Genomic DNA, 242,093 nt, shown 5'->3' with positions numbered 1-242,093 from the left:
TGAACTGGAGGGCATTTTAAAAAAACAAAAAAATTTTAAACAGCCAAACCCTAACTGGAGGTGAGAGCACGCAAGAGCAGAATTACAGACGCCATGACTTTAACGAGATATCGTCGATCCAAAAACTCCCTGTAGCTTGTATCACTGAGTGTCAAGACAGAGCTGTGATTGGCCTTTTGGGATTTTATGGGTGAAACATAGTAATATAACAAGGGTCTTGAAGCAGAAATCGCAGACATCAAGGTGTGGTTGAGATTTTCTTTTTCATATATTTACCCTTTTAAACGTCTTTTTTTTTCTTCAATTTTTCTTTGTTTGGATCGATTATTTATCAACTAACATATCGGAGAAAATGTGTCAGTAACAAAAAATTACAATTAAGCGATAGGTATGAGGTAGATATGCGTGACTTTTTTACAGACACCTATTTTTTCATTGTGCCATAATTTGTTTAAAAGTTTAAAATACACGAGTGAATTATTTTTTAAAGTCTTTTTTTTTTTTTTTTTTTAAACAAAATATTAGACATCAATTAATGATTCTAAGATAAAAAATTAAAGACATTTTGAATAATAAATATAATTAGTTACCTTCGTTTTATGGCAGGGTTGGAACAGAAGTGGTTGCGCGACATCTGTAAAAAGGGGGTTTCCAGGGTAAAACGGACAAATTAAAAATAGTTCAGGGATTAATGCGCCATGAATCTGCTACGGCAGCATAAAGACATATTGTTCTATCAAACACAACAGTTGTTTTGGCTTAAAATACGGCAGTTTCTTTCAAAGAGGAGTGCAAGAGCAGAAACTGCTTCTTCAGTCTTGTCTGTGTTTTCCGCTATATATATTATGCATATAAATATATTATATAACCATGCAGAATGGAAAAAAATGTAAGAAAATTGACTGCACTGTAAACAGAAGCTTAACAAGCTCAAAAGTATCTTAATGGCGGATTGCAAGCAACTATCAGGTGCATACCCCTACAGACTCTACAAGAGTGTGCAGCATCTATTTGAAGGTGCGCTGCTCTCACTATTGTTTTTTATTGGTTAATATCTTGTTCACCCGCCTAATCTTGCGTGTAGTCGTTTTGCTCCCTCTAGTGCTCAATAACGGTATAGTTGCACGGGGCTTTTTGATTGCGCTGTGAGCATGACAACAAAACTATCAATTCACAATGAGGAAAAAACAAATAACAAAAAGTAACCTTTAAGGCTGGCGACAATTTACTGCAAAATGTAGTGAAGTAAAAAGTACCGCGTCATATTTGTACTCAAGTCTAGTACATTACACCCCTGAGTAGAGGTCCCTCTGAGCCTATTGGATACCAGGTATGCTAGGCAATAGTCAATGTCAGAGCAGCTATACGTATTTTACATTCAGTAAGCTCTGGGAGCTGCGAGCACCAGCCATACGATATTTTTGCTTTTCGTATCCTAAAATTTGTTTTGTAACAAGAGGAAATATTTTCCCATTGAGGCATGTCTTAACCTTAAAATTCTGTATGTAGAAACGTTCGTAAGTAGAAGTACCACTGTATTTGTTATCAAAAACATGTATTGAGTGACAGTATATTAAATTTTAGGAAGGGGATATCTCGATATCAAAGTGGGTAATAGTGTTCGATCAGTAGTCCAATTTGTAGTCATCCAGTTCAACTTAAAAATCTGTTAATGATAGTTTCTGAGTATACAGTTGTGTACAGACGGCACACTTTATTTTGGGTAAACGCAACAGTTTTTATTTATACCTTGTAAAGGTACAAGTTTATTCATTTTGATCTGCTGGAGATGATTACAAATTTGTATCGGGCATACTCAGGGGCACTGGAAGTCACTCGCACAGAGGTTGATGAGGATATTTTTTTAGTTTTTCCCATACAATAACAGCCGTTTCGGCCCAAATTTGTCCAAATGTAAATGTTGTGACATATTGTGGTATTGTGTTTTGTGCATGGGCAGGATCAATCAGGGTGATGGACGGCTAATACATTTTATGTAAAGGTTTAAACCATTTAAATAAAGTGTCGTAGTTTTATTTTTATGCATGTATTTTTATGTTATATGGATCAGATGTGCCTCACATGCCCTACCAGTTTAGGTTAACATTTGTGGTGCACGATAATACATTTTTCAACCGATACCGATATCCGATAATTTCCTCTACGTTCCAGCCGATAACCGATAATATCAAGCAGATAATTCTATTAAAAGATTTATGTAAGAATTTAAAGTATACACAAGAGAAAACATTACTGTGCAAAAATAGAATTTATAGCTCTTTTTTTCAACATCAAATGTGAACAAGTAGTAAATTCCAACATTTAAATAATGACAGATTGTCTGGCATTCTGTAATGGTAAACTTTTGGCAACAATTAAGAGTAAATAGCTAAGTTGCACAAAAATGCCTTTAAAATTAAGCCGTTCCTAACAAATGACATTACTACACTGCAAAAACACACCTCCTTAAAACAGGTTAAATTCCCTTGTTTTAATTATAAATCTATTGGAAATAAGTGAAATCATCTGCCAGTGCTTCAAGTATATTTCACTCAGATTTCTTGAAAAAAAAATAGCTATCTGAAGATAAGCTTATTGACCTTATTTTAAGCAATAAATTATTATACTTAATCCTAAAAAAACTTTTCAGAAATGTTCTTTATTCAAGAATAGGTATGGTTCAAAATATTATTTGAAAGCAATTGTTTCTTGATTTAGGTGAAAAATGACCATTTTTTTTAGATGTATGCATAAGAACAAATGCTAATATTTACTTCAAATAAGTGGAATAATCCAGCGCCTTCATCTGTTAACTAGTCTTTAACACTCAAAACAAGATGGAGAAAATTATTTGACTTAAGAAGAATGATCTGATTAAGATGTCATAAATTTACAGCGTACTAAATGCATTACTGACTGGCTGACTTCTTGTGAGTGTGGTTTGGTGCATGTTTAAATTATCATCTCACCACTGTGCCGTCATGATAAGCTTGCTTGCTTGACATCACTTGTCCAAATGTCTGTGGTGAAACTGATGTGATCGGCATGTTTTTCCACAAAGAATGGTGGTGTTATAAACTGCTTTTTTTTTTTTTTACCCGGGCCTTTGGCTCTCGGGTCACTTCGGTAAAAAACGACTCTCGTCCGGCATCTCCTCCCGCCTGTGCCGTTCAGTCCGTCTGGCCGCCAAATTAGCACCCGCGCCAGCCCTCTGTCTGGCCATGGTGCTTGATGAGTTGAACTGGAGATGGGTGGCGGCGGCGGTGTCTCTCCATCATCACTAGCTCTGTTCCTTGGCTTAGTTCATGTTTGTTGACATTAGCTTTAGTCTTTGCGCTAGCAGCAGCCTCGTATTTGTTCCAAAAATCTTTGTGATTTAGCTTTAAATGGCTGATCAGGTTAGTGGTGTTACAATGAGGACGCTTTCTTTCAGCCTCGTGGAACTTCTGCAGTGCATATTTGCAGAGAGCGTCGTTGGTTTCACACACGGAAAAATCAACCCTTGCTAGTGACATCCAACTGCTTCAAACCTGTTGTGTAACACCACCACCTCTATGACGCCATACTCCTCAACCCCTCCTTCCTCAGGGGCTTCAGAGAGAGGAGGGTTGAGGAGACGTCAGTGCAGAAGTGGGCAAAACTGCTTCAGTTGCGCAGGCTAAATGAAGTGTATAATTATCGGATTGCATTGTCGGTTGAATTTTTTTTATCTGGATTATCTGTGTGACATCATAATCGCCATTATCGGCCGATAATTATCAGTAACCGATATTATTGTGCATCTTTAGTTAACGTGCTTGGTATTTCCATGCGCAGTCATAATTGAGTAGCCTGTCGCAATCAGGTAGTGACAACACTCCTTAATATGGTGGTATGAGAACAATTTCTGGGTCGCCTTCCGTCTTTTGAGGAAAAAGGAGCGAAAAATGTTGCATTTCAAGAGACTTAAGATGAACCCCGAGTGATGAATTGCTCTCTGTCTGTTTTTTTGGTATCATAATTTTAACCTCACCAAAAATCACAAATAGACAGGTAAACAATATAATAATATTTAATAATATTTAAATAGCATGCGTGTGCGTCGTCCAAGGTCTTTAATCACTGGTTGCTACCTAGAATACCAAAAGCCAAATGATAGTAGTCGACTTGGGGATTACTCACTGGCTTTCCGGAATGGGCCACATTTGCAATTTATTTTCTAAATGATCACTGAGCATCAGCGGCTTTTCATCACTGTGTGCACTAATGAGCAGTTGACGCCCTCTCATCTAACTGCTTTGCATTCTGCCCACTCAATGGCAATGTGCTGTAAGAGCCACCCATATATTTTCATTGGCATGTCATACGTCATGGGGTGAAAAAGAATCCATTGCTCACTTAACACAACAGGGCTGTACAGTGTGAGTGTTTTGCTCACAAATGCGCCTAAAAATAATTTGCTTGCGCATAGAGAAAAAAAATGTGAGCATAAGCGTGAGATTTTTACCCTTTTAATTCACATTTTTCTCCTGTAAAATATAAGAGATCTGAAGAAGTCTTGTTCCCCATCTTTTTAGCTCACAAAAAATCATTAGTTATTTTAGAGCTGACAATTCTTACAGGCGCTGTATGCCTCCATTAGGGCTGATGATTGGCGGCGTGGCCAACAGAACGCGGACTAAAACATAAACAATCTTGCACTAAGTCTTCACGGAGGTAAAATTCAACTGCACCCCGTCTTTGGAGCATATGAAACAGCGGGATTTCAATTGCGGTACAGTGACAATGAAGAAAATTGTTTGCTATTTGCAGAAGACAAGAAAGGACAGGAAATTGGCGAAAGAAATGCGGCAGGAGCTGCTTTCTTGGTCTGACAGTATCGAGTCTGAAGACAGCCAGTGTGAGCAGCGACACTGCAAGATTTACAAATTCTGAGGTTGGTAAATCTTAGTGGCTCCCTCTGACTGCTGCCATACTCAAGACCATGCATTTTTACTGTACTAATATTTGGAAAAATTAATTAAAAGTCCTGCATGTGAACTTTAATCGGGTTACAGTTCTCATTTTTGTGGTACTGTAAATCCACACTTTTCAATAAGTTCTGGTCAAGGTTGGTGGGGCAGCACCATCAGGTATACTACTATTTCAGCTGGGATTAAGAGCTCCAAAAGAAGAAGCCTGGCCGTATCTACGACAGAGGACATAATGAGGAAAATTCTGGAGGGGTCAAGTCTAGAGGAGTTTGCCGTAGATCACTGGATGACAAGCAGCATCCAGTGATGCAGCCAAGCATGTCCATCGACTTGACTATAAGCTATGTGACAATGTTGTTTTTTGTCTTTAAATACTAATATAGACACGTTTCCTGAGCAAAAATTGGGCGGCGCCATCTTTGACATTTCCTGCTCCGCAATTTCGGTTTAGACAGAACACCATGAAATGCGGTTGAAGCTGAAGTTTTAAACTGCCAAATCAAACCAGAGGAACCCACGGAATCTCCAAAAATGGATCGAGCACGACGTACTGTAGATGAGACTCGGGGACCTTCTGTGCTGTGCTTGGTTGTGTGAACTCCTGGAAGCACCTACACTGCTGGCCAAAAGTATTGGTACCCCTGCAATTCTGTCAGATAATACTCAATATCTCCCAGAAAATGATTGCAATTACAAATGCTTTGGTAGTAAAATCTTCATTTATTTTGCTTGCAATTAAAAAAGCACAAAAGAGAATGAAAAAAAATTAAATCATTGTCACTTTACACAAAACTCCAAAAATGGGCTGGACAAAAGTATTGGCACCCTCGGTCCAATACCTGGTAGCACAACCTTTAGACAAAATAAGTGCGAACAACCGCTTCCGGGATCCATCTATGAGTTTCTTACAATGCTCTGCTGGAATTTTAGACCCTTCTTCTTTGGCCAACTGCTCCAGGTCTCTGAGATTTGAAAGGTGCCTTTTCCAAACTGCCATTTTCAGATCTCTCCACAGGTGGTCTATGGAATTAGGGTCTGGACTCATTGCTGGCCACTTTAGAAGTCTCCAGTGCTTTCTCTCAAACCATTTTCTAGTGCTTTTTGAAGGGTGTTTTGGGTCATTGTCCTGCTGGAAGACCCATGACCCTGAGGGACACCCAGCTTTCTCACACTGGGCCCTACATTATGCTGCAAAGTTTGTTGGCAGTTTTTTTACCTTCTTTCTTTTCTCTATGCTCAATGTGGTACACACAAGGACACAGGACAGAGGTTGAGTCAACTTTATTCCATTTTAACTGGCTGCAAGTGTGATTTAGTTATTGCCACCACTTGTTATGTGCCATAGGTAAGTAACAGGTGCTGTTAATTAAACAAATTAGAGAAGCATCACATGATTTTACGAAGGGTGCCAATACTCTTGTCAGGCCCATTTTTGGCGTTTTGTGTAAAATGATGTTTATGTTTATGTCTTTATGTTTTTTTCATTGCAAGCAAAATAAATGAACATATTACTGACACAGCATTTTTATAATTGCAATCATTTTCTGGGAGAAATTGAGCATTATCTGACAGAATTGCAGGGGTTTCAATACTTTTGGCCAGCACTTTATGCTTGGAAGTGGAATGTTTTGAACAGCGTTCTGTTTTAAAGCGCCAGTATGGATCTACCTCGCCATACACCTTAAATCGAGCAGACCATAAGTTAGGATCAGGGGTCGCGTTAACCGAATATTTTCCGTCGTTGACCAGTTTTTTAAAACGGTGACGGAAAAAACTGAAGTCCGTCCGTCATTTTGACAGGTTGCAATTCACACCCCAGACCACAGGGTGGCGAGTGAGCATATTAATTAGCTATTGTCTCTCTTAATGCATGACGTCGTTGGCTATTCTGTCAGAATATTGTAGCGTCACCGGGGTCTGGCGGCGGCACCGTGATTGACACATCAACGCGAGGGTCTTATTGGTGCACCCGGTGTGCCAGCGCGTCATCCAATTGGTGGACTAGATTGCCGCCTGTGTATAGACCCCAATCAGATGACGTCACAACTCGGCCCCCCGACTGGAGCCTCCATATTGTGTGTCGGCTGTGTTTACACATTACCGCTACGTACATGCCTCCTATTACGGCGTGTTTTTCTGCTCGTTAACATTAATAATCAAAATGGTGAAGGTGTGTGTGGCGGTTGGTTGCAGTAACAGAGAAGATAGACGGAGAGACTTGAAGTTCTACCGTATTCTGAGAGACCCGAAGAGGGGAGCGAGATGGACTGCTGTAATTCGACAAGAAATCTGGGCACCAAACGATCACCACAGACTATGTAGTAGTCATTTTATATCTGGTAAGATGCATTTAATATATATCTAGAAGATTTTGGGCTGACAACCACAATTAAGATCATTGTGTGACGTTGGTGATTGGGGTCTATATAGTTGCCTCTTTTTCTTTGGGGGCGGTGTTGTTGTTTTGTTGGTGTTGGCGGTAAGCAGAGTAAAAAGAGGGAGAAAAATACCACGACTTCCGTGTCTAATTTTTCGCCGCCAAGCAAGCGTTACAATATTAATTAAAAATGAATGAAAACTAAATACTATTGAATATGTCATCATTATCATTTTAAAAATTTAAGTGACTGGTAAAAATAGATTATGACCGGATTTTTATGACCCTGTCAGTCAAAATGACAGACAACGAAAATGTCTAGCGCAACCTCTGGTTAGGATATGCTTTAATGCTAAAGGATCTACCTAAAAGATTGGATGTTTGTTCTTATCACTTTGTTGTTTCAATAAAATACAAAACTATTTTGGTTGTGGCGACTCTCAGCCATTTTTTTACGTTGTCCTCCCATGTCGCAATGATGGCAGATGGATGCGGCATTATCAAATGTTCTTTTTTTGAGGGATTTTGATGAGTAATGCTACGCCAGCTCCACTGCTGTTTTGGTTAGAGAAAGTGTAAAACGGAAGTCGCGAGCAGAAATGCGGAAGTAAAGCGGAAGTACCTCGGAAACTTGTCTATAGTGTGTGTATATGTACATTATTTGATGCTTATAACAAAAGTGCATTATTAGCTTTAAAAAAAAAAAAAAGTGCTCTTAATTTTTCTATGTGCTTACAATTTTTCTTAATTTGCGAGCACCTATGCTCCTGATGAAAAAGCTTAGTGTACAAGCCTGCACAAAAACATTATACAGTACATGTACTAGAGGTGTGCATCGACACCGCCCTCACGATTCGATTCGATTACGATTCGGAAGGCCACGATTCGACTCGATTCGATTCAGAGGGTTACGATTCGATTCGGTTCGATTCGGCAATGCATTGCGATGCATTAAAGCCTGGGATGCATTAAAATTCTGAAGCAAAGCATATTTTTTGTGAATCATGAGTCAACACAAGCGGACAGACATTAAACAACTTTTTATTGGCTCTTGTGTCACTCCTGGTCGAAGTCAAATGAAAATAGTATACTTTCATATATATCTTTAAAAAAAAAAAAATCAGATCACAGCATTTAATTAGTGCTTATAATGAGACCAGGGCTTTCTCTTTTTTTTTTTTTTTTTTTACACACAGTAGCAGCCTTTCACACAGTGCAACATCTGAACTCCTGTGCAAAATCAGTAATAACAGTCACTGTATTTTAGTCACAACGACCCATCAATAAAAATATTCAAGTAAATATTAAAGAAAACGACAAAGAAAATATTGTAGTGCAGCAGCATCTTTATCGCAATATCAATCCAGGGATCAGTTCAATTGCAAACAAAACATCAACTAAATTGCAATGTAGAACAAAAGTAAAATGTAGGCCTAGCCAATCTTATATCTATAATATTTCTCGCTCCCTCTTTCTCCGTTTCAGCCATTGTTATGTTATGTCCTATCTCTCTACTTTCTCGATTACAACTGCGCTTGTCTGTGACGTTACTCCGGTAAGGAAGCGGATTTGGGTTCCTCGTCCCCCCTGCATAGAGGTCAGATCTTGTGCCCGAACCCGACCCGACCCGAAATGTTAAGCATTCACGTTTCGGTGGGTCGGGTCGGGCCGCAGCGCCGGACTAATAAAGTATTTAAAAAAAAAAAAAAAAAATGCGTAGAGGGCTGTGGCACAGCCCTCTTTTTCTTCTTCTCCTCCCGTTATTTCGTTGTGTGAATGCTTTTATAATTCTCATAAATATATGTAGACTATTTAAATATTGAGTAAACTTGCGTTTTTTTCCTGCCAACTGAGCATTCGTTACGAAAGACACTTTTATTTACGCACACAAAGGCAAATGTGATCCTTTTGAATCTTCTCCTCAGTGTGTCTGTAAAACCGTGTTTTTTGTTGTTTTTTTTTTTAATCAAACTTTCCCAGCGTTATTTCGTTGTGTAAATGCTTCTATAAATTTCATAAAAATATGTAGACTATTTAAATATTGAGTAAACTTGTGTTTTTTTGTCTGCCAACTGAGAATTTGTTAGGAAAGACACTTTTATTTATGCACACAAAGGCAAATGTGATCCTTTCGAATCTTCTCCTCTGTGTGTCTGCAAAACCCTGTTTTTTTTATATTAAACTTTCCCAGCGTTATTTCGTTGTGTAAAGGCTTTTATAACTCTTATAAAAAATACGTAGACTATTTAAACAGTAAGAAAACTTGAAGAAATGAAAATAAATTGCTGCTGCTGCTGCTGCGTTTTTTTTTCCGCATCACTCGGCTCGGGCATGCAAATCTATAGATAATTGATCTGGCCGGTCGGGCTTCCAATACCAACGGGCCATGTCAGGTTGGGCTGGAATTTTTTAGGCCCGATCCAACCTCTACCGGCTTGCTTTGAATGTAAAGTAGCTCTCTCTACAGGTAAACATGAGAATAACAACACAAATGGGGAAACCAAACCAATTGCATCACCGGAATTGCGCAGGGAAGATTTTTGAACGTACTTATATATTTTAAAATGCGCTGAATCGATTCAGCGTGTTGCCCGCATCGAATCGAATCGTCCCTGCCCCGCATCGGGATGCATCGCCGCATCGATTATTGTTGACACCCTTAACATGTACCATTGTCACACAAAGTACAAACACAGCTCAACACTGCCTTGAAGAAATGCAACTCAAATGATAAGTATATTTGCCAGCAAGTTACAGTCCAACTAAAAGAAACTAGGAATTTAGAAGTGAAAGAGCTATCATTTATCATTTATGGCAACATCTCTCAAGCTGCCCAAGGAAATTGTGGATTCGATAAAATTTACGAGGGTACACCGTCTTGGGAAGCCAAGAGGAATCGGTCCGCGTCCAATAATCGCCAAGTTCGAGCTCTACCAGCAGAAAGTACTGGTGAAATCCAAAGGAAGAGAATTACAAGGAACAAGATTCGGTATGAATGATCATTTCCCGCGCGAGATCAACGACAGACGGAAAATCCTCTATCCAATTCTGAAGCGGTCCAGAGCAGAGGGCAAACGTGCAGTTATCGCAGTCGACAAACTTTACGTGGATGGTCAACTATACCGAGACCAAGTGCTCACCCCATGGCTATTCTGACCGATAAGTAATGCCTAAATATTTCTATTATGCATACAATGCTGAATGTAGCTGTCTTGATTTAAGCAAGACAAATGTATAGATTAGGGATGCTTAATACTTAGTTTGCTATTCCTAAACACTTCCAGTATGCATATAATGCTGAATTAAATTGTTTTGTTTGAGTAAGGCACATACAGTATGTAGATTAGGGCTGCATGATAACTATTTTGTCTGTACCTTCGAAACACTTCCAGTTCATATATAATGCTGAATTAAGTTGTTTTTTGTTTGAGCAAGGCACATGTGTAGATTAGGATTGCATGATAATCACTTTGTCTGTATTTCCTAAACACTTCCAATATGTACACAATGCCGTATTAAGTAGATTTGATTTCAACAATGCACACGTATAGATCAGGGTTGCATGATAATCACTTAGTCTAGAAGAGTCACGCATGTCTCACACTACACATTTCTATACTGGCGCTCATATCTTTTCTTCTTTTTCTGGGTTATTTGTCTCACCTTTTCCACACCGCTGTTTTCAAACACACACTAAGTACACGCTTTAAAATTGTAATGTTTTGTGTTGATGCTACCCATGTATTTAATCCTTCTAACAACGTCTTAATGTTGTGTGAATTATGCCAAGAGGTTTACAAAAAATTGCATTCAGTTTTATTAGAACTTGATTTATTACATACTCGTATGGCTTCTAATGAATGTGAATGGTCGTTGACATTCAGGACCGAATATTATAACTCACATCCTGAGATCATTACTTTCCTTAAGATAGTTATAAATATCCGCATATGACGTATATAAATTTTGTTTCATTTAATGTGAATGGCTTCCGATCGCAGGCAAAGAGAACTAAAATTATGGAATACATCACCAAATTAAAGGCAGACCTCTTCTTTATGCAAGAGTCACATCTAGCCAAATCCGAAGAGAAATATTTTAAACACTCAAATTTTAACTTGATGTATTCAGCCAGCTATAACAGCAGACAAAGAGGAGTATCAATATTAATAAATAAAAGAATCTCGTTCACATTAAATAGTGCAATTGCAGACCCGGAAGGTAGATTCATAATAGTACAAGCCACCATAAGTAATAAACTGTTCACATTAGTGAACATATATGCCCCAAACAACGAGGACACACAGTTCTTCCACAATATATTTGGTAAACTGAGTGACATGTCAGTGAACTCAACAATTATTATAGGAGGGGACTTTAACACAACACTTGATCCAAGTATAGATAGCTCCAATTTTAAACTCACTAAACAGTCACAAACTGCAAGAACCATTAGGAAATATATGGACGATTTCGGCTGAAGTGACGTCTGGAGAGCAAAACATTTAACAAAAAGGGAATATACCTTTCAATCCCTAGCCCATGGTTCGTGTTCAAGAATCGATTTTTTTCTAGCGAATAATTCCGCTATTAATAATATTTCGCCAAGAATACATCCAATAATCATCAGTGATCATGCACCAATTTCTTTAGCCCTTAAAATTGACTCCCGCACGATACCCCCTGCAACCTGGCGCTGTAATGATTCCTTATTAGATGACCCAGCATTTGATACATTCGTTAAGAAAGAATGGAAAGACTTCATGGAACGTAACGATTCCCCAAACATCTCACCATCGCTGCTTTGGGAAACAGGAAAATGCGTAATTCGAGGCAAGATTATCTCATATTCATCATATTAAAAAAAAACAAGAACAGAAGTTGGAAAACGAGTTAGAAATAAAAATCAAACAACTGACAGAGGAATTCGCCAATAATCCCACGGACAATACCACAAAAGAACTTTTCAGCGCCAAAGAACAACTCAATAGTATTCTGTCTAAAAAAACTCAGTTTCTGTTACAACAACTACAATATACCAACTTTGAGCATAAAAACAAATCCGGAAAATATTTAGCAAACCAACTCGAACGTAACAAAGAAAAAACATTAATTACAACAATACAAGATTCAGCCGGCATAATAACACAATCACCAGACAAAATTAACGAAACTTTCTACAGCTACTACAAAAACTTATACTCGGTGACAAACGATCATAATGAAGACATTGACCTATTCATTAATAATCTTGACATCCCCCAAATAACTTTAGAAAGCCAACAATTGCTAGATACCCCACTTACCCTCGCTGAATTATGGAATGCCATAAAGGACATGCCAACAGGTCGCGCACCGGGGCCCGACGGGTTCTCGACATCATATTTTAAACACTTTTGGAATATGCTGGCACCACTTTTCTATAGAATGGTTCAAGAAATCAGTGCCAAGGGTCAAATTAGAGACAATATGAACACTGCAGTAATCAAACTACTGCCAAAAGAAGGGAAAGACCTAACCCAACCAGCAAACTATAGACCAATATCCTTAATGAATACAGATATTAAAATTATTGCAAAGGCTTTAGCTACTAGATTAGAACAAACTCTTCCCACTATAATTCATAAAGACCAGACCGGCTTTATTAAAGGACGTAACTCTACAAACAATGTAAGACGCTTGTTAAATCTTATTAATATTGCACAGAATTATAAACAGAAAGCAATTATCCTCTCTTTGGACGCAGAAAAAGCATTTGACAAAGTCAACTGGATTTTTCTCTTCAAAGTTTTGGAAAAATTTGGCTTCGGTGAGCCATTTATCCGCTGGATAAAAATATTCTACAACGCCCCAAAAGCCACTGTCAACACAAACGGGGTCATTTCACAAAGTTTCTGTCTTCAAAGGGGAACTGGACAAGGCTGTCCACTCTCACCCCTATTATTCGCTCTATTTATTGAACCATTAGCAATTGCAATAAGACAAAACGCTAATATCAAAGGGATTTGCTCGCACACATCAGAACACAAAATTAACTTATACGCAGACGATATACTATTATATCTAGAAAAACCAGAATCCTCCCTACATGAGACTTTTGAACTAATAAAGACATTTTCACAAATATCAGATTATGCTATAAATTGGTCAAAATCAATTATAATGCCCTTATCAACAAACTCATGGAATCCTGCAAATCAAAATCACAAAATTCCAATAGGGAATATAAAGTATCTTGGAATCAACATTTCACCAAAACTTACAGAATTAACTAAACTAAACCATACACCTCTCTTAGCAAAAATATGTGAAGATTTGACACACTGGAATAATCTACCCATCTCACTTTTGGGCCGGATAGCAACAGTCAAAATGAAAGTATTACCACAAATAAACTATTTGTTCTCAATGATCCCCTTTAAACCCACTCAAAAATGGTTTCAAGACCTAGACTCAGCCGTCACAAAATTCTACTTTAAAAACAAGAAAAACAGAATTAGCCTTGCCAAATTGCAAAGAAATAAACCAGAGGGGGGTCTAGAGGCCCCTAATTTCCAACACTATTATATAGCAAATCAAATACAATATCTTATTAGGTGGTTATATCTTAACACTGAACAACAGTCATGGCTAGAATTAGAGCAAACAGACTGCAACCAAATACAATTGGCAAACCTCCCCTTTATTAGCTCTAGTATTAAGCACCATTGCCGCTTCAAAAACCCAATGATAGCATGTACCTTGAAAGCCTGGTGGAGAGGTATGGAAATTACGCAATCACAACAAGCCCCGTGTAAATTCTCACCAATCTGGCACAACCCAGACTTTGGAGTTAATAAAATTCCTATTTATTTCAGCGCATGGGATGATACGGGAATAAACCAGTTACAGCATTTGTTTAAAGATAATACATTCATGTCATATGAAAAAATAATGCAAGATTTCCAGATCAAAGGGGTAAATTTCCTGCAATACAATAAAATCAGGGCAGCCATCAGAAGCAAATTTCCATCACTAACGGGTACGTTAGACCCACCACCTTTCGTAAATAAAATAATAAATATACATCCTCAACAAAAAAAAATACTTTCAAAAGTATATAAAGCCCTCTCATGTAACAACTCTACTTGCCTACCAATCGAAAAATGGAATAACGAACTTTCGGTAACATTAGATAATAACTATTGGTCCAACATCTGTAAAAATACATTTATAATGACAAAGAATAAGAACCTTCAGCTTATACAGTTCAAAATACTGCACAGATGGCATATTACTCAATCTAAAATGCACAAAATGGGGTTCTCCCAATCCGATAAATGTACAAACTGCAACGAAGATACTTCAGATACATACTTTCATGCTCTTTGGCAATGTAAACCAATACAAGATTTCTGGGCACAGGTAACGAAGAAACTCTCTTTCCTATTGAACTGCAGGATTCCATTGTCTCCAACTCTTTGTCTGCTTGGCGATCTGAATACAGTGAATATCTCTATCCATCAAACCCGTCCACTACTAGCAAGTCTAACGATAGCAAAAAACAATATTGTTGAATTGGAAAAACAAACAAAACATTAGCATTAACCAATGGCTAAATCTAATCATTGAATATATAACATTAGAGAAAATATCTGCCAAACAGACAAATAAAATGGACAAATACGAACAACAGTGGGAAACGGTCGCAAGAATGATGAACATAGAATAAGGATTCTCTCTCACCTGCGAAGGAATGCCACAAAAATAATAAAAATGTACACATAAATTGATGTATGCGGGGTGTCCAGGGAAGTTGTATGCATCCTTCTGCAGCTGGAAACAGGACATGTTTAAATCCAAACTGTTTTGTACACTCCCAACAGCATGTAATAAATACACTTTCTTCCTTCACAGTTTAGTCGGTCAATGGGCTTATTTTACAAGGATACTCATAGACAATTTGGTTTCCAGCTGCTGGGGAACATATGCAACTTTTTTTTTGGAACACCCTATATATTATCAGACTTGGAACAATTAAGGAACTATGCGTAAATAATACACTTCACCGGTCCTTGGCATACATCTAATGGTGTTTGATAAACCTCTTCTTCTGTCAGCTTTACAGGTGGAGTTTGTTGGCGTCCTGCCCTGGGCCGTCCCGTCGCCGGTCTTGGCCCCCGGGATTTTCGGCCGGGGCTTGTCTGGTTGCGTCTGGCTGTGCGGGGGTCCCGTCGGGCGCGCGCTGGTGTCGTGGGCGGGTGGGGGGGCCGCGCGGGTGCCGGTCCGGGGCCGCGGCCCTTCCCCGGCCGGCCGGGGTGGGGTGGGGTGGAGTTGGGGTGGGGGCCGGGGGGTGCATGCGGCAGCCATGGTTCCCTCCCAGGTCCGCCCGGCCGGAGCCGCGTCTCCCTGTACCGGGTGCCGGGGAGGTGCCCTCTGGTGTCATGCCACGCGCCCCTCCTGGCCCGGGGGTGGGTTGTGGGGGGCGCGCTTCCGTCCCCTTGGTCTGCTTCCGGCCCTGTCCGCCTCCCTGGGCCGCGGCGGCCGCTGCTGCCCCCCGGCCGGCGGGGTTGTTGGCGGGGCCTCTTGGGGCACGCGGGGCCTTGGGTGAGGCTTGCTGTCCCTTGCCGGTGGGGTGGACGTCCCCTGGTCGCCGGCGCTTGGTGTGGCGCCTGCTCGGAGTGCGGGGTGGGTGCTCGGTGGGTGGGGGGTGGGGGGGGGGCGGTCGTGGAGGCGCCATGGGTGGTCTGGGGCGGAGATTGATCGGGGCCCTGACGCCTCTTCTGCCCTGCGGCCGGTGGTTCTGGTGGACGGGGCCACGCCCGCGGGAGCCTGCCTCTTAACTCACGCACTTCTCACTTCAGCACTGTAAATATTTTTCACCTTGGCACTTACATGCTCATACATTTCTCCGGGGAGAGTTGGGACGGGGCTTTACAGTCCCGGCCCGGCTCCCCCCTGTTTTTAATGCACCACACACCAAGGTTGTGGGATGGTTGGGACCTGTTGGGGGTGGGGGTACCTCACGACTGCCTCCTCACCACAGGCCCCGCCATCTCTGCACCTTTTTTAAATGCACCACACATCATACTCCACAGGAGAGCTCTGGCAAAGGGCGGTGGGACGGGCGGCTGGGCAGAAGCTCCATGCTGCGGTCCCACTGCCCCAAGCCAAGCTCTCCTATTTTAATGCATACATTGCACTACCCTCCCCTCACACCCCCATCACGGTGCTGGGTGATGGCTGCCAGTCGGGAACCTGGCAGCCACAGTAATAGGGTGGTAGGTGGGTCCCACACTTTTTTATATGGCGTGGCTCCTGGGGTGTGGCCTCCCCTCTGCCTCGGCTGCCGGCCGCGGGAGTAGGTTGGGGGGTCGGGTCTCCGATCTTGCATCGCCCCGTGGCAGTTCCTGGGCGTTCTCCTGCCTCCGCCTTCCCCTCTCTTCTCTGGCTGGGCATCCGCCCTACGCTCCGTCGCGGGTCGCTGACTGGGCGCCGGTGTATCAGCGGGGTGTCGCCTGCACCGGCGGGGGACCCTGCCTTGCCTGGGGCTTGGTGGGCCGCTGGGGGTCCCGTGGCGTGCCGTGCCGGTTGGGGGGCTGCGGCTGTGGCTCGTGGCCCGGGTGGGCGGGCGGGGGTGGGTGTAGGCGTGGGGTTGGTGATGCGTCCCCTCCTGCCATCCCTGAAGGCCGGTTGATGGGTGCGCGGGTGGCCCGGGGGACCACCCTGGGTCCCGGGGGGGGGACGATGGCTCCTTTGCTGGGCTGCGGGAGGAGGGATGGGCTGCGCATTTCCCCCCGCCCCCGCGCCCGCCCTCCCTCCTCGGGCTGGCTGGGTGGGGGCCGTGGCCCTGGGTTGGCGCCCGAGCGGCTTCTCCGCCCGTCTGCGTGGCTGTCGCGCGCCCGGTGGGGCCTGCGTGCTGCTGGATGTGGTAGGGCATTCTCGGGTCGGGGGTCCCGGTGCCGGGATTGGCGATGCGGCGGCGTAGGGTTGGTCGCCAACGGGCTTACTCATAAGAGATTCACACGATTACTGGGTTCTAGATCACAGAACTGATTTGTGTACACTCTACCCCTTTCAATCACTTAGCTTATAGGCTTATAGACACCCCCATTCTCCTCTTTCACTGGCCAACAGGCCCCCACATGGTGTAAACCGGAAATACATCTCGCTGACGATAGCACCAGCATATTAGTAACTAGTTTAGATGTTCAATGTATTTCTAGTTGTTGTTTGTGTATGTGTTTCTTTTCCTTCTTCTCTTGTATTTCTTTTCTTCTGTCCCCCCATAATCCCTTCCTGTTCGCTGCTTTGTCATAATAAAAAGGTATTTTGAATGATCACAATGGGAGTATGTCAGACTCTCAATGTGAAACATTAAAACTGTTCAGAATCTGGGCACTTAGACTTCCATTCTCTGTGTCAAACAGCTGAACAGGACAGGTTTAAAAAAAAAAAAAAAAAAAAAAAAAAAAAGAAGTGAAAGAGCTAGACCGTCATTATGACAATATTTTTTTTTCCGTAGTGACGCGGATGAATTATTACATGTTATATTCATACCATAGGTTTCTCATGAACTTTTCTCTAACTTACTTGTCTGCATGTGTGGGCATTGATCTGCACACTTCACAGCAAACCTCGTCCACGTCACACCGGCAAAGCGTTCTGTAACTGTGGAATGAGTCTCGACTGTTTTTAGGCTCTTTCGTCCATTCAATGATAAAAGATGTCCACTGTTTTGGCATGTTTGCTCGCACTGTTGTAAAATTTTGGCGAGGAAATGACATAGTCAGATAGCCACATGTGAAGCTTCGGTTACATTTTATTGAACCAATGATATAGGATATAGTTTTTAACTCAAGCCGTTCTTGGCCAATCACAGACCAGTTGTGACAACCTATAGGCTGATTTGCGTCACATAAACAAACACAGCCCAATTTCTTTTAAAAGTCGGACCAATAGCATCCGTCTAATGGGTTCTGCCGGACGCCAGACACATCACTGAAAAGGATGAGTATCCATCCTAAAACCGCACAGGTGGTCACCCTACTTAAGCCCCAGCCCCCCTTGTATTGTACACAGTTGCTGCTAATTGTGTGCCCTCCTCACCTGCATCTCGTCAAATAGCGAACCTATTGTACCATTCTTCCTCGTAACTTTGTAACTTTTTTTTTTTTTTCAAACACCCCTCTGAATTGAAACGATGCAATAGCTGTGCCAATAAGAAGGCTTGGTAAGGATGTCAGCCAGCCAACGAATTACAGGGCTATTGCCTTGACTTCAAACGTATATAAACTGATGAAGAGGACGCTCATGAGGGACTAGTACAATTGCCTGAGAATTGAGGTATGATTGCCTCTTATGCATCAATGGGATTTTAAGAAAGGTAGGGGCACAATGGATGTGATGATTTTTCTAGAAAATGGTGTAAAGAAGGCGCAGCTAAATAGGGAGATATTGGGAACAGTAGTTTTTTGATGTGGAACATGTGTGTAAAGTGAGGGATCCGCATTGGCATCGTTAAAGGAAGTCACAATTAAGGAGCAAAATGTTGAAGATTGGATTTTTTTTTTTTTATACGTAGAAGTAGAAGTATGTAATTTTAAAAAAGGATTTTTTTTTCTAGAGTTATTAAGAAAACAAAGAATGGGACACCCTAAAGAAGTGGAAGTTGTGTGTACAAAGAACATTAGAAGTTACATTTTATCTCTGAAAATCACTAAATTTGTAAGTTGCTGTATGTTATTTCTTTTTTACTATAGTGGTACCTCTACTTACGAAATTAATTGGTCCTGTAATGAAGGGAAAAGGTACCGTCATCGCACACACCATAAAATTGTTTGCATTAGTCTAACACATTCATCTAACTATTGTTAAAGCAGACTCCACTACATGCCCTTTGACACAGTAAAGTGAATCACCTTATCCGGGCTAATGAGGGGGAGATGAGAAAAATGGTACAGTTTCTCAGTTTCTGTTCGCATCACTCTAACACACGTAATATAATTAATCAGGAAATAGTATCATTTTCATATTTACGGTAGAACTGCACTACTAGCACACCATAGTTTAATGAGAAGAAATAGAAGAGATACACAATGCCGTCTTATCACAGAAGCCCAATGCGTGCGTCACGAACAAGATTGACGCACCAACTCTTGCAATCAGCTCTCCCAGCAAACTCCAAGGACAAAGCGCTTTGTCCTAAAACAAGTAGAGACAGCCCGGACAACAAAGTTGATAGCGGGCGTCCCATCCGCGCACAAACCTAAGCCGCCCAAAACTGGCCACAGAGGGGAAGACCCAAAAGCAACGCCCAGACACACCTTCGGACACACCTTCGGCACGGCCCGCTTCACCACGGACTTTAAAAAGACTGGACACTGAGATAACACAGATTTTTGCTGCTCCGAAACATGTAGCCTTGTTTTGGATCCAGAATTGTCCCTCCATCGTCTGTTTTTGCCTTGTTTTTGACCATTGTCGACGAATAAATTGTCAACCTGCTTTCGGTGAGTCTTTTTCAAACTTTTGGAACATGGAGTCAGTACAAAGGGTTAATATCAGAGGTGGACGCGCGAAGGTCCGCCTTCCCGGTTGGCGCACGCGAGGCAGCATCGGCCGAGCGGCACTTGTTTTGGCTGTCGCTGTTTCCGTGCGTCTTGGCCGGGGGGAATTTCAACAGTAAGTACGGACCATGTAATGCCCCAATGCGTTCAAAGCCCTCCAAAATGCAGAAATAAATATTTTTTAATACGTTAAAATGCATCAAAACATGTAACAAATAAATGTTACAAAGATTATTGCATAATAAAAATAAAAATGCAACTCCAGTTAAGGCGTGTCTTAACCTGAAAATTCTTTATGTTGAGACGTTTGTAAGTAGAGGTACCACTGTATTTTTTGTGTGTGTTATTTTAACTCTTTGTATGTGTCACCGTCTTTGTTTCATGGGCAGTTTGTAACTGAAAAGATGAATTCCACGTGTTTCTGACATACTTCGCCAATAAAGATGAGTCTGATTCTCTCAACTGCTACCTCAACACCCTGTCCTGACAAGAGGGAGATTTTTCTACAATTTACAGTATAAGATGGGTGGATCAATGGATAGATATTTACATATAATATACAGTACACTAGCTTGTCAATGGCTGAAGTTTCTTAAAACCCCTAGCAAAATGTATGGAATCAGCAGTCTCGGACGAGCACTTGTCGAATGCAGATTCTTGACTCTTGACACCCTGTCCAATGCAGATTATTGACTCTTGACAAGGTGATGATTCTGGAACTTTTGTTTGGTGCTGTTCCAGAGAGATTTATAAAGATGACTCCTTGAAGAAAACATAAAAATTCCCTCAGTCCTTAATTATATGGGGCTGCATGTCAGGAAAAGGCACTAGGGAGATGGGGAGATACCTGTTAAATCTTCAATAAATGCACAAGTTAACATTGAAATTTTAGACAGCTTTCTTATCCCTTCAATTGAAAGTATGTTTGTCATTTTCCAAGATGACAATGCATCATGCCACAGTGCTAAAACTGTTAAAGCATTCCTTGGAGAAAGACTCATCCAGTCAATGTCATGACCTGCAAATAGCCCGGATCTCAACCCTATGGAAAACCTGTGGTGGAAATTTTTTTAAAATGGTCCACAGCAAGGCGCCGACCTGCAAGGAATATCTAGCAACCGCAATCAAAGAGAGTTGGCACCAAATTGATGAAAAATACTCATCAAGTCAATGCCACAGAGACTGCAAGCTGTCATAAAAGCCAGAGGTGGTGCTACTACATACCAGAGATGTGTTTTGATTGTTATTTCTTTGTTTGTTTCTCATGATTCCATATTTTTTTCCTCAGAATGGAGTGATTCCATATATATTTACCTACACTTGCTCTATAAAAGTAACATTTACCGACCACCACAATAGTTTTTATTCATTTCTTTTAGTGTTTCGGAATGCTAAAGAGTTGCACTTTTGAACTAATTCTTTTTTTTTTTTTCAAGCTTTTTATCTGAATTTGTTCTACATGATAAAATGTCTGAGTGAGTGCTCGTCCGAGACTGGTGATTCCATACTTTTTACGAGGGGTGGTAGTAGCTCTCACCAATTCAACACCCATCCAAAATTGTAAAGTATGAAGATGAGTGTCACAACCAATGTTCCTTCTTTTTTTTAAGTGTCTGAGCAGACACACAAACTTATATTATCTCCCCACACACACACACGCACTATAATGGACTGTTCCACGACGACGGACTGAGTATTTGTCGCTTAGCTTCATTTAGCGCTGTTTAGCTCCGCTTAGTAGTTCGTTAGCTTCACTTAGCTCTCCCGCGGTTTTCACGCCACTAAGCTCGCTATTTTTACACTTTTTTTCACTTGCTGCTTTGCACGTCGGCTATCGTTTATTTCGAACACATGAGCGAACGTGTTCTCCATGAGAGCCAAAGTGCAGTGAGGGAGAAGTTGAGAACAGGCCTCTAATGCCTCTTTTAACTTTCTTCTTCACACCGAACATAAAATACACGACAGCACACCCTGTGGCGAAACAATGTAGTACAGTTCCAATCAGTCATACAATAACACTCAACAGCTGGTTAACAGCAAAAGCACGTCATGTTCGTCATATAAATAATTATTTCTGGAGTTAATCCCACATACTTCAGAATTAATATTACAATATGTTGAGTAAATACTACATAATACAGATTCTACACTAAGAATAGGTTTAAAATGACACTCTTCATGACAAATATGATTGCCAATAAATAATTATTATAATTACTATATTACTATTATATATAGTAGTATACTATAATAATATTGCTAGATTTTTTTTTTAGAATTGTTTTGAATAATGTTGGAAAAGCAAAGTCAGTGTTCTGAATCTGTTTACTTTCCATTCTTTTGCACTAGAAAATGCTATCAGCATTTAACCTCATTGTTTATCTGTGATTAACTATTGTTATTTACATGATTATTTGTACTTTAATAAAGAATTTAAGTGTTCCAAAATAGTTTTGTGAAAAAGCGTCAACAAAAATTTCATTGCTAAATTAATAAAATAAAAAAGAAAATTATTCGATTAGTCCATTAATCGTAAAACTAGTCGGCTGACTAATCAGGAGAAAATTTGTCGTTTAGGACAGCCCTAGTGTACCAGAACATATTTCCTCCACACCCTTCATACCGTTTTAACCCCTGACCCATGAAGAGGGCCCCTGGATATGTTCGCCTTAGGGCCCAAAATTGCCAAGTCCGCCACTGGGCCTGGGTAAGGTCCAGTTGTGGCATGGGTGGGTGAATATATAAATAAAACAAAATCAATAACCACAATTGGGGGTACAAGTAGTCCCCGAGTTACGACGTACCCGACTTACGTGATTTCGAATTTACGACATCGGAGTCTCTTCCGCCATTCTGTCTCCTGTCGTTTTTTTTGTTGTTGTTGTTGTTTTATCTAAGTCGCGTAAACTATACAGTACCTAGTTTTTGCCATGTCAGGGTCCTCTCCTCCCCCAGCAATGTCGCCGCCGTGCTGCAGTTCCTGACAGCGTCAGGTCCCACCTTGTTCTCATGCTGCTGCTTCTCCCCCAGCACCGACTCCTTTTGTGAGTTCTAATCTTGTTTTTGAGTTCATACAGCGGCCTCGCGTTAAGAGAGGTGTCGCTGGCGACCTTAACAGCCATCATATCTCCGCTCTCTCGCCTCCCTTTTTTTTCCACAGCGCCCTTTTCTCTCAGCAAGACGACTCATTGCATGAATAGTCATTGACTATAACGGCATTTGACACAATGTACCTCACAGTATCTTATTTTTTTACTTTATACTCCGGTTTGTTTATTTATTTGCAAAACCATTTAGTTTTAGTCGAGTCAATAAATGTTAATCCTGTTTGGCCTCCAACCCGACATGTGTTTTGAGTTTTGCCCCCCTGTGGGATTGAGTTTGATACCGTTACGGAAGGTAGCCTCAGCATGGGGTGCTGATCAGAATGTAATGTCACCCTCCCCGGTGAGAAGGCCTTTGAAGTCATACATGCAGCCAGCAAACTGGTGTTAGACATCAGAGGTAACCATTTTACCAGAGGCATTATCACTATAATATTTGGTGTTGGAATCGCCCCTAATGGTACACTAATCTCTTGGGGGTTTATCGAGACAACCGGGGGTCGTATTGGCTGAGAATGATTTGTTTGGCAATTTTCAGAGTTGATGATTGCAAAGTTCCCTCTTGTGTGGGTTCTCCAGCTGCCACCAATACCCTAAGACTGTTCAATAGGGTACAACTATAAATTGTTTGTTGATGTAATTATTATTAATTGTTTCTGTAAGGATACTGTTATTGCAGTAGCAGGGGGAGACAAGAAGGGAAATTAGAAGTTTTGAAGTTCACTGGCCCCGCAATCAAAACCACTGGCCCGAGCCAACGCCTCAGTTATTGATCCCAATAGTCACAAAAAACAACAATCTACTTAAAAAACATGAATTTTTTTCTGGTAGATTTAATGAAAAGGTGAAAAATCCCGAATCTAGTGCAAATAATCGTATTCCAATTTCATAATCACATCCATAATCATTCCAGTATAGCCAACATTTTTTCTTGGGAGCTCCAGGTGGAGGTGGACCCTCGGGTAAGTACCGTGCCTGGGCGAAGCTTTCCTGTCTACCCCTTACCGCCATCTGTTGTCATGGCAACCACTTAGAAGTCAAAGAGATGATTAGGGCAGTAATGGCAAACGATTTTCAAGCTAGACCGTCGTTAAGACGATATTATTTTTTCCGTAATTACGCGGCTGAATTATCATGTTATGTTCATACCATAAGTCTCGCACTCGTTAAATTTTAACTTACTTGTCTGCATATGTGGGCTTTGATCTGCACACCTCACAGTAAACCTTGTTTCTTATCTTATTGTAGCCGAGTCAATTCCAGCGGTCTCAGTGCTCGGGCTGAAACTTTTTCTCCCTTTTCGTTTCATCTTTCATATTTCATATATTACCTCAACTGCTCCGGTGACTTTCTCTTTCCTGAGTAGTCTTTTTTTCCCACGGTGCTTGGCCGGGTGCTGGTGGTTTTGGAAACATGTCGTCTTGTAGTATAACGTTAGGTGGGTACTGAGTTACTGACAATCAATCAGCAGCAGTGATCAGGTTGCGCGCGTTCATGTGGGAGCGAGTGAGCGAGGTGTGTTGACGCCACACGGAGAGAAACGGCTGGCTGCATAGACTGTAAGGTTGTCATTGATCAGGATAGCGCAACGTTGTCAAAACATGAAACCACTGGGAATTATGATGAATTTTTTTTTTTTTTTTTTTTAATCAATATTTTTACAGGCCCCAGTGGGCCTGTGTTTGGAGCATTCTGGTGGCCCTGATGGTACGGTGACGGTGATAAAAGCTCATTTGGCCCCAAATGTCTGAAAGGCTTTATGGTTGAGTTCCATAGGGTGGCACTGGTCAGTCCATTGGGAAATTATTAATTTGATTCTACAAGTGACAGCAAAAGACAGTGAACTTGTGAAGAAACTATTAGATCTGACGTGTTGATACTTCTGTCATCTGTAATCTGGCACCGCTCTTTGAATATATTGAAGTCGCTGAACAGTCTTGCTCAGGATCCCAATGAGATGAGACTTCGAATAATCAGGCACACAGGAGACAAAAGCATGAATAAGTTTCAGGGAGCGAGTGATCAGGGTTGAGTGTTGCAGTATGCTTGAGGTGCTGACGGGAAGTCTTATAGGTGTCTTTGATGCTAGTAAGAGTCAAAATGACTCATGATTTATGAGAAAAGGAAGAGGTGGTGGGTGACTGGAGAAATGTATTCTTGTTATGGAGGAGGACTAGATTTGGGGTTGGTTACTTACTTGAATTTTCTGTTAAAAGAGTTTAAAAACAAGTCATATTTGCATAGTGTTATACTGCACAAACTCAAGATCAGAACCGAACTTTAGTGATACAATTACAGTGATCCCTCATTTTTCGCAGTTAATGGGGACCAGAACCCACCGAGATAGGTGAAAAACCGCGAAGTAGCGCCACCAACCCCCACACAATTATTTTTAAACATGAAAAAAAGTAGACGCTCATCCATTTTGAGAAGTAAAAAAAAAAAAGTGTCTTAATTAAATTCTTCATTGAGTGTCCATTCAAGTCCGCTCCAGTTGCTTACTTACACACATTGAGTTGCCACAGCAGCTGTTTAACAAGTTGAACGATTGACGCATGCGACCCTTTGAAGGTCGAGTCTCTGGCAAGATCAAATCTTAACCGTCTCTCAGTCATTGTTTACTTTAATAAGCAACTCCAGTTCACTCTCTGATCAACAAAGAGCAGGGAGAGGTAGAGAGGGAGGGAGGAACTGCGATCGGCTCGTGACAGCTCATCTGTATTATTTTTTTATTTCTTTAATTGAAAAAAAAAAAATCAATGGACTGAAGGCGCGAAGTTTGAAGCACGAAGTGGCGAGGGATCACTGTATTCTGAAACAGATTTTTTTTTTTCAAAACAATTACCATGGACCTCAACACACCCCCTCCCACAGTGCCATATCTATACCTGTTGCAGTGGTATCCTTTTTCTTCAGGTTCTCTTTCGCCAGTGTACCGCTGTGCCAGCACCAAAGCAGTATCAGGTAAAAAAACTAAATTTATAATATTAATATTTTCTGCCAACTATGAGGTAGCTAAAAGGTTTTATTAGACCTATAACTGTGGGTCAAATTAAATGCAAATACCCAGCTAAAATTATCATGTCTTTTTTTTTTTTTTAATATAAATAGACAATGACCTGAAATTGAAGCCAAGCAATTACCAAGACTCCTCAATGTGCTACTTTATTCATCATGGCTTGTGTAATGATGTCCTTGCAGCAAACTGAACCATAGCTTTGAAAGGTTATGGCACATATTGTGAAAAGGTTACATGTCTCTTCAGATGTAAAAGCACCGTTTTAAGTTGGGAAGGCAATATTGACAATGATAGTGCTAGTCTTTAATTGGGAGTTTACATTAATATTCAAGTTAATATTAGCACAGTGAAAAATTCATTCGAGAAGGAAAGAGTTGATCTACAGTAATTAAAATTCTGAAATCATGTAACCTTCTTTACTTTTAGGTCATGTCTGCAATTAGCAGGGTATTTGGCAAAAATAACTTTTTCTAGGGTTTGCCTATCATCCACACGCACATTTAAACAAGGAAAGATTTGTAGCACCATCACATAAACACTAATAACCGAAGATTTAACTGTGGAAACGTCACTGACTGCGACAAACTTTGTCCCTACATCACACATTAGATTACCGTTTACATTTGGAGTACATTAGATTGGTGCTTTTTGCTTACATTATTTACAAACTCTTGCAGTGCTTCATATTGAAGAACACATGCTAAGGGTAGGGGTATTATGGACCATTATTTCTCACGCATTATTATGAATTAACTTAAAAATGAATGAATGCAGTTGGCTGTGGAAGCTTTTTTTTTCTAGAATCATGCTGGTGTTGACAAAATTATTCTTTCTGGACGTATTAGGGCATGATCCTCGGTTTAACACTAGAAGTACCATGAGTGTCCCATTTTGGGACACCCTGGGATCCGCCCCCAAGCCGAGCCTAGCCTTTGTTTTGTAAATGGGGCCATTACTTATGCACCGCCGGCCTCATCCCATTTCTGTTTTTCTTCCCCCACCCCTTGGCCCTTCAAACGAAGGGGTGGTACTTTCAGACAAAGTATCAGCTAAGGAGGGGGCTGTGCGAAACAGGCTCAGTCAGGCTACTTTCAGACATTGTTATTTCTTACTTGACACTAAACTGCTAAACTTCTGAGAATATTTTAATAACAGTGTTTTAATAATTCTAATTCATTCGGATGTATTTGTTTGAATACCCTCTACATGCTAGAATGGCTAAAACATTTTTAAAAAGATAATTAACAATTTGCTGTGTATATACATTGATATACATAGATATTAAGAAATACTACAACTAAGCACACCAAGCAACAGTGGTGAAACGAAGAGCACGACACCCATTTTGGGACACCCTTGGTAATATTAGGGAGCACCAAAACCCCTGGTGCTTCTAGTGTTTTTGAAAAAAAAAAAAAAAAAAAACTGCTAGGTGTAGACATGGCCCCAAAATTATTGGAATTTTTTGGAACCACAAGTGATACAAAAAAAAAAAAAAAAAAAAAAAAACATCATTTGAACGCTGCCAGCTCCCCAGTTTATTTGGATTGGTCATCTAGCGCCGTCAATGGCAGTGAAACATGATTGATTACTCAATGCTAGCCATCCCAGTTCAAATGCTTTTGATCTGTCAATGTCAGTGAAATCTCAGTTTTTTCTCTAATTAGCTGAATTCTTGCACATCAGTGAGACTCAACTTTGTTTGCAGAACAACGACACTAATAATTACAGCAAGAGCGCAGAAAACTTGTATGCTTATACTAAACAATCACATGAACAATATTTATTTGATCAGTCTTTAGTTTGTGTTTCTCTAAAGTTGAGCCAATCCTCATTGTGGAATCGCCAACTAATCCACCATTGAAGATGAAAACCTCTGCTGGGTGTTTTTCATCACTTCAACTATGGCTGCTCCATTAACCGATTTTGAACCGAAACCGATTTTTCTGGTTAAAACAATGTTAAAAACTAAAGATACACGATAATATCGGTTACTGATAATTATCGGCAGATAATGGCAATTATGACGTCACACAGATAATACAGATTTTTTTAAAAATCAACCGATAATGCAATCTGATAATTATATACTTGATTTAGCCTCCAGATGTGCGCAACCAAGCAGTTTTCTCCACTTCTCCACTGCCGCCTGCTCAATCCCTCCCCTCTCTGAAGGCCCTGCGGGAGGAGGGGTTGAGGAGTACGGCGTCATAGAGGAGGCGGTGTTATCAGTGTTGAGGCGCTCTCACTAGCGTGCGTTGATTTTCCCGTGTGTGAAATGAAATAAACGACGCTCTCGCCATCTACAAAACATGCACAGCAGAAGTTCCACGAGGCGTAAAGAAAGCGTCCTCATTGAACACCACTAACCCAGCAGCCATTTAAAACTGCATCACAAAGATTTTTGGAACGAATACGAGGCTGCTGCTAGCGCGAATGCTAAAGCTATTGTAAACACAAATAAACTATAAAGGAAGCTACGGGGCTTGTGACGATACAGAGACGCTGCGGTCCTCCCGGAGTCGGGTTGTTTGGGAATGCAGCTCCCGGAGTCGGGTTGTTTGGGAATGCAGCCCAAAGCGGGTGGTAAACTCCCATCCATGGCTAAACACCTCAAGAGACCGATAGTCGACAAGTAGCTGTCTTCCAACGGAGCCCGCCGGTCGGGCAGGCCGCCGCCTCGCCCTAGGCGGGCAGAGCAGAGCCATGCACCGAATACGTCACAGCGAGCCGGCCGGGGCGGGCGGATATCCGGTACGAACTTAGCTGCCGCCGCCACTCCGGTTCAAGACAGAGGCCTGTCGCGGGTGCTAATTTGGCAGCCGGACGGACTGAAGGGCACAGGCGGGAGGAAATTCCCGAAATGACCCGATAGCAAAACCCCTGGATGAAAAAATAATGCAGTTTATACGACCACGATTCTTCGTGAAAGACATGCCGATCACATCAGTTTTACCACGGACATTTAGACAAGTGATGTCAAGCAAGCATGTTTATCATGACGGCACAGTGGTTAGTTGATAATTGTAACATGCACCAAACCACACAAAGAAGTCATCCAGTCAGTAATGCATTCAGTACGCTTTAAATTTATGACGTCTTAATCAGATCATTCTTCTTAAATCTAGTCAAATAATTTTCCCCATCTTGTTTGAACAGATGAATGAGCCAGATTATTCCACTTACTTGAACAAAATATTGCCATTTGTTCTCATTAAGCCCAAACATCTAAAAAAAATATAAGGTCATTTTTCACCTAAATCAAGAAAAAATTGCTTTCAAATAATGTTTTGAACCATACATATTCTTGAATAAAGAACATTTCTGACAAGTTTTTTTTTAGGATTATGTATAATGATGTATTGCTTAAAATAAGGCTGTTAAGCTTATTTTCAGATGGCTATTTTTCTTTTAAAAATCTGAGTGAAATATACTCGAAGTGTTGGCAGTTAATTTCACTTATTTCCAATAGATTTACACTAAAAACAAGGGAATTTAACTAGTTTTAAGGAGTTGTGTTTTTGCTGTGTAGTAATGTTATACGTTAGGAATGGCTTACTTTTAAAGCCATTTTTGTGCAACTTAGGTATTTACTCTGTAAGTAATTGTTGCCAAAAGTTTACCATTACACAATGTCAGACAATCTGTATTTAGATGTTGGAATTTACTACTCGTTCACATTTGATGTTGAAAAAAAGAGCAATAATATTTTTGCACAGTAATATTTTCTCTTGTGCATACTTTAAAATTTTACAAAAATCTTTTAATAGAATTATCGGCTTGACATCATCGGTTATCTGTTGGAACGAGGAGGAAATTATCGGTTATCGGTATCGGCTGAAAAATGCATTATCGTGCATCACTATTAAAAACGATCAAAACGGTACGTTCGATTTTCAAAACAGCACAATTTGGCTTATCTAAGCCATTGTAGTTTCCTCTCCATTTCCACTTACTTCATTGAGAGTGCGCCGTCTTAAACAAAACGAACAACAGCAACCATGGCCACCGGCTATTCAGCAACTTTTGCCCAGCCAAGTTTGGACACAAATTGCATAACGCCGGGAGTAATAGTATTATCTCATGATGTTCTTAAAGCATTGTAGTATATATACAGTAGAAGGCCTGTGGTGGATTGTCAAATAAAACATGCAGCCTTGAAACGTTCAACACATCCTCATTTACTTCGACTGAACACTTTCATGTACAACACAACGACAGACAGTAATATAGCACCACATCTGGCTGAGTGTTTATTGCACTATACCACAGGTATGACAGTATATTCGTGTCTGTCCCTCTTTCTCGTTTTCCTGTCAAGATTGCTTCTAGATTACAGTAAATAAAAGCATGCCATGTTATTGTTTGTTTTAATACAATAACATATTTTGGCAAAATACATGGGTCAATATCTGAAAATTGAATCTACTAGTATATGCACATTGTTCATTGGCCCATTAATGTGTTTGACCTGACGTCTTTTGTAAAGATGAGGTGCTCACAGTGGCGCGGGCATTGGGGTGCTGAGGGTGCTGCAGCTCCTCCTGGTGTTGGGGAGTAAAAAAAAAAAGTGCTGTAGTAGATTTTTTTTAAAATAAATAAATAAATAAAACATATTGAATAAAAACATATTGAAACAATATAAATTAATGAAACATGTTGAAACAATAGCGTATTTAACTTTGGGGATGAACTAAATATGTCGAAAAAGTTGGCACCAGAATTGAATTTTTTTCTTTACAAAAGCAGCGACATTTACTGAAATTCAATTCGAGGTCGAAAATGAAGATGATTGCCCTATGGGTGTCTTCAAATAGGTAAGACATGCTTGCATATTATTGTTTGTTGTTGCTGTTGAGCTGCCACCGTGCAAAGCGCTTTATGATATTGACGTGCAATTTTTTTTGTTGTTGTGAAAAGGGGGTGTTAAACCTAGGCTTATTGGCCCATTTAGTTTTTAAATGTGTTTGTATGTCATTGCGCTCTGTAGCTGTGGGGATTTTCATTATAATACAGGGGAGCTTTTATCTCCATTACAAAAACTTTAACACACACTCTAGTTAAAATAAAACGCTGTCTTTGTAGTAGCCTAGTAGTAGTACGTAAACTATCCAGCATGCATGTGTACTGCCATTGTGCACGCCTTGTATGGAGAAAATGCGTAAGCATGACAAATTTGGACCGAAACAGCTGTTTTTGGAATGTAAAAACTAAAAGATATCCTCAGCAACCCTTGCTGTGAGTGACTTCCAGCACCACTGAGTGATCATAAACCTAAGGGATCATTCTGTTACCTTCACTAGGGGTGCATATTTGTGTTTGTTTAGACAAGGTGATTGCCACTTTGCATATTGCTGTTATTGACTGACAGTTTTACACTAATATTTAATTTTGAATGTTTTAATAGAAGACAGATTTTATTTGTCATTATTTTGATTTTGCCAAGAAATCGTAATCTTTATCCGAAAATTGAGTTTGAGAGAAAATAATCGGGATTTTCTTGTTCGGCAAAATCAAACAGTCCTAACTTCATTATATATTTTTTTTCCCTCAAATGAACCAGTGCCAAGGGCTGTTAGTATGAGCATAAATCGCAACTAGAAAGTCGAGACATTTTATGTATTTTTCAGACTATAAGTCGCACCTAAGTATAAGTCGCACCAGCCCAAAAATTCGCAATAAAGAGGAAAAAAAACATATAAGTCGCACCGCAGTATAAATCGCATTTTGGGGGGGAAATTTACTTGATAAAATCCAACACATAGAACAGACATGTCTTCTTGAAATGCAATTTAAAATAAAAATACAATAGAGAACAACATGCTGAATAAGTGTACAGTATCATAATGTTACATGATGTATGAACATCGAAATGCGAACGTGGCCGGTATATTAACGCAACATAGCTATTAAAATAAATTTGACGGGCAGCTCTTGTATATGAAAGCAATTTCCCGGGTCGACTGACACAGAGATTACGCGGACATTTAACGGGTCGCGTCTTCGTTTAATTTCTAGGACTTGCCTGGGACGATGGGTATGTGAAAGCAAGCGTTAAATTCCGGGTCACAGCACGATGGCTGAAGATGTAAATATCATGGCGGGCTGATCGTAACTTCCTCTTTCTTCACAGTAAGACAAAATGCGGTAAACAAACATCGCAATTACCAACATAGCAAGCTGGAAATAGCTGAATTAAACTGAAAAAAATAATCAAATTAAATTGCTACTGGATCGTAGAGCCGAGGAAGAGAGTCCATTGTCCATCTTTGGAAATGTGTTTTTTGTGTATTTTGTTGCTGATGTTAGGGTCTGCAGCTAAAATTTGAGAGTACAAGATGTCGAATGACGCCCAGCAAGTTAATATCTCGGCACCCTTATCTTGGATCGCCTGGGCTTAAATACAGTCTTTATGAGCTTGAATTGGCTGCAGTTACGACGTCGGGAATGCTACCACAATCGACTCAGTAACAAAACCCGATTTGACCAACATTGTGAGAGCCGATGGCGACCAAAAATCACGTGATGTCCGGGTTATAAATCGCTCCAGCAGCCCTCCCCGCAAAGAGAGCGCCATTGGGCAACATGGGACAAGTCTGTGAAAGTGTCCAAGCCGTGTCATTCCCGGGACATGTGCCCCATGCGTGAGAGCAATAACGCGAGTAATACCCGTGTCACCTTACATGGGAATTTACCGGGATATGCTTGTGAAAGGGGCTTTAGATTGCTTCTGGCGTAGAGAGTATATTAACTGATAATTCCTGCATGTGATGAGGACTGGGTTATCATGCTTTCTGAATATCTCAAACACTTCGACTGTTAAGCACGCTGTTGTTAAAGCGTAAGTTCAGAATTTTTTACATCAGGCTTAATCTTCGAGTTAGGGGGGCTTGATTCATCAGTGCAGTTGATTGAAAAAAATTCTGTATCGTTTGTTAGTCTTTTATTATTTTCAGGGCTCCACAGTGATTATGCTAATGCAAGTCAATATGGCCAATTAGCATGCTAATAAAAAACAATATTCACAGATCTAACATAGTCAAATTAGTGTTGCACCGATACCATTTTTTGGCCCTGATACCGATACCGATACCTGGCTGTGCAGTATCAGCCGATACCGATACCATACCAATACCACCCCTTTTATATATATATATATATGTATATTTTTTTTCCCCCCAAAGAGCTACATAATTGGATGTGAAATAATTGCTATCAAGGCTTTGTCAGGCTGTTGCTTACCTTTGCAAAAAAGGAAAAATATGAGTACAAAGTATAATACTAGCCCAACAGTAAGAAAGTAAAAATAAGTTCATAATAATAAACTCTGAATGAACTGAGTAAACTTTTTTAAACCTCTCAAAGGCCAAACAGTGCAACTTTCATGAAATTATTGTCACATTCTGCTGCTGGTTAGATTGTGTTTTGTTGCTGGGCTGTTAGTGGGGGCGTTCCTGACGTCGCACCTGAATCCAATGCAGGCTCATCAACGCAGCATTTAAGCACGAGTGAGCTCAGAGAAGGCTGCCGAGATATTTGCTTTGCTGATCGCCATTTGACATCTCGCACTATAGTCTCGCTACATTTGCTTGTTACGCCCCTGCATTGGGTTTTTCTCTGTTGGTGTGCTGCACTCGTTTGTAACCTCTACCCTGTGCAGGTATTTGAGTGTTTTTATTTTGGCTTTTTGGCTCGCTGCCTATCGTCTTAGTTAGCCTTCGAGTTTGTAGTATTGAGCTCCGTCAACCTGCTGTCAGGGACTCCTTTTGTTATTTCTACTATCCCGCGATCGCGTGTTATTTTTTGTTTGCAATCATTAAACCCTTGTACGTATCTCCCGCTTGTTGTCCGCTTCGAGGTGCAACCTTGTTTCCGCATTTGCGGACGCTAACAATTATAAGTAATAATAATTGACCACAGCATCCCGTCTCTCTATTAGCCTCCTTTTTTCGGGAGGGGGAGGAGTCTCTTATTTCTATTTCTGAAAGGTGGCAACCCTACTTTGGAAACAGTTCCCAAATTACTGCTGCATTTCTTTAAGTAAAAGACAAAGTAAAGTTGACGTAGTGAACTGACCAGAGATTGTTGCACCGGTCCAACACCCTTCCTCTGGATAGCAGTCCTGCTCTCGCAGGCTCAAACTCGTTGTGTTCGTTCACGTTTCATCTTCAAATGTTTTATCAGGTTCGAAGTATTGAAACTGGGCGATTTAACTCCACATCTCGAAACTTTCAGGCCGCAAATCTTGCATGCAGCCATTGATTTTAGTTGACGGGATTTCTATTTTGAAATATTTCCCGACCGCCGCCATGTCAGCGCCACCAAGCGGCCTTGTCATTGGTCAGGAGTGGCTATTGGCCCGTTCTCATTGGTCTGGAGCAGACCAATAGCGATAGCTGCTTGGTGTTCACGAGTGTAGTGAGCGCCAGGAGAAAAAAAAAGGCTGCGGTCAAATGTTATAATAATGGACCGGTAAATGGTATCGGCGCCGTCTTTGTTGGTACTCGCCGATACCGATACCACCATTTCGTTCCAGATCGGCGCCCCCTGGCGATGCTAGTATCGGTATCGGTGCATCTTTAAGTCAAATAAATTCAAAACGCAGCTCAATGTTCAAAAAAACCCTGCAGCCAAAACAATGTCTCACCAAACTGCATAATTCATTTAATTCTGCTGGACTATTTTTTTATATGCGTAATGGCACCAGAATAGAGGGGAGTGCTATGGCCACTCGTCTTCACCTTGGTCTGCAATGCAGAGTGTTCACGGAAGGACGTCAAAATGGTGAAATGTGCTTTTAGAAGTTGTGGAAACATACAGAAGAAATGGAGAAAGGAAAGTTTCCACCGCCTGCCTGTGAAGAACGAGGAACTATATAAAATGTGGTTACTCTGCTTGATATGACATGACATACACACACCGGAAAAGTACTGCTTTGGAGTATTTGCAGCGCGCATTTTCATCGGTATCCTCTCCTGAAACCAAATGCTGTGCCTTCGACTGTCCAAACGTCTTCAAGAGCTTATGATAAACAGGTAAAAAAAAAAAAAAAATCAGAAAAGCGGCATGGAAAATGAATGAATGAATGAATGTATGAAAATATATCGCATATATGTGCATGCACACCTCGATATCGCAGCTCGCATTAGTGGGGCTTGTACCAAACGCCATATTTATGGTTCGCGTTTTTAAAATGAAAACAATGGTCAATGTTCTGTCCAATATCTCACGAAGTGCATTTTTCCTTCGTGCTATTATTTTAACAGCCGTTTGACAGGAAGGAAGTACTGCGGCAGCCATTTCTGTAGTATTTTCGTTCGTCCGTCTTTTGGTGAGAGCTGGTTGTGTTGTTTGCACCTTCGAAGGCATCGTCTTTGCACTCCGATTCATTTTTGGATGCGACAGTGTAGCACAATAAAGCACCTGGAGCTCAGACGCTACCTCCCGACTCCCGTATTCATTTTAAATGGAGTTTGGCTGACTGTACACTTGTGTTCACTCACACACACACACAAGGGGGACAGTTCTGTGAACTTCCAGATCACCCTCCCGAATGCAGTAAATCCTTCCACTTCGGGTTGGGATTTGGTTTACGAATGGTTTGTAGGTTATGTGTGTGAGAAACCGATGTTTTTTGCACACCCCCACACACAGACACGTACTCGGACTCTTCCTTATTGGGACTAGTAGTCGGTAGTATGTATATAAGTAATATGTCAATCATACAATATTTTTTTATCCTTTACGATTCGCCCCAGACACCTCACACAATCAGTTATTGAAGAGTTATTCATAATATGGATTGTGAGTGAACTGGGGGATATTGGAATACTTTATCACATTCATGAAAAATTGAGAAGCCACCATTTGAGCGTACACTGAGTGCTAACTTAGTTTTCTATGTCCTTAGATTAGTGACACCTACCTAGCTTGTAATAAATAAAGGAATAAACCAAGAAGTAATCTCCGAGTTGGTCTTTGGGAAAGCGTTGAACAGTGCTCCTAAATACGATTTGAAAAATAAATAGATTCTAAAACTTTTTTGCTGAACATGACAATCTTGGATAAGTCTTTTTTTTAATATTAGGGTTTACCTTATCCCGTGGTGCGGTTGTGTCTATAACACAGGCATATTATCATGACACATCTAACAAGCTACTTTTTACTGTGATCTCTAGGTGACCTGGAGATGCTGAAGGTACACCCAGAAGAGACTCCACTTTGTTTTGAACTCCATGAAGGCAAGGGCGCCAGCAAGCGAGGAATGCTTATGGTAAGCTCTATCAACATTTGTCCCATTAATAATTGCACTGTACCTTTCATATGTGTACATATCTCAATCAAATTTACTCTATTAGGGACTTTGAGATACAGCTTGGAGTTTCCAAATCAAACCAAAAGATGGGTTGCCTGGAGGAGTTACGAGCCAACAACGCAGACATTCTGACAGAATTTGGTGGCGCATGTCCTGGAAAGACTGCAGGATTCATCAGTAAAGTTTGCTGATCCAGACTTTTATTTCAAGCCTCCAACTACAATTCCCCAAACCATTGCAGGCATTGAAAGGCCTGATAAAGAAAAAGTCATTTTACAACATGTCAGTAGATTAAAAAAAAATAGTAAGCTGACATTTTCCTTTTTTTTAATAGATATTTTTGAATGTACTACAATAAAAATACACATAGTCTTATTTGTGAAATGTGAACGTTTAAAAGATCAAAGGTTTCTGGGTATGTAGGAGTTGTACTTAGAACAATTGCAGAGCATCTTCAGCTTCCCTAAAACCATTGTAGTTCCCACTGACAGAAGTGTACTTGTCACGGATGAAGGAGACGACACACGATTGAAGAATACGTCGCTGGCCTCTTCCCAGATGTTTGCCTTTCAACGCCCACTCAAGAACAACCCTATATGTCACCAATCAGAGTTGCATAAAACAAGAAAACAATAATACAGGGTTTTTAAAAAAGAAAGTGCCAAAATCATCACATGATAGATCAAAAGTATATATATAATTTAAAAAAGTTACAGAACTCTAGCTTGGACACATGTTCAATATTCCCAACAAATAAGCAGCACTTGACTATAAGCAACAGGATTCAAAATGAAAGTGAAAAAGTAGCGGCTTATAGTCCGCAAATTGCGTAACTTCAAGTTTTTAAATCAAGTGCTCTAAGGTGACCATCACCGGTAATTGAAATACATGAAATAATACTTGAAGTTATGTTCAACACATTTGCCTATGTCAGTTTTATAATGTTTTTAGTTTTTGACATATGGCGTGATGATTTAGGCACATTCTTGTAAATAATTGCCATACCGCTCCTGCTTTTTATATTGACATGCTTTTACGCTCACAATGCATTACTGTTGAGATGATATAGCTGCTTTCCTGAAGTAGAACTAAGCTTAGAGTATACGAATATTCGCCCAGCGGCAAAATAAAGCATGCAGGAATCCTTTTACCTCATTGATAGCTGCATGTTTTTTTTTCCCCAGTTGGTCTTGTCTATGAAGAAAAAAGTTTCAAGAACACCTTTGTTGAGAAGTGGTAAAAAGTCTTGATGTTCACTTGCAATGATTTATTGAGTTCCTCAAAACTCGTGTTCAGCTCCAATTCTTCCCTACATTTTGGGGGCGGGAAGTTGCTTCGTTGCCACAGAAAAAAAAAAAAAGTGGTGAAAAGACCAAAGTGATATCCCTCCGCCACGCTTGCCCAGCCAGCCTGTTCTCTTCTCTGCAACACAACTGAATTACTAATGTTGATGTTCTTACTGCAGTTATTGACATGCAATGGTAAGTTTTAATACCTTTATCCTGAAAACATAGCCAACACTATTGATTGCATGCGTCATCGATGATTCTCATGTTTGTTTGTTTTTAATCAGTATGCTAATTGGCCATATTGACTTGCATTAGCATAGCCACTATGGAGCCCTGAAAAATAATAGAAGACTAACAAAAGATACGGAATATTTTGAAATCAACTCCACTGATTATTTAGGGGGGGGTTACCCCTAACAAGCCTGATGTCAAAAATTCGGAACTCCCCCTTTAATATCTTTGATATGTTAGGCATAATGAGCTATAATTACAGTTTTCCTTGAGCAATTCAATGCATGAAAAATCCATCCAATTACATACAACCCCTAGCAAAAAGTATGGAATCACTATTCTTGGACGAGCACTCAGTCCTGCTCCACCCAACCTCACCAAGGTTCCTTCTGTGTACCACGACATGGGAGAGGCCTTCAGTAAGGAGCGCGCTTGCACCCTTCCCCCGCACCGACCCTACGACTGTGCCAGCGAGCTCCGTCCTGGTGCTGAACTTCCTGCCAGTCGCCTCTACAACCTCTCCCTCCCTGAGAAGGTAGCTATGGACAATTACATTAATGGGTGTCTGGCTGAAGGTCTCATACGCCCATCGACATCTCCGGTAGATGCCGGTTTCTTTTTCGTCAAGAAAAAGGGTGGGGATCTGAGGCCATGCATCAATTACAGACAGCTCAATAGCGTCACTGTCAAAAACAAGTATCCACTTTCCCTCATGAGCTCAAATTTTGAACCCCTCGTTGGTGCTACCATCTTTACCAAGTTGGACTTTCGGAATGCATACCATCTTGTCCGCATCCGGAAAGGGGATGAATGGAAGACGGCCTTCAAGACCCCCTGTGGGCACTATTAATACCTCGTTATGCCCTTTGGCCTCTCCAATGCCCCCGCTGTCTTCCAAGCACTTATGAACGACATTCTCAGGGACATGTTGGACGTATTTGTGGTCCTTTACCTGGACGACATCCTGGTATTCTCCCGGAGTCTTGAAGAGCATGTCCAACACGTCCACTTGGCCATCCAGCGCCTTTTAGAGAACAGGCTTTTTATAAAGGCTGAAAAATGCATTTTTCACTCTCCCTCCGAGGAATTCCTTGGACACATTGTGGAGAATGGCTGCATTCGTCCTGACCACCCGCAAGATACAAGCAATCCTTGACTGGCGCAAATCAACAACCTGCATGAATTATGATATCGAAACTAGGGAGCTGCGAGCTGTGGTAGCTGCTTTCGGGGAGTGGCGCCACTGGCTAGAGGGTACCGAGGAGCCCACTGTTGTCTGGTCGGATCATAAGAACATGACTTTCTTTCAGGCCGCCAAACGCCTTAGCTCTCGCCAGGCACGGTGGGCACAGTTCCTGGATCGATTCAATTACACCCTTACTTACCCACCTGGTTCCAGCAACACCAAGGCTGATGCACTGTCACGTCTCCATGCTCCCGAGGAGTCCTCTCCCAAAACTGTACCCATCGTTCCTACTTCTCAGACTGTAGGAGTAGTGACCCTGAACACTGAAGCTGAGGTCGGACGGGCCCAAAAGGCTGAGCCCGGGCCTGGCAACAGTCCCCCCAACCGGCTCTTCGTACCTGACTCGTTGTGATCCCGGGTGCTTCTGTGGGGGCATTCTAGTCAGTTTGCTTGCCATCCCGGATACCAACGTACCCTCTTCTTCCTGAGTCAGAGGTTTAGGTGGCCGACCATGAGGACAGATGTCCGGGAATTCGTCGCTGCCTGTGACACCTGCTCCAGGGCCAAGACATTTCATCGGCCACGGGCTGGCCTTCTGTGTCTTCTTCCGGTACCCAATCGCTATTGGTTTTCCTTCCTCCCAGGTTCTCACTGTGGTGGACTGGTTTTCCAAGGCAGTACATCTGGTGGCGTTGCCTAAACTTCCTACATCTGCTGAGACGGCCGAACTCCTTACCCAGCATGTTTTCCGGCTCCACGGGTTTCCCTGTCACATTGTTTTGGACCAGGGGCCCCAATTCACGTCTCAGGTCTGGCGTGCCTTCTGTAGAGGTATTGGTGCCACCGTTAGCCTTTCCTCTGGGTATCACCCTCAAACCAACGGACAGGCTGAACAGACTAACCAGAGTGTAGAGTCCGCCCTCCGCTGTGTGTCTGCTCTCCACCCGACCTCCTAGAGCAGGGATCTGCCATGGGTGGAATATTCGCTTAATGCCCTGTCCTGCTCCGCCACTGGCAGGTCCTCGTTCGAGGCCTCCTTGTGATACCAACCTCCTTTGTTTTCTGTCCAGGAGACCGAGGCCTCAGTCCCCTCTGTCCAGGCCCACCTTCAGCGTTGCCGACGGGTATGGAAGGAGGTTTTCGCTACCTTACTGCGTACTAACGTGCGCACCTGCCGTGGGGCCAACCGTCGCCGTACTCCTGCCCCAGTTTATCAGGTTGGGCAACGGGTCTACCTCTCCTCTGCTGACCTGCCGCTCCACGTCTCATCCAAGAAACTGGCTCAGCGATATTTTGATCCCGTCTTGATTGACAGCGTTCTGAGTCCCGCAGCTGTTCGTCTCAAACTTCCTGCCGCCATGAAGCATGTGCAACCAGTGTTTCATTTCTCAAAAATCAAGCCTGTCTTTTCGAGCCCTCTGATACCCTCTGCCCCAGCTCCTTCACCGCCTCAGTTAGTTGACGGACACCCCCAATGGAAGGTCCGGCGTCGGCTGAAGGTCCGCCGCCGTGGTCGGAATTTTCAATACCTGGCGGACTGGGAGGGTTACGGCCCAGAGGAACGATCCTGGATCTCCAAGCAGTTCATCATGTGTCCCTCTCTCCTTCGGGATTTCTACCAGGCCAATCCTGATGCCCCTGGACGGCCGCCAGGAGGCGCCCGTCAAGGAGGGGGTACTATTACGGCTCACTCAACTTCACCTTCACATCCTCCTCCACCTCCTCACTGACTCTGCTGTGCACACCTGTCACCAATCTCCACACCTGCCTCCACTTCCCAGTCAACTGCCTGCCACTATAAGAGACCAGTCTGCACGTCATTCAACGAGAGAGCTTCACCTCACCACTTACGGTAAAAGTACAGGCCACTCTAATTACTAACTTTGCAGACTCATTTTTACTTGCTTTCTTTACAGCAATACCGAGCCAACTCAGCCTTTAAGCACAATCAAGAAATCTGCAGAGCCACCACTTCCCACCAACTTTGCTTTTTTTCTATTTCTGTAATAAACACACCCTTGGATTTCGAATTCCAGACTTCTCATTGCTGTGCTTTTGGGTCACACCGTCCAGCCACCTTAACAATTTCCCTGCACTTGCTCTATAAAAGTAACATTTACTGACTACCACAATGTTTTTTATTCATTTCTTTTAGTCTTTCTGAATGTAAGCAGTCGCACTTTTGAACTAATTCAGTATTTTTATAAGCTTTCTATCTGAGTTTGTTCTACATAATAAAATGTCTGAGTGAGTACTCGTCCAAGACTGGTGATTCCATACTTTTTGCTAGGGGTTGTATGTATATTGCTCATACTTTGGCCAAAAGCTGTCTAGATAGGGTTTCCTAATCAACAGGTTTTGCCTTGTTTTCCGCTTTTTTTCAGTACTGTAAAGAAAGTAATGGCCCTTGATGCTACATTTAAATGTGAAATACTACATTAAATACTGTATCTCACTTTGGAGATACTTGACAGTTTGCTACAATCGTTTTTATTTCAGCTGAACTACTATGTTAGATGGTACAGTATATCATGTGAAAAGGAAACATCTGCTTTTTACTTTACTTGAGTGCATTTCTCAAGTACTTATACAAAAGTCATTTTTACACAATAACTTCTACTGAATAGAAAGTGTGTGCTATTCCAAGGGCAACAAAATCCTTTCCGAGGTAAATCAATAACCATCCACATAGAAATGTAATGTTGTAGAACATTACACAGAGCTCCATATAAAAAGCAGATATAGCCGACTGAGTAAATTAGAGTTTAATGAAAAACTGCCACACACTCTTGTGCTTCCCCGAAAGAGCTGGTTATCTTCATCTATCACTCCTGTTGAATACTGGCCAAATTTACAGGGCCCATGTTCTTTCTATTCACACTGTCCTTGAACACTAAAGAGCTGTAGATTTGATGCATGCAAGTTTAATGATTGAATTTATTGCTCAAAGAAGAGACTATGTAGGAGCATATCTAAGATTGTACACTATTTTATGTATGGCCATGACTGAATGAATGAAGTGGTTGGCTCATACTGAGGGTCCATACAGTCATGAAAGACCTGGAAATATTGAAATTACGACTGCAATTCCCGGTTCCTTTAAAAGTTGAAAATTACATTTTGGAAAACTTACTTTGAATTAAATAAGAATCTGAACACCCTGCTATTTTGCAAGTTCTCCCACTTAGAAATCATGGAGGAGTCTGAAATTTTCATCTTAGGTGCATGTCCACTGTGAGAGAGAGAATCTAAAAAGAATATCCAGAAATCATAATGCATGATTTTTAACTATGTATTTGTGCGATACAACTGTAAACAAGTATTTAAACACCTGTTTATCAGCTAGAATTCTGACCCTGAAAGACCTGTTAGTCCGCCTATTAAAGGGTATGAAAACGCAAAGGGGGTGTGAGACACCAATAGAACCATTATGTGCCAAGATAACAAATATTGATAAAGTTAACAAAAAAATCAATCACATTAATGAGCAATTATCGAAAATAGATCGAAAATGACGAACATTTCCGAAAGTGCTCCGGAAACAGCCAAATGGGGTGGACACGTCATAACAAGGAAACAAAAGTTCGAGGCAGGTGTCATCGTTGTTTATCGACGAGAGAGTTGCGTTCGTGTTTTATCAAAAAATCGCTAAAATGGTTCAAACCTGTCATGCTATGTGGTTTACAAATAGCCATTTGTCGCAATGTAGTACCCATGAGTTCCCGAACGCGAGAAAAAGAGCTGGACTACGCAATGAGTAAAGTTCGTCAGTGCTAAGAGGGCTAATTTTGCAGACCCAGCCTCCGGCACGGTTTTGTGTGGTGCGCATTTTACACCTGAAAGCTATACGAATTATGGGCAAATGAAAACAGGTTTTGCTAAGAAATTGCTGCTGAAAGCAGATGCGGTGCCCGGTGAAAGAGGACGATGACTGGCTCTGATGAGACCACCTCGCCACCCCGGGCAAAGCAAAGGAGGGAAATGGCCAGAGTGAGTACTCTTTTATAATAAAAAACATATCACGCATTGGATATAGGACTGGACACATGTATAAATTATCGCTCGTAAAATATATAGAACAATTCCTCTAATCCCATTCATATTTGTGTCGGTTGGCAGAGCGAAACCGATGATAGCATATTAAATGATAATTATTCTATACATTACTTTATTTTGCGGTCACGGTGTATCAGCTTCACAAAAAGAAATGCAAAACAAACCATTCGGTGATTCTGTTGCCGCCGGTGTTTCATCAGTGTGAGTGCTCCCCTCAATGATCCTTTCATTAGGCTGCATTGGCTTTCGTTTGGGCTCAAACTGATAACCCAAAACACCAAAGAAAGGTTCATAACTCTCCTCGTCACCATTAGAAGAATGTTCGTTACGTCGGATTCGTCGCTGCAAATAGAAACAAAATTGTCCGCCATCATCGCCGCCATTCAGTACTAAGCACTGAGCTGGTTGTTTCCCTATAGTGACGTCACACACAATATGCTAGATTTCCGGCATCTCGGGGGCGGGTCATTTTAGCTTGACAATCGACCTAATTTCTATCATTTTCTTGGTGTTGCGATGTGTGTAATTACACGAAGTGGCATGATATGAATTCAAAAGGCATGCGTTGATGGATAAATGATGGAATATTAGCATTTCCCCAGGTGTTGTTATACCCTTTAAAATTCCACCTCCACTCGATGTAGTATCCTGAATCATATGCACTTGTTTGAAGTCAATAGCAGTAAAAAGACACCTGTCCACCCCATACAATCAGTAAGACTCAAACTTGTAACATGGCCAAGACCAAAGAGCTTTCCAAAGACACCAGAGACAAAATTGTACACCTCCACAAGGCTGGAAAGGACTACTGAGCAATTGCCAAGCAGCTTGTTGACAAAAGCCCCACTGTTGGAGCAATCATTAGAAAATGGAAGAAGCTAAACATGATGGTCATTCTCATTCGGAGTGGAGCCCCCCATGTAAGATATCACCTCGTGGGGTCCCAATAATCCTAAAAAAGGTGAGGAATCATCCCATAACTACACGACAGGAGTTTGTCAATGACCTGGAAAGAGCTGGGACCACTGTTTCCAAGGTTACTGTTGGTAATACACTAAGATGTTATGGTTTTAAATCACATGTCAAGGCCCGTCTTATGTTTGCCTGTGACGATTTGGATGATGCAGAGGAGTCATAGGAGCAAGTCTTGCGGTCAGTTGACAGCAAATTAGAACTTGTTGGTCATAATTCCACTAAACGTGTTTGGAGGAAGAAGAAGGATGAGTACTATCCCAAAAACAGCATCCCTACTGTGAAGCATGGGGGTGGTAGCCTAATGCTTTGGGGGTGTTTTTATGTGCATGCGACAGGACGAGTGCACTGTATCAAAGAAAGGATGACTGTGGCCCTGTATTGTGAGATTTTGGGGAACAACCTTCCTTCCTTCAGTCAAAGCATTGAAGATAGGTCGTGGCTGGATCTTCCAACATGACAATGACCCAAAGCACACAGCCAGGAAAACCAAGGAGTTGCTCCGTAAGAAGCATATCAAGGTTCTAGCATGGCCTAGTCAGTCTCCAGACCTAAACCCAATAGAAAACCTTTGGAGGGGGCTCAAACTCCGTTTTTCTCAGCGACAGCCAACATACCTGACTGATCTAGAGAAGATCTGTGTGGAGGAGTTGGCCAAGATCCCTCCTGCAATGTGTGCACACCTGGTGAAAAAAACTACAGGTGTTCAAATACTTATTTGCAGCGTTATTGCACAAATAAATCATTTTTAAAAATCATACATTGTGAATTCTGGATTTTTCTTTTGAGATTATCTCTCTCACAGTGGACATGCACCTACGATGAAAATTTCAGACCCCTCCATGATATCTAAGTGGGAGAACTTGCAAAATAGCAGGGGGTTCAAATACTTATTACTTTACCCATTTTATTTTATACATACTTATATTAAAATTTAAAGCGCATGACAACACTTCGCAGTGCCGTGTTCAGACAACTTGGGGGCAGGTGCTCAGAGGGAAAAGAAAAAAAACTTTTTCAGCGTACTGAACCGCCAGCCCGGCTGCCCTGTGAGAACAATGTGTATTAATAAAAGAAAGACAAAACATTGCATTTGTATTACGTAATTAGATATTTGTATATTTAAATAAATGGAAACCTACTTCAAACTCGCAAGGGTCAACAAAACATTGTAACAGTCGAAATAAAATACAAACAGTGCAAAGGCCAATTATTGCGGCTTTAAAAGAGCAGTCTCCCCGGTGCCATGTTTTGAAGATATGGATCATCTCACTATGGTTTATCTCGACCAACAATATGAATAAGCCTGCTTGGTGACATTACAACACTGCACACACACTACACAACTAATTTTATCTTTGGCATTTAGCAAATAAATGATATTTATATCCTGCTTTAAACGAAAACAGTGTATCTGTGTGCCCATAGTTAAACGAGGGAACCTACAGTTTTCTTGAAGTATATTATTCACCAGTGGCGGACTTGGCAATTTTGGGGCCTAAGGCGAACATATCCAGGGGCCCTCTTCTTGGGTCAGGGGTTAAAAAGGTGAGAAGGGTGTGGAGGAAATATGTTCAGGTACACTAGGGCTGTCCTAAACGACAAATTTTCTCCTGATTAGTTAGCCGACTAGTTTTACAATTAGTCGACTATCTAATAATTTTCTTTTTTTTTTACTAATTTAGCAATGAAATGTTTGTTGACGCTTATTGATTCACAAAACCATTTTGGAACACTTAAATTGTTTAAAAAAGTACAAATAATCATGTAAATAACAATAATTACTCACAAATAAACAATGCGGTTAAATGCTGATAGAATTTACTAGTGCAAAAGAATGGAAGGTAAACAGATTCAGAACACTTTGCCTTTGCCTTTCCAACATTATTCAAAACAATTCTTTAAAAAAAAAAATTCTAGCAATATTATTTTAATAAACTACTATTTCTAATAGTAGTACAATAATTATAATAATTATTCATTGCCAATCATATTTGTCATAAAGAGTGTCATTTGAAAGCTATTCTTAGTGTAGAATCTGTATTCTGTAGTATTTACTCAACATATCATAATATTAATTCTGAAGTATGTGGGATCAACTCCAGAAATCGTTATTTTTTTATGACGAACATGATGTGCTTTTATTTTGAAATGTTCACCGGAAGTACGTTCGCTAAACCGCTAACCGAAAGCTTTACATTCCATAGAGATATATTCGTCGTCATTGCTTTGGTGTCACTAATAGATTTATTTTTTTTTCATTAGCAAATGCTGTTAACAAGCTGTTGAGTATGACTGATTGGAACTGTACTGCATTGTTTCGTCACAGGGTATGCTGTCGTGTATTCAGCTTCTCCCTCACTGCACTTTGCTCTCATGGAGAGCACGTTCGCTCATTTGTCGAAATAAACGATAGTCGACGTGCAAAGTAGCAAGTGAGCTGTAAAAATAGCGAGCTTAGTGGCGTGAAAAACGCAGGAGAGCTAAGTGAAGATAATGAAATAGCGAGCTTAGTGGCGTGAAAAACGCGGGAGAGCTGAGTGAAGCTAATGAACAGCTAAGCGGAGCTAAGCGATGCTAAATGGAGCTAAGCTAAGCTAAACGGTGCTAAATGAAGCTAAGTGACTGATATTCAGTCCGTCGTCGTGGAACAGCCCATTGTAGTGCATGTGTGTGGGGGAGAGATAATATAAATGCAGCATTCAAATGGCTTTCTTTTTTGTTTTGTTATTTGTTTGGTATGCTGACATAATTATACATGACGAATAGTTGGGGGTGCTGCTGGCTCCGGCTGCCCAAGCCCTTGCTCGTTGAGGCAAGGGCTGCAGGTTGGGTGCCCCCTACTGGTTGGGGGCCTAAGACGATCGCCTACTTTGCCTGAATAGTAGAGCCGCCTATGTTATTCACTTTCTACCACACACATTCAGTCTCACTTCTTCCAGGTGAGTTTCAAATTGTATACTGTGATGTCCGTAACTATGTACGGCCCCTTTAAGAGACGTATTCCTGACTCCTCTCCTTTCTCACCCTCAGCGGGGCTGTTATAGTATATTTTTTGTGTGTGTTTTTATTTTTATCCTTATTAGTTTTTGTTAAGCAGCAATGTTTTTCTGAAGTAGCAGTACTAGTAATAAACATGCAAACACATGACTAAATACTGAGCTATAATATATATTCATTTGATTTTTTTCTACCGCCAGTGGTCGTGTGCTGGTCACCATATCTTTTAATTGATTTATGCGAGCGGCTAGCCTAGCTTGGTTAACGGGTGGGAATTAGCACTCGGCTAATTTAGAGAGTTGCACTGAGACAAAAGCTACTTCATTTTGATATCTTTTCAGTTTGCCATGTTGATTATTGCCATGTTTGTTTACTGCTTTTTTTCCTAATGCGAAGAAAGAGGAAATAACGATTGGCCCGCAATATTATTTGTGTCATCAGCCTTCTCGCTGTGACCCAGGAATTATACTCCCAGATATTATACAAGGATGCGACCCGGTTGATGTCCGTAACGTCTCCGTGTCAGTCGACCAGGGAAATTGCTTTCAGACATAATGTTGAGGTTCTGATTGAGCAGGGGACCCAAGCGCAGAGATGACAGGCAAAACTGGCAGTGACAACACTTTATTGGCAGGTTTGGCAGAAGGTGTTGAAATAGTCAGGTGAGTCTTTGCGATAGATGAGCAGACGGGCAAGCAGGTGTTCAGGCAGGCAAGTATCGCAGGATCTAGGGAATAAAAGAAAAATTAGCTTAATAGTATTTTTCAGGTCTTTTGACTGAGGCTGGAGTCACCAACTCTTTGAGCTGAGTTGTTGATCTGGCGATGAGGTGAGGCCAGGCACTGGTTTAAGTAGGCTGTTAACGACGATCACCTGAACCTGGTCCCAGGCTCACCCATCTGTCCAAACCTGCAATCAAGACACGCACCCACACCCACACACACACACACACACACACAAGGAGGAGCAGGGCTCAGGAGGCAGGATTCCTTCTTTCCTGCGATGGAAACAAGGGGGGTTGGTATCCCACGGAGCATTGGAAGGGGGACATACCTGAGGAAGCGCTCGGTAATGTGTTATGCGCATACTCGACCCAGGCGAGATGTGAACACCAGGAAGATGGGTGTGAGCTGGACATACAGCGCAGGGCAGACTCCAGTTGTTGGTTGGCTCTCTCTGCTTGCCCGTTAGTCTGTGGATGGTATCCGGAGGACAGACTAACTTTGATGCCCAGGGCCGTACAGAAAGCCTTCCAAACCTGGGAGATGAACTGGGAGCCACGGTCAGAAACGATGTCGACAGGGATTCCATGTAGACGGATGACATGGTGTACCAACAGATCTGCTGTTTCTTTAGCTGATGGAAGCTTGGGTAGTGCTATGAAATGAGCAGTCTTTGAGAACCGGTCTATGACAGTGAGCACGACTGTGTTGCCCTTGGAAGGCGGGAGACCAGTGACAAAGTCCAGGGCTATGTGCGACCATGGGCGTCCAGGAACAGGGAGTGGCTGGAGAAGGCCGGAACTTGGCTTGGAGGAGGTTTTATTTCGTGCGCAAACTGTGCAGGCCGCCACGAAGGCTCTTGTGTCTCCTTCCATGGAGGGCCACCAAAACCGCCGCTTAATAAAGGCTAGGGTTCTGCGCATGCCAGGGTGACATGTCAGGGGTGTGGAGTGCCCCCACTCTACCACCTGGGCTCGGACCAAGTCGGGCACAAACAAACGGTTCCTGGGGCCACCTCCGGGGTCTGCCTGTTTTGCTTGGGCCCGCTTCACCACGGACTATTTCCCAATTGAGCGAAGCGACAAAACAGGTAGAGGGCAGAATGGGTTTCGGGTCAGGTATGTTGCAGTCGGGCGAAAACTGGCGGGACAGGGCATCGGGCTTGACGTTCTGCGACCCTGGACGATAGGACAAGGTGAAGGAGAATCTGTCAAAGAAAAGAGCCCACCTGGCTTGCCTGGAGTTCAACCTCTTTGCTGACCGGATGTATTCAAGGTTTCGATGGTCAGTCCATACGATAAAAGGGTGCTCAGCCCCTTCCAGGTGGTGGCGCCATTCGTCCAGGGCCAGTTTCACTGCCAGGAGCTCCTTGTCGCCGATACTGTAGTTGCGCTCTGCTGCAGTAAGCTTTCGGGAGAAGAAAGCACAGGGGTGTACCTTGTCGTCCCGTGAGCGCTGTGAAAGCACTGCGCCCACTCCCCGGTCTGAGGCGTCCACCTCAACAATGAACTGGCGAGATGGGTCGGGGTGACACAGGATTGGCGCGGAACTGAATCGCTTCTTGAGGTAACTGAATGCCGCCTCAGCTGCACCAGACCACTTGAATGGGGTAGATGGCAAGGTCAGGCCTGTGAGGGGGGCGGCCACCCGGCTGTAGTCTCTGATGAATCGCCTGTAGTATTTTGCGAAGCCCAAGAAGCGCTGCAGCCCTTTCCGCGTGGCAGGCCTGGGCCAATCAACTACAGCTGTCACCTTGGCAGGGTCCATCTTCAACTTCCCCTCGGCGACGACGAAACCGAGGAAAGTGGTCTGGGAGACGTGGAATTCACACTTCTTTGGTTTGACATACAGCTGATTCTCAAGAAGTCGCTGGAGCACCTCTCGCACGTGGCCTACGTGAGCTGCTGGGGATTCTGAAAACACAAGTATATCGTCTAAGTAAATGAACACAAATTTGCCTATCATGTCCCGCAGGACGTCATTGACCAGGCACTGGAAGACAGCAGGCGCTTTAGTTAAGCCAAAGGGCATCACCAAGTACTCATAGTGGCCACGATGAGTATTAAAGGCTGTCTTCCATTCGTCCCCCTCACGAATGCGGACGAGATGGTAGGCTCGGCGGAGGTCGAGCTTGGTGAATATTGTGGCACCATGAAGGGGAGTAAAAGCAGACTCAATTAGGGGTAGCGGGTACCTGTTCTTGACAGTTATGGTGTTGAGGCCTCTGTAGTCCACACAGGGTCGCAGGGTCTTGTCCTTTTTGCCCACAAAGAAAAACCCAGCCCCCACTGGTGAAGAGGAGGGGCGGATGATGCCGGCAGTCAAAGATTCAGTGATATATTCCTCCATAGCTTGCCGTTCATGGCGTGATATGTTGAACAAACGACCTACTGGCAGAGGCGCACCTGGCTTCAAGTCAATGGCACAGTCGTAGGGTCTATGGGGAGGCAACGTCTTGGCACGTTTCTCACTGAAAACAGGAGCAAGATCATGATAACAAACTGGGACAAGAGACAGATCTACTTTCTCGGGAGCTGGAGGTGAGGCTGCGACACCGGTAGCCGAACCCAGGCAGTTGTTGAGACAAAAGTCACTCCAGGCTGTTATGCTGCCCTCTCTCCAGTCAATATTGGGGTTGTGGGTCTTTAACCAAGGAAGGCCAAGAACTAAGGGCACTTGCAAATTCTCAAAAACATAAAATTTTGTTACCTCCCTGTGGTTGCCAGAGAGTACTAGGGATAACGGGACAGTCACTTGGCAAACACTATACAACAGATGACCATTGAGGGCCCGAGCTTTGATGGGGGTGTCCAGAGGTCGCAGTGCAATTCCCATCGGTCAATTAGATTGTCATCTGCACCAGAATCAACAAGAGCAAATAACGGCATGGACTGGTCCCTCCAATTAAGCGTAGCAGATAGTTTTAAGCGAACGGTGGTTGTGGTGTGGTCACTACTCACCAGGCTGTCCCTATTGGGAGGGGAAGTGGCCCTCCTTCCCGACCGCAGTGGACAGGTGGCGAGAAAGTGATTTTCTCCCCCGCAGTAAAGGCACAGATTGGCATTCTGGCGGCGCTCCCTCTCTTCACTGGAGAGCCGGGCACGTCCCAGCTGCATCGGCTCAGGTCCCACACCAGGAGGCAACGCAGATGGGGAGTCGTTAGTCCTATGGAGCGAGGGGGATAGAAGGCCGTGTGGCAGGGTGGCCGACGAAGCCAGTGGCCCCTGGCGTCTCGAGCGCTCCCTGCGACGCTCACGGAGGCGACAATCAAGCCGGATGGACAGGTTGACAAGCTGGTCAAGATTGGCGGGCTCGTCGCGGGCGGCCAACTCATCTTTGATTGAGTCATTGAGAGCACCCCGGAAGACCTCTTGGAGGGCCTCATCGTTGAAGTGGCTCTCTGCGGCAAGCGTCCTGAAGCGAACGGCAAACTCCGCCATGCTGTCAGAGCCTTGCCGGAGCGACATGAGGCGCTTTGCTGCTTCCCTGCCACGCACTGGGTGATCGAATATCTTTTTCATTTCCCCTGTGAAGGCATCATAAGAGGAGCAGGTAGGAGAGCACCCCTCCCATGTTGCCGTGGCCCATTCAAGTGCTGAACCCCGAAGGCAGCCTATAAGGTAAGCTATTTTGGCCTCGTCAGAAGCATACATGTGGGGCTGCTGTTTGAAAACGAGCGCGCATTGCACCAGAAAGGCCCGGCATGTTCCTAGGTCACCATGATAAGGAGCCGGTGCGGGAACAAACGGCTCTCTGACTGCATAAGGAACTGTGTTATATGGCACGGCAGCAGGCGGTGTGCGCTCGGAGTCCAGGAGGGAGGAAAGCCCAGCCTGGAGGCGAGTAAGGGTTTCGGCAAATACACGCACCTGACTCATTAGGGCTGTGATTGCTTCACCGTGCTGCTCCAGAAGGCCGTCCTGTGCAGCTACTCGACGGCGGAGGGGGCTGGTCTCTGCTGGGTCCATAATGTGTCCAGATCAAGCTGTTGAGGTTCTGATTGAGCAGGGGACCCAAGCGCAGAGATGACAGGCAGAACTGGCAGTGACAACACTTTATTGGCAGGTTTGGCAGAAGGTGTTGAAATAGTCAGGTGAGTCTTTGCGATAGATGAGCAGACGGGCAAGCAGGTGTTCAGGCAGGCAAGTATCGCAGGATCTAGGGAATAAAAGAAAAATTAGCTTAATAGTATTTTTCAGGTCTTTTGACTGAGGCTGGAGTCACCAACTCTTTGAGCTGAGTTGTTGATCTGGCGATGAGGTGAAGCCAGGCACTGGTTTAAGTAGGCTGTTAACGACGATCACCTGAACCTGGTCCCAGGCTCACCCATCTGTCCAAACCTGCAATCAAGACACGCACCCACCCACACACACACACACACACACACACAAGGAGGAGCAGGGCTCAGGAGGCAGGATTCCTAACACATAATGGCTACCCATTTAAATCCCGGGATTTAACCGGAGTTCAAAACATTTAACAAAAAGGGAATATACCTTTCAATCCCTAGCCCATGGTTCGTGTTAAAGAATCGATTTTTTTCTAGCGAATAATTCCGCTATTAATAATATTTCGCCAAGAATACATCCAATAATCATCAGTGATAATGCACCAATTTCTTTAGCCCTTAAAATTGACTCCCGCACGATACCCCACGCAACCTGGCGCTGTAATGATTCCATATTAGATGACCCAGCATTTGATACATTCGTTAAGAAAGAATGGAAAGACTTTATGGAACTTAACGATTCCCCAAACATCTCACCATCATTGCTTTGGGAAACAGGAAAATGCGTTATTCGAGGCAAGATTATCTCATATTCATCATATTAAAAAAAAAATAAGAACAGAAGTTGGAAAACGAATTAGAAATAAACATCAAACAACTGACGGAGGAATTCGCCAAGAATCCCACAGACAATACCACAAAAGAACTTTTCAGCGCCAAAGAACGGCTCAATAGTGTTCTGTCTAAAACTTAACGATTCCCCAAACATCTCACCATCATTGCTTTGGGAAACAGGAAAATGCGTTATTCGAGGCAAGATTATCTCATATTCATCATATTAAAAAAAAATAAGAACAGAAGTTGGAAAACGAATTACAAATAAACATCAAACAACTGACGGAGGAATTCGCCAAGAATCCCACAGACAATACCACAAAAGAACTTTTCAGCGCCAAAGAACGGCTCAATAGTGTTCTGTCTAAAAAAACTCAGTTTCTGTTACAACAACTACGATATACCAACTTTGAGCATAATAACAATTCCGGGAAATATTTAGCAAACCAACTCGAACGTAACAAAGAAAAAAAATTAATTACAACAATACAAGATTCAGCCGGCATAATAACACAATCACCAGAAAAAATTAACGAAACTTTCTGTAGCTACTACAAAAACTTATACTCGGTGACAAACGATCATAACGAAGAAGACATTGACTTATCCGTTAGTAATCTTGACATCCCCCAAATAACTTTAGAAAGCCAACAATTGGTAGATACCCCACTTACCCTCGCTGAATTATGGAATGTCGTAAAGGACATGCCAACAGGTCGCACACCGGAGCCCGACGGGTTCTTGACATCATATCTTAAACACTTTTGGAATATGCTGGCACCACTTTTCTATAGAAGACCTCACCCAACCAGCAAACTATAGACCAATATCCTTAATGAATACAGATATTAAAATTATTGCAAAGGCTTTAGTTACTAGATTAGAACAAACTCTTCCCACTATAATTCATAAAGACCAGACCGGCTTTATTAAAAGACGAAACTCTATAAACAATATAAGACGCTTGTTAAATCTTATTAATATTGCACAGGATTATAAATAGAAAGCAATTATCCTCTCTTTGGACGCAGAAAAAGCATTTGACAAAGTCAACTGGATTTTTCTCTTCAAAATTTTGAAAAAAATTTGGCTTCGGTGAGCCATTTATCCGTTGGATAAAAATATGCTACAATGCCCCAAAAGCCACTGTCAACACAAACGGGGTCATTTCACAAAGTTTCTGTCTTCAAAGGGGAACTCGACAAGGCTGTCCACTCTCACCCCTATTATTTGCTCTATTTATTGAACCATTAGCAATTGCAATAAGACAAAACGTTAATATCAAAGGGATCTGCTCGCAAACATCAGAACACAATATTAACTTATGCGCAGACGATATACTATTATATCTAGAAAAACCAGAATCCTCCCTACATGAGATTTTTGAACTAATAAAGACATTTTCACAAATATCAGATTATGCTATAAATTGGTCAAAATCAATTATAATGCCCTTATCAACAAACTCATGGAATCCTGCAGATCAAAATCTAAATCACAATATTCCAATAGGGAATATAAAGTATCTTGGAATCAACATTTCACCAAAATTTACAGAATTAACTAAACTAAATCATACACCCCTCTTAGCAAAAATATGTGAAGATTTGACACACTGGAATAATCTACCCATCTCACTTTTGGGCTGGATAGCAACAGTCAAAATGAAAGTATTACCACGATTAAACGAGTTGTTCTCAATGATCCCCTTTAAACCCACTCAAAAATGGTTTCAAGACCTAGACTCAGCTGTCACAAAATTCTACTTTAAGAACAAGAAAAACAGAATTAGCCCTGCCAAATTGCAAAGAAATAAACCAGAGGGGGGTCTAGAGGCCCCTAATTTCCAACACTATTATATAGCAAATCAAATACAATATCTTATTAGGTGGTTATATCTTAACATTGAACAACAGTCATGGCTAGAATTAGAGCAAACAGACTGCAACCAAATACAATTGGCAAACCTCCCCTTTATTAGTTCTAGTATTAAGCACCATAGCTGCTTCAAAAACCCAATGATAGCATGTATGGAAATTACGCAATCACAACAAGCCCCGTGTAAATTTTCACCAATCTGGCACAACCCAGACTTTGGAGTTAATAAAATTCCTATTTATTTCAGCACATGGGATGATACGGGAATAAACCAGTTACAGCATTTGTTTAAAGATAATACATTCATGTCATATGGAAAAAATACTACAATATTTCCAGATCAAAGGGGTCAATTTCCTTCAATACAATAAAATCAGGGCAGCCATCAGAAGCAAATTCCCATCACTAACGGCTACGTTAGACCCACTACCTTTCGTAAATAAAATAATAAATATCCATCCTCAACAAAAAAATACTTTCAAAAGTATAAAAAGCCCTCTCATGTAACAACTCTACTTGCCTACCAATCGAAAAATGGAATAACGAACTTTCGGTAACATTAGATAATAACTATTGGTCCAACATCTATAAAAATACATTTATAATGACAAAGAATAAGAACATTCAGCTTATACAGTTCAAAATACTGCACAGATGGCATATTACTCAATCTAAAATGTACAAAATGGGGTGCTCCCAATCAGATAAATGCACAAGCTGCAACGAAGATTCTTCAGACACATATTTCATGCTCTTTGGCAATGTAAATCAGTGCGAGAGTTTCGGTCACAGGTAACGAAGAAACTCCCTTTCCTATTGAACTGCCGGATTCCATTGTCTCCAACTCTTTGTCTGCTTGGCGATCTGAATACAGTGAATATCTCTAACCATCAAACCCGTCCACTACTAGCAAGTTTAACGATAGCCAAAAAAACAATATTGTTGAATTGGAAAAACAAACAAAACATTAGCATTAACCAATGGCTAAATCTAATCATTGAATATATAACATTAGAGAAAATATCTGCCAAACAGACAAATAAAATGAACAAATACGAACAACAGTGCGAAACAGTCGCAAGAATGATGAACATAGAATAAGGATTCTCTCTCGCCTGCGAAGGAATGCCACAAAAAGAATAAAAATGTATACATAAATTGATGTATGCGGTGTGTCCAGGGAAGTTGTATGCATCCTTTTGCAGCTGGAAACTGGATATGTTTGAATCCGAACTGTTTTATACACTCCCAGCAGCATGTAGTAAATAATTTTTCCTCCTTCACAGTTTAGTCGGTCAATGGGTTTAATTTACAAAGAAACCCATAGACAATTTGGTTTCCAGCTGCTGGGGAACGTATGCAACTTTCTTGGAACACCCTATATATTACTTATCAGACTTGGAACAATTAAGGAACTGTGCTTAAATAATACACTTCACTGGTCCTTGGCATACATCTAATGGTGTTTCATAAACCTCTCCTTCTGTCAGCTTTACATGTGGAGTTTGTTGGCGTCCTGCCCTGGGCCGTCCCGTCGCCGGTCTTGGCCCCCGGGATTTCCGGCCGGGGCTTGTCTGGTTGCGTCTGGCTGTGCGGGGGTCCCGTCGGGCGAGCGCTGGTGTCGTGGACGGGTGGGGGTGCCGCGCGGGTGCCGGTCTGGGGCTGCGGCCCTTCCCCGGCCGGCCGGGGTGGGGTGGGGGCCGGGGGGTGTATGTAGTGGCCATGGTTCTCTCCCGGGTCCGCCCGGCCGGAGCTGCGTCCCCCTGTACCGGGTGCCGGGGAGGTGCCCTCTGGTGTCATACCGCACGCCCCTCCTGGCCCGGGGGTGGATTGTGGGTGGTGCGATTCCATCCCCTTGGCTTGTCTCTGGCCCTGTTTGCCTTCCTGGGCCGCGGCAGCCGCCGCCGGCGGGGTCATCAACGGGGCCTCTTGGGGCCCGCGGGGCCTTGAGTAGGGCTTGCTGTCCCTTGCCGGTGGGGTGGACGTCACGTGGTCGCCGGCACTTGGCGTGGCGCCTGCTCGGAGTGCGGGGTGGGTGCTCGGTGGGTGGGGGAAGGGTGGGCGGTCGCGGAGGCGCCGTGGGTGGTCTGGGGCGGGGATTGATCGGGGCCCTGACGCTTCTCCCGCCCTGCGGCCGGTGGTTCTGGTGGACGGGGCCACGCCCGTGGGAGCCTGCCTCTTAACTCACGCACTTCTCACCGATCCTGATTATTTGATTCAGGTTTGTTAAAGGAGGGAAACATGGAAAACAAGATGGATAGCAGCTCTCCAGGACCGAGCTCGCAGACCCCTGTCCTATGGTTACAAACTGTAACTATAAAATGAACGTAAAGGCTGGTTACAAACTGTAGAAGTGCTCTTGTTACCTGTAGGCTGTGCTTCGTGTTGTATCGCGCTGTGCTGTAATTCCAAGTGGTTCCTTGAATTGGATGTGGAGTTTTTAGCGGTTGACAGTCTTTTTGAGGCAGCCAAAGTTCGCAACGCACATTTACTGAATAAAAAACTGACTGTGTTTCCAGTGAGCAAATGCAGCTGTTTGTGGTATTCCTCCTTCTTCTCTCACTGTGTGCGTTCTGACGAGGTAGTTAGGCTGTGTTGGCTGCAGACTCCACTCACAGACTCACACAACATGGTAATACACGTAACTCTTTTTTTTTTTGTCCTCCGATTAGAAAACATGACAAGTGATCACACTCCCAAGCTCAAGAGCAACATTTCTATGCAAAATGCTTTTCGTACATGACTACAGTATTCTTCATTCTTCGCACATTAGGGGGCAATAACAAAATAGTAACATACAGGCACTAGGGAAATTAACTTTAATCGGATTACTGGTTTGGAAAAATGAACGCATTTGATTGCTCGTTACTGAAAGAAAGTCATCAGATCACAGTAACGCGCAACACCGCTGGTGTATAGTGTTAGTGTATTGTTGAAAATTAGTGTAGGAGTTTTGGAGCATGAAGTTATTTTTTTTGTCAGTTGTAGGTAAATGGTGTTATACTTGTATAGCGCTTTTCCACCTTTGAAGACCCTCAAAGCGCTTTACACGATCTCGCTATCCACCTATTGGTGACGCAGCACCAGCAGGAGCAATGTGAGGTTCAATATCTTGCTCAAGGACACTTAGGGACACGTGTTTTGGAAATACTGAAAAGTATCGCTCATTGAGTTGTGACAATTGTGAAAAAACTAATAAGGCACTTTGATGTTTTTCACTTGTACTGTATATCATTGGAACAAATTGCTGGTGAGACCCTTGGTCTGAACACATCGGATATATTCTAGGCAGACAAAATCGTCAAAGTGCTCCTCTAAGGATGATATGTTTTAAAGAATTTCAGTTGTGACCTTTTGGTTTAAAGGCACATGTTTCAATGGACCTTTTTCTACTGCTTGTAGAAAAAGGTCCATTCAAGTGCCTTTATTACATTGGAAAAGAAGCAACAATGTGCTCTTTATTGTGGAACAGATTATATTTATTGTTGCTTAAAGTATTATATTGTTGTGACTCAAGAGAGGGGCAACACTTACGACATTTAACAGTAATTCAAAGTGCATACATGAAAGTTTCTTCACAACACAGATAGCTTTTAATGTGTGCAAGCTTGATCTGACAAACTCCACAATACAGGGTGTATTTCGAACGGATAGCTTCTCTAGGGAGCTGGTGCTCTGCCATCAAAGGTCTAAGAAATATTAAAATAAAAATCGATGCGGCACCTTTTAACTCTAAACTGTGCAGCAATCTGCAGCAGATGCAGCAACTCTGAGAAAGCAAACTTAAATATTACAGGTTTTTTTTTTCTGAAAATGATAAACCACATCACAAAATATTGCAACATCCAAAATGACTGTTGTTGCAAAGCTCAAATTGGTACATATTGTTTTACATATTTTTTTTAAAAATAGATCGCATGACAAGTCAACATGATACAATTTAAGCACTAGAGATAAGCACTGTAATATCGAAATGTGTGTTCTTGCTCTGTGGTCTGTTTTATTCAATAGTGAATGACATTACCAAAAGTTGTCACAACAGCTTACACTATCTCAAAGAGCAAAAACCTTTAAATTACAATACCAGAGCATATCTAACTGGCTGTAGAAATGAAAAAACATGCAAACAGCAGAATACCATCTTTAATATGTGTTTATATGTCCTCACTTGTCAAAGCAGAGGAAGTTGATACTTGGAAAGTACTTGAAGTATTTCCGCACTTGAATGTTTAATGGTGCCGAGTGTGGCATAGGTCACGTCGTCTCCATAGATCACGTCCCTCCAAACGTCGGCTCCCCCGTCCCATGTGTCAGCTCAACGGGTGCACGCAACAAGTCCTTCTGCTATTTCTTGTGGCATGTCGTGCGTGCTCCAAAGACTAAATACACAATACTTCAATCATTTCCTTAAGCAAACCACCCTCCATGGGAGACTATTAATGTGTACACATAAATAGTAATATACAGGGAAGTGAATGCTTTAGTGCCACACTATTGATTAGAGTAACAATACATATAATACATGATAACAATTTACAAAATACAAAATAACAATTATTGAATGTGTTTGTTGTTTTTACAGGCACTTTAGGCTTTCATTATAGATATGTCTTGCAAGTATGAGAAAACCTATAAATCATATGTGTATTATATCGTTCTATTGGAAAATAAAGCCATCGATATTTTTGAAGAATGTCGGTGTAATTATACACACCATAGTACAGGAATTACTATATACTGTACCGGTAGTTCATAGGCCAAGTTTGACTTTCATGGAACCGGGGCAAAATAATGTTGATGACCCCGAAACGCAGTGGCATCAATGAAATTAACTTACAATATACAGTGGTATTTCGACATACGATCGCTTCAACCCACAATCTTTTTGACATCCGACGTAAAATTTGACTCGCCAATTGTTTTTAGATCTGACGAAATGCTCGAAATATGACATTTATGACAGCGCCGCAATTTCATTGTTTTCCTGCAAGACGAACACACGGCAGATTTTCTTGTGAAAAATCGACATGGGTTCCGAGAATGTTAAAGGAGGTGGTGAAAAAAGAAAAAGTTGACACTTACCATTGAAATGAAAATGAAAATGATAAAAAAAAAATATGAGCGTAGTATGCACGTCAGTGAACTGCTTGACAATGCAGCTGTAGAGCTTGACGATCCTCCTCCTACCACCGTTCGCTAGTCTTTACAGTATAATTTAAGGTGACAATTATTATGATTGTACCATCGCAAAAAATCGCCAGCTTCGTCAGGATTCCAAAAAACGGAAGTAAATCAACTTCAGAATAGTTTCAGAAGAACAAAATACACATTCTGGAATGGCCAAGTCAAAGTCCAGACTTGAACCCCATTGAGATGCTGTGGCATGACCTAAAGACAGCAATTCATGCCAGACATCCCAGGAATCTGACTGAACTACAGCAGTTTTGTTGAGAAGAATGGGCCAAAATTAGTCCTGATCAATGTGCCAGACTGATTTGCACATGTACATGTATATGTTTGGGCGGTTTTAGTTAAAGCAGACACTGTTTTTTTCATCTGTGTGATTTTGACAAAGATCAGATCACATTTGATGGTGATTTTATGCAGAAATGTGACACATCCCAAAAGGTTCAGATACTTTTTCATACCACTGTAAATCTTACGAAGCGAATCAGGTTTTGCGGCACAATTGCTGTCAATGAAACATTTTCATCAGCCATTCTAGTTTAAATAAATTCGACGTAAATGTTCAAACATTCCACTTTAATGCAATAGTCGTGATTAAAAAAATATAAAATGAAAAGATTTTTCTTGATAAAATAATAGTGTTTAAGTGGACAAACAGAAGAGGAGAATGAAGAATGGAGATACAAAAACATACAGTAATCGAATAGGCTTATACAGTTTACCGATATGGGGTTTTCAAATGCCAATGCCGATTTTGTAAGCCGATATTTGAGGCCGATATATTTTGTTTTCAAAGCACATAGATTATGAAAGGCATTTTTTTAATTGCCTCAACAGCTTCAAATTTACAATGATGACCTGAGATTTAAATGATTAATTCGGTCTTTTGCTACCAAACAAATGAACGCAGCACTTAGTTCATGATTATACACACTCCGCAAGGACAGTACATTATTTTCAAATAATTTAACCCACGAGGGCGTCAGGAGATTTAAACAAGTGAGAGTTTAAGAGGATGCTCACCATGCTAAAGCTAATGCTGCACTAACGCTACGAGTTCGGCCCGATATATCGGCTGGCCAATATATCGGTCGACCTCTACTACAAAGCTATACGTACTGTAAATAGCGTCACAAGCTCATTATAACTTCACTTATTGATGGGACATCATTACTGTTCTAACTGAACAACACCAACACACAGTAGCAATACACTGGTTTAACTCTACATTCATCATGGCAGTCTGCATGAATATTCAATCCAGCATCATGGGGCAGGTAATGGGGCAGGTAATTGTGTGATAAAGAATAAAAAAATATGTTTAAGGTTAGATGGCAATGAATTGGATGACTAAATATGAAAACAAGTAATTGGTTGGGGGGGGGGGCATTAAGCATTTTCCAACGTCCACTCATCTGGAGACTCCTTTAAATAGTAAATCATACATTCTCCATCCAAAGCCTCCTACCTTGGTCAGACTCTTATTGGAGCTCCTCATCTCTACTTCAGATATCTCACTGAGCCAGAGGTTCTGCTTGTTGTGTGCCTCACATTACATGAAAGCTGCACCGCTGCATGTTTGATGAAAGCAGCATGACAATTTCTCGGCCCAGCCACTTGGGAGTCTCATGTGGGTTGTAACGCCATGCCAGCTTCCTTTTATAGGCAGTTAATGGACGCGAATCGCAGGCAGACAGCATGCAAGGATGCAGGGAACCGCCAACAAAGTTCATGCTGAAAGCTGCAAACCATACACTGCTTTTTTTCGGGCTATAAACCGCTACTTTTTTTCCCTCATTTTAAATCCTGTAGTCACCTATAGTCCGGTGCGGCTTATTTGTTGATTTATTTGGGTTAATAGGTAACACTTTATTTGATGGCGGTGTCATAAGACTGCCATAAGACCATCATAATCATGACATGACACTATCATAGGAATTAATGAATGCTTATGACACGTTATTTAGTATCATCCGGCAAATTATGTCACTAACACCATTTATGTCCAACTCTGATCTTTTACATCCATTCAAAAGTGAGATAATTTGCCAGATGACACAAAATGACATTCATTCATGCTCATGGCAGTGTCATGTCATAATTATGATGGTCTTATGACAGTCTACTCTATGACAGACAGACAGAACTACTAAATACCATAACTAGCAATTAATGAAACAACTGGAACAGTAACTGAAGAAATAGTAATTATCACAGAACATGAATTTTGATTGTTATTTACATCTGTAGCACTGCAATGCATGCTAGAAGGCATGTTGGACGACAACAGTGTTGACAGCAGGTGGCAGCAGAGGTTGACTGTCTCCCTCAAGAGAACAGTGATGGCCAAATGAAGCTTCTTGAAGCAATGAAGCTTTGCAGACAATTGATTCAAAGCTTCATATTGGTTCATTTGGTCTTATGACAGTCCTATGATGCCGCTATCAAAGTGTTACCGGCTAATATCTTTTGGTGTAAATATCCCATAATACAGTGAGGACAGCTGCGGCCTATACTCCATTGTGGCTTATCTATGAACAAATGCTGTTTTGTGTCAAATTTGGTGGGTGGCGGCTTATAGTCTGGTGCGCTTTATAGTGCAAACATGATGGTCACGAAATATGATAAGTCAACCAAACTCAATTTCTATCAAACTGTTGTGGACACTATTTTTAAATAAATAAGTAGTAATTTGGGTCTGGAAAACGCCTAGCATGACGTGTCCCAGTTAAGTCAGATTACCAAAAAATATTTTTTTGTCCCAGTATTGTTTGGGCGTTCTTTCAAACATGCAGATCTGCCTCGTTTATTTTGCGCTTTTCCGACACCAAAACATTGGACCCACACATGTCCACGGTGAACCGTGCTGTAAACCAGAGCTCTCTTCAGCACCTTCAATTAATTTTCTAAGTAAATATTTTACTCTTTTATAAACTTTCACATTGCCGTCAGCCAACACGACAGTTTATAAAAGAGTAAAATATTGTAGTTACTGTTATTTATGATGATGGGTGGTAGTTGGAACCACGACTGAGACCAGTGATGGCTGTTCTTATGTCATGTGTGTTCTGTCCAATAAAGTGTGTTGTTTCTTAGGGTCGTGCGGTGTATGGGACACAAGAACAACAAGTGTTTAAAAACAAAAGCCAGTCTCTATCATTGATCGATGTGAAGTAAGTGAAGGTGTTGAAGAGAGCTCTCGTTATACAACTGATTGTTCATTTCCCACCAACAAAACATTCAACAGCGTGTCAAGAGCCAATGTCTCTTGTGTCTTAAATGCATTGTTGAGCATTTTAAAATAGTTTAATTCCCCCAAGTTAATCCATTGAGTGTTCTCCATTCATTTAATAAGGGTCAATTCTGTTTGAAAATGAGTTATGAATTGAAATTAGCTGTGCTGTTTATACTGTAGCATTATTGCAGGTAAAAAATAAATAAATAAGATGAATGCATAACACTAAAGCTAACTACGGTATCACTTCAGTAACTTCAGTACTGGAAGCTCACAATAAATACACTGTAAAATATTATAAGTTGACTTTACTAAAAAAAAATATGCAAACTTGCTGCCTTAAAAAATTTAATTTATGTTGACTTAGATGAATTAGATTTGATTAACTTAATTATTTTGAGTTGGCAGTACTCAAATTAACTTAAAAATTTTGGATTATAGTCACTTGTTTATTGTGAGTTGGCAGTACTCAAATTAACTTAAAAAAATTGGATTATAGTCACTTGTTTATTTTGAGTTGGCAGTACTCAAACTAACTTAAATAACTGGATTACAGTAACTTGCTTATTTTGAGTGTACAATACTCAAATTAACTCAAATAATTGGATTGTAGTAACTTTTTTTTTTTTTTGAGTGCAGTATTCAAGTGATAATTGTGTATTAATTATCTTTAGTTTTCCATTTCATCCATCATATTCAGGTCAACTTAATTTTCTTGACCTAAAAGAATTCCACAATAGAAATTACAACTGCACATACTAATTTTATTAAAAACACATTATCTAATAGTAATGACCCCCAAAACACAATAAATGGAGAACACTCATTGGATTAACTCAGTGGAATTAAAGTTTACTTTAAAATGCTCAAAAGTGCATTTAATGGGAGACACTGGCTCCTGGCAGGCTGAACAGTGTTTGGTTAATTCTCAGTATCAATGAACAATCAGTGGATTAATTATAAACCCACTTTTGCCAACATTTTGCACTTCATACAAAGTACAGTATAAGTACCTAAGATAACCTTTTGCGACAGAAATTACTGAATAATACCTGAAGTGCATCAATGTTCACTCCTATCCTGTGATTTCCAAAGACTAACAGGAGAGATCCTATTTTCATAATTTCAGGACATTAACTTAGCATTGAAGACATGGCAACAAACTAGTTGCCCATTATTTTTATTTATTTATTTAATAGGGACAGTGCACATTGATGAACATCTAAAAAGATGTAAATATGCCAGATTGTAGCAAGTATATGCTAATTTACATCTGTAGTCCCTAAACAGGTGACACAAAGATACAAAAAGGAAAGAAATAACAAAAGATTACAATAAAACAACAATACAATACGTTACTAAGAACTTAAAAGTCAGTGATTGCAAGACTGATTTGCTTTCAACCACTGCTTGAGCTGAGTTTGAAAGTTCGTATTGTGGGACATTGCCTGATGGCCCATTACAACATGAGCTTGACCTCTGGTAAAGCTAACAGTTCTGATTTCTTCAACAATATTAGTGATCACAACGAACTACAATCAACATTGCCCCATGGTTTAAACTGTGCAGCAGTGATAAAATAAATATAAAAATACAGAACTCTTTTTAAAACACACAACTCAGTTCAAATTCAAATTTCACTTTAACACCTGAAACAGTGAACAAGATACCTTGTTTTTTTCACATCACCAGAAGAGTACATGCAAAACGTGTACTGGAGTTATACACCTCAGAAACCTAAAATCTTACCAAGAATATGTGTCTTATTTTTATTCAAATTCTAATTTCATATTAAGCTGTATCGTCTAAAAAAAAAGTCTAATTTCTAGTCAAAAGTATGTCATTAGTAGATATATATTTTTTTCAATCGAAGAAAAAGTAACTTTAAAAAAATCAATTGTAGAAAAAAAGGTTTGAATGTGAAAAAATATTTGAGACTCAGAAATTCACATTTCAACACTTTATTTTTCATTGAAACTGTTTTCTTTGATCGAAGCAATCCTTTTTGTGTTTGAGCCATATTATGGGTAGAGGACATTTGTGTCCAAATCATTCAATCCCAATAAAAGTTGCTTCAATCAAAAAAACTATTTTTAATCAAAGAGAAAAAAATCTTTTGCAAAATTTTTTTAAATTTAAATATATATTTTTTAATTGACGTGTCACTTTTTTTGAAAAGCAAAACGTTTTAAACGCCTTTTTTTTTTTTTCTGAAGTGGAAAAAGTTTTGAAGGCACTTTTTTTCGGTTGAATCATTTTGACACGAAGATACAACTTCAACGCTACTTCCGACATGTTTGAGTGGCAGGTGATTACGCCAATGGCATAAAAGCAGGCAGCAAGAATAATGGCCACCAGGGCTCCATCCAGCCATCGGACTCTGCTCGAGTCCAAGCCAAAAATAGGGCACCGGTAGGGGGGTGTGACATCGGCATCTCACCGGAGTGTCCGCGATGGTACGGTGCCCTGTCTTGGCACACTGGCGGACCCCGATATCACCCCCCCTCCCCGGCGCGGAGGCCGGCTGTTGAGTGGACGGCCCACGAGTGACACAACACTCATTCAAAGCTGAAGTGACAGGGCTCCCGAAGGGGGCTCCCGGTGCGGATGCCGGCGACTCGCCGGTAGTCCACTCGCTTACTGGGCAGGCTAGTGTCGGGCCACTCGTCAGCCACTCACGTACCGGCGCGTCGCGACACTGCGGTTGGACCACGATTGCCAACTATCACGTCAGGGCAGCGGGTGAAGTTCCCTTTGTTGAATGACATTAAGCAGCAGCGCACCATACCATCGCAGGCACTCCGGTGAGATGCCGATTTCACACCCACGTACCGGTGCCCTATTTTCGGCTTGGACTCAAGCAGAGTCCGATGGCTCGATGGAGCTCTGGTGGCCATTATTCTTGCTGCATGCTTTTATGCCATTGGCGTAGTCACCTGCCACTCAAACATGTCGGAAGTAGCGTTGAAATCGTATCTTTGTGTCAAAATGATTCAATCGAAAAAAAGTGCCTTCAAAAACTTTTTCCACTTTAAAAAAAAAAAAAGTTTAAAACTTCATGCTTTGCAAAAAAAGTGACACGTCAATAAAAAAATATATATATTTCAAAAAATATATATTTTCAAAAAAACATTTTAGCAAGAGATTCTTTTTCTTTCATTAAAAATATTTTTTTTGATTGAAGCAACTTTTATTGGGATTGAATGATTTAGACACAAATGTCCTACCCATACTATGGTTCAAACTCATTTCACATTTCTGCTTTTGTGTGCAGTGAAGGTAGAATAAACAGTGCTCTGAAAGTTACAGTCTTGATATATGCAAGTAACCATTTGCCTCAGCTTAAGATGTCTTCGCAAATGGGTAAAGAAGTCTGCTTCTTAACAAGGCTCCACAAAGTTGCACAACTGACAGTCAAATGCAGTTTCTCCACTTTTGTCTGCATCTTTTTGAGAGTGGCATGTCGATAGGTGTACTTTGAGTGCATTAAAAGATTTAAATGTGCAGAGGCAGTCCTTATGAAGACATGGGGAGTAGGGATGTCCGAGTGTGGTATCCATGTTTTAAGCGGTAATGCTTAAGCAAGTAGCCTCTCTTTCCAGCAGAAAATGTGCAGTACTTACAAGTCCACTGCATTAGAGAATACTGCTCTGGTTGACCTGAAAAGACATAATAATTTCAGCATTGAGAACTTGTTAGAAATAAAAGTTACATTTTTTCTTAACAGTTACAAATTAAAATGTCCAATTATTTTTAATCACAAATTAAAATCTGCAATGAATTAGTTTAATATTCACAAACTGTGTAATAATGAGTTATTTTTAAATTAATGTAATTGATTATTTTTTTAACATTCAAATTGAGATGTACAATTAATTTCTTAATCCATCTGTAAAAACATTAATGCATGTTTGTTATCCCAACCCAACAAATACAAATATTAAATAATTCATTGATCAGTGTATGAGACATACCTGTAATTGCAGAGACTGAGGTATGTGTGGACTTCTGACCATTTGCTTCAGCCTGATTGGGGGACGGTGAAAAAGAACACAAAATTAAGGCAACAATTTCAAAATATAGGCACATAAATGACCAACCTTCAACACACCAGGTTGTTATAGCATCGACTGTGATCTCTGCACTCTGAAATGTGATCTAGTCCTCCGTTTTTGCGATTAATGCATTTTAAAACAATTTCAAATTATCAGTGCAGTTTGATCAAACATGGAGGGGGAGCACTGCACATGAAGAAAAGCAAATGGAAGTGCAGATGACAAACACTCTAAAGCAGGGGTCCCCAAACTTTTTCCTGTGAGGGCCACATGACTTTCCCTTCTCTGATGAGGGGCCGGGTCAGTTTGTAACAGAAACAGTGTGACGATTGCAGCAGTGCCTAAATGTAAAAATGTATTGTTTTTCAGAAAGCCACAATTAAATTACCCTTTCTGGATTCTTCACGCAACAAAATAAAATAAAAATAATAACATAATATGATATAATATCATATAATAATGAATAATAATAACAACACTATTAATTAAAGAGATAATAACCAAATAACCCTGTTTGGGTTCTTCACAGAAAAAAAGCCAGGAAATAGATAACACTATTTGGGGGGGGGGGGTTCAGGAGGCCGGACCAAATGTGGAGGCGGGCCGGATACGGCCCGCGGGCCGTAGTTTGGGGACCACTGCTCTAACGCAAGAACCGATTACGTTGGCGTACATAAAGTCTGAGTGTGCATTTAGCTCTTACCTGAGCCGAAATAGACAGGCTGAAGCTGACTTAATTCTAGCACTAACTCTGTAAATAAATCACTTTATCGACATTTCTAACAGTTTTACGTGAGAAAGTAGCCGTGGAAATTCGGCGCTACTCAAGCTGGCCGTAGTGACTAAGGCACTTCCTGTTATTTTCACAAAATAAAACACCCACTAACGATAGAATTACTGTTTTTATTTTGAAAACAGGAAGCGAACCTCCTCTCGGTCCAGCTAACTTAAAACCGCTCGGTAACTGTTTTAAATCGGTTTTAAAAACCTCTCCCATCGCCTAAAAAACGTTACGAGCCCCGTCTGTCAACTTAATCACCAAGAATTCAAAACGCCGGCATAAATGGTAGTCTACCATAAACTGTAGTCTACATTTGTTTCTGAAAATTATGAGGTTACTGTCACGGTCATATAGCATGCTTGCTAGCGGTGATATTTGATGTAATTGACACTTTTCCTCCCTGGCAGCACACAGGCTACTACACTACAACAAGACAAATAGACGGTTTACAAAAGAGTAAAATATTTACTTACCAAATCAGTGTGCTGAGGACAAATAAACCCACAATGGCGAAAATAAATAAGAAAGGTGTTGGAAAGAGCGCGAAAGTAGGCAGGGCAGATCTGCGCATGTCTGATAGAACGCGCAAAGGACACTGGGTACGATAAATTATTTTTTCTAATTTGACTAACTGGGATATATCAAATTAAGCAAGTTCTCCAACCCCAAATTACTACTTACTTATTTAAAAGTAGTGTTCACAACAGGTTGATGAAAACTGAGTTTAGTTCACTTATCAAATTTAATTAATTTGAATGTTAGCATTTACAGTGTACATTACTGTAATCTAATTCAAGTAAATTTGAGTACTACAAACTCAAAATGATCAATTTGCTATAATCCAATTATTAAGGTTGATTTGAGTCCTTAAAATTGAAATACCGTATTGGCTCGAATATAAGAAGTCCCTGATTATAAGACGACCCCCTCTTTTTCAAGACTCAAATTTGAAAAAAGACTTTTGAACACCAAATAAATTTTTAAACAGAAAATAATTACAGTACATCCGAAACAAATGATTATAACAATATTTTTGAGAGAAAAAGCATGTTATTTTGCCTCATTCAGATCTTAATATCTGATCATTCAAATATGTAAACTAAAGTGCAATCACATTCGTAAATGAATGGCTTCTGGTTTTTGAAATCTATATAAACCAATCTATTGTGATAAAACAACAAAATTGCAATAACTGCATTAACCATTAAAATGAAGTCTAACTGTAACTGTAGTCTTGAAACAAATATGAATAAGGAAAAACATTGCAATAAAATAATTCAAACTGGTTAAACTAAAAATAGTAGCTGAGATCTGTCATGACAGAACATCGCTTGCTTCAATGATATCTGGCGCCACCTAGCGTCGTGAATGGGTATAATGTCTAGACTGCGAATATAAGATGACCCCCTCTTATTCAGTGTTATTTCAATGCAAAAAACATTTATATTCGGGCCAATACGGTAATTAAGTAAATTACATCTAATTAATCTAAGTATTAAATTTTCTCAAGCAGCAAATTTTAATTTTTATTTTAGTTAAAGTCATCTAATCATATTTTACAGTGTACAGTGAGTTTAAAAGAATGATTTTGACAGTTCCTTTAATTAAAATTGTATATCCACAAATTGATTCCCTATCCTTTTTTCTTTTTCTTTTTTTTTAATGATACAATACTAGTGTTAAAAATGAGGAAATGTATGATGATGATTGTAAAACCAACAAGTGTCTGGCTAATCATCATTATATAAGCAGTTAATTAAATTACTTAGATGTGCAGAAAGCCAACAATGTCAAAAAAGCCGTAAGGCTCCTCATTGACCATTCCTACGAGAAATACTTACCCGTACATATAAAATAAGTAGGATTGATTGATTTCCTTTTTTTCTTTTTTTTTTTCAATTATATTCTACAGTGGTTGCAATGAATTATCTTTATACTTATTTTGCAGATTAGAATGTTAATTAAACCTTGCCTGTACTGTTTCACAATGGCAATAGAATGAGTTTGGAACTACTTCATTCGTTCATTTGACATTATTTCCCATTGCCACAAAAAAAAATTTTTTTTTTAATGATATCAACAACTTGGAAGTCAACAAAAACAGATGTCGTTGAACTTTGGAGGTTCCATGGCAGTGTTAACCATATTTTTTAATGTTGTGGACAGTGACAAATTGCACATTATGGTCACTCCATTGCCTATTTTATTTCTTTCTTTTTGTATTGTCTTTAAAGGAGCTTTTGTTGATAGTTCAGCCTGATGCACTGACAGGTAGAAGAAAGCCGAATAAAAGAGCCTGTGTAACATGTCAGACAGCTCAAAGAAAAACGACATTTAAGTGCCCAACCTCAACATGACATGAATGTATTTTTGAAAAACCATCCTTTCATCGAGTGCACTTTTTTTTCTGTGTGTGCGTGTATGAGCTTTTGTTAGCACAGCATTCACTGTTTTCAGTCTTACTGAGTGTCAAATCCTAGCTTTTAAGTCCGTGTGCAACTAATTCATTTGTTAGCTAGTTTACAATTTGTTCCATGGAGGCTCACATGTGTGTGAAACTAGATCTCTGAAGTGGATGCTTAACCTCTAAGTACACTGCATTCTTCATTCCTGTCACAGCTGCCCTTGTCTATTTTCACCCTGCTGCAGTTTCCCCTCCCATGTGCCTACTACTATCACAAAACACAATCACACAATGCAGCTCACACCCCTCTTCTGGGTTACAGGATCATCATATGTTATTGGAATAGGTCACAGCTATGGTGGCCACTTCCATAAGGTCAAAATAGAGGGCATATTTGGAAAAAAAAAAAAAAAAACGCTTTATATATCATATTTGTGTATCTAAATATAAAAATAAATAAATAACAGTTAAAGACCAAACGCTTTTTGACAATTTATCTTGTTTACAGCAATGTTTTTCAACCAGTTCTGAGTCACGGCATGTTTTTACATTGGAAAAATTCGTTTTATATTACCTTGCGGCACACCACAAACTAAAAATGTTCCAAAGTGACTTTCTGTACAGGATATTTAATTATAATATAATTCCTCAATAGTTATACTTGGTGTGATGTTTGATGGAACGTGAAACATGATGGAGCAGGTTTCATTTCATCCCCGGTGAAAGTAGATCCGAACGAAACATAGCTTTCACTGTATTACCTTGCCTTTGAGCTCTCTTCACTTTATTTTTTTTTTTTTTTCAACCACAACTCATACTAGGGCCTTCATATGGGTCAGAATCTTGTCCAGGGCTCAGTTTGGATTTCGAAGTTGTCCTTTAAAAAAACTTGTCCATGACTGCCACTATGACTTCCGTGTGCGTCACAAGGAAGGTTCTCAGTGGCATGCAGGTGAGATACTGGCTTGTCTTGCGTTCAAGAACTGCTTGGAATTATAGCCGTCAGCCACCTTGCTGTCTGCGACAATGTGGATCCCAGCAAGTTTACTGTACATCATTTGATTAGACTCGTCAAGTGCCGATATACACTAAGGTATCCTTTCCATTTTATTCATACGACCGTCAAGCCTACCCCCGCGTTTTATTCCAACACATTGTCTTGGACAGCAAGGTGTCTGATGGCTAGAAATCCGAGCAATTCTTGAACGTGACACAAACAATAACTCGCTCGGCTGCACCTACTCCTTCCTTCCCGACGAAGTCTGCGTGCTGTTAAAAAGGCTGGGTGTCCTTCAAAATACCGCCAGGGGCCACCCTAATAACATTATTTTTATCTTATTTTTTTTTAAAAGCGATATTGGATCATTTCTCACGGCACACCTGACGATCTCTCACGGCATACTAGTGTGCCGCGGCACATCGGTTGAAAAACAAATTGCAACGTGATCAAGAACAAATCCTATTTTGAAACGATGTTCTGCTAAAATATCGTACAAGGTGAAATGTCCTACTAATGCCCAGTGCGTTTGGGCACAAAGAGTCGCCCTCGTATTTAACCTAATTATTTTTTGCCTAATAATAATTAACTTAGAATTTCATGGCTGCAACATGTCCAGTAGAAGTTGGGAAAGGTGGCAAAAAATACTGAGAAAGCTGAGAAAAGCTCATCAAACACCTATTTGGAACATCCCACATGTGATCAGGCTAATTGGGAACAGGTGGGTACCATAAAAGAAGCCTCCCCAAACATGCTCAGTCATTCACAAGCAAGGATGGGGCGAGGTTCACCACTTTGTGCACAACTGCGTGAGAAAATTGTTGAACAGTTTAAGAACAACATTTCTCAAAGCAAAATTGCAAGGAATTTAGGGATTTCAACATCTACAGTCCATAATATCATTAAAAGGTTTAGAGAATCTGGTGAAATCAATGCACGTAAGCGCCAGGGCCAGAAACCAAAACTGAATGACCGTGACCTTCGATCCCTCAGATGGCACTGCTTTAAAAACCGACATGAGTGTGGAAAGGATATTACCAATTGAGCTCAGGAAAACTTCAGAAAACCACTGTCAGTAAATACAGTTTGTCACTACATCAGTAAGTGCGGGTTAAAACTCTACCATGCATAGCAAAAGCCGTTTATGAACAACATCCAGAAACACTGCCGGGTTCTCTGGGCCCGAGCTCATGTAAAATGGACTGATGCACAATGGAAAAGGGTTTTGTGGTCTGATGAGTCCACTTTTCAAATTGTTTTTGGGGAAACTGGACGTCGTGTCCTCCGGGCCAAAGAGGAAGCGGACTATTGTTATCAACGCAAAGTTCAAAAGCCAGCATCTGTGATGGTATGGGGGTGCATTAGTTCCCATGGCATGGGTGACTTACATTTCTGTGAAGGCAACCTAAATGCTGAAAAGTACATACAGATTTTGGAGCAAAATATGCTGCCATCCAAGCGACGTCTTTTTCATGGACGCCGCTGCCTATTTCAGCAAAATAATGCCAAGCCACATTCTGCACGTGTTACAACAGCGCGGCTTTGAGGTAAAAGAGTCCAGGTTCTCCCCTGGCCCACTTGCAGTCCAGACCTGTCTCCCATTAAAAATTTGTTGCACATTATGAAGTGTAAAATACGACCGAGAAGACCCCAGACTATTGAACAACTGAAGCGGTTCATCAAGAGAGAATGGGGAAGAATTTCACATGAGAAGCTAAAAGAATAAGTCTCCTCCCTTTCAAAACATTCATTGAGTGTTATTAAAAGGAAAGGTGATCTAACGAAGTGGTAAACATGCCCTATCCCAACTTCTACTGCACGTGTTGCAACCATGAAATATTAAGTTAATTATTATTCGAAAAATAAAATAAAGTTTATGAGTTTGAGCATTAAATATGTTGTCCTTGTAGTGTATTCAATTAAATATAGGTTGAAAAGGATTTTCAAATCATTGTATTTTGTTTTTAATTTACATTTTACACAATTTCCCAAATTCAACTGAATCCGGTTTGTATAAGTATGAATGTTTCATAGATGAACATGAATGTTTAAATACGAGTACGAATCTTTTTGAAATCTTTCTTACTCCATATTTTTTATCTTTCCATTGCCTCAAAATTATTTTGGCGTGTTTTCCTGATAGCTTTTAACCATGGTGTTTTCTTGTGGTAGCTTTAAAGCAGGGTGTTCATCTGTTGACTACATTACTTGTGTAATTAAACTACCCTTATTTGATATTATTGAGGTCTAAGTATTTTCTTAAGGCATTTTTTAGTGCTTCCTGTATACATCTAAACAAAACAAACTGTCGCACGGTAGTACTTAGGGTGTCAAAGTCGCCATTGGTAGACGTTTCTCCCGTGTAGGATATTTTGGCAGAACAACGGTATTAACAAGGAACATTTGTAACAAACAAAATTCTTAAGAGCAAGAATTTTTTGTGTAAAAACAATGTGAGCATTGAACTGCTCAAAACAAGTGAACCCTTTATAAAAGGAACCACTTTATGAAGTTCAGCTGCTGTTGTTTTGTTATTCAGAGTTGATGAGGGTTCTCGAAAAAAGTTTTCAATATTGACTCACGTGCTGCTCGCCTCATTTTTTTTTTGTTTCCCGCTCTCCGCGTGACGTTATCCGGATGATTTGCCTCTACTCACATCCACGTCACGCCGGCAAAGCATTCAGAAACCGTGGAACGAGTCTCGACTGATTTTGCCGAGGAAATTGTGCTCTTTCTTTCATTCAATCTTAAAGATGTCTGCCGTTTTGGCATGTTTGCTAGCACTGTTGTAAAACCTCGGCAAGGAAATGATGTAATCAGATGGCCACATGTAAAGCTTTGTTTACATTTTGAACCAATGAAATAGGATGTTTTTAAATGAAGCTACATTTGGCCAGTCACGACCAGTTGTGACAACCGTGGGGCTGCCTTTCGTCAACTTAACTGCGGCCCATTTTTTTTAAAAGCCGGACAAATAGCGTCCGGCTAACGGGTTGTGCCTGACACATCACTGAAATGGCTGAGTGACCATCCTAAAACCGGACATGTGGTCACCCTAATCGCAACAAGAACTGCTAGCTCACATATTACGTATCAGGCCTCTGAATTTCTGTGAGGAGTATTTACTACAGTGTATCACAAAAGTGAGTACATCCCTTGCATTCCTGCAGATATTTAAGTATATCTTTACATGGGACAACACTGACAAAATGACACGTTGACACAATGAAAAGTAGTCTGTGTGCAGCTTATATAATAGAGTTAATTTATTTTCCCCCCAAAATAACTCAAAATATAGCCATTAATATCTAAACCCCTGGCAACTAAAGTGAATACACCCCTTAGAAACTACGTACATCCCTAAATGTCCAAATTGAGTACTGCTTGTCATTTTCCCCTTCAAAATGTCATGTGACTCGTTACAGGAGTGCTGTTAGCATTGCTGCAGAAATTGAAGAGGTGGGGGGTCAGCCTGTTAGTGCTAAGACCATACGCCGCACTCAACATCAAATTGGTGTGCATGGCTGTCACCCCAGGAGGAAGCCTCTTTTGGAGACGGTACACAAGAAAGCCCACCCGTCTCATCAGACCATAGGACATGTCTTCAGCAAACTGTTTGCGGGCTTTCTTGTGTACCGTCTTCAGAAGAGGCTTCCTCCTGGGGTGATAGCCATGCACACGAATTTGATGTACAGTGCGGCATATGGTCTGAGCACTAACAGGCTGACTCGCCCCCCCCCCACCTCTTCAGTCTCTGCAGCAATGCTGACAGCACTCCTGTAACGAGTCACATGACATTTTGGAGGGAAAATGACCAGCAGTACTCAATTCAGACATTTAGGTATGTACGTAGTTTCTAAGGGCTGTACTCACATTTATTGCCAGGGGTTTGGATATTAATGGCTATATTTTGAGTTATTTTGAGGGGAAAATAAATTACCCTCTATTTTATTAGGTGCACACAGACTACTTTTCATTGTGTCAAAGTGTCATTTTGTCAGTGTTATCCCATGAAAAGATATACTTAAATATCTGCAGAAATGCGAGGGGTGTACTCACTTTTGTGATTCATTGTATGTCCTCTTTGTGCCTGCATACGTTTTCTCTAAGTACTCCACATTGAAAGAAAGCATTTATTAGTGCCAGGGGCGTCACTAGAACTAATACAATACTGGGGCACAGCGAGCACTCATGAGCGAGCAAAGTTTTTTTTTAGCACTTATCATAAGAAGTCAGAAATTATATATAATCAAACTAAAATACAAGATCTGTTTAAAAAAAGTGACTTTTTTTGTATTTCGGCCATCAGTATTCAAAATCAAAATTGGAACATCCCTTTTTGATTGTCAATTCACTTCTGCTCATGCTCATCAACTTCCATCTCTCCTTCACCTCTTCCTGAACTCTGCTGGTCTAGTTTGTCTAGGTGGGTTACCTATCTTACCGTTCATATTCCTTCTTGCTCATTTATCCCTGCTGCGAGCAAATAACTTTCTAATGTCCATTTCCAAGAGTAATGCTGTTTCAGTCTTTAGAAATACAAAATAAGACATCTTGTTACAGATCTCAGTGACTGCAGTAACAAAATGCTTGTAAAACATCTGGAAATTACGATGAGCACACCTACAAAATTGCTAGAAAGAAGAAAAGGGAATTAATTCATACAAATTGATTCCATTCATTTTGGTCATATAAACACATAGCAATAAATAGCATCAGTATTGATAGAATTCAAATACCACATATTATAATAACACAATATTTGACAAAGCTTTTGAGTGAGAGCCTCTCACTCAAATTACATTTAATTGTCAATGTTTTCATAGCCATAGCCAAAAGACATCAGCTAATCTGCTACTTCAATTTGCCACAGGAGTAGTTTACTGCATTTAGCTGCCTGATACGTAAAGAGTAAAGTTGAACCATTTAAATTCATAGGAATAGCCGACCAGACAACACAGAGGTTAAGACATACAACAAGGATGGGCAATTTATCTGGCATTAACCTATAAAACAGGTGCGAATGTATAATTTGTACCGTCAAGAGTATGATTGGCAGTTTGGCACATGCACCGTAAAATTGATGTGCTGTTGGAGCAAAAAAATGATTCTGTATTACATGGTTTCTATAAAATGTGCCAAACAGTCACTCAACTTGTGACGTATCGTTGGAGCATTGAAATAGGCTACTCTTATTTGTAGCAACCATGTTTTTATCCCACATTATAAGTTTAAACACATCAGAACGATTTTCCAACTTGGGATCCATGATTTCCCAACACACATGAATGCAGTATATCTCCCGAACCGAAAGTGATTTGCGGAAGTGTCAACTCATATGCCTATCACAGCCAAAGTTTAATGCATAAATTACCATCTTAAGGAGCCATGTGTAGATTGTGTAAATGGAGTGAATAAAAAATATGATTATATTGATATTAAAGTGCGTACGACACCAAAAAGCATATTTATTTTATATTTCAGGGGTGTTTTATGCTCCTGAATAAAATGGACCGTTTGGATGTGTGGGAAAGCGATCGTTTTATATATTCAATTTTTGAATGAAAATGGGTAACTTCCGGCTCCAGTCTTGAGTTTAGGACGAATGCGAATGTGACGTCACCCGAGTCAGCATCTCACAATACAGCATTGCTTTATAGCATGCAGATGGACTGCGAATTCAGCAGATTTTGCGGATTAGTTGGTTTATTTTTCGCATCACGCCAGCCAAATGTGCTGCAGAAAATTATGCTGCACCAGGGAGAGGCGTGTGAGCCTTTGAGGGTTTCAAAAGTTTCCCATTCACCGTGGATATTGGTCAAAACAAGCCCTACTACTGTGGGACCATTGGACTTACGAGGAAGTGAGTAAACATTGTATTTTGTATTATGTCAAATATTGGAATCATGGCACACGTTTTAATACGGAGGCGGCTTGCATTTTGTGGCTTTTTTTTTTTTTTTTGTCTCCATCCCTGTACCCGTTTATAATGCGCACCATGATTTTTCAATTTGATTTTGGGGAAAAAAGTGTGCATTATATTTGGGAAATTACGGTAATATTAGTAATAATAATTCCTGTACTAATGTAATGAATTGGGTTCGAATGTGGAGGATGTGTTTGTGCTGTACATGAACGCATCACGTGGCTGACGTGACAGTGAGATAGGCGCTGTAGAGATTTTATTTTCTTTTTTAATGTCCTGTTGTTGTTAGCGTCAACTGCAGCAGACAGTAGGCGTGTTGTGTTGCACAAGTTCTGAAATAAATGATAATAAGCTGATGAAGCTAGCGATTTCTTTGGCGATGTTACCACAAAAATAATTGTCACTTTAACTTATATTAGACTGGCGAACGGGGTTCGAAGGAGGAGCATCGAGATTGTAGACATTCTTCGGCCGTATTGTCGAGCCAATTCACGGATGTGCACACCACGCTCATATTTTTCTATCATTTCCATCTTCATTTCAATGTCAGTGTCACTTTTTTTTTCTCCACCTGCACTAACCTTCTTGGAACCTGTGTTGATTTCTCTCATAAGAGACGTCTGTCTGCGGCGCTGTAATAAATCTTATTTCAAGCATGTCGTCGGATGTAGAAACAAATGACGAGTCAAATTTTACGGCAGATGTCCAAAAGATCGTGTGTCGAAGCGATCGTATGTCGAGGTACCACTATTTGAGGAATTTAAAGATTTTTTTTTTTTTCGTGCAGGATACTGTATGTCCTCAGACATGCTTCCGTTGGAAATCTCAGCTCCCCTATTGTTTTATTTACTCAAAGTTACACGCTTGACTGTATATAAATAATGAGTGTCAGTGGGGAGTACAATGTTATTTTATTCAAAGTTCTTTTTTTTTATGTCTTACTTATTTTATTAGATTCATATTTATTGTGAACTGCTTGCTTGGTGGTGATGCATTGAAAGATTTAACTTTTCCTACTTCGGAAAAAATAGTATTCATCTGTACATCAGCTTAAACCTCGCTCGCTCTCTCACACACACACGCACACAAGCTGCACATATTTATTTAGCATTTTGTATGTTGTTTTTAAATCCCAAATGTTCTGCACTGCACTGCCCATATTGCTTTTTTGTATCAGTAAAGTATTTTCTTCATTTCAAACACCAGTTTGTTCTATTTTAACACATTGTGAAATTGTGTCATAACAACGTGTTGGTACAAACAATGGCCGACACCTAATCCCCCCTGTGCAGTACTGTGTGGTAGACATCTCTGGCCATCATATGACAGAACACACTATGTAATACTATTAAGAAAAAAGATCAAGTGGGGATTTCTTAAAGAGAATCTAATTAGAGAAGGCTCCTACATAATGTGCAACAACTGGAAGTCCTGCTGAAATTCAATTAGAGATTTATGCTCCTATATGTAGAATCCTGTGGGGGGTGCTCCGGGAGTACGGTGTACTTTGGTAAGGGCTGTTAGGTCCTTCTACGACCGGTGTCAGAGTTTGGTCCGCATTGCAGTGAGTCATATTCTTTCCTGGTGAGAGTTGGACTCCGCCAAGGCTGCCCTTTGTCACCAATTCTGTTCATAATTTTTATGGACAGAATTTCTAGGCGCAGCCGAAGCGTTGAGGGGATTTGGTTTTGTGGCCCCACCATTGCATCTCTGGTTTTTGCAGATGATGTGGTGCTGTTGGCTTCATCAAGCCATGACCTCCAACTCTCACTGGGGTGGTTCTCAGCAGAGTGTAAAGCGGTTGGGATGAAGATCAGCACCTCCCGGGTCGGGGATGAGATCCTGCCCCAAGTGGAGGAGTTCAAGTATCTTGGGGTCTTGTTCACGAGGAAGTGTAAGAGGGAGCGAGAGATCGACAGGCGGATCGGTGCAGCGTCTGCAGTCATGCGGACTCAGCACCGGTCCGTAGTGGTGGAGAAGGAGCTGAGCCGAAAGGCGAAGTGCTCAATTTACCAGTCGATCTACGTTCCTACCCTCTCCTATGGTCACGAGCTGTGTGTCGTGACTGAAATAACAAGATCCCGATACAAGCGGCCGAAATGAGTTTCCTCTGCTGGGTGTCCGGGCTCTCCCTCAGAGATAGGGTGAGAAGCTCGGTCATCCAGGAGGGGCTCGGTGTCAGGCCGCTACTCCTCCTTCTTGAGAGGAGCCAGTTGAGGTGGTTCAGGCGTCTGGTTCGGATGCCTCCTGGACGCCTCCCCGGAGAGGTGTTCCGGGCATGTCCCGCCAACAGGAGGCCCCGAGGACGACCCAGGATGCACTGGAGAGACTATGTCTCTCGCCTGGCTTGGGAACGCCTTGGGATCACGCCAGAGGAGCTGGTTGAGGTGGCTGGGGAGAGGGAAGTCTGGGCTTCCCTACTAAAGCTGCTGCTCCCTCCGCAACCCGACCCCGGACTAAGCGGTACATGATAAAGGGATATATGTGGACCCCTCCCTGTGTTGCAATGGTGGAATGTCATGAAGTAAAAGTACGTTGTTACTGTACTTAAGTACGGTTTTGTGTCAAGTTTCGCGGGTAGTGTGGACCCAAATGCAGGGAATGGGAGGTGATGCAGATGAACGGTGAACAAAAATTATTTAATTAAAACCAACAAAAAGCAAAGTACAAAACAAATGTTGTGGTGATCCAAAGAAAGCACAGAGGGAAACAAAACTCTGTTCCTAACAAAAGACTGGTTTTCAAAAAAAACACAAGGGCTTGGATGGACGAGAATTAATGCTGACCAGAACATGGACATGGACAAAGACACAACAAGGAGTGAAAAGAAACTGGGAGCTTATATACACACACAGACAAGGGGTACTGAGACAGGTGGGTGACACAGGAGGATGCAGTTGGAGGATACTCTAGGAACAGGAACAACAGGTGAAATCAATGGGCAATCACAGGGACACACTAGGAGGGAACCAACACAAAACCTAACATTTTTGTGTGTCTGTACTTTACTTAAGGCCAAATATGAACTGGGACTTTTTACTTTTGCTTCACTACAATTTACAGCAGATGTCTCCACTTTTTACTCCACTACTTTTCAAAATGTCTCCTGAGTTACACGTTGCTTTTGTTTGTTTTCGTATTTCTCATTGTGAATTGATCGTTTCGTTTTCATGCCCCGAGCAAACGGTACCATAACTGAGTACTATAGGCAGCAACACGAGTACATGCAAGATTGACAGGTGAACAAGATATTAACCAATAAACCCACCACACTCTTGTACAGTAGGTGGCAGTATGTACCTTATAGTTGCTTGCAATCTGCCATTAAACTAAGATTTGGAGTTTTTGAGCTTGTTAAGCAACTTTTCAAGCTTTATAAAAAATGTTCATAACATTTGCAATGATATGTCGCCTGACAGCTATTTGAATGAAGCCTCTATTATGGCTTGAGTTCTGTATCTCTTTCACCAGTGCTAATTAACTTTGAGGAAGGTGGCAGGAACCTTGCCACACAAAAAAACTACAAATGTGCTGGCTGATTTACGGCATACATCACTTCCCCCTTTTCTCATTCGTTTTAAACACCGTAGTCGATCCAAACGCTATCGCGCGAATTCTTCATAGGTGGCAGAGCAACAAAGGAGATGAAAAGTATTGACTGAAGAGACAAAAAAAGAAAAAGGGAGGCGCTCTTCGTGTGCCCGTCGAGAGAACGCTATCCTTGGCTTGGGCTCGGGGAGCGACGCCCTCCGATGTAGGCCAGTTTGTCCACTGAGAATGCACCATTTTTGGCGTTCATTACCCAGCTGCATCTCCGGTGACAAGCACTCCTGCCGGGGCCTCCGCAGGGAAACGACAAGTTGAAACTTGCTCGCCGCCGGGGGTTGGCTGATCGGTGAAGGTAATCAGCCCCGCCATCGTGTGTGACATGAGTCGGAGTAGTTTTGTGTGATTTTTCCTTTTTGAAAGGCGAGGAAGAGACTTGGACGAGCCTCTCGGTTCGCGTTAGCATGTAACCTAGCTCTCACACCCCTCTTTTGTTTACACTCTTTCCTCCGTCTCCGAGTCCCTCACTGGGAAATGACAAGACTAACTCCGGTGGCATAAAATACCGTTCAGGAGGTTTAAGAAGTCGGCAGTTTTGACCATTATGCAGTAATTTAGCCCTGTCATACTGAAAAAATGCATTTTTAATATTTCAAATTCCATTTAGCACAATACTGTTAACATTTACTGTTGTCATGACCATAGAATGTATTTACTAATCGGGGGGAAATACTTAGATACAAAGAATTTCCTGTAGTAATATTGGAGTAGAGAGGAAAAACGACAACATTTTACAATATGCTCTAGTCATCAGCCTCGTGTTGTTGCCTCCTCCTCCAAGTACGACTCAAACATATATGGCTGTATGCCACAGGCTTCCTCTGGACCAACAATATCACTTGAAAGATCCACACTTGAACCAGAATCGCTGAAAAAAAACCTCCTCCATTGGGCTGAATTCTAAATCCGCTGAAATCGGTCCTCCGTTGACATCATCAGCCAGATGGAAGCGTCAGACCGCTATAATGACAGGAGGAGCTAAATGGCAAATTAAAAAACTAATTTCTCATTATCTGCGCTTTGTGCAATTGTTGTATATAGTAAAATCGTCTCAATATATGATTTTAATTCACATAATAATGCTATTTATGATTTTATTTTATTTCTTATCGTGTCACAGGCACTTTAAAGTGCTTGTTTTTTTCCGTTCGGCACAGTTTTAAATAAAATTGAGCAGTCAATTAATTTTCTGGTTCTTTCTTTGAAAATTGACTCAGATCTCTGTATGTATGTAAACAATTTTATTTATGTATTTATTATTTATTTATTTAAGGTATTTTTGCAACTGCATCTGTACTTTTACATAAGAAAAAAAAAAAAAAAGTACTTCATCCACCACTGCTGTGTTGCAAAGCAGGTGTGCACACCTCAAAGAAAGATATCTTATTTGAAAGAATTTGAAAAACAGCAAAAAAAAAAAACTGACTAGATATTTTTTTTTTCATTTTCACTAGAATTAACACACTGGGGTACACAAAAAGAACGGCGATATCAAAAAGGCAGAATAGGCAAAATGATTTTTTAACTACATGGAGCATGAGACTTTTTGGTGTCTGCTGCATGTTTCTATTAATGTTCTTCCCTGTCTCTTTATTTTCTGTCACAGGTTTTACCTTCCTTGTCACTCACACCCCCACCTTTTCCCCCTGTCACTTCTCAATAGCCTCTGTTTATTCTACCCACTCAGATCTCCCTTTTTAGTCTCGGTATATTTAGTTCCCCAATTTATCCCCTTTTTGTCAATCTTGAACTACCTCATGCGGTTAATCTATGTTTTTGCTTGCAAGCATTGAACTCCACTTAATCTTGCCATTTTATACAATATTTTGACCATGAAGTCATGGATGTTACTGGATTTTTTTTTTTTTAAATGGGAGAGAATTTGATGTATTAATTTCTAGTCGGGGGGTTTTCCCCACCTCACACGCAGGTCCAACCCAATCCGACTAACAACCATTTTATTATAGCACACCAACAGAGTACAGTGGTATGAAAAAAGTATCTGAACCTTTTGGAATTTCTCACATTTCTTCATAAAATCACCATCAAATGTGATCTGATCTTTGTCAAAATCACACAGATGAAAAAAAAACAGTCTCTGCTTTAACTAGATGAAAACGGAGAGAATTATGAAATGAACGAAATAGTGACTAAATTCAATTTTTTTTTTTTTTTTGCAAATGTTGGCCCAAATTTGGCTGCTAATATTCCTGACCCCGGTTCTGACAAACACTTCTCAAATATTACGCATAATCCATGCTCTTTTTTTCTTTCAGCAACAAATGAACAGGAAGTGATAAACACTGTACTAAAATGTAAAAGATTTCTACTGACTGCCATGATATCAATATGAATTTGGTTAAAAGAGGTATTTTAAACATTGCAAAACCCCTAACATATACGTATATTCAATCTATCATTCCAATCTGGTTGTTTTCCTGCAAAGATGAAAATTGCAAAAGTAATCCCATTATTCAAAGATGATAACAAGCCTTGTTTATCCAGTTACAGACCAATTTCTCTGTTGCCCCAGTTTTCAAAAATTTTGGAGAAACTCTTCCATTCCAGACTTGAAAAGTTTCTTGACAAACATCAGTTATTACATGAAGGACAATATGGTTTCAGAGCCAATAGAACGACATTAGTGGCAATAATTAATGCATTTGAAGAAATCACAACTGCTCTAGACAAGAAAAAACATGCCATTGGTGTTTTTATTGACCTTAAAAAGGCATTTGATACAATAAATCATTTAATTCTACTAAATAAGTTGGAAAAATATGGAATTAGAGGTGTGGCTGGGGACTGAGTGAAAAGCTATTTATCAGAAAGGGTATAATATGTTAAGATGGACGAGAACATATTTGGCACACTTCATATTAGCTGTGGTGTCGCTCAAGGGTCTGTGTTGGGACCAAAACTTTTCATTGTGTATATGAACGATATCTTCCACATATCCAATGCATTAAAACTTATTTTATTTGCTGACGACACCAACATATTCTATACTAGTGATAATTATAGCGAGCTAGTGACTACCGTGAATAAGGAACTAAAAGAAATAATGAAGTAGATGGATATAAATAAATTATCCCTAAATATCAAGAAAACAAAGGCAATATTATTTGGTAATCAAATAGCTAATTCTGAGTTGAAAATAATAATTGACGGTCTACCAATTGAAAATGTAAATGAAGCTAAATTTCTCGGTGTTACAATTGATAACAAGCTGTCATGGAGACCCCATATCAGATACACGAAAAACAAAATCTCCAAATGTCTGTCAATCATAAATAAGGCAAAACAATACCTTGATGTAAATGCACTTCGGATTTTATACTGCACTTTGGTACTCCCATACTTTTCATATTGTGTCAGGTATGGGGGAACACTTACTTAGTGCATTATATCCATTCTGTACATTACAGAAGCGAGCAATTCGGATTATACACAAAGTGGGTTTTTTAGATCGCACTCATGATTTATTTACTTAATCAAAACTGTTAAAATTTAATGATCTTGTAAAATACAACACATCAATATTCTTATTTAAAGCATTTCATAAGTTATTAGCCCTCAATTTACAATGTCTTTTTACAGCGCAAGAGCAATCTCATAATTTGAGAAGATTTGCCAACTTTTCATGACCAAAATTTCATACTACTCTTAAAGGATTCTGCGTGTCTGTATGTGGGGTAAAACTCTGGAACAGTTTGGGATTACATTATAAACAGTGTCAAAGTATCCATAAATTCAAATTGCTGTTTAAACATCAGGTCTGGTCACGATATACAGAAAGAGGTCTTGAAATGTCTTGGGTATATGTAGAAATATTGCATGTTTTATGTATAATATTTAGTACATATGTAATAGTTATTCATATATATTATTAGTGATGTGTGTGTGTGTATATATAAATGTGTCTATATATATCTATATAGAGTATATCTATATATACAGTGCCTTGCAAAAGTATTTGGCCCCCTTGAATCTTGCAACCTTTCGCCACATTTCAGGCTTCAAACATAAAGATATGAAATTTAATTTTTTTTGTCAAGAATCAACAACAAGTGGGACACAATCGTGAAGTGGAACAACATTTATTCGATAATTTAAACTTTTTTAACAAATAAAAAACTGAAAAGTGGGGCGTGCAATATTATTTGGCCCCTTTACTTTCAGTGCAGCAAACTCACTCCAGAAGTTCAGTGAGGATCTCTGAATGATCCAATGTTGTCCTAAATGACCGGTGATGATAAATAGAATCCACCTGTGTGTAATCAAGTCTCCGTATAAATGCACCTGCTCTGTGATAGTCTCAGGGTTCTGTTTAAAGTGCAGAGAGCATTATGAAAACCAAGGAACACACCAGGCAGGGTCCGAGATACTGTTGTGGAGAAGTTTAAAGCCGGATTTGGATACAAAAAGATTTCCCAAGCTTTAAACATCACAAGGAGCACTGTGCAAGCTATCATATTGAAATGGAAGGAGCATCAGACCACTGTAAATCTACCAAGACCCGGCCGTCCTTCCAAACTTTCTTCTCAAACAAGGAGAAAACTGATCAGAGATGCAGCCAAGAGGCCCATGATCACTCTGGATGAACTGCAGAGATCTACAGCTGAGGTGGGAGAGTCTGTCCATAGGACAACAATCAGTCGTACACTGCACAAATCTGGCCTTTATGGAAGAGTGGCAAGAAGAAAGCCATTTCTCAAAGATATCCATAAAAAGTCTCGTTTAAAGTTTACCACAAGCCACCTGGGAGACACGCCAAACATGTGGAAGAAGGTGCTCTGGTCAGATGAAACCAAAATTGAACTTTTTGGCCACAATGCAAAACGATATGTTTGGCGTAAAAGCAACACAGCTCATCACCCTGAACACACCATCCCCACTGTCAAACATGGTGGTGGCAGCATCATGGTTTGGGCCTGCTTTTCTTCAGCAGGGACAGGGAAGATGGTTAAAATTGACGGGAAGATGGATGCAGCCAAATACAGGATCATTCTGGAAGAAAACCTGTTGGTATCTACACAAGACCTGAGACTGGGACGGAGATTTATCTTCCAACAGGACAATGATCCAAAACATAAAGCCAAATCTACAATGGAATGGTTCAAAAATAAGGTGTTAGAATGGCCAAGTCAAAGTCCAGACCTGAATCCAATCGAGGATCTGTGGAAAGAGCTGAAGACTGCTGTTCACAAACACTCTCCATCCAACCTCACTGAGCTCGAGCTGTTTTGCAAGGAAGAATGGGCAAGAATGTCAGTCTCTTGATGTGCAAAACTGATAGAAACATACCCCAAGCGACTTGCAGCTGTAATTGGAGCAAAAGGTGGCGCTACAAAGTATTAACGCAAGGAGGCCGAATAATATTGCACGCCCCACTTTTCAGTTTTTTATTTGTTAAAAAAGTTTAAATTATCCAATAAATTTTGTTCCACTTCACGATTGTGTCCCACTTGTTGTTGATTCTTGACAAAAAATTAAAATTTTATATGTTTATGTTTGAAGCCTGAAATGTGGCGAAAGGTTGCAAGGTTCAAGGGGGCCGAATACTTTTGCAAGGCACTGTATATTGTATATTGGTGTTATTATGATTACTGCAACTATTATTATTATTATCGATGTAATCATTATGATTAGTACAGCTGTTGTTGGGAAGTGACTGCATTCCTATGGAATTTTTGGAGTGAAATGGGGGTGGGACACAAAAAAAGCTTGGCTTCTTCCCACTCCTTTTCGAGCTACACGTGTATGTATTGTTATTATTTTTGTTACAATCATCATTACTATTTTTTTTTCCATACTTGTTGTTTTTTGTTGTTATTGCTCGAAATAAAAATCACTCAATCAATCAATCAACTAAAATCACCCAAACATTTATAGGTTTTAATATTTTAATGAGGATAATATGCAAACAAAAAGGGGGGAAACTAAGTAAGTGAACCATCACATCAAATATTTTTTATAGTGGGCAGGGTAGCTTTAAACCACTCATCAGTGATTGGGCACACACCTGACGTTTAATTGTTTGGTAAAAAATTGGTTTCAATTTCTCTTTAAGTCTCCTTAGGCCAGTGCTTCTCAATTATTTTCTGTTACGCCCCCCCAAGGAAGACGTAAATGTTTCGCGCCCCCCCAACTCTCTGCCGCCACTGTAAATAGTATCATTCGTCTATATTACTATTATAAGTACGCCTCGGCCTAACATTGTGTCCTTTTTTTTCTATTAAAGAAAAAAAGTAACATAGATCAACTTATAATAAAGTATAACTTTTTTAACATTGTGTTGCTTGTAACAGAAAAGACTTAACGCGCATCAATTTGCCTGACGTTAAAAAAAAAAAAAAAGTCACATCCAAACTGTAAAAATACACTCAAGGTACATTTTTGACCATTTGATACTGAAAAATAAAATGTAATAAAATCAGTAAATAATAACAAATTCAAATTGATTAGAAACATTTACTCTTCAGGACAACATGCCAAAAAATTTGACCGAAAAAAAACAAAACTGAATAGAAGGGGGGAAAAAGGTCTTTGGACAGAAGGAAAGTTTTTATTTTCGCTGATTCACCACAGTGCTCACTGGTTTACTGATATAACACTGACAAAGCAGGACGATTGTGACAATTGGCAATATTCGGCACGTTTTCGCTGAAAAACAATCAAGCGGCTTATCAATGAGATTGAGGTCTAATGTCTTTAAGTGGCATCTTAACTGATTTGGCTTCTCCGCTATAATCATTTTTAGACTCAGTAAACAGTGGTCTTTCCTCATTTCCTACTATATTAAAAGTCAAAGGCAAACGGCCCGAAAAAAGCGCATTCTCGGCGGCCGAGGGAGAACCGTAGGTGAGGGCGGTGGTCGTGACGATCCCAAGCCGAAAACGGCACTTCTCGGCCGGACACGTGAGAACCGAAGAAGACAGCGGGTCGCTGCGTGAGTCCAGCTCTGCATGAGTCTCTTCCGTGTGCTCTTGCTTACTTCAAAAATACTGCACGCACTTTGAAAATGAGAGCGCCACTGCCACCCACGGAGTGGATGTGCAAGTACACTTTATTCTAGTACGGCAAAAAAAAAAAAAGAAAAAAGCATGTTCCCCGAGGTCACTCGCGCCCCCCCTGGCATCGCTCTGCGCCCCCCTGGGGGGGCGCGCCCCACCATTTGAGAAGTACTGCCTTAGGCAGAGGATTCACTTACTTATTTCCCCTACTTCTGTCATTGTTTGCATGCTATCCTCATTAAAATATGAAAACCTATAAATGTTTGCGTGGTTTTAGTTAAAGCAGACACTATATTTTCATCTGTGTGATTTTGACAAAGATCACATCACATTCAATGGTGATTATATGCAGAAATGTGAGAAATTGCAAAAGGTTCACATACTTTTTCATATCACTGTACCAAAAAAATGGACTAACAAAGTACTCCTGAGAAGAAGAAAAAATCCCCCAGGAAAAAAAACTGAATTCCCACAGCAAGCATTATAGATGCAGGAACATCAAATGTGCTTTTCTTTTTATATTCTATTTGTAGTATATTACGGTATAGTTTGCTGCAGTAACCACACAACTGTTCCACTGTAGGATGAATAAAGTTTTCCTCATTACTCTTAACATTAACATTTTACACACATAAGAGTAAGGCTAATTAAAAAAAAAAATCAATTTATGTAAATTATTTGCTCTTTAATGACTGTCCAAGCTTCATATCTAAGGTTAGCAAGATGGGCTGCAGTAACCCTAATGAGGAAACGCACTATAAAGAAAATGGATGGCTGGATATTAATTGGATTTTTTATTTATTTATTTATTTATTTTGGGGAAGCCATTCATTCATATTTTTTTCTGGTGCTTGTCCTCATTAATGTAGTTTTTAATTTATTTTTATTTTACTTGCTATGTAGTTTTTGTATATAGGTTCGAAAATAAAACACATCTGGAGTGGGTGACTATGTTGTCCCTTAGAATCACTGCTGCTTGAGGTATTGTTTCTTTTTAAATTGGTCGGGAAAAAACATTACTGACTCTAAATTGCATCACACATCTATATGCACAACCTCAGACCTTAACCTAGTGGATATTTCTTTCCATTTGTTTTGGGAAAATTGTGTTGCACGGCATCATCATGACCCACCAACCTCAGCCTTAAATCCCTTTTTTTTGACAGAAGGGCTGATAGAGAAAAATGGGTCGGTGTCCTGAGACTTTATTGGAATAAAAATGGACAACAAACAGTTGTTTACTGTGAAATAACACATTGGCATACTGTGAACACAAGAGTGAGAAGTGTCATTGTTCAGTAGCATTGTGGCTGAAAGTAGGCTGCATTTAACATAGGCGCTATAGGCAGTCTCTTTCATTGTGCAAGTTGAAAAGTCTTGAGAGAGAAGTTTACATTGTTCCGTGATCAAGGTTATAATTCCGTATAGCCGTGCCTTATGTCACCTTTCCCTTTTAAAAAAATAAGCCGAAAAGAAAAGCCATTATTTAATCACAACCTCCTTTTATAATTAAATATTGTGAAGATACTATCACTGAGAGTGGCATTAATCAGCTTGAAGTCTTTATTTTGAATTTTTTTTTTTTTTTCAAAATACCATACTGCTTCTTGGAGTGAGCAGAGTTCTCTACCACCATTGAGCGCTCCAAATGTTCTGGCATTTAATAGCAAAATGTCAGCAGAGTGACATTTTGGCTAGGTTCATACTGCAGGTCTTAATGCACAATTCCGATTTTTTGTCACATCAGTTTCTTTGGCGTACGTACCCGTGCAGACTGCCTTTGTCCATTGAGCCTGTTCAAGTATTATGCGTGCGCACTAATGCTCAGTCCGACACGCACTGAGCAAACTGGCCCACATGCGCAGAAGCATCAAAACAAATAACTATGCACTGTGCGTCAGTTTGCCCCAACTCGGCCATTTAAGCAATACTGAAATATTGCTCATTTGGCGCAGAGTCAGAAACCAAGCATTATCAGGCTTATCCTTTTCCTCATTGTATTTTTTTTTTTTATGACTGTGGTCAAGCCTGCCTTCTGTGTAATAAAAGCCATTCAAGCTAGGCGCTAGGGTTGTGTCACCTTAGGCACCCCACGATTCAATTCGATTACGATTCAGGGTGCTACAATTAGATTATTGAACGATTATCTATAAGTTATAAGTTCTCCCACGTGAAAATATTAGAGAGGCCTTTAATTGTCAACATGGTTAAACCTCAACCATGAGAGACAGAATGTGGGGGGAAAAAACAGAAAATCACATTGTTTGATTTTTAAAGAATTTATTTGCAAATCATGGTGGAAAATAAGTATTTGGTCAATACCAAAAATTCATCTCAGTATTTTGTTATGTTCCCTTTGTTGGTAATAACGGAGGCCAAACGTTTTCTGTAACTCTTCAAAAGCTTTTCACACACTGTTGCTGGTATTTTGGCCCATTCTTCCATGCAGATCTCCTCTAGAGCAGTGATGTTTTGGGGCTGTCGTTGGGCAACACGGACTTTCAACTCCCTCCGTAGATTTTCTATGGGGTTGAGACCTGGAGACTGCCTAGGCCACTCCAGGACCTTGAAATGCTTCTTACGAAGCCCCTCTTTTGTTGCCCTGGCTGTGTGTTTGGGCTCATTGTCATGCTGAAAGACCTAGCCACGTCTCATCTTAAATGCCCTTGCTGATGGAAGGAGATGTTCATTCAAAATCTCTCGATACATGGCCCTATTCATTCTTTCCTTTACACAGATCAGTCGTCCTGGTCCCTTTGCAAAAAAAACAGCCCCAAATCATGATCTTTCCACCCTCATGCTTCACAGTGGGTATGGTGCAATTCAGTATTCTTTTTCCTCCAAACAAGAGAACCTGTGTTTCTATCAAAAAGTTCTATTTTGGTTTCATCTGATCATAACACATTCTCCCAGTCCTCTTCTGGATCATCCAAATGCTCTCTAGCGAACCGCAGGCGAGCCTGGACGTGTACTTTCTTCAGCAGGGGGACACGTCTGGCAGTGCAGGATTTGAGTCCCTGGCAGCGCATTGTGTTACTGATAGTAGCCTTTGTAACTGTGGTCCCAGCTCTCTGTAGGTCATTCAGTAGGTCCCCCCGTGTGGTTCTGGGATCTTTGCTCCCCGTTCTTGTTATCATTTTTACGCCACAGGGTGAGGAGGGAGTTGAAAGTCCGTGTTGCCCAACGACAGCCTCAAAACATCACTGGTCTAGAGGAGATCTGCATGGAGGAATGGGCCAAAATACCAGCAAAAGTGTGTGAAAAGCTTGTGAAGAATTACAGAAAACGTTTGGCCTCCGTTATTGCCAACAAAGGGCACATAACAAAGTATTGAGATGAACTTTTGGGATAAACCAAATACTTATTTTCCACCATGATTTGCAAATAAATTTTTCGAAAAATCAAACAATGTGATTTTCTGTTTTTTTTTTCCACATTCTGTCTCTCATGGTTGAGGTTTACCCATGTTGACAATTACAGGCCTCTCTTATATTTTAAAGTGGGAGAACTTGAACAATTAGTGGTTGACTAAATACTTACAGTATTTGCCCCACTGTACAAGGGACGGTGTAATAAAAAACAAAACATTTTTTATGTGGTGACATATGGTAAATGGTAAATGGTGTTATGACATTTCGCTCTTCCCGGGGCTAGGTGTAGGAGGTTGTTGCCGAAGCAATTTTTCCTTCTGCACCTTCTTTGCGCCCACATGAGAGTGAGCCAATTCTTTTGCAAGTCCCACCAAGAAGTCTACCCGTGTCTCTTGCCTTCCGGTGCATGCTTGATCTGACCTTTATTTGACCTAGAGCGCTGCCCTGAACATGACTCAAAGGCGGGATATAAACTTCTCTCCCAGTTTTTGTTTGGCACCGATTGACCACGGAAAAGCGGAGATATGATCATTTTAATTTCATAATAGTAACTATGAATGAACTATTCAAACTAGGAACTATTTTCTCTACTACAGGGCACTCATGCATTTTTTTTTTCTAAATTTCTTTGGCTTAATGTGGTTATGTAATGGATTATTGTACAGTATCATTATAACAACAGTTCAGATAAGTTTGTGCTGAAAGAAAAAAAATACCATTGTTAAAAAAATAAAAATAAGAAAATACGCAGTTACTCATAATGTTACTCATTACTTGAGTATTTATTTTCACTGGATACATTTTTACTTGTATTTGAGTACATTTTTGGATGACTGCTTTTACTTTTTACTTGAGTAATATTATAAGTAACACTACTCTTACTTGAGTACAATTTTTGGGTACTTACCCACCTCTGACCACTGTATTACTAGAGTAACCAATATGACTGTACTTGCAACTGACTAATGCCACAGAATACTATTAGCAGCAATTGAAATTTCAAACAAAACTGCATTGGTTTCAAACATTTACCAGTGTTTGGTTTCCACAGTTCCCTTGGCAGTATCAAGTCTAGATGCATTCAGGGTGGATAAAAAGCACTGTCGAAACATTCCAAAGGGACATGACTCTCGCGAATGCCTGTGTCGCGATATGCCTCTTTGCTCGGAGCTGTAGGCAAGAGCTCCACATCTTCATCAGACGTAGAGGGATGTGTGAGGATGATCCGCGGGATCTGGCAAGGAATTCATTGATTTAGGCTTGAAATGAACATGTGTCGTGCATGAAGATACGTTAAAAAGTTCAACCGCTCCAGCAAAATTTAAGTTTAGGGTTTTTTTTAAGTTATTGTAATTTGACTTTAACCCGCAACCACCAAATTTGATATGAAAACGGTATTTGTTCATATATTGGCCGCAAATGTCCATATTGTAACTGCATATAAGACAAGGATACAACTCAGCATGTTGATGATGTTAATTTGGTTAATAAGGATATTTTTTCATCAATCAAATCTTTCTTTATAACATTTTTCTAAGTAAATATCATGTAGACACCTGTGTCTTATAGGCTTATATGTAGTGGCGTGCACACATAGACGCCAGGTGGTGATCAGGCACTGGCCCTTGCCCTCTTAACCGAGCAAATTACATCAGTAATGCTTGTGAATGCCCTCCCAAGCATCACAGCCAGAATCACTGTGAGAGTGCCCTCTTTAGTCCAAACGTGCAAAGACACGCCCTCTTGTGAGCTGCGTATCTCACATCATTTGTCAATGTGAATACGCAGCGCAGACACAAAGGCGAACATTAATTACAGCAGGAGCAGTACCTTAATTTTCGGACTATAAGGCGCACCTGACTATAAGCCACCACCCATCAAATTTGACACGATAACGGCATTTTTCATAGATATGCCGCACTGGAGTATAAGCCCCAGCTGTTCTCGCTGTATTATGGTATTTTTAAACTAATAGATATTAACTGGTAACACTTTATTTGACAGCGGCATCATAAGACTGTCATTAAAACCAAATTTACCACCATAAAGCTTTGAACAAATTGGCTGAAAATGGCTTAAAGCTGCTGCAAAGTCAACCTCCTAGCATGCATTGCAACACTACAGATGTAAATAACAATCAAAATTCATGTTCTGTGCTAATAATTTCTTCAGTTACTGCTCCATTTCTTTCATTAATTGCTAGTTATGGTATTTTGGTAACACATTTGACAGTGGCGCCATCAGGCTGTCATAAGACCATCATGATTATGGCATGACACTGCCATGAGCATTAATGAATGCTTATGACAGATTCCATTTCTTGCTAATTATCTTACTTTTGAATGGATGTAAAAGATCCGAGCTGGACACAAATGGAGTTAGTGACATAATTTAGCAGATGACACTTAATGACATTTGTCATAAGCAGGGTTGTCAACAGACTTGCAGGGGCCCGGAGACAAGAGACCATTAGAGGGCCCCCCACCCCACGCCTGCCACCGGCTTTTCACGACAACATAAGCAGTACTTTAACGCTTAGCAAGCAATGACAGTGTAAATTTCCATATTATTTAATATAAGATAAACAGTTAAATTCAACAGACTGTAATGTACAGTATGGTGCGCCGCTTTTAAAGCAGTACATGCTGAAAATTAGGACAACATTTTCTCACATTTAGCGCCACACAGTTTTTAAAACATGATGTGAAATTTTTAGAGTCACTTTTTTTTGCACTTTTACAACATTATTGAGCAACTTAAATATTCATATTTAAATAAGAAGTTTTGGACCTGAATGTTTAAATCCAGAACTTTATTTGATTTAATTTTTAAAATTATATCCTATATTCTAAATGCTATATCTGGAATGCCTGGAGACCGGAAGTAACAAAATAAAAGCTGGAGCACACAAAATACTCTTTAAATAGTTTATCCGAAATATGTATTTTACCTATATATTGTTATTATCACAATGACTCATGCCCAAGAGCACACTGCCACCGTTGAGTAGGTTTTATTTATTTTCAAGCAATGTAAACAGACAGTCTGAGCTGCTCCACCAGCTTTTATTTTGTTACTTCCGGTCTCCAGTCATGTGAATTTGCATATTAAGCTAAATATTTAGTTTTGACCGTTTCCTGATTTAACATTTAGGATATAGGATATAAATTTAAGAATTAAATACTTAGTTCTGGATTTAAATAATCAGGTCCAAAACTTCTTATTTAAAAAGAAATATTTAAATTGCTAAATACCGTAATTTCCCGAATATAACGCGCATTTTGTTTCCCCAAAATCAACTTGTAAAATCAGGGTGCGTGCTATAAACGGGTACATGCACGGAGACAGAAATATATACATATTATATATATATATATATATATATATATATATATATATATATGTGTATGTATATATATATATATATATATATATATATATATATATATATATATATATATATGTGTATGTATATATATATATATATATATATATATATATATATATATATATATATATATACGTATAAACCGATTTTTTTTTTTTTTATTGACACAGCCACGTTGTGTTGAAGAAACGTATGCGGCGATCCGTTGCCGACAATTACGGTACGTGACGTCACCATTTTGGTTCGGTAATACATCACTCTGATCGGCCAAATGATTTCGTCTGTGTTAAATTCTGCTTCTTTCACTCTTCATAAAGCACAGAATTTAGTTTCTTGAACTCATTTGAGTCAACGTTTATTGCAGCTCCGCAACTCGGACCATAACAAACGTAACAACACAGACTTCCTGTGTGTGTCCGTCATCTATATCTGTCCCTTGGGAAACTCAAACCCAGATAACAATAGTTCCTATTGTTACTGTCGTGTCGACAGCGATGAGCTCTCTCGGATTTCCGACTTATGTTCTCACTTTCATTTTACCGTATCAATCCATGGAAGAAATATTTATTCATCATGATGAAACGAGCATGTTATACAGCAGCCTTTATAAGAAAAGTCACATCTGTTTTGTTTTCTCCTAGATTTCTGGTAAGTTGGAGAAGTTGTCAAATCATATTATTACCGTAAATATTGTCAGTTTATGGTAATGTTTTGAACTACCAATATGCTATGCTTGTGCTGTGTTTCACCATTCAGTAAAATGACATTTCTGTATCTGTACACGAGCTCTGTTTTCTTGTATTCTTCTATTTATTGGTGCTAAAATTAGGGTGCGCATTATAAATGGGTACAATAATCTCCCCTAGATCTTACAAGTAAATTTGGGGTGCGCATTATACACGGGTGCGCCTTATATTCGGGAAATTACGGTAATGTTGTAAATGTGCAAAAAAAAAGTCACCCTAAAAATTTCATATCATTTTAAACACTGTATGGCGCTAAATGTGAGAAGATGTTGTCGTAATTTTCAGCATGTGCTGCTTTACAAACGGTGCCCCATAGTAATGTGATGTGACACAAAATAAACAATTTCCATCGACTGTCCCATGTAGGCTACAATACTATACAAATGAGAGTGCTATGCCTGCCTACAAAGCAACAAAACAGTAAAACTAAACATCCTGTGCCTGCCCCCTCCACATCCCTGGGGTTATCAAGTCCTCAAACAGTGATGCACCTAGATTTTTTGACAGCAAAGTCATTTATAACATCAGTGAAATCCAGTTTTGAGCAAGCTTACGCTCAATAGAGAGCATGGTGTTACTGGCATCCCTAAGGGGCTGCTGTCCCCTACAATATGACCGGCTTTACCAATCTGGTGCAGACAAAGAGGTGGGCGACCGTAAGGGGGTGAGATAGGAGTTGTTAAAAATTTTCTCCTCGGATCTACACAAAATTACGTAGGTCACCCTTTTTTACTTCAAAACGGCAAATTTCGCCGAAAGGTGATAGATTTTCATGCCTGTGTTATACATCTGCAGTGTTTTTTTCTTTCTTTTACCAATTTATATTGTTCTAACAAGGCAGTTGTATACACTGCAAAAGGTGTCCCTTTTTTTCTCCTCTGAGCACCTGCCCCCCAAATTGTCTGTGCACGCCACTGCTTACATGTCTATTATTCCTTGAATTTTATTCAATTTTGGTGTTGCAGATTCTCCTCAGGTGCACTCTATTGTGTGAAATCTATGGTAAGATACCGTAAAAGGAAATACCGTATTGGGCCGAATATAAGACGATGTTTTTTGCATTGAAATAAGATTGAAAAAGGAGGGTGTCGTTTTATATTTGCAGTCTAGACGTTATACCCATTCACGATGCTGGATGATGCCAGATATCATTGAAGCGATGTTCTGTTATGACAGATCTAAGCTACTCTCCCCATTCACGACGCTAGATGGCGCCAGACATCACTGAAGCGATGTTTTATCATGACAGATCTCAGCTACTAGTTTAACCTTGTGTTAGCAAAAAAAATATATTACGCATCATACAAATTTTTACAAAAATTGTAAACGTTTTTTAAGTGTGATAAGTAAGTTATTTCTGAATATTTTTTTACTTTCAATCACTCAAAATGTTCAGTGGCATCAGAGCTATCTATTCACATATAGTTTTTATTTTTTATTTGTACTTTTTTGCCCTCTATTGACAATAAAAGCAGTACTGTGCTACGACCAAAACTAACTATGTTGGATATATATGTATAAAACAAAATTGAACTGGAAAATTTCATATCACACTATTAGAGCCTTGAAAAGGTCAAAGAGTTATAACAACAGAATTTTTTTTATCCATGCCCATTTTTGGCAATGGCCGTTTTTGTGTATAATACCCCTAAACATACAATTGTTTACAACAATTGTAAATGTTTTGAGGTGCGATAACTAAGTCATTTCTGAATATTTTTTTACATTCAACCCCTCAAAATGATTCAGTGGCTTCAGAGCTATCCCTACATATATAGTTTTTATTCTTTTATTTGTACAGTATTTTTGCCCTCTGTAGACAATAAAGGCAGTACTGTGCTACGACCAAAACTAACTATGTTGGATATATATTTATAAAAGAAAATTAAATTGGAAAATTTCATATCACACAATTAGAGCCTTGAAAAGGTCGAAGAGTTATAACAACAGATTTTTTTTAATCCATGCCCATTTTTGGCAATGGCCGTTTTTGTGTATAATAGCCCTAAACATACAATTGTTTACAATAATTGTAAATGTTTTGAGGTGCGATAACTAAGTCATTTCTGAATATTTTTTTACATTCAACCACTCAAAATGATTCAGTGGCCTCAGAGCTATCCATACATATATAGTTTTTATTTTTTTATTTGTATGTTTTGCCCTCTATGGACAATAAAAGCAGTACTGTGCTATAACCAAAACAAACTATGCTGCATACATATATATATATATATATTTATGTATATATATATATATATGAAACATGAATTGGAAAATTTCATATCACACAATTAGAGCCTTGAAAAGGTCAATGACTTATAACAATAATTTTTTTTTTAATGCATGCCTATTTTTTGCGATGGCCATTTTTGTGTATAATACCCCTAAACATGCAATTTTTACAATAATTGTAAATGTTTTGAGGTGTGATAACTAAGTCATTTATGAATATTTTTTTACTTTCAACCACTCAAAATGTTCTCTGGAGTCAGAGCTATCCATACACTATAACCTTGAAAAGGAAAGTCACAACAGCTATGAAGAATTTATAACAGAATTTATATAAAGCAATCAGTCAGTGCGTCCCTGCACCACAAGCAATCCCACGTTGTGTTCACGCGTGCCCCCTGTAGGGTTGCCGGTGTAGACCTCCAGCTTTGATGCGTAGGAGGTTCAAGCGTCACAGAGGGCCCAAATCTTAATGCCATACTTTGCGGGCTTTGACGGCATAGATTGTTTGAAGCTGCAGCGTCCTCTAAAGGCAATTAGCTGTTCGTCCACGCACGCGTCACGTCCCACGTTATACATTTCCTGCAGCCGGAAAATCCAGCTGATCCACAAATCTTAAATCGGCGACAGTTTGCTTGCATGGTACCGCTGACGTCTGAGCAGTTTATCATCGAACCGGAGCATTCGGTTGATCTCCATGAACCCCCGATGAGCCATGGCGTCGGGGAACGTCGAACGCCCGGTCTTGACGCCCCACAAGCTGCTCGTCGTTTCATGCCTGGAGCGGTACATTCCAGCCAGGATAAGCAGTCCGATATACGCGCGCAGGTCTTAAGGCGTGAGGGGAGACCAGTTCTTGAGCGATCGGAGCCCTTGGATGTTGGTCATTGCGACTATTTTCGCGACGATCTCCTGGTTCACAAACAACGCAAACGCCGTCTCCCGACTGCTCATCTGGCATTATACTCCATACAACGTGGGGCCAGGCGTGGGGATTCGCGCAGGGACGTAATGTCCAGCCACTTCGTTGGTTGGATGGCATATCACTTTTTTGTTTTCCGAGTTCCATAAGTATGATCGGCGCTGCCCGATGGATCCGACCCGACTATTATGACTCCTGTCATCCTGACGCTCACTAGGATGACGCTGTGTAAGAAGAGGAGCACCTCCTCTTTCTACCAATCGGAGCATGACCAATCGCGGGCTAATAAATTCAAACACGAGGCGGACCAATCATAGTTGAGATTCAAAAACGTAACTCAAAACGTAACCTTTGAATTTGAAATCTGAGCCAATCTCTATGCAGAACATCCGTTTGAACTAAAGACGCTCACACGCATGCGTATTGCGTAGACGTGCAAAATTCAAACTAACACTTTATTTTTCGAAAAAGAACTCGGCCAGTCATTTCTGGAGGTCCCCACCAAGCCCTACTAAAATCCCGACCGGAATTGTTGAACAAAGATGCAAAATTTTGCGGCCGGCTGCAAAAAGGCAAAATCATTTGCGAGCCTCTGGCGTTACCTAATGGTGAAGGGGTGTAAATGCTCTCAACCCAAAAAATTGGCATGCATACGTCTGAACAAGTGTAAATAAAGCAATTGATGTGGTAATTGCAGGAAATGCATTTTTGCACATTAGGTTTACAATGCATTCAAAAATTGGAATTATAATGGGTGTCTATGCTACAAAAAATGTAAAAATGCTATGTTTCAGTATCAAAAGTAAAATCTCATTGCTGCAATGCCTTAGAAAGCTCAGCAGGTGGCATTTTGAAATTCAGGACATTTTAGACACCCCCTGGAAATGGCAGCTCTCTGGTGTTTTTTTTAATATGCTTTGTCTTTGATTTAAGATGAGAAATTCCAAAATTTACAAAAAATGTAGACAATGCAGCATGAAGGTTAACCAGTTTGCATTATTTTACTGCAATGTTTTTCCTTATTCAGATTTGTTTTAAGACTACAGTTATAGTTAGACTTCACTTTGATGGTTAATGCAGTTAATGCAATTTTGTTGTTTTATCACAATAGATTGGTTTATTTACATTTCAAAAACCAGAAGCCATTCATTTATGAATGTGATTGCACTTTAATTTACATATTTGAATGTTCAGATATTAAGATTTGAATGAGGCAAAATAACATGCTTTTTCTCTCTAATATATTGTTATAATCATTTGTTTCAGATGTACTGTAATTATTTTCTGTATAAAAATTAATTTGGTGTTCAAAAAGTCTTTTTTCATACGAGTCTTGAAAAAGAGGGGGTCGTCTTATGATCAGGGCCGTCTTATATTCAGGCCAATACGGTACACGTGTTAAGGAACCTGCACATGCAAAAGTAGCACCCCATCAAAAGCTTCTATATCAACAACAGTTACTTGTGCAACCTCTCTTTGCGCTTACATGACAATCACCAATATTAAAATGCAGGGAGACATGTAATGGGAAAGTGACTTTTAAATCGCTTGTAATGTTTACAAATATGTGGGCTCGCCAACCAAGTGTGAAATTGCCAATTACTGACCAACATATATATATAGCGTATGAAAAAAATATCTTACTGTTATTGTGTGTTTATTCACATTCACTGAATCATTTCTTTTGGTCAAATCCTCTGCCTCCAACTGAGACCTCTTCAAATCAGTCTGAAAATAAACATGGAGAAGAATGGAATTGTGCCATTTTTATAAGACATCCTGAGAAATGATAAACAATTTGAAATGGACAGTGTTTTTTCTCTACCCACAATGCCATTTCCGTTGCACACCACACCCTTCTTCTTGGACAAGCAGTTTTCCTTGTCTTCTGACTTCTGCATGGCCTTCTGGCCAATGGCATCATCGTAGCCGCAAGGTCGCAGGGTCACAGGATTTTTGGCGTCCTGAGTCTCGTCTGACCAGCTGACCTGCGATCCTTCACGCAGTACTTTCATTCGAATGCGACTCCCTGCATTCCTCAGGGCTCTGACGGCTTCCAGGTGGGTCGCTCCTTGCATGCTGAGGCTATTGACCTGGAGGGTGACATGAAACTTTTATAAGTCAAGCCTTATGTTAACCATAAATATATATGGATCTTACAATAATGGATAGCAGGGTTTGTTATCCCATGGCTTGGTTATCACACTGTGACTCGACAATTAGAGGGCAGTGTTGCTAAATGTAATTATTCATTCATTGTTATTGGCAGCCCTTTTAATTTTCGTGTTAGTTTTAGTCTTTTGGACGATAATACTTATTAGTCCCAGTCATATTCTAGTGGTGTTGTTAATCTTACTTTTAAAAAGTAATTAGGTACAGTTACAAATTACTTCTCCCAAAACGTAATTGAGTTAGTAACTCACCTCATTGCAAGAGTAATTAATTACTCAGCAGAGTGACTTACGTTACTTTTCATCTGATTTTTTATTTTTTTTTTAAAACGTAATTAAGGTAACAATTTTTTATTTTATTTTATTTTTTTATTTCACCTATTGGCAAGTTTCCTGACCGAAACATAGGCGGCACCATCTTTACTAGTTTCTGCTCCAAACTTCCAGTTTAGACAGAACAACATGAAGTGCGGTTGAAGTAAGCAGTGTGTTGACAAAGTTAAAACTGGAAAATCAAACACAGACGAACCCACGGAATCTCCAAAAATGGCATGACGTAGATGAAAGTCTGAGACTTTCTGTTTTGTGTGTCAACTCCTGGAAGCGCGTATATATGGTTGGAAGTGGAATGTTTTGAACAGCGTCCAGCTTCAAAGCGCCAGTGTGGATCTACTTTGACATATACCTTAAATCGAAACCAGCTGCAGACAATAAATTAAGGATGTGCTATAAACCTGAGGATCTACCTGAGAGATTGTATGTTTGTTCTTATCACCTCGGTGATCATTCGTGGACAAAATTATAACAACCTGTCACCCTCTGTTGACATTAGGTGTAGTTTGATACGCCAGCCACTTGAGTGACCAAAATGAGGTGAATTTACAAATAATATTACAGTTGCCGAATGCAGAAGGGCTGACAAGGATTTTGTTGTTACAAGGAAATGCTGTGTGTACTTATAAACAAAAATAGTATCTCATTCTTTTCTATGACAGATATTGATCGCAATAAAACATTTGGACAACATGATTCCATTTGTTGTTTTATCTAAAACGATTAATGCAAAATAGGTCAGTAAATCACAATTTATAAAATTATTAGAAAAATATTAACAAAGGTGGAGCATAAGTCTAGCCTCCCATCATCAAAGTAGAACGCACAGTCTCGCTATATGTCCATCGACATACAGTAAGTGTTGTTATGAGGCACATAAATTTGTCTTCCTTTGCCAAACAGAGTTTTCCACTTATAAACAAACGAACAAAAAACTTGCAACACTTGCATTTATGCGTTAAGATAATTGTGCCACCCTACATGTACTGATTAGCAACAGGCTAGCACCAGATAGCATGTGTTGCAGCCAAAGCAGTGTATTAGTTGTGGTCAATAATATTAAACATCATCATAATTACAATCATCATGGCTGTATGCACCTGTTAGTTGCTTGCAATCCGCCATTAAGCAAAGTTTTGGAATTTTTGAGCTGTCAAGAATCTTTTTATTTGCAGTCAATTTTATTGCTTGTTTTTTCTATTCTTTACAGTTTTAAAATAAAACTGAGGAGTTAATGAATTTTCTGGTTCTTCCTTTGAATAAACTAGTAGACTCAGATCTCTGTATGTATGTCAGGGGCGTTACCAGGGAGGGGCAGGGGTGGGCAATTCCCACCCACAGACACGCTCTGCCCACCCAAAGAAAACTGGACGTAGTACTAACGGCAGTCTGGGTACCGCGTATGGTATCCCATTCATAAAGTACTGATGTGTTCTCAGTTTTAACCTTTGCGTTGTTACCTCCTCTTTCACCTAAAAAAAAAAAAAAAAAAAAAAAGAAATGAAATTTGGTTTTGTTCCTAAGGGGCGCTACACACATTTACGCATATTTCATTTTATTTTTTTTACATTTTAGCAGTTTTCACCAGTGTTCTCCTGGCTATTGAGTTTGGTGAGTTTTGAAGCATTCTGAGGGGGTCGAAGTAGGGCTCAAAGCGTCGAGGGGACAAAGATTGACTGCTAGGGGGCGCTACATAGTGTATTTGTAATTTGACTTTACACGGTATCAAAGATTGCAGCTGTCTTGACCTGCCTGCCGATTTTGGTGCATTTTGAAGCATTCTAAGGGGGTCAAATTGAGCTCAAATGGACTGCGGAACAAAGAATAACTATAATAATAATAATAATAATAAAATCGAGGAACCACAATAGACCTAAACCTAAAAAAAAACATTGTCACCTGCATGTCCATACTGTTCAGTTATGGATGTGTTCTAAGTCCAATAAAATCAAATCAGCTTTTATTTGTTTAGACCAAATCACAACAACAGTTATCTCAAGGAGAAAACAAAACATGTTTTAAGGTGAAGTAGCCCTACGCTGGATTTTGACCTACTTGAGCATTGTAGCTTTTTTTTGTTTTTTTTGTTTTTTTTGCCCCCCCCCCAGGTAAGACTAATGCCCACCCACACCTGGCATCCTGGTAACACCACTGATGTATGTATATGCGTATTTATTAGAATATATATAAACGTACATTACATTTTTGCATCGGGGGAAATTAACTTTTTACTTGTAAATTTCAAAGCAAGTATTTTTGTACTTTTACTTGAGTATTTTTTTCTTAGATACTTGTACTTTTACTTATGATTTTTTTGTACCTGTATCTACTTTTATTAAGGAAAAAAAAAAAGTAAGTACTTCTTCACCGCTGGTAGTAAGCACACCAACCTCATACACTGCTGGGCTAAAGTAATGGCACCCCAGCAATTCTGTCAGATAGTGCTTTCTCCCAGAAAATGATTACAATTACCAATGCTTTGGTAGTAATATCTTCATTTATTTTTTTGCAATGAAAAAAAAACACAAAAGAGAATGAAATTAATTAATAAATCATTATCATTTTACACAAAACTCCAATAATGGGCCGGACAAATGTATTGGCATCTTCAGCCTAATACTTGGAACCACAACATTTAGACAAAATAACTGCGAACAACCGCTTCCGGTATCCATCACTGAGTTTCTTACAATGCTCTGCTGGAATTTTTTTACCCTTCTTCTTTGGCCAACTGCTCCATGTCTCTGAGATTTGAAGGGTGCCTTCTCCAAACTGCCATTTTCAGATCGCTCCACAGGTGAGATATGGGATTCAGGTCTGGAGTCATTGCTGGCCAATTAAAAAGTCTCCAGTGCTTTCTCTCAAACCCTTCTCTAGTGCTTTTTGAAGTGTGTTTTGTGTCATTGTCTGCTGGAAGACCCATGACCTCTGGGGGAGACTCAGATTTCAAACACTGGGCTCTACATTATGCTGCAAAATTTGTTAGTAATCTTCAGACTTCATAATGCCATGCACACGGTCAAGCAGTCCAGAGCCAGAGGGAGCAAAACAACCCCAAAACATCAGGGAACCTTTGCCATGCTTGACTGTGGGGACTGTTTGGCTTTCTCGGGTAAATTTTGGCAAACTGCAGCCTGGCTTTTTTTATGTCTCTGAGTCAGAAGTGGGTCTTCCTGGGTATCCTACCATAGAGTCCCTTTTCATTCAGACGCCGACGGATAGTACGTGTTGGCACAGTTGTACCCTCGGACTGAAGGACAGCTTGAACTTGTTTAGATGTTAGTCGAGGTTCTTTATCCACCATCCACACAATCTTTCGTCCACATCCAGGGAGGTTGGCTACAGTGCCATGGGATTTACACTTGATGACACTGCGCACGGTAGACACAGGAACATTCAGGTCTTTGGAGATGGACTTATAGCCTTGAGATCGCCCATGCTTCCTCACATTTGTGCTTCTCAAGTCCTAAGACAGTTCTTTGGTCTTCTTTCTTTTCTCCATGTTCAATGTAGTACACACAAGGACACAGGATATAGGTTGAGTCAACTTTAATCCATTTTAACTGGCTGCAAGGGTGACTTAGTTATTGCCACCACCTGTTATGTGCCACAGGTAAGTAACAGGTGCTGTTAATTACACAAATTAGAGAAGCATCATGATTTTTCAAAAGGTGCCAATACTTTTGTCCGGCCCATTTTTGTGAGTTTTGTGTAAAATGATAGAGATTTTTTTTTTTAATTCCTTTCTCTTTTGTGTGGTTTTTTTTATTATTATTATTATCATTATTACTATTGCAAGCAAAATCAATGAAGATATTAGTACAAAAGCATTTGTAATTGCAATCTTTTTCTGGGAGAAATTGAGCATTATCTGACAGAATTGCAGGGGTGCCAATACTTTTGGCCAGCAGTGTATATCTGGGGTGGGCACATCCTATTGCTGCCATAATTGTGCTTTTGACAGTGAATAGAAAATGTATAATGTATGGATATGTAATATTAAGATAATTCATTATGTGCACACTTAAATTTCATTTAGAAATTGTCATAATGTTAAACAAAAATCCCTTTAAATTAAATGACAACCAGCCCCGTATTGAGGATGTTTGTCACAAAGTTTCAGGCTGTCTTTGATTCATATCAATATATCACTTAAAAGAAGTTTTTTTTTTTTTTTTTTTTTTTTTTGTTCTTTTTTTTTTTTTTTTTTTTAATGGAAAGCATGTCAAATACAAGCCTAGATATTACGTTTCCCTGGAATAAATGAATGTAAAAGATGTGCTCATTAGAAGATATTCATGAAAGAGTGAAAAATGTGAGAAAAGGGAGCCTTGCTCTCTCCTAAGATGTTATCAATTTTATTTCCAACGCAGGCACACGAGCACTTTGATTTGAGAGACCAAAGTGTTGGTGTGCATAGATCTTCCATGTTTTTGTCAGGGAAATAATCTCATTTATTTATTCTTTTGTGTTTCAGTGCCCCCTGTTGTTCAATAATGGGAACTAAATCAGCATTTGTCTCTAGGTACAGACATGCTGTCTATCTTTAGATGGATATAGAATATAAAGTTATGAATGAAGAAGTCAAAACGCACATGGGACAACAAGCAGCAACAACGAGGAGGATTAGGAAGCAAAAGAAATATTACCTCCAGCAATCTGTCTCCAACATGGACCCCTGCTTTTTCCGAGGGCCCCCCTTTTGTGACTCTGGAAATAAAAATACCCTGCAAGGGAACAAGCATACTTGAGTGACTGCTTTGATCAATCTTGCCTGCTGCTTTTACAGAAATTGATTTTTTTTTTTTTTTTTTTTTTTTTTTTTTTTTTCCCCCCCTAGGTAAACTTGAGTCACCAAAGGCGCCTTGTTATTTTGTTGTTATTTCGACATGATTGGATGAGTGGGGATTGGGGGTGGGGATGGGGAGAAAAAAAAAAACAAAATATGTTGCAGGAAATTAAACTGCTTGAGTTTGTTATGTACCAACCTCATCTTGATCTTTGTAAGGCAGAGAACCTTTCCCACCAGCTATGCTTATACCCAGACCATCCCTTTGGCCAGATACTTTAATCTGCAACTAAACAGACAAGCATATTAAGAATAATTAACCCTTTATAGAGCATTTATCAAATTCGTTTGGTGCCATTGATGGCGTGAGACTGGGCCACTCAAAATGGACTGGATGTTTACACTGTAAAATATGACAAGTTGACTTCATTTTTTCAAAAAAATGCAAACTTGCTTCCTCAGAAGATGTATTTTATGTTATTTAAATTAATTAAATGTGATTTACTTAATGATTTCAAGTTTTAAGGACTCAAATCAACCTTAATAAATGGATTATAATAAATTGTTTATTATGAATTTACAGTACTCAAAATAACTTGAATGAATTAGATTTCAGTAAATCATTTATTGTGAGCTTCCAGTACTGAAGTGATACTTAGTTAGCTTTCATACTGCTCACTCATCATATGCTGGTGAACTTTTTTTTAACCTGAAATAACTCTAAAATCAAAACAGCATACAGTGTATCACAAAAGTGAGTACACCCCTAGCATTTCTGCAGATATTTCAGTATATCTTTTCATGGGACAACACTGACAAAATGACACTTTGACACAAAGAAAAGTAGTCTGTGCACAGCTTAGAACTAGAAAATTTAATTTCTGGAGAAATTGCGATAGTAGCTTTGCTTTCACAGCTAAACCCCTTAGACTTACGTCCTGCTGATATCAGGTCACTTCGTGTTGATATAGGGTTATTTCGACGTACATGGCCGTCAATGGAATCCAAGTACCGGTACATTGGCATCAATAGAATCAACACATATGGCTGTCAATGGCATGGAAATACATTGCCGTCAATGGAATCCAAGTACATTGGCATCAACAGAATCGACATACAGGGTTTGGACAAAATAATGGAAACACCTTAAATTTTAAGGTGTCCATTCCATTTTTTAAGGCTTAAAAAACCAACAAAAACTAATTTAATATGGTGTAGGTCCGCCTTTGGGGGCAATTACAGCCTCAGTTCTCTGAGGTATTGATTCATACAACTTGTAAATAGTTTCAAAAGGAATTTTAAGCCATTCTTCATTGAGAACACCCACTAACTATTTTAGAGACGATGGTGGTGGAAATCGATGTCTTCAATGAATCTCTAAAAGTGACCATAAATGCTCAATATTGTTGAGGTCTGGGGATTGTGCCAGCCATACGAGTTGTTCAACTTCATTAGAATGTTCCTCATGCCATACTTTAATATTTATGTTCAATGATTATGATGCCAAATTGTTGTGTTCGAGGTCCAACCCCTGTATATGGCTGTCAATGACATAGACATAAACCACATGGCTGTCAATAGCATGGACGCACATTGGTTTTAATGGCATGGACGTGCATGGCTGTCAATGGCATGGACTTACTTGTGTGCCAGTCTAATGTCAATTGGCTGTAATGGTAAGTTTTCGGTCTAAAATTACAACTACGCATGTTTTTCTGCCATTGAAAATTAAGGGGAAATTTTGGCCATTAGCAATGAATGGTACGAAGTACATGGAAATGACATCCCATTAGAAATGAATGGGAATTCTTTTTTTGGGGGGGGGCAAATTTTTGGAGAACCACAGGTTTTTGGCCTATTCTGTATGAAACTTTTATGCCCCTTACCTTCCTGAAATTTTTTGATGTATGATTTATGTCAAATGGATAAAAAATTGTAGGACTAGATACATTTTGATTTTTTTTTTTTTTCCCTTAAAAAAAAAAAAACGCGCTTTGACGTGAACAGTAATGTTTCCGGAGTCATTCGAAGGATTCACTGCGCCGCACGACAATTCCGGTGCTTTCAGTAGTTGAATGGTGTCGATAGGCCAAACGTTTTGGACTGTGCTGCGCACCGAAGAAACGCTGTTCCAAAAAAAAAAAAAAAAAAGGAATAACAAATACAGTTGCTTTTGCATTACATGGAAAGCTACCATTAACTAGAAACTGCAATTTCTGGAGAAATAACGATGGGGCTTTGCTGTGGTAGCTACAGATCCATCAATATGATTTGAGGAAATTTCAGGGACACAACTTGTTGATATCAGGCATTTCCAGTTTATTTGGGGACATTTCAGGGATGCATAGCTGTCAATGGCATCGACTTACTTGGGTACCAGTTGAATGCCAATGGGCTTTAATGGTAAGTTTTTGGTCAAAAATCACAATGACACAGGTTTTTCTACAATTGAAAATGAATGGGAAATTTTGACATGTATGGCTGTCAATGGCATTGACTTTTATCGGCCCCAGATGAATGTCAATGGGCTGTAATGGTCAAAAATCACAACCACCTATGTTTTCATGCTATTGAAAATGAAGGGGAAATGTTTGCCATTAGAAATTAATTGAATGATGTACATGGCCCTTAATGGCATCCCATTAGAAATGAATGGTTTGAAGTTTTGTACACAACTTTTATGCTTCTTACCTGCCTACAATTTTTAATGTGTAATTTCTGCAATCTGGGCAAAAATTGTAGGACTAGATACATTTAGGATTTTTTTTTTTTTTTTAAACCTGCGAACGGAAAATTTGGGGGGTCAAAAAATTTCCTGCATCGCACGAAAATTCCGGTCATTTTTATATCGATCGAACAGTTTGGGCTGTGTGGCGCGCCGAAAAACGCCATTTAAAAACAAAAAAACAAAAAAAGGAATTTTACTATCTGTGCCTTTGCTTTGCAAAGCCCCATCTAATTACCAAAATTGTGACTTGCTCTATAAAGGGTAAATCACATTGACAGTCAATATTAAGCCAATGACAATGAGAAAGCAGCTATTTTCCTCTATCAGCATGCTTCCCTGCTCAATTACAAAGCATACTATACCATCTAACATGAAAAGGTAAAGGTACCGTTAATGGCACTTGTGAGGTGAGCGATTCATGAGAGGGTGACTGCAAAACAGGCTTTAGATGCCTCCTGATGGAAGGGATCTTTGAACCGTGGGCACAGTCTCCATGGTGACCATATCCGGTATTGGAATAGCCGGACAGCTGAAATTTCCGTCCCTCTCGAGTGGCACTTCTCTGATGGCGAAATCGACGTGGGAAGCTATCACTCGATGTCACCTTGCTTGCAGCATCCTGCTGATGAGGAATAACACTTTTTTTTTTTTTTTTTTAATTTTACACTGAGGATCATAAAGTACATCCCCCTCATCCCCTGTATTGGATTTTGAAGTGACAGCAAACCCCTGAGAGATGGCAAAGTGTGTGCAGGAGTGTAACTGCATAGCAGAATACAGTGGTATGAATAAGTATCTGAACCTTTAGGAATTCCTCACATTTCTTCATAAAATCACCATCAAATGTGATCTGATCTTTGTCAAAATCACACAGATGAAAATACAGTGTCTGCTTTAACTAAGGCCACCCAAACATTTATAGGTTTTCATATTTTAATGTGAATAGCATGCAAACAATGACAGAAGGGGGGATAAGTGAACCCTCTGCCTAAGGAGACTTAAAGAGCAATTGAAACCAATTTATACTAATCAATTGAAGTCAGGTGTGTGCCTAATTACTGATGAGTGGTTTAAAGCTGCCCTGCCCACTATAAAACACACACTTAGTAATAATTGCCTTGATGACAAGCATTGTCTGATGTGCATTATGTCTCGCTCAAAAGAGCTGTCTGAAGACCTGTGATCAACGATTGTTGATTTGTATAAAACTGGGAAAGGATACGAAATCATCTCTAAAAGTCTGGATGTTTATCAATCGACTGTCAGAGAAGTTTTCTACAAATGGAGAGAGTTTGGCACTGTTGCTTCTCACCCAAGGAGTGGCCGTCCACCAAAGATGATGCCACGAGTGCAGCGCAGAATACTCAGAGAGCTCAAAAAGAACCCTAGCGTGTCTTCTAAAGAGTTACAGAAATCACTGGCACAGCCCAATATCTCTGTGCACACATCAACTATATGTAAAACTATGGCCAAGAATAGTGTTCATGGGAGGACTCCACGGAGGAAGCCACTGCTGTCTAAAAAAATCATTGTTGCTCATTTAATGTTCGCTAAAAGGCACGTGGACACTCCATAGAAGTTATGCCAAAATATTTTGTGGACTAATGAAACAAGTCAAATTGTTTGGGATTAACACACAACGTCATGTGCGGTGGGGGGGGGGGGGGGTGGAACAACTCTCTTCATCATCAACACCTCATCCCCAGCGTTAAGCATGGTGGAGGGCGCATCATGATTTGGGGCTGTTTCGCTGCCTCGGGGCCTGGACAACATGCAATTATTAATGGAAGAATGAATTCAAAGATTCAACAGTACTAGTATGTTTGCAGGAAAACCTGAGGCCGTCTGTCAGACAGTCGAAGCTAAAAAGAGGATGGATGCTGCAACAGGACAATATTCCAAAACATATGTAAATCAACTTCAGAATGGTTTCACAGGAACAAAATACACGTTATGGAGTGGCCAAGTCAACGTCCAGACTTGCACCCCATTGATATGCTGTTGCATAACTCTAAAAACAGCGATTCATGACAGATATCCCAGAAACCTGACTGAACTACAGTAGTTTTGTAGAGAAGAATAGGCCAAGATTAGTCCTAATTGATGTGCCAGACTCATCTGCATCCAGAGGAAGCGTCTGGTTGAAATTATTGCTGCCAAAGTGGGGACAACAAATAATTAAATGTGATGGTTCACTTACTTATTTTTCCCACTTCTGTCATTGTGGGCATACTATCCTCATTAAAATATGAAAAGCTGTAAATGTTTGGGTGGTTTTAGTTAAAGCAGACACTGTTTTTTTTTTCCTCTGTGTGATTTTATATATAAGATCAGATCACATTTGATGGTGATTACATGCAGAAATAAGAGAGATTCCAAAAAGGTTCAGATACTTTTTCATTCAACTGTAAATAAAAATACACAGGGATCTGCATAATGATTATCTGCAGAGAAAGTTTCTCATACTTGTTGGAAAAAAAACCTTTATTATTAAGACAACTGCACCTTAGCTGGTTGCTCCATTTTCTTCAAGTGGTGACCACACACGCCATCAGTGCCTGGCAGGAAGTGGATGCCCCCATGCAGACACGCTTTTGCTACCTTGCCAAAGCTGGGAAGGGCCCAATTTTGGCAGCTGGTCCCCAAGGATGTGCCCGTTTGATGGGTTCGACTCTCAAGGAGCGGAGCAGAAGACACCACCTGCTTCTAAAATGTGATTATCATGCGATTACTAATCAGGATCAGTTGGATGATTTTCAACGTCTAAGTAATTGCTAATTTTGCAGACGCATGATGAACTGTCACTGAGGGACACGTTCTCCATGCTGATTGCTGTCAAGTGAGTTTTTAAAGTTACATTGATAACAACCAACTGATGTTTGAACATTGGTTGAACCTGAAATGCATACTTTTGCACTATATTTTTCCTGAATTGATTTATTTGATTGTTCAATGCATCAGTACTTTTTGTCCAAGAAGCTAAAGACCACAAGTTACAACAGGTATTTTTGTTCCCTCAATGCTTTTTGTGATTTTGCTATGTTCACGATAGGTGTGTCCCAAGAGGCAGATGACAATTTGAGACACAAGTAGTCACACTGGCGTGCACACATAAACGCCAGGTGGTGCTCAATCACTGGCCCTTGCACGCTTAACTGAGCAAGTGCCCTTATCAAGGTCATTAAATCAGGCTCATTATTATGTTAGTAATTCGTGCAAGGGAGAAGATGTGCTTAGGGATGGTAGAGACATAACACAGCCAACTTTTCAGGATGCTCAAATTGTCCCCACTAACGTTTAAGGAACCTTATTTGCATTATAAAATGAGTTCAGTTATATACGTAATTTATAATGTCTTCCCATATGTTGTAAGGATAGAATAGACCCTACCATTATTAAGTGAATTATTTTCATTATATTCAGATATACTATATTGACCCCTTTTCACTTGCTGAATGTGCCAGTCCATTTTTTTCTCCTTAAACGCACGATTGGCTTATGACTTGACCCCCCCACACACACACACGCATTCCCCCCACCCCCTGCCCCCCTGACAGAAATAAAACATGCCACCACCTTCGAAAACGAGGGATATTAGAAGTTTTTTTTTTTTTTTCGCCAGCATCAGCCACTGTAAGTAACGTAAAAACGTAAATGTTGTGTAGGTGGGGAACACACCACTACTTTTGCAACTGAAAGTCCGACCTGCATCAGAGTTAACAAAATATTAATTTGTGCTAATTTCTCGAACTCGAGGAGGAAGATACTTTGAAAAAAATATCCTCCTGGTTGTTTTCTACTGCTAATGTTATTTAAATTGTAAGAAATGTAGTGAACCAAGGTTTACTCCCTTCTCCTCAGTTTTCATTTTTATTTTATTTTATTTTATTTTATTTATGTGTTCTTAAAGCAGCCCAAAGGAGCTTTCATGTTTTGTTGAGTTTGGTTGTGCTTTTGGACAAAAGCATTCATGTTTTATCTGAAGAAAGGCTCTATTTTTGTTTATTTTGGTTATTCCTGCTTCCAAGTTGTTGTATTTAATTTAGACAATTTTGAATGGTATTGAGACAAATGTTTATTTTTTTGCATTCTTGGATACTTAAGAGATGATTAACAAGTTTGTATTTCTTGTGTATGTTAATATAATTTGTGTTCAAATATTGCAATTTAAATTTGCTCATAAAATCAGGGCATTCATTCTGGAAGTTTTCAAAATGTTTCTTTAGTATAGTTTTTGAAAACAAAGGTTTGAATCGAACGGTGTATCACCTGAACCTATACATATGCACTTCAAAAACCCACCTCCTTAAAACTGAAAAAAAGAAAAAATTAAATTCCCTTGTTTTCATTGTAAATCCACTAGAAATTAGAGATGTCCCGATAGATCTGGTCCGATGACGTCATTTTCAAAGTATCGGAATCGGCAAAAAATATCGGCCATGCCTTTTTTTAATAGAAATTAAATCGTTTTTTAATTGTATTTAACGTTACAGACATAATATGTTACACTCTTCCAGAGTCTTTAGTTTAGGCTTAAGGTTGGGTTATCAAATTTATCCCAATAACAGCGGTAATTAATTTTTTTTTAAATGTATCATGTTAGAATATTTAGCGCAATTAATGCATGCGCTGCACGACCCACTCACGCATTGTCGCGCTCAATCTGTAATGGCACCGTTTAACCTATATAGAGAGATAAAAGGCAGCGTAAAATGAGTAGAGCGAATTTTGGCAGCCTTTGGAGCCTTTTTTAAATTGGCTAAAGCCTTACAATCCCTCTCCCTACGATTAGAAATATCATGGGAAGCAATGTGGGGAAGCAAGGTAGCAATTGATCTTTTTCTTAACACCTTATGTTATGTCCTGACGCAGAGAAGATATATCAATTGGTAGCACTACGCACAGTCATGGTTCGACTTCCCATCATGCATTTGGCCATGGCTACAGTATCATTTACTGAAAGCTCAACAAATACACTAGATGGCGATATTTAGTCACAATATACAAAGTCACAAGTCTTTCTATCCGTGGATCCCTCTCACAGAAAGAATGTTAATAATGTAAATGCCATCTTGAGGATTTATTGTCATAATAAACAAATACAGTACTTATGTACTGTATGTTGAATGTATAAATTCGTCCGAGTTTTATTCATTTTTTTCTTAATGCATTGCCAAAATGTATATGATCGGGAAAAATTATTGGGAATGATTGGAATTGAATCGGGAGCAAAAAAAAAAGCAATTGGATCGGGAAATATCGGGATCGGCAGGTACTCAAACTAAAACGATCGGGATCGGATCGGGAGCAAAAAAACATGATCGGAACAACCCTACTAGAAATAATTGAAATTATCTGCCAGTGCTTCCAGTAAATTTTACTCAGATTTCTTGAAATAAGAAAAATAGCTAGCTGAAAATAAGCCTAACAGACTTATTTTAAGCCAAAAGTTTGTATGTTTAATCCTAAAAAAAAATGTCAGAAATGTTCTTAAATCAAGAATAGAGATTGTTCAAAACATAATTTGAAATCATTTTTTTTCTTTATTTAGGTGATAAAAAATAACCGACTTTTCGATGTATGGACTTAAAAAGAACAAATGTAATGTTTACTAAAAGTAATTGGAAGAATCTGACGCATTAATTTGTTAAATAGTCTTTAACACTCAAAACAAGATGGAGGAAATGATTCGAATAGATTTAAGAAAAATCATCAGATTAAAGCGTTATAAATTTGCAGTGTGAAAGTTAGTCGAAGTCAATACAGATTTATTTTTGCATTGATCATTTAGCCTAGCAATTAATTAGGTTGATATTCGTGAGAAATGTAGCCCAGACCCCCGTTCACCTAATCTGTTTGGTTTTATTAATGTCCCGTCCCCAGCAAAAAGTGTACATGCAGGGTATACTGTTATATCGTCCCTACCAATATTGAGACCAAACCTACGCCCTTGAATACGTGTGCCCCCCAAGCACCGCAGCTATAATCACTGTGAGAGCGCCCTCTGTCCTCCAAACGTGGTAACACATCTCCTGCGTGCCGAAAAGCCCATCATTTGTCAAAGTGAACGCACAACGAGGGCACGAAGGCAGCACATCACCTATCTCTTAAAGGGGCCGCACATAATTACGAACACCAAAATTATCATAGCTCAATATTTAGTCATGTGTTTGCAAGTTTAGTACTAGTACTACTACTTCAGGAGAGTGTAGCTGCTTAACAAAAAATAATAAGAATAAAAAAATATATAGACTACTTGAAACTCACCTGGAAGAAGTGATACTGAGTGTTTTTATTAGACAGTGAATAAGCTCAAGAAAACTGTAGGCTCCCTTGTTTGAGTATGGGCACACGTATACACTGTTATGACAACAATGCAGGTTTAAATAGGCTTTAATCATCATTTATTTGCTAAATACGAAACATAAAAGTAGCTGTGTAGTGTGTTTGCCATGTTGTAGTGTAACCAAGAAGGCTTATTCATAGTTTATATATGGAAGAAAACAAAGACAAGACTGAAAAAGCAGTTTCTGCTCTTGTACTCCTCTTTAAAATAAACTGCTGTATTTTAAGTCAAAAGAACTATTTTGTTCGATAGAAAAATATGTCTATATGCTGTCATACCAGATTCATGGTGCATTAAGCCCATGAACTATTTTTTAAATTTGTCCATATTACCCTGGAAACCCCCGTTTACAGCCGTCGCGCAACCGCTTTTGTTTCAACCCAGCCCTAAAAAGAAGGTGAGTAATTGTATTTATTATTCGAAATGTCTGTCATTTTTAGATTAAAATCATTAATTGACGTCTAATATCTCGTTTAAAGAAAAACTACTTTGAAAAATTATTCACTCGCGTATTTTAAACTTTTAAAATTACGTCACAATGAAAAAAATTATGTCTGTAAATAAGTCACGGATATCTACCTCATAACTATCGCTTAATTATATATTTTTTGTTACTGTCGCATTTTCCCCAATAAGTTAGATGATAAATAATCCATCCAAACAAAAAAAAATTGGAGAAAAAAAAACATTTAAAAGGGTAAATACATGAAATAGAAAATCTTGACCAGTCCTTGATGTCTGCGATTTCTGCATCGCGACCCTTGTTATATGATCATGTTTCACCCATAAAATCCCAAAATAATCCAGCTGTGGCCATTCACAGCTGTGTCTTGAGACTCGGTGATACATGCTACATGACATTTTGGGATCAAAACAAGGTAAGTACACAATAATAGCTCGTTAAAACCATGGCGTCTTTATTTATGCTCTCTCGTGCTCTCACCTCTAGTTAGGGCTTTGCTTTTTAAAATGCCCTCCTGTTCAAAATTTTTCTTCCCCCAGAAAATTGAGATTAATTAAGAATGTATCACACGTGCATATCGGACAATTTTGAAATGTGGCAAAATTAGGGGTCTCAGAGCAGAACTTTTCCTCTAAACCCTAACTTGAGGTGGGAGCATGAGAGAGCACGATTAAAGACATCATGATTTTAACGAGATATTATCGCGTACTTACCTTGTTTTGACCTAAAAACTTAGTTTAGCATGTCTCACCGAGTGTCAAGACACAGCTGTGAATAGACACAGCCGGACTTTTGGGGGATTTTATGGGTGAAACACGGTAATATAACAAGGGTCGCAATGCAGAAATCGCAGACATCAAAGGGTGTTCGAGTTTTTCTTTTCAAATATTTACCCTTTTAATCGTTTTTTTTTTTTCTTTTTCTTTTTTTGGATCGATTATCATCTAAAACATCGAGGAAAATGCAACAGTAACAAAAAAAATACAAATAAGTAATAGTTAAGAGGTAGGGGGAAGCAAAATTTTGAACAAGAGGGCATTTAAAAAAAAAAAAAAAATTTAAACAGCAAAACCCTAACTGGAGGTGAGAGCATGCGAGAGCAGAATTAAAGACGCCACGATTTTAATGAGATATTATCGCGTACATTCCATATTTCAATCCAAAAACTCACAAGCAATCTCACAAAACTCAAACTCACAAAAATCAAGACACAGCTGTGAATGGCCACAGCCGGATTTGGGGGGGATTTTATGGGTGAAACATGGTGATATAACAAGGGTCGCGATGCCAGGAAGGAGTGGTCGAGATTTTCTTTTTCATGTAGTTACCCTTTTAAACGTTATTTTTCAAAATTTCTTTGTTTGGATCTATTATTTATCATCTAACATATCGTGGAAAATGCGACTAACAAAAAATACAATTAAGCGATAGTTATGAGGTACATGAGTGACTTTTTTACAGACGCCAAATTTTTCATTATAACGTAATTTGTTAAAAAGTTTAAAATATGCGAGTTTTTTTTTTTTAAACTAAATATTAGACATCAATTAATGATACTAAGCTAAAAATGACAGACATTTTGAATAATAGATATTTATTACCTTCTTTTTATGGCTGGGTTGAAACAAAAGCGGTTGCGCGACGTCTGTAAACTGGGGTTTTCAGGGTAAAACGAACAAATTCAAAATAGTTCGGAGGCTTAGTGCGCCATGAATCTGCTATGGCAGCATATAGACATATTGTTCTATGAAACACAACAGTTCTTTTGGCTTAAAATTCAGCAGTTTATTTTAAAGAGGGGTGCCAGAGCAGAAACTGCTTTTTCAGTCTTGTCTGTGTTTTCCGCCTTATACCTATTTTTAGATTTACCAGATATAATAAGGCGAAATTGCACATGTGGTGCTATCGACGTCGTCGATACCATCTTGAATTTTACTCAGTATCGGACCAGAAAGGAAATTGATGGCGTCGACTTCCTTCCTTAGACATCCTGTTCGAAGCCTTACAATAACGATGTACAGTTCAGAGTTCAGAGTGTTTAAATGCCATTTGAAATCTAGCCAAAGAAATGCTGATATTTATTGTAATGTGTACTTATCATCATAAAATTGTTGGAAATGTTGCTGTTCACCTCCAGCTACTTGGTCAAAAAGTACTGAAAGGCAGTGCATCCATAGTACATTTAAGTTACATGCTGAAATTTACTTGATACACTATACAGTATATAATGAGCATTTCTGGGTAGGTTTTTTTTTTTTTTTTTTTTCAGATTATTAATTACATTTTGTAGGTTCTCCTCCCCTTCCGCATGTCTGTTTTTTTCTACCATTTAACACTGAAGAGTAATATTTCATGACTGGAAAATAATAAGCAATTTTTCAACCCGGCGTTTCAACTTAAGCCCAATGTAGTTTGCGTGTTCATTGGAGAGTATGCATACAGGATGCATGAATTTAAAATGTTCCATCATTCAAATTAGATTCGGTGCAATCCAAAAATGCATTCATCGATAACTATTCTTGGTAATATATGCGGATGCGGATGTTTTTACGAAACGAAAAAAAAAATGCTAATCGATTATGGGTTTGGGCTGTACTTTTCAAATAGGGCGATGCTGGGAGTGGCGCATGTGACCTAAGGGAACATAATTTTTTTGCCATACTCAAATAAAGTGTAATTGCACATCCACTCAGTAGGTGGCAGTGGCGCTCTCATTTTCAGAGTGTGCGCAGTATTTTTTGACCAAACAAGAGCACACAGCAAAGAGCACTGGAGATATGAAGAGCTAAAACGAGGAAATATGACGATGCATATGTACCGTTTGGCTTTTGGCTTTGACTTTTAATACAATGGTAGACTCGGAAAGACCAATCTGTTTACGGTGTTTAAAAATATTTGCAGCAGACAGCAGGAAGCCAAATCAATGAAGACGTCACTGAAAGACAATCAGACTCAAATCACATTGATAAGCCGCTTGTTTTTTTTTTTTTAATCTCCCAGCGAAAACATGCCGAATATTGCCAACAGTTGTCCCGCTTTGTCAGTGTTACATCAGTAAACCAGAAAGCACTGTTAACATTATATAAAATGGCATACCAAGTTGATCAATGCTAAATAAACCCCAACCTATAGCAAAGGAGATACAGTGCTGGCCAAAAGTATTGGCAGGCCCTGCAATTCTGTCAGATAATACTCAATTTCTTGCAGAATGCAAATGTTTGCAATTACAAATGCTATGGCAGTAATATCTTCATTTATTTTTCTTGCAGTGAAAAAACACAAAAGAGAATGGAAAAAGAGAATGGAAAAATCATCATTATCATTTTACCCAAAACTCCAAAAATGGGCCTGAAAAATCATGTGATGCTTCTCTAGTTTCTGTCATCAACAGCACCTGTTATTTACCTGTGGCACATAACAGGTGGTGGCAATAACTAAATCACACTTGCAGCCAGTTAAAACGGATTAAAGATGACTCAACTTGTGTCCTTGTGTGTACCACATTGAGCATGGAGAAAAGAAAGAAGACCAAAGAACTGTCTGAGGACTTGAGAAGCAAAAATGAGAGGAAGCATGGGCAATCTCAAGGCCATCTCCGAAGACTTGACTGTTCCGGTGTCTACCGTGCTCAGTGTCATCAATAAGTGTAAAGCCCATGGCACTGTGGCTAACCTCCCTAGATGTGGACGAAAGATTGTTTGGATGGTGGATAAAGAACCTCGACTAACATCCAGACAAGTTCAAGCTGTCCTACAGTCCTACAGTCCGAGGGTACAACAGTGTCAACCCGTACTATTTGTCTGTACTCTATGGTAGGATACCCAGGAAAACCCCACATCTGACCCAGTGAGATAAAAAAGCCAGGCTGGAGTTTGCCAAAACTTACCCGAGAAAGCCAAAAACGTTTTGGAAGAATGTTCTCTGCTTAGATGAGACAAAAGTATAGCTTTTTGGGAAAAGGCAACAACATAAAGTTTAAGAAAAAAAACGAGGCCATCAAAGAAAAGAACACGGTCCTCACAGTCAAACATGGCGGAGGTTCTCAGATGTTTTGGGGTTGCTTGGCTGCCTCTGACACTGGACCGCTTGACCGTGTGCATGGCATTATGAAGTCTGAAGACTACCGACAAATTTTGCAGCATAATTTAGGGTCCAGTGTGAGAAAGCACAGTCTCCCTCAGAGGTCATGGGTCTTCCAAAAAGCACTAGAAAATGGTTTGAGAGAAAGAACTGGAGACTTCTAAAGTGGCAAGCAATGAGTCCAGACCTGAATCCTGTAGAATACCTTACAGAGATCTGAAAATGGCAGTTTGGAGAAGGCACCCTTCAAACCTCAGAGACCTGGAGAAGTTGGCCAAAGAATTGTCTAAAATTCCAGCAGAGTATTGTAAGAAACTCATTGATGGATACCGGATGCGGTTGTTCGCAGTTATTTTCTCTAAAGGTTGACCTACCAAGTATTCGGCTGAGGGTGCCACGACTTTTGTCCGGCCCATTTTTGGAGTTTTGTGTAAAATGGCTATGATTTAATTTTTTTTTCTCTTTGGTGTTTTTTCATCCATCCATCCATCCATCATCTTCCGCTTAGTCCTGGGTCGGGTCGCGGGGGCAGCAGCTTTAGCAGGGAAGCCCAGACTTCCCTCTCCCCAGCCACTTCAGCCAGCTCCTCCGGCGGGATTCCAAGGCGTTCCCAGGCCAGCCGAGCGACATAGTCTCTCCAGCGTGTCCTGGGTTGACCCCGGGGCCTCCCGCCGGTGGGACAAGCCCGAAACACCTCTCAAGGGAGGCCTCCAGGAGGCAGCCGAACCAGATGCCCGAGCCACCTCAACTGGCTCCTCTCAACGCGGAGGAGTAGCGGCTCGACACCAAGCCCCTCCCGGATGACGGAGCTTCTCACCCTATCTCTAAGGGAGGGCCCGGACACCCTGCGGAGGAAACTCATTTCGGCCGCTTGTATCCGGGATCTTGTGACCATAGGTGAGGGTAGGAACGTAGATCGACCGGTTGGAACACACCCTCCGGTCCCCCTTTTTAAAAAGGGGGACAACCACCCCGGTCTGCCAATCCAGAGGCACTGTCCCCGATGTCCACGCAATGTTGTAGAGGCGTGTCAGCCATGACAGCCCTACAACATCCAGAGCCTTTAGGAACTCCGGGCGGATCTCATCGACCCCGGGGCCTTGCCACCGAGGAGCTTTCCAACAACCTCAGTGACTTCAACCCCAGAGATTAGAGAGCCCACCTCGGAGTCCCCAGACTCTCCTCCCTCCGAGGGAAGCGTGTCGGTGGAATTGAGGAGATCTTCGAAGTATTCTCCCCACAGACTCACGACGTCCCGAGTCGAGGTCAGAAGTACCCCATCTTCACTGTACACAGTGTTAATGGTGCAATGCTTTCCTCTCCTCAGACGCCGGATGGTGGACCAGAATTTCCTCGAAGCCGTCCAGAAGTCATTTTCCATGGCCTCGCCAAACTCCTCCCATGTCCGAGTTTTTGCCTCGGCGACCGCCAAAGCTGCAGTCCGCTTGGCCAGTCTGTACCTGTCAGCTGCCTCCGGAGTCCCACAGGCCAAAAAGGCCTAGTAGGCCTCCTTCTTCAGCTTGACGGCATCCCGGGGTTCGGGGATTGCCGCCACGACAGCCACCAACTACCTTAAAGCCACAGCTCCGATCGGCCGCCTCAACAATGGAGGTGCGGAACATGGCCCATTCGGACTCAATGTCCCCCACCTCCCCCGGGACAAGGGAGAAATTTTGCCGGAGGTGGGTGTTAAAGCTCTTTCTGACAAGGGATTCTGCCAGACGTTACCAGCAGACCCTCACAATACGTTTGGGCCTGCCAGGTCTGGACAGCATCTTCCTCCGCCATCGGAGCCAACACACCACCAGGTGGTGATCAGTTGACAGGTCCGTCCCTCTCTTCACCCGAGTGTTCAAAACATACGGCCGCAAGTCCGATGACACGATTGCAAAGTCGATCATCGAACTGCGGCCTAGGGCGTCCTGGTGCCAAGTGCACATACGGACACCCTTATGTTTGAACATGGTGTTCGTTATGGACAAACCGTGACGAGCACAGAAGTCCAATAACAAAACACCACTCGGGTTCTGATCGGGGGGGCCGTTCCTCCCAATCACACCCCTCCAGGTCTCACTGTCGTTGCCCACGGGAGCGTTGAAGTCCCCCAGGAGAATGAGGGAGTCCTCAGAGGGGGCGCTCTCCAGCACACCCTCCAAGGACTCCAAAAAGGGTGGATACTCTGAACTGCTGTTCAGTGCATAAGCGCAAACAACAGTCAGAACCCTTCCCCCCACCCAAAGGCGGAGGGAAGCTACCCTCTCGTCTACCGGGGTAAACCCCAACGTACAGGCGCCAAGCCGGGGGGCAATAAGTATGTCCACACCTGCTCGGCGCCTCTCACCGTGGGCAACTCCAGAGTGGAAGAGAGTCCAACCCCTCTCGAGAGGATTGGTACCAGAACCCAAGCTGTGTGTGGAGGAGAGTCCAACTATATCTAGTCGGAACTTCTCTGCCTCACACACCAGCTCGGGCTCCTTCCCTGCCAGAGAGGTAACATTCCATGTCCCAAGAGTTAGCTTCTGCAGCTGGGGGTTGGGCCGCCAAGGCCCCCGCCTTTGGCTGCCGCCCAACTCCCTACGCAACCGACCCCTTTGGCCCATCCCACAGGTGGTGCGCCCATGGGAAGGGGAACCCACGTTGCCTTTTCAGGCTGTGCCCGGCCGGGCCCCATGAGGACAGGCCCGGCCACCAGAAGCTTGCCTTCGAGCCCCACTTCCAGGCCTGGCCCCAGATGGGGGTCCCGGTAACCCGCGTCCGGGCAAGCGAAACTTGAGTTCATTTGTTTTACTCATCATAGGGGTCCTTTTGAGCAATGCTTTGTCTGGCCCCTCACCTAGGACCTGTTTGCCATGGGTGACCCTGCCAGGGGCTTAAAGTCTCAGACAACATAGCTCCTAGGATCATTGGGACACGCAAACCCCTCCACAGTGTTTTTTCATTGCAAGCAAAATAAATGAAGATATTACTACCAAAGGATTTGTTATTTGCAATCAATTTCTGGGAGAAATTGAGCAATATCTGACAGAATTGCAGGGGGGGCCAGCACAGTAATACTGCCTGCAGCAAATATAAAAACATCCCTCTGTCCAATCCTATTCATTTTTGTTATTTCGGTCAAATTGTTTGGCATATTGACCTCATGAGTTAATGTTGCTAATCAATTTGAATTTATTATTATGAATTGATTTTAATACATTTTATTTTTTCACTGTACAAAAATGTACCTTGAGTGTATTTTTTTAGTTTAGATGTCTTTTTTTTAATTGATGCCCTTTTCTGTTACAAACAAAACAATGTTAATAAAGTTATAATTTATTGTAAGTTGAGCTATATTACTTTTTTTCTTTAATACAAAAAGGACACAGTGTTATGCAGAGGTGTACTTCAGAAACAGTTCTAAATCCTTAAGTGCGAGTCGTTTGTTGTTTGAGTCGAAAACAGCTGAACTGTACTTGATGAATGCACTGTAGTGGATTCAAAAGATTGTTTGAACGTTTAATTTAGTCACTCATTCGCTTACCACCTGATATCACTGATGGTATTCATACCACACTTTGAGAACAACGGGTTTAAAGTGTTCTTCGTCAAGGATGTGGGTTGGTTTTTAAAAAGGTTTTTGTTAGTGTTGGATTACTGTGTGTAATAAGATGCTACTTTGCTACACAGGCCAACTTGGACAAGAACTACAGCTAGTCCCCGGGTTACGAACGAGTTCCGTTCTGTGTGTAATAAGATGCTACTTTGCTACACAGGCCAACTTGGACAAGAACTACAGCTAGTCCCCGGGTTACGAACGAGTTCTGTTCCTACGCTGGCGACGTAACCCGAATTTTCGCGCAAGTCAGAATTAACCCTTTAAGTGTCCCTAAATCTCAAAATAACTATCCAAAAAGTCCAACATTATTGTATTTTGTTTAATGATGGAGGATACACTGCCCTCTGGTGGCAGCGTTTGGTCTGGCTGGACTCTTGCCTTGTATTGACTGAGGGGCAAACTTGTCTGACATGGCTATAAGGACAGCTGCAATCGTCTGGTTTGGCCCACATAAGGCTGGAAATTGTTTCAGATAATATATATTTGTGTATACATTTGTAATTAAGTTTATTAAGTTTGTAAAGTTATGTGTGAGCGATTTGCTATAAGAATTGTAAATACGTTCACATTGGTAGCATTCAGGATAGATTTTTGTTAGGCAAAATAGGCTAATTTAATCCACTGATTTTATATACTGATCAGAATAGGGCGACGTTTGAACTCCAATTGTTTTGTGTCAAGTGTTTTATTGTTAAAATGTGTGTCGTTTTGAACGTAACACTACATATGTGTGTTACAGCTTTACAAATGGTCAAAAGTGAAGGAAGTAAAAAGCTTCGAAAACCACAATTGCCTTGTTTGCTGTCGGTCAGGCTGAACAGCTTCACGTTTAGTGAGGACAGAACACATTCTATTAATAAAGTAAGAATGAGATTGTGAGGTACAATAAGGTACTGTTTATGTGATTTAAAAAATTAGCCCTTTAAGCACCCCTAAATATCAAAAAAGGTGTTTATTCGAAAGTACTGTATTGTATATTGTATAATGATGGAGGATATACTGCCCTCTGGTGGGGGCGTGAGGTCTCGCTGGACTCTTGCTTTGTATTGACTGAGGGGCAGACTCGTCTGACATGGCTGTAAGGACAGCTGCGTTGTGGTTTGGCCCATATAAGACTGGAAATTGTTTCAGATAATATATATTTGTGTATACATTTGTAATTAAGTTTATTATGTGTGAGCGATTTGCTATAAGAACTGTAAATACGTTAGCATTCGTAGCATTTAAGCTATCAGACTTTTGTGAGGCAAATTAGGCTAATTTAATCTACTTTAATCTACTGATTTTACATATTGATCAGATTAGTTGGACGTTTGAACACCAATTGTTTTGTGTTAAGTGTTTTATTGTTAAAATGTGTCGTTTTGGATATAAAAATACGATGGTGATGTCACGCATCCTTGCGGTTTAAAAATATCATTCATGCGGTACGCTATTGTAAATACATACGTTAGCCTTTGTAGCATTTAAGCTAGCAGACTTTTGTTAGGCAAATTAGGCTAATTCAATCTGCTAAATTTACATATTGATCGGACTAGATAGATGTTTGAACACCAATTTTTTTGTCAAGTGTTTTGTTAAAATGTGTGTAATTTTGAACATGAGTATAATAAGTGTAATATCTGTGTTACAACTTTACAAATTGTCAAAAGTGAAGTAAAAAGCTTCAAAAACCACAATTGCCTTGCTTGCAGTCGGTCAAGCTGAACAACTTCACGTTTAGTGAGGACAGAACACAATATATTAAATAAGTAAAAATGATAATCAATAAGGTACAGTTTACACGACTTAAAAATAAAAAAAAAGACTGGTGACAAAATGACGGATTACACTAGGTTAGGTGTCGAAACCACGCAAGTCGAGTACATCGTAACCCAGGGACTACCTGTATAGGAAAGAATGGCGGGCACCAACTTGAGTTTCATTGACTTGCACCCTACGGTACACCACTATTGGTAAGGTCAAGTATTTTTTTGTTTGGTGAATGAACTGCATTTCTTGATAGAAAAGGTGTCAACGCTCTAATTCAAACCACTTGTTGAAAAAAATTTAGAAGCCTTGGACCTATTCGTAGCATGTAATGTACATGAAGAGGATATAAAACAAGATATGAAAAGACAAAGCATGCAGGTATTGGCACATTCAGGTTGGATAAGATGAGCATTCCGAAAGCATGAGCAAGCAATAGACAAGCAGGAAATTATAAACTGCGTCACTTTATTGATGCTTCAATTTGAAATTGTACTCTTGCTATCGTCGTCTTTAGATGAAATATTTCCAGAGATATTAAACACATGAAAGGCAGTCAAAGTAATTAAAAACATTAAAAACATCACTTTAGTGTTGCACTCCTTTTATTAATCAGTGGTTAAAAGTCATTCAGATCTCATAGTTCAATAATAATCTCTTCAAAGTTTGTGCAGTTTGATCAAGAATAATTAAAATAACAAACAAAAAAATATATATATTTAATGAACCTGGTCCACGAATTCATATACTGTGTTACGAGTCCTCAAATGAATGAGCTTAGAGAGCGGTTGACAAGTGCGTTAAAGTGGAAAGTCCAAAACGGGATTTTTAAAGGATTCCATCGTTTCCTTCTGGTGCGAACATCAGTCTGATTAAACAGTCTACTCTGTATAGTACTCTTGAAAAAAACAGGTAAAGCAAACAGCTGTATTTTGGCATCCTGTTTGAGAAACGTTAATTACAAAGCAGTTCATTGATTTTTGACACTGTTCAAACTGAAGCTACAAGCGGTCATACAGATTTTCCTGAAAAGGCCATCGTACTCGGTGACAGTTCAATGGACTGAATAAGACATGAGTGAATGAGATTTTGTTCATTCCGTTTAGAGTTTAAAAAAACGTACCAAGTTTAAAAAGGGGGGGGGGGGGGGGGGGAATAAAATTTGCTATACATTTATATTTACATTGGAGCTGCCAAAAAAGTACAAAAGTATTCACATGAGACTATACAATAATCCTCAATCAGTAGATCCAAAACATCCTGCTTTAACATATATGCCCAGAATGGAATTAGAAATTCACCCAGTGTTTAAAAATAGCTATAGAACAAATACATTTGAAACACTTTGACTGTATTATAGATTTAAAGTAATAGTGCAACTACCTAGTGTTTTTTCCTTTATAAAGAGGCATTAAAAATGTTTTAAAACATCATTTCATATCAGCATTATTGCTGTGAATTAAAAACAGGAAGGCACAGCAGCCCTGAGGGAGGATGAAGCTTTACAGGCGTTCCAGGGTTCAATCACAGAACGGGAAGGCCACAGCAGGGTTTGTCGGGTAAAGAGAGAAACAAAAAAAAAGAAACAAAAGGGTTGCCGGATTGTGCAGGACGACATGGCGTGACACGGGAGGTAAAAACGAGTCCAAAAAGGTAAAAGTATAAGGTCACACAGACGTGGTCACATTGTCCGCTGCGTTATTGACCTCGTTCTTGTTGGAGTCCAAGCCTTTGGCAGCGTTCAGGTCATTGCGGAGGTTCTCTGCTGCTTTCTTCATCGTTTTCAGCTCGCCCGGGTGAGGAGTGGCGCGGCGCAGTAACGTTCCCTAGGGATAGGACGCAATATTTGTGTCAATAATGCATGTGCGGCACTTGTGGTCGAAGTAAATGGCGCTTGAGGTAAGAGTGGAGGCAGGCTGGACTAACCAGTAACCACTAAATGAACACACAATCCAGTATGAAAAAATGGTTTGTGAAAAAGAGATGAGTGGTGAAATACACTCCCAGACCACAAAGTTAAGCACCTGGACAATCTGCCTGACAAAGAGGCACTGTAAAAATAAAATAAAACAGAGAAATAAAAGTCTGTTAGGACTTGAAATTTTATATAAACTTGAATTTTCAAATGTTGATAGGGGGAAACAAAACAGCTAAAACTCATTATTTCATGTAAACGGGAGTTCAGTAAAGTAGTTTGAACTCAACATTTTAAGTACTGTATTCTCACGGACACTTTTGACTTTTTTTTGTTTTTTTTTTTACTTTTGTCCTAAATCATTGGTTCAATAAAATGTAAACAAAGCTTCTGTTGACGAAAATACACCGCAAGTCAGTTTTTTTTTTTTTTAAATAAATACGTCCTCCATTTTGACTTTCTTAAGGTAGTGGTCACTCCTGTTCTGTGGACTGAGTACCAAAATGTGTCCGTCACTCTGAGCAATTTTTGAAAATGCGGACGTAAGTGAGACCGGTACGAGAACCTTCAGGTTGCATGTGATCGGGGGCGTGCCCCCAGTAGCTATAAAGCTCGAGTGTGTGCATTCGGCTAAACAACATCAAGAAGGGAACATTCCGTGTTTGATGGAGACCTATCCCAGCTGTTTAAGTCACATACAGAAGATGAGGACTTTGATGGACTCGTGGATTGATTAAAATTGATGTGAGCACTTTGTTAAATTTAATAAAGTACAATAGAAGTCAGTTTTGTTCCTGCTCCCATTTTAAAAAAATAAAATAAAAACAATTCACTAGTGCGCATGCGTGCGTATGTTTCCATGCGCCCAATAATGCGGTGCGAAAAATACAAAAATATCACTCGAAAATGAGCCTGTGCCTTTTAATACGGTGTGCCCTGTGGTCGTGAAAATACGGTGATAATATTTTTTTAAAAATACCAAGCGCCAAATAAAAGTACCTTCATGCAGCTATACTTCCATATGTGACACCCCTAATATAGGGTGATCCCATTTGAGTGTGGGAAATGTGTTATGGTGTATATTTTTTTAAAAATGAAAAAACTTTATTATATTTACTTTTCTAATGATGACAAAAGTACAAATGTCAAGGCAATATTTACGTTAAATATTATTTTTCTTTAATGAAAATACGAGGCAGACGTAGTCGAAGTACTTCCGGTGTTCTGCTCAAATCTGCTACATCGGCGAAACGTCCTACATTAGTGGAATTTGACACCCAAAGTACTACCGTGCGCTTTAAACTTGTTTTGTTTAGATGCATACAGGCAGAACGTATTAAAAAAATGCCTTAAGAAAATACTTTAATGTACTTATATCAAATGAGGATGGTTTAAATACGCTACGTGACTAATGTGGTCAACTGCTTCAAAGCTAATACAAAAAACACAATGGTTAAAAGTATGAGAGGGTAATACATGTAAAAAGTATTTTTGAGGCAATGAAAACGTTCTTAAAAAACTAAAAACCAAAAATAGTGAGTACTCGCCGTTCTAACTGATTTGCGCATGCGTGCGGATGTTGGCGCAAGCGCACTGAGCTTTGTGAAGAACGTTTCGCCGCATAGTAAGGAATGGCCGAACACCGGGCATTAGCGCCATTGTGTGTGACGTACTGTTAATGATGACACGTTAGTTAGCAAATGTAATGTACATATTGTTTATGTTTGGAGATGTTATAGGTATAATAAGAAGAATATTGTTCAGTAAAATTGCTCTCTTTGTGTCTTAGTGGTTATATTAAGTTAGAATACTTAGAGGTGGGAATCTTTGGGCACCTAACGATTCGATTACGATTACGAATCAGAGGCTACGATTCGATTATAAATCGATTATTAATGAGACCCCCCCCCCCCCCCCCCGCTATTAGCTGCTAATGTTTTGTACATTAGTTACAAAAACTGTAAAAATAAATAAATAAATAAATAAATACTTTTAAAAAGCCTCGCAGGTCTTAAATAAACAACTATTTCAGTATCAAGTTAACAGTTAAAAACAATAAATAAAAAACTCCAGTCCCCATTCTGTATCAGCAGCTTTAAACTACATTCAATTAATTTAATGTTGTCAATCAACCGTTAAAGTTGTTAAAATTGCTCCTGTTATTCCATAATTTCCCTTTTGTCTACTTTCGACATGTGAAAGTTTTAAAACTATTTTAAAGATAGATTCAAGTCAATATTTTCCGATTTAGGAGTATTTTAGATAAAAAGTTAATTAGGTTCGCTTGGAAGGTTCGCTACAACAGCCTTGCAGGGAAGTCTACTGCTTTAAGATGGCGGCCGTTTACTAACGCCCGCATCTAGCTTTCTCTACATGTGCTGCTATCGCCACCGAGTCTATTTTACATCTACTCCTATATAAATATGATATCTACCTTAACATTATTTATTGTGGACGTAGTTTGTAGCAGCTTTCGGCAGCAGTCAGGTATGTTGTTGTTTTTTTTTTTATTTCGCGGCATGAGTTGAGCAAGATCTGTGAGTTGAGCATTGGCATTACCCGAGGGGCCGGGTAATGACAAGCATGATGTTTAGCTACTCTCGCTCCGTTCCTCATTTTGTCCCGAAGACCGCGCGGCGCGCTGAGTGTGTTTTACTTCCGCTTTACTTGACATATTTCAATAATCGGAATTTGGATGTTTGTGAATCGTTCTCGAATCTTCCACGGCCGAATCGCGAATAATCTAAGAATCGGAAATTTTGCACACCTCTACTTATCACCTAATTTCATTCATTGCAGCAAACCTGTATTAAATACAGACACGTATTAGACAATGTCTATCTTCATGCACAGAGGTGAAATATGACTTAACCAGTATATTACTGGAACCAAATGTAATTTTATAATTACAAAACAAGTTTATTGAATAGCTATTATTTGACAAATGTTATTTGCTATTGTTAGTTTCCAATTGTACGTGAGTGGTGTATTTGAGAAGGCAAAAAGAGTGATTGTATTTTGAGACTGTTGTTTGTGATATGATGCTAAATGAAAAGTTATAAAGAGACATCGTTTGAGCAGCAACCAGAGAGCATCGTTTCTCATTTATTCCAACTTCCAACTGTCACCAGGTAAACATTTTTGTTACTGTGGTTCACCCCGCTGGACCCGTAACACATACAAATCCTGTAAATGTAATCTCACAATATTACACATTTTTACTCCAAGTAAGCCTTTTCTCTTTGTAATTTTATGCCTTTATTTAACTTTTTTTTTTTAAAAATAGTTTTAAAGTCCATTGTCCATGCATATATTTGGTTTTAAATCAGTGATTACCAAGCTGAAGGACAGCACACTGAAGGACACATTTGCATGTAAACAGAGAGGATTTGTCGAACAGATTGACATAGCCTAGAGGTGTGTTTTTTCTGCCAACATCAGCCGCATCATGCCCTTAAATTTAGAACTCTCTTACCTTTTCATCGTCTTCCTCCTCATCTTCATCCAGAAAGTGAATGGCGCTGATCCTGTTCATAGCTTTGTTGTCCCACGTGTCATCTGTCATATCCTTCACCAGGCTCTCAAGGGCTCCGAAGCGTGTGAGATTATCAGACACTGCAGTTTTGATGAGAGACAACATAATTTATTAGGGTTGTGAAAAGTATCGAAAGTGGCAACGTATCAATACTCAGTTATTTGTTTTTGTATCAGGAATTTCTTTTCATGGGATAAATATCATTTTGGACGATTCGATCAATGTTCCCTCTAAAGCTGCGCCGGTGCCCAATCAGCGCACCAATTAAAATTCCACAAAATATTAAAGCATCACTAGGAATACTGTCGGTGTTGCAGTGAGGTGTCATCGCGACACTCCTATTGGTGGGTTAATACACCACCTTTGCACTCGTCCTTCTCAAAAAATTTGCATATTGTGATAAAGTTCATTATTTTCTGTAATGTACTAATAGACATTAGACTTTCATATATTTTAGATTCATTACACGCAACTGAAGTAGTTCAAGCCTTTTATTGTTTTAATATTAATGATTTTGGCAAAAAAGTCAAGAAAAATAAAAAATCCCTTTCTTAAAAAATTATCCTATCATGAAAAGGTACTCTAAAGAAGCTACTAACCTAATCATCTGAATCAACGAATTCACTCAAAACAACTGCGAAAGATTCCCGAGGCTTTTAAAAACTCCCAGCCTGGTTCATTACTCAAAACCGCAATCATGGGCAAGACTGCCGACCTGACTGCTGTACAGAAGGTCATCATTGACACCCTCAAGCAAGAGGCTAAGAAACAAAGAAATTTCTGAGCGAATAGGCTGTTCCCAGAGTGCTTTATCAAGGCACTTCAGTGAGAAGTCTGTGGGAAGGAAAAAGTGTGGCAGGAAGCGTTGCACAACCAGAAGAGGTGACCGCACCCTGAGAAAGATTGTGGGGAAGAGCCAATTCCAGACCATGGAGGACCTGCAGAAACAGTGGACTGAGTCTGGAGTAGCAACATCCAGAGCCACCATGCACAGGCATGTGCTGGAAATGGGTTACAGGTGCCGTATTCCCCAAGTCAAGCCACTTTGAGCCTGAAACAGCGGCAGAAGCGTCTGACCTGGGCTACGGAGAAGCAGCACTGTATTGTTACTCAGTGGTCCAAAGTACTTTTTTCAGATGAAAGCTAATTTCGCATGTCATTCAGAAATCAAGGTGCCAGAGTTTGAAGGAAGACTAGTGAGAAGGAAATGCTAAAATGCCTGAAGTTCAGTGTCAAGTACCCACAGTCAGTGATGGTCTGGGGTGCCATGTCAGCTGCCGGTGTTGGTCTACTGTGTTTAATCAAGGGGCAGGGTCAATGCAGCTAGCTATCAGGAGATTTTGGAGCACTTCATGCTTCCATCTGCTGAAAAGCTTTATGGAGATGAAGATTTCATTTTTTAGCACGACCTGGCACCTGCTCACAGTGCCAAAACCACTGGTAAATGGTTTACTGACCATGGTATTACTGTGCTCAATTGGCCTGCCAACTCTCCTGACCTGAACCCAATAGAGAATCCGTGGGATATTGTGAAGTGGAAGTTGAGAGAGACCAGACCCAACACTGTGGATGAGCTTAAGGCCGCTATCGAAGCATCCTGGGCCTCCATAGCACCTCAGCAGTGCCACAGGCTGATTGCCTCCATGCCACGCCGCATTGAAGCGTTATTTCTGCAAAAGGATTCCTGACCAAGCATTGAGTGCATAGCTGATTTAATTAATTGAAGGTTGACTTTTTTTTTGTATTAAAAAAAAAAACACTTTTTTGTATTGGATGAAATATGCTAATTTTTTGACTTTTTTGCCAAAATCATCAATATTAAAACAATAAAAGGCTTGAACTACTTCAGTTGTGTGTAATGCATCTAAAATATACGAAAGTCTAATGTTTATCAGTAGATTACAGAAAATAATGAACTTTATCACAATATGCTAATTTTTTGAGAATATTTGGTTGTAATGTGCATTAATTACCGTACCTGGGTGGGTATGGAGGAAATTGAGAATAATTCAGAACTGATATAATCTAGTTAATTAGACAAACAAAATTGTTTTCAGGCCCATTCTTGCAGCAATGAGTAACAGTTGTCTCGCTAGTAATACGATAAAGTTAACTTCACGCTACGCTACGAATCAATCACATAGCATTGTCAGTGTTGCGCATATGTGCCCTGACCATATGCACCATGCAGGTTAACTAGCTAACTGTTGTTAATCTTACTTTAAAAAATAGTTAAAAATAAATAAATTACTTCTCCCAAAAAGTAATTCAGTTAGTGACTCAGTTACCTCATTGTAAGAGTAATTAGGGTGAGCAAAGTGACGTTACTTTTCATGTTCTACACGTTATTGCGTTATACATTCTTTAACATCTGTTACATAAAAGATGTGGCTGACTTGACAGAGTGAGGGACTTTATACTTTCACTTTGTTTAACTGCGACGGAGAGTAGGCAAAACTAGGCATGTTGTGTTGCACAAGTTCGAAAGAAATGATTAAAAACCTGACGAAGCCTGCAATTTTCGTTGGATGTAGAAAAGATGTGTTGAAGCGATCGGATGTTGATTTACACTGTATATTATACATGTATATAATGATATGGTAACGTGTACTCTACAAGGACAACTGCAACTCGGTGATGATAATGCACACTCTGCAGGAAAATACTACATTATATAATTAATTGCACCTACCTGGACGCGATGAACTCTATGTAAAAAAAAAAAAAAAAAAAAAAAAAAAGTTGCTTGAGAGTATAAGACACTCACGTTAAATGCTCATGCTAACCAGAATGTGAATGGAATGCTAACGCTCTGAGCCACCTAGCCAATCAACATCGCGTTTGCAACAGTGTCAGCACCCCCAACCCTCGTCCCCACTCCTGTTCTGCTCTCTCCCAGGCAGCTGTGACAAAATCAGACAACTAGCATTTCATTCAACCAAATTGTAGTAACGCGTTCCTTCACATCCTCAGTAACGGCAACGGCATTGCAAAGATTAATTAAGAGATTAATTAATTAGAGTAATTAATTAGATTGCTCACTCCTGAAAAAAACGCCGTTAGAAAAGCTGTTATACTCTCACGCCGTTATTAACACTGCAAACAACATAGTACACATCTCATTAGGGCTGCAGCTATCGATTATGTTAGTAGTCGATTAAACGATGAACTAGTTAGTTCAAATAATCGAGTAATCGGATAAGGAACATGAAAAATTAAAATACCTGAGCTGAGCCTCAAACGGTAAAAAATATTTTTTATAAAAGAGGATCTATGTACAACAAAAGAACAATTGGCTAACTTAAATAGCAAAAGTCCGCTAGCTTAAACGCTAATATGCTACCGTTTTTTTTTTTTTTTTTTTTTTTTTTTTTTTACACAATGCTGTTAACAAATGGTTCAGACACATATTCCGTCAAAAAACTGCTAAATGTATGTACCTACAAACTAAGTTACGAATGCATTAAAAAACAGCTCAAAAAAATACTTGGTTTACGTTGGTCTTAACAGGGAGCAGTTGGATTCAGCCATGTGAAATGAGGCACACCAAGAGAGTAGTGTATCCACCCTAATTAATAAAACTAAATGCAAACACTTTCAAAATAAACCATTACAACGCCACTTTAATTAAACGAATACTCGAAGCAACAAAATGTAATTCGAATATTTTTTTCTAATCGAATCCTCTGGTTAATCGATTAATCGTTGCAGCACTACATCTCATGAACAATGAGATTTTTGTCATTTTCATTTTAAGTGGGCCAAATCAATTATATTAAAAGTAAACAAATGAAAATTGCTGCTGTAAGTTCATTCTTTTAATAAGCCTTGTAACTTGCTATCCAACGTTTTGAACAGGCATGATACTGGTGTGTGGCCACAGCGTACACATCTGATGTTGCACATAGTAGTCCTCAGTGTGCTCAGGGAGCTTGTGTGTCGGCTCAGACACACACAAAAATAGAGGGAACATTGCTCTTCATAGTATTAGAGGATATTGTTGCATTTTTCCTTGTTAAATCATTGGCTGCCAGGGACTGCAAGACATCCCATCCATTTAGACTGGGTGAGGGCGATAATTGCACTGAAAGATGAGCATATTCAAAGAATTTCAGACCAATGTGCATTTGTTTGCTTTTTGCAAACTTGCTCATCACGAGACCTCAAACTGCCTGATCAGAGTTTCAAATCCCGGTTTAATCACAAGCTTACAGCGACTCAATCTTTCCTTGCACCCCCCATATTCACCCTCATTTGATTGGCCTGTCAGATCTCAAATGTCATCAACCATCTGGAATTTCACATTAGGAGGAAAATATCTCTTTAAAAACTTGAATTACTAAGATGCAAAAGCATAGAATTCCTATACAACAAAGAAAAAGAGCTAAGGGAGGTGCATGCCGAGCAAGTGAGCTTTTAATGGAAGCGAGCCAACCGCGGCTAAGCCTCTTTAGCTGTCCAATCTACCGCATTTCTGAGTAACATCGCCAAGAGAGGCCTCAAGGGATGGCACAGGTTGTGATCTCTTCTCAAAGGCGCGCTGATCCTATGCGGGATACACTCATGATCGACAAATTTTACCGAGAAAGATGAGAGGGGAAGAGCAAAAAGTGGGAATTCAGATCACGGGTGCACGAAAGAAGAAGATGAGGAAGACCATCTCAAAGTCGTTAGGGAGGAAAGTTTGAGTGCGTGTCAGGGGTTTGAATGAACCAAATGAACTACTATGAAGCTTTCAATCAATTGGCTGCAATGCGTCATAGTAGTTCATTTGATCTTAAGACAGACCTATGCGGAGATGGGTGAGATCGCCTCGGTTGTTAAGTCACCAATCGGCCAGCGGCAGGGTCGGCCCTTCCCTGCTCGATGCCGTGCAAACTGGAGTATATAAAATTATACGTAGGGGAAAATTAAACCACAAAAGGAAACTGCGTGGTACCCCAAGTGACACAGGCACGCCTCGTGACTTTTTGGACTGTCAAATTGTCGCCACTTCCAGGAAAGCGAGACTCACGAAACGTCCGCCCCGAAAGGCTCCGCCTGTCTCGGCCACTGTTACGCACACGTCCCCCTGGTCGTCCCCGATTGTGGTTTCCTATTCCAGGGAATATACGCGGCACCACACCATATTTCTATATTTTCCTTGTAGTGAGTGCACAACTGCACAACAATGTAACGATATTAGACTGTCGTTTTCTCAAGATTTTTTTCCATCGCAACTCGGCGACTGCTCGTAAAAGTATAGCTTGACCACCCTCTGCCTCCTGTGTAATGCATTCAAATGCGTTCACAAAAGAAACAGTGTTTACAAAACGGACTAGGACAAGCTGGCAAAAGAACATAGAATATACACTCACTCGTTAACACTTAATTTTTTAATAAGCCAATCACATGACGGCAACTCAGTCTATTTAGGCATGGAGACATGGTTTAAGACAATCTCCTGCAGTTCAAACCAAGCATCAGTATTGGAAAGAAAGGTAATTTGAGTGACTTTGAACGTGGCATGGTTGTTGGTGCCAGAGTATTTCAGAAACTGCGGATCTACTGGGATTTTCACGCACAACCATCTCTAAGGTTTACAGAGAATGGTCCAAAAAAAAAAAAAAATCCAGTGAGCGGCAGTTCTGTGGGCGGAAATGCCTTGTTGATGCCAGAGGTCAGAGGAGAATGACCAGACTGGTTCGAGCTGATAGAAAGGCAACAGTGACTCGAATAACCACCCATTACAACCAAGGTAGGCAGAAGAACATCTCTGAACGCACAGTACGTTGAACTTTGAGGCAGATGGGCTACAGCAACAGAAGACCACGTCGGGTGCCACTCCTTTCAGCTAAGAACAGGAAACTGAGGCTACAATTTGCACAAGCTCATCAAAATTGGACAATAGAAGATTGGAAAAATGTTGCCTGGTCTGATGAGTCTCGATTTCTGCTGCGACATTTGGATGGTAGGGTCAGAATTTGGCGTCAACAACATGAAAGCATGGATCCATCCTACCTTGTATCAACGGTTCAGGCTGGTGGTGGTGGTGTAATGGTGTGGGGAATATTTTCTTGGCACTCTTTGGGCCCCTTGGTACCAATTGAGCATCGCTGGAACGCCACACCCTACATGAGTATTGTTGCTGACCACAATGTACCCAACTTCTGATGGCTACATTCAGCAGGATAATGCGCCATGTCATAAGCTGGAATCATCTCAGACTGTTTTCTTGAACATATCAATGAGTTCACTGTACGCAAATGGCCTCCACAGTCACCAGATCTCAATCCAATAGAGCATCTTTGGGATGTGGTGGAACAGGAGATTCGCATCATGGATGTGCAGCCAACAAATCTGCACCAACTGTGTGATGCCATCATGTCAATATGGACCAAACTCTCTAAAGAATGCTTCCAGCACCTTGTTGAATCTATGCCACGAAGAATTGAGGCAGTTCTGAAGACAAAAGGGGGTCCAACCCGTTACTAGCATGGTGTACCTAATAAAGTGGCCGGTGAGTGTAGAGTGTGTGTTCATATACATACATGGACATACACACACACCGTATGGCTCTTGTGGAATCACATTTTAAAATATGTTGGGTTTTGGCTCTTTCTGTCTAAAAGGTTCCCGACCCCTGATCTAGTGGATGCGTAATGCAATACCTACAACTCCGACTACTTTGCCTTATAATGCAGTGCGCCCTAAATATGAAAACAGTTTTCAAATAGGCCATTTATTGAAGATACACCCTACAGTGCCTTGCAAAAGTATTCGCCCCCCTTGAATCTTGCAACCTTTCGCCACATTTCAGGCTTCAAACATAAAGATATGAAATTTAATTTTTTTGTCAAGAATCAACAACAAGTGGGACAAAATCGTGAAGTGGAACAACATCTATTGGATAATTTAAACTTTTTTAATAAATAAAAAACTGAAAAGTGGGGCGTGCAATATTATTCGGCCCCTTTACTTTAAGTGCAGCAAACTCACTCCAGAAGTTCAGTGAGGATCTCTGAATGATCCAATGTTGTCCTAAATGACCGATGATGATAAATAGAATCCACCTGTGTGTAATCAAGTCTCCGTATAAATGCACCTGCTCTGTGATAGTCTCAGGGTTCTGTTTAAAGTGCAGAGAGCATTATGAAAACCAAGGAACACACCAGGCAGGTCCGAGATACTGTTGTGGAGAAGTTTAAAGCCGGATTTGGATACAAAAAGATTTCCCAAGCTTTAAACATCTCAAGGAGCACTGTGCAAGCCATCATATTGAATTGGAAGGAGCATCAGACCACTGCAAATCTACCAAGACCCGGCCGTCCTTCCAAACTTTCTTCTCAAACAAGGAGAAAACTGATCAGTGATGCAGCCAAGAGGCCCATGATCACTCTGGATGAACTGCAGAGATCTACAGCTGAGGTGGGAGAGTCTGTCCATAGGACAACAATCAGTCGTACACTGCACAAATCTGGCCTTTATGGAAGAGTGGCAAGAAGAAAGCCATTTCTCAAAGATATCCATAAAAAGTCTCGTTTAAAGTTTGCCACAAGCCACCTGGGAGACACACCAAACATGTGGAAGAAGGTGCTCTGGTCAGATGAAACCAAAATTGAACTTTTTGGCCACAATGCAAAACGATATGTTTGGCGTAAAAGCAACACAGCTCATCACCCTGAACACACCATCCCCACTGTCAAACATGGTGGTGGCAGCATCATGGTTTGGGCCTGCTTTTCTTCAGCAGGGACAGGGAAGATGGTTAAAATTGACGGGAAGATGGATGCAGCCAAATACAGGAACATTCTGGAAGAAAACCTGTTGGTATCTGCACAAGACCTGAGACTGGGACGGAGATTTATCTTCCAACAGGACAATGATCCAAAACATAAAGCCAAATCTACAATGGAATGGTTCAAAAGTAAACGTATCCAGGTGTTAGAATGGCCAAGTCAAAGTCCAGACCTGAATCCAATCGAGAATCTGTGGAAAGAGCTGAAGACTGCTGTTCACAAACACTCTCCATCCAACTTCACTGAGCTCGAGCTGTTTTGCAAGGAAGAATGGGCAAGAATGTCAGTCTCTCGATGTGCAAAAGTGATAGAAACATACCCCGAGCGACTTGCAGCTGTAATTGGAGCAAAAGGTGGCGCTACAAAGTATTAACGCAAGGGGGCCGAATAATATTGCACGTCCCACTTTTCAGTTTTTTATTTGTTAAAAAAGTTTAAATTATCCAATAAATTTTGTTCCACTTCACGATTGTGTCCCACTTGTTGATTCTTGACAAAAAATTAAAATTTTATATCTTTATGTTTGAAGCCTGAAATGTGGCGAAAGGTTGCAAGGTTCAAGGGGGCCGAATACTTTTGCAAGGCACTGTATATTCCAATGTGCCTTATAGTGCAGAAAATACAGTAATTGTGGCAGCCACAGTGTAAAGAACAGTATGTACCTTTGTTGTCAGACTCATAAGGTTGTTGGGGAAGCAGCACGCATGTGAGAACCTTCTCGCCCGAATCGGGATCCTCATCGGTTTGAAAGGTGAGGAGGGGTTGCGACTGGTTTTCAGACAACCATAAAGCCTTCAGCCGAAGCGTAGTCAGAGACATCGGTAAGTGAGAAAGCCTGGCGGGCACGCACAAAAAAGCAGACATCATATATTGTGCTTCTTCTGTCAAGGAAGAGAAACATGCAGGTTCTCCATTTTCTTTAACGTTGTCTTTAAACACTCTCAACACAAAGAGGCGCACCCTCACTTATGGTGAGTCACTCTAGCCAGTAAGTCTAAAAGTGCGTGTTCCTGCAAACCGATTACTGATGGATGTGGAACAGTGTTATGAAAGATGTTCTGCAGTCTTTTATAGAATGTATGATGTGACATAGCTTAACAAAAATAAATATAGCGGACTACTTAGTAAAGCAGCGTACAGATACTAACAATGAGGTGAAACCTTGCAATGAAAATCAGCAAAGGCTCAGATATCTGAATACTGTCCTGGGGTGTTGAACATGATAAGTATTTTTTTCTTCCCCCATTTGCTAAGCCAACTCTCATAAAAACTTACCATAAATAGTTACGATCACAGATCCTTAAAAAAATAATAACGACATAACATAGAATGGTTAAAAATTGATATGTGTGTAAAGGGCTTCAGGTGTAAACAGTTTGAACAAAACAGTAGAAATGTATTTTTGTAGTACAGTGATCCCTCGCTATTTCGCTCTTCAAACTTCCACCCTCAGTCATTGCTGATTTTTTTCCCCAATTAAAACATAAATAAATAAATGCAGTATTTGATAGAGCTGTCCTAATCTGATCCAATCACGTAGTCTCATACACTCGCTCCTGCCGCTTTTGTTGGTCAGGCAGTGCACTGGAGTTGCTTATTATTTGTTAGCGATGATTGACAGACATTAAGGTTTGATCTTGCCAGAGACGCTTGAAAGCCGAAACTTCAGTTGCTGTGGCAACTCATTGTGTGAAAGTGAGCAGCTTGAGCGGATTTGAGTAGACTCACTCAAAGCAGCATTTAATTTTTTCATTTTTCTACTTTATTCTTCGCAGTTTTTCACTGATCTCGGCTGGTTCTGGTCCCCATTAAGCGCGAAAAACGAGGGATCACTGTATACACATAGGTTGTTTTTTTTTTTAATTATACTTTAGGGAAAAAAAAGTGAAAAAACATGTCTTTCTTTCCAATCCTAAATCTGATTAAATACATTGAAGACAAAATAAACAAATAGATAAAAATAACCGCGAAAAACGAGATATCACTGTATACTGATACTTTAGTACTTAACAGGCAACACGTACCGCAAGTTTTTCCTAACTTTTCAGGGTTCCCCTCAGGGCGTTATAAGCCTGGCGGGCCGTCCACCTTTACTTGCTCCCCCCACCCCCCCACCCCCCCCCCCAGGCTAAAACAGTGTTATTAATTCCAAATACTGTACGTATAACAATGTTGTTAACAATGTTCAACTGCTCATAACTATAGAAAGAAAAATCATAGAAACTAGGGTTGTTCCGATCATGTTTTTTTGCTCCCGAACCGATCCCGATCGTTTTAGTTTGAGTATCTGCCGATCCCGATATTTCCCGATCCGATTGCTTTTTTTTTGTTCCCGATTCAATTCCAATCATTCCCGATAATTTTTTCCGATCATATACATTTTGGCGATGCATTAAGAAAAAAATTAATAAAACTCGGACGAATATATACATTCAACATACAGTACATAAGTACTGTATTTGTTTATTATGACAATAAATCCTCAAGATGGCATTTACATTATTAACATTCTTTCTGTGAGAGGGATACACTGATAGAAAGACTTGTAATTCTTAAAGGATAAATGTGACTAAATATTGCCATCTAGTGTATTTGTTGAGCTTTCAGTAAATGATACTGTAACCATGCCCAAACGCATGATGGGAAGTGCAAACATGACTGTGCGTATTGGCACCAATTGATATATCTTCTCTGTGTTGGGAAATAACATAGGGTGTTAAGAAAAAGTACAACTACTACCTCTCTTCCCCACATTGCTTTCCCACGATATTTCGTAATGTTGAGAGAGGGATTTTAAGGCTTAAGCCAATTTAAAAAAGGCTCCAAAGACTGCCAAAATTCACTCTCCTCATTTTACGCTGCCTTTTAGCTCCATACATAGGTAAATCGGCGCCATTATAGATTAAACGCAACAATGTGTGAGTGGGTCGTGCAGCGCATGTGTTGATTGTGTTAAACATTTTAACGTGATTAATTAAAAAAAAAAAAATTACCGCCGTTAACGCGATAAATTTGATAGCCCTACTTTAAGCCAAAACTGAAGACTCTGGATAAGTGTAAGACATTTTGTCTGTAACTTTAAATACAATTAGAAAACAATTTAATTAAAAAAAAATATTTATATTTAAAAAATCGATCGGCATCCCTATCGATCGGGACATCTTTAATAGAAACTATTTGATTTTTACGATGAAAGATTGGAATCCAATATTTTAGTCAGTTCTGTGTTCATGTAGCCATAGAACACAATATTCTGTGGTGCTTGAAAGAAGGGGATGTCTTCTGACAATGTTTGGTAGTGACTAATTTAAAACAAAGTATAAAAAGTAGACAGATTTAACTGCATTTTAACCACATCTGGTGATGTGGTTGTAACCACATCTAGTGATGTGGTTGAAAGCGCAGTGGTGAAATCTTATGTTAGATACAGTATGTTAACCAACCTGTCACAGCTCTCTGTCATTGCACTTACATTTCCTGTCGAGTGTAATCTAAACAGCTATGTACTTTATTAACTTTATCTAGACATCGTTTGGCTCCACTCTGCAAATACAAGTCCACTAAGGCATTTTCTCAACCGATGTATTAATTGATTGTATTATAGCTTCTGTATAAGTGCCTCTCAACACAGCTATCCATACAGTGAGCCTACTATGAATGGGCATATTGTTATATTGTGCAGATTTAATGCTGCCTGGAGGCGTTCCCGGAACGTCTGTCTTTGTGGATGAAGTTCAATTAGCATAGTGGATTGTCATGTTGTACTTTGTAAGACAGCTAAATCGGTCAACACAAATCGATGACAGCAGCTGTAAAGTGCACTTAATAAGAGACTATCTGGATGTTTTATGTGTGCTTTCTCTAATAACTACTTAATTGCAAAGTTTTGGCAAAAGCTCAAATGATAGTTTAACACTTTATAGGGCACTTATTTAATATTTGGCTGTCATTGACGGCACTAGAGGTCCAATCTATTTTGACTGGGAAAGGCTGGCAGCGATCATCCTTGTCAAAATAGATTGGACGTCTATTGCCGTCAATAGCTCTAAAACATGAGCTTAATTGCAAAGTTTTAGCAATAGCTCAAATGACAGCTTAACACTTTATAGGGCACTTATTTAATATTTGGCTGTCATTGACAGCGCAAGAGGTCCAATCTATTTTGACTGGGAGAGGCTGGCAGCGATCATCCTTGTCAAAATAGATTGGACGTCTATTGCCGTCAATAGCTCTAAAACATGAGCATTTAGTGAGTATGTACAGTCATGTCAAAAATTTGGCACATTAAATATTCAATTCTTTATTAAGAAATGTTCACATATCAATGTCTGATCTTGTTTTTCTTTATCCCTGGAAAAGAAAGTGATTTAATAGCAAGTAAAAAAAACCAAAAATAAACATTGTTTTACTCATTAAACCAAATGTATCAACAAAAATGCATATTCTAACAGAGGAAAAAGTTAGGACACCCTACCACCTAATAGCTAGTGTTACCCCCTTTGGCTAAAAGTAACTTCAGCGAGATGCTTTTTGTCTAGCCATCTACCAGTCTTTGACACTCCTCAACACAGAATACTTTCAGCTGTGAGATGTTTGAGGGGTTTCTGGAATGTACAGCCCGTTTCAAGTCACCCCACAGCATCTTAGTGAAATTAAGTGTGGGCTTTGACTAATTTCTTCCTTTTCAGCCAACGGATTTACTGGTATGTTTTGGGTCATTGTCATGTTGCAGGGTCCAGTTTCCATTCAGCTTTAATTTTTTCACAGATCATCTCACGTGTTCCTCAAGCAGACAAGCACCCTCTGATACACGATAGAATTCATGATGGATTCTATGATGGTGAGCTGGCCAGGTCCTGCTACAGCAAAGCATCCCCAAACTATGACACTTCCACCTCCATGCTCCACAGTTGGTATGAGTTTCTTTTCCTGGAATGCTGTATTGGGTTTACGCCAGACATGTCCTCTGTTCCGGTGTCCAAATAATTCAATTTTAGATTCATCTGTCCAGACAACATTATCCCAGAAGTCCTAGTCTTTGTCTATATTCACTCTGGCAAACTTTAGTCTGTCCTTCATGTTCTTCTTGGCGAGCAAAGTTTTCCTCCTTACACACCTCCCATGAAGGTTTAACTTGTGAGGTCCCTTTTGATTGTAGAGGCATGTACTTTGACATCAACAGTAGCAGGAGGGATTTTGAAGACTTCTTTTAGCATCTAGCGGTCTACTCTCGGGGTGAACTTGCTTGGATGGCCAGACCTGGGCATGTTGGCAGTTGTTTTTAATGTCCTCCACTTGTAGACTATTTTCGGGATTTTCCGGACAGTTGAATGGCTGATTTTATAATCTTTTGAGATCTTTTGAAATCCTTTACCAGACTCATAAGTGTCTACAATCTTTTTTCTGCAGGCCTCAGAAAGCTCCTTTGATCTCATCACTGTTGAAAATATTCTGCGTAGAGTAGTGGGGCAAACTTTCTTCAGTTCGATGTCAAAGACTGATAGATGGCTACAAAAAAGCATCTCACTGACTGAAGTTATTTCAGCCAAAGGGGGTAACACTAGCTATTAGGTGGTAGGGTGTCCTAACTTTTTTCTCAGTTAGAATATGCATTTTTGTTGATAAACTAGGTTTAATGAGTAAAACAAATTTATTTTTTGTTGTTTACCCGCTATTAAATTACTTTCTTTTCCAGAGATAAAGAAAAACAAGATCAGACATTGATATGTGCACATTTCTTAATAAAGAACCGAATATTTAATGGGGTGTCCTAATTTTTTCACATGACTGTACAGTTTGAATGAGTTGGACATCTATCATTGTCAATGGAAGACAATTCCTTAAAAACAGTAAATACTTTTATTTCACAGTTAACGAGGACAGCTCACGAAAATCGAAAATCCGCGAAGTAGAAGCGGAGCTTATTCACATTAAAATAAAACTTTGTTTTTGTGGTGTCAATGTATTTGTTCAGATTTAACAGCATTGGAAAGAGATACATATAAGACATGTCTTTCCATTTTTTCCCCCAAAGTATATATAATAAAAACAAAAAAAAAAAACAAAAAAAAAAACACCCTTATATGTACAGTGGTACATCGACATATCAAGTTAATTCGTTCCAGGACTTTGTAGGTCGAAATGGTCGTATGTTGAGCAGGATTTTCCCATAAGAATACATTAAAATTCCATTAATTCGTTCCACAGCCCGAAAACCTACACTAAATCCTTAATAAATACTGCTGGTACTATTACAAATGGCAATTACAGAGAGCAAAACAAATAATTTATAAATCATAAATCAGAATAATAATACAGTATAATAATAATAATTAACATTTTTTACATTACAATAATTTACGTTGTACAAGTTCTGAAATAAATGATTAAAAACCTGATGTAGCTGGTGATTTCTTTGACGATGTTACCATAATAATAATTTTCCCCTTAAAATGTAAAGATTGGCGAATGGAGGTCGGAGGAGGACCATCGAGATCGTAGACATTCTACGGCCGTATTAACGAGCCAGTTCACGGATGCGCACACCATGCTCATTTTTTTTTTTTTAATCATTTACCATCTACATCTCAACGGTCACCTTTTTCCTTTTTTCACCACCTCCACTAACCTTCTTGGAACCCATGTTGATTTCTCTCACAAGCAAATCTGCCGCGCATCAGTCTTGCGGGAAAACAAAGAAACTGCGGCCCTGTCATAACTCGTCGTATTTCAGGCATGTCGTAATACGTAGAAGCAAATAATGAGTCAAATTTTACGTCGGATGTCAAAAAGATCATGTGTCGAAGCGATCGTATGTCGAGGTACCACTGTATATGTATATTTTAATAAATGGTTTTTAAGCACTGCAAATGTAATAATTATGATATAAAAGATATATATATAAAAGACCAAACAAAAGTGATTTGTTCAATTATTTATTACATTTTTCAATAAAATATTGTAATTTTTTTAAACTGAAAAAAATCTTCGATGGACTGAGTTCGTGAAATTTGAAGCACGATATCGCAAGGGATGTGTAAAAGCAGTTTCTGCTCTTGCACTCTTCTTTAAAATAAACTGCTGTATTTTAAGCCAAAAAAACTGTTGTGTTTGATAAAACAATATGTCTAGATGCTGCCATAGAAGATTCATGGCTCATTAAGCCCCCGAACTATTTTTAATTTGTCCGTTTTACCCTGGAGACTCCCGTTTACAGACACCACGCAACCGCTTTTGTTTCAACCTAGCCATAAAAAGAAGTAATTATATATATGATTTGAAATGTCTACCATTTTTAGCTTAAAATCATTAATTGATTAAAAGATGTCTAATATTTAGTTTTAAAAAAACTACACTAAAAATTCATCCACTCGCATATTTTAAACTTTTAAACAAATTAGGTTGCAATTAAAAAATTGTGTTTGTAAATAGGTCAGTTATCTAGCTCAGGGGTTTTCAACCCAGTCCTCAAGGCACACTGTGGGTCCTGGTTTTTGTTCCAGCCGATCCAGCAGAGACAGTTGAACCAATGAGGCTTCTGCTAAAACAAGCCACACCTGACTGCAATCAACTGATTGCACTTGTAAAACACCAGATTGGGGAAAAAGTGTTGTCATCTTGTTTGGTAAGAATGAAATCCTGCACCCACAGTGTGCCTTAGTGGAATAGGTTGGGAACTATCGCTCAATTTTATTATTTTTTTTGTTATTGTTGTCTTTTCCCTGCTATTTTAAATTATAATCGATCAAAACAAAGAAAAAAGAATAAAACATTTAAAATGGTAAATATATGAAAATCTCGACCACTCCTTGATGTCTGCGATTTCTGCATCGTGAGCCTTGTTACATTACCATGTTTCACCCATAAAATCCCCAAAAAGTCCGGTTGCGGCCATTCACAGCTGTGTCTTGACGCTCGGTGAGACATGTGACACAGAGTTTTTGGATTGAAAAAAGGTAAGTACGTGATAATATCTCATTAAAATCATGTCTTTAATTATGCTCTCTTAATGAGTTAGGGTTTAGTTTTTAAATAATTTTTAAATGCCCTTGTGTTCAAAATTTTTATTCGCCCAGAAAATTGAAATTTTCACCTTTCCAATGATGTATCACACATGCATATAGGACAATTTTGAAATTTGGCCAAATTTGGTGTCTCAGAGCGGAACTTCAAGTCACCTGAGTGTTTTCGCCAGATACACACACATATACATATATGTGTGTGTGTGTGTGTGTATGTATATATATATATATATATATATATATATATATATATATATATATATATATATATATATATATATACACACATATATGTATACATGTACACATATATGTATCAGGCATGAAAATGGGTCAGGGGTTAAAAAGGTGAGAAGGGTGTGGAGGAAATATGTTCCGGCGTTCTGCCAAAATGAGGCGAATTTGACAATTTTAATTTTTCACATAAGGCTTAATATTCAAATTAGCAGAGGTTTAATTAGTTGAAGGAGTTGATTTCAACCACCAATGACTCGCGCTCTCACTCCGAAGCCCTGAAACTATCAAATAACTGGCAAACTGCACAGAATTTGTTCAAATCAACTCCAGCGACTAATTGAACCCAGGCTAACTCAAAGATTAAGCCTAATGTAAAAAATTCTGAACTTCCCCTTTAAAGTATAGACCATTGAATATGACCATTAAAATGTTGTCTATAAAAGTTTTAGAGCAATAAAACAACAAAAATGAATGAAATGAATAAGAATCCTTCAAAGTATTTCATAATGAGTCCAAATTATTTTTCGAACAGATCCTGTGACTATAGCACCTGAGAGACAGCCGTTTGCTTTGCTTAGCCAAAACTACAGCTGAGGAGGCAAGATGGATATTTAGAATTTCTTTAAACCTAAGCTTTCAAAACCCTCAACAACAACTGAGCTTGAACAGAGGATTGAGCACGAGCAGTATCAAAAAGTCCTGGCTGTCTTGTTACCTGTTGTGCTGTAATTCCAGGTGGTGCTTGAATTGCATGATTTAGCGGTCAACAGTCTTTTAGAGCCAGCGCAGGGAGATATTTTTTGTCATCTTTACTGGACAAAAATGTGAAGTAATAGCTGTGTTTCCAGTGTGCAAATGCAGCCGTTTGTAGTATATCTCCTGCCTATTTAATTGCATCCTGGCGAGATAGCAAGGCTATGTTGTTTTGACTGCAAATTCCCAGCGCTCACGGCTCACGCATCATGGTAAAACACGTCACCTGTTTTTTTTTTCATCCCCGATTAGAAAATGTGACACGCGATGTCACTCCCATGACTACAGTATTCTTCACTATACATACATTATGGGGCAATAACAAAATAGTAACGCACAGGCATCAAGGAAAGTAACTTTAATCAGATTACGGATTTAGAAAAATGAACGCGTTAGATTGCTCTTTACTGAAAGAAAGTAATCAGATTACTGTTACGCATTACTCACATAACGCGTTACTGACAACACTGCTTTTATATTACCATTAAATACACAAGCTTGACGCTAACTTAACGGGAGCTATTTTTTTCACCAGAGATTTGGCTAGCTCTGGCAGTGTTCAATGCAAGCTGGAACGAACGGCAGTAACTTGTCATAACGCAAAATATGAAAACGATTGAAACCATTACTCACCAAATTCAATATGCTGGCAAATGCATTCATCTAAAAAAAAATTGGGAGTGAGACCTCTCCTCTTCCAGCGAACGTGAATTTGTGCTTAGAACAAGATCATCTGTCGCAATTAACGATCTTTGACGCTCTTTTCTCCCCCCCTGCATTCAAACTTGTTTCTCTCTCAGCGACTGTGATTAACCTCAATGAAGTTGCTCTCCTTGCTAAGCCTTGCCTATCATTCTGCTTTGTAAGTTTTTAGTAACTTTGTGTATTGAATTTGAAAGGAAAATGTGTGGGGGTTTTTTTGGCGAACTTTTTCATGAAGCTAAACTGTTGAAGCTACTCACACTTGGAAAAATACGATTGTACAACGTTTTAAATGTATTCATTTGGTATATTTCAGTTGCCACGATGTCAATAAATTGCAGAAAAGTACGCCTTGCATTTGGAGTGCTTGTTTTTGGGTTTGCTGGAATAGCGTCACTGGCACACGCAGCATCAAACAGGGGAAAGGGTAAGCGCTGCCGCGCCAAGCCACTTCTGGCTGCATTTTTGACACATGAAAAATAACGATTATGTACTACTGTATGACGGAAAATTTTAGTGGTTTTGTAGCCGCGACGTTTTAATAGCATGGTAAACCGTGAAGGTAACCGGCACATGCCTACACCCGACCCCCCCCCCCCCCCCCCCGTTAAAAAATTTCTCCTCAGATCTACACGATTCACGTAGGTCATCCTTTTTTACTTCAAAACGGCGAATTTCGCCGAAAGGTGAGGGATTTTCATGCCTGATGTATACATGTGTATACATATACATATATATATATACACATACAGTATACATATACACACATACAGTATATATACATATATAGTATACATATATACTAGAGAGAGAGAGAGAGAGAGAGAGAGAGAGAGAGAGAGAGAGAGAGAGAGAGAGAGAGAGAGAGAAAGAATTAATCATTTCAAATATATACTTTATATAATTATAATTGAGACCTGGCATCCACATGACACATTTTGGGCCACATTTGTATCCCAAATATTAATATTGTGGCCTATGGGACCCAAAATGTGATGTCCAGAAAGTATGTTGATGCGTTTTTTTTTTTTTATAACCAAAAATAGTCACTTAACCTACAATTAACAATTTTCTGTTACCCTTACTAATGACTGAACAGACCTATTTCCAGAAACGTCGAGCACGTGCAGCTCCGTGGCTTGCGACAGCTCCGATGGTATCCTTGTCAGTCGATTCTCCCGCACACAGAAGACATTCAGGCCACTGCAGCCTCCGATCTGGAGAACAAATACAAAGGCATTCAATAAATCCAGCTTCCTGGGAAGCAAATCAACCAAGACTGCGGGTCAGTCAATGAGTGGGCTTGTATCTGTTTGTACAAGCATGAAAAAGATTCTTTTTTTCCCAACTTTGAAACAAGAGGGAAAATCAGTTAGGAGCATTTGAACACTTTGCCCTAGAAATGGCATTGTCACTCCAGTCCAGTTAAAAGTCGATGTAATGTGGCAGTGCAACCTAAAATTAGGGACAATTAGGCCCGCACTTGATGAGCCATCTAAGCTGACAAGTAATCTATTAATCTGCTCAAACGCAGTGCATGGTGTTAAAAGGTTAAATGCGGGTAAAATGATTCAACAAAGTAGATTAGTGTCAAAGGTAAACATTCTGACAAAGACCTTACAGTGCCAAACTCTCACTCAGTTGAAAACCAGTGACAGAGAAACTAATATGCAATCAATGGGATCCATGAATACAGACCAATGGTCAAGTAGCTTGGCTTAGCACACGTCAATGCTGTGCAGTGTGCACCACGGTTACAATGTAGAGCGTTGATGTCGTGCAATGGCTGCTTTGAGAAGACAATGACGGTGACATCATTGTCGAGGCCAAGTGTGCCATTATGTTTCTTCAATCTCCCCATCATTAAAACACAAGACCATTGTAGAGCATCCAGAATAACTCCTTACATATTACATGAGACCTGCCTCCATTTAGACAGAAAAAATAGAACATTTAACGCAGGCAAAAGCAATCGAAATAACAAGGTAATAGTGATAAAAAGGAATTTGGTTTGGGAGCCTGTTAAGTATAGTGAAATTCAGAATTCTGAGCTTGAAGTAATATAATAATAATAACAAAAATACTTGCAATATTGAAAAGTTTGTATTCTCGATCCCTTGTTGCTTGCCTGGGTTATTTTACACGGCCAACACATACACACATCAGTTAAAAACGGTGAGTACTTACTATTTGTGTTTTTATTGAGTCTTTTATTACCTTTTCATTACCTCAAAATGCTTTTTGCATGCATTTCCCTATCATATTTTTAAGCATTGTGTTTTCTTGTGGTAGCTTTAAAGTGCCTGTGACAGCATAAAATTGTTTTACATAGCATTATTATGTAAATTAGATTCATATTTTGAGACTATTCGACTATATACAACAATTTAGCAAAGCGCAGATGACGAGAAATTAGTCGAGAAAGAAATCAGAAGAGAAATTATTATAGCGCTTTAGCATCCCAAGGAGGATGACATCGGCAGGGTCATGATTTCATCTGATTTAGAATTCAGCCCATTAAGAAGGAAGATTCAGAAAGAGGAAAATGTGATGAAGAGAGCCGCAAAATGTTATTGTTTCTATTTCAATACTCCAATATCTTTACAGGATATTCTTTTTATCAAAGTATTTTTCCCCAATTGCTAAATAAATGGTATGGTCATGACAAATAACAGTCTTGTGCTAAATGGAATATGAAATGTCAAAAATGCCTTTCATCAGTACGACAGGGAAAAATTACTGCATAATGATCAAAATTGTCGACTTCTTGAATCTCCCGAATGATATTTTTTGCCACCGGAGTTAGTCCGGGCTTTTTGTCATTTCCCTGCCCCAGCTACTGAGAGCGTAAACAAAACAGGAGGCGTGACAGCTAGGTGACATGCTGACCCGAACCGAGCGGGACTTCCATGTCTTATTCTTGCCTTTGGAAAACAAAAATCACACAAAACGTCCCCAGATAATTTCACACGGCGGCGGGGTTATCGATTGTCTTCGCTGATCGGCAACCCCCCGGCGGTGAGCAAGTTACAGCTCGTCGTTCCCCTGCTGCGGGCAGGAGTACTAGTTGTCGGGGAAGCAACTGGAGAATGACCGCCGAGCGGCCGTTTCAATTTTTTCGCCTTTCGAAAACTAAAAATCACACAAAACCACCCTCACTTATGTCACACGGTGGCGGGGTTGTCAATTGTCATCACCGAGTGCTAGGAGTGCTAGTTGCCGGGGAAGAAGCTGGAGAATGACCGCCGGACAAACCCACTGATGTCGGAGGAGCGCGTAGCTGTGCAAGCACAATCCGAGGATAGTGGTCTATTGCCGGGCACACGAAGAGGGCAGTGGGGGCTGGAAGTCTGAACGATATGGAGAACCGCAGACGACAGCCGGGGGCTGCACATGCATAAGCCGAGGAAAGCACATTCTCGGCCGGCACGCAAAGATGACCAAGGCGGGTGTGCGACAAGACCGATTGGTCTTCTCGGTGGACAAGGAGCATTGTCAGCCACAAAATGCAAGCTACCTCCTTATTAAAACGTGTGCCATGATCCCAGCATTTGACATAATACAAAACACGTACTTTACACACTTCCTCGTAAGTCCCACAGGTGTCGGACTTGTTTTGGCTAATCTCCACGGTGAACAGGAACTTTTTGAAACCCAGAAAGGCTCACACACCTCCCCCTGGTGTATCAACAAAAACCTGCAGCACATTTGGCTGCTGTGCAGCGAAAAATAAAATTTTAAAAATCAGCTGAATCCGCACTCCATCTGCATGCTACAGTATAAAGCAATGTTGTATTATTAGATGCTGACCTGGGTGACGTCACTGTCGCATTCCTCTTCAATCTAGGAAGTCACTCATTTTCATGGCGCGGGATTCAAAAAATTGAATATATAAATCGATCGCTTCCACACACATCCAAGCAGTCCATTTCATCCAGGAGCATAAAATACCGCGTAAAATATGAACAAATACATGCTTTTTGCTGTCATACGCACTTTAAAGCGGATTATTACTCTGTTGACCACATTAGTCACGTAGCTTATTTAAAGCACCCTTATTTGATATTACTACGTTTAAGTATTTTCTTAAGGCATCTTTAGCGTATTCTATCTGTATGCATCTAAAAAAAACAAGCTGAAAGCGCGCAGTAATAATTTGGGTGTCACATTCGCCTCTTGTAAGACATTTCGCCGGTGTGGCACATTTTGGCAGAACACCGGTTTTATCCTACTCTCGTCTCGTCTCATCCCGTCTTTCCTGTTCATTTTGCTTTTGCTGCTCGTTTTGTGAAATATCGACAGTGCTGTCCTTCTCATTAATGTTCCTCTCAGGTTCAAAGTAAAAGGGCTGAGCAGATGACATGTTTATGTCGCAAGTCATACTCTGGAAGTCTGGCAGCATTGTTCAGTGACGTGACAGCCCTGCGACATCAACAACAATGGCAACCTACTAATTAAACTAATTTTACAAATTGTATCAACACAAAAACCATGAAGAGGGGTTTTAATATCAAATTATTTTAACTCATACTAATGTTTATCTTTTAAGATATGGATAACCATGGATAGAAAGACAAGTCTTTCTATCCATGGTTCCCTTTAAAATGATAACTTTCATTTCTTAATTTCTATTCATGTGATATTTCTAAGAAGACATTTAATTTTGCAATATTTTTCTTTCTGTAAAATTGACTGACAATTCTGCCTATTGGTTTGTGCGCATCATGGGTAGAGAGATCCATTATCTATACCATTGTTGATCAACCTTTTCTGAGCCATGGTACATTTTTATATTGGAAAAAAATCTCGCGGCACACCACAAATCAAAAATGTTCCAAAATTACTTTCTGTACAGTATATTTCATTATAGAACGATTTCTCAGTATTTATACCTACTCAGTGTGAAACTTGAGCCTGTTTAGATGAACACAAAGTCGATATCCTGGTAGGAATCTCCTTCAACAGCTCTTAGTCTCCCTTTGTTTTTGTCTTTTTTTTAAAATGCGGTTAGGCTTGAAAAGCTCAAAATGATCAGACGGGGGACTTTAGCAATGTCTTTAACCACATCAGGCCAAGCATCTCGCTGATAATAGCTTTTGCAGGCAGGTAGTATTAATGTCCCTGCCACAATGTGTGACTTATTGGATTTAGCAACAAGTTCAGCAACAAGGTAACTGGCTTTGAGGGCTTTCTCATTTACAGTACCTTTGTAGTTATTCTAAAAAATGTTGCACGTTTCCAAGTGTTTTCACAAAGCCGTACAAAATAGTCCATAGTTTGAAGCGACAGGTGTTTCGTTTGGAGATGACGTTGAAGCTTGCTTGGCACCATGGCACTGTTGGATAGCTGCTCGTGTCGCGTTCAAGAATTGCTCAGATTTCTAGCCATCAGCCACCTTGCTGTCCTTGACAATGTGTTGGAATAAAACACAAGGGGAGGATTGATGGTCATCACAAAGGGATAAAATGGAAAGGACACTTTTGTGTATATCTTCACTTGACGAGTCTAATCAAATGATGTACGGTAGACGTGCTGGGGTCCATATTGTCGCGGACAGCAAGGTGGCCGATGGCTAGACGTCGATGCCACCATCAGATAGTGAAGTCTATGAGCTAGAAATCCGAGCAGTTCTTGAACACGACACGAGCAATACCTCGCTCTTCTGCACACGACCGAGAAAAAAAAATGCCGATATTGGATAATTTTTCACAGCACGCCTGATGATCTCACGACACACCAGTTGAAAAACAATAATCTACACAATAGTGGATTCAATTTCATCCCTGCTGATCAGGAGAGGGCTACGCTAAGATCACTGAACGCTCTGGTGATCATTCTGGATTCATCGAACCACACTTTGGGAATTTGTAAGTGCAAAAGTGTTCAGTGCTTTAAGCACTTCCTACTGGCAATAATTTGGAATTCATAAAAGCATAATCACATACTTAACTTTCATTTTACACTTCCTTATATTTAGGTACTAAAAACATGTGCTTTCATTGTCCCTTAAACATTTAAACGTTGCATTCTTAAGGATAAAGTAAATATTGTGATAAGTATTACTTATATTAAAGACAAACCTCTTTTGGCAGAGATGTTAGCAGGTTTCGGTCACAGTTGAAGTTAGAAAGCCGCTTTAATTTTCCTATGCTTCTCGGTAAACTCTGTAGAAAATGAAACAATGCAGTTAAATATTTACCGATACATCTTGATAACAAGTGAAAAATCAACGACAGAAAATGTCCATACAAGATTAACATGTCTTTCATTTAAATGTTGCAAATTAATTATGGATGTCTTTTTTCAAAGCTGCAAGTATAAAGAGTGTTCTTATTATACTTTGTCAAATACACCAACCTGTATCTGATTCTCTGTGAGCACAAGTTCAGTAAGACTTTCACAGTTGCCAATGCTCTCTGGCAGGTACGTCAGCCTGTTCTGATCGGCTTTCAGAATAGACAGATTGCGTAGTTTTCCTATGACAAAGACAAAAATGGGGTAAGTCTTTGAAACAATTTAAACAAGGGTACAAGTCGTCTAAGTTCCTCATGCAAAAGAACCTAACCGATGCTTTCTGGTATCGCGTCAATGAGGTTCTGTGACACCAGTAAGTCAGTGAGTGCCAGCAGGCCTCCCAGCTCCGTCGGAAGTCGCTCCAGTTTGTTTTCAGACACATCCAAACACAATAAGCTCTTCATGCTGCCCATCTCCTGAGGTTTCATTTTAAAATACAGACACATTAAGAATTAGAGTCACTCTACAGAGATAGCTGCACATGGACATGAACGTATTCACTGCTATTTACAGTGATTAGACAAACCAGTAGGTTTAACCCTTTATGAGGCACTCATTTAAAGCAACATTAGGTAACTTTTCAGTTTTGGGCGATTTTTGCGACGCCAGTGGACAAAAGCGGTGGTTTTGCCTTAAGGAAGACTGCGTTTCCCATGAGGACCAGCGCACACCCGCACAGGGTTGTAAAATCATGATCTCCCTGTCCCCTGCTGATGGATTAAACGACATTTCTGGTTCCAGCTGCTGTGCGAAGCATGAATACTAGTAATAAGGTAATGAGTTGACTGGGGATGAGGTAATCAGCTGTGGCTAAACTATAGCATATGAAGGTTAGCAACCATGTGGCTTGGTGTGGCTATATATATTTGTTAAGGGTGTAACGATACATGTATATGTATAGAACCGTTTCGGTACGTGGTGCTCGGTTCGGAACGGAGGCATACCGAACGAGTTTCTGACGTAAAGTAACCCCTACTTTTCGAGGCTGTGAGTCGATCGGGTTACAGTTTCTTTGTGTAAATATTTACTCCCTCTTCTCTACTATAATGAGGACCAACACGGTATAACCCAGAAACGTCAACGGCGTGACAACGTGGCCGCTGCGAGAACGCAGTGAAACGCGGGCGTTCAAGTCAATCAGTCAATGCACACCAGTCGCAGTGCGCCCACATGCTAGACGCGTCCCAGAAGCGGCTCAACATGACGCACGCGAAAAGAACGGCAGAGTTTATTATTTGACGCGAGACGTGACCTTTCTGCGTCAATGCTACTACCGGTAGCTAGAATCGGGCAGACCGGAAGTCACTCGTGTAAAAATACGGTGGATCCGGTCGATTTTCAAACTAATATGCAATCGTAACCCACTTTTTGAGTCCATCAGATCTCTTGAGTGATAGATCGGGGCACAGTTGACTTGTCTTTGTTGAGTTACTGCTGTCTTCTCTGCTATAATAATAAGCAACACAGCCCCGTGGTCAATACAAAACCGTCCTACTACAACAAAACAAGTAGTAACTATTTTTCACATGGTAACTAAAGTTATACAACATAAAATATACAATATAAATGAATACTACATCACATCTGTAAAATTATAAACACATAATAAAATAAATAATAGCCCATTTAAATAAAATAAATTGAAATGAGCTAAAACACCTGTAATTAAATAATAATACACACATCCTGCTTACACAACTAAATTTATCAATTTCTGTGTGGCGCTTTAACTTGAGAAAATCCACCAATAAAGCTTTTGAAAACCGTTCATAAGAAAAAAAAAATGATTCATTGAGGCATTTCATTTGTAAAATACTTGTTAAAATCTTTGTCATTGGGATTGCTTTTCTCTTTAGCATAGGACTTCTTTTTTCTTATTTTTTTCAGAAAGAAAGCTGACCAATACGCAGGGTCTGAAAGGCAAATTGTTGTTGGATTATCTTTAAATACACGCTACTTTTTGAGCAGAATTCTAGCTTTGTATAGGCTAATGTTCCTATTGCTGAAAGCACAAAGGTGTGTCATAAACAACTAGCCATTTATATTTTGCATTTTTTCTTATTGTACTGAAAATGAACCGAACCTTGACCTCAAAACCGAGGTACGTACCGAACCAAGATTTTTGTGTACCGTTACACCCCTAATATTTGTTGACGATTTCAGTTGGGGGTGAGGTCACGCCAACGAGTGAAAGCCAGGCCAATGTTTATTGTTGAGTATTCTGGTAGCCTCCCTTTTTTTCCTTCTCGGACAAAATTTTTTGTCCCTTTCATTGCTCTGCCTTCTTTGCAGAATTTGTGTGAAAGGGTTCGCATCAACTTCCGTCTTTATAATGAATGGAGAAAGGGGGGAGTGACATATGCCGTAAAGCAGTCAGCACATTTGCAGTTTTTTTGTGTGGCAGGTTTCCTGCCACCCTCCTCAAAGTAAATTAGTGTTGCTGAAAGCTATACAGCTATACAGACCCCCTTACGATATAAGAGAGGTGTCATTCAACTAGTTGTTAGTCGACATATCATCACAAATGTTATGAAAATATTTTATAAAGGTTGAAAAGTTACCTAGTGTTGCTCCAACTCATTGGCTACCATTGATGGCACTAGACATTCAATCCATTTTTTTTTTTTTTTTTTTGGGGGGGGGGGGGGGGGGCTACTTTATAGTGTTTTGAGGGGGGCTTAACCAGTGTATATTTCAGTTTTTATTTTTCAATTAACATTTTAATAATTTAGAATTTCATTTATTCAAAAAGACATTATATAATGATTTATAATAATAAAAAAAAAACTAATACAATTACAATTGAGACTTGGTGTCCACATATGAAGACATAACATTTTTTTGGGCCAAACTTGTATACCAAGTTACCAACTGCTCCAATTGTGGCTTAAGTGACCCAAAATCTGATGTCCACATATCTGCATGCCAGGCCTTTTTGTGGTTACAATTTAATATTTTATTACCAGAAATAATCACTTCGCCTATAAGGGTTAAAAAAATTTACCCCCACCCCCACCAAACACACACACATTGACTACACAGCAACTTTGGTATTTATATTACCACTTGCAATTCTGAAACTAAGGAACCGCATCAACAACCTTCCATCTGATCTCTTGGCTTAAATTTGATTTCATAATTTAACTCATTGGTTGCCATTGACAGTGAAAGACATCAAATCCATTTTCACTGGGAGGGGCTGGCAATGTCAATGGCAGTAAATGAGTTAAAGATGCATGTGAGAGATCTCACTTGAGTTACTGCTGTGCATGCCATAATTCTTAAATTCACATTCTAGCCACTTCTTATAAAGTTTAGCCATGTAAAAAATTGAATGGAAAAAACAGTATGAGAGATGAAAATACTGTCAAGAGCCTAACATAAATTGCCTGATGAGCTTACCGCAGGTATTTCGGCCAACTGGTTTCCATCCAGCCACAAATCCTTTAAACTTACAAGACAGCCTATTGTGTCTGGCTGCGTGGGGGGAAAGAATGTCACAATGGAATGAGTGAACCAACGGATAAATTGACAACAAGATACAAACACTTTTTTTATATTCGTCAGATCACAATATTATTGTGACTAATTATTCTGAAAGTTTAACAATATTACTAATGCTGCATTTTTGGACAATGTAAGATGTTATCTGTGGATTTCAGCACACAAACAAAACTGCAACACAACAGCCACATCACAGCGGCCTGCTTTTGGCTCTTGTGCCAGTAAATCACTCGCAGGATTTTGAGCATAAGATTACACCCTAAAACCCAAGCTGGAAGCAGATGGCTCCCTCCCATCTGCGTGATAAGACGGAGGGAAGCTGTTCTTGAGGAATTCTAATCTACTCCGATGTGACGACAGCAAGAAAATTGAGAAAAGTTATGTCACAGAGTACATATTTCCCAGAATCCACAAAAAGAAACTTACCAAACTATACAATTCATTATTTCCTAAATCAAGTTCTTCCAGTCTGTGAAGCAGGGACAGTGAACTGTGGATATAAGGAAAATATATTAGCGATATAAGACCATTATGTCAAAACAGTTTACTTTGGACATGTAACATCAGCTCATAAAAACTGAATTTGCAAAAGGACAGCCAAACAGATTGAATACTCACTCTGGGAGGAATGTCAACAAATTTTCTCGGAGTTCTAACGATACCAAATTGGAGAGGCTGCAATGACAAGGCAGTGTTTATGTGACAGCTTCAAATTTCCATAGCACATAAAAGCTCAGAGTGCTTTTTAAAACAAAGAGAGCTGAAAAATTAAGTGGTGCCGCAAACAACCATAAAAGATCTCTTTGCCATCTTGATGTAAGGAACAGGAAGCGTCACAGAGGCGTGTCCCATCTTATCGCAAACAGCAGCAGCCTAAACAACCGACTGCTTTAATGAAGAGAAGAACATCTTGTCGGCCATTAAAAGAGCGAAGTACAGAGCGGTGTTGATCTTTAGATGGCATTTGTGTACGTCATGTACCCGATTCATTGACACTTTTATGATGGCAAACTTTCACTCACACCGCACAAAGTTCATCTGCTAGAGATTCCAAAGAAGTGTTCTGAAAGCACTTTTACAAGATTAGGTGCTGGACATTTAACTTGAGTTTCTTAATTGACTGCATTGACTCCCAAAAAGTAATTGAGTTAGTAACTCCGTTCCCTGAATGTGAGTAATTTGTTACTTGGCAAAGTAACTGGTGTTACCTTTCATGTTTTTTGTTCATTCAAAAAGAAAAAAAAAACATAGTAACCTTTGCTATGTTTGGAAGTAATTTAATGTTGTGAATCAACCGTTAAAGTTGTTTAAATTGCTTCCGTTATTGCATTAGTTCCCTTCTACTTTTGACATATGAAAGTTTTAAAACTGTTAATCATTTAAAGACAGATTCGAGTCAAGATTTTGTTTATTCAGGAGTATTTTAGATACAAAAGTTACTTAGGTTTGCTAGGAAGGTACAACAGAGCCTCCCTGAGAAGTCTACTGCTTTAAGATGGTGGCTGTTTACTAACGCCGGCGAGTATATCATTTCGCATCAAGTTCTCTATACATGTGCTAACGCCGCCGTGTCTGTCATTTCTTGTGTAGTTCTATATACATGTGATACATTCCGTAGCATCAAATGGCAGTAGTTTGTAGGCTATCGGCTACAGTCAGGTATTATTGGAGGCACCTCGCATCACGTTTGCAACGGTGTCACAACTCCCCCTGCTTTTCTCTCTCGTCTCTGTGAGTCCGTGTCTCTCAGACTTTTCTCGCGTCCTTCAACCAAAGTAGTAACACACGCCTTTACATCCTTACTAACAGTAACAGCGTTGCCAAGATGGGAAAATTAATTATTCACTACTGAAAAAAATAACGCCGTTAGTAACCGTTATACTCTAACCCCAGTATTAACAACACTGATAAAATACTATGCACAATATACTCCCGTTGCGATTATTCATTGTGTTTCGTTTATTAGGAGAAAGCAGCGAGCAGGAAGAGGGTTATGGCGAGACAGAAAGGAAAATAGAAGAGGAGATAGTGACAGAGGAGAAGATTCCATTTTTCTCAACTGATTCAACACAGAAAATTCAACAAAATATTCTTAGTTGCTCAATTACTACACCCAAATTGCCATGGCCCTTTGGAATTAAAAAAAAAAAAAAAAAAAAAGTTTCAAGCGAACTGAGACGACTCTGCTACTTAAAAGTATTATTCTCACGACTTGTGAATAACGGCCTTCCTAACGGCGTTATTTTTTTTTTGTAGTGACTAGTGAGTAATCTAATTAATTACTTTTCCCATCTTTGCAACGCCATTACCGTTACTTAGGATGTGAAGGGGCGTGTTGCTACAATTTGGTTGAATGAAGAGGTGGTTGTCCGATTTTGTCACAGCTGCCTGGGAGTGAGCAGAGAGCGAGAGGGGTGAGGAGTGAAGAGGGTGGTGACGCAGTTGCAAACGCGATGATGATAGGTTCGGTGGCTCGGAGCGTTAGCATAGTATTCGCGTTCTCATTAGCATTACCCTTTAGCGTGGCGAATGTCATCTTAAACTCTCGGGAATTTTTTTTTTTAACATACAGTTCATGGCATCCAGGTGGGCATAATTAATTGAAAATAATGTATCGTTTTCCTGCTGAGTGTGAATTATCATCACTAAGTTGGCGTTGTCTTTGGACAACCTACAAATTAATAATATGTATTTTTTTTAATTACCAAAAATAGTCACTTGCTCTGAGCTTTTCTTGAATGACGTACCCATGAAACTGTGTGATGTTATTTAATCAAAACAACTACAGCAAAGACAGGAAAGGCAGGAGAATCAGAGCCTCACCTGCATATTGAAAAATATATCTATATTTATTTGGGGTCTGACGATACACACAAGTCACGGTTTAATACGTACCACAGCATGGAGCTCACAGTTCGGTAAGGGTTCAGTACAACAGGAAAAACAAAAAGGCTTTTTTACCCTCACATTATTTGAGAGTTATTGTTATTGTTAAGTTATTGTTATTGGGATTGTTGTTTAAAAAAAAAAAAAAAAAAAAAAAAAAAAAAGTAAAATGTGTGACCTATGTTTTGTTTTTGGTTTTTTGGAATGGAAAAAAATCAATTCAATTCAGTTAATATAAACATTTTTGATGTGAAAGATGTTTTAGAATGTATAATGTAATAATGTGTAGATCATGAAAAGTTATGTTAGTTACTTTGCTGAGTAACGAATTACTCTTACAATGAGGTTACTAAGTTACTAACTCAATTTTTTTTTTTTAGAGTAAGATTAACATTACTGCTCACGACAGAACACATTCAGGCGAGCGTTTCGTGATTTGCCCCGCATTATGTCTAACAAGTCCGGAATGAATCAGCCTGAAGACTATCCAAAATTGGGCTCAGAGTATTAATGGGTAAATATGGCTAAAATACACCTTCAAAATTTCATTTAATTCCTTTCACAAATGACAGACGAGTAGAAATTTTAGTTAATGTCTTCTCCAGCTCGAACAAAGTAACTGAAAGAGACTGCCTCCGGGCAGTCTAAAAAGCTTAGCTGAACTGACAGTGTTTTTTCTAAAAACAACTCAACATCACTTTGGCATTGAAGGACATTTAACGATATGATTGATTATAAATTTTACAGCCTTTTATGCATCTGCCATTCTGATTACCATATTACAGTATTATAATTTGCAAAACTGTCAACTCTTAAGAGCAAATACTGTTACTCAAAATCCTGTCAAAATCCTGATTCATGATCCCCACACAACATTCACAGGACTAAGAACCTCAAATAGTTACATCTGGAATAGACGTTAATTAAGTCCGTGTTGATCAATGAGATTTGTTTTGCAGAGACAGACTTAGTCTGATCTGATTCCGCCTTAAGCCCAATGATTCAAACAAAGTCGTCATGTTTGTGCCGGAGACATTTTTCATTAGGCGAAACACTCTGATGCCATCCAACCCCCAGAACATCCATCTTATCCTCTTCGGCGAATCCAAAAGATGTTGTTCCATAAGCGTCTTCATTAGCCTCCCTTCTTGACTTTGAGCGGTACTCAGCTCGCAGTATTACGCAACTGACAAGATATGGAACATAGGGGTATACAAGCTGTACCAAGAGGAGCAAGGTGCAGGACGCTCATTTGACCCGAAAGTGAGTGTTATATTTCATGGCCTTAATCCCTGCTGACTGCACAAGTACATGTTCAAGGGAAGTCTTTGGATGAAAATGACAAAATTTAATTTAACTGTAAGTAGAATGAATAACATTGTGCTATAGGTAGATGTTTGCAACCAATTTTACACAATGTTCAGAATATTTTTTCCCCAAGGATTTTTTTTAAATACCCTCATTTAGATTAATCCTTTGCATTAGAAATGCATAGTATTACATCACACAGTACATTCTTGACTTGACCTATGAACTAGAGTTGCATTTTCTGCAAAGTGAGTCAATTCAAATATACTGTATGTTTAGCTGAGCGGCGTAAAATATATCATCAAAAAGAGAAAGACTTGTTTTTGCATAATGTTAATTGATGTATTGTGTTATGAAATGTCTCAGTTTAACGATATTACCGACCACCATGTCTCAATAGTGTTGAATGCCACTGAGGTCGTCTATTTTCGATATAGTGTATTTTTGATAATTAGGTATGAGTGAGTACAGCTGAGTATGCAAAATTACGTAATCGATTCCTTTTTCATACATTACAAGTAGTCCACAGGTTGCGTCTCGCCCGCCATTTTTTTTTTTTTTCCTTCATTTTTTCTTTTTAATAATGTTGTCTTTTGCTTTGTGATGCATGCTTTTATTTTGGTGCACGGTTGCAGGAAGCATCGAGCCAGTGTTGTCAGTAACACATCACTGTAATCTGATTACTTTCTTTCAGTAACGAGCAATCTAATGCGCTCATTTTTCCAAACCAGTAATTTGATTAAAGTTAGTTTCTTTAGTGTCTGTGCGTTCCTATTTTGTTATTGCGTAATGTATGTAGAATGAAGAATATTGTAATTATGTACTAAGAGCATTTTGAATAGAAATGTTCGTTTCCATGGTAACTGCTCATAGTGACTTCCTGTTTTGGTCTTGAGTCAAACACGCTTGTTTTGGGACTGAGAAAGACGTGTACCAGCGCAGGTGCAAATTCGAGCCAAGTGCAGCCACCTATTGAGATGTGTGAGGGAATGTTGATCTGTGTGCGTCCATGAATGAATGTGAGTATTTTTCAGCGATAGCGTTTCAGCGATAGATTGGAGCTGCTTACGTTGCCGGCTGTTTTTAGTAGCAACGGCGGGTAGTCGTCGCTCCCGCTCGACCTTGCGAAGTCCGCAAGAATTGTTTATATCATATTTGTGTTGCACATTTATGACGTGAGGTGATGTGTTTGTTTAGCATTTTTGGGATGTGTTGTAAGTCCGATAGAGCAGTGTTTTTCAACCTTTTCCGAGTCACGGCACGTTTTTACATTGGAAAAAATCTCGGGGCACACCGCAAACAAAAAATGTTCCTAAATTACTTTCTGTACAGAATATTTAATTATAAAATAATTTATCAGTATTTATACAGTGGTACCTCTACATACGATCACTTCGACACACGATCTTTTCGACATCCGACGTAAAATTTGAGCCGCCATTTGTTTCTACATCCGACGAGTTGCTCGAAATACGACGACATGACAGCACTGCAAACGAACGCACGGTGGATTTTCTTGTGTGAGAAATCAACACAGTTTTCAAAAAAAGTTGATACAGTTGGAGAAACAAGGAAAAAAGTGATGCTTACCTTTGAAATGAAGATGCAAGTTATAGAAAAATATGAGCTTGGGGTGCGCGTCCCTGAACTGGCTCAACAATACAGCTCCATGGTCCTCTTCCGACCACCGTTCGCCACTATTTATAAGTTAAGGTGACAATTATTATTGTGGTAACATTGCCAAGGAAATCGCCAGCTTCGTCACGTTTTTATCATTTATTTAAGAACTTATCCAACACAAAAACGCCCATTGTCTTAAGCAGTTGACTGCTCTCAAGAAAACGAAAGTATTATCTCTACCGCACTGACCTATCTCACTGAGACGTCAGCTTCGCGGTGCGTTCAGGGACAGTAAAAAGTGTCCGCCATATTAGAATCCGATTCGTTACATTATTTACAGGAATAATTATTAATTATTCTTCTTATTATTATATTATTCTGAATTATTTATTTATAACTTATGTTTTTCTATGTTTAATTGCCATTTGTAACAGTGCCAGCAGTATTTATTAAGAATTTAGTGCATGTTTTTAGGCTTTGGAACGAATTAATGGAATTATAATGTATTCCTATGGGAAAATCCTGCTCGACATACGACCATTTCGACTTACAAACAAGGTCCTGGAACGAATTAAATTCGTATGTAGAGGTACCACTGTACTTACTCAGTGTGAAACTTGAGCATGTTAAGATGAACACAAAGAGTGTGAAACTTGAGCCTGTTTAGATGAACACTAAGCCGATATCCTGGCAGGAATCTTCTTCAACAGCTCACAGTCGCTCTGTTTTAATTTTTATAGCAGTTAGGCTTGAAAAGCTCAGAATTATCAGACAGGGGGACTTTAGCAATGTCTCTATTCGCATCAGGGCCGAGCATCTCACTGAGAATGGCTTTGCAGACAGGTGGTATTAATGTCCTTGCCACAGTGTGGAACTTTTTGGATTTAGTAACAAGTTCAGCAACAAGCTAACTAGCTTTGAGGGCTTTCTCATTTACCTTTGTAGTTTTCCTTTGTTATTTACCTTTGTAGTTTTTCTCCAAAAAGTTGCTTGTTTCTGTGCGTTTTCATTAAGGCAAACAAAATAGTCCATAGTTTGATGCAACGGGTTTTTCGAATGGAGATGACATTTAAACTTGCTTGGCACAGCTGCTTGTGTCGCGTACAAAAACTGCTCGGATTTCTAGCCATTACCCACCTTGCTGTCCTCGACAATGTGTTGGAATAAAACAGGGAGGACTGACGATGATATGGATATAATGGAAAGGACACTTTCGTGTATATCTACGCTTGATGAGTCTAATCAAGTGATGTATAGTGGACGTGGTGGAGTCCACATCGTCGCGGACAGCAAGGTGGCTGATGGCTAGAAATCCGAGCAGTTTTTGAACGCGGCACGAGCAATACCTCGCTCATTTGCACACAAACGAAAACTTTCTACCTACTCCTTCCTTTTTCCTAATGCAACTCCGCCCGACGAAGTTTAAAAAAAAAAAATGCAGTTTTGGATAATTTCTCGCGGCACACCTGACGATCTCTCACGGCACACCAATTGAAAAATACTGCGATAGAGCGTAAAGTGCTTAGTTGCCGCAAAATTTTGTGGCCAAAATGACCGCTTGTGTGTATGGCGTACTTCCGGGTTGTACGCGCGCATTCATGCCCACCCCCACTTTTGTGTTTATTGCACTGTGCAATTCATTTGGGTGTTGTTGATTATTGTGCAGTCAATTAGCCTTGTTTTACATTGGCAGGGATATGCTGTTAACCCTAAATTCTAACCGAAGTTTAGAATATTTGATATTATGCTTAATCTTCGAGTTAGCGGGGGTTTAATTAGTCAGTGGAGTTGATTTCATCAAGTTTCATGGAATTTGTCAGTTATTTGTTAGTTTCAGGGCTCCAAAGTGGCTAAGCTAGCGCGAGTCAATGCGGGTTGAAATCATCTCCATCGACTAATTAAACCCTTGCAAATTCGAAGATTAAGCCTTATGAAAACTTCTTCCCCTATAAATTCAGTTATTGGAAAGTCAATTACATGTGATGACATTTTTTTTCATTGTCATTCTTATGTTGAGGCAGCAAAGGGAAAAAAAAGTGGTAGAAAGCAACCGATAAATTATTTTTAAAGTAACTTAGTAACATTGATAATAAAGTAATCAGTAAAGTAACTAGATTACTTTTTTGAGGCGTAATCAGTAATTAAATTACTTTTCAAGCAATCTGTGACAACTTCATAGAGCAGGTAGTTCTTCCAAACGTGAGTAAAAGCTCATGTACACACGAAAAAGAACGTATTTACGCAAATGAAGAAATGCGCACGCGCACACACGAGGAAGAGTGCGTGTGCTCCCACAAAGAAGTCGCGCATCTGAGTAAGAGAGGGAGGCTACAAGCCTTCACTTCTGTGTTGCTTGTGAGGAATCCAAAGAGGCAACACCTGCATATAACACCTTTTGTACGGTTTATTGTGCGTTTTCAATTGTGGTCAAATACTTGGGGCGAAGTTATGTTATTGGTTTTTATGTTGTGCGGACGCTTACTGATATCAGCAGCTAGTTATAAACACAAATTTGAAATGCTGTTATTGAAGATGAAACTGATTTAATTTCATTTTTATTTTAGTTTCATTCTGTTTTGACCTCATGAGCAGCTGAATAAAATCAGCAAACCACACGGACGTCTGACATCGTCATTTTGGAACTTAGCTCGCTGTCTCGCTGGGACTTGGCTCCAACGTCTTGGCGAGGACGGTACAATGACGTATAATACGTTTTTAGAGGGTTATTTGGAGGTTTAGGGGGTATTTAGGGATACTTAACGGGTTAATTCCAACTTACGCGGAAATTTGGGTTACGTCGCCAGCATAGAAACGGAACTCCTTCGAACCCCACGGAATATCTACATGTTTCCAGGCCCAGTTGCTCATGGACCAATTTTAGTATTGAGTATTGCAGCTTGAATCATATAATGTGCAGTCACAAAAAGTACAGGGTTACCTAAGGTGCCTGGAAAAGTATATAGGATATTATTGACAGTTCTTCAAAAAAGTGCTCAGATATTCTCACGAAATCCACCATCTAAAAGCCTAAACTCAATTTCACCTAAAAGTCCACGTTTCCATTAAAACATCCCTTGTGGCAATTTGACCCGAAAGTGCATATTTGCTTTATTAAATCCAATTATAATTTGAAAGGAACAAGAATGTTGGCAGAAGAGCCTATTCTCAACATGCCGATTAGGTGACATCTGACAAGCCCTTTGCTTTTAAAATAAAACAATGAAGGAAAGGTCATACCAGCATAAATTAGATTCAGATCAAATTTGCATATGCTAAGTAGTTAAGAAACACTTTCCTTAGAAGTTTAAAAAAACACACACACAAGGGACTTAAAAAACGGGAAAGAGAATCACTTACTCAATAAAAAAAAAAATAAAAAAAAGAACGTTAAAAACATTTTCATGCTCTCACTACAGATCTTACTACAGATATTTAATTGTGCTCATTATGTCAGAGCAAAGATGACACTGGTGCAATGACTTACTTTCCAATGTTATCTGGTAGGACTTGCAATGAGATGTCATTGATAGAAAGGCATGTTAAATTCCGGAGCTCTGGAAAGCTTTCAGGTAGCCTGGAAGAACAAATACGCAACATTATTCTGGTATATGTGTCAAAATCTAGTTCATGAAGCACCAAGCAAACAGCAGTGTCTTATATAAAGAAATATGTATATCTAATCTGTTCTGGTCTCCTAAATAGACTATTATTTACATATTTTTCTACTTCTCTAAATGTGCTTGACTACCGTATCTTTCAACCTATTAGAGCTTGTCAAGCTATGTCATTATCATCTTTATTACAGCACATCAACAGCTTCAGCACTCTCTGTGGTCACAGAAACAACAGCATAATTGTTTTTTGTATTTCTGCAAATTACTGTCAAATTACCTTGTTAATGGATTCCCACTGAAATCTGCCACTTGGAGGGCCCTGCAATGTGAAATGGTCTCTGGGATTTCCATTATATCTGCACAAAGGAAGAGCAAACCATGCAAAGAAAACAACATCAATAAATGACAGTAAGACCCCCCCCCCCAACAGAACTTCCCATGACTTGTTCTTTTAGCTCAAAGATAATGCTTCTAATTTCCATTTTTTTGTGTGTGATGCTATTCTAAGCACATTTTAATGACACTTGTGATTGTGGTTATTGGAAATCACAATATTAAGAAAAACTGCAATTTCTGGAGAAATTATGATGGGGCTTTGCTATGGTAGATACGGATGTAAGACCAACCATAGACTTCATAATGGTATTGACGGGTTAGATCGGTCATGCACTGCGCCTTGCCTTCAAGTAGGGGGCCGCCTACATCAATAGGAGCTAAACACACGCATGCAGCGATCTAACGCCGGATTTCTGTCGAAAAAGTACGAAAGCTGTACTGCACAAACAGGAAGGATTGTCTCAGGAGTGATTTGTTCGAGGATTCAAGGTAATAATTATATTTTTCGTACCATGCATGCATTTTTACACCTTTTGAAAAAAATCAATTGGAGAAATTAACCGCTACTACATTGGCATCATAGTTCGCAATATTTACGTAAAATAAATATTAACAGCACTTTTTTTTTTTTTTTTTTTTGCTTTTAACCAAGAATCAGGACTGTTTTATGTCCATATCTATAAAGAATATGGGGATTTAAGCATTTATTCACAAGAATTTTCACCGGAAAAGCTCTGTCTACATAAGGCGGTCGCTAGCTACATTCACCAACAGACTAGCATTGTGCTTCCACATATTTACATAAAATAAACGCTAACTGCACGTTTTTTTTTTTTTTAACCAAGAATTGAGACTGTTTTGCATCCATATCTGTAAAGAATTCAGGGATTTAAGCATTTATTCTCAAGAATTTTCAACGAAAAAAGGTCTTTCTCAGTGACTCCACTCAGTCAGCTTTGACGGCCTCGTCAACAATGCAGGCCCTCTATTTATCGGCCCCGCGCCCCGTGCCCGGTAAATACATTATGAAGTCTATGGTCCAACCCAGTTGATTTGGGGACATTTCGGGGACACGTCCTGTTGATATCAGGTCACTTCCTGTTGATTTGTGGGAATTTCAGGGACACGTCCTGTTGATATCAGGTCACTTCTTGCTGATTTGGGGACATTTGTCAATGGGATCGACTTCCTTGGGCACAAGATGAATGTCAATGGGCTGTCATGGTAAATGGTCACAAATCACAAGGACCTATGTTATCCTGCCATTGAAAACGAATGGGATATTTGGACGTACATGGCTGTCAATAGCATCCCATTAGAAATAAATGGAAAAGTTTTTGGCGAATTTTGCGGGAAGTTTTTGCCTAATTCTGTACACAACTTTTATGCCCCTTACCATCTTGGAATTTTTGAAAAAAATATGTGATTTGGTCAACAACTGAATGACTTTTTTAAAAAAACAGCATTTACGAAAGAACAGGATTTTTTTTTTTGGGGGGGGGGGGTAATTGAAAAAAAAATTCCTGCATAGCGCAAAAAATCCAGTTGGTTTGATATTTGAACGGTGCAGGCTGTGCGTCGCACACAAAAAATGCGGAGAATAAGATTATGAAAGAAAGAAGAAGAACAAGAATAAAGTTGAGGAATTTTACTTGCTGGGCCTTTGCATTGCAAAGTCCCATTTAATTAAAAGGTTGGTATCAATGTTCTTTCTTAGCTACGCGCATACACACTCTCGCAATGCTTGCACATACTAAGCGTTCAAGAAAAACTATGCAGTGCACAAAATAAAATTCAACAGAAACCTATTGTAGCATCACTAGGACTACTGTCAGCACAGCAGTGATGAGCGACACTCCTATTGGAGCATTCTTGACGGCAGCGCAACGCTCCCATTGGTTGGTTACTACACGTGATTGTATAAAGTTGTGAGGTGCATGATCTGGGTGGGTGCAGAGAAAAATTAAGAGTGAAAAGTGAGCTAGACTACTGTGTTGATTTACTGAAGCAACTTCCCAATGCCAATTTTTGCAAGCGTTGCAGTATTATTTAATATCTAATTTTAGAACTGATATAATCTAATTTATTAAATAAACAAAATTCTTTTCGGTACCATTTTGCAACGTAACTCAATGAGCAACCGTTGTCTAGCCAATAATACGATAGTTAACTTACGCAACGCAGTCAAGTAGTATTGACAGTGTTGCGCATATGTGCCCTGCCCATTCGCGCCATGCAGGTTAAATAACTAACAACAGTGCAGCAGAGTTAAGAGATGCAAATGCTGAGCCCTCATCATGGTGAAAGGAATGGGCAGCGATACGTGACATTTTTTGTTTGTTTTTATTTTTTTGTTTTTTTAACTTGTCCTGTATAGCTGCTGGGACACATAGAATGGGAATCTTGAATGTCTTTATTGTCTGAACAGTTTTAACGTGGGAGTTTGATATACTCCCATTGTGGTTGTTCATTAGGTTTTATGTATTTATTAAGTCACCCATGCCACAACTGGACCTTACCCAGGCCAAAGCAGGACTCTTCCTATGGTTAAAGCAGGATTCCCACATATAACATAGTACACATCTCATGAATGAGATTTTTGTCTTTTTCATTTGAAGGGGCCAAATCAATTATATTAAAAAGTAAACTAATGAAAATTTCTGCTGTAATTTCATTCTTTTAATAAGCCATTTGACTTGCTATGATCCAAGATTTTGAACGAGCGTGATACTGGTGTGTGGCCACAGCGTACACATTTGATGTTGCTCACAGTGGTCCTCAGTGTGCTCAGGGAGCTTGTGTGTCTGCTCAGACACATGAAAAATCAGAGGGAACATTGGTTGGTATTGCCACGCTTGACAAATGGTGTCCCGGGAGGCAGAAAAATAATTGAGACTAGGCCTGCAAGCAGGACTGAACGGGCCCTCGCAATCTAGCGCAACTCGGACGTCACGCAACTCGGACTGTGTGCAGGTCAGGGTGGTGGCAGATCCTCTTCTCTAATCATCTCATTAGAACCTAACATGCTCGAAAGTCGCCTATTTACATTCCCACACCCAAGAGATAAAACCCCCTATTGGAGAGAGTACTACAAAAAAGGAGCCACTACTGAGCTGTGCAGCCAAGCCCTTATTCAAAACTAAAATTAATCTTCTAACTGGGCCATTTCAACCAAGTGTGCCAAATATTGTGGCTCTATAAGCTGCCTGAGTCTCTGAAAAAAAATATTTCCTTTAAATGGCGAACAAAGGGTCGTCACGGCAACAGACAGAGACACGTGGACATGGGCCGTAAATAAGTATTTTAATAGGTCTTGAAACTACAATGACCAACCTGAAAAGAACTGGACATGTATTGGAAAAACGAGTGACTTTCTATTGCCACTAGTTGGCGCTGTAGGGTTGATGCAAATGACCCCTACAAGGCCCTTCAGGGTATGACTCTCAACAAGCACGGGAAGTTTGGCGCAGATATGTTGTATATCTGCCGAGTTATGACTGTTCAAAGTTTTTGGAGAGAAAAATTGTTGACAGTCATTTTCACTTTCCTGTTTGGACTCCTCCGCTTCAACGAAACTTCAATATTTTTCATCAGGCACCTGAACACAGGTCTTAAGGCTTCCCTTATGCAGGTTTGAGGTAGATTGATTTTTTCCCTTTAGAGGAGGAGTGTGTCCCGTAAAAAAGGGCATTTCCTGTTCCCACTAGGAGGCGCCAGGCACAAATGGTAAATTTTCAATCCAGTCCTGCTCAGGCTGGTATACCTCACACACATGCCAGATTTAAAATAGATTGAACATTGTATGAGGGAGTTATCAGTCATTTTCCGAATTCGGTGTTTTGGCGAAAAAATGGAAGAATTTGGCGCCCCGCCCAGGTCAGGCCCGTGAATGAAAACACACCATTTTTATAACTTAAGATTTCATATGCCTCATGAACAGTCTCGCCAATTTTGAGAATGATCAAACTAATTCCCTTGGTGCCAAGGTGTAAAATGTGCACACTGTAAATCGATAAAAAGTTCACATTCAATCCAAAATACCCGATTTCCTGTAGGATTTGGAATGTGTGTGCAAGAGACTTTTTGGAGCAGTTTTGCACAAAGTTTTGACTCTCCAAATTTCATCACTCTATGTTAGAAAAACCTAAATGGAGAGACCTTTTTGAAAATTTCAAGGGGGCGCCACTGAGCCATTTTGTTAAAATTTTTTCGTAACGTTGCAAGATTATCGAACGTTATCCAAAGCCGCATGTATGTGCAAATTTTGGTGAGTTTTTATGCATGTTCAAGCCTCCAAATGTAAACTCCTACTGTGAACCGATAAAAATTTCACATTCGATCAAAAATACCCGATTTCCTGTTGGATTTGGAATACGGGTGCAAGAGACTTTTTGGAGCAGTTTTGCACAAGGTATCGACTCCCCAAATTTCATCACTCTCTGTTAAAAAAACCTAATAGGAAACGCCTTTTTGAAAAATTCAAGGGGGCGCCACTGAGGCATTTTGCTACATTTTTTCGTAACATTGCAAGATTATCGAACGTTATCCAAAGCCGCATGTATGTGCAAATTTTGGTGAGTTTTTGTGCATATTCAAGCCTCCAAATGTAAACTCCTACTGTGAACCCATGAAAATTTCACATTCGATCCAAACTACCCGATTTCCTGTTGGATTTGGAATATGGGTGCAAGAGACTTTTTGGAGCAGTTTTGCATAAGGTATCTACTCCCCAAATTTCCTTGCTCTATGTTGAAAAAACCCAATAGGAAAGGCCTTTTTTAAAACTTCTTTCTGTCGCCACTAGTTGGCACTGTAGAGTTGATGCAAATGACCCCTACAAGAACCTTCAGGGTATGACTCTCAACAAACACGGGAAGTTTGGCGCAGATATGTTGTATATCTGCCGAGTTATGACTGTTCAAAGTTTTTTGCGTGACAAATTGTTGACGTTCATTTTCACTTTCCTGTTTGGACCCCTCCGCCTCAACGAAACCTCAATATTTTTCATCAGGCATCTGAACACAGGTCTTAAGGCTCCCCTGATGCAGGTTTGAGGTCAACAGATTTTTTTCCCTTGGAGGAGGAACCTGTCTCGTAAAAAAAGGCATTTCCTGTTCTCACTAGGGGGCGCTAGACCTAATGGGTAATATTTCAATGCACTCGTGTTAAGGGTGGGATACCGCATATACATGGCAGATATGAAAAAGATTGAAAGTTGTGTCAAGGAATTATTAGCCATTTACTGAATTCGGTGTTTTGCCGAAAAAATGGCCGACTTTGGCACCACGCCCAGGTCAGACCCGTGAATGAAAACACACCATTTTAGAAACTTAAGATCTCATATGTCTCCTGAACAGTCTCACCAATTTTGAAGATGATCCAACTAACTCCCTCGGCGAAAAGGTCTCAAATGTGCACCCTGTAAATCGATAAAAATTTCATATTTGATCCAAAATAACCGATTTCCTGTTGGGTTTGGAATATGCGTGTAAATGCTTTTTTGGAGCGGTTTTGGACAAGGTATAGACCCCCCAAATTTCATTGCTCTACGCTGACAGACCCTAATGTTATAGGCCAATTTTAAAATTTCAAGGGGGCGCCACTGAGCCATTTTGTTATATTTTTTTGCAACGTTGCAAAATTATCGAAATTTACAATTTTCCGGACGTATGTGCAAATTTTGGTGACTTTTCGTGCATGTTCAGGCCTCCAAATTGGCCGTTTTCATTTGCCCTGAAAAATAAAAATAAAAAAAATAATCCTTTGCAAAACAATAGGGCCTTCGCACGCTTAGTGCTCGGGCCCTAAATATGCTTCCCTAAAATATGCCTGAAAAAATGAGGAAAACATGATTTTCCGGATGCATGGGACAATATGTTATGGCGGTATGTTAGGTTGGTGATCCTGCCCTGGCTCAGAAAGTAATCACATAATCAAAGTTTGCTTTATAGCACTTACCATTTCGCGATACATCCAACTCTACCAGTTGCATGAAGTTGGCTATTTCTGGAGAGATCCTCTGGATTTCATTGTCACTCAGGCTGAGTTTTCTTAGCTTCACCAGCTGGAAGAATGGCTGTAAAGAATAAAACAACAACATTCATTTTTGTACTCGAATACGTTTTAGTGCCACACTAAAAAAAAAAAACGATATGAGAATGAGGTTGAAATCATTTTGGGGGAAAAAAAAATTCTGCAAGTATCGTTTTAGTTACATAAAATGCAGTTTCTGGAGAAACTGCGATTGTAGCTTTGCTTTGGCATGTAAACCCCTTGGCGTCACTTTCCGTTGATGTCTGTCAGGTCACTTTCTGTTGATTTGGAGACATTTCAAGGTCACTTCTTGTCGATATCAGGTCATTTCCTGTTGATATTTTGACTTAAATGGCGGTCTATGGCATGGACGCACATGACTGTCAATGGCATCGACATGCATGGCGTCAGTTGAACGTCATTGGACTGTAATGGTAAGTTTTTGGTCAAAAATCACAACCACCCATGTTTTTCTGCCATTGAAAATGAAGGGGAAATTTTGGCCATTAGAAAATGAATGGAAGTACGTACATGGCCGTCAATGACATCCCTTTAGAAATGAATGGGAAAGTTTTTGGCAAATTTTGGGGGGAACCCTACATTTTTGGCAAATTCTGTATACAACTTTTATGCCTACTACCATCCTGAAATTTTTGATGTATGATTTACGTGAATATGATAAAAACATTGTAGGATTGGATACATAGTGTTTCAAGTTGTTTCAAAAAACCCTGACACGAACGGTAATTTTAGGGGGAGTCATTCGAAAGATTCCCTTCATCGTACGAGAATAGATCGTGATTGCCGTGGATGGTGAAATTCCCCAATTTTTAGCCACACTTGTCAGGGACATAGAAAAGTTAGCGAGTAGAAAAGAAGTACTGTTAAGCACAATGTACAGCATGTACTGCATTTTAATAATGGACAAATCTGTACATGTCATCCAAGAAACTGAAAAAGGAGAAATCAATATTATACAGCATTCATCTGCCCTTTGCGTCGACATTGACTCTTCGACAAAAGAGGCTGGGGACCTTCATTTGACCTTGCCAGGGATACAAAACATGCTCCAAAGCTACCAGCATCCACATTTCATCGGGAGAACGCATTGAGAATAGGGCTAACTGATACAATACTAGTATACCGTTATTGTATGGCTGTCCAGATGTGAACATTTACATAAGATTTCAATATTTGAAGGTCATATGGGATTCATAGAACTGTACTTACATTCGTAACTTTCGCTACATGCTGCAATGTATGTACGTATGACCCCCGGCTTGACACTTCTCGAAAAAATTTATTCATTTTCGTATTGGGATTTTAATTGCGCAAAGGCAGGTCAGAAACTTTCCTCTTGCTCGTAACACATACTATTGGCGAGTTGGCCCTTTTTGAATGACGTACGTCATAGGTTAATACAGCACACCTAACTTCGGTACAGTTGCATTCAGTGGATGTCTCTCTATATGTATGCCCAATGATTAACTGCACAACAGTCAACGGTGTTGCCTGCTTTTTGCCGTAAGTCACCTGGGATAGGCTCCAGCTCCTAGTGACCCTGAAAAAGATAAGTTGTATGGACACTGAATGATGAATGAGGTGTTGTGATGATCAGGAAGGTCATTTTGTTTATTTGCAAGAACGTTTACGACAGATGACTTTAGGAAGCCCAAAGAGGAGATTTACTGATGTGTTGAGGGAAGATCTGCAGATAGCCGGAGTTATAGGAGAGTAAGACTGCAACAACTAATCGATTAAGTCGATTAATAAACGAGTTGCCAACTAATTCGATAATCAATTTTTGCCGGCAACTACGAGCAGTCCCATTTGGGTCCTTGTTTGTGCGTAATGTGAGGCTGCGCGCCAGTGATTAGCGCGAGAAAGAGTCCACTGCTACAGTCAGGTTGGGTTGCTGACTCAATAATATTACAACCGCCGACAGTTAGATTGGCTTTTGTGTTGTTAGATCCAGCATGCCTCCGTCACAGGTGAGCAAAAGAAGCTACTTGTATTGTTTGTATTCTTTGTTGATGAGACGTGACTACTTAGCACGAAGCACTAAGGTAGTTAGCGATTATGCTAATCAACGTCTTTATTGTCTGTATTGTGTTTTGGAGAAGCAAATTAGCACTTGAATTATTGTTAGATAGTAAAATTGTTTCTTTTTTTAATTTTTTTTTTTTTATAAAGAAACCACACATATAAACCCAATAATATAACAGCTAGTCTCCTTTCAATACAAACACCCATTCGAACGGTAAATTGTCATACAATTAATATAACAGCTAGTCTCCTTTCAATACAAACACCCATTCAAATGGTAAATTGTCATACAAGAAAGTGGGCTTTGAAATTGGATTTGGATTGCATTTATGAACAAATGTTGGATAAAGAAAACTGATTAATTAGTCTGCCTCCTCAGATTCAATAAGCAGCACTTTTTTTATTTGACTAAACAGGAGTTTCTCCGTACACAAATCAGACCAAATTCTTATGTTTTATACTCAGAACTTTTATTTTAAAAAATCTAACAAGTTTTATGTACTTAAAACAGTACCGTTGTAGACTACAGTTAAGTCGGGAAGCTATAATAAAATATTATTTTTGAAGGAAATAGTCATCCATTCTGTCTTCATTGTTACAGTGGTGTGACATTTGATGGTGATTTTATGCAGAAATGTGAAATTCCAAAAGGTTCAGATACTTTTTCATACCACTATAGTTACAATATGCCTAAAACAATTCAAGTTTAATTGTGAAGGTAATTGAAAAAAGTGACATTCATCCGATTGTTTAATTAATCGTCCGATTATTTGATCTCAAAAATGATTGTTGTTGCACCCCTACTCTCTCTATACATGCATGCCCAATGATTAACCGCACAACAGTCATGGGTGTCGTCTGTTTTTTGCCCTAAGTCACCTGGGATAGGCTCCAGCTCCCAGTGACCCTGAAAAAGATAAGCGGTATGGACACTGAATGATGAATGAGGTGTTGTGATGATCAGGAAGGTCATTTTGTTGATTTGCAAGAACATTTACGATGGATTACTTTAGGAAGCCCAAAGAGGAGATTTATTGATGTGGTAAGGGAAGATTTGCAGATAGCTGGAGTTAGAGGAGAGCATGCAGCGGTTGATGGAAGTGAATGTTTTGTTGTGACAGTTCCTGAATAGGATTAAGTCGAACAGCAAAGAAGTCTACTACTGATGAAAATCACTGGTCCAGCAGGTTTGCATGAAATTGAAAACAATCATTCAAATTCCTATTGTTAATGCAAATGCATATATGGAAGAAACCATGTTTCAATCTATGGTTCATCTAAAATGGCTACACTGAAGAACTCCAATCAATACAGAATGCAAATTCAAATCCATCCCCTTGTGCATTCCAATGCATTTTTCTTCAAAGTAAAAATATACAGTATGCATTAGAAAAATAAACCGAGACCGAAACTAATTGAGAGCTAGAACCAACTTGCACAGAGAGCAAGCCAACTGGCAGCAGGAAAATGTAGTTAGTGCATGCACGTACTTGATCCGCCTCACAGTAACCAGCAGCCTGGCCTGTGTAACTATTTTTTTTTTGTTACTGTAACCCGAGTCTGTTCTGTGCCGCCCCGCGGTCCGCTCCCACCTCTGACTAGGCTGGGACGCGAACCCGCGCGCCGCGACGATTCTAGTCGGCAGGCAAGCTCGGTAACCACTGCGCCAATAAAGCTCGAGCCAACGGCGCAGCCGTTAGCGACCTTACATGAAGGAATCGGCGGGGAGGTTTCCACGTGCTACAACGGATACACTTTCTGTGTACCCGTTACACTCTCCCCCCGAAACCTTCGCTGCCGATCCCGGACGAGCCCCCATTTGTAACCCGAGTCTGTTCTGTGCCGCCCCGCGGTCCGCTCCCACCTCTGACTAGGCTGGGACGCGAACCCGCGCGCCGCGACGATTCTAGTCGGCAGGCAAGCTCGGTAACCACTGCGCCAATAAAGCTCGAGCCAACGGCGCAGCCGTTAGCGACCTTACATGAAGGAATCGGCGGGGAGGTTTCCACGTGCTACAACGGATACACTTTCTGTGTACCCGTTACATTACCATGACTAAATTTGACTTAATATTAGTATTAGTATTAGGTAGTGGTCAGTCACAGGAAGGGGGGAAAAAAAAAAAAAGGGGGAGGGTTTGGTGCAACCGGTTATGTTGTACGGGCCTCAGGACTATAGGGGCCCCTGAATAACCCTTAATTTATTTTACTTTACATTCATATAAGTTTTTTATTTAAATCATTGATGAAATATTATGTTCTACTCAATATATACTTAAAAAACGTAACATATTAAAATTTTTTTTTTTTAATTTTTTCCTTTTTTTGCACAACACCCCCACCCCCCCTCTGTCTTAACAGAGAATGGTTTGACCCCGCTCTGGCACACTCAAGGCTACACTACGAACGTGCCCTGAAGCGACAAATTAATATCTGTCATTGTTATAAACTCTAAACATGACAAGCCATCATAAATCTGGTGCACAGAAAAGGGAAAGAGATGAACGAGAAAAAAAAGGACATTTTTAAAAGGGGGACAAGAAGCCAGAGAATTAGGGCAAAAATTGGCTGTGGACAGTGATGTTGGTAAGTGAACAACAGCCGCCAACACTGCAGGCATAGCACTTTCAGTTGTATTGTTTTGAAGCCTACATGGGACAATAGATGGAAATTAAATAATTTGAAAATTTACACTGTCAATGCTTGCAAAGCGTACCGCATATGTTGTCGCGACAAGCCGGTGGCAGGGGTGGAGTGGGGTGTGGGAGCCCTATAATGGTCTCTTGTCCCTGGGCCCCTGCAAGTCTGTTGACAGCCCTGATTATACTAAAATATTTATATTTGTGTTTATCCGAAATAATAATTTATCACAAACAATGACGCAATCATTTACAGTATAGATATATTTTCTTTGAGTAAATGTCCTTGTTAAACTAAAAAAATTTTAACCTGTCAATCGTTAACTGGTAGCTTTTACTACTTTATCAATGCATGTTTTGTACTTAGAATAATGTTGTCTATCATAGTTGTGCTTTAATTTTTATAGTTTTATAATGTTTTTATCTTGCTTTTCCTCAATTTTGTAGTCCATTGTGTAGGGGTGTGACAAAATATGAAAATGGTGATATATCCTGATACTTTGCATCCCAAAACGTTATCGATACGCTCAGGCCAAGAATCGAGATATCGTTTAAAAAAAGGTGTCTTTGTTTGAAAAAATAATACAGGTAGTCCCTGGGTTATGATGACGTACCTGACTTATGTGATTTCAACTTTGCGACGCCAGAGTCTCGTCCGCTCTTTTGTCTCCAGTGTTTTTTTGTTTTTTTAAGTCACGTAACAGTAGAGGTGCACGACAATTATCGGTCAGATAATAGGAATTATGACGTCATTCCAATAAATCCAATAACATTGCATATTAACGGGCCAATTAATATTTCATTTTGACACGGTGTCGGTGGATTGGAATGTGTGCATTTGTTTCCACTCCTGTTTTTCCAGTATGCAAAGTTTTGTTACTGTTCTAGAAGCCTTATTTATCCATCACTGAGTGATGAACCTTACTATGGCAATTAAAAAATGTTTGCATTTTACAGTGTTATGTTTACAAGTTATTGAGAGGCCTTTTGGTTATCGATAGGCTTGCTGTCCTATAATTGCCAGGTTAAGAAAGTTCTGCTGGCAAAGCACAATACCTGTTGGGTTTATGTTTGTTTTAGTTCTGTGCTTATTGTTCAGGGGAACACATCGTCAATGATATTGATTGATTGATTGTGATTGACTCAAATTATATTTACGTGAAAAAATTATAAGGGCACTTTATTTGAAGTCAAACCTGTTTGTCTTTTTTTTTGTTCATTATAATAATGTTCATGTCATCATGACTCTCGGCCATGTAAGCAATGTTGAAATATTGCATATATGGAGCAGACAGAAAACCAATCATTTTTTTATTTTTTATGACTGTTGTCAAGTCCGAGACTTCCTAAAAAGCCGTGTTCAAGGCAAGCTAGGCGCTAATAACACACAGCTGCACCGCTACCGTAGCGTCTCTCTCGCTTTTTGATGACGTAATTGCTGCATGAATTCAGATTTGAGAGACTGGACAGTACAGACTGCCGCGACAGTCTGGAAAAATGTGGCCCAGATCGGATTTGAACCACATACGAAAGTGACCCAGATTGGATTTGAAATGGTCCAGTTCTATGTGACTTGTCACGTTCAGACCGTCAAGTTAATGCCTCACTCGAGTCGGAAAAACACGAGAAAATTGGATTCATGCATTAAGACCTGTAGTATGAACATAGCCTATGAGACGCATCAGACACTGCTACCGCCAAGTTTTTTGTTGTTGTTTTTTTTTTTAATTGCTTCTTCCTCTACGCACGTGACATCAGCGTGTTGTCCCGCATTAAAAGTAGTCCGGGTGATGAACGTGATGCTTAGAGCTGTCAAAATTAAACGATTACTCGAGGTGAATAAAATTACTCTGATCAGTTTTTAAACTCGAGTTGCTCGAGTATTCCTTTCAGCTCTAGATCAGTGGTCTCAAACCTTTTTTGCACCATAGACCGGTGTATGTGGGCCTTTTTTTTCACGGACCGGCAATTTGTGGCAGAAAATGATAGTAAACATGCAGGGAAAATGTCACTCACCATACACCGAATCAATCGTTTTCTAACAGCGGCATCTCCTAAAACTTTTGGGCAAATATCCGTGGTCGCAAGCATAATGAGTTCTACTCCAATGGCGTACCGCTAGCAACACGTCACTTCCGCTCATTAATATTCATGACATTAGCTACTGTTGCTAAGTAGGGGCAAGCCACCGTTCGTCCCTAATAGGAAATCAATGGAAATCGTGTACCAAGGAGAAGTTTACAGAGCTAAAACTACAAATTCTCTCCGAAAATGATGTGCCTGGTACCAAATTCACTGGCAAAGATGTGGAAGAACATAAAAATGTTCAGTTAAAGAGATGGCTTGAGTGTCGAAGGCTGAAAAAGAGTAAAAAAACGAGCCGACCTAAGCATAGCCTTAGCTTTTTTATCGACGCGACTGACAATGACATTCTCCTGTTTCAACAAGCTATCCTTTACCATCAGCCCTGTCTTTCTTATATATCCTCTGGTAGTCTTGCGTCTCTTACCGTTCTTGGGGGTAATTTAGTTAGCTTTGTGTAGCGATCGCAAATGCTACTCAGTGACAGCCAACAAACACTTTTTTAATTGATAACATCTTAATTCTATAATTTATTTACACTTCCCCCTTACTAAAGTTGTTATATATACTAGGGCTGCAGCTATCGAATATTTTAGTAATCGAGTAATCGACTGAAAATTCTATCGATTAATCGAGTAATCGGATAAAACAAATATATTTTTAGGTGAAGAGCAATTATAAATATACATGAGAAAACAAGACATTTCATCTAATTTTGAACCATTTTCAGTCAATCAATGTCTTTATTTTCGATGTATATTGTTGAAAACAGCCAACAATTGCATCTCAGATGTAACTAGAATTTAAAAAAAAAAAAAAAAAAAAAAAAAGACTAATTCACTGCTTTCACTCAAAAAACTTTAGATCTTATTACAAAAAAATATATATACTGTATATCTTACCTAAAAATGCCGTTACGCTTGATAACACACATCACTTAAAAGTTTGGATTTTTTCCCACGTCTTTCAATTGAATTTCTCTTTGTGTCAAGCCATTTTTAAGTTCTAGTTAAGTTTTAAGTTAGTCTAAACTGCAAGTCCTGATAGGATTTTGAGTTTTTGCAGTGTTCAAAATAAATGTATGATACAGGCTGTATTGGAGCACATTAGCACCAGTGCTACTTGGTGTTTTATCCAGCAATGACTACTGAGCTAAAATTGATAGTTAGCATGATTAAGTTTTTATTTTACACCCTCATCACTCCACAATGCTATGTTATGTTAAAGCCTGTATGTAAGACACGTTAGCCAAGCATCGACAGTGGTCATAATTAATAGAAACCTAGCCCTCCGCAGGGCTAACGTTACTTCAGAACAGTAACGTTAATCTTATTTATTAGCGCTTAGCGCTCTTTATTAGCGCTTAGCGCTGTACTGCTTTAAGATGGCGGCTGTTTACTAAAGCTGCTCAGACGCGGCCGAGTCTGCCATTTAGCATCTAGTTCAACATACATGTGATCTCTATGAGACGCATGAGACGCTACCTGTAACGACGTAGCATCGTGCGGGCTAGTATTTAGCAACGTCGGCGTCGTTTGTGGCGGCTGTTGGCTGCAGTAAGTCCCCCCCCCCCCCCTTCTTCCTCTCCGCACGTGACAGCGCGTTGTCCCGCATTAAAAGTAGTCCGAGCAAAACGTGATGCTTAGAGCTGTCAAAATAAACGATTACTCGAGGTGAATAAAATTACTCGGATCAGTTTTTAAACTCGAGTTACTCGAGTTGCTCAAGTACTCGTTTCAGCTCTAATATTATATATATATATATATATATTTATATATACATATACACATATATATAAAACAAACGGTAACAGTGGCATTCAAATACCATTGTAATTCTTTTCAGGTCATTCATTGTCAGACAGAAGCAGTACGGCACAATGTTACGCTAAAAAAATAAGTTAAAAATATAAAAATGGCTTACCTCTTTGTACTCTGAAAGACCGTGCCAACCCAACAAAATGTTTACTGCATATGAGATGTGAATGGATTCACAGAGCTGGTGTTAAAGTCCTCGCAAGTTGATTCGGTCTTCACATTTTTTCCTCCCAAGTTTTTTGTTTCCAGAAACGTATGAAGAAAACATCCTTCATGTGTCGTAATGTCTCGAGTCGATTCTACAAGTTCCAAAAAAGCAATGCGTGATCGGCATGTTCGTTTTTGAAAGATTACCGGAGAAAAGTAGCACAAATTACTTGTTACTATGCGAGGGCGGGTCTATAATGTCCCACTTCGGCTTTATTTCCGCTTTACGATGCGACATCACGGTCTAAAAATAGCATGCGTGCAGTACGCCATTGTGAAAGGTTTCTTAGCTTTAGGAAAACTGTTCGCCATGAGGTATGATGCTCCCAGTGCGTTTGCTTTTGTTGCGTCGTTTGCTAGCTTTTAGCCACATATTAAGCAAAATGGACTTGGTTGTAGGCTCATCTTCTGGCTCAGCAGGTGACCTTTTCCCTGTAAAAAAAGCCATCTAAAGACGTCGCCGCCAGCATCACATATCCAACAGCAGCTAAAGTTACTGTTTACATTGGCTGGCGCTGGGCTGCTGTAGGTGTGCAAACACCCTAAGTAATTGCGGCCAACCACTAGATGGCGACCCACACAAATCTTTACTCTTAAATTAATCTCCTTTATACATTTAAATTACTATGGCATTTCAGAGTATCTTGACTGTTAAATGCCAGAAACTTCAGCTGCCAGTGAACCAATGCAACCAAAGAAAGAAAAGCATGTGCATTTATTACAGTATAAACATCTGACGTCTGAATCTCAGTCTGCTTTTGAAATGCAAAACTTTAAAAATAACACATTAGTGCTAATCCATGACCCAAGCTATATTTCCACCTGCACTTTTCTATCTGGCTGATGCAAGCTATCTGTAAACAGATACAATAATAACCAAGAGTATATTAAAATTGGAGAGGGTGTGGGGGTGACAGTATCTGTGTTGCTCTGTGGTGCTCTAAAACAGTCAAAGCATACAATTTTTTTTTTTAATTTCCATAGTTAATTCACAAGTTATCACTTTCTGACAGCACATTTTACTTCTGCTTTCAAATATTTACACAGAAGTGTCCAACTGTCTTTGTAAGGCTATGATGAACTTGTGGCACTACAGATTATCAGTGCCGAGAAGAGATTTAAAAAAGAACCACTACTGCTCTCCAGACAGAGCAGATGTCTGATCACAGTATAATAAGCAGTTTCAAATAAAACATCAAATGTAACCTGTAAGTCAGACACAAAACACAATTGTACATTATCGCTTATTTTTGAACCCGAGTCAGAGTCACCTGATTTTGAGAATCTGCCGATACAAAGTCCCGTTCCAATACAAAAAAAAAAAAGGTCCAAACATGTTACAGTACGATACGGTTTACAGTTCTACAGTTCTTCCTCTTTTTCCCGGAGTGTTGCGGAAGTATAAAACGTATACAGGTAGTCCCCGGGTTACGATGTACTCAACTTATACGATTTCGACTTGACGACGCCGGAGTCTCGTCCGCCATTTTGTCTCCAGTCGTTTTTTGGGGGGGTTTTTGTCTTTTTTTTTTTTTTTTTGGTCTTGAGTGTGTGTTTGAGCTCTGTATACGTAACAGCTGTCAGGTTACCCTGCAAATATTTGTGTCGCCAATAAAGCTGGGTTCAGACCGCAGATCTTAATGCACGAATCTGATTTTTTCAGGTTTTCCAACTCCAGTGAGGCAATAACTTGACAGTCTGAACGTGACAAGTCGCATAGAAGTGGACCATTTCAAATATGATCTGGGTCACTTTCATATGTGGTTTAAATCCAATCTGGACCACATTTTTCCTGAATGTAGCGGCGGTCTGAACTGTGAAGTCTAACAAATCGGAATTCATGCTGCAATTACGTCAGCAAAGAGCGAGAGCGGCAGGCAGGATGGCAGCGATGTAGCTGTGCATTAGCGCCTAGCTTGAACTACGCAGGAGGCGGGCGTGACCACAGTCATAATAAAAAATAAGATGAAGAAAATGCCTGATAAGCCTGATAATGTCCTGTTTTCTCTCTGTGCGCCAAATAAGCAGTACTTCAGTATTGCTTACATGGCCGAGTAGGAGCAAATTGGCGCACACGCACACACATAATAAGGCTTATGTGTGTGCGTTATGCACGCACAGCGCTTGCATGCGTTTTATCAATCCATATAATCTTTGAATATAAGACTAAATGGGGATTATTAATGTCTGTTATTTGTGTCCTGTTTTTGTAAATGAAAATATGATTACCCTGGAATGACGTACTACCAACATGTGTAGTCTTTTGCTTTGATGCTTCTGCACATACGGGTCAGTTCGCTTCACGCGTGTCAGACTATGAGTTAGTGCGCATGCGTAATACTTGAACGAGCTCAATGGACAAAGGCAGTCTGAACTGGCACGCAAAAAAACATGACAAAAAATAGGAATTGTGCATCAAGACCTGCAGTATGAACCTAGCCTTAGAGGAGCTTTTCTCTCACTAAAGTTAATTGGAAATGTACATGAACCACAACTTATTTTTTTTTGCATGCATTGCTTTTGTTTTGGCTTGGTCTTGTTTTCATATGAAGTAATTTGTTTAAGTTTCTGAAACTGTAACAAGCAAACATGCATGCATTCAACACAACTGCACAATACACGCCGGTATACAAATACCATTGAGACACCACACTTCAATTGAGCTACAAGCGATACTGTAAGTATAAGTTAGCTTACATACAGCAGGACTAATTAACAAATTTCGTTCAATAGCTTTTCCCTATAAACACACATAAACTGCATATTGACAGGTTGATATAGATGGACAATACATACAGAAATATAATTTCCCAGGCAGAAACGTAACAGCACTAAACAGCGTCAATCCGACCAACAAGCTGTGTACTTTGCAAGTGAATGAGCCTGTGTTCCAAACTGCGTCTCACAAAAGATGCAATGAATTATTATGACCTAGGGATGTCCCGATCCAGGTTTTTGCACTTCCAATCCGATACCAATATTGTTTTGCACTTCCGATCCGATACCGATACTGGCCGATACCGATACCGACCTATCTGACCATGTGTTAAAGTTTAAAGTTATTTAGCCTCCTTACTTAGTTGTCAGACTGAAGAAGGTTGAAAAAGGTTTTAGTACCCTTGATAACAACTGGCTAGCTGAATTAGGTGAGTTTGAATAACACACAACGGTTGGTAACAAGAAACTGACCTGTTTATTCAGTGACAAACACAAAACATTATAAATAACAAACAGAAATGGCATAGTCAGTCAGTAAAACGTGCAAATAATATTGTAAACTGTCTTAAAAAAGCAAAACACACCAACAACCTCAGTGGAGAATCTCACAAATCCCCCAAGCTATTAGATGCTTTTAATGTTTCGTACATTAGTTACAAAAATTGTATAAAAAGCCTCTCAGGTTTAAATAAACGACTATTTCAGTATCAAGTTAACATTTTAAATCAGTAAATAAAATACTCAAGTCCCCATTCTGTATCAGCAGCTTTAAACTACATTCAATTCATTTAATTTTGCGAATCAACTGTTAAAGTTGTTAAAATTGCTCCCGTTATTCCATAATTTCCCTTCTACTTTCGACATGTTAAAGTTTTAAAACTGTTTTGAAGATAGATTCAAGTCAAGATTTTGCCGATTTAGGAGTATTTTAGATAAAAAGTTAATTATGTTCGCTTGGAAGGTTCACAACAGCCTACTAGGGAAGTCTTCTGCTTTAAGATGGCGGCTGTTTACTAACGCATCTGGTTTTCAATACTTCAATGTTGCTAACACAGTCGAGTCTGTCGTGTAGCATCTGGTTCTATATACATATGATATCTATTATCTCTAGTAAAACGACATTGAAGTAGTTTGTTACGGCTGTCAGCAGAAGTCAGGTATTCTTGTGTTTTTTATCCAGCGGCATGAGTTGAGCTAAAGCCGTGAGTTGAGCATTGGCATTACGCGGATCTAAGACAAGTTATGACGCAATGAGAAACTGACCGCATTGCGTCCCGAAGACCGCACTGTGAATTAATTCCGCTTTACTTGACATATTTCAATAATCGGAATTTGGATGTTTGTGAATCGTTCTTGAATCTTCAGCGGCCGAATCGCGTGTTGGATGGTACGTCTTTACTCCCGTGAGATAATGGCTCGTCATTAGGCCTGAACGATATTGGAAAAAACTATTGTTGCGATTTTTTTTAGGTTTGCAATATATTGCGATATTATATTGCGATATTAAAAAAAAAAAAAGATCTATCTTTTTTAAATAAATTTTCACTAAATGACTTGAATAGCTGTTTGGAAATACTTTACATAACACACCGTGACCACAGTGTATTCATATAATACCGTTTAATTTGTGAATGATGAAGATTTCTGTATGAAGGTATCCAGGAAGTCATGTCTGCACAAAATAGATCATTTATTGAATACAATATTTTACACTTCAACAGCAGCAAATAAATTAAATGATAAATAAAAGAGCAGGTGCATTAGTCCCCTAAGTTTTTGACAAAATATAACAATAAATAAAAACTTCTGTAAAATAACAACAAAGTTGTCAACATATTTGAACAAAAATATTAAATATTACAAATAAAAAAGCTGTTCACGAACTACAACAATAAATAAAAACCTCAGTAAAACAACAAAGTTGTCAACATATTTGAACAAAAATATTAAATATGACAAAAGAGTTCACAAACTATAACAATACATAAAAACCTCAGTTAAACAACAAAGTTGTCAACATATTTGAACTTAAATATTAAATCTGACTAATAAAAGTGCAAGTGCATTAGTCCCCTGAGTTGTTTACACAAAATATAACAATATAAAACTGCAAAACGGCAACAAAGTTGTAAAAATATTTCAACAAAAATATTAAGTATCAAAACTTTATGTGCAGCTGTACTATATATAGTTATTTGAAAAATACGGTTTACAATAAATTTAAATATAAAAGAAACAAACTCAATTTAACTTGTAAATAATTGAACTGAATAACTGCAAATAACTGTGATGAATAACAGAACCATTTTAACTCCCAAATTTCCTGCCTTCCTGATAGCATGAATAAAAAAGAAAAGACATTCCTTCAGCTGTGTTATGTATTTGTCTGCATATCGTCCACCTTCCTTGCTCAGCAATTCTCAACTGGGTCTCATAGGTTTTTGGCCAAGACTATTAGTTTATCCACTATAGCAGGCTTGAGACAAGAACGTTGGCACTTAACAATGTTCCCACCTGTGCTAAAAAGCCTCTGATGGGGAGCTCGTAGCAGGAATGCATAGATACCTGCGTTTTAAATGGTCCCACATGTTTGACAGATTACTTCTTGTTGAGGCAACCATGGCGAGGCACTGTCGACAGGGCTGTTTTTTTGTCCCTTATAGTCTTGTTCTTGCCAAAATACTTCCAAAACTCCTTTTGGATACAGTCTTCCTTGCTCCTCCAACGTGTTGATTGCTTGCTTTCACTTTGAGAACGGGCCCTCCTCCCTCCGCTCTGCTGTTCGGCCCCTCCTCCCTCCACTCCGCTGTTGCAGGGGGAGGGGGAGGAGCCGATGACTTGCTGGAGAGAAAGAGAAGCTGTGCGCTTTTTTTCCCCTCTCCTTCCTCAAAACAAACGTTTGTGGATTAAAAAAAAGGAAATTAAAAAACTATCGCACGTCCTTGCGATGGGACTATTGCACATGCGCACATCGCGATGGCGATGTTTAAACGATATATCGTTCAGGCCTACTCGTCATCCAGAATGAATTCATCGGCAATGACTCTTGTTACTCCCTGGGCTTTGGGACTGTCGAGTGCCAGTTTGTCACACATAGGAAAAGTTTCTGCCAGTGTTAGTTGCGTAGGACCTTTCTTTTTGTCTTCGGTTTTCTTGACATACTCCTCATATTGTTTGTGGTGGTATTTCGCTAAATGCTTGATTAGGTTGGTTGCATTAAAACTTCTTACAGCTTTACCACTACGCTTGACTTTATTGTGGCATATGTTGCTCTCTGCCTCTTCGTCTTTGTCGTCCTTTAAGGTGAAATTATCCCACACAGCTGACATTTTTACCGATAAAGTCTCGGTAAATTGGGAGACGGTAATGTATATGTAGTGTGTTGAAGGTGTGCCGTAAAATGCGGACTGGATTTCAGGGAAACCGAAGCAAAAACTGGAATGGATTATGTAAATCGGTGCTCTGGAAAACCCGGACTGGACATTTCCAAAAAAAAAAAAAAAACTGGACTGGAAGTCTGGATCGGAATTTTTCCCGTGTTCCTATCCGATACCGATGCGCATTTTTTTGCCCATATCGGCGTCCGATCCGATCCAAATATCGGATCGGGACATCTCTATTATGACCACAAGGTGGCAGCAACATACTGTAAAATATCAACTGGCTCTTAACACTGGCATCTCTAGCTAGCACAAAGTTTTATTTTAAATGGAAAAATTTGATCTTTTTCACTAGGGATGTGCGCGACTAGTTGTTTAATCGTTTAACGGCCTACCATATTTTCCACACTATAAGGCGCACCCAAAAGCCTTTAATTTTCTCAAAAGCTGGCAGTGCACCTTATAATCTAATGCGCATCATTTATGGATCAATATTGGTTAATTATGGCAGGAAATTCCCTTGAGCGCAGCTCTATCTAGTGGATGCATAATGCAACCCCAACCCCCACTTACTACTACTACTACTACTGTGCCTTGTAATGCAGTGCACCCTGTATATGAAAAAACGTTTTAAAATAGGCCATTCATTCAAGGTGCGCCTTATACTCCAATGCGCCTTATAGTGCGGAAAATACTGTACTCATATATATCGTAAAAATCGTATTTTACTAGTGATTTAAACGCAGCATAATCAGGCATGCAAACTGGTTAGGGGTGAAAAAGGTGACAAAGTAACATGGACACACGGCATGCACGGAAAAGTGCATTTCATAGTGCAACCAGAGACATCTGGAATTAAACAGAGGACATAATAATTTAACATATACAAGTCTAAATCTCTCATCCTGAAATCAGAACATATAAGACGCATTAAGTAGCAAATTATACAAAATCTAAATTTTAAAAAATACAGTATGTCCCATTTGCATTAAGCAGAGAATGGCTGTACAGCATAAAATATGAATTTACAGGTACAGTATAAATTCCATTCACTTAACTATTATGTGTGAGAGAGAGAGAGAGAGAGAGAGAGAGAGAGAGAGAGAGAGAGACAGAGAGAGAATAAAAAAATGACAAGTCTTCAAAAGCATTAACTGTAGTGATCATAACTCCCATGGTACTTAACTTCGATTGATTGGGCATCATACTGGATAAACAGAAGTACACCTGTAGGCTGTTTTATGAATGGGGGTGTGTACAAACAGCGCGGGAATGGGGGTACTTTCAAATGCGACCTGTAGCGGAGCTCTCCGGTTTGATAAACTCTCGATGGCTAAACAAATGAAACGACCTCCACAACAAGGCAAAACTCTTCCCTTTCTGTGATTATCGGAGAGTATAGAGGGGCCTTAAATAACTGGTTGTCAAAAATAACTGGTGACCATTCAGAACTTTACTAACAAAGCCCTGAACATGACTTGTATGGAAGGCACTCGTTCATCACTCTAGTTACCTCATTGCTCATGATTTTTTTTTTTTTTTATCGTTAACAAGTGCTTTACAAAGGGGCCTTAAATAACTCATCCCAACCCCAACTGGCGACAATTCAGATCCCAAGTGACGTTCGCTAACTTTACTAGCAAAGCCCTGTGTGAAAGGGGCTAGTTATCCCCTCCGCAGTTAGAGCTACCTCGAGTAACTGCGTTCTACGAGGCGGTGAAATATCGAGGACTATCTGAAGTCAGTTATTAAGAAATTAAGCGAATACTTGTGTTATAGACACCATTACAAACGACACAACTGAATTTTTTATGAAGACTATTATAGGCCATCACTCAAACTTTTAGCTTTAAGAAGTTAACAATTTTTGACATTAATCCCTTACCTTGCCGCAATTTCCAACGGGTCCGGGCGAGAAACTGGGATGGAGAGGGGTTCCGCCTCCTCATTGCTGATTGGTGATAATTGTGCTCCCGTCTCTCACTATTGTCAGTCATTTGTTGTCACGAGAAGAGAGTGGCGGTGATAGGTCTAGGTCATCGGACTAGAGTGTAGTTTTGAGCATGGACTACGGTTTTGAAGTTAACGGTTTCACTCGCTCGTTGACAGGCCCCCCCCCCCCCGCCAAATTTTTTTCTCCTCGGATCTACGTGATTCAGAAGAATTACCCATTTTGATTTCAAAACGGCAAAATTTCGCCGAAAGGTGGCAAGTTTGCGTGCTGGATAATGCATCTTGAGCCCCTTACAGACATACACTGAACTCCAGTTAAGTCCCGAGATTTAAATGGGTAGCCCTTACATCTGAAAGCACTTTCCCGGGTCGACTGACACGGAGATGACGCTAACATTAACAGAGTCGCATCCTAGAACGACTTCACCCGGACGCGGCATGCATGACAAAAGCCGGTTAATTCCCCGGTCACAGCGGCTGATGATGTACAGTGAATATCATGGCAGGTCGATCGTCATTTCCTCTTTCTTCGCAATAAGACGAAAAGTGGAAAACAAACATCGCTTATCATCCACATGGCAAACTGAAAAGATGGCAAAATTAAACTGGAAACAAAGCAAAATTAATTTGCTACTGAATCTTACAGCCAAGGAAGAGACAGCCCATCGTCCATCCTCAGAAATGTGTGGTTTATTTTGTTGCTGACCAAAAATGACGCAAGTTTTGGCAACCGTATCAGAAATGTATTTGTATTTTAATTTTTTCCTCATTATTCAGTCAGTTTTTGTTGCATCAATAGAATTTAAATATATAACTAGTCCTGAATGTTTGGGCTAAAGTAGCTCGAAAATACACAAAACCTTTGAATTTTAAACTTTTGATTAATATATGTATTAAATTGAGAGTTTTCTTGCTTATAGACTTGTCGACTAGTCGTAAATAAATTCTGAGTCAGCAGTAGTCAGCAGGGAAATTACCGGTAGTCGAAATTCCCATCTTTTCAACATATTCCGTTCCTCTAAAAAATGGCCTGATCGGCCCGATTTCCAATCATATGATCACTCTAAAACTGCTACATGTGTAATTCAACTAAAACAACCCTTAATCCTTCATCCGGCAAACATGCATAGTGTTTGCAACTTTTAAAATGTTTTATTTTTGCAACAAAAGCTTCAAATATCAAAATGACAATAGCATCAAGGATTCCCCCACTACTTCAGAGTTTTTCCAATGCAACTTTACCGAGTCAGCATATGTTGTTTTTGCAGCACTGTCAGACAGTCAACTGGTGACAGCCAACATAATCAAAAGCAAGAAATAGCCAACCGATACCCACCCACTTCAGAAAAATGCACACCTCAAAAGAATTGTTTCATGGTGGCGCTCAAATCTGCTTGACAACAAGGCTGACGTTTAGTTTGCAAGTTCAAACCTGTTCTTCCTGTTAATCAATTGGCTCCACGCCCCTTTAAAAAAATTCTATCGCGTGCACCGCAAAACCCCATACAGGGTGAGTCAAGAGTTAAACCTCTGAAACCCTAAGTCAATGATTAAAATGTTTCACCTTAAGCACCGTCTGTTTGGGGTCAAGAAGGAGAAAACGGCATCAGATGGTTACACAGTACATAACTAAGGTTATTACAAAAATGTTCAGTATAGTATTAGATGGTTTGAAATCTAGCTTCAAGATAAATGTCAGTTTAGGCCAATTAAGACACTAGAGTGAAGAAGGGCAACACATACACTATAAACTGCTTATTTCCGGATAATCTGCCATCATGATTGTCTATGCATAACTGACAAGCATGCCACCCATTGGCCCGCTAAATCACCGTCTAGGCATGGGACAAACAACCTCATAAATTCAGGACAATTGTGAAAAATGCTTATTCAGGCATGTCATTACAGGTTGTCCCCAGGTTATCAATGAGATCCTACGCTGGTGACGTAACCTAAATTTCCGCGTATATCAGAATGAACCCTTTAAACCAATTCATAGGTAACTTTTCAGTTTTGGTGGATTTTAGCAGGTGCACAAAAGCGTTTGTTTTGCCATAAGAAAGACTGTGTTTCCCATGATTGTCGTAAAATCCTGATCTCCTGGTCGCCTACAAATGGATTGAACAACATTTCTGTTTCCAGCGGCTGTGTGAAGGATGAATAGTAATGAGGAAAGGTGTGTGAAATTTCCTATTCTTAGATTATTTGCGATTCAGCTGCTCAAGATTCGAGAACGATTCACAAACATCCATATTCCGAATTTTAAATATGCTAAGTAAAGCGGAACTAAATTACAGTCAGTGTGGTCTTCTGGATGCAATGAGGAACGGACCAAGAGTAAGCATCCACAACTCATGCTGCGAAAGATTAAAAAAACGCCGACAGCCCCTACAAACAACGCCCAGTTGCTACAAACTTCGCCCGTGTTGCTACAAACTACGCCCACATAATGCTATGATACTGTAGATATCACATATATATAGAACTAGACGCAAATTGACTGACTTGCCGGCGTTAGTAAACAGCCGCCATCTTTAAGCAGTAGACTTCTCAGGAAGGCTCGGTTGTAACGAACTTTTTATGTAAAAATACTCCTAAATCGGCACAATCTTGACTATAATCTATCTTTAAAGGATGAAACAGTTTTAAAACTTTCACATGTCGAAAGTAGACGGCAGGGAAATTATGAAATAACGGAAGTAATTTTAACAACTTTAACGGTTAATTCACAACATTAAATTAATTGAATGTAGTTTAAAGCTGCTGATACAGAATTGGCGGCTTGAGTATTTTATTTACTGTTAAAATACTATTTGAGTATCAAGTTATCTAAGCCTGAGAGGATTTCTGTACTATTTTTCAGGCATGAAAATGGGTCAGGGGTTAAAAAGGTGAGAAGGGTGTGGAGGAAATATATTCCAGTACACTGTATTGTACACCCCAACAAAATATTGAGCTCTGTCGACCCACACTGTGTTTCAGCAGGGCCATGCAGAGACCGGTGGAGGGGTGGGTGCTCGTAGATCAAAAGGGGCACATGAACAAGTATTTATCGTAATAGACCTTAAAACAACATAACTTCAATTTTAACCAGCTTTAGATAATAATTGGCTGCGACTGTGACATACTTTAATTGGGAGGGGGCAACAGTGAATAGAAATCAAAACTGTCATCAACACTTTCTGGCTGTGACTCAGTCAGTCTGCCTCTTTTCTTCCTTCAACCTCTGCATCAAAACTTCCTTCCTCAACTTGTTCATCTGAGAACAAACCACATCAGATGGTCACTGAGCCACCAACAGCACAGTTTTCTTAAAACTATTATTTCATTATTATCCATACTTAACAACTCTAGCACCTAATGATTAATAAAGCAATGACATAAAAATCTTATAGAAAAATAACATTGTAATTGTGTTTATAATTGGATTTAATACCCGACTATCCTTGCAAACTTGTTCTTACCAGGTCTGCTATTCACCCAGCTGATGAGGTATCCACTGCCTTTAGCAGCCTCATCTAACTCCTTTTTTTTATCCATCAATCTCCCTTCCCTAAGACGCATGTCTATGTAATGAAATATAAATATTTAAACAAACAAACAGACTCCCCGGTGGCTTTTAGTTTTAAAGCTTTCTTAATTTCTTTCTCACTCAATAACGATGGAGTTAGATTTGTGTTTTTATTATTCAATCAAAAAACAAAGTTACTTCTATCAAAAACAAAGTTGCTTCAATCAAAATACAGTATATACTTTTAATCCCAAAAAGTAGCTTCAATAAAAAAAAAAAAAAGTTTTTGATTGCAATAATAAATTTGAGACAAAAAAAGCATTTGAAAACTATTTTTCTTGATTGAAACAAATGTTTCCATTTAAGTAATGTTTTGCGTTTGGGCCACATTTTGGCTAGGACATTTGTGCCTTTATTATTCAATCAAATAAGTTGCTTCAAACAAAAAAATATATATAAAAAGAAAAACTTTGCACATGTGCCAATCACCGTTTACCAAAGCCTGAGAGGGTTTGAGTAGACTCACTATGAAGCTTTTAATAAAGCCAAGCATTTTCTAACTACTTTATTCTTGTTTAAAAATAATTCGGTGGGGCAGTAACATGTTTAAAACTTATCATAATTCTTACATTTTGAAGTGCTTGAAAACCATTTATAAATGATACAAAAAAGTGAAAAAACATGTCTTATATATATATATGTATCTTTTTTCCAATGTAAAATCTGAATAAATGCATTGAACACGCACAAAAAAATGGGGGGGGGGTGCTACTTCGCGGTTTTCACTTATTGCGGCGGGTTCTGGTCCCCATTAACGGCGAAAAACGAGGGATCCCTGTATTTCTGAAAAGCTTTAAGAAGCAGGACTCATTCCTACCACTCGTCGGGCCGCTGTTGTGCAGACACCGGCCGTCAGCTCAAATCCAAGCCGAAAATAACGCGTCTCCGGCGGACGACGGGAGCGATGTGAGGCGCCCCCTCCATCCGAGAGAATGCCGCTTAATTTGACTCAACAGTGTGTTTCTTCGTTTATATTACCGTTAAATACACAAGCTTGACGCCAATTTAACGGGAGCTATTTTTTTTCATGGGAGATTTGGCTAGCTCTGGCAGTGTTCAACGCAAGCTGCAACGAATGGCAGTAACTTTTTTATATCGCAAAACGTGAAACGATTGAAACCATTACTCACCAAATTCAATCTGCTGGCAAATACAGGCAAGTGTGTATGCTGCGCTCTGGTCTGCCCCGATGTGGATAAGGCCTGCTTTTTAGCTTTGCAATGCAACCGAAGGCTCTCCGAGCACTCCATGTACACGCGTAAGGAGTGCGCGCGTTTGGAATAATGGAACGCAGCTTGGGCCGATGATTGGTTCTCGTCAGCGAAGCATCTAGAAGGATTTGCTGACTGTGTTCTTAAGTGCTCAGTTTACGTAATAAGTTAATCACATGATGATAATAATAATAATTAAATAAAACCTCCCGACCCCCCCCCCCCCCTCCTCCCAAAAAGAATTTCTACTCGGATCTACGCAATTCACGTAGGTCGCCCTTTTTGACTTCAAAACGGCGAATTTCGCCGAAAGGTGAGAGATTTTCATGCCTGATTTTTGTAACTAATGTGCGAAAAATTTAAAAGCAGCTAATTGCTAGCGTGGGGGGGCATCAATAATCGATTTATAATCGAATCGTAACCTCTGAATCGGAATTGACTCGTGAGGTGCCCCAAGATTCCCACCTCTAGTAATGTAATTAATGTCGGTAATTAATCCAGTTGTGGCTAAACAACAGCGTACGTATGAAGAAGCAACATTTGATTTTGTACCGTATCTCCACCTGAAGTCAATGGCACTGACGAGTTTGGTTGGGGGGGGGGGGGGGGGGGAGATTTCACGCAAGCGAGTGAAAGCTGGACCAATGTTTATTCTTGAATGTCCTTTTATCCTGGTAGTCACACTTTTTTCTTCGGGGCAGTTTACATGGCGACTCTGCGACACAAAGACGCAATGACTGAGTAGCGGACTCGCCTCGCGTGCATATGGTGTCAGCAAAGACGGAAGGCGAAGACGAAAAATTCTGAATCCTGCCTCCAAAGTGGAAGAATCCGATTGCGGGGCGTTGAGGGGGGCTTCCTCGGCATGCATATCAAAGGCTCCTGCGGCGCGAGACCACGCCGTTAACGTCAGCACTCGTACACGTCATATTGGGCGTACGCAGCGGTGCTACTAAACATTAAAAACAGCAAAATATGGCGGAATGTCGGCTTTAATTTACTGTTTTAATAATATTTTTAAATTAAATATGTTGAACGTTTCAATTTTTGTGCCATTTTGAACAAGATAAAAATGACATTGCTTCGAGTGGGCGGGCATATTTTTTTCCGGGCTGAGGGAGCTTGGTGGGGTCAAAGTGCATCATTCTCTGTCGCCCTGTAAATCTGCACTGCCCCCTAGGGCCTGGCATGAATACTACATCGTTTTCATGCGGAATTGCGACATTGTTCAAATGGAGATGCAAATGCAAATTTGAAATTTTTCGTATTCTCGGAGAGTCACCATGTAAACAGCCCCCTATACGTCTCCTCGGACGAAACTCGTCTCTTTTGTTGTTCTGCCATCTTTGCAGAATTAGAGCAAAAGCATTCGTATCGACTGTTTTTATGACAAATGGGGAAAGGGGGAAGTGACGTATGCCCTAAAGCAGTCAGCACATTTGTAGTTTTTTTGTGTTCCTGCCACCCTTCTCAAAAGCGATACAGACCCCTCAAGATATAAAAGAGATCGCAATCAACTAGTTGTCAGTTGATATAGCGTCACAAATGTTACAAAAATATTTTTTAAAACGGTTGAAATGTTACCTGGTGTTGCTTTAAGTACCCCTAATTCTCAAAATAACTATCCAAATAACTACTACACGTCATTGTACTGTCCTCGCCAAAACATTGGCGCTAAGTCCTAGCTAGACAGCGAGCTAAGCTCCGAAATGACAATGTTATATATGTCCGTGTGGTTTACTGACTTTAATTAGCTGCTCTGAAACTAAAATAAAAACGAAATTAAATCAGTTTCATCTTTAATAACAGCAATTCAAATTTGCGTTTATAACTAACTGCTGATACAACAATAACAAGCCACACAAACAATTAGCGTGTATCAGTTAGCGTCTGCACATCATCAAAAACAATTACATAAACTCACCCCAAGGAATTGAATACAATTGAAAACACACACAAAAACAGTACAAAAGGTGTTATACACAGGTGATGCCTCTGTGAAAGCTTCACAAGCAACAAATGTGAGCGCATGCTTTCTTTCCCCTATCACTCAGCTACGCGACTTCTTCATGGGAGCGAATGCGCTCTACCTCATGTGTGCGCGTGTGCTCTTCTTCGTGTGTGCAAATATGTTCTTCTTTGTGTGTACATACGCCCTTACTCGCGTGTGGCAGTACTAATTGCTCTATGCTTCTTCCTGTGCCAAAATAAAAGCATGCATCAGAAAAACAATACAAAACAATAGTCGACTTAAAAAAATTTTTTTTTTAAAGATACATTTTGTAACCTGGTTGAAGTGGAAGGCTTATGAAAGAATGATGAATCCCAAGACAGAGATGATCAATCACTCAAAGGGTTCCTTTTTTCACTCTAGTGTCCCCACAGCATGACTGTAATTGCCTCATCTACATCGCATTGATGAAAAAATACTATGTTGTGGTCTACTCTATATTCAAGCAAGTATGAAGTTGGTCCAAAATAAAGTTCTGGAGGCGTTACCATGATGGATGCCAAGTGGCCAAACTTGCCTAGGAGGAATTCCCCTCTATTATGCAGAAATATGTACTCACGCAAATGCATAGGTCAATGTGAGTTGTTCTAAGACAGCAAAATAAAAGTCATTCAGTGCTTCGGTATATGAAAGTAATTAAACCAACAAAAATAATGTTTGTATGCCAAATGACGTGATTATATGATTTATTTAGTAATAACCTTTATTCTATCTAAAGCAGATGAAACTATCATTTAGACAGCCCCTCCCTCTCTTTTTGAATTGGCTTTATTAAATGATTCACTTGTATGAATATGGCATTGATACAAGCGCCACACCAAAAAAAACAATTTGAGGTCATTGCAGCGCTCAAGGTTTTACGTGCTTGTGAATTTTTAATCTGAGGAAAACAACAGCTCCTTGAGACGAAAAGCGCCAAGCAATGTTCGCTGATCCATCTCAGAGGAAAATTCATCCAGTTTATTTCATGAGTTCACTCACCAAGCATTGATGACATTATTGACATGCCAGAGAGCACGATTAACCACTTCCCTTCTTGGGCATGCTACTAAGAAACCCATCATTATGCTGAACGTGCATAGAATACTTCTTAATTGGACCCACACATTGCTCCATTGTCACGTGGTTGAGTAAAGGCGGTCTTAATGACAGCACACCTGCCGACAGCATAAAAGTAATGTGTAATTCACACTTGACAGAATAGTGCCTGATAACATACTTTGTGTCCATGTGATGCACCATACGGCCTGTACTTTTCAGCTCAGTGATTTGGTAATAAAAAATATTAAAAAACATCCTCCTCAGTTTAATCAGACCAGCCACTTGAGTTATAACTCAGCGTGCATTTATAAGGAACAATTGTAACTCAGTAGTAACATTGCAAGTAAAGATGCACGATAATATCGGTTACCGAAAAAAGTCATCACGACTATTTCATATAATGTTCCAAATTTTTAAAAATTAAGTAAAATGCATAGGGTATGAGAAAGGCCGGAAATTCTTGTAAGGCTGCAACAACTAATAGATTTAAAATCGATTAATAAATTAGTTGCCACCTAATTTGATAAACGTGAAGTTGTTCAGCTTTACAGACAGCAAACAAGGCATTTGTGCTTTTTGAAGCTTTTTACTTCCTTCACTTTTGACCATTTGTAAAGCTATTACGCACATGTACACTTGTATCCAAAACGACACGCATTTTAATAAAAAACTTGACACAAAACAATTGGTGTTCATACCTGTATCTTGTCTGATCAATATGTACATTTAGTAAATTATATCAGCCTAATTTGCCTAACAAATATCAGCTAGTTTAAATGGTACGAATGCTAACGTATTTACAATTCTCATAGCAAATCGCTCACACGTAACTCCACAAAGTGTAGCTGTAAACTTAATTACAAATGCATAAACAAATATATATTAGCAGAAACAACTTACAGCCTAAGTGGGCCAAACCAGAGCGCAACTATTCTTTACCCATGTCAGATGTCTGAGTCTGCTTCTCAGTCATACAAGGTGACAGTCCAGCCAGACCGAACGCTACCACCAGAGGGCAGTGATTTACTTACAGGGTTAATTCCGACATTTGGGTTACATCACCAGAGTAGGAACGGAACTCGTTCGTAACCTGGGTACTACCTGTATATACGTCATCATTTACGCACTATTTGCCAGAAGTCATCTGAAAAAACATTTTAAATATGAATTGTTCCTTCACATGCTTTATTTTGAAAATCACATCGGTTTTCTTGTTGCACGCACAACAACATGGCCTGACTACATCGGCACGGAGTTTGAAATCGGGGTAAAAATTCACGGAAAGGTTTTTCAAGTTAATGAATGTACAGTAATTCTTTTTAAGCCTGTGAAAAGGACCTTAATATTGACATTGATGTAATGTTTAAGTTCTTTGCAACGTGTCTTGTAACAGAAGGTTACGTGACCCGTAACAGAAGCACAATTATTTTTGTGGTGATGTAGTACGTCGGAGTATTACGGAGTCCCTAAGGTGACATGAAAGAAGAAGAAAAAAGTATTAGAGTAGTAGAGTATTAAGGCCAAATTAAAAAAAGGGAAAAAAAGAACTATGAGATTAAAGTCGTACTATTGCTACGAGGAAAAAGTTATATTATTACGTAAGGGTAATGTAGCTGTAAGCTGCTACACACTTTCCATACATGTACCTTAGCTGGGGCTACGACAAAGCATTAGTATAAATCCTTCAATTGATTATAATTGGATATAGATTAGGCAAAACATTAAGGATTTCCTTATTTGTAAAACCGATTCTAAAAGACAAGATGGTTTCAATAGTGTTGATTTTAACGGCGGCGGCAACGTGCTACGTAAAGTACGTAGCTAGGTATACAGCTACATTAGACCTACGTAATATTACAATTTTTATTCTCATAGTAATCGTTCGACTTTTTTTCCTCGTACTACTACTACGTGAATAAAAGCCCTAATATTACTTAGGGCTAATGTACAGTGGTATGTAAAAGTATCTGAACCTTTTGGAATTTCTGCATAAAACCACAATCCAATGTGATCTGATCTTTATCAAAATCACACAGATGAAAAAACTGTCTGTTTTAACTAAGCACCCATTTATTGGTTTTCATATTTTAATGTGGATAGTATGCAAACAATGGCAGAAGGGGAAAAAATAAGTAAGTGAACCATCACATTTAATATTTTGTGCCACCCCCCCTCCGGCAGCAATAACTTCAACCAAACGCCTCCTGTAACTCCAGATCAGTCTGGCACATCGATCAGGACTAATCTTGGCCCATTCGTCTTTATAAAACTGCTGTAGTTCAGTCAGATTCCTGGGATGCCTGGCATGAATCGCTGTCTTTAGGTTATGCCACAGCATCTCAATGGTGTTCAAGTCTGAACTTTGACTTAGCCACTCCATAAAGTGTATTTTGTTCCTCTGAAACCATTCTGAAATTGATTTACCTCTGTGTTTTGGATCGTTGCCTTATTACAGCATCCATCCTCTTTTTAGCTTCAACTGTCTGACAGCCTCAGGTTTTCCTGTTGCAAGTTGTCCAGGCCCTGATGCAGCAAAACAGCACCAAATCAGGATGCTCCCTCCACCATGCTTCATGGTGGGGATGAGGTGTTGATGTTGGTGAGGTGTTCCATTTTTCCGCCACACATGACATTCTGTATTACTCCCAAACAATTCAACTTTGGTTTCATCAGTCCATAAAATATTTTTCCAAAACTTCTGTGGAGTGCCCAAGTGCCTTTTTGCGAACATTAAACGAGCAACAATGTTTTTTTAGACAGCAGTAGCATCATCAGTGGAGTCCTCCCATGAACACCATTTTTGGCCAAAGTTTTACGCACAGTTGATGTGTGCACAGTGATATTGGACTGTGCCAGCGAATTCTGTAAGTCTTTAGCAGACACTCTAGGGGTCTTTTTTTACCTCTCTGAGTATTCTGCGCTGAACTCTTAGCATCATCTTTGGTGGACAACCACTCCTTGGGGAAGAAGCAACAGTGCCAAACTCTCTCCATTTGTAGACAGCTTGTCTGACTGTTGCTTGATGAAAATCCAGACTTAGAGATGGTTTTGTATCCTTTCCCAGCTTTATACAAATCAACAATCCTTGATCGCAGGTCTTCAGACAGCTCTTTTGACTGAACCAAGATGCACATCAGACAATGTTTCTTATCAAGACAATTCTTAATAGGTGTGTTTTTTTTATTGTGGGCGGGGCAGCTTTAAACCACTCATCGGTGCCTGGGCACACACCTGACTTAAATTGTTTGGTAAAAATTGTTTTCAATTGCTCTTTAATTCTCCTTAGGCAGAGGGTTTACTTACTTATTTTCCCCCCTTCTGTCATTGCTTACATGCTATCCTCATTAAAATATGAAAACTTATAAATGTTTGGGTGGTTTTAGTTAAGGTTTAGTTTTTAAATCTGTGATTTTGACAAGGATCAGATCACATTTGATGGTGATTGTATGCAGAAATGTGAGAAATTCCAAAAGGTTCAGATACTTTTTCATACCATAGCACCTAAATAAGCAGCTACATACTTTATGTAGCAACAATATTGAAGGCATCTTGTGTTTTAAAATCGCGTTTACAAATAAGGAAATTCTAATTAATTCTTAATTTTAAATCCAGGAAAATCAAGTGTTCCCAGGCAGAATGCAAACTTTGTAAACACATATTTGTTATGGTTCTTAATAGAAAAAAAACAATGTTGTCCAAAAAAAAAAATTCTTATTTGTCATGGTATGAAACAATTTTGCCGCGGCACGACCTGGTGGGTCTGTCCAACTCCGATGAAGCCCACCACCGCCAGAGCTTCAAAAAATCTTAGAGGAAACCCTGCGGCAGGACTGTAAATAGTGACACTAGCGGAATAAAGACTAACATTGCAAATCCTATTAGTAGTATTCAACTTAATCCAGTAGGCCGGGGTCGAATGGGGCCAAATTTGTGAAACCAATCTCAGGGGTCTACAGATTATTTTGCCATGCATTATGTTACTAACCTTTGATTTATCACAAGGTTGTCAAATAGTGTCCCATCGGGTATATGGTTTTTACACTGCACACTGAAAAAGAGGTCATCTTGTTGATCTAAAACTTTCAAAGTCTGGCAGGAATTTTCCTGTTTCCTCAGAATAGATAGGATATCACCGTTTTATTACCATGACCCACTTTGTACACATCTCTTCCCAGTTGCACTGCAGGCTATAGTGTACTTCCTAGAGATGTTCCTGCCACATCACATGACCATGTTTTCTTTAGAGTGGCTGAATATCACAACTGAGTAAAACGATCAATACAGTCCTTTTGTACAATAATGAGGACAGTCGCAAATGTTATGATAGACTATCATAGACTTCATTTCCTATTGACATGACACTTCGTCATTCTTTGCGTCACGCTTTAACAGAGGGGGCCGAGCTTCATTTAGTAATAGCCAAAGACGGCACACGCTCATGTCGGATTTAAGCTAGTTTTACTTACAATTGAATTTAACTACGAAAGCTGTACCACATACAAACAGGAAGTATTGTTTCAGGAGTGATTTGTTTGAGGATTCAAGGTAAATATTATAATTTTTGTACAATGCATGCGTGATTGAAACATTTATTCGCAGGAATTTTCTTCTTTGTTTACACATGGAACTGACTAGCCTCATAGTTGGCAATATTTACACGAAATAAATGCTACCTGCACGGTTTCTTTGCTTTTAACCAAGAATCAAGACTGTTTTACGTCCATATCTATGAAGAAACCGGGGATTTGAGCATTTATTCACAAGAATTTTTCCAGAAAAGCTCTTTTCACGCCAGGCGGCTGCTAGCCTCATTCGCTAACAGTATATAGTGTATAATGAAAATAAAGGGATATTCTATTCTATAATAAGTTGTGATTGTATATGTATTAAATATCTATTTACTAGGGCTGTCAAAATTATTGCATTAACAGGCGGTAATTAATTTTTTAAATTAATCACGTTAAAATATTTGATGCAATTAACGCACATGCCTCCGCTCAAACATTAAAATGACAGCTCAGTGAAATGTGTACTTGTTGTGTTTTTGTTTTGTTTGTTGAGTTTTGTCGCCCTCTGCTGGCGCTTGGGTGTGACTGATTTTATAGGGTTCAGCACCCATGAGCATTGTTTAAGTAATTATTGGCATCAACAATGGCGGGCTACTAGTTTATTTTTTTTATTGAAAATTTTACAAATTTTATTAAAACGAAAACATCAAGAGGGGTTTTAATATAAAATTTCTATAACTTGTACTAACATTTATCTTTTAAGAACTACAAGTCTTTCTGTCCATGGATCGCTTTAACAGAATGTTAATTATGGTAATGCCATCTTGTTGATTTATTGTTATAATAAACAAATACCGTACTTATGTACCGTATGTTGAATGTATATATCCATCTTGTGTCTCATCTTTCCATTCCAACAATAATTTACAGAAAAATATGGCATATTTTATAGATGGTTTGAATTGCGATTAATTGCAATTAATTTTAAGCTGTAATTAACTCGATTAGAAATTTTAATCGTTTGACACCCCTACTATTTACATATTATTTATGATTTGATTCTGCATGTTTTCCTCAAGTATTAAGTTTCTGGTGTTAAATGGAGGTATTTATTAGCTGTTGAAAACTTGCAGTAAATTAAAAAAAAAAAAAAAAAAAAAAAGTTGCTATTTTGGTCAAAAACGTATATATATATGATACGTAAAATATTGCTATTAATCCTGCATTTGGTGATTTTTGTGCATCTAGTGCAAAATCTGAGACTTTTTTTGCCATTTTAAGTTGTGTTGTATATATTATATATATGTTATATAGAAAATAATCTCTAATAAATAATTTTATAAGGGAACGACTTTAAATGTTTTGATGCCGCTGTTCATGGAGACTCATATATAGCTAAGGTAAATGCCAATTTTGGTTTTAGGTTAGTAGCAGCTTTGGTTTTGTAAACATTTGAATTTGAAGTTTTTGAAAATAGGCCCTCTACGATTCGGCCCCGTTTCCCGTGTCATGTTAATAGTTTATGAAGTCTATGATGTTATTTCTACAGGCAACTTGTTCACGTGTGATGAATTGGTGGTGAGTTTCAAACACCAAGGCTATTTATTACATTCTGTTGACAGCTCTTAAGATGTTTATAGACCCAAACACTTCGCTGACTTGAATTGTTAGGGTTCTATAGACCATTTAAAGGTTTATACAAAGAATTGTCTGTTGCATTGCACGGGACAGACACAAAAAGTCGGGCCTCTGACTGACAACAGTGACCAAACAGACATGTTTGCTCTTAAAGGCCACAAACCTGCATATACGTGCAGTGTAGTTAACCCGTGGAAAATTTTCACCTCCACGGGTTTGCCTGCCTTGCTGATCTTGCGTAATGATTGTCCCCGTGTACCAGTGCATTCTCACGGGATGGATGGATCAGCTAGGCGGACTGTTGTTCCGTGTCACCTCTACTTAAAACTCACTCAACCTAGGACGCCTTTTAGTGTATGTGCAAGCGGGAGGAGAGAAAGGTGTGCGGAAGAAGCTCGTCGCTTGCTTACCTTGGGCAAGTCTCGAAGTTGGTTGGCGTCCAGTAGGAGCTCCTCCAAACTGCGTCCGTAGCGGTAAATCTCATCTGGCACAAAGAGCAGCGAGCAGTGGCGTCTATCGATCATCTCCACATGACGGTTACACCGCCACAGGGGGATACAGTGAAACATCACGGGGGTGGTGCGGCTGAATGTCGTACCCGGGCGAGAAACAAACAGTCGAGTTGAGGGGAACGCAACAGATTGCCACGACGGGACCGTCCCGGGTGGAACTAAAATACCGCAAAGCGAAACGAACAGGTGGTTCGCAGCAAAACTCCAGCCGTAAACAAGTCCAAGGTGGCGTTTGTTAGGTGACGACCGACATGGGAATCACTCTCCGACCGTCCGCCGTCACTTTGCTTAGTTTGAAGGCACCCGCCTAACACCGCGCCGCCGCCACCGCTGAGACACCGCCGCTTTTACCGCATAGAATCCGGGCTACATCTCAATCATGCTAGAGTGAAACAGAACCGTTGCCGTGTCTTCGCGTAGTTCCCGGAGTTAATTTCCTCTCGCGTCCAGATTCTGACCCGGAACATTCACTCCCTCATTCCAATCCTACGTCATCACTCCTGGCGGCTCCTCCCTTCCTCCCTCCCTGGGCCGCCATGTTGGGACGGAGCGGGCCCGCGGCAAGTTGGCTGGGGCACCCCACCTCTAACCCTCCCTAACGATTTATTAAAGTGACTATTTTTTTGGTAATTAAAAAAAAAATGTTAACATGTAGGCCACAATATTAAGATTGAGTGTGGCTTAAATGACCCAAATTTTGTCAATTATAAATAAAAGTTATTTATCATTTTAGATATTTTTAAATGAATAAATGCAATTATAATGTAATAAAATGTTACTAAAATAAATACAAAGAAATAACTATATTGGATATGTAGATATTATATAAACTACCCAGAGAGCAGACCGACATTGAATAAACGTTGATTTTCCATCAAAATCATCAGCAAGGGGGTAGGTTTGGTCTCAATATTGATAGGGATGATATAACAGCATAACCTGCATGCACACTTTTTGCTGGGGATGGGACATTAAAAAAAAAACCATCAGATTGGTGTGAAAGGTTGTATACGGCGGTCAGGGCTACATTTCTCACCAATAAAAACCTAATTAATTGATAGGCTAAATGATTAAGAAACTAAATCTATATTGACATATACAAACTTTCACACTGCAAATTCACAGTAACGTCTTAATCTGGTATTTTTTCTTAAATCTAGTCGAATAATTTTCTCCATTTTTTTTAAAGTGTTCAAGGCTAGTTAACAGATTAATATGTCAGATTTGTCCACTTACTTTTAGTAAATATGACTATTTGTTCTAATTAAGCCCATACATCTAAACAAGCCCATCGACGGGGGGGGCAACCGGGTATGTTGTCCCGTGCCTCAGGACCATAGGGGCCCCTGAATGACCCTTAATTTATTTTACTGTACATTCATATATGTATTTGTTTTTTATATATTTATATATATTTTATCCTTTTTTTTTGCACAATGCCCCCCCCCCCTTTTGTCTTAGCAGAGAATGGTTTGACCCCGCACTGGCGCACTCAAGCAAGCGGGAAATTAAAATCTGTCATTGTTATAAACTGTAAACATGGCGAGTTGTCCTAAATCGGGTGCGCAGAAAAGAAAAGAAAAAGATGATCTTAGAGGTGAATGAGAAAAAACGAAGTTTTTAGAAGGGGGACAATAAGCCAGAGAAGTAGGGCTAGAGTTGGCTGTGGACGGTGATGTCGGTAAGTGAACAACAGCCCCTGTGGACGGTGATGTCAGTAAGTCAACAACAGCCGCTAATGCTGAATGTTTGTATTCGCGATCAACGTGACCAAAGCCCGATTCGAGTCTGTCACCGGCTGCTTGTAGCCTATTGAGCTGCTGTATGGCAAGACATGCTGCTCGCATTGAGCCGAGGAGAGAGAAGGTGATGTGAGATCATGGATGTATGTTAGTCTGTGGGGAGCAGGTGCACGAGGCTGAACAGACTCGGGTCTGGCGGCTGGATTTATCTTGGATTTACAACCCACTGTGTATTATAGCAAATGCTAATGTAACCGGTGTGTCAGCACCGCCCCACATTCCGCTCCCACCTCTGACTAGGCTGGGACGCGAATCCGCGTGCCACGACGCTTCCACTCGGCAGGTAGGGACGCTAACCACTGCGCCATAAAGCTCGAGCCAACGGCACAGCCGCCAGCGTCGCTACATGAAGGAATCGGCAGGGAGGTTTCCACGCTCCACAACGGATCTGTGTGTACCCGTTACACTCACCCTCTGAAACCTTCGCTGCCGATCCGGGTTCACGGCACCACTGTACGAATACGAAGCACACTGTTACACACATGCACACACGTAGCACACTGCGACGCATTTTCTTGTCTTTGCCAGTGACTGTAGCCTGAGGAGAGCAAGCCTTCAGATAAATGAAAACAATAAACTACCGACGCGCCACCATATCACAGGGCAGGCTTAATAACCCAGCCATGCTCTCCATTGAACGTGACCTTGCTCAAAAACTGGATTTCACTGATGTTATAAATGACTTTGCTGTCAAAAAATCTAGGTGCATCACTGTTTGAGGGCTCGATAACCCCAGAGATGTGGAGGGGTCAGGCACAGGAAGTTTAATTATACTGTTTTGTTGCTTAGCAGGCAGCCATAGCACTCTCAGTTGTATTGTATTGTAGCCTACATGGGACAATAGATGGAAAATGTTTGTTTATATTGTGTCACATAACATTACGGTCTGTTAAATTAGTCTCTCCGCCTCAAATTAAATGATTTGAAAATTTACAATGTCATTGCTTGCAAAACATTAAAAGCATTGCATATGATGTTGTGACAAGCTGGTGGCAGGGGTGGGGTGGTGTGGTGGGGGCCTATAATGGTTTCTTGTCCGCGGGCCCCTGCAAGTCTGTTGACAGCCCTGCATCTAAAAGTCACAACAATATCTATTCTTGAATTAAGAACATTTCTGACAGTTTTTTTTTTAAGACTAAATATACAAACATTTCTCTTACTACCACTCAAAGTTGTCTGTTTAAAGCAGGCATGTCCAAAGTCCGGCCCAGGGGCCAAATGCGGCCTGTGGTCAAATTTCTTATGGCCCCCAGCCTCTGTCATAAAATCAATAAAGTCTGGCCCACACACAGACTTTATAAATTGGTCAGCAGTACTGCTACCAGCATATGAAGTATCTTACACACTAAATGCAGCTCCTCATTTTCCCACTAAAAGGCAGCAGCACTCTAAGCAACATTACCCCGTGTGACCCTTTACTCCCAATTTTCTAAAATGGCGACAATCAACAACAACAACAAAAAAGTTGACTGCGACGGCCGACGCTTCAAGGGTAGGTGGAAATTGGAATATTCTTCACTAAAATACACACCAACTGTCTGCCTCATTTGCATAGAGACAGTCGCTGTTTTTAAAGAGTTCAATGTGAGGCGATATTACCAAACAAGACACGCTGACATGTACGACAAGATTACAGGGAAGATACACAGCGGGAAATTGAAGCTAGTTTAATTTCACAGCAGCAGTATTTCGCAAGAGCCCGACAGTCGAAAATGAACGCCACCCAGGCTAGTTGCGAGATTGCTGAAATTATTAATTAAAAAAATAAAGCAAATGTGACACACAGAATAGCTTGCTAAAATTTGCTTTAATATATTATTCTACGTAAAGGACATCAGCCAAGGTTGGCCCCCCACATTTTTACCACACCAAATCTGGCCCTCTTTGCAAAAAGTTTGGACACCCCTGGTCCAAATAAATTAGATATAACTAAAAAAAAACTTTTTAGTCAGGCAATAACAAAAATAAATGAAATGGAGCCTTCCCTCAGGTAAGGCACTACTGCTTTTGTCCACAAGCACAGCCAAACTCAACAAAAATGAAAGCTCCTTTGGGCTGCTTTAAGACTACATAAATAAAATAAAAATGAAAAGTGGGGAGAAGTTCTTACAGTTTAATTAATGTAAACATTAGGAAACATCCAGGAGGATATTTCTGTCAAAATTAGAGTCCTCCTCGAGTTCGAGAAATTTGCACAGATTAATGTTATGCTAACTCTGATGCATGTTGGCCTTTTAGTGGCAAAATTAGTGGTGTGTTCCCCACCGACACAACATGTACGTTTTTACAGTACTTACAGTGGCTGCTGCTAGCAGGAAAAAAACTTCCAATATCCCTTGTTGTATTTGTGTTGGGGGGGAGTGAATGCGTGTGTGTGTGTGTGTGTGTGTGTGTGCAGGGGGGGTCAAGTCATCAGCCAATCAAATGTGCATTTGACGGGGAAAAAAATGGATTGGCGCATTCAGCAAGTGAAAAGGAGTCAATGTATGTCTGAAAATAATGAAAATAGTGTAATTCACTTAATAATGGTACAATCAATTCTACCCTTACAACATATGGAGAGACAATCTAAATAACCTATATAACTGAAGTCATTATACAGTGCATATAAGGTTGCTTAAAGGCTGGTGGGGACAATTTCAGCATCCTGAAAAGTTGGTAGTGCTATGTCCCAACCGTCCTTATGCAAACCTGCGCCCTTGATCATCAGTATGGTTGACGTTGAAATTTTCGACGTCAAGTGACGTTGAAACAACGTTGTTCTATGGTATGTCCGGTGATGGTTGGGTTAACATTGTTTTATAGTTTGTGAACTAATGTTGACAAATAGTTGATTTATGATTGACCGGGAAATACGATTGAAAGTTATTGAATTATGGATGAGCGGGCGTTTTGGTCGAAAACATAACATTGATTCAGGGTTGTTCTAGCATTATTAATAATGGAAATGACGTTTAGGGTTTGCAAGGATTTCAACATTGAAACATCAATTGAGGGTGCAAAAGTGACGTTGATTCAATGATACAAGATCGACAGCAGCATGTTGATGCAACACCTTTTCAACGTCGGTCTGCTATCTCAAAAAAATAAAGGGAACTCTAATGTAACAGGTAGATCTGAATGAATGAAATATTTTTCTGCGATTGGCTGGCAACCAATTCAGGGTGTACCACACGCTGACCCCGCCTACTACCCGTAGTTAGCTGGGAACGGCTCCAGCACCTCCGCGACCCTCATGAGGAAAAGCGGCATGGAAAAGGATTTTTTTTTTTTTTTTTTTAATTAAAGCAGCACTAAGTAACTTTTCAACCTTTATAAAATATTTTCATAACATTTGTGATATGTCAACTGACAGCTAGTTGAATAACACATGATGACAGGGCAACAAGAGACAAAAAGTTTTGTCCGAGGAGGAAAAAAAAAAAAAAAAAAAAAAAAGAGGCTACCAGGGTATGCAGAATAAACATTGGCCCGGCTTTCACTCATTGGCATGATGCCCCCCCAAACGGAAATCGGGGTAGGGGGGTTAGCCATACTAAGCTACACGGTTGCTAACCATCATATGATATTGTTTAGCCACAACTGGATTCATTACCTCATTACTATTCGTCCTTCACACAGCTGCTAAAAATAGAAATGTTGTTTAATCCATCTGCAGGTGACCGGGAGTTTGGTTTTTCATTCATGATGATTTTACGAAACCATTAGGGTGTGAGCTTATCTTCTTGGGAAACCCAATCTTCCTGAAGGCAACACGCTTTTGTCCACTGGTGTCGCTAAAATCCACCAAACTGAAAAGTTGCAAAGTGTTGCTTTAAATACTTTCTTTCCATAGTTGAATGTGCCGACAACAAAATCACAAAAATTATCCATAAATATCGAATGTATCAACCCATGGAGGTCCAAATTTGGAGTTATATTCAAAATTAAAGTGGAAAAACACACTACAGAATGATCCAATTTTATTGTAATGCCCTTTAAATAAGTCAAAATGAGGCTGAGTAGTGTGTGTGGTCTCCGCGTGCCTGTATGACCTACAATCTTGGGCATGCTTGTAATGAGATGACTGAGGATGTCCTGGAGGATCTCCTCCCAAATCTGGTCCAGGGCATCACGGAGCTCCTGGACAGTCTGAGGAGCAACCTGGGAGCTTGTTGCTTTATCTTGACAAACCATCCTATTTTTACCAATTTTCATTCATTTAAAAATAAAGGCAATTATTTGAATAACTTATCCAAAATATAAAGTTGTTCTTTCAATCAATGTGGACCATTTGGTTTCTATGACAATGACAACACCGGATAGTTGAGACAGAAATAATTATTTTTAGAGAGTTTATATTTTTAAGACTTTGGAGACGTTTCTTGACCTATCACTTATGGACACACGATTTTGGTGAATTTTATTGTATTGATGATGACACTGTACATTTCTACATCCCTTATAACTACATCTAAGTTAATTAACAATTTGATAAATTCAGCTTTTTGACATGCAGGTTTTAGGGAAGGGATTACGAAATACAATATCACTTTGCATTACAGCATGGGACCTGCTGGTGCTTAGATCATTAAAAATGGGATCAGTAGGCCAGTGTAATCACCATTATGCATCATTGCCTAGGATTTCATCTCATTCAAGCATATTAGAGAGCTCAGTATGACATGACCGGCTCCATCAACCTGACAATGTTGATTTGATTAGTAATGTATATATTGTAATAGGTGTCCTGAATCTGATGTCAGCATAATGTTAAAAGTAGACAGCGCCTCCGGATGTGAAGCAAAAGAGCCACATTAATGTGCTGACCGTTTGAATTAATTTTGATTCTAATGAATGTGGTGATGAATCTCAATCACAGCTCTCAAAAATATAATTACCAGTTCACTACTCAGCAAATCTAGGGCTGTGGGGGCCCCAGGCACTTGCCTGCTTTACATTTCAGGAAGTCTGTCACACTAACATGTCCTGTTTACTTTTTAATGCCAAGCATTCCCTTTAGTCTCAAACTTGCCCACTTTGGATTTGTCAATGTACAATACAATGCAGTATGAAAATAATACCTCAGTGCTAAATTAAGTAAATAGTCATGAAAGAGTCATGGACTGCTTAAAAAAAAAAAAAAAAAAAAAACTAATATGGAATTGTGGAAAGTGACAAATCAGGAGAACAAAATCGTGCAGACATTAATTAACATCTCAGTGGGCTATCACTAGTGGTGTTGACGGTTAGGGCACCTTTAAAATTTTCTGCCAACATCTCACACAGTTGTCCTAACAGGAATATAAACAGACAAGGATGGTTATAAACTGTGAACCAGAAGTAAAACAACTGACTCCACAGTTTGTACTTTTTTTCCTTCTTATTTTGTATACAACAATGACATACTTTTCTGAGGAAAGCAAATGATTACAATAGATCACTAGTTTGAAAAATTTTATATATGAAAACTACACTGTTAATGTATTTAATCCATCAATTGCTTACTGTACAGTATTTTAAAGTGCACGGTATTATACTAGTATATGATGTTGTACCCATATCTGTATGAGAAGCAATTTCCCAACAATTCCTCTAGAGGGAGCCACACTCCATTTAGTCAGTATAATAAAAAAATATCCCCGAATGAAGTAGTGGACCATATGCATTTCATGACTTTATTATTCAGTCGTAGAGATAGCTCACATTTCCAGAGAAACATTGTGATCACTTCCATTAGTTTTTAGACGGTTATCCAAGGTGAAACGTTTCAATGACTGGCAGAACACAAAGTGCAAAATCATTCAAATGCATTCCTTCATCGCCGTCCCAGCTGCTTTTTGAATGCCTTTAAGGACTTTGCCATCATTGGTGCCACCCCTGTGTTGACAAACCAAAAGATTATGCAAGGCAAGCTATAATCATGGTCGCGGCCAATCATCCATCCATCCAGACAGTGCGGTCCATAAGGCGAGCTAGGCAAATGCTAGGGGCGTCAAGAAAAATGTTCAAATAATATATGATGATAGCAGTATTCAAAAATGTATACAAGACAATACCCCGCCTACGGCCAGGAGTTAGCTGGGATAGGCTCCAGCGCCCACGCGACTCTCGTGAGGAAAAGCGGCATGGAAAATGAATGAATGAATAAAACAAAAGAACAACAATACATATGGTAATAAGTTTATAAATAATAATGAAATAATTTTCTAATGCGCATTCTGCCCGTTTCACTGTTTCCTGTGATGCGCTAACTCCACCACGGTCTCCAACCTCACTCACCCACCCCCCTGCAGACCAGCGAGCTACCTGAAGGTGTTATTCTTAAATGGTGTTATACATATATAGCGCTTTTCCACCTTTCAAGGCGCTCAAAGCGCTTTACACTATCTCGCCATCCACTTACTGGTGACGCAGCACCAGAAGCAATGTGGGGTTCAGTGTCTTGCTCAAGGACACTTAGACGAGTTCATCAGGGCGGAGACTTGAACCCACAACCTCTGGGTTAGGGGACAACTACTCTACCACTGAGCCACGCCAAAAAAAAAACCTTTAAATTGCATAAACACGTATACTTTGTGCAATTGCATGCTAGCTGTTATTTACAAAGAGTTTAGATGACATACTGCTAAAACTACATTATACTGTATCATTAGCCAGGCCCGTTTTAGAAATATTTTCAGTACTCAGCCAGCTGTGGATTATTTATCCATCCATCATCTACCGCTTAGTCCGGGGTCAGGTCACGGAGGCAGCAGCTTTAGCAGGGAAGCCCAACCATCCCTCTCCCCAGCCAGCTCAACCAGTTCCTCCAGCAGGATCCCAAGGTTTTCCCAGGCCAGCTGAGAGAGACTCCCTGCGTATCCTGGGTCGACTCCAGAGCTTCCTGCCGTTGGGACATGCCCAGAACACCTCTCCAGGGAGGGGCCCAGGAGCCATCCAAACCAGATGCCCGAGCCACCTCAACTGGTTCCTCTCGACACGGAGGAGTAGCGGCTCAACCCTGAGTCTCTCCCGGATGACAGAGATTCTCACCCTATGTCTAAGGGAGAGCCCGGACACGCTGCGGAGGAAACTTATTTCGGTCTCTTGTTCTTTCGGTCACGACCTACTGTTCGTGAGGGTAGGAACGTAACTTGACTGGTAAATCGAGAGCTTCGCCTTTTGGCTCAGCTCTTTCTTTACCACTACCTACCGGTGCAGAGTCCGCATCACTGCAGAAGATGCACCAATCCGCCTGTTGATCTCCTGCTTCCTCCTGCCCTCAGTCGTGAACAAGACCCCAAGATATTTGAACTCCTCCACTTGGGGCAGGATCTCATCCCAGACCCGGATTGGGCACACCACCCTTTTCTGACTGAGGACCATAGTCTTGGATTTGGAGGTGCTAATCTTCATCCCAACCACCTCACACTCTGCAGGGAACCGCTCTAGTGAGAGTTGGAGTTCATGGCTTGATCAAGCCAACAGCACCACATCATCTGCAAAAAGCAGAGATGCAATGCTGAGGACACCAAACCGGACCCCCTTAACGCCTTGGCTGCGCCTAGAAATTCCGTCCATAAAAGTTATGAAAAGAATCGGTGACAAAGGGCAACCTTGGCAGAGTCCAACCCTCACTGGGAACAAATCCAACTTACTGCCGGCAATGCGGACCAAACTAACACCAGTCGTACAGGGATCGAACAGCCCTTACCAGGGGGCTCGGTGCCGGGCCGGGCCGGACTCCCCCCCCGTACTCCCCGAGGGACACTGTCAAACACCTTCTCCAAATCCACAAAACACATGTAGACCGGTTGAGCGAACTCCCATGCACCCTCGAGGACCCAGCTGAGGGTGTAGACCTGGTTAACTGTTTCACGGCCGGGACGAAAACCACACTGCTCCTCCTGAACCCAAGATTTGACCTCCCGATTGACCCTCCTCTCCAGCACCCTTGAATATACTTTACCTGGGAGGCTGAGGAGTGTGATCCCTCTATAGTTGGAACACACCCTCCGGTCATCATATAGACAGATTAAATTTTTTTTCATTTGTACAGCCTGACCTTATAGAAGACAAGTCTCATTTTCAGAAGCGGCATCAAAATACTCATGTGAGCTCACTTGTTTTCTTGCGAGAGTCTTGTGTGCTGATTGGGCCCGAGGTGGTGCTGCTGGTCTTCACAGGCTCATTGCTCGGCCTTGGTCTGCTCTCAAGGGACTTGACGCTGAAAATAGAAAACGTACTTTGGAAACGGATTTTCATTCAAGAAATGTTTGACTATGACATCAGCTGTCCAACCAGTTGCAGGATCGCACATTGCAAAGTAAGCAGTCAAGATTATGTTGTAGGCCACAACATTTGTGATGTGTCGATAGCTGAATATTACAGTATTATTATAATTATTCTTAGGAGTAAGGCTGCATCAACTAATTGATTAAAATCAATTAATAAAGTAGTTGCCCTAAAATTTAATGATCAATTTTTGCCGGCTGCTATGAGCAGTCCCGTTTGGGTCCTTGTTTATGTGTAATGTGAGGCTCCGCACAAGCCAGTGATTAGCGCAAAAGGGAGAGAGTTCACTGCTACACTCAGGTTGGGTTGCTGAATCAGTGATACTGTAGTACAACGTGTCAAGAGTTAGATTGTCTTTTCTGTTGTTAGAGAAAATGAAGCTAATTGTACAGTTTGCATTCTTTGTTGATGAGACATTACTACTTAGCATGGAGCGCTAAATTAGTAAGCGATTATGATAATCAGTCTTAAGTGTCCGCCTGTATTGCGTTTTGGAGAAGCATATTAGCACTTGAGTCATTTTTAGATAGTTGTCTCATTTATAAAGAAACCATACACATAAACCCATTCATATAACAGCTTTCAACACAAACTCCCATTCAAACTGTAAATTGGCATACAAGAGAGTGTATTTATAAACAACTGTTTGATAAAGATAACCTTCATTGGAGTCTGCCTCCTCCTTAATTGTTTTTTTGTTTGTTTGTTTGTTTGTTTGTTTGTTTAAAAGAAAAATGAGTCATTAACACAATTTATATCAGCGCTTTTTCCACAGGAAGAAAAAAAGTCAATCAGCAGCACTTTTATTTGAATGACCAAGACTTTTGTCTTATTGGTGTACTGAGAAAGTATGTTTATGTTTTATACTTACATTATTAAAAAACTAACAAGTTTTATGTACTTAAAACAGTACAACTGTAGACTACAGTTAAGTTAGGAAGCTGTAATATATTTTTGAATAGTCATCCATTTTGTCTTCGTTGTTACTTACAACATGCCTACGAAAACATTGTTAAATTGTGAAGGTAATTGAAAAAAAGTGACATTTATCCGATCAATTGTTTAATTAATCGTCCGATTAATCAATTATAAAAATAATAGTTGCAGCCCTAATTATTCACACAGCCAGCTTTTAGTTTGTTAGGCATTTTAAGTTTCAGCCTCTAAATTTGTGCCACGAATATATTTGCAGAGTAACACATACCTGATCCTGGGTTGCTGAGGCTGCTGAACCGCTGTGCCATGGATTTCTTGTTGAATACGCACGTCCCTCGGTGGCTTAGCAACCGTGTGAATAAATGCCATCTTCACTTGCCGGCCTTAACAGAGACAGTTGAAGATTAAGTCCAGAAAAACAAACAATTATAACCTCAGTTTACCACTATAAAAGTTTCTGTTAAGAAGTGTACACATGAACCATATGTAAAGCACACAGAGAACTAGAGAGTGTGGAAAAAGTGGGTCATTAACCACAATTTAAAAAGGCCTAGATTAGTAATGATGCGGATTTCAGGGAGCAGGCCATTTCACAACCTGGGGGCAGCAACAACAAATGATCGATCACCCAACTGTTTAAGTCTCGACTTTGAAACTTGAAGAAGCTGGCCGTTAGAACGAAGAGCCCTGCCAGAGTTCAAATCTCCGACATATAAGGAGGAGCTTGGCCATTAATAGAACTAAAAACAAACAGTAAACCTTAAAAATCAATTCTAAAATGAACTGGAAGCCAGAGGAGAGGGACAATATGTTCACGTCTGGGCGTACCGGTTAAAAATCGAGCAGCAGCATTTTCAACAAGTTGTAGATGAGAAATAGAGGGCTTGGGAAGACCAACATAAACCTAATTGCAGTAGTCCAGTCTTAAGCTCATAAAGGCATGAATTGCCTTATCAAGGTCATGGCGACTAAGAAATGGCTTCACTTTGGCCAAGAGACGAAGCTGGAAAAAACTAGCTCTTACAACAGAAATAATCTTTTTCAAAGTTGAACTTGTTATCAAATATCACTTTTACCGAGTTTCTTAAAATAGGGGGGCCACAGCGCCAGAGTTGGGCTCAAGGGCATTGATTATTAAAGGCGCGTCGAAAGTTATACATTCGGTTTTGCTCTCGTTAAGATGCAAAAACTTTACTGCTAGCCACTGCTTTCACATCGCAAATGCAGCCCATCAATTTAATGAGAGCAGTTCGTTCGTTGGGTCTCAGGAGCAAATACAGCTGCAGATCATCGGCAGAAAAATAAAAAGAGATATTATGTTTTTATATACTGTAATTGATCCTAAATGTAACAGAAAAAGTGAAAACAGAACAGGCCCTAAAATAGAGCCTTGTGGCACCCCGCAAGACAGAGAAGTTTGCGAGTTCTTAATTTTAGAGATCTTGTGTACACCTTTAGATTTCTTGGAATGATCTGAAACGATCTTTTTGGCCAGTGTCTGGAATTTTTTTTCCCTCTCCTCAGATAGTCTGATGTACATTTCCTTCCAGGACTCGTACTGCAGTAATTTGGCATCTTTGAAGTCCCTCTGGCAGTGTTTCCCCCACAGGTGGTCCGTCACTCCAATGTACAGCTGTAGATACAGATGAAAAAAGGTAAAACTGTCAACTGACAACTTAAACTCACCCCCCACAAAAAAAGCAAGCTTACTATGCAGTCACAGCAATATACGGTACATTGTGGTTTTGCTTGTGGACAACTCACTCGGTTCTGTCACGGAACCGTGATTTGCTTATTCCTACCGGATTGTATTCCTCAATACGCAGCAACTGCTCCGGGGTGCACTTCTCTAACACTGGCTCTAGGATTTCAAATGGGACTCCACCAGTCTCATAAAGCACTGACCAAAAGAGATGGATGATCAAACAAAGTGTATTTTTTTAAATATTTAAGAACAATCAAACAAACAAAAGCTTTAGGAGCCTTATTTACAATTGATATTGTTCTGCAGCGTGCGAATACACTGCTGGTACAAGCTCATCATGGCAGGGAGGAAAACAGTCTTGGTGGCTCCAGAGTAGACCTGCATTTTCTTGTTTTGCCGCTGGCCTGTAAAGACTGCGGCGTCCTCAGATAGATCCCCGAAATCAGGCTCTTTCTCAACTTAAACAAAATTTTTTAAAAAGTTATTTTAAGGCATGTATTCGTGAGAATGTTTGTTTATTGAGCATACTCTACCTTTCCTCTCAAGGTATTCAAAACTGAATGCTTTGTTACATTCAGGTAGAAGGGTAGGCAAATGAAAGTTAAGTCCGTCCTTTGGAGAATCTATATGCATCTAAATTACAAGTTAATCGGAGTTAAATCAAATGTTCAGAAGTAAAACTTAGGCTAGATTCAGGCCACAGGTGTTGATGCACAATTCCGATTTTCTGAGCTTTTTTTTTTTTTGGGTGTGTCCATTCAAACTGCCTTTTTTTATTGAGCCAATTCATGTATTACACATCCGCACCAACTCGTAGTCCGACATGCGCTGAGCAAACTGACCCACACGCGTGGAAGCATCAAAACAAATGACAACACATGCTGGCTCTATGCAGTGGCGTGGGAAGTGGGGTGTTGGCGGTGCTGCAGCGCTCCCTAGTGTTAAGAAAAAGTGTTTCGGTAGATATTTTTTGATTAAAAATAAAATTGACACAATAACATATTCAACTTTGGGGATTAAATACATATGTTGGAAAAGTTTTTTTTGTCAATAACATGGTCACCACCTGACACCTTGCTTGCTACCGGGTCACGTTGAATAAGGTGCTATTGGAATGGAAAAGTTAACTGTTGACAGAGGATGCGTTAACATGGCGCAAAACGACTCAGCGATTTTTTTTCTTCACAAAGACAGTGACATTTTTAATTTGATGTCGAAAATAAGTACGATAATGATGATAGTTCTACCAAAGTGCCCAGCAAGGAAATATTAGTTGCAGAAATAGACCATGGAGATGGCATAGTCCTTGTCAGGAGTGCTGGAAGTCACTCACAGCAGGGTGTGCCAATTATCTTTTTTAGTTTTTCCCCATCTAAAAACGGCCTTTTCGATTCAAATGTATCATTCCTGCGATTTTTCTCCATACAAGCCATGCACAATGGCAGTACACACACATGCTGGATAGTTTATGTACTACTACTAGGCTACTAAAAAGACAGTGTTGTATTTCACCTACAGTGTATGTTGGAGTTTTTTGTATTAGAAATAAAACCGCCCATGTATTCTAATTAAAATCCCCACAACTACACGGCGCAATGACACACGACCACTAAGCCTGTCGCAATATGCAATAATTCCATTTATCGCACGATAAATAAAAATAAAGGCGGTAATTTTTCCGCTGCGATTTATCGCCTCGCATGCACGTGCGTGCGCACGTGCGGCAGACATGATGTTAAAATTTCGGATTCCTTGTTACCAACTGCGCAAAATGCATCTTTGATCGGAGCGCCGGAGCCAATCTTTCCCATTATATCCTATTGTTCAACGTATACCGGCTGCATCAGTACTCCGGATTGACTGCGGACCATCTCCGGCGTGCCGGTGTTGTTGACGTGTGGGCGCTACCGTCAGGGGTGATATTTCATGCGGGGCGGCTATTTTTCGGCACAACACCGAATATTTGGGTGGCAAATTAAGAGCGCTGTGCTTCAAACTCGTCCTGTTTATGAAAGTCGATCGTCATATGCTGGTGTTGTGCAGTAATGAGCAGACGTGACTTCTGTGGCATTTGCTAACTTTTTTAATTTTTATTGCGCGCGCACACTAGATATCATGAAATAGCAAACTAGATGTGCTACGTCCCATGCCATTGGCTACATGAGCCCACAGTGATTATGGGACACGATGAATTATAAATCGCCATGACTGAATGGAAGTTGAGAAGGCCAAATCAATCCATACCAGTGACTATAGATAATGCTGCAAATATTGTTAATTCAGTACGTGACACAGATGGATTCGAACCATAAATAGGATGTCTTGCTCATGTAGTAAACCTAGCTGCTAAGAGAGCTGTAGCAATCAACTGTGTGGTTTCACACTCACTTCTCACAACACTCAAAATGCACGCAAATATGCAACAGCGCTCTGCATGACGGCAGCGCAACAGCAGCAACAAACAATAATATGGCTACAATGCAAGCATGTCTTACCGATTTAAAGACAACAATCATGTTCATTTACGAGTTTGAATTGAATTTTAGAAAATATCGCTGCTTTTGCAAAGAAAAAAAAAAAATCGGTAATTCGTTTTTGTGCCATGTTACAGCCTCCTCTGTCAACAGTTTACTTTTCCGTTCCAATAGCGCCATATTCAACGAGACCCAGAAGCAAGCAATATGTCAATACTTTTTCAACATATATATTTAATCCCCAAAATTAAATGTGTTATTGTTTCAATATTTTATTTTATTTTTTTTTAACCAAAAAAATAATAATAGATCTACCAAAACACTTATTTTTATCCCCAACACCAGGGGGGGCTACAGCTCCCCACTTCCCACACCACTGGTCAAGCTCGCCTCTTCCCTAAAAGCAGATTTCAAGCTAGGTGGTAACACTAATGTACAGCTCATGGCTGCCACCCTCCGTGCCTCTGTCGCTCTTTGCTGATGTAATTACTGCATGAATTCCGCTTGGGGAGACTTGACAGTACAGACCGCAACCACATTCTAGAAAATGTGGCCCAGATCGCATTTTAACCACATACGAATGTGACTTAGATCTGATTTAAAAAGGTCCACTTTTATTCGACCTGTCCTGTTCAGACCCTCAAGTTAATGCCTCACTCTAGTCGGGGAAAAAAAAACAGGAAAAAAATCGTATTTCTGCATTAAGACCTGGAATATGAACCTTGCCTTATTTCCACTGGAATACCTTTTTTGGAGAAATGGGCATCCTCTGTGGCTCTACAGGTTTTACAAGAGACTGCTCCTTACTGACAGTCTTGATTTTTTTTAATGTTTTCTTTGCTCTGGTTCGATTTTTCTTCAAGGCCTTTTCATCGTAGTTCAAGTAAGATTCAAAAGACATAGAAGGTTCCTCTATTTCATTCTCACTGTTTTCATGTTGGCTTTTGGCCTTTTTGTTGGAAGATGTTTCCAGCTCATCTTGATCAGGCACTGCTTTGCTTTTTTTCTCCTGTTTAGTCCGTTTTCGACTTCGGTTTTCCGGGCTACTTGATATGTCGCGTTGAGCATCACTCAAGTCGGGGGACATTTTCAAGTCTTTTTGATATGATGATAAGGTTTCATTACAGTCCTGCGGGACTTCCTTTGTTGGCTTCAACTTCTTTTTTGGCTTTTTCTTTCTTTTTAAATGAGAGCCGCCACAGTCTACGCTGCCTTTGCCATTTTTTTTGTGCTTGAAGATAAACTTATCACGTTTGCCCTGAAGAAGAGCCTTTTTTAAACTCAGGATTCCATTTCTCAACTTCTTTGGGTCATCTTCAACACTTGCTTCATGGTTGGCTTTTCTTCTTTTGCGATCTTCATGTATTTCCTCACGAAGAAATTTTTCAGTCAGTTGTTTGCTATTTGATGTGAAGCATTTATTGCTTAAATTATCCACTGTCTGGCTTCCACTACTTGTGCTATTTAGGTCACTGACAGTTTGTTTTTTGATGGAGAAACTGTCGGATGTATTTCCATCTTCTGTATGACTGCATTTAGGATATGAATATGTGAAATACAAACTATCGAAATGCGCTGTGTCCAGTCAATTTAAAAAAAAAAAAAAATGCATACCTTGTTGACTTTTTAGGGATTAGTTTCTTCCAACCTTTGACTAGTGACTTGGCTAATTCTCCAGCTTCTCTGTGTTTGCGAAAGGAATTCACAGTTTTTCCAATTCCAGTTTCCTAATTAAGAAAGGGCACTCACAAGTCAACGGACAAAAAAGTAAAATTCATATATATACAACCACGAGCAAAAAGTATGGAATCCCCAGTCTCGGACGAGCACTCACGCAGACTTTTTATCATGTAGAACAAACTCAGATAAAAAACTTGGAAAAAAAAAAATTAGTTCAAAAGTGCAACTCTTTAGCATTCAGAAACACTAAAAGAAATGAATAAAAAACATTGTGGTGGTCAGTAAATGTTACTTTTATAGAGCAAGTGCAGGGGTATATATACAGTGCCTTGCAAAAGTATTCAGCCCCCTTGAACCTTGCAACCTTTCGCCACATTTCAGGCTTCAAATATAAAGATATAAAATTTTAATTTTTTGTCAAGAATCAACAACAAGTGGGACACAATCGTGAAGTGGAACAAAATTTATTGGATAATTTAAACTTTTTTAACAAATAAAAAACTGAAAAGTGGGGCGTGCAATTCTATTCGGCCCCCTTGCATTCCATTGTAGATTTGGCTTTATGTTTTGGATCATTGTCCTGTTGGACGATAAATCTCCGTCCCAGTCTCAGGTCTTGTGCAGATACCAACAGGTTTTCTTCTAGAATGTTCCTGTATTTGGCTGCATCCATCTTCCCGTCAATTTTAACCATCTTCCCTGTCCCTGCTGAAGAAAAGCAGGCCCAAACCATGATGCTGCCACCACCATGTTTGACAGTGGGGATGGTGTGTTCAGGGTGATGAGCTGTGTTGCTTTTACCCCAAACATATCGTTTTGCATTGTGGCCAAAAAGTTCAACTTTGGTTTCATCTGACCAGAGCACCTTCTTCCACATGTTTGGTGTGTCTCCCAGGTGGCTTGAGGTAACTTTAAACGAGACTTTTTATGGATATCTTTGAGAAATGGCTTTCTTCTTGCCACTCTTCCATAAAGGCCAGATTTGTGCAGTGTACGACTGATTGTTGTCCTATGGACAGACTCTCCCACCTCAGCTGTAGATCTCTGCAGTTCATCCAGAGTGATCATGGGCCTCTTGGCTGCATCTCTGATCAGTTTTCTCCTTGTTTGAGAAGAAAGTTTGGAAGGACGGCCGGGTCTTGGTAGATTTGCAGTGGTCTGATGCTCCTTCCATTTCAATATGATGGCTTGCACAGTGCTCCTTGAGATGTTTAAAGCTTGGGAAATCTTTTTGTATCCAAATCCGGCTTTAAACTTCTCCACAACAGTATCTCGGACCTGCCTGGTGTGTTCCTTGGTTTTCATAATGCTCTCTGCACTTTAAACAGAACCCTGAGACTATCACAGAGCAGGTGCATTTATACGGAGACTTGATTACACACAGGTGGATTCTATTTATCATCATCGCTCATTTAGGACAACATTGGATCATTCAGAGATCCTCACTGAATTTCTGGAGTGAGTTTGCTGCACTGAAAGTAAAGGGGCCGAATAATATTGCACGCCCCACTTTTCAGTTTTTTATTTGTTAAAAAAGTTTAAATTATCCAATAAATGTTGTTCCACTTCACGATTGTGTCCCACTTGTTGTTGATTCTTGACAAAAAAATTAAATTTCATATCTTTATGTTTGAAGCCTGAAATGTGGCGAAAGGTTGCAAGATTCAAGGGGGCCGAATACTTTTGCAAGGCACTGTATATATGGAATCACTCCATTCTGAGGGGAAAAAATATGGAATCATCAGAAACAAATAAATAACAATCAAAACATCTCTAGAGTTTAGTAGCACCACCTCTGGCTTTTATGACAGCTTGCAGTCTCTGAGGCATGGCCTTGATGAGTATTATTATTGTAAGTCTCACTGGAACAGCACCAAACCGAAGTTCCAGCATCATCACCTTGTCCAAAGCAAATTCTTGACTCATGACATGGTGATGATGCTGATGAACTTTTGTTTGGTGCTGTTCCAGTGAGATTTACAAAAACGACTGCCCCCAGTCCTTGATGATATGGGGCTGCATGTCAGGCAAAGGCACTGGGGAAATGGCTGTGGTTAAATCTTCAATAAATGCCCAAGTTTACATTGAAATTGTAGACAGCTTTCTTATCCCTTCAATTGGAAATATGTAATTTTCCAAGCTGAGAATGCATCATGCCACAGAGCTAAAACTGTTAAAGCATTCCTTGCAGAAAGACTCATCCAGTCAGGGTCATGGCCTGCAAATAGCCCAGATTTCAACCCTATTGAAAACCTGTGGTGGAAATTGAAAAAAATGGTCTACAGCAAGGCTCCGTCCTGCAAAGATGATCTGGCAACTGCAATCAAAGAGAGTTGGCACCAATTTGATGAAGAATACCGTTTGTCACTAAAGTCCATGCCTCAGAGACTGCAAGCTGTGCTAAAAGCCAGAGGTGTTGCTACTAAATACGAGAGATGTGTTGTTATTTCTTGGTTTGTTTCTCATGAGTCCATTTTTTTATCCTCAGAATGGAGTGATTCCATATATATTTCCCTGCACTTGCTCTATAAAAGTAACATTGATTGACCACCACAATGTTTTTTTTATTCATTTGTTTTAGGTTTTTTGAATGCTAAAGAGTTGCACTTTTGAACTATCTATTTTTTTTTTCAAGCTTTTTATCAGAGTTTGTTCTACATGATAAAATGTCTGAGTAAGTGCTCGTCCAAGACTGGTGATTCCATACTTTTTGCTAGGGGTTGTAGTTATGTTCCCCACTTACAGCTAGAACCTCTACGGTAATGTCTAGTTTGTTGAGCTTCTGCAAGACTTTGAGAACCTGAAATGAAAGAAAAAAAATTTTTGTTGTTTTAATTGTGAAAAATATTCTGACACAGAAGGGAACAAAATTTGACACACAAAATATGCACTTCTGGTTTTGGATCGTCACAGTTGCTTATCATGCATTCAAGCTGAAGGGGGATGTTTCACGCCCTCTTACTCCTTTTACTCACAACTATAAATGGACAAGCCCTCTGCCCTTTGCTATACATTCACTCTATTCACACAAGTGTGTGTTGCTTGAAATCAGAGCCGTTATAATGTAATAAATGCAAATTTAAACTGCTTGATAACAGCTAATAGATTGTCTTTCTAAAGTTCCTTAGTGATTAAAATAGGCGTGCAATTTGCCACAACTTAGAAAAAAATGGACAGCAGTCATAAATTGAACAACTGTTGGCATAGCAATTTTTAGCTGCAAACTACCTTCTATTAATGTAGCCAGACAACCCCACGAGTGAGGCAGCCACATGCCTGGCAGTGACATAACTTCCTACAATTCTTTAAAGCAAGGTAGAAGCATTTTTTTTTTAACTTTAGTTAAATACTTGTGTAAACAATTGCTATGACCATTACAATTAGAGAGACCAATTATCGGCCGCGCCGATTATCAGCGCCTATAGTTGTAAACTTGACGTAAATCGCTATCGGCTTTTTTTCCTCCTACTGGCAGATATTAAAGAAAAAGCAATATGATATTGGGTTATTTCGGCCCAGATACAGCCGCCCCTCTCTCTCTTGCCTGCAGTCTCCTGCACAAGTTTTCACCCCGTCCTCTGATTGGTTAAATGCTAATGGTAAATGGAGTTACACTTGAAGTCCCTCAAGGTGCTCCACACTATATCCTCATCTACCTTCTGGTGACGCAGCACCAGTATGTAGTATCTTGCTCAAGGATACTTAGACAAGGTCATCAGAATTGAACCCACAGCCTCTGGGTTGGGGAACGAGTACTGTACCACTGAACCACAATTTTTACACTTGAACTGCAAATGGATATTGGCTCCAAAAATTGGTTATAAGCCCCTCTAACCATTAATAAACGGCATCGGTCCTGAAAAATCCATACCAGTCCATCTCTGGTTATGATCCGTGTTTTCTTTTCTTTGGATTATTATCATTTTTAAAAGTATGTAACTTGGTAAATAATGCCTTCTCAATCAAAATTGATTCGCTGTCGAGCACCGTCAAGGGCACCTAAAGTGCGGCAAGTCTTTTGGGGCTACTATATATACAGTGGTATGAAAAAGTATCTGAACCTTTTGGAGTTTCTCACATTTCTGCATAAAATCACCATCAAATGTGATCTGATCTTTGTCAAAAATCACACAGATGTGAAAAAAAAAAGAAAAAAAAAAAGTCTGCTTTAACTAAAACCACCCAAGCATTTATAGGTTTTCATATTTTAATGAGGACAGCATGCAAACAATGACAGAAGGGGAAAAAATAAGTGAACCCTCTGCCTAAGGAGACTTAAAGAGCAATTGAAACCAATTTTTACCAAACAAGTTAAGCCCGGTGTGTGCCCAATCACTGATGAGTGGTTTAAAGCTGCCCTGCCCACTATAAAACACACACCTGGTAAGAATTGCCTTGATGAGAAGCAATTTTCTGATGTGCATCATGGCTCGGTTAAAAGAGCTGTCTGAAGACCGGCGATCAAGGATTGTTGATTTGTATAAAGCTGGGAAAGGATACAAAACCATCTCTAAGTCTGGATTTTCATCAAGCAACAGTCAGACAAGTTGTCTACAAATGGAGAGAGTTTGGCACTGTTGCTTCTTCCCCAAGGAGTGGTTGTCCACCAAAGATGATGCTAAGAGTTCAGCGCAGAATACTCAGAGAGGTAAAAAAGACCCCTAGAGTGTCTGCTAAAGACTTACAGAAATCGCTGGCACAGTCCAATATCTCTGTGCACACATCAACTGTGCGTAAAACTGGCCAAAAATGGTGTTCATGGGAGGACTCCACTGATGATGCTACTGCTGTCTAATCGTTTAATGTTCACAAAAAGGCACTTGCACACTCCACAAAAGTTTTGACAAAATATTTTGTGGACTGATGAAACCAAAGTTGAATTGTTTGGGAGTAACACACAGTGTCATGTGTGGAGGAAAAATAGTACAGCTCATCAACATCAACACCTCATCCCCACGGTGAAGCATGGCAGAGGGAGCATCATGATTTGAGGTTGTTTTAGCTGCCTCAGGGCCTGGACAACTTGCAATCATTAATGGAAGAATTCAAAAGTTTATCAGGATTTTTTTGCAGGAAAACCTGAGGCTGTCTGTCAGACAGCTTAAGCTAAAACGAGGTTGGATGGTGCAACAAGACAATGATCCAAAACAGAATTAAAGCAACTTTAGAAGGGTTTCAAAGAACATAATACATGTTCTGGAGTGGCCAAGTCAAAGTAGAGACTTGAGCCCCATTACAGGTAGCGTCTGGTTGAAGTTATTGCTGCCAAAGGGGGGGCACAAAATATTAAATGTGGTGGTTAACTTACTTATTTTTCTCCCTTCTGTCATTGTGTGCATACTATCCTCATTAAAGTATGAAAACCTATAAATGTTTGGGTGTTTTTAGTTAAAGCACTGTTTTTTCATCTGTGTGAATTTAACAAAGATCAGATCACATTTGATTTTGATTTTATGCAGAAATGTGAGAAATTGCAAAAGGTTCATTTTATATATATATATATATATATATATATATATATATATATATATATATATATATATATATATACATACACACACACACACACACATTCTATAGGACTGCAACTAACTATTTTTATAATCCATTAGATAAATGCCACTTTTTTCAGTTACCTTCACAATTCTACTTGAAGTTGTTTTAGGCATGTTATAAGTAACAATGAAGACAAAATGAATGACTATCTCCTTCAAAAATATTTTATGAAGGTTCTTGGCTTATCTGTAGTCTACAACTGTACCGTTTTAAGTACATAAATCTTGCTAAAGTTTTTAATGAAGGTTCTGAGTATAAAACAAACAAAAAAATTCTCAGTACACAAATCAGACCAAAGTCCTGTTCATTCAAATAAAATTTTAAAAAGTGCTGCTGATTGACATTTTTTATCTTGTGGGCAAAGCGCTGATATAATTTGGGTCAATGACTCATTAATTTCTATAAACAAACTACACAACAAAATTGAATAAGGAGGCAGACTGTAATGTATCATATCAGTTTCCTTTATCCAAACAGTTGTTTATAAATACAATCCAAAGCACTCTCTCTTGTATGACAGCTTACAGTTTGAATTGGAGCTTGTGTTGAAAAGACACTAAGCTGTCTATAAACGGGTTTGTGTGTGTGGTTTCTTTATAAAGAAATGATACAACTTTACTATCTAAACGTAACTCAATCGCTAACTAGCTTAGCGCGCCTTGCTAGGAAGTAACGCCTCATTAACAGAGAGTACTAACCATACAATTGGCTTCATTTACACACCTCTGACGGAGAAACACTGGATCTAACAACACAAAAGACAATCTAACTCTTGACAATTAGTACTACAGTATTATTTATTCAGCAACCCAACCTGAATGTAGCAGTGAACTCTCTCTCTTTTGCTGTAATCATTGGAACTCGCGCAGCCTCATATTACAAACAACGCCCCAAACGGTTCATAGCTGCCGGCAAAAATTGATTACCAAAGTAGTTGGCAACTAATATTTTAATTGATTAGTTGTTGCAGCGTTACATACATACATACATACATACTGTACATACATACATACAAACACACACACACACACACACACACACATAGGCGGACTGGCCATATGTGCATTTGGGAGGAGCACAGAACAGCCGCTGGTCTGGCGACCGCCTCGCCAGCCACAGAAGAAAAAGAAATAGAAAGGCACACTTGCATTAGCTAAAGCAGAAATAAATAAATAAATAAAACATTAGCTAGAGCGGATATCTGCAGCCATCCGAACATCCAATGGGGCTCGAGTGGTGTCGGGCGGCCCCCAGGGTGAAAACAATTGTATATAAGTGAAATTTGTGAGAAAATACATAAAATCGATTTGATTAGCGCATATAATTGGTTGCTAAATCAGAACATAGGCTTCACGGTCAAACGATATAAAACTAAGTCAACCAAATTACAACACTATGCTGCAAAAAAAAAAAAAAAAAAAAAATTGGGGTTTTTTTATTAAAAGATATTTATGTATAACAGGTTGTAATGGTGATGCATACAAATATTACAGAACAAAAGGGCATCTCCTAATTCTGATTAATTTTATATAGTATAATATTAAATAATGTATTTGAAATTTAACAGTTAATATTTGATTTCACATGTCAAAAACAGGTTAAGAATCACTCACTCAAGAGCACCAAGAAGCATTTATGCTCATGACAACAGAGAAAGATATTCTAACGTCACCGGAAAGATATGTGGTGATTGCTAGAATGGCTGAAAAAAAGTCACTTGCTAAAGACTTTTGATCCTCAGCATTAGGGTGTTTTGTTTTAGCTATTGAAGATTGCTTCGTTGGTTCTTTTGGAGACTTTTTTTTTTCTTCAGTAAACAATGACTTGAATTTACGTAATATTGCTTGGCCTTTTTTCTGAATATCGATTTAAAAACATTAACTTTCATGTGGATTTGCTGTCGATATAGCATGCTTCTATTTGCTCCTTGAGTTCGAGTTCTTTTTTAAAAATATATATATATATATATATATTTTTTTTTTTAAGGAAATATGCTACGTACGTGAAAATATGCTGCTGCATAGTTTTGGGTTTGCTGACAATGTTTATTCATATTTTTTTATTTATATTTTATTATTTACCAGCTCACTTGTTCTTATTGTTGTTAATTGGTGATCCAATCATTGTTGAACAAAAATATATTTAAAATATGTGCATTAATACGACTTTACGGAAATGCAAGTTTACTCAAATATGGGCTGGGCTGATCAGAGTCCAGGGCTGTTTTTTAGTCCCAGTCCACTCCTGCATACATATATACTGCTTGGATGACTGTTTCCGACAAAGCTTCATGATAATCTTGCCCATTTTTAGACACATAAATGAGTGCATATAAATTGTGAGCATGACAAAATATGCATCTAATAACCAAACACTAGCCAAATCATTCAGTGAGTGAATGTGCACCATTTAACCTAATTTCAAAATGTACTCATAAACAAGCTGGAACTAATGACCCTTAATTTATCTCATCCGCTGCCATTGACAACAATAGACTATTTATTAGCTTAGATATCTTATGTTGGATAGCTGGCATTGAATGATCCTATTTAAGTGTCATTAACACCGTCCAAATTGATTGGACGTCTGTCATCGTCGATGGCAGCCAATGAGTTAAAATGCCTATCGCACCGATAGTTATTGTGCATGTTACATGAGCCACTGAAATGACTGTTCAAGCGTTACATCAACGTACATGACAACACGTCACTGAGCCACAACGACCAAATTACAGCCCCTATTAAATCAATGGTGTGCCTGATGTATGGGTGCGATTGAAGGTTGAACGAAAAGCCCGCAAACTACCGTGGAAGACTTTGCCGTGTCTGCTAGTTGAAGTTTGCAGCGCAAGACTCTTTTCACCAGTTCGGAGTTTCCAGCCATCTTTGTGCCGAGCATCCGCCCACACCTGGCGGACGATTCGCACTAATTATCAACAACGGAAGTGGCGACGGTCACTCAAAGGCCCTGTGGTAAAGTAAAAAGTCATCTGTGTGTGACGTCACATATGATGATGTCATGATCACTGTTGATGTTGCTGTTGCATTTGGTGCGCAAGTAAGGACATTTTGGAGGACTGTTGCCAATGTAAATAAAACACAGTATATTCTTTAGTCAAAAAAAGTTTTGATACTAATGAATGCCTTTAGTCACATTCATTCAAGTTGCTCACAAATCCTTACACGCTAGTTTAAAGGGTCAGACCACACTTAGCATCAAAGACCATGTAAAAATACATTTAAAAAAAAACGTTTTCATGAATGAAAATCACATATTTTTTAGACCCCTGATAATGGAGAAATAACCACAATTTTAAAAATGACAGCCGTTTTGTGACATCAGTTATACCCCCGCTCATATGCTGCATTCAAGGAAGGTGGGAAGTCTGACTTATCCCAACCGGTAAAAGTTGGGACCTCAAAGCGTTCCAAGCGAATGTAAACTGTAAACAACTAAGATGGTTGATCGCAACAAGTTTTTTTATTTTGCAGCGGCCACAGTTCCCTCCCGGGTCGGCCCGGCTAGAGCCGCCTCTCCTTGTACCGGGTACCGGGGAGATGCTCCCTGGTGTCATACCGCGCACCCCTCCTGGCCCAGGTATGGGTTGGGGGGGGGGGCGTGCCTCCTTCCCCTTGGTCTGTCTCCAGCCCTGTCCGCCTCTCCGGACCGCGGCGGCTGCCGCTGCCCTCCTGTCGTGGGGGGTCGTCAGCGGGGCCTCTTGGGGCCCATGGGGCCTTGAGTAGGGCTTGCTGTCCCTTGCCGGTGGGGTGGATATCCCCTGGTGTCCTGCGCCTGCCGTAGCGCCTGTTCGGGGTGCGAGGTGGGTGCTCGGGCGGCGGGGGAGGGGCAGGCTGGTCACTGGCAACTATCTGGGGCGGGGGTGTATCAGGGCCCTGGTGCTTCTCCCGCCCTGCGGCCAGTGGCTCTGGCAGACAGGGCCACGCCTGCGGGAGCCTGCCTCTCACTGTAAATATCTCTTACCCTGGCACCAACATACTCATTCATTCCTCCGGGGAGAGTTGGGACGGGGCCATACAGTCCCAGCCCGGGTCCCCCCTGATTTTAATGTCTCATACACCAAGGTTGGTCCCACTGCTCCAAGCCGAGCTCTCCTATTTTAATGCATACATTGTACTACCCTCCCCACACAATCCCATCACGGTGCTGGGTAATGGCTGCCAGCAGGGGACCTGGCAGCCACAGTAATAGGGTGTTAAGTGGGTCCCACTCTTTCTCTCTATGGCATGGCTCCCGGGGCGTGGCCTCCTCTCTGCCTGGGCTGCCGGACGCGGGAGTGGGGGGAGGTCAGGGCTCCGATCTCGCGGTGACCCCTCTGCGTTCTCCTGCTTCCGCCTTCACCTATCCTCTCTGCCTGGTTATCCGCCCTGCGTTCCGTCACGGGTTGCTGACTGGACGCCGGAGTATGGGCTGGGTGTCGCCTGCTCCGGCGGGGGACCCTGCCCGGCCCTGGGCTTGGTGGGCCGTATGGGGGTCCCGTGGCGTCCTGTGCCGGTTTGGGGGCTGCAACTGTGGCTCGTGGGCCAGGTTGGCGGACGGGGGTGGGGTTGGTGGTACGTCCCCTCTTCCCATCCCTAAAGGCCGGTTGATAGGGGCGCGGGTTGCCCGGGGGACCACCCTGGATCCCGGGGGGGCCACCAACATGATGATTGGGTGACGATGGCTACTTTGCTGGGCTGCCGGAGGAGGGATGGGCTGCGCTTGCCCCCCCCCTGTCGCCCTCCCTCCCCAGGCTGGCTGGGTGGGGGCCGTGGCCCTGGGTTGGCGCCCTCGCTGTGTCTCTGCTCGTCTGCGTGGCTGTCGTGTGTTTGGTGTGGCTCACGCGCGGCTGGACGTGATTGGGCGCGCTCAGGTGGGGGGGGTCCCGGTTCCAGGATTGGCGATGGGGCGGCGTAGGGTCGGTTGCCAATGGGCTTATACTCACAAGGGATTCACACAATTACTGGTTTCTAGATCACAGAGCTGATTTGTGTACACTCCACCCCTCCCAATCACATAGTTTATAGACTCCCCCACCCCCTCCCTTTCTTTCCCTGGTCAACAGGCCCCCCACATGGTGTCAACCGGAAAAACATCTAGTTGACGATAGCACCCACATATTCATAGTAAGTGAAGGCATTCAATGTATTTCTTGTTGTTGTTTGTGTTTCTTTTCTTTCTCGTGTTTTCTTTCCTTTTTCTTCTGTTCCCCCATAATCCCTTTCTGTTCGCTGCTTTGTTATAATAAACGAGGTATGAGGAATGATCACAATGGGAGTATGTCATACTCACAATGTGAAACATTAAAACTGTTCGGACCATCCAGACACTTAGACTTCCATTCTCCGCGTCAAACAGGTGAACAGGAACTGCAGGATGGCGGTGGCGACACTGCTGGTGGAGGAGGGGATCCTGACATGAAGAACTGCAACTGGAACTCGGGACTGTTTGCGTGACTTAAAAAAAAAACAACTGGAGACAAAATTGCAGACGAGACATCGGTGTCGTAAAGTCGAAATCACATAGTCACAATCACGAGTCTAAATCACGTAAATCGGGTACATCTTAATCCAGGGACTACCTGTATATGGCGGAAAACACTTAGGTGACTTGAAGTTCCACTCTGAGACCATCAATTTGTCCAAATTTCAAAACTGTCCGATACGCACGTGTGGTACATCATTGGAAAGCTTCAAATGTCAATTTTCTGGGGGGAGAAAATTTTTGAACAGGAGGGCATTTTTTAAAATATGTCTATTTTTTAAACAGCAAAACCCTAACTGGAAGTGAGCACGCGAGAGCAAAATTAAAGATGCCATAATTTGAACGAGATATTTTTGCACACTTACCTCGTTTCAATCCAAAAACTTCATATAGCATGTATCATCGAGTGTCAAGACACAGATGTGAATGGCCACAGCCGGATTTTGGTTTTGGGGGGATTCTATGGGTGAAACATGGTAATATAACAAGGGCTGCGATGCAGAAATCGCAGACATCAAAGCGTAATCGAAATGTTCATTTTCATATATGTACCCGTTTTAATGTTTTGTTTTTCAATTTTTCTTTGTTTGGATCAATTTTTTATAGTCTAAAATATTGGGGAAAATGCGACAGTAACGAAAAAAATACAGTTAAGCGATAGTTATGAGCTAGCTATCCGTGACTTTTTTACAGACACCAATTTTTTCATTGTGATGTAATTTGTTTAAAACTTTTAAAATATGTGACTGAATAATTTTTTTAAGTCATTTTTTACGCGAAATATTAGACATCAATTAATGATTCTAAGCTAAAAATGAAATTTTTAATAATAAATATAATTACTTACCATTTTTTATGGCTGGGTTGAAACAAAAGCGGCTGCGCGACGTCTGTAAACAAGGGTTTCCAGGGTAAAACAGAAAAATTAAAAATAGTTCAGGGGCTTAATGCGCCATGAATCTGCTATGGCAGCATGTAGACATATTGTTCTATCAAACACAACAGTTCTTTTGGCTTAACTATATCAGTTTATTTTAAAGAAGGGTGCAAGATCAGAAACTGCTTTTACAGTATTGTCTGTGTTTTCCGCCAAATACTAGTACATTCATATTGACACTGTTCGTGTTCGAAACTCGGTCCAAACTCATTTGCTGTTGAAGCTTTTGAAGCTTTGATTTAAAGAAATTCTAAATATCCATCTTGCCTCCTCAAGTGGGGTTTTGGCGATGCAAAACAAAGGACCGTCTCTAAGTTGCTAGTCACATGACCTGTTCGAAAAATAATTTTGACCTGTTATGAAATTCTTTGTAGGATTATTGTTAATTTCATTCATTTTTGTTGTTTGTTTTATTGCTTTAGAATGTTTATAAACAAAATTACATTGTCTTTTCCGTTTTTACAGTACATTTTAACGGCTAGGTCTTTATTTTAAAGGGGAAGTTCAGAATTTTGGACATTAGGCTTAATCTTCGAGTTAGTGGGGGTTTAATTCGTTTAATTCCGTATGTGTCATTTGAAAACACACGCAAAAAAGAAGGAAGTTATAAACGTGACAACACATTGAGGATTTTCTTGAGACCAGAGCCAGAATGTTGACATCAATTTTTGGAAGCTGTTATCTGTGAGTAAGGCCTAACAGTAGGTCAGGATTTGTAGGTGGGTGGGTAGTGTCACTGTCTACCCTCTGCTACATGTATTTCACAATGTGTGATTGGCACGCACTCTCCTAGAGGAGGAGTTAAGAAGTTTTCTTTTTCAGTGTGAATGACTGCTGGTCTCTCTCTCCTGCTCCAGTAAGTGGAGGCACACGTTCCTTTTCCCCGGCCTCAACTCCATTCTTCAGGTATTTGGGATTTATTTGCAAAGTACCTCAATGTTTGATGTATATTAAAACTTTAATGATGTTATTTGTTCCTCTAATTTTTTGTTTTGGTGTTCGGATGACATGCTTGAAGTTCAACTCAAGTCTCATATCTATCATAGATATTCAGACACATTGACAGCATGAATTGTGGGAAGAAGTGAGTTTTACAGAGTAAATTTTGTTGGCTAAAAAGTCACCAAGTTGAACTAGTAGTAATAATACATAGCTTTATTCCTAAATTCAGATCAAATAGTGTGAGTGCGCACGAGGCCTTCTGGTGCCTCAAAGTCTATAAAAGGAACATCAGGGGTGAGACGTTTCGCTGTGTGCTATTCTTGGAGAAACTGCTGATAAAATGTGACAGATGCAACAAGTGCTGTGTTAGCGTCCTCGCTAGCTCCTGCACCGCCTGACACAACACATGCTTTCAAGGTGTCAGTGCATTCTGGTCATGTCTAAAGATACTTGTTCAAGGAAAATTGTTGAAATTTGTACATTTTTGTCGGGCATATGGGTCTGAATTCATTAACATAATTACAGCGATCCCTCGCTATATCACGCTTCAAACTTTGCGCACTCAGTCCATCGCAGATTTCTTTCAATTAAAAAAAAAAAAAAAAAAAAAAAAATTGAAAATACAGCATTGTATTTGAAACTTAAGATAAATGTGTGTACAAATCATTGTTTTCTTGTATATATATCTCATTTATATCATAATTATTACATTTACAGTGCTTAAAAACCATTTATCAAAATAGACTTACAGGTAGTCCCTGTGGTCCGACGTACCCGACTTATGTGATTTCGATTTTACGACACCGGAGTCTTTTAATAATGTTTACTTTTGTTTTGTGATGCTGCTTTTATCTCAGCACAGGAAGCGTAGAGCAGGTACACACGAGTAAGAGCGAATAAACAGACGAAGAACGTATTTGCACACGCACACACAACACACGAGGGAGAGCCATTTTCTCCCACGAAGAAGTCACCAGCCGAGTGAGACAGGGGAAAGAGCTGCAAGCCTGCGCGCACATTTGTTGCTTGTGAAGCAGCCACATAGGCAATACCTGTAGAAACGCCTTTTGTGCTGTTTATTGTGCATTTTCAGTTGTGGTCGAATAGTTGGGGCGAGTTGATGTGATTGTTTTTGATGATGTGTGGACGCTAACTGATAAATGCTAATCGTTTCTGTTGATTCTTATTGCTGTATTAGCAGCAGGTTATAAACGCAAATTTGAATTGCTGTTATTGAAGATGAACGTGAATTAATTTCATTTTCATTTTAGTTACAGTCATTCATTTCATGAGCAGCTGAATAAAGTCAGCAAACCACACTGATGACTGACATCGTCATTTCGGCGCTTAGCTCGCTATCTAGCGAGGACTTAGCTCCAACGTTTGGTCAAGAACACTACAATGATGTATAATACATGTTTTTGGTTAGTTATTTTGAGATTAAGGGGGTATTACGGGGTACATGGAGGGTTAAGGGTTGGTTTTGATTAGTTATTTTGAGATTTAGGGGGTATTTTGGGGTACTTGAAGGGTTAATTCCAATTTACACGGAAATTCAGATTACGTCGCCAGCGTAGGAACGGAACTCGTTCGTAACCTGGGGACTACCTGTATAAGGTTTTTTAAAAAAAAAATTATAACATGTCGTATATGTATGTATCGCTTTCTAATGCTTTTAAATGTGAATAAATACATTGAACACACCCCAGCTCTACTTCACGGATTTTCCGGCGGTGGGGGTTACGGGGGGGAGTTTCCCCATTAACCACGAAAAACAAGGGATCACTGTATAGCATAAAACCATTTTTGTCAAAATATGAAAGGTTGTTTTTATATTTTTAAAAGGTCTGGGTTGTGCTCTGCTGCCTCAATCATGGCCCCCAAAAAGAACAAGACAGCCAAGAAGAATAAAGGAGACATCAATGAGATGACAATTATGGTTGAGGACAGTCCTGTCAACAAGATCAACGGGCTAAACACACTTTTGGAGGGCGCCAATGGCTTCAGCTGCATTTCAACTGAGGTTACCGATTCTGCATATGCCCCCAACCTCCTGGAAGGTCTGAGTACCATGAGGCATGATAGTTTCCTCTGTGATTTAACAGTTGCTACCAAGTCAAAGTCCTTTGACGTTCACAAAGTTGTTATGGCTTCATGCAGCGAATACATACGCAACATCCTGAAAAAGGATTCAATGCTGCAAAAGATTGAGTTGAATGACCTCTCACCTGTGGGCCTTGCCACAAGCATTACATACGCATACTCTGGAAAGCTCACCCTGTCACTCTATAGCATCGGCAGCACCATTGCGGCGGCTATGCTCCTGCAGATCGGCACCCTAGTGAAGATGTGCAGTGAATTCCTCATGCAGGAACTCAGTGTTGAGAACTGCATGTACGTGGCCAACATTGCAGATGCCTACGATTTAAAAGAAACCAAGGAGGCGGCGCAGAAGTACATGCGGGACAACTTTATTGAGTTCTCCGAGATGGAGCAGTTCCGGAAGCTCACCTATGAGCAGATCAGCGACTTCCTCTCGGATGATTCGCTACAGCTTCCCTCTGAAGTCACAGCCTTCCAGATTGCCATGAAATGGTTGGACTTTGATGAGAAGCGGTTTAAGTATGCTGCAGATCTTTTAACTCACATCCGCTTCGGCACTATCTCTGCCCAAGACCTGGTGAATCACATCCAGAGCGTGCCAAGAATGATGCAAGACCACGAGTGCCACCGTCTCCTAGTGGATGCCATGAACTACCACCTGCTGCCGTACCAACAGAATATCCTTCAGTCGCGTAGAACAAAGGTACGCGGTGGCCTCAGGGTGATACTCACAGTTGGAGGACGCCCTGCCTTGACAGAGAAATCTCTCAGCAAGGACGTCCTATACAGGGACATCGACAACGTGTGGAATCGGTTGACAGAAATGCCAGCAAAGAGTTTCAATCAGTGCGTGGCAGTGATGGATGGCTTCCTGTATGTAGCGGGAGGTGAGGATCAGAACGATGCAAGGAACCAGGCCAAGCATGCTGTCAGTAACTTCTGCAGGTACCAGCCGATCTTCTGTATCACCATTTGTCATGATAATTTCCGTTGATCTTATAAGTATTAACCACCTTCACAATCTTAAGGTATGACCCCCGCTTCAACACCTGGATTCATCTGAGCAACATGATCCAACGGCGCACACACTTCAGTCTTAGCACTTTCAGTGGGCTTTTGTTTGCTGTTGGCGGGCGTAATGCTGATGGTGTTCAGGCATCGATGGAGTGCTATGTCCCATCTTCCAACCAGTGGCAGATGAAAGCACCTATGGAGGTACCACGCTGCTGCCATGCAAGCTCAGTCATCGATGGAAAGATCCTCGTTTCAGGAGGCTACATCAACAACGCCTACTCCAGGGCTGTTTGCTGGTATGATCCATCCACTGACTCCTGGCAGGATAAGAACAGCCTGAGCTCGCCTCGTGGTTGGCACTGCGCCGCTACAGTGGGAGATCGTGCCTACGTCATCGGTGGCAGTCAGCTGGGAGGTCGTGGGGAGAGGGTGGATGTCCTGGCTGTTGAGTCTTACATCCCTCACACCGGGCAGTGGAGCTACTGCGCTCCTCTACACACAGGCGTGAGCACGGCCGGCGTTGCCGTTTTGAACAGCAAGATGTATCTCCTTGGTGGTTGGAATGAGGGTGAGAAAAAATACAAGAAATGCATTCAGGTGTACAATGCTGACCTCAATGAATGGACTGAGGAGGACGAGTTACCGGAAGCAACAGTTGGCATTTCGTGCTGTGTGGTCACCATCCCCACTCGAAAAACAACACGAGAGTCTAGAGCAAGCTCAGTTTCATCAGCGCCAGTCAGTATATAAGCAGTGAAATCCTAATGATGATGTAGTTTACATGCTTCCAGGCCTCGAGTGTCTATGTAAGCTTTTGATTAGATATCTGTTAAAATCCCTGTGGTGATCACAAGAAAGATATTTACAGGTTCTTTGCACATAGGCAGTGGCGCGGGAAGTGGGGTGCTGAGGATGCTGCAGAACCCCCTGGTGTTGGGGAGAAAAAAAGTTCCAGTGGATTAATTTTGTAAAAAAATTTTTTTTTTTTAAACATTGAAAAAATAGCGTATTTAACTTTGGGTATTAATAATATATGTTGAAAAAGTTTTTCTTAATTACATTGTCACCACCTGACAGATCACTTGCTAACGTGTTGAATAAGGCACTATTGGAAGTGAAAAGTTTACTGCTGGCAGAGGAGGCATTAACATGGCGCAGAAACAATTTTTTTCTTTACAAAAACAGTGAAATTTTCAACAATTCAATTCCAGTTCAAAAATGAAGATGATGATAGTTCTAGAATACTGCCCAGTGAGGAAAAGTTAACTGAAGATTTAGATGTACAATTGACCTGTGACCTTTTAGTTTTCAAATGTGTTAGTGTGTATTGCGCCGTCCAGCTGCGGGGATTTGCATTATAATACACGGACACTTTTATTTCCAATGCAAAAACTGCAACACACAATGTACGTGAAAAAGAATGCTGTCTTCGTAGTAGCCTAGTAGTAGTACATAAACTATCCAGCATGCTTGTGTAATGCAATGTGCACACCTTGTATGGAGAAAACGAGCTAGCGAGACAAATTTGGACCGAAATGGCTGTTTTGGGATGGGAAAAACTGAAAAAGATCCTCAGCACTCCCTGCTGTCAGTAACTTCCAGTGCCCCTGCATAGGTACAAATTGAACCATTTAAAGTTAAGGTTTGGCAGCTAGGTGTTATATTCTGCATCATTAAGGGTTTATTATGTTTATGATACAGACAAATGGCATGGCTCCAGGATATCCGTCACAACAATGAGAGAAGCATTTTTCTATGGGGCCAATTCAGATGTTAGCATTTAATATGCCCTCATTGTGTTGTGTAAAAAATGTCTTTAAAGCTAAATTAAAGTGACTATATAAAGACATTTGTTTGCCTTTTTTTAAACCCAGTATCATGACAATCACACTGAACAAGTACAGTGGTATGAAAAATGATCTGAACTTTTTGGAATTTCTCCCATTTCTGCATAAATTCACCATCATATGTAATCTGCCCTTTGTCAAAATCACACAGATGAAAAAAACAATGTCTTCTTCAACTAAAACCACCCAAACCTTTATAGCTTTTCATATTTTAATGAGGATAGTATGCAAACAATGACAGAAGGGGGGAAAATAAGTAAGTGAACCATCACATTTAATATTTTGTGGCCCCCCTATGGCAGCAATAACTTCAACCAGACGTTTCCTGTAGCTGTAGGTCAGTCTGGCACATCGATCAGGACTAATCTTGGCCCATTCCTTTCTACAAAACTGCTGTAGTTCAGTCAGATTCATGGGATGTCTGGCATGAATCGCTGTCTTTAAGTCATGCCACAGCATCTCAATGGGGTTCAAGTCTTGACTTTGACTCGGCCACTCCAGAACATGTATTTCATTCTTCTAAACCATTCTGAAGTTGATTTACTTCTGTGTTTTGGATCATTGTCTTGCAGCATCCATCCTCTTTTTAGCTTCAACTGTCTGACAGACGGCCTTAGGTTTTCCTGCAAAACATCCTGATAAACTTTTGAATTCATTCTTCCATTAATGATTGCAAGTTGTCCGGGCCCTGAGGGAGCAAAAAAGCCCCAAATCATGATGCTCCCTCCACCATGATTCACGGTGAGGATGAGGTGTTGATGTTGGTGAGCTGTTCCATTTTTCCCGACACTCTAGGGTTTATTTTTACCTCTCTAAGTATTCTGCGCTGAACTCTTGCCATCATCTTTGGTGGACTGCCACTCCTTGGGAGAGAAGCAACAGTGCCAAACTCTCTCCATTTGTAGACAACTTCTCTGACTGTCGATTGGTGAACATCCCGACTTTTAAAGATTGTTATGTATCCTTTTTTGTATCCTAATGATTCTAAGTTAAAAATCATAGACATTTTGAATTATAAATTTAATGAATTACCTTCGTTTTATGGCTGGGTTGAAACAAAAGCGGTTGCGCGACATCTGTAAACGGGGGTTTCCAGGGTAAAACGGACAAATTAAAAATAGTTTGGGGGCTTAATGCGCCATGAATCTGCTATGGCAGCATATAGACATAGTGTTCTATCAAAAAAAACAGTTGTTTTGGCTTAAATACAGCAATTTCTTTTAAAGAGGGGTGCAAGGACAGGAAATGCTTTTTCAGCCTAGTCTGTGTTTTCCGCCATATGTAATAATAATAATCTTAAAACAACCCAACATTGTCTGTCTAAATAAATAAATATAACTGCAAATAAAAGTTACTCAGGGTATAACAAAAATAAATAAAATAGAGCCTCCCTTCAGGTAAAACACGACTGCTTTTGTCCACAAGCACAGCTAAACGCAATAAAAAAGGAAAACTCTTTACCTCGACTATGATTAATGTATGATTATTTGAAAAAAAATTGCTGTATAGGTTGCAGTAAAAAAAATTTTTTTTTTAAATAAATGATTTAAAAAATAAATACATTTTAAATGAATGCAAGTCATCAGCCAATCAAACGTGCGTATGAGGGGGGGGGGGATGGACTGGCACATTCAGAAAGTGAAGACGGGTAAACGTAAGTCTGAACATAATGAAAATAATTCACTTAACAATGGTAGGGTCAATTCTATCCTTACAACCAATGGGAAGACAATCTAAATGACCTACGTACGGTAACTTATTATATAATGCAAATAAGGTTGCTTAAAAGTTGCTGGGGACAATTTGAGCATTCTGAAAAGTTGCTAGTGTTATGTCCCTACCGTCCCTATGCAAACCTACACCCTTGCATTATTCATAAAATGTTCAGAATAATAGCATTATTTCTCCTCATATACTTCCATCTTTTTATTTCTTGTTTCTCTTTCATTCTTTTAGATTTTCTACCAAATCCATTTAATAATAATAATTGTAATAATTTCAACATCAGGAGTTACTGTATTTTCTAGTTAAGTATACAATTTTGAACTAAACTGTAACAAAATATTACTCTAAAGTATTTTTGTCCAGGAGTAACATCTATCCATGTTTTACAGTAGACTGGTCGGCAACCCAAAATGTCAAAGGAGCCATATTGGACCACAAAAAGAAAAACCAAATATGTCTGGAGCCGCAAAAAAATTAAAAGCCCTATTTAAGCCTTAATGAAGGCAACACATGCTGTATGCATCTACATATATTAGCTACATTAGCCTACTATCAAAATGACTATGTTGGCTACAAATATATAATGTGCCTTCGTGATTACCGTAATTTTTGGACAATAAGCCGTTACTTTTTTCCCTTCTTTTGAACCCTGCAGCTTATACAGGGTGACCCAAAAAAAAGTTTACACTGCCATAATACAACTTAAATGCCATGTTTATTCGGCTAAGAATTAGAATTTAATCACAAATTATACATTATTGTAAAGAACATGTACAGTACACTCTATTTTTCAATGTGTCCTCCCTTAAGTGTCATAACAGCCTCCAGGCGCCTGCGGAACGCTTGACAGGTCTTCTTTATGTAGGATGCTGTCATCTTTTCCCAAGATCTAACAATGGACCTCTCCAGGGCTGCCACAGAAGTTTGTGGCTTCTTACAGGCACTGTCCTCCACAATTGCCCATATGCTATAATCCCGGGGATTGAGATCTGGACTCTGGGGTGGCCACATATCACCTTGTCAATCAACTTTTTGGTCGGCACAGATCGACACTTCCAGACCCAGGTTTTCGTGAGGCTGTTTCAGTATCTTTCAGCTTCTTTTTAACTTTGTAGACTGCACATCTGGATATTCTCAGATTTGCTGCAATCTCA

General features: G+C 40.0%; 4 protein-coding genes and 1 long non-coding RNA gene across 6 annotated transcripts; 1 reads left to right on the top strand and 4 right to left on the bottom strand.

Moving 5' to 3' along the window:
* Positions 1-66,043: 66,043 nt before the first annotated feature.
* On the bottom strand, positions 66,044-68,281 carry LOC130923247 (uncharacterized). The gene is made up of 3 exons (XR_009064678.1): positions 68,224-68,281; positions 66,889-66,940; positions 66,044-66,573 (listed from the first exon to the last, which is right to left on the bottom strand). It is a non-coding gene; the product is annotated as an uncharacterized LOC130923247 (long non-coding RNA).
* Positions 68,282-92,112: 23,831 nt separating this feature from the next.
* On the bottom strand, positions 92,113-111,081 carry LOC130923304 (tyrosine-protein phosphatase non-receptor type 13). Of its 2 annotated transcripts, none has more exons than XM_057848915.1 (7): positions 110,885-111,081; positions 108,768-109,001; positions 105,851-105,940; positions 105,512-105,589; positions 100,188-100,451; positions 100,003-100,086; positions 92,113-92,304 (listed from the first exon to the last, which is right to left on the bottom strand). In XM_057848915.1, the coding sequence occupies exons 1-7, from the start codon at positions 110,900-110,902 to the stop codon at positions 92,152-92,154; spliced, it is 921 nt and encodes a 306-aa protein (XP_057704898.1). In that variant the 5' UTR covers positions 110,903-111,081; the 3' UTR covers positions 92,113-92,151. The 2 variants fall into 2 exon arrangements, with proteins under 2 accessions (XP_057704898.1, XP_057704899.1); XM_057848916.1 differs by having other exon boundaries at positions 108,768-108,998.
* A 14,118-nt stretch (positions 111,082-125,199) lies between these two features.
* lrrc1 (leucine rich repeat containing 1) lies at positions 125,200-204,969 on the bottom strand. Its single transcript, XM_057847849.1, has 14 exons — positions 204,380-204,969; positions 173,074-173,191; positions 167,057-167,135; positions 166,650-166,739; positions 157,970-158,026; positions 157,778-157,841; positions 157,250-157,324; positions 154,119-154,263; positions 153,911-154,029; positions 153,634-153,717; positions 148,655-148,770; positions 138,503-138,675; positions 130,003-130,142; positions 125,200-126,438 (listed from the first exon to the last, which is right to left on the bottom strand). The coding sequence occupies exons 1-14, from the start codon at positions 204,536-204,538 to the stop codon at positions 126,280-126,282; spliced, it is 1,578 nt and encodes a 525-aa protein (XP_057703832.1). The 5' UTR covers positions 204,539-204,969; the 3' UTR covers positions 125,200-126,279.
* Positions 204,970-211,924: 6,955 nt separating this feature from the next.
* eloal (elongin A, like) lies at positions 211,925-229,848 on the bottom strand. The gene is made up of 11 exons (XM_057848795.1): positions 229,696-229,848; positions 224,078-224,134; positions 221,269-221,381; positions 220,400-221,183; positions 217,714-217,813; positions 217,468-217,638; positions 217,278-217,375; positions 216,928-217,108; positions 215,744-215,858; positions 214,368-214,471; positions 211,925-212,142 (listed from the first exon to the last, which is right to left on the bottom strand). Exons 1-11 carry the CDS (start codon positions 229,786-229,788, stop codon positions 212,081-212,083), a joined length of 1,878 nt encoding a protein of 625 aa, XP_057704778.1. The 5' UTR covers positions 229,789-229,848; the 3' UTR covers positions 211,925-212,080.
* A 4,319-nt stretch (positions 229,849-234,167) lies between these two features.
* Positions 234,168-239,198, top strand: klhl31 (kelch-like family member 31). Its single transcript, XM_057848626.1, has 3 exons — positions 234,168-234,214; positions 236,096-237,298; positions 237,382-239,198. Exons 2-3 carry the CDS (start codon positions 236,124-236,126, stop codon positions 238,115-238,117), a joined length of 1,911 nt encoding a protein of 636 aa, XP_057704609.1. The 5' UTR covers positions 234,168-234,214; positions 236,096-236,123; the 3' UTR covers positions 238,118-239,198.
* The last annotated feature ends 2,895 nt before the right edge of the window (positions 239,199-242,093 follow it).

This window comes from Corythoichthys intestinalis, chromosome 10 (assembly GCF_030265065.1).
Source record: "Corythoichthys intestinalis isolate RoL2023-P3 chromosome 10, ASM3026506v1, whole genome shotgun sequence".
Classification (NCBI taxonomy): Eukaryota; Metazoa; Chordata; class Actinopteri; order Syngnathiformes; family Syngnathidae; genus Corythoichthys; species Corythoichthys intestinalis.
The sequence above is the reverse complement of the archived record's forward strand: the minus strand, read 5'-3'. Positions and strand labels throughout refer to the sequence as shown.

Excerpts from the sequence above, each read along its gene's own strand:
- LOC130923304 (XM_057848915.1), bottom strand. Across the intron at positions 100,452-105,511 it reads TTGGAGACAGATTGCTGGAG|GTCAATAGCCTCAGCATGCA; the intron begins GTAATATTTCTT and ends GTCACCCTCCAG. Across the intron at positions 100,087-100,187 it reads TGTGCAACGGAAATGGCATT|ACTGATTTGAAGAGGTCTCA; the intron begins GTGGGTAGAGAA and ends GTTTATTTTCAG.
- lrrc1 (XM_057847849.1), bottom strand. The coding sequence starts at position 204,538 with ATGTTTCACTGTATCCCCCTGTGGCGGTGTAACCGTCATGTGGAGATG. Across the intron at positions 173,192-204,379 it reads AACTTCGAGACTTGCCCAAG|CCATTCTTCCAGCTGGTGAA; the intron begins GTAAGCAAGCGA and ends TATTCTTTACAG. Across the intron at positions 130,143-138,502 it reads TTATGAGTCTGACAACAAAG|TGTCTGATAATCTCACACGC; the intron begins GTACATACTGTT and ends TCAAAACTGCAG.
- eloal (XM_057848795.1), bottom strand. The coding sequence starts at position 229,788 with ATGCTCGGCACAAAGATGGCTGGAAACTCCGAACTGGTGAAAAGAGTC. Across the intron at positions 224,135-229,695 it reads ACACGGCAAAGTCTTCCACG|GTTCTCAAAGTCTTGCAGAA; the intron begins GTAGTTTGCGGG and ends CTTTCATTTCAG. Across the intron at positions 215,859-216,927 it reads TCATTCCAAGAAATCTAAAG|GCCGGCAAGTGAAGATGGCA; the intron begins GTGTACACAAGA and ends GTCTCTGTTAAG.
- klhl31 (XM_057848626.1), top strand. The coding sequence starts at position 236,124 with ATGGCCCCCAAAAAGAACAAGACAGCCAAGAAGAATAAAGGAGACATC. Across the intron at positions 237,299-237,381 it reads GCTGTCAGTAACTTCTGCAG|GTATGACCCCCGCTTCAACA; the intron begins GTACCAGCCGAT and ends CACAATCTTAAG.